This window comes from Cinclus cinclus, chromosome 17, assembly GCF_963662255.1.
Source record: "Cinclus cinclus chromosome 17, bCinCin1.1, whole genome shotgun sequence".
Lineage (NCBI taxonomy): Eukaryota > Metazoa > Chordata > Aves > Passeriformes > Cinclidae > Cinclus > Cinclus cinclus.
Window position 1 is genome coordinate 267,478 of NC_085062.1, and position 274,442 is coordinate 541,919.

Consider the following 274,442-nt stretch of genomic DNA (forward strand, 5'->3'; position numbering starts at 1 on the left):
AATACTGCAATTTCAGACAGCAAAAATGAAGAGTGGTTCCAGCCAAGTTAGTTCTACAAGATCTGCAATAGCTGGTAAGTAGTTTTATTTTTTAATAGCAGAGTCCCAGTATTGATGACACTCAGGAATAAAAGATGGGATATCTCTGATTGCAAGAAGGTGTCTTATATCAACATTAAATGGATTGTAGATGTGTTTTAAGGCTTGAGTTCATAAATAGAAAGTGACAAAAGGTCAGTCTGGCACATATGGCTCATTTACTGTTCATCTGCACAAAGAACCTTGTAATGGCTGGGGTCTATAATAACTAAAAACCCAATGCATGAGTGGGTACAGAGAATTAACTTCATGACCTGAATATCGCATTTGAATGTTATTGAAAACAATTATAATTATTTGAATGACTAAACTATATTTACGTGTTTTGAGTTTTCCCTTTGGGATTGTTCCCTGCTTTTCTATCACACACCACTGGCTGGTGGATGTTAGGCTGTAGTTAATAGCTCTGTTTTACATGGCAATATTACTTCAAGTACTTGAATGTAATAGCAGCAAAACACATCATGGGTTGTATCTGTGGTCAAATCAATACATTCAGACAAAATGGGGAGAAAATTAATGTTGTGCTGTGAATGGCTCTAGTTAGAAAAATGTCTTTTGTAATAATGAGCAGACTTAATCGTCTCTAGCACAAACAGAAGTAAAGAGCAATACAACCCTTCAAGAACACAAGGGAGCTTTGTGCTATCAAAATCCCCTTATCCCTCTAAGGAGAATCAGGATTTCCTCCATGATATGCTCTTCTTAAGGTAATAGAGTAACAGGTATAAACAGATAAATATCTAGGTGAGAGCCAACCAGCCTGGAGAATCTGGGCCACCAGATTCTGTCACCATCTCTCTGCTTCCTGGGTGGGAGCAGGAGAGGGAGGCTGCTGGGGCAAAGCAGGTGGGGAGAGGAGGAACTGACCCCTGGCTTTTCCAGGGATGAACTGACCCCTGGCTTTTTCAGGGAGGAACTGACCCCTGGCTTTCCCAGGGAGGAACTGACCCCTGGCTTTCCCAGGGCTGAACTGACCCCTGGCTTTCCCAGGGCTGAACTCACCCCTGGCTTTTCCAGGGAGGAACTGACCCCTGGCTTTCCCAGGGCTGAACTGACCCCTGGCTTTCCCAGGGAGGAACTGACCCCTGGCTTTCCCAGGGAGGAACTGACCCCTGGCTTTCCCAGGGAGGAACTGACCCCTGGCTTTTCCAGGGATGAACTGACCCCTGGCTTTCCCAGGGAGGAACTGACCCCTGGCTTTTCCAGGGGTGAACTGACCCCTGCCTTTTCCAGGGCTGAACTGACCTCTGGTTTTCCCACGGAGCTGCTGAAAGCTGGCACAGCTCTGAGTTTCTGTGCAAAGGACAGCGTGGACCTTACCTTAAGCACAGGAGGATTTGTGTTTAACAGGCTTATGACTCCAGGTGGAGGCAATGCAGCAGCTGCAGGACAGACAGAGGACCTGGTGGGGACAGACTGAATTTGTGCAGCAGGCTGAGGAGTGACCTGGGGGAAAAGCCAGGCTGATTGAGGGGAGAGCCCTCAGCTCTCTGCAAAGTGAACTTTTCTTCCCTTGCAGGTGGAGGCTCTGGGAAGGTGAGACTGCAAAACAAACAGAAGAATGGGGAGACACCTGGGCTTTACTGCTTCCCTTAATGGATCAAATCCAAGAACTAGAAGCACTAACTGAAACACTCAGGGCTGTCAGTGACACTTAAATATCAAACCCAGCATGAGCTGAAAGATGAAACACTGCGCAGCAGTGCTTGCTGTGAGGGGACAAACTGCTGCTAGTGCATTCATTTGTACCTTGCCTTTCTTTTGCTGACATGTGTCACAATAATGTCTTTTGTAAACTTATAAATAAAAAAGGAAATAAACTTATTGTTTGATATGGTTTTCATAGAGTTTCATACAGTTTTCTTATAACTTGGTGCAGAATTTCTCTTGCTGCAAACAGAGAGAAGTCTGTGCTGAGCTCAGGAGTGGTAACGGGCTGCTGTTTCTGGCAGGGCAAGGTCTCGAGCATCTTTTTGTAATGCTTTAGCATGGACTTAGCAGTGCAGATCTTGCAGCTGCAATACAAAACATCGTTGGTTTCATGAAATCTGTGATCCCTGAAAACCAAGAAAACAGTTCACACAATCACCAGAGTGCTCCAAGGCAGGACTCTGCTGCCTTTATTTAGATATCCACTGTACAGACGTGCTGAGCTGAGCTGAGCTGAGTGTTCAGAGTGCTTTTATAGCCCATGGAGAGAAATAGAGAATGATTTGTCTGATTCTACAGTAAATGCCTGAGGGGCCATACGAGTCTTGCTTTAGTCTCCCTGAGGAGTGCTGAGGAGTGCAGACAACTGGGTGAAGACCTCTGAATTTGCAGGTGAGGTGAGCCCCTGCAGGAGAGCAGCCAGACCTGGTCAAGGCTGGCACAGCACCGGAGTGCCCAGCCCTGCCCAGGGCTGTCCTGTCCCTGTGCCCCTGCAGGGCTGTCCTGTCCCTGTGCCCCAGGGCTGTCCCAGGGCTGTCCTGTCCCTGTGTCCCTGCAGGGCTGTCCTGTCCCTGTGCCCCTGCAGGGCTGTCCTGTCCCTGTGCCCCAGGGCTGTCCCAGGGCTGTCCTGTCCCTGTGTCCCTGCAGGGCTGTCCTGTCCCTGTGTCCCTGCAGGGCTGTTCTGTCCCTGTGCCCCAGGGCTGTCCCAGGGCTGTCCTGTCCCTGTGCCCAGCCCTGCCCAGGGCTGTTCTGTCCCTGTGCCCCAGGGCTGTCCCAGGGCTGTCCTGTCCCTGTGCCCAGCCCTGCCCAGGGCTGTCCTGTCCCTCCTGGGCTCTGTGACAGCCTGTCCTGCTGCTGGCCCCCTGGGACAGGCTTGCCTGCTTTAACCCAAGGACTCGCACTCCACAGCCACAGTCCACGGCTTTGATTGTGCTCACTGTACGTTTATCTACCGGGTTTTTATTATGTCCAGATGACTGCGCGGTATTTACCTCAAATCCAAAGCTGGCAGAAAAGGGCATCTTCCTTCTCATGGCTCTGCCTTAGGCTGCTCTGCTTTCATCCCAGTCCCAAGGTGTTTCTCAAGTTTATTTGTAGAGGACACAAGTGCTGAGCTTGGCTTTCTGTTTTCTAGCACCACACAGTCATTTACAGCAATGAGAACAGGATTCCAGCTGCTTCACAGTCCAAATGAGGACTTGAGGCCTATATTGTGGGCCAGATTAAGTTCTAATTGCATTTAATTCTGGGTGAAGTAGCTTTCCTTCTATTTTCACTCATACCAGCTCTGCTTGAATGTGGCTTTAAGGTTTCTTTTTTCCTGCTTTTGTGTTGTGGATTTGTTCCTTGATTGCAGTGTGATTTCAGTAATTGCTGAAGTTTCACTAGCTAACTATGTTAATTGAGGAGCTGGACAGATGGCTCAAGCATCTGATATTAAGCTTATTGTGCTGAAAGGATGTAGCCATCAGGATGTGAAATGTTACCATGGGAATGCTCTTCCAAAGGCTACTGAATGCTGGAAGCTTTGCACAGTGACACTCTGCCAGGACTGTAGTGACATTAGCTTTTAAGAGATAAAAAGAGGCAATTGAGGGTCAGTTTAAAAAATCCTTGGAGAAGTAGCATGATATATTGTTATCCTCAAATTAGCTGCTGTGTAGTCAGCCAGAGGTCCTTTGTACATGCACTCGATGAGGAGCATCAAAGCTGTGATTAGCTTTAAAGCAGATCTATCCTTTTGTAACTTCCATTGCAGTCTTCAAATTGCTGTAAAAACTTTCTGGTCTTCAGAATCCTCTGTTCATTTCACTGGGAAGAATTTTCAGTGACCTTCGGAGAGGGAGGATGGTTTGGTAGATGTCATTTCAGTAAGACACACAACTGGGTTTCTGTAGGTAATTCTCAACTGAGAGTTTGTACTCAAACATCTCACATGGAACCTACAGAGCTGAAATTATGCAGACTTTGGCTTGGAGCAACTTAAAATTCCTTTGGGCAAGTAGTTTCATTCCTTCATAGCAGAATAATTGAAATTTCGGCCAACATATTTCTTTGAAGCTGCTATCTGCCTGAAACCAGCTACTTTGTGTTGAAAGGCTGGACTGGATAAGGTGTGCTCTTGATGCCCCCATTTCTGACAGTGTTTTTCCAGAAAAAAGAAGGGCTGTCCAAGGAGGTCACACACAAATAAATCTGTTTCTGCTTGACAGACACAGACTGTCAGTAAAAATGCAAGTTACAGGAAAGGAAAAAAGAAAACCAGTTCAAAAATTCAATTTTCTCATAAAAAGTGATTTTATTGTAGCATCTTATCTTGTATTTGCTATTTTTCTAACACTGAGAGCATTTTAGAATCTGTACCTTTGTTTCAGAATTTAGAGCATATCTGAGATCTCTAGAAAATCTCTCACTAGAGTATAATCTTCAAAGTAGTTGTCTGGTCATAGAAAAAAGCCATTAGAGGAAAAGGTCTGTCTGTCTGCCTGCCTGCCTGGGGCCTTATCAGATCTCTCCCTTGGCCAATGTAATCTGTGTTGCTGTGATTTCAAAGAAAAGCTGGGTCTGAGTGGCTTTAGGCAAGATGGCCAACTGTGCTTGCCATTTTTATCCTCTCTAAGCAGCAGTCCCTGTGCAGGACTTTAAGCTGAAATTCTAAAAGTATAAAATGAATCACACATAGGTAGGAAAGGAATATATGGCAGCACTGCTGGAGACAGGGGCTGGAACATATGAGCTTCATTTTCCCAGTGAAAAGTCCTTTGGTGGCTAAATGCATCTGTGAGTCAGAGATGCTCAGCCCTGCTGAAATTAGATGGCAGTGATTCCTGGCTTGTGCAATGTGAGCTGAGGGCCAGGATGTTGCATTGTTTTAATCGTGATTTTCTGCTTCTTTTAAAGCACTGCCCTTCGTTCTGGACCATGGAAATCAGCAGCAAAAACACTCCTGTAGAAAGAACCAAAACTCATCACTAGCTGTCCTGTTCTTTAGGCCATTAAGAGCACCATGTTCTTTTATTAATTTTCTTTGAGAGCATTGTGTGTTGTTGATGTGGACTTCTGACTTTTCAAAAGCTCCCTTCATTGCCATGCCCAGACAAGAGAGTGAGAAGTGCCCATGCTTCAGATCTCATGCCTTGTCTGAAGAGCAGCTTCAGGCAAAACCTAATTAAACAGGAATGACAAGCAATTATTCCAGGAAGAGCTCCTTGGTAAACTTTGAAGGGCATCTCCTTCTTTTGCCTAGCAGGCAGAGTGGGTGCTTTCGGAGAAGAGCCAGGCCATGTGCCTTCCCCTCTGCCCTGCCCATCTTCACCAGACCCAGTGCTGTTCCAGCACTGAATATTCGTGGTGAGGAGCAGACAGCTGGTTCTTCCACGCTCCAGGTCAGTCTGGCAAAGGCAGAGCTGTCTTTCCTCACTAAGTTGTGCACTAAATATTGTTTATATGCACAAATATATAATGTATATGTGAGAGGATGGAGGCATGGAGATGGGTCAGGCCTCCCCACCCCACTGAGGTGGGTGAGACCCCTGACTCATCAAACAGAACGCTAAAATGTATTTAATAGGAAAAGCTGGTCTATCGTCCCAAATTCCATGATAAATTCACACAGTGGTCTTTACTGGAGTGTAGAAGGACTGGTCAGCTGTCTCTGAAAGATGCCCAGTGAAAATACTGTGTCAGAACACAGAAAACCAAGTTTCTTGGGTTTTCCCAACATTATGGTGTTGGAAATGATAATGCAGCTGGACCATTAACTTCAGCAATGTCAGCATGTTCTCACCATGGCATTTACATTAATTAGTCTGCATGTTATTGAACAGCACACTTCTCTTAGATGAATTCACTAATGTACTTTTTGGCTCCCACTACGTGGAGTGCCTCTGCTTCAAAAGGAAGCGATTAAATGCTAGAAAAGGTTGGAGGATTTGTGGAAACACACCCCAGTGTGTTCACATTTGAAGAGAATCACATACAGACACCAAATGATAGCTTTCCTGAAGGAATCTCCTGCTGCTTACTATGCAAAAGTTTTTGTTTCTACCTCATATGCAGGCAGGAAAGAAAACAAAAACTGGAATATCAAATCTAGAGGAGGAGCAAATGTTTACGAACCTGAAAAGTGTGATGAATGAATGGTTCCAGAAGATTGTTTTAGCATAAATTAAGACACTGTTCACAGTGCAAAAAAGGAACACAAAAATATAATGAGAATCTTATATTCACAGATCCATACACAGCTGCTCCCTGTGTATGGAGACTCAGCTTGAAATGCAACCTACTTGGATTAAAGTGCAGTATGTGTGGGGGCTTTATTTTAAATCTCTTTCCATAAATCTCAGAATTGAGAGGAGCCTCTCCACTAGGTCAGGAGCTCAGATGTGAAATATGATGCTTTTGTTCTGCCTTATCTTGGTGCTGTTTTCTGCTGCTGAACTTGGCCCGGCAGGTTAATCAATCAATTAACAGGTAATCAATCAGAAAACCAAATAATTTAAGGGCTGAGAGGGAACTGGGAGAAAGAAAGGCTGAGCTGCAGAGCATCTCACAGGGCCGAGGAAGATCTGGACACAGAGTTGCTCAAACCGAACCAATATTTGAGAGGCACAACAGATACACAAAATAGGGGCACAAAAGATTTATTTATTTCTAGTTTTTTTTTTCCTTTCTCTTCCTTAGGCTGTGTCTTTCATGCTCCAGGTCTTGAGATGCACAGCAGAGAGTGTGGGAGCAGTGGCTCTGTGACTGAGCCACAGTTTTAAGTTGTATGTTACCCATAAATGGTTCTTTTCTGGGGCTTATCATCTACATTAAGAATCACTTTGTGCTGAGCATTTCTATTAATCAGCTTGAAGCCGGCTGTTTATGCCTCTAAAAAAAAATTTCATTCTACAGTTTCTGAGTTTTTAAGCCTTTATTGAACACTTTCAAAAGGAAAATCCCTCTCAAATCTTTTTGAAAGAGGGAACCACACAAAACATCTTTGACAGAATTCCTCTTTGTTTTGAAGAATTCTGAATCAAAGTCATAAATGTGATACTGTGGAAATCAACAACTTTATAAAATTACCCAAATCCAGATTTAGCTGAGATTGCCATAAAACTACTGATCATGTAATGATGGCCATAAAACAGCAATTATACTGTTTTATTCTGAGTTTTAATTATGTAATTTCAAGGAATATGTTGATTGAATTCTTAGAATGTTTAATGGTGTTAAATATAGCATTGTGACATTTTAGCCCCTGGAGAATTCACATTCTCCACCTACCCTCCCTTGTATGCTTTATTTTTCATTAAAGTGAGAATTTTTTTAAATGCAGACATAGTGCAGTTCTCTTTATGAGCCCGGGTGACAGAGCAATGTGGCATTTCTGTCACCACACACTGCCCACTTATCCCTTCTGCAGCCATTTGGATCCTTCAGTTCAGACCTACTTCATCTAATCCAGTCCAGCTGTTTTCAGCTGCATTGCATTCCACCGTGCAGGACTGCTCTAAGGACCCAGGATACCGGCTGGAAAACACAAAATAAGGTTTTCACACACAGTAAGTTTGTTTAAATAAACAAAGAAAGAAATAGACAAATCCATTTGCTTTTTGTCAAAAAATAAGTTAGGTCATCTGAAATGACCGTAAACATCCATAGATTGCAAGTGCATTCATCAGAGAATGTGTAACTAAATACTAGCACAGGATTCCATTTTAGAGATCAATGTACAGCTCTTGGCATCATTAGGGACAAGTTTCCTGCATAATATAATTACTGCATCTTATAAATCAAATTACATTAATAAGCTGATCTCTTTGGGACAGGAGCTGTCACTTGCTGTATTCTTGAACAATGCTTATAATGCTGGGCTTGTAACTTGATTGAAATTGAGATCTGACTGTAAAATGTTAATCAGGAAAGCTTGGTAGATTTTCTTCCCTCACAATTTATACAATTGCTCAATAAATTTTTCTCTATAATTTTAGCCTTTTTCATTTGACAAACATTGATGGGTTTTTCTGAGCTTTAATGGAAGCAAAATTGTAATAAGAACAAAAAACAAAGAACAAACAAAAAACCAAAACCAAACAAAAAAAAAAACCCAAAACAAAACAAACAAAAAAAACCACAAAAAACCAAAAAACCCACAGTAATTGTATGTGTTTCTGTAACAGTTACAAGCCAGAATACTTTTTTCCTGAATAAGAACTCAAATTAATGTAGTCTAAACTATTTCTTGGTCTTTTTAAAGTCTTCTGCTCTGGATCAATCACAGCTTCTCTGAATTGTGGTAACCAGCAGTACCTCTAGAAAAGTACAGGACTGTTGCCTGTCCTCACAAGAGGCTTGGCTTGCAGCTGTTTATTAATGTCAGTGAATATTGCACACACGTATCAACAGGAAAGCTAACAGGACCAATATTATCAACCCTCTGCTATTTTAAATTGTAATACCTAACTACAAAGTATTCTTGATGCTGTAATTCTTACTCGGAATGTATTTAACCAATAAGCAGGGCAATTTTTCTTTATTTTATCCTGGTATTCTATGATCAAATCCAAAATTTCTCATGGCGATATCATACAAGTTCAGTATCAGCAATACCAGCACTATATAAAAAAGTACCAAATTAGCTCGATCCAGCATCAACTTTTTGTTTGGAATGAGAAGGCACAGACTGATCTAGATGGGTAGGAAGGAAGAAAAGCAAGGCCAAGGTAGACAAGCTGCTGCCGGATGTCCAGGGGGATCCATCGCTCTCTGAGCCCATTGCATACTGCACGCCTGTCACTGGTCGGGGCCAGCCAAAGCGGGTGGCAGAGCAGCTGGAAGGGCAGAAGGGAGCAGCCCCAGCCCTGCCCCTGGGCCGAGCCCAGCTGGGAGCTCCCAGACTCGGCCCTCGGGTCCCGATGGTTCCTCGGAGCCAGAGCCCCCGGCCGGGCAGGGGTGGCAGCAGGGCACGGCAGGGCTGCTGCTGTGCTGGAGCTCTGGCTGCTGCTCCGGAGCTCAGAGTTCTGCCTCTGCCACCCTGCTGCTGCCCACAGCATCATCTGCTGCTACCCACAGCATCATCTGCCACCCTGCTGCTGCCTGCAGCATCATCTGCTTCTACCCACAGCATCATCTGCCACCCTGCTGCTGCCCGCAGCATCATCTGCTGCTGCCCACAGCATCAACTGCTGCTACTGCTGCTGCCCACAGCATCAGCTGCTGCTGCTGCCCACAGCATCATCTGCTGCTGCTACCCACAGCATCATCATCTGCTGCTGCTACCCACAGCATCATCTGCCACCCTGCTGCTGCCCGCAGCATCATCTGCCACCCTGCTGCTGCCCACAGCATCATCTGCTGCTGCCCACAGCATCATCTGCCACCCTGCTGCAGCCCACAGCATCATCTGCCACCCTGCTGCTGCCCGCAGCATCATCTGCCACCCTGCTGCAGCCCACAGCATCAACTGCTGCTGCTGCCCACAGCATCATCTGCCACCCTGCTGCAGCCCACAGCATCATCTGCCACCCTGCTGCTGCCCGCAGCATCATCTGCCACCCTGCTGCAGCCCACAGCATCAACTGCTGCTGCTACCCACAGCATCATCTGCTGCTGCAGCCCACAGCATCATCTGCTGCTGCTGCCCACAGCATCATCTGCTGCTACCCACAGCATCATCTGCTGCTGCTGCCCACAGCATCATCTGCTGCTGCCCACAGCATCATCTGCTGCTGCCTCTTGTTTCACCCTTCTGGGAGCACCATACCGGGACCTTGCGTTATTGGTTCTTGGGGTGTGGCAGCTCTCCTGGTTGGAACATTTGGAATTAGATAGCTCTCAGGCACAAGGAGCTGGAAGATGCAGTTCAACAGCTTATTGTAATGTAGCCACTCTAGGGAAGAACAGACTGTTTTTATGCATGAGAATATTACATGTCCGTAAAATGCTGACCTTATTCTGGAGGATAGTGCACTTGTCTTACATCTATAGGTGAGCAAGTGTATCTCCTAACTCTTGCTTGTATATAAGATTTTCTTTTCTGCTGATGATTTGTGTGCTTTTGGCCATGTTGGAATGACAAGACAGTGACATCTGGTGACTAGTTCTGTGTATTAAATTTATTTTTTGATACTTTTCCATGAAGCAGTTACCCCAAATTCTGGTAATTACTTAAAAAAATTATTAATGAAGAGATAACGTCAGCAAGACCCATGAAGTATATATGAATGTCACAATTTTTAAAACATTAAGTGATTTCTTATCCATGTAGCCAACTGTCAGCCTACTGCCACCAAGCTGCTTCCAGTCAGGTCCTCCACTGTCCTCATGTGCCACCTCCTCACGTGTCACCTCCTCCTGCTGGGTGTTTGGCCTGAGCTGTTGGCTGGCCACAGACACAGAGGGCTCTGTGTCATTTTTAGATGTGGAGGAAGCAGTCATTGAAATGGAGCTGACTTCTCCATATACTTAAAAAAAAAAAAAAAACAAACCCAAAGCAGATCTGCCCAACTCCTCAACCTTATTTGCTGCCACAGCTTTGGTGTTTTCCTCCTCAGTGGGTGCCAGCAGGGCTCCTGCTGATAGCCCGATGTCTCAGCTGGCTGCACTTGCTAGGCCTATTAATTCCATGAGCAGAAACATCAGTGCTGCTCCTCCTCCAGCCTGGGAAGGGGATGTTTATACTCAGTCCTTATCAGCAAGTGCTGTGTCTGCTGATGCTTTATCTCTGCTCCATCACACTGCTGGATCACATCATCACTTCAGCTCTCAGATGTTCCTGGGGTAGTTCTGATGATTGGAAAATAGATTGGATTTACCCAGAGATGCATGAATGAGAGAGAAATCCAGAGCAATGAAATCCAGAGCTGCCTCTTTAACCAGATGGATTTCGTGCATTGTCCTATGCAGAGCTGAGAATGATGGCTCTGCTCTGGGCCCTTGCTCTCCTGCTACCAGCACTCCTGAGGGTGAGCCAGCTCTGGGAGGCAGCTGGATCCAGAGCTTTATTATCCCCCTGCCACTGCCTTGGCTGCTCCTCTCACTGGGGATCTCAGGGATCCCATGGCTGCTCCATCCCTGCCACTCCAGATCCCTGGGATCTCAGGTGGCAGAGGTGGCTCCATGGTTGAGCTGGGGTCAAGGGGAGATCTGGGGTTAAACCCTCCAAATGCTGCCCTGCAGGAGAACTTGGGCAGAGTCCTGGCACAACCAGGCTGCTGGCACAGGTCAGCCTTGTCCTTGGCCTGGTGGCTGCCCTCCTCTGCCATTTCATCTCAGTGCCTGGAAATCGATTTAAATCATCATCAGTTACTAATGTTGCTATTGGTATCCCCACTGAGGTGAATAAAATGCTACTAAATTTGTAAGTCTAATTTCTCTACGTGTTGATTCCTTCTGTATTCCCAGCTCCTCCACGGTTTTGTAGATATGCAAATTATGCGTTGTCCATTTTTGGGAGTAAGTTTTAATTACTGATATTTTTTTAAACCAATTAGAATAGTTTTTGGAGTTGTTAGATATTTTAAGTATAATTTTCCTATCTGTACTGCTGGGTAAAAATAAAAACAGTGATTGCAGTCCCCTGACTTAGTGGGAGTAACCTGGCAAGCAGCACCATTCCAAGGCTTTTTTTCAGTCTTTCTTTTTTTGCCATCATCTGAGCAAAGATGGATTTTTCCATAGTATCATTATAAAACATTCATAAACAATAATGTTTTCCTGATTGCAAGTGGTGTGTTTTAAGTTACATTTAAAGCATCTGAAAGTAATTTAACCCAGAGCTACATGGTGTCACTGGAGAGAAGAAAATCAAAATCACTTTTGAATTTGCTGTGACTTCAGCAGTGCCTGCAATGGCAGCTCAAGCTGCTGCTCAGAAAAGCAGTCCCTGAGCTTGGGGAGATGTGTCTGTGTGCAACTCCCAGCTTCAGGAGTACCTGAAAGCTTCCCTGCCTCATTCAGGTGTCTCTGATTCCCTTGACCTTGTGAGTACTTTAATGTTGTACTTTCCAAAAATTACAGTTGTAGCTGCAATTGAACATTTTAATTTGTCTGGAGTGCTATTTTGCAGTGGGTAATGCCAATGCATAATAGCAATAAAGCCAAATTAGAAAAAATTACAATGTCTCTTCATAAAAATTAATTATTCCTAATGATTTCCTGCCCAAATACATATTCCTTTCTGTGAATGAAATGGAAAGATGATTCTTTACTCTGGGAAAATGTCCATATGTTTATGTAGGTCCTAATTCACAATCTCATTATAGTTCTGAATTATATGAGAATGTATTTCTATTATAATTTTGAGGATTTTTTTCTTCTTGACTCTTGTCCTCTCCTTGCTGCCTGCAGGTGGTTTGAAAATGCAGCTGGTTTATTGTTCTGTTCAGGGTTGTTTTGGTTCTGTAGGAAATGATCTGGTTTTTCTTGTGGCCATGAGGAGTCTGTTGGCTGATGAATGGAATTTCTATCCTCAGATCTCCACTGTGCATGGCATTTGTGTCCACAGCTCCAGGGAGATGTTACTCCTTGGCTCATGAAGTGCTGCAGATCCTGGGCAGGCAGGGAGCTCGAGTATTCTGCATCAGGACACAATAAAATATTGTGAATATGGGTCTGTTCAAACAGAGATGCTATCATTTATGTAGTGGTATTTTTCCGGTAATATAAGGTGTTCCCATGTTGTGATAATCACTGAAATCATCAGCTTGCACCACTTCTTCAGGGTTCATTTGTTCAAGGAATTTTGGTTTGTTTGATGGCCTTTCTGGGATTTTCTGTTGGTTTGGTTTTGTGGGTTTGGTTTTTTTGTTTGTTTTTGTTTGCTTTGTTTGGGTTTTTGTTTAGTTTATTAGTTTTCGGTGCTAGTCTTGGTTTGTTTTTTTTTTTTTTTGTTGGTTGGTTTGTTTCATGCTGAGGGTTCTTTTTGTCTGGTGAATATTCTTTTATTGCATATATTGTATCAAAAAACATGGTCTACTTGGATGGATAGTCCTTTATTAGATTTTGGGTTATATAAATGTGACATCAAACCACTTCATATGAAATATCCCAGGAAATAAAGGCCTGAAAAGGCAGCAGAGTTTTAGTGATAAAGTTGGTGTTTTTCAGAAGGAACACAGGGATGGGCTCCCCCCATGGAGCTCAACTCACACACACCCCTGGGGAAATAAATGCAAGGGGGCACCCAGAAAACCCTCAGGAAGGGTCACTGATGTGAAATCCCAGCAAGAGGAGATCTGAGTGCTTGAGAGGGAGCTGCAGGATGTGGTGCAGGATGTGGTGCAGGATGTGCTGCAGGGGTGGCTGCAGGATGTGCTGCAGGATTTGCTGCAGGATGTGCTGCAGGGGTGGCTGCTGCACAGAACAGGGTCTGCTCTTTCACAATGTTCTCATGCTGTTCTCATGCACCTGGAGCAGTGCTGCTGAGTCCTGAAAAATTTGATCGTATCTTGTAGTGTGATTGCATAATGCAGCCTCTGCCAAGGGTCTGATTGTCACAGCTGGAATCACCCCTGGTGCCAGGGCAGTCTGCTCAGCCTGGTTTAACCCTCCCGTTTTCTGACACCCTCATTCCAGCTTGTCATCCACCACAGAGAGCTGCTGGCATGTTACCAAGGGAGTGATGTGGTCTGCAGGAGTCAGCAGAAATCTGATGGTGTAAAACATTCAGCCTTTCAGTGTTTCCCAGTTTACTGTATTTTCATTTCTCAGTTGTCACCTGTAGCAGGGAGAGGGTAAATGCAGAGCCTGCACTGCCAGTGCTGCAGCGTTTCCTGCTCTGTCCCTCGCTGGCCCAGGGGAGAGCCTGCTCTCCCTGCTGCTGCTCAAAAATGCACATTGCTGCCATCCAAATGGATGACCTGGAAATGTTAAATAAGAGCTAATTCAAAACCAGCAGACTGCAAAAAGTTTTGGGCGGGGAAAAAAAATAGCAGGAGCTAAATTGGGAAGTCAGCGAAAAATCAATTAATAGAAATGTATTTGAAGGAACATGGAAATGAGGCATAACAACTTACATAACAGGTTCTGTTTTGGCAAAAAATACAGAACGAAATATGGAAAGAGTGATGGAAGTGGATAATAATGGTTTGAATGTTTTAAACAGGTTAGAGTTTGTAATACTTTCCACTTAAAGTGAATGCAGACCTCATTTGTTGTTATTCAAAGGCTTGGAAGTCTTTTTTTCCTTAACCAGAAAAGGCAGCAATAGGTGCAGGTCAGCATGCTGGAGAGTTGGTTGAATGAGAAAAATGAATACAGAGGGACAGGAAGACGTGGTGGTTTTTTTTCATTTTCTCTCTCTGCAGTGCTGCACAGGTGCTGTTTGATGCTGACAGGTAACATTTTCCCCTCCCCATTTTAATTCCACCCAGGAAGCACAACTCCTCCAGTGCCACTAACAGTGGACTCTGTTCTAGTGCAAGAAAATATCCTGATTTATGGTATTCTAACAGGATAGTTTTTCATGCTCAAACCAGCAGCTATCAGCAGTTTTGGTGACGTGTTGGGAGCTACGTGTCTATAAAAGGCTCTTTCCAGTTAAATAACTTTTGAAGATAAGTTGAGGTATTTGCTATTGCAAAAATCATTTTATTAAACTGTTTCATAGATATTCCATTCCAGCACAAACCCACTTGACTTTACTAAAAAAAATTGTGTTCCTCAATGATTTTAAGTCATTGATGGCTCATGTGGCCATAACTTGCCCCTAATGTCAGTCCAGGAAGATAATATTTAGGAATCCTATTTTTTTCCCTAGAGGGATGCTCATGGATTGGTGGGAGATTCCCTGCCTACAGCAGGGGTTGGAAGTAAATGATCCTTGGGGTCCTTTCAACCCAAGCATTTCTATGATTGAATTGTTATGGGAAAGGGAAGGATTCACCCACTCTGTGTAATATCTAGAGCCAAAGAAAATATGCCATAACATAAGAGATTCCAGGTAAAAATAAGTGATCTCTTTTTCTTACCTGTGGTGTTTTACATAATTGCTATGCTGCTGTTGCTATGGTAATGATAGCAATTTTCTGTCTCTATATTGTCCTCTTCTGTCACTTACATCTACTTACATGTGCTCACTTCTACTCAACAGATGAATTGCCCATCTACATAATTCTTTTCTTTTTTCATCTTGCTTTACAGCCTCATACAAGAAAGTTATTTTAAGTCTACACAGAACTTAAAAATAGATATATGCTCAAAGGCTTTGCTGGGCTGATAGCAGTGCTGTGTTTCTCACATGATCAGCCACTACAGAAGTGATGGGAGTTCTCTCTTGCTCTCCACAGAGTAGTCAAAGACCTCTCACATTGAGGCAAATATTGTCTCTTGAGCTGCTTTAGCAAACTGGAATGAGAAAGACTGAAATTAAGTCCATGCGATTTTAGCAGCTGTGAACTTTCCTCATGGTGATGCTACATTTAGAAGTGGGCTGTGAATACAGGGTGGGGAGTGGCTGCTGAGCACTATTCATCATTCACCTGCAGCCCAGGATGCAGTGAGTGATTGGGACAGGAATTTTCCTTGTTTGGAAGGCAGAGTTTCACAGTGCAAATGAGAGAGTTCACTGACAGTGGGCAGACAATTACAGCAATAACAGCATCACATGGTAGAAGCATTGGCATTTCTCAAGCTAATGGACACTTCATTTCCATCTTTTAGAAAATCAGAGCTATTGACTTTGTGGGGGAAAAAGGAAAATGTAGTGCCAGCTTTTAGGGTGGAGAAGTTTCATTATAAAAATGGTTTGTAGCTGATTATCCAGATGAATCCTGCTTGGAATGGGTTCCTCCAGAGCAGTACCATGCAGTAGCATAAGAAGAGTAACCTGGAGGTGTCATTTGTGCAAAAGAAATAAAAATGGTGCATATGCTACACGAGGGAGAAAAGGAACCCAGTGTTTCCTGGAAAAAGAACCCATTCTGGTTGTTTCTCTCCATTTAAATAGTGATCTTGGGAACTAGTTTGGTTTGGCTCCCATTCTCTCTTTTGTACAATAGAAGTGACATCCTGCTTGAATTATCTTTGTGGCTTCTGCTCGGAATGTGATCTCTGGGATCCTGCAATCACTAAGCAGAGCATCTGCTGTTCTTTCCACAGATGAACATAACTTTGAATTAGAACTCTGAACCTTTCAGGATCGAAGTATCCAAAACTGCTTCTGCATGATGTGTAGGAAAAAAGCCCACAGTGGACAGATGGTGAGATGCTCTTCTCTCCAATATTATCTTTTCTCAGCCTCTTGCCCCAATTTCTGCAGCAGCCTTTATGTTCTCGGAGAAAGCCACAAGCATCAAAACATGAGAAAATACAAATACTCTAATAGGATAGACTAAGCTAGAAAACAAATAATGCTATTTCCTTTCCAATTTTCAGATAAACATTAATCTCGCCTTGTCTCATTCATCTGAAAAATACAGTTTTTCCTATTTCCAGTTGTTCAGTGGCAAGTTCCAGCTTGTCTGGAGTCCAGCTGGTGTGGCACTGGCAGCTGCACGCAGTGTCTGTAATTTGTCTCTGGCACTTGTGGGGTTTTCTCCAGCTGCTTTCCCGTGAGTCTCCTCAGGTTTTTCAGCTGAGCCCATTCCCTGCCATGGCAGCTGCACCTGGGGCTCGGTGCCCAGGGCCAGTGCTGGCCAGGCTGAGCCCCAGGGAGAGTCCTGTCTCCGCAGCTCCCTCGAAAGGGAAACACCTTCTCTGCCTTGAGCTCACACTGCCTAAAAAAAAGCGCTTTAGAGGGAGAAAGCTCGTGCAGTTTATCACAGATTTGTGTCAAGGGAGAAACGAGGCACACCCCACACCTGAAAGTTTCATAAAGAGAACCACTGTGGGCTCAATTAATGCTAAAGCTGAAGAGAAGTGCTAAGGCAATTTTGGTTCTTTTCTAGTTTTCTATTATACATTATGATGGCATTTATGCATATCCTGCCTTTTTTGGCTTCACTCCAGGAAGGATTGAACCTCAAATCAAAGCAAACTCCAATTTTGCACTCACAAAGACCAGAAACTGGTTGAATAATCAGATTTTTAAGAAAGTCACCAAGGGAATTCAGGAGTTGATAAGGTAGGTTTTGGGAAGATGAAAAGATTAAAGTTTTTTGTGGTTTACCTGAGATGTCACTCTCTGAATTGACTGTATTTTTAACATATTTTATCTTCATTTTACAGGGGTGATTACAAAGTCATGTAGTTCTTGCAAGCTCTGATTCAAGGTCCACTATGTAAATCTGGCTATTTTTACATTTATCTCATAATGATATTTTCAACACAGGTCTCGTACTATACTTGAAAGGAAAACAGACTTTTATCCAATTTACATGCCAGAAATTAGCAATGAGAACTGACATGAAAAAATACTTGTGGTTCATCCACATTCTTATATAAAAATACAGCACTGCAGTCCATAGCAGAAGGCTTTAATTAAGCCTGTTCTGGTCCATAGTGCAGCAGTAACAGGAAAACATTAATTACCCAGAACTATAACAGGATGGCTTAAGATCCTGCTGAGAGCATCTTTCTCTGAAGAGCCAGAGATCACTGTCACATTTACTGACATAATCTTTCAAATGGTAGAGGTTTGAATTGATTGGAACTTGTATTTTTTCATTGTAAAGAAAAGCCATTAACAGTAATCAATGCAGGTTAAAGAGAAAAGGTACAAATTTCAATATGTATCATGTTTTACAGGTATAAACTGGATTTTTTTTCCTCTAAGTTTCCCATATATTGAGACCTCTATGAGATCTGCCAAACCTGTTTCCATTGTGCAGATCCTGTTTCAAAACTTATTTCTCATGAGGTGTTCTTGGTCTCTCCAAGGAAGGGCAGGTTTTATCTACAATGTTATTACTTACTGTACTTGGATGAAAACGACTTTTCCAAAGGCAATTCTGCTTGGAATTGTGTCTGCCTATCACCATCCTGAAGCACTTAGAGCAAAAAGCAAAAAAGATGTGGGAAAAAGGTTTGTCACCCTGGCTGTGCCCAATTGGAATTGGTCTACAGCAGAGCTGAATTCTTTGCACAGATAAATATGTGGGACAGTGGAAGTGATCTCAGACACCTTGTGGTGCTAAGGTACAGGCCTACCCTTCTTGTTCAGCTTAATTTATGATAAGTATTCATTTTTAACAGTGCTTCAGTATAAATAATTTAGTAATAATCCATCCTCTTGGAACCAAAGCTGTAACAATCAGCTGGATATGAATAATTGGTGCTAAAAGACAGGTAAAAGTGTCTCTTTCTCTATTAAAATGTCTCCCTTTCTGAATCACTTCAGCATTTTCTTTCTCCTTGAGAGGGAAAGATCTTTGGGCTACAAAAGGGTAGAAAAAGAGTTTTGTTTTCATTAAAAGTCATTTTTTAAAGATGAGTAAGAAAAGTCCTTCCCTTACACTGAGCATATGAAGAAAAGGATTCTTCCAGAAATTCACAAAACATCTGTACCAAGTTGCCAAATGGCCAGGGCTCGCTGTGGTGCCAGGCAGCTTTGGATTCCCTGCTGTTAGTGGCTGGAATACTCCTAATGATCAGGCAGGTGCCAGGTGGGCAGGGGACAGTCCCTGTGAGTCTGCAGCCGTGTCTCAGGCACGGAAAAGGCAGCGAGCTGCTGCTCCCAGAGGGGACAACAGGTACTTTGACATCTGGTTTCTCTAGACCATTAGCTGACCCCATGTCTCAGAGGGCTCTGTACTTTATTTCCCATCACTTTGCACAAAAAGTTGATTTTGCTGATCACTGCTTTAATTTAGTGACCCATTGAATCAAATTTATAACTGGAAGGCACGAAAACAGCCAGTGATTGCTGTTTTTAATGGTGGCAGTTGGTTTTCCCTTGGGTTGTTTTTTCCTCACTGCCCCCCCAGACCCCTTGCTATCCAGGAAGCAATACTTTTTTTTCCTCTCCTATATGGTTTTAGGAAGGAACATTTTTGCAAACAGTTAAAAATACTTTGTCGAGAAATTAAGTGCAATGAGAAGTGGAGATCAGGAGCTCTTATTTTCAAGTTCTGTCAGCGTATTTTAGACCTAATCACCAGTAAAGCCAAGGATCCTTAGAGAAACAGCCACAGTTCTGCATTTGCTGGCAGAACAGGTCTCTGTGGGTGTGTTGGAGTTTTTTCATACAGCTTTAAGTCTCATTCCAAATGGCAAAAAGTGAGAGGCCACAAAGGCCTTACATACATGATGAGTTTAATCCTTCTGAAATCTAGGAGAATTTTGGTAGGAGCTTCAATTTGGGCTGAGATTTCACCTTTGGTTTTTTGAAAAGATGTTGACTGCTTCCCAGTTTAATGTGATTTATTCATCTCTTCCTTTTAAGTTTATCCTCTGATTAGCCGAGTGAGTCTTGTGTGGGACCTTACTTAAAAGAGGGAACAAAGTGTGGATTAGAGAAGTTGAAAGAGCCAGACACATAAGGGTGTTTGTTAATGTTCTCTATTATTAAGTTTATTCTTTCATGTGGCATTACTACAAAAGGTAAAAATGTACAAATAGGTGACAAGGAGAATAATCAGAAGGATGAATGGGTATGAGATGGATTATTCTGCTGTTAAAAAGAAAAAAAAAGGTTTAAGAGGAATTTAGAAAGAAATATTAAAATCATATGCCATGAAAGTGGAGCTGAAAATCCTGGCCACAATAACAATTTCAGTGCTGCTCATTGCTCCAGCCATGCAAGCTCACACAGAGCTTTGCAAAAGAGCAGAAGATTTTTGCTAGAACTGAGCAGCTGGTATGAAATGGAGACCATTCATTCATTCTCAGGCAGATGCATAAAGCCCTCAACTTGGAGTATCTTGAACAATTCCCTCTGTTAATGTCCCAGGCTCATTATCTGTGTCCTGTCTCTGCTCTTTGTCCCTGTGTGCACACTCAGCATCAGAGCCTGAAATTAAGAAATGCTCTGCTAAATTTCTATAGGAAAATCAGCCCTGTGCCAACCAGCATTTCTAAGTCTCTGTCACCCTGGGGATACAATAATTCTCTGTTGGTACATTGGATAGCAAGGGCCACAGTCCTGGCTCCTCCTTGTTAGCTCCTGACAGCACCTGGTGCCAGCAACCTTCACTGGGCTCATTTTTACCTGGAATTTATGGCACAAGGAGGACAACAGGGCTGTGACACCGGTGTCAATGTGCACAGTTTGTGTTTGCATTAAAGGTGGGACCAACATCTGGCTGCTCTGTAATTCAGCCCTGGCTGATCTCTGTTCTGCACTGGGGCTCACGGGAGCTTTGGGCTCAGGCAGAACCAGAACCAGAAGCAGAACTCCTTTCTTTCCTCTCCCCAGGTAAGTGCTGGCTCTGCCCCACCCAACCTCGCCCAGTGAGTGCTCTTGACATTCAGTTCTGGCTGCAGAGCAATCCCATCACAGCTCTCTTCCCTAAACACAGAGCTGAGAAGCTCACCTGGGCATTGCTGCAGGTGTCCCTGGCTTCTCACAAGTACATCACTGTGGATCTATCTACAGACAGCTGTAATTCCTTTTTCTTCTCCCTGTTGCTTAGCAGCCTTTAGCAGTTGTTGATGTATCATTTGTTGATTTATCATTTGATATGTACAGATAGATCATAGTACAGCCACAAGAGCTGGAAGTTCAGATTTCCATCATGCGATTTTTAAGCATATTTCATAATAACCTCTATAGAGCTTCAACAGCAATTTGGCACATTTGTTCTCATGGAATTATGGAATTTCTTATCCTGCTGTCAACAAGCTGTGTACGATTACTTGGAAATCCACTTCAGATAGCCATTAATTATGCCTAGTTAGTGTCAAAATAGTTAATTTCTTTTCTTCTTCTTTTTTGTTTTCTTTTAGACTTAATAGCATGCTATCATCTGGCAACCTAATCTTTGCCTTAATGAACAGTACCAACACATTAAGATGATGTGAAAATTATTGCTTTACTTCACAGAAAAAAAAATATCATTAGTGCAAGAAGCACATTAAATTCCTCAAGGATACCTCAAGTGCATGGATTTTGATGTTGATTAGAAGCCTTCTGCAGAAATTGTTAGTTTAGGATGTCAGCAACCCTTTTTCCCAATTTGCAATAAATTACCACTCTCTGTCATCGATTGATATATGTGCTGTGTACAGATAGGATCTTAATGCATGTAAGAGCATCTCAGAGGGTATACCTAATTAGCTAAAATACAACTAATCACTGTTTTTGATGATTTTGGCTGGCAGTCTGCTCTGGGGGGAATTAACATAACATACTGCATTTTTATGGAATAGTACCAGTGGATGGGCAAATGGACAGATGGGTTTTTGTTGCACTGGCACTGTTATCTGTTTTCCCACTGAGACTTCACCTGCCTGCTGCAAAAGCTGCTGTGCTGTTCTAGGTGTTAACTGGTCTCTGCTACTGAGAATCTTTCAGGGCCATGACACTGCCCACGTGCTGCCATAAGTTTTATAAATTGAACCAGATTTAGCTGCACTAGAGGATTATTTCAGGCTGCTGCTATGACACAGAGCAGCTGTGGATCTGGCCTGGCTCAAAATGACATGAACATCCATCTCTGTGGTGGAATTCAGTGTCAGGCTGGGGGCTGTTGTGATGCTGGCTTCACACGCACCAGAGCGTTTGCCTGGGGCTCTGGGAGAGAGCAGTCTCTCAGGTCACATCCCACTCTGCTTTTGGAGCTAAGTTACTGTCCTTGGGCTGGGTTGTACCAGGAAAGCCATTGCTCACCCTCTGCTTTTCCACAGGAGGGGCAATGTCCCCTGCTATTCCACGATCTGGGAATCCTGTCTGAACTCCCACAGCCTCAGAAAGGCAGCTCTGCTCTCTCAGGTGTCAGCCATTCTCACCATCTTGGTTAATTTTCCTATGAGCGGGTGTCTGATTCTCTTCAGTGTAGGAATTGTCCTGGGCTTGGAGCCCTGGGGTGGAAGCCTGCGGTGCTGGGTGTGGGTCTGTTTCTGGGACAGGCAGGGTTTGCTGTGCCCTCAGTCCCTGAGTGGGTCGGGAGCTGGTGGCTCCCTCGGCGATGTGCACAGCTGTGTCCCAGCCTGCCACTGTCCTGGGGACAGGACAATGGACACATTTCTTTTCTCCAACTGCCTTTTCTTTTTACCTTTACATTTTTTCCATAGTTAAGTTCCCATTTCTTCAGCCTGCATTTCTCATACCTCCTTTCCAGTTTTTGAAGATGACTTTATCTCTTGTCTCTGGAGGAATCTGACCTACAATGTAATTCAATATATTGCTTCAAAGCACCCAGAATGCTGTGACCCTGCATCCCATGACTTAATCTTAATTTCTGAAAGTGTGTGAAATGAAGCCTGCATATGGATAGATTTGTCACGGAGACCTGAATTCTATTTTGTGTTTTTGCCTTTCTTCCAGTCCATGTTTTCACACACTGAGCTATTCTTGTTTGTTCTCAGACCTTCTTTATCTGAGTGGGAGGGGGGGAGAGGGGAAGAGAAAGAGGTCTGTTTTGAATTCCCTGTCTGCCATCTAGCATGAATTTTTATACCAATAACACCACCAGATTGCCAGATGTACTTTTAACTCCTGTGCTTTGGAGATGAGATTGATATTAATCCCATCTCTCTCAGTAATCTCCTGAGGTATTTACCTGCCTGGAATGATCATGTTTATTTATTCTTGGATTCTAAATTCTTTTATTTTTAATATCCCTTCGATATGCTTTTCATTTCAAGTTGTTTGGATGACTCATTACTAATCTCAGGTAGAGAATGAATTTTCTGTGCCAGCCACTGAATTACAACTTTAGATGGAGTCTTTTCCATGGATGATTTTTATGATTATTATTTTTAATCTTAGAAATGTCTCCTTTCATGATATGCTACTGGGTACTAGTAACAGATCTGACTGTAGTTTGCACTGAAACTCTTTCTGACCATTTAAAGGAGTGCTAAAGTGAAAGTAAATTACTTGTTGCTTTTTCCTGATCCTCTTAAACCAGTGAGAGAGGGATTTTGTATGAAAGACAGCTTTGTTCTAAAGGAGCAATAGAGAGTTCAGCCCCCATTGGATAAAGGTGAGAAATTTGGCCAATATTCATAAATAAAGTTTTATATGCTAGAAGACCTAATTTAGAAGGGAATTGTTTGAGTCCAATTTTCCCAAGATTAATGTAGGAGAGGCCAGTTCTTGTCCATTACAAAGAATGATCTTTATTTATCCCAGGCATTTTGCTGCTTTTGTCATACAAATCATAGAGCTCAAAATGCCAAGGTAGCCAGGCTTATAATGAATTCAGAAGTTTAAGATATGGACAAAGGGCTGAAAAGAATAGAAGATAGCAATTAAACTAATTAAACAATGGGCAAAACCAAATCAAATGCTTATAAATCAATCAAATATATGAGAAAATAGGAGGAATTAAGCCTTAGGAAACTTTCCATCCATTTCTCTCTATTGGAAGGTGCAAAATGAAGTTTTCTGGCTATTTCTAATGTAACTGCATTTTAAGAATACACCTGGGAGACTACTGGAGTAATGGGGGCTGTAAATAATTTTGAAACTAAAATGAAACATTCTTCAAAATAAGGGAAGATTGCAAGTAAGCCTTAGAATTTTCTTTGCCTAAGGCCAGAGGTAGAGGGTAGTTGAAATTATATTTTAAATGTTTTTTTTTTTCCTTCATAATGCATCCCAATTGCTCCTGCAGTAAGTAGATCTGGTTTCCTCAGCCTGATTTCAGAAGACATTACTTAGATTACAGATAAAGGCACAGTTCTATGGCATTAGCATTAGCAAAGAAACAATTCCTTGCACCTGCAGGCTCTGCCACCTGCATGGCTCAGAGTGCCAGTTTGGACATTGGTGTTGGAGACGTCCACCAGAAAAATCCTCTTCAAAAACATCTCCTGCTTTCCTCAGGATTTCCACCTGAGTTTTCACGAGCAGCATTTCTCCCCAAGGAGCTCAGAAATTATTCAGTACCTGCTGTGTTCAGAGACTGGGACTGCCAAACTTCCCATCCTGCAGGTTAAAAGCACATTCTTTTTTCTGGGAGTGAAGTCAGGAGAATTGCAAAGGATTTGGATGGAAATAAGTGAGGGAAGGGAAGGAAGGCCAGCTACAGAGAGAGTGCAGAGAATGGATCTCCACAATTTTACTTAAAAACCAGACAAACCTGATGTAAAAATGCAAGTGACACAAAACCTTTATGGCTGCTCAAAATGTGCTCTCAGAACAGCTGCGAGATTTTAAAGCACTCATCAGTGAAGGGAGTTGGGATTTACAGTTCCTAAGGAATCAACTTCCTTTTGTCTTTCAGTTAGTACATGACAGGAACAAGAACCACTATGGAAATAAGTAAAAGTTTACTTTCTGGTTTTAATTAAGTTTGGCAAAATAAGGTCAGAAGAAGAGTGTTTGTAGTTGCCTTGGGCATTTTTTCAGACTTTTTCAGCCAAACTAATGCTAAAAATGTAAAGAAAAATACAAGATACATTTGGTCCATCATTGTCATGGTTGTAATTGCTTTATAATCAGCCTTGTACTCTATAAAAGAAATGTGAAAATTTCCTGTTGGCATGTTTGGAGAATGGATTGACCTGTGTTTACTTAATAAAATAATTTGATATAATCATGATCCACAGCTGGTTTTTAGCATTTGCAGAAGCCAAGATTTGGAGGGGAAAAAGAAAGAGCGAGCAAATGTTGGACTAGTTGGAAGTATTGGAAACATTAAGGATATTAAATATTTATATCAAATAATTGGTTTTGCATTTTGGTCTCCAAATTAGTGTAGCTCTTGTGTGTTGGGTAGATGGATGATTTGTTCTTCTAAACTGTGTGTGTAGGAGTTTTCTGCACTGTTTGACACCTCAGAGGCCGTGGATTGCCCATCCTGCCAGGTTCCTGCAAAGAGCAGCTCAGAGATGTGAGTTTGTGTAGAAAGTTCATGAGGTAAAAATGCAGAATAGTTAAGAACAGAGCATTAGCCAGTTCTGTGCATCTCCTGGTTCCCATTCTTTGCCCACATCCTCTTTATCCTGTTCAGCACCTTAGCAGCAGCAGATGATCTCAGGCACTGAGGAGTTTTGGTCTAATCCAGCAGGGCACCAGCCTCAGTGCAGACTCACAGTGCCCAAAACAACTGTGCTCATTTAATTGAAATGCTTCATAAATTCAGAATCTCGATCAGTGATTATAGAACACTGTGGAGGCCAAGAAGTTGAAAAGCACTTTTAACAGAGAAATGAAAATAATTTATGATCATTATATTGGTGATAAAACAATGACATATACAATTCTTTGCTATTCAGTCCTTCTGCATTTTACTAAGATTAGTGCTGTCAAGTTTAATTCCAGTCAAACATGACTTTTCCACCTTTGGAAACTTAGTCCCTGTAAAAGGGTGAAAGCTGCATCTCTCAGCACCAGACACTGAAGCTGCAGCAGGCCAGGTGACACAGAGAGAACTCAGTTCTGAATTCAGTTCAGTGGAGATGGATCCTCAAGGAGAAAAGCTTCTTCCCCGAGTGCTTCCTGACACTTGGTTTGGGGATGGAAAAAGGCTCAAGAGTTTGCATAGTTTTTGTTTTGTTTTGTTTTGTTTAATCTTCAGTGCTGTTCTCTCTAAAATTGTTCAAAAGCATGTTGATATACAAAAGACATCCAATTCTCTGGGCTTAGATACCTACAAGTGTTTTGGTCCATCGTTCCAGCAGCCTTTCAGCTATATAATATATCATATATATCACATATCATATATATCATTATCGTATAGTGTTCTGTGTATTTTTGTCTTTCCTCATTACATGTCTTTGTTTCATAGATAATGGATATATTCATCAAACCGCATTTTAATTAATAGATCCAGCAATTTTAATCTTAATATAGCAACTTTTTTCTTTCCTCAGACCATTTATCAAATATATCTGTCAAAAATACTTCTTGCCTACAACAAATATTATTTGAAGTCATACTCCAAAAGTGAAAAGAACAATCTATTTGCTCCCAGCTAGGACTGTTCTGTGGTTGATCAAAATGAGGGGATCATAGTGAGATAATGGTTTTGGGATAGATGATTGATGTCACTAATTGGAGCCTGTGCTTTGAGGCTAGGCAGACACACCAAAGGCTAACTGGACATGAAAGCTCAATTCCCATCTTGCCCTTACAAATGAACCATCTCAGCTGGGCTTGGAGCACTTGTTTAATCAGCAAGGAGCAGCCCCTGCTGAGATCCCAATGTTGTTCCTATTTGTCATTAAATGAGGGTCATCAGTCTCTGTGACTCTCCCTACAACCTTTGCATTAAATTTGCTGTAAAGAAAACAAAAGCACTGATTACTGGGGCCTGGAGATATTTGTCAGAGCTACAGGTGCCTTTCTTGATGGAGACTGGGTATGAAAACAAATCTCTGTAAAATAAAAAGCTCCTGTTTATCTTGAAAGGTGGGGGGAGGATTATGGATAATTGAAGGTGGAAGAACAGAATTGCCAGATCTGAAACATAAACACATTGTCTTTCTGTCCATCAGAAAATCGATTTTCATTGCTCTTTTTCCTCTGTTGATTTGCCTTGGGGAAAGTTCATATTTTTGAGATAACAAACTTCTTTTTACCTCAGCAAGCAGCTTGTAGAAATACAATTTTGCTTCCTTAACCACAATACAATGCTGAGTGTTTAGTATGATTTATTTTCCTCACTGTACTAGCTTGCAGAGTATTGGGCTGGTTGCCAAATGTACATCCAAGATTCTGGTAAGGCCCTTCCTCCCTTCCTTCATCCCACATCCAGCTCTGCATCCTCTCCCTCCTGTGCATTTCCCCAGATCCTTCACCCCTCCTCCATCAAAGTCCTCTTCTTCTCTATTTAAAAGCTCTTTGCTGACTTGTGATCACTTCCTGATTATTTAGGTTAAAATGTGCATTTTGTTGCATGGCTACCTACACATGCAAATAGTTATGTTTTTAAACTAAGAAATGTACAGGTTTAGCTTATTAGAAAGTCAGACACAAAATGAAAGGGTTTGATGCTTTGAATTTGGGTGTAATGCAGCTGGGAATAATATCCCTTCCCTGTTTGCAAGGACATAGAAAAGTGTGTTTCTTGATATTGATCAAATAAAATACATTTTATTGCACTGTAATTACAGATGGAGAGACAGAGGGGAACCTGAGAATTATTTTTGGAAGAAAAATAGCTTTAGGACTGAAAACTAAAGAATACAGCTTAGATAATATAATGATAATGTTCTTTATAGAAAGGTCTGAACAGATCAGACTGGAACTTAATAACTCAGGGTGTTCTTACAGTTAGCCCTTGGTTATTTGTCTAAAGTAAACTTGGCACTGGGCGTGGATTTATTTGGTAATCATAGTAGTTCAAGACATTTATCTAATCAAGCACACTGCAAGTCTTCATCCATCACTAGGTTTTATTTATTTGCTTGGATCTTTCTGCCTTCTGTGACTTGAGTACAATTTTTCATAGAGCCTCCAGAGTTCTGTTCAAGAATGGATGTCCATCTGTGAGCAGGACCCCAGCAGGAAAGGAGAGTTCGTGGAAGCAGCAGCAGCACAGAACCTGGTGCCATCTACTTTGAACAGAAGCTGTAGCAGATTCTGTGCCTCAGTTAAATCCAATTCAAAACTTCACAAAGTTTTAAGTGGGGATTAACTTGGCCACAAGTGCTGTACTGGCCTTCTGCAAAGATCTGAAATCTTGCCAGAATTTAGACCTGGAATGGGCTTGTTATAATAACTTAAATTAAGAGAAGATAATATTTTGTACTCGCAGATGGCGCAGAGGAAAAAAGGGGGCTGATCTTGTACCAAAGAAATTAAAATAAAATGTCAGTTAAATTAGTTAACTGCACAGCCTGAGCCGATGTGAGATGCTTCAGTGCATCTAAGACCTTGAGTTACGAGGTGAGAGCAGGCTCAGGGATCACAGCAGCCAGTTTGTCTGCAGCCCTTTGCTCTCAGCAGCAGGCTGGATATGGCACCACTTACATTTAATCAGTCTGTTTTCTGCTATGCATATTCTCCAGTATTTATCATTCTTTTGATCATATTTACAGCCAGAAATGCTCATTAAAGTAGCAGGTAATTATACACATTTTCCTGTGTTCCTCTTGCTCTGCTATCTGAATTTAGCTATGACCCTGGCTTTAGCTGCAGTCCTAAGGTGGATATATGCAGAGTGTGGGCTGGCTGCTGAAGGCATGCACGGATTCCTCTTGCTGCCTGGCAGCTCAAGACAAGAGATTTGTTCAGGGTCAGAGAGCAGCGTGTCCCTCCAGACCACAGGCCTGGGGCTGCAGTTCCTGCTCTGTCTGCAGCAGACATGGGTGTTGTGCACCTGCTCTGGAAGATTCCTGGTTCCCTTGAGCTCCTGAAACCACACAGGGAATGCAGCGGCGCACTGAAATGAAAGCTCAGGTGGGAAAGGTCCATCCTTGGCTGATGGCATCCTGAGGGTGCAGGGACCTCTGTGGGTGGCTGAGGTAACCCCTCCTGGCAGTGTGGCTGTGCTGCTCCTCACAGCGCTGGGTCAGGCCGAGGGGTTCAGCTCCTGTCAGCCCCAAACACTTCTGTGAGTAGCCCCAGTGTTGGTGGTGTTTGCAAACCTTCCTGTGTGACACCACGCCGCTTCCTCACTTCGTTCTCCATGTGAAGCCATTTGGAATCTTCATTTTATGTGGAAATGGACCTTGCTGCCTTGAACACCACCAAAATAATTTTTATCCCCTTTTTAACCCCTTTTGAGTTTTCAGTTTGTAATGAATTGTAGATTCAAGTCAGTTCTGCCTGAGGTGTACCCCAGCTCCCGAGGTTTGTGTGCTGCCTCACAGCAATGGTTTGACACGCACTGTTCAGCCTTTCTTCTGTCTCTCTCATCTGATCTCTCATCAGCTCCCGGGCGAATTGGTTTTATCATGTTTCCAACCCTTCGCTTTCACACTTCTGAAGCATCACTTTTTTCTGTTCTGAAAACCCAGCACCTGGTTATGCTCATGCTGAGCAAAATGAAATAATAGAGGCAAGGGCACAGCAATTAGAGCTCTGAAGAAATCAGTTGTCGTTTCCAGGAACACGTAGTACTTCTGCAAGATGATGCTGTGATTACCTTGTGTTTGAAAGTGCTGCAAACTCTTTCAACAACTTCCATGGGTGTTTGCCTCAAACAGAATGACTCCAGTTTAATTTAAATGTAAATGAAAAGTACATAATGTTTAAAAGTTTAACAGACACACAGAGGATTTTGCACAGGGCAGAATTGTTCACGTGCTGCGTTCTGTCGTAGTTATTACTCACTTATGCCACATCTAAAATCTTTAATCAGCTCCAGATGATTTTCTGCCTCCCTCCCCAATCCATGTAGAGGGTCTTTAGGAGGACTTCCCAAGAGCTATGCCAGCCTGGCTGCTGCAAGATGCTGCTGGTTTCCTAAATCTGCTGCAAAGTAGCTTTCATGATTGCAGAGCAGAACTAATGCCTTCTGATACTTTCTCTGCAATGAGTAGCAAAATCCAAGCAAATGGCAGGCGTTAGTTCCTGCAGCAGTTCTGGGTCCTGGCTCTCCTCAGGAGCCCCTGGCCCCTTTGCACTGCAGTAATCTGGAAGTTTGGGAAGAAGGACGGCAGGGAGTCTCTTTAACTGGAAGCTTGCAGGGGTTTTAGAGGAAGTGTTCTGAGGTTTGGGGGGCACAACAAGAAGCCTTGTCCTTATCTCCAAAGCCTCCAGGAGGTTCTGATTTCTGCAGAGAAACTCTTAGGAGTTCACTATACTTGAACAGTCTTTCCTACTGGAAATTTAGATATTATTCCAGGCATTCCATTAGTTTCACTATGGATTTTGATGTACTTCATGTCTATGTAGTCTCCAGTCTGTTCTTTTGTAATTAGAAAACATTAATTTTTTTTAGAAGGTATACCAATAGGATCAGGCCAGTACTTCTGCTGCAGACACCTGAAGTACAGCAGTGCTCTTCTCCCTGTCCTGGGCCTGAGGGTATCCAGGTGTGTGAGCAATAGCAGCACACCTGTTTAGACTCCCTCAGCAGGGGCAGTTCTGGTATGATTTCCTTTCATGTGAAACAGCAACAATACTGGTACTGCAAAACAAGGTCTTCTCGGCTGTCTGAATTGTTGCAGGTTCTACTTACATGACCTTGCTACAGGCTTTTTAATTCATCTACCTCCCCAAAATTCCATTTTTTTATCACCTTCAGCCTTTGCCATCTGGAGTTTTCCTCGTTACATGTATCTGCTGAAAGTAATAAGTGTAGAAATTGTTTTTAATGCCATTACATTAAAAATAGATATACCAAGCCCTACTGAACGTCACATTATTTTGAATTCTCTGACTTCCAGGGGATCAGTAGCCTGGGAACCTGTGAGCAGTATGGACAATTCATTCTTCACACTGTTCAAGAGCTATGGCCTTAATCCTGTATGTGGCAAATTTGTCAAATTAACAGATTCTTTAGTTTTGTTCTGGCTGCCACTAGAGATGAGTAAATAAAGATGGAAAATCCACCCATCTCACCAGGAGCTGGCTCCAGCCTTGGACATTGCAGCCACAGAAGTAGGTGATGATGGCTTTTACAGTGAAAGCTGGAAACCAGATTTTGTTATGCACAAGATTTCTTGGTGGGACCCCCAGGTTCCTGTAGGTTCAGAGGAGCTGAATTCACATGAACAGGGCCTGGCTGACACTCACTGCAAATTCTGTGCTGAGCACAGGAATACACCACACCACTGTGCACCATGTGACAGCAGCAGGTCCCCAAGCAAATGCACCCTCATACACTGAGTGTTAGCAAAAAGTATTATTGAATTTACTCTGCAGAGCTACTATGTGAGAAATAATTTCAATCCTTTAGTTAGTCACTGTAAAGAAGCTCCATAAATAATTGCTGATTTACTGACAGCAATTTAGTTGGTCTAAGAACCCTAGATTAATAACACACTCTTCTTGTTCTCTGGAATAATAGCTGAGGTGCCATTTCTAAACATTATATATCTTTATCTTGGACTCTGATAACTGTCAGCTAATCCTGACCAAAGGAGCTGTGGAAGTGCAGCTAAAATGGAGATTTCTTTCATCTCAATAAATCTCTTTCCCTTAGTACCTATTTTTTGCCCTAGTCAGGTTTCTAGTGAGGCAATCTTAATTTATTAGTTTAATCTGGGAAATTAGTTGCTGTAGGTTTTGGTTATATAGATCAATGGGCAATAAAAAATATTTTGACTTGAGTGAGATTTCCTTTCGCAGGGATGCAAAGAGTATACTGAAATATTTTAGACCATTATTGTTTCAGAGACTAAAATTCAAATGCAAAAGAAATATTGCACTGAAATCTCTGGTAAAGGGAAGTCTTGCTCTCAAGCAATGGCTGTGAAAAGACATAGCACATTAAAAGTTTAGATAAGTAACAACTGTTATGTTAGAAATGCCCCCTCCCCCCAGTATTATAAACTGTGTTTTAAATAAAAAGGAAGCATTTTTGAAAGCTTCTAGCTGATTTAGGAATCTAAGTCATATCGTTGGTGACACGGGACTGAAGCCACATAGTTGTATCTTCAGAAACATTTGTTGAAAGTAATTGGACCACTGCCACTATTTGAACAATTTTCTGGGTCTCATTTGCGTCCGAGGAGTTAAGGATGTTTCAGTGTCTGTGCTACCATGATTTAGACTTTAAGACCTGTTCAATGCCTTTTACTGCTTGGTCTTCCAGCTGCCCAGTCACTTATGAAAGCAGGATTTAGCTGTTCAGATCCTTTAGACCTTGTGGTGCTTAGTGCAATGGCATGAGAAAAATTGAAGCTGGCTACTTAATCATAGAGCTTAAGTACTCAGCAGCAGATCACAAAAGGCCTCCATAGGTTAGGCTTGAACTCAGGCTGAGCAAAAACCACAAAAGTGCTAGTGGTGTTTATTGAATAGGGACCAATTTGTGTACAGAGAAAGTAACCAAATGCCTTTATCCTTGTGCAAATGAAAACGATTCTCTGCTCTTACATCGGTCTGAAAAGGGAGCTGGGTCTGTGCCCCCCAGAGCAGAACAGGCTGGGTCTGTGCCCCTCAAGAACAGAACAGGCTGGGTCTGTGCCCCCCCAGAGCAGAACAGGCTGGGTCTGAACCTCCCTGAGCCCCCCCAGATCATCCCAGGCTGGGTCTGAGCCCCCTGAGCCCCCCCAGACCATCCCAGGCTGGGTCTGAGCCCCCTGAGCCCTTCTTGGGGCAGGTGGAGAGCCAAAGGCAGCCCAGCCACAGCTCCTGGAGGTCCTGGCTGCTCCTGCCTGCCTGGGAGAAGGGCACTGAGCCAAAAGGGCTGCTTGCTCTTTGCCTCGATAACAAATAGATTTTAGATTGTTCTTTTAACATTTGGCTCTTTGCAGAGTTCTGCTTTTCCTCTAAGGGGTTTTGTAGGATTGGCAGGGCACCTTCATTATGCTTTTTTAAGTCTAGGCAGTCTCTCAGTACACTTGTGTTTGCAGGGCAACACAGAGTATTTACTTCTTTTCCCATTTCTTTAGTTTCATACAGAGATGAAATTCAGAGATTTGTTTAATGGGTTGAAAAATATCCACTGCTACTCTGACACTGGACTGCTGTGTACCTTGTGCTGTTTTGTTTCAAGTTAGGGCACTTTCCCTGGAACATAATTTTCTTCATCATGGACTGCATTATAAGGGAGAGGTTGCATTTCAGAGACATATACCTGGTTACAAAGCATTAGTTTTTTGACATTAGTGTTTCCATTTTTCCTGGAAATATCCCTTATGTATTCATTAGAGAGACAATGGATCAGTGTGGCACAGATTTGGAATAAGATTCACACCAGGAGATGTGAAAAGACAATATTGAAATAGAGAATGGAATTCTTTTCATATATGGGACAGAAATACTCTGAAGACACAGTATCTGTTTCTGATTTCTACAAATATTTTTCTTCCTCTTACATTTCCATTCTGAAATTACATTTCTGTAGAAAGACCTTGTATTTTTTCTTTTTTGAAGTGAAATGGCATGTACTGTAAACTGCTGTCTTAAATAGTAATGACTTGCTCAGGACTCCTTGCTGATAACTACTGAACCACAAATACATCCTGAGATGAACAATTTGAACAAAAATAGCACATCATTTACCTGAACTCAGCAGCAAACTTTGAAGAGGGTCTATGCTGTGTTTGCTCCCAAGAACACGTGAGTGTTTGACCTAAACACAGAAAGTAGGCATCAAAGTGTGGGGGTGATTTATTCCAATAGTGCTTTCTTTTACCAAGAAGAAGCCAAGTTTCTCTTACCAGAAGCTAAGTTTGATGCATTTATTTCTGGTTCATCATGAATTCTATCAAATGAGGAAACAGACCCAACAAGTGACTAAATATTTTCTAGCTGGCACTGTGTATAGCATATTGCAATATTCAATTTTTGTAAGTCTTCAACATTTTTGCAGTTAATCACTGTCACTTGACTCATACATCTAAAAATTACATGGGAATGGCAAACTGTGAACATTTGTGACAAGATTTCAGCAGACAGGCTGAACACCAGTAGTTACTGTGAAGGAGTTAATAAATGTCAGTGTCTCAGTCAGTTCCACAATAAGACCTGACATAAACCCTGCTGAAATGATTGGAAGTCTTCCAACAAATTAGGCTTCAAACTGGAGGGTTGTTCTACTAAAATGGGATGCTACTCAATTGTGTGTATTATTTGTAGCACATTATCAATTACAATATTTTTATCTTTGAACAATGTCAATGATCATATTTATCCAAAATGTCTGTAGCCTTCCTGTGAGAGCAATCTTTCAGTCCTGAAACTTCCTGTCCTGCAAACAATCACTACCAAATTATGACAGCCTGACAGCACATTTGTGTTTTTCTGCTTCACCATCCTCTGTTTAACTGGAAGATAAGTGAGACAAGAAAATTAAAAGCAATGAAAATGTGAAGAAGAAAATTAAAAGTAATGAAAATATGAGGCAGCCCAAACAGCTCAGATTGTCAGATCATAAGGTGTATAGACATCCTGATATATACCTATGTGCATATAGAAATCTCTAAAGAGTGGCAGGCTTGCATCTGACTTAGAATTTGACTTATAGCTGGGAAACAGGAGTTCAGCTGAAATAGACAGCTGAGGTTACATGAACTCAATAAAAAATGTAGGGCCTAACTCAAAAACCCAGCATCTTTTAACAGAAGTCAAGTGATTTTCTCATTTGTCTGGCCAGCTTCTATCAAGTTCATTACTCTTTCTTGATTAAATCTTTTCTAATGATTTCTGCCTGAATGAGAAGCAGAGAAATGGGAGTCACCAATCACTGCTCAGACAGACTGACAGCAACGTATATGACTCATTTCTGTTCAGCTGGATGTAAGTCTTTAATTCTTCTGAACTGTAAGGAAAAGGGTTCCATCAGCAGCAAATATCCTAGGGATGCAAATTCTGAGGGAAGCTTCTACTATGTATAGCTGGCAGTAATTAGAGATTGGAAAAATTGTTGCAAGTGTATCAGGAATACATATAATAGTGAAAAGGGGGAACCAGTGCAATAGTGCTGAACATTTAAATTGTTACAGCCCATTTGTCTCATAGAATTTATCCATCTAGACACTGCCCTTTGCTCTCCTCTGCAGCTTCAGGTGCTGCTGAGCTCTGCTCCATTCTGGACAGTGGATTTGGTTTGTGTGTCTCTGTTTCAGCCCCACAGGACTCCAGGGCTTCATCCCTCTCCAGGCAGCAATCCTTGGGAGCAGCTCCCCAGTTCCTTGGCTAAACCTGTGCTTACAGAAACAAAACGTTCCCTGACTTTGGCCTTCCAGACAAAAGGAAGGAAAAATTATTCCTTTCTCCCCAGCTACGATTCATTTCTTATTTTTCTCTTTTATCTACTTTTCCTCATGAGGCTGATCATAAAAGTTGCCCTTTCTGACAGAGGACTGGGCTGCTCTGGGCAAGATAACAAACACATGCTCTTTCTGCCACTTTCCTAATATAAAATAACTTTTCTTATTCTATTTCCTTTGCTGCCAGCTCTTATCTGGAATTCAGATCATACATAATCCAGGACTGTCTTTTCACAGGAACACTAAATATAATGTCTGGTATATTGTGAGGATTTTAAAAAAAATTTGTTCTGTATTTTATGACATCTCAAAATAGATTTGGTAACTATGGAAAAGACAGAAACTGAAGCCTTTTATCTTCTTCATTTCTGGCTGCTATGTTGACTTGTTTTAAAGTGTTGTCTTTCCCTTCTTTATTGAAAATTTGCTTTTTTTGGTGATACTGGTGTGGTTCAAGGTCTGATCCAAAGTTTACTGCTGTTAGTACCAAAAATTTTGCTGAAAGGGACATTTACAGTATCTGATGTAAGTTCTGGCAAAACAAGGAAGAAATGCCCGAGAAGTTAAATGAACTGGAGAGGTATTTATGAGAAGGGAAAGGAAGTAATCAGCTTTACAGAATGAAGAGGGGAGCAAGACCTGTGAACAGATTTGATTGCCAGGAACAGAGCCCAGCTGCCTTTCACATCCCAAACACAGTTTGACTCACAATTACTTTCATTTTATAAAACCCACCATCTGTAGGGAGAGAAAGCAGAAGGCAGAAGTGGAGGTAACGTAACCTCTTCCCTAGGCCCGTCCCAAAAATTAATCCTGCAAAAGCAGCAGTACCTGCAGACCATGTAGGAGGCAATTGCCTGTATTTTGTGACATCTGTTCTAGTTTCACTTCAATAGATAATGCCAGGTAGGTGAAACAGAGAATGGGGAATAACTACACAAGTGACGAAAAACAAAATTGTTCTTAAAGGATTGTGGGAGGCACCTAGTGGTAGTGATGCACTTTGAGAATGTTAATTGCCAAATAGATAACTGGAATTTGCCAGTTTGAAACGAGCTTATTTTTAAAGATCATGAACTGAAAATACAATTCAAACTGAAAATGTTAAAATGTATTTAAATTGTTTGTAGCTAATGATCAGGTTACAAATTTAGGTCTCAATTTGCTAAAAAGCCAGGATGCTGTCTATGCAGTGAAAAGAGATCTAAGTTCTTCCTTTCTCACCGGGAAGGTGCATTGTCTCACAGTTTATAGCACACAGAAAGAAAGTAGAGTTTAGCTGTTTTGTGCTTCCCAGTGTGCATTTCTTGTAGTGTCATTACCGAGGCTGCTATCTGAAAAAATAGCTCCATTAAATGAAAAGCTCTGATATGGAAGAAGAAGATTATCTCTCTTCCCTTGTTAAATTGCTGCACAGAAGGGACTGTGTTTTCCTTGCAGTTAGATGTTCACAGAACAAACACTTTCCTAATGAGGAGATGTTGTTCAGAGTTGCTGTGCTGTTTTGCTGCTGGCCATTACGAGCTGTGGGTGATGTCAGAGCTGCAGGGGAAGGACAGGAAGGCGTTCAGGGGTTTGCAGCTCACACAGGTGAGCTCTGCAGGTGCATTCCATGTGGGGAGCCTTGCTGCAGGCTGGGTGCAAAGCTGCTGCACTCAGACCTGGCAGCAGGACTAAAGGCATTGGCCTTGTCTCAAGCCTTGTTGGAGCTGCCCTGGGCAGGGCTCTGCTGCTGAGCCAGCACTGTGAGGTGACATCTCTCGTCCGACTGGGTGACATCGCTGGGCTCTGCCATCAGCCCCAGAGCAAAGCTGGCAGTGCACAGGGCAGGGCTGGGCTTCAGGCTCCTCCTGGGCGTGCACTGCCCACTCCTCCCGTGGTCTGGGCTGATGACAGACTGAAAATCCGTGTGATTTCACAAGTTTGTTTGATTTGAACCGCTGTGGACTCAAATTATTCCCAGAAGTGGCATTTTTGCAGTCACGGCACAACTATTACCCCTTCTGTCCACTGAAATGCTCCCAAGTGGCTCCCCTGATCCAAATAATCTCTGCTCTTAAGACAGCAGAGCACAGCATGAGTTATTTTCTTCTGCAGCACAAATGTTCCCTGCATTGGGTGTTTGGGGCAGACTATTCAGCAAGTGTAAAACAATAACTGAACTTGACAGAAATGCCTTCAGACAACCAGAAAGTGCCTTTCACACTAATTTTCCATCGGCACCACAGAACTGAATGCAGAAATCCAGATTTGTGACACTGGGTGATTCCTGCTCCCCTACTGAAAAAAAATAAAAAACGGAAGAAAACCCCACAGTGCTGCACTGGGGTTGCTTTTTGCCTGTGACAAGTGCACTGACATCCCTTTTTCTGTGGTTATTCATTTTCCTCGGTGGGTTTGGGGAGAGGTGAGAGCAGAGTGAAGCAGCAGCAGGTGCCCTGTGCAGAAATGAGGCACAGGCAGGTGACAGAGCCCAGCTCTGCAACTGTGCCCTCCCCTGCACGACTTCTGGGGTGCAAATTCCACTCCCATGGAGCAACCTCTGCATTCAGCTGGGAGAAGTATGTGAGCAGTGAAATAACAAATAATGGATAGTCTGGCTTTTAGGGACTAATTCTGGGATACTTTTTGCATGCCTTGTGTTGGTTTGACAGGTAAACAGGCAGTGTTTTCCATTGACTACATACCAGAGATTTTAATGCACAATATACAATCTGAATGCACACTATTCAGGTCACCACAGATTATTTTTTTTACCAATTATGCTCTTTGTTGCTGCTGCAAAAAGCTGTCCATGAAAATATTCACAGCTGCTAAGCTTCAGATCCTAAACCTCCCACACAGTCACCAACAGAGGGTGAAAGGGCCACAGGTTGGGGTGAGGACTGAGCTTTGCCTTTTTTCTCCATGAACACATGCTCGTGTATTCCCCCTCATGTTTTTCTTTCCTTTTAGAGATGGCAAACAATGACAAATTAGTGAGGCATGGCTGGCTAAGTGAGAAGACATCACATCACATAAGAGTCACATCTAGTTGACCTGTGCAGAATCTGAAACAAAAATACCCAAAGGAAACATTCTACAATGAACACAATAGGAATTTTAAGTTGTCTAAAACCTGCTATACAAGGCCAGGTTCTCCAAGAAGCATTTGTTTTGTTTTATACTGTATTTTCCTCTAGAATATATGAGCATGAACTAAAATGAGGGTTTTGAAATGGCAGAGTAGCTAATTATGCTGCAGTTTTGCTGTGGTTTTTTGTGTGTGTTTTGGTTTGGGTTATTTTGTCTTGAACAGTTTCATCCTTTATTCTCTGCTTGTGAGTAGACATCAGCAAGCGTTTAGCTTGGAGAATGCTTAAAAGAACACATACAGTGCCAAATCAAGCCTGATTTTATTCAGTAGCAACAGAAATTAACAGGGGTGAGAGAAAATGTCATTTTCCTTTGGTAGAGGTAAATGAGAGCCTCGAGCAGTTCTTTGGGAGCAGGCCCCAGAGAAGGTGGTGGGTGAAGATCCAGGGCTCACACGTCCCCTGTGACTCAGGGTTTCTGCTGTGTGGCAACACCTGCTGAAGATGCTGATGTCAGTGGCACATTGAGTGCTGTAATCATCCTTGACAAGATGAAATATGGCCTCTGAATTCCAAGAACATATGGGATTATTGAGAAGGAAAATTGTGTGAACAAGGGCAATTGCAGCAATAACTATCCATGACATGGAGTCAGCCAAGCATAACACAGATATAATGAAAATATTTTTAAAGGCAAACATGATGTAGGCCAGTGCCAAAATGATGTAATTTATTATTCTGTCATGAGTGATAAATGTTAATGACCTCGGTGTTTCACAAAATAGCAAGAAAGTTTTTTTATGTATACCTTGCTACATGATTTTAAAGGATACAAAGGGAAGGTTTATTGAACGAGGATGAAAAACTTCTCTCATCTAAATTCTAATCTTTAATTTTTCATCATATAATTGCTGTAGTTGTTTTTCCACACCTCACGACTTCTGCCCACCTATGCAGACAGAGGAGGCAGCTGGCAGTCTGTTAATCAGCACAGAACTGCAGGGCTGCACCCCTGGGAGGGAGCTCAGCAGACTGAGGTGTGACCTTTCTGGACTTACATCATCATTTTCTGGTAAAACTGTAAGAGTAAGAAAGTTTTCATACAGGAAGTATTAGTTACAACCCATCACTTCTGAGCTGCTGAAACCATTCCTGGAGCCAAAACTTGAGCCCAGCCACTCAGACCTGGCTCTGCCCTGGCTCTACAACCCCGGAACCTCCTTCTGCTGGAGAGGCTCCGTGCAGTGTTTCTCTGGTACAAAGTTAAACAGAGACATTGCTGCACCCTCAGCATCCTGACAGAGAGCAGGTCTGATCTCTGATCTCTGATCTCTGAGTGCAGCCACAGCACTCACAGGGAACCTGCATTGGAATGCTCTTGTTTGCAATCCATGCCAGAAGAATAATGTTAACAAAGTTCTTTAAGGAAAGTAAGATTTCTTATTTATTTGAGGGGGGGAAAACAACAAAACTAAATTATTTTACTACTTACTGGCAAAGTCATTCTTGCTACATTACCAATTTTTAAAATTCACATTTCATTCAGTTAAGATTTCATACTGTTGACAAAATGATGCTGTCCAAAAAAATATTGTAATAGCTGCTATATACAAGCCCATAAATAAACTGTGATATATTCAAGCTTCAAGAGACTTGGGACAGGAAGAGATTGTTTAAAGATTCATTTGAGCATTTCATATTCAGTACATTTGCTGCATTCAGTACCAAGAGAAACACTTAGAACTAAACAAAAAGAATGGATATCGATGGCAACAGAACACATTTGTGTTTTGTGGGGATTTTCACCAGTTTATCAAAAACAGAAGCGGCCCCATCCCCACTGTAGGATGATAAATTCAGTGCTCCAAATCTCAGGGGCCATGAACAAGATCAAAGTGCTTCGTCCCCAGCCTCGCTCAGCAGGTACAGCATGGGCTGCAGGAGGAGCTCCGGGGACACAGGATAATCATTAATCAGTAATCATTAATCCATAATCAATGCTCTCTCAACACAGAACACTTCCATGGCCCATTCAAAATTATCAAACCAAACACCTTTTCATGCTCATCTTATTTTTGGTGAACAGTTTTAAAGCAGAGCATACCTGGATGAAAAACTGACTTAGCACTGTGTCCCACTGCCACTTTGTGCTGTCACTGGTATGGCTCTTCTTTGGGGTTTCTTTCAAATGGACCTTGGACAGTCACAAAATGACCAGTAGAGCACAATAGGAAATGCAGGTAATGAAAACTGTGAAGACGAAAATATTGGGAAAAAGAAAAGCTTTTTTATATAAAGCTTTTTTTATACTTTTATATGTTGTCTGTTTCATTCACAGAACTTTGTGCTATAATGCAATGATTAGAACAGAAATAATCAAGGTGGGTTTCAATCTATATTTGTGGTCACAGTGTAAAAAAACCAAAAACAAACCAAAGAAACAAACCAAAACCAAAAGAACTCATATGCTCCAGTATAAAAAATATGCTTAAATACATTGTCTGCACACATTACAAACTCTGAACACTGTTATCACAGTACTCTTCTATTCCATCTCCTCTGGACATTCCAAGGGCTCTGTCTACAGGGTCTTTTGGGGAAAAAAAGTAATTTTCAGGCCAAGAGAAGCCCATATATTTGCACAGCTGTAAGACAGAGCAGTGAAGAAAAGGCCAGGAGAAATCCATACACAAAAACCAAGATAAAGACACAGCTATCTACATATTTAGCTTGTACTGACCTTCTGTTTGGAGTTAGCTATCAATGATTGGAGTTATCTAGCATTAGGAAACGTGAGGTTAAAGCCCATGGATTTCATGGCTGTGGATGTGTGATGTGCAGCTCAGCTGCACAAATCCAGCACTGGTGCAGCAAAAATCATTTCTGCAGAATGTTTTGAGCTGTAAGCCTGGGGAGATCACACCAACAAGTCTTGGCTAGGGAGGAGAAAAGGCAGGAAAGATTGGGCCAAACTGAAGCAGATTAATTTTTTTTAGTGCAGGAAGGAAACATGGACAAAACTTGGTTTGGACCAAACAGAAATTAAATGCATTGAGTTTTTCTAAACTTTCAGTTCCGTGTCTGTTGGATTAACCACTTACTAAACTCAGTCATAATTGATGGGTATTTCCTGTTCCCTAAAGATCAATTTACTTTCATTTTATTTTTTTATAAATCTACTCTCCAATAGAGAATTCCCACTCTGCACATTAGAGTGCAAATACCTTTTCTCTTAGAAACCAACAGCACATTCACTGGGACCAGGAATGGTCTGAGCTGCTGAGGACACAAACATTTGATTCAGGTTAATAAACCCCAACACATCATCTTAGCAAGACGAGAGGTTGAAGGTTTGCATATTTGCTGCCTGTTGCAGGGCAGTGATAGCTCAGGACAGTGAATTATTACCCTGGGGATCTCTGCAGAGATCACTGAGGGGGTCTGTGCTCAAACAAGGGATCAGGGGCTGTGGCTGCACAGCCACTCTGTGGAGGGAGCCTCACCTGTGCAAGTCCCTCTGGAGCCCCTGGACGCCGAACAACCCCAGAGCAAGGCTCCCGAGGGCTCTTCCCACTGCCAGGAGTTAAACTCTGCCAGATCCTGCCTGGGAAGGTTTGGCACAGCCGAGCTGGCCCTGCCTCGTGCTCCAAACGCTGCTCTGAGAGCTACAAAACACTGCTCAGAAGAAAAACTACAGTGTTCTTTTCTTCCTTCAAGATACTTCATAGCAGCACTAAAGCAGAAGCTACTAAATGCTGAGCAGAGTTTAAAACCACACAAGGGACTGCAGAGACCTGCTCAAAAGCTGTCTGCAGGAAGCAATGCACAGAATTATTTGTGGGCTGGCTGTCTTCCCAGTGTATGAGTGTGTTACATCTCTGTGGCAGGAGTTGAGTGTCTCACAACGACCAGGAAAAGGAGAAGTCACAGCACCAGGGGTTGATTTCTAAAAGCCACAGTGAGTCTGCAGAAAGCACAGGGTGCAGAGCTGCTGCTCCCCGAGGTGCAGGCAGAGCAGGGGAATGCTTGTGTGAGGGGCTGTGGCTGCTCCAGGACACCTCTGCCCCGATGGTGCCATGGCAGCAGGAAGCTCTGAAGTACCAAAGGCCACATCCAGGAGAGTCACACCTTCCAGGTGCTGTTTATATGGTCATGAGCTTTGCTGATCCACACCCACTTTGGGAGTGGAGCAGCTGGAACCTGCCTCTCCCCCGCGTCCTTGTGGCATTTACATTAAACACCATACTATATATTTGAATCAACTTCACTTTGATAATTCTGTAAGGTAATAAATGTAAACAGAGAGAGCACGGCAAGTCTGGAATAGTCTCATTACAACATCACAATGGGAAGCATTTCATTTTAGAGCATAAAAATCCATCTTTTCAGAGGTATGTTGCTTTCCCTCAGTTCTGGGAGCTGGAATGATTCAGAGAGCAATAAGCCCTTCTTGCATACCTAGTGTTTTCATCATTGCTGACAAAACCATCCAGTGTATATTTGTGCTGGTCATTTTTACAGATATTGCTAATAGCCAGGTGCTAGAATGTGTTACAGTTTTGAAGGCAAGCAATGAGGGCTATTTACTCAACAAAACATTATGGCAATTCATTAGGCAGTGATTTAAAAACCCCAGTTTTCTACTGTTATTAGCAGAGAGAAAAAGCTGGTGGACACGGTATCAGAGGTCCTGAATGTATGGCTTGATTTTCTCTGAGGAGCTGCTCCTCCTGTCAGACTGCAGATAAATCAATGCGGTTCGCTGAATTGGTGCTTTTATCCCAGGTGTTCAGCTTCGTGGGAGTCGTGCCTGGCCTGTTCCCAGTCATCTGGAAAATAAAATAGTATAGAAAATTGATTTATTTATTTTGCCAAGCCACTCTTGCCTAGATGAAATAAAAGCTTGAAAGCATCTATTCACATTACAATGTAGTCGCAGGGTCTTGAGAGCATATGCCATAACGGATTTTTAAACAGTTATTGCCAGGATCTGGGGTGATAGGCAACGATCTCTTAATAATACCTATCACTTCAGTGGGCTGGTTCTTTATAAAAACAAATGTCTTCTGTCTCAAGACAATCTAAGGAGAGCTAGAAAAGGATATTCACGTGTTGGCTTAAGAGGGAGAATGCCACCATCATCAGAGTTACACGTTGCCAGAATGCTGCTGGAAAGCAGAATTCCATTGCAGTTGGTGGGAACAGCCTTATTGAACCATATCCAGAGTTCATAAAGCTGTGCTTGCTTTTATTTGACAGTTTCCCAAAAGCAGAGCTTTGTCCTTTCAAAACTGATATTGGAGCTGCAACTTCATGCTTGCTGGTTCGACCTGTCTACAGCTTGCACTAGGTTGGTTCTAAAAACACCCATGGGCCTGCTCTGTTCTTTCCAACAGAATTTAATGTGGAACACTCTCGAATTACAACAGGGTACAAAAAGGAGCAATACTCACAATGTCTGAATTGAAGGGCTTCACATTGATGTTGCGAGTTGAACTGCTGGTGAGGGACCAGACCTTGGTTTTGTGCTTAAAGGCAGCTCTGACCTTTGGCAGAAACAGTGAAAGCAGTTGAAATAGTTGTGTTTATTTGAAATAGTTGTGTTTATTTTCACAGGTGCAGCCTGCAATCATTTCCCCTTTTTCCTTCCTCCACACAAATGTCACTGTGCTATCAAACAACAAACAATCCAGCCCTACACTTCTCTTTGTCTTGATGGAGTTTTCAGGAGGACACTTTCACATTTTCTAAAGAGCACTGAGGTGCCCAGCAGGCAGGCTCTCCTGACACACCCAGGACAGCAGCACAGAGCAGCTGCCTGCCTGCTCTAAACTGAGCCATTTACATATGCTGGATCAGAGCCCCTGGAGATGGAGCAATATTCTTCACCAAGGCGAAAATCAGCTGCAGAAAGGGCACATGGTGAGACAAGCAGGTGAGATGTGTCAAGGATTAATGGCTGGAAGTGGCTGACCAGTGTTGGGTGTGGAGATCAAGGAGAGTTTTTCAGACCATCTTGACCCATTGTCCTGTGATTATTTATTATACCTGTGCATTTCTGTCTGGGTGAACTGGGAATAAAGCCCTTTTTCACCAAGCCACTTCTATACCCAGCTTACGGATGTTTCTTTACAATATATGAGTTTTGTTTCTCAGAAAGAAATTCTCAAGAATTCCCACTGCTTAGCTAAAGGAGTATTTCAGTTATGCACAGCCTATGATGGAGGCAGTAGGACCTTCTCTCACACATCACATCAGCTATGTATAAACTGCTTTTTGAGGATATAAATTCTAACAAGTTTCTGAATTTAATTTCTCATGAAGTTCTGAAAAAAATGACAGCAATTCAAATAATTGTATTTGATACAAAACATTTGAAACTTGAAAATTTCTAAGCCTGGGGGAGAAGAGAATAAAGAAATAGTTTTTTTCCTCCCTACCTTTAACCTGCCTGCTTAATTTTAGTTGAATAAAGATCAAGAGTTCCGCAGTCAGACCTGAATCTCCAAACTGATTTTGGCAGAGAGCACACCAGTTAATGCTCTGAGATGCAATAGGTTGGCAAATATTAATAATAATTTCTCCATGGAAAAGCTGGAGTGCTCCTGTTGCATGGGAAGCAGCAGCAGGTTCTGGGGCAGAGCTACTCATTAACACCCAGAAAAAGAAGATGTGGAGAACCAAAAGAATCTGTGGAGAACCAAAAGGAGATGTGGAGAACCAACAGGAGATGTGGAGAACCAACAGGAAATGTGGAGAACCAACAGAAGATGTGGAGAACCAACAGGAGATGTGGAGAACCAAAAGGAGATGTGGAGAACCAAAAGGAGATGTGGAGAACCAACAGGAGATGTGGAGAACCAACAGGAGCTGTGGAGAACCAAAAAGAGCTTTGGAGAACCAAAAGGAGCTGTGGAGAACCAAAAGGAGCTGTGGAGAACCAACAGGAGCTGTGGAGAACCAACAGGAGATGTGGAGAACCAAAGCTCAGGGCCTCACTGAGCATTGCCCTGGCAGTGTGCTGGAAATGCTTCTCTTAAAAGCCATTTCTTTTCACAAGACTTGCTGCTGAGCATTTTCTGCTTTCTGCCACTGGAGGAGAGGATGCTGCATGCCAGATTTACATCAGCCTTGTCTTGGCTTTATCCCAGCTGCTCTAATGCAGCCTTCATGCATAAAGATGCCTCAGTCCCCTGTGAAAACCTGAACTTCCCGCCAAGAAAAATACCTGGAATACTTTCTACTCAGTGTGGTTCCCATTATGGACTGCATGAGCAACATCCAAAAGTATGTTTTGCTGCGAATAATATTTATTTTCCTCCGTGGAACTGCAGCTGTAACAGAGCCCCCAGCAGGGACTGCCAGAGTGAGTCCTGCTCCCACATTTCAGCATCTTCTGGCAGTGCAGCCCTCCAGCTTCTCTCCTGACTCTTGAACTGCTCCTCTTATCTTTGTTCTCTGCTTCAAACCTTTCTTGTGCTAATTAAAACCAATGTCATGCATGGGTAAAAAATGCTGCAAGTCGCAAAGCCAGAACAGTCATGGATTAATTAAAAGGAAATCAGTGACACAGCAGGCAATGGTAATGGAGAAAGCTCTTGCTTCACACTTAGGCTCTTTGGATTTGGTAACACCAACTTTGTTCACACCATTTGGTTACACACCTCTGAGTTCAGGAGACAGTGAAACAGGAACATGAAAAATCCCTGAAAACAGAAAAAAGGGAGAAGGGTGAGGTCTGGCTGTGAAAAGCCAAATACAACAACATGTTTCTCTCAGTATGGCACAGAACAGGCATCAGGCATGTGGAGCCCTGTAAGTATCTGAGTGCACTAAACCAGAGTGTCCCAATGAAACTGGGGAAACCTTCAGCACTGGCTCCTGTGGGGCTTGTCTGGAGCTGTCCCTGTAGAAAAACACCTCCTAAACTTCGCTGTACTAAAGGAAAAATCTGGCTGAAAATATGCAGGAATTCTTGTTTCATGACAACAAGAGAACTTTTTGTGTGTGGTGGCAAAGACCAAGGAGAGGGAAACGCTCTAAGGGAAACACCAGATCAGGATTTTTCAGACTACAAAAGCACTAGGAAAATTTTCATGGCAGAATTTTGCTATCTTTGGGCTTTCAGTCCAATGCAAAGTGCACAGGTTTCATCCCTTTCCATCACAAAATAATTTTATTTTTCTGGTGGTAGTATTCAGGTCCAAGAACCCCGTGTCACTATTTTTGTATCCACTATGCTGTTTGCTCCCAAGACAAGAAAGGATTTACAGGAGATAGTTTTTTCTTCCTCTTTGTAAGCACAGTTTGGGTAAGAGGTGTAACACACCTTAGGGGTATGCCTCACTGAAATGTTTGCTTAAAGCTAAGCAGATGTTTACATTCCTCCCTGGACAGAGCTGCTTTTCTGGGTTGGTGTGCCAAGAAGATGAGGGTTGAGTTTCCTGCATGCAGGAGCTCTGTTAGCACAGGGAATAGATCTACTTCTGAGCTTTCCATAAACTCCTTTCATTCAGTCTCAGTAATGAAACCTCAAATTGGCACTGAAAAATTGGCCTGGTATCTCTGCTGAAGAATCCTGCCTGTGGTACATAAACGGTGCTGGAAGAATGAATTTCATTTCATTTCTGAAGCTCAGTGCTGTCTCATTTATTTAATTATTGCTACTGGAAACACTGAGGAATAGGATACAAGTTCTGTTCAAACAAAGACAAGCAATTGCCAGCTCACTATGCTTAGCACAGACTTAAAAGACAGAGGAAGGAACACAGAATAAAATACAGTAAGCATAAACATGTGAAAACATTACTAATGATCCATTTAATTGGATCTCAGAAGCACTTCTGTAGCCATAAATTTTCCCACCAGGTACTTACTTGTAGTGAATTAAAAACAGCAAATATATACTGAAATACTAAAGCGTGGGCATTGACAGCCAAAATGCCAAAGATCCACGAGCTCCCCAAGATTGGTAAGAGAACAGCCACGGCTTTAGCTGTTAGTCTGAAAGAGAAAATGGAAATAGGAGATTGTGGTAAGACCATTAAAGAAATGCCAGCCTCCACACCAAATAGTTTATCAATTATGTTCTGGCAGCAAGGTGGGAGGTGGAACTCTTCTTTACCATGAAATTCTTTTAATGGGGAAGATTTTAATGATTTTTTCATCTGTGAAAATGGGGATAACAGAGCATTGGTATCACACAGAAAAAACAGAGATGGTGAGTCAGTAACTGAGGAGCAGAGAAAGAGATCTGAGAGATGATCATAAAAATACTGCAGTCATCTCTGCATTTCACAGGGAAGTATCACTTTGTTAGTGGGGAGCCACGTGCAAGGGTCAGAAAGCACTGAGCACTGTACATCAGGTCACAGCACTGGGCAGCCACAGACACCCACAGTCCGTAATCACCCAAAAATCTCAGTGCACAGGGCAAGCCATCCCTGCCATGGAGGCTCTGCTAGCGAGAGCCTGGAGCCATTTCACCTGCAGGGAGGAGCAGATGCACACCTGGGCAGTTTCAGTGACAGCTGCCAAAGGACAATCCCCTCCTGGCCAGCTGGGAACTACTGTAGTGACCCGTACCACTACAAACAAAAGCCCAAAGAAGGGACCCGTCCCCACCTGAAATGTGCCCAGGCAGGTCTAATCCTGCTGCAGCCCCTGGGGTTCAGGCACAGTCATCAAACTCACTGTTCAGAATATCAAGGAGTCCAGCCTGTGGCACAATTCCAGGTAGGGAAAGCAAGGGGCACTAAAAAACAGGGTAGGGACCGACTAAAAGGCAGTCCCTGCCTGCTAAAGCCGTGTTTTTACAGAAATTATCAGATTTCCTATGCCAGGGGAAAAGCTGTTGAGGGGGATTCGTGTCCCCTCATACAGATTAAAGCACACGTGGACAGAAAGGCACCGAGCTGCCTGACAGGACAGCTTGTAATTACAGCAAACACAAAACAAATGAGAGTTTTCTACAACATGATTCAATGAAGAAATCTTTTAATTAAACTTAGAGACAAGATGTCTCATTAATTTCAGTGACCTGAGCACACACTTCATTATATCCTCAACTAAAAGTGTGTCATAAAGTTTGCAGGGAAATCTGGGACAGGGAAGCATCCAGATTTTTTTTTCTGTCCTGGTTTGGGACTTTTTCCTGTATTGATTCATATCTCTGTATGCTCAGCCATGAATATTTCTGCACAATTCAATTTAATTCTTCAAGGGTTTTTTTTCAGTCAGAAAATGAAGGAATATCTTAAGCTTGAGGTCCTATTTAAATTTTAAAATGCCTTTCAAAAGATACCATTTTAAAACAACTTATACAAGTTTATTTTTGCGAATCAAGGATGTTTTGTTTTTTTTTTTTCTTCTCTGACAGGATTAAGGTTCCTCCCCAGTCTCTAAGACAGAATCTGCTAGAGCCCTGAGGAAAATGCAGCTGTGCAGGACAGGGAACACATGGGGATGGAGCAGCTGCCCCCAGACCGCAGCAGGGTTTTGTGTCCTCCACAGCCCAGAGCAGCAGGGATTAGCACTCCCATCAGCTCCTCTTGTAGAACTGCCTTCAGCACAAAACACTGGCTTTTCTTTTGCCCTTTTCTTCTCACACCCTCCCGTTCCATAACATTTTCAGTTTGGGATATAATTTTCTGCAACTCTTTTTTGCCAAAAATGTTTTCGTTGTTTCCTTTTGAGTCACAGCATAAAAAGGCTTCATCTGATTTGTAGTTGGGGGCAGAATAGAGCCAGTCAGTCAGTGTCAATATTTTCAAACCATTCTTAACAGTCTGGAATTTCGGAAGCCTTTAACGTTGTAAATTACTCATATAAATTTTAAAATCACATTTTAATAAAGACTGTTCTTTATTAAGCCCAGAGTTCAGCACACGTGCAGCAGAATTCCGTACCTAAAATGAAAATACAATCCAGATGTGGGATTTTCCATGCAAAAGTATTAATGACTCATGCACACTCATTCAGAAAAGCCATGCAAAGGTGATATTCATTTAAGACTATCTGAGGGTCAGCTCTGCCTATGATTCTCTTAAATGTCATTAAGGCTTTTTTAAACGTTTGCCTAGTGATTGCATAGCTTTCTGTGTTTACATGCTTGGAATTTCATCCTATGTAGGAAATTATCACTTCAGGGTGTTTATAGAGCTGTTTTAAACCAGCTCTACAGTTCCTGGTGCTTTTTTATCTTCTTCCACTTACCCCTCCCCTTCCTACCCTTATTCCATTTTAATCTTTAAACTTAAAAAAGAAAAATATTAACTCTAAAATGCTGCTCCAGAATGCATTAAGGTAGCAAGGTTAAAAAAGTCCTAGAAATACAAAAGTTAATGTTCCACTAGGTGCATTTATTCTGACACGCTGCACGTAGTTTATTTTTATTCCCATTTTACTTTGCTACATCAATATTTTAGTAGATTAGTTCTAGTACACTAAGATATAGAGCACAGTCAAATAGATGTTGTTTTTGGAGAAGGAATACTTCCCCATGCATGACTTAAGCTGTGCAACCTAAAAGAAATAGTCCCTATCATCAGTGGAGCTTTACATTGTCCATAAAACTGGTGACATGAAGCAATAATTTGGGGCAGGGGCTGGGCTTGCTTTGCAGACACAGTGGTTCAGCCCCACCAGGACTTCATAAACCTTACCAGAAGCTTTTTTCTTGTGCCCAATGTGTCAGAAAATAGAATGACCATCTGAATTTCTCCTGAGTGCCCCTTCTCATGCTCTGGCCTTGATAATTAACTAATTAATTCGTTTCTCAGATACACTTTTCAAAGCTCAGGTATTGTCACTTTTCTGCAGTCCAGTTGCACCAAGTTTGGTGATATTTTGTCTCTCTGTATCTAAACACACTGAAGGGTCAGTCCTGGAATGAATTCATTTGGAACAAAGTAAGTCCAGCACAGAATCTCCTTTCTACTGTTACATTTTGCCAAGTTTGGGGTCTTTTACGTGTATACCTGTCATTACCTAGACAGCTTTTGGAAAACACAAAAGCACTCAGGGTATGATTAAAATTTTATATCTAGAGAACATGGAAAAGCCTTTGGGATGTTATTAGCTGTACATAGCCTACCTGCCACTTCAGTCTACGGTTCAGGGCTGTTCACACTCTGCTCCAGCACCAAAAACCTCCTCAGCAGGTTTGCAGAGGCTGCTGGAGCTGCACTCACAGAGAACCACCTGGGCAAGGTGTGCTCAGGTTTGTGAGGCTGCTCCCAGCACAGAGCCAGGGACCAGGGCTGCACCCCCAGCCTGCAGGGCTGCCCTGGAGGTGCCAGGTCCTGGCAGCTCAGGTGTCCCACTCACCTGAACCCCCTCTGGCTCAGAGCCGCAATTGAGCTCCTTTGAAAATCCTCAATAAATTTTCCAGACACACCCCTGGCAAGAGCAGCATTAACTTTCTCCATTAATTGCTAAGCTGCCCATTTAACATCCACTCACCCTTTCAATCTCCAGCTGGAAAAAAATATATATTTTTCCTCCCTTTTCCTGTTCTTAGGGTTGAATTCTATTTCCTGAGAAGTAAAGCCTACCTGCTAGAGATCTTTTCCCACCCAAACTTCTTCAATTGGCCTTTTTTTTTCAGTTGCTTTTTTTGGGCACTCACTTCAGGACAGGATTTTGAAATCTTCTGTCTGTCTTGCTGGGAGGCTGTGAGGTTAGGCAGCACTCTAGGCCAGCTGAAATCAATCAGCAGGGGAAGGGATGATTTCGGAGATGGATAATTTCCTTAGCAGTGTTGCAGCCCCGGTGTGCAAGGAGCTGCAGCACTGCTGGGAGGTGTGCTCATCACCAACCCCATCTGAAATCATTGCACAGCTCCTGAACTTACCAAGGACCCTTTTCCCTTTTCCTTTCAGCTGTATTTGCAGTTGGAGTGAAGAGCTGCACTCAGCTGTGATTGCTCCCTTGCCCTCCCCTAATCTCTGCCCTGAGCACCCTGTCCACATCCACACCAACGCAGAACCACCACACTGACACCTTACAACAAGGAAATTTCACTGCTTGCAGAAAGAAAACTTTATTACTTCTGTGAAGGGGACTCCTAATTCACAAATCAATTTTATTGGTTCTATATGGAGCACTAATCCTTTTAAGACTTCTGACATTCACTTTTCTGTCATGATTCCTGCTGAAGTAAGAACTAAATTCAGACCCATAAGCCAAGATTATATAATCATTGGAGGAAATACTGTCTATAAAAAGGCAAAATTCCTTCACCACAATTCACAGAACAAGACAGTTTGACAGATAGGTCTTTTAACTGAAGCTTCTCTCTTGTTTTTTGAGCTCCTCCCTAGTCACTTTCAGCAGTTACCTTTGTGTTTTATGCAAAAATAAATAAATCCCCAAGCCTGTGACTAATCTTTCAGACTTGTGGCTGAAAAAAAACTAATTGAATTTCAGTTTCCCGTTTGTTACAAGTAATGTTTACTTGCCCCTAAGCTGGAAGTTGGAGAGGCTGGGAAACCACGTGTAGCAATGCTGGCTGTGAGTTACAGTGATTTCAGCAAGTCCAGCACTCAGCCCTGGTCTCAGGGCTGCCATCCCTGTGAGCATCCATCCTCATCCCTGAGGAGCTGCAGCCCTGAGCTGCACCCAGGAGCTCTGAGCTGCTCACTGTGTCACCCCGAGCTCCTTCCTTACTCCAAGGAGCAAAACCAACACTGAGAGCTGCTGGCACTGAGCTGCCACAGCACCAGAAGGACAAATGCAAGAATCATGGTGACAGCTCATGTTTGTCATGGAGCTGGGCAGCAAATGGCAGAAAAAACAGAACAATCTTCAGGGCTGATGAAGAGCCCCTGAGTCCATTTGGGATCCAGAGGAATGAGCTCCTTTGCCCTCCTCAGGAGAAAAACTCTTCTTTTGTTAGAGATGCACTGGGGGTGTTGGAGCTGCTCAGCACAGCTCAAATCCCTCGGGCCCCTTCTAAGCAACCAATTTACTCCCCCACTGCACGGAGGTGACATCAGAGCAGGTGTCTGGGTGTTCTCCTAAATGAAATTAAGCTCTGGATTCTGCCAGTCCTGATCTAATGTGTAGAACTTTCATCCTAAAAGGGCACACATGGATTTTCCTTCTGCTCCTGACTCCAAGCAGCAGCTCATGAATTCCTGCAAATACCATGTACCACCTCCTCCTCCTCCTCCTCCTCCTCCTCCTCCTCCACTTCCACTCTGTCCTGCCTGCACAACCAGGCTGATGGCACAAGGAATGCACTTGAATCAGCACATACACACTTGCTTACCTATTCTTGGGTGATTTCTAGGCAGAACTATAGCAAATTAAAGAGAAAAAAAAAGAAACAAAACCAATAACTGCAGAGGCCATTTCCCATTTCCCAAATGTTATTTGCACTTTCAAAATAATGGTGTGAATCTGACTAAGAGCCATTTACAGTCACTTCAGATCATTGCTTTCTTGTGGGTGTCATTTATAACCCAGGAAGAGGCTGCTAAATGAAAGCATTGTAGCTACAGAAAAAAAAAATCTAGGCTGCAACAGCAACTAAGTTCAGATGGATTTTTATGACAGGAGTGGGAAGGGAGGTGGAATTGTTCCTTTTCTGACACCCTCAGTGTTTGACAGCCTGCCCTCTCACCACGGACCTTCACCAGAAGGGAGATGTTGCCAAAGCAGCCTCACCTCTCACACACCTTCCCAAAAATCTCCAGCTGCCTTTAGAAGACACAGCCTTTGCCCACAGTACAGGAGGCCTGGGCTCAAATCACTCTTTTGCCTAAGGGATGGCACTTTCCATTTGTGCAGAAAAACATTTTGACTCCCTGCTTGGTGCTCATGCTCGCCTGTTGAACCTGTCCCACTCATATTGAATAATTAAGTATTCTCTGGCTCAGAGAGAGAAGGTGAATTCCACAGATTAGTGGCAGGCATTCCCTGAGAGAGGAGAGTCCTACCTAATCCTTGCTTTATTAATATTTCTGAATTTATATTAAATATTCAATAGAGCAGGGATTGAAACTCAAGTCTCACTTCAAATCCCCATCAAGCCAGACAAAATTAAGGCCATGACCAGAAATGGAGTTACCTCAGGAATTTTAATACTGAGAGGGCAATTCCAGGGGCTGCAGCACTGACTTCTGACTTAAGCACCTAAGCAGGGATTTAGCAATCCCTGTCTTGCTAAGGCTTTCCACAAATCAAATCCCTTGTCACCTCCATTGCTTCCAGATTCTAAAAATGCAAAAAAAACCCCCAAACCAACCCAAACTTCCCAAAAATTAAGTACCAAACCAAAATATGTTCTTCTCCTTGTCTTTAGTACAAGTTATTAAAAACAAATATGATGAATTAAAGCATAATGTCCTTGCAAGCTGCATTTTAGGAGTTTGTGATTTCCCCAGGGAAACTGACCTTGCAGTGGGATTTTACCATTCTTTTCCTACAGTTCCTTTCTCCAGCATTTTTTGGTAGTAATTCTCCCACTGCAGCACTCTCTGCTTCTCAATCCCCAAGCCCTAGGCAAGAGCTAATTTTCCACTGAACTTTGCCATTAAGTCATCAAAGAAAATGAGAGCTCATTCTCCCAGCAGAAGAGTGCCCCATAACCAATTAAGGGCTGTTAATAATTGGGTGTGAATGAGGAGAGCTGCTCCTGCTCTTGGAACCCCTGCACAGCCACTGGTGCCTGTTCCAGCCCCAGGAGCTTCTCTGCTCTCAGTGAAATCTCCATTATTGAAGGTGGCTGGGTTCTCCTGCTGTGAGTGCCCTTGCTGCATATTCGTGCTTTAATCTCCAAATTAAACGAATCCATTGTATGTCTCCGTGCTGCCTCTCATGCTCTGCTGCTCCCGGAGCATCACTTGAACCTCAGGAGGAGCCCCAGTGGAACAGAACGTGTTTTCTCTTTTCCATAGCAACTGCTAAAGGAGCACACAGGACAAATCCCCCGTCAGCCAGGCACTGCAGATGTGCTGAGAGCAATCCCAGCTGAGCAGAGTCCTGCAGCAGGGGCTCACCAGCACTGCTGCATCTCTGTCACAGCCAGGTACACACAGTGAACAGGGGCTTTGTTCCATCACAGGTTACACTTCTTGGAAATCCAAAAAAAATGTGGCCACTGAAAATGCATGAGACTCCAGAAATGGGTGACAGAACGAATTTCCCAGGAGGGCTTGTTGATGACTGTGGCCAGAAGCCAAAATAATTAAATTCTTAGAAAATAATGTGGAAAACGAAAGCAGTTTAAAAGTAAAAGAATTGGCCCTGATCCTTACAATAGTGAAGATTTATTCCTTTCTTGAACACAAATGTTCACTTGCCTATTTCCCACAGTGTTTGGTTATTCCCTAAAAGATTCTGGAGTTACTTTATAGAGCTAAGAGGGGGGAAAAAGAGACAAGAAAATATTACCCACTTCTATTACAGGTTTCCTTTAATAGTCTCACAAAAGCAAATTGACCAGAAAGTCTGGAGGGATTCATTTAGGTTTTTTAAAAGAAAATAAATTACAATTTTCAAATAGGTTAGGGTTTTGGGGTTTTTTTGTTGTTTTGGGTTTGTTTGTTGTTTTTTTTTTTTTAATATATCATGCTATTGATAGGGGCCAGTTTGTCTCCAAAGGTGGGACAAAAGTACAACACTGCTCCACAACCAGACAACAAAAACTATAGAGGAGAATTTGGTTTCACAGATATCCAGTTTGCCGTGAGCATGCCCTGGGTTGAACAGGTTGTGGGATTAGTTCTGTCTCTAGGTCAAAGGTATCAAATAATTGACAGATACGAAGGTAAAGTCAGTTATAGGGGCGGCAGGATAATCTAACCTTGGCTGCTCTGGGCACTGCACGTGTGAGACCAGTCTGCTCCTAACTCTGAACTGGAGCCCAACTCTGATGGGCTCAGCCCAGGAGCAGGCACTGCCTGTGACACTGATTCCCAAAATCTCCTCACCCTCTGCTCAAGGACAAGGAAATACAAAAGTCTCGAGGGGTCAGTGCTACCCGGGAGTGGAGCAGGCTAGATATGATGATCTGCTTTGTTCTTTTAGCTTTTGCACCTGATTATGTCTTCCTCCTTTCCGTTGTCTCATCCTTTTTCCAGGCTCCCCAGCATTTCCCCCAGCCCATGGCAGCATTTTGGTCAGGGTCCAGAGCAGACTGTCAGTGTGAGGCATCAGTGGCACCAACTCCTACTGCTTTGAATTGGCTAAATCTCTGCAAGTCATCTTGAAACAGTACTCTGAACATTAGTCTTATTGTGCTATTTACAGCCATCTCAATCTTTCTCAGTGCTGTGATACCATGTGGTGGAAGTGGCTGTTTCCCAGTGGAAGTGAGATGGCAGACCCAGTGCTGATGAAGAGGGGCTGCCAAAGGACACCGGTTGTGCAAAGGAGCTGGTGGAGCTCCCTTTTCCCTCCTGAGCAGGAGCTGGGAGGGAAGCACTGCCATGACTGGAATACTGATGGGAAAAGGCTCAGAAAGGACACACAGGGCAGAAGAAAGGGTGCACCAAAACCACAAACCTGCTCAGAGACAGAGAAACCACAAGCAGACATTTCCAAAACCTCTGGGCCACAAGAAAGCAAAGCAAACAGCAGAGTGGGGCAGTGCACATCTATTTTTCCTTGCCAGACCAGGAGGATAATGTGGATGGGGCCTTTTTTTCCCTAAAAAGCCCAAGACTTGTCCAAAGCACAGGGTTGCATCGAGCTAGCTTCATTTAATTAATTACAACTATAATGAAACACAGTTTATAGACCTGTTTTTAAGACATAAAAAGCTGAAGTCAGTGATGAAAACCCATTATGATTTATTTTGTTTTCCTTACTCTGGGATGTTAAACCAGGCACATCATATGCTAAAAATATGAAGTAGCCCCTCCTCAGTGCTCCATAGATTGTGGTGGGGTTTGAGTTTTCAAGAAAAATGGTTCTTTGGAAAGACTGGAGGCAAACACCAAAAATTATTGGTAATCTAGAAAACATGGCCTATCAAAAATGGCTCAGGCTCCAATTCCTCTTTTCTCAAACTGTCTTTGTAGAAACATCAAGTTTTCAAGGGAAAAAAAAGCTCCTGAGCTAGTTACTCCCTGAAGAGACTCAAAACTCCATCACCAGAGGCTTTTAGCAGCAAGTGTGATTGCTTTCTACACAAGTTTCAAAGTTGTCAGAGGCAATTACAGAACCATTTACCACTCCTGAGCTGACAAGTGGCAACAACCTGCACAGCTCCATAGCTCTGCAGCCCTGGAACTCCCAGAAAAAAACAGCCTTCTCTAGGAATCCGTAGGTTTGGCAAGTACTTCTGCCTTTTAACTTGAAGTCAGTGGAACCATATTTTAATTTAGGATGACAAAGTAACAATCACGTCAAATCATGAAGCAAATTTTTGTGGAATAACATTCACCCCCTGAGGACCTGAATTCTGAAAATGATCTCTTGACCCCAACAGTCTGAGTGACCCTTAATTATGGAACATAGATCAACAGAACAATCATTCTCCCGTTTCCACGGCAACGGCAGCAGCCATCAGCAAAGGACCAAGGTCAGGCTCACGAACTGAGGGAGAAAAGCCATCTTCTGGAATGGTTCCTACTGGCCTGAACTGCAGCAAACCAACACCTGCATCCCTGCCTGATCCCCTGGGGGTGACGGACGCACCTGGAAACCACAAACAGCACTGCAGGTATTGCTGGAGCCCAGCTGCAGCCCCGCTGCAACCCCTGCTGCAGCCCTGCTGCACAGCTGCTGGACCTGCAGGTGTGTGCTGCACTCTGCCCAGGGGCAGTGCTGCAATCCCTGCACAGGAGCAGTGCTGCAATCCCTGCACAGGGGCCGTGCTGCAATCCCTGCACAGGAGCAGTGCTGCAATCCCTGTACAGGACCAGGGCTGCAATCCCTGCACAGGAGCAGTGCTGCAATCCTTGCACTCTGTACAGGACCAGGGCTGCAATCCCTGTACAGGACCAGGGCTGCAATCCCTGCACAGGAGCAGTGCTGCAATCCTTGCACTCTGTACAGGACCAGGGCTGCAATCCCTGCACAGGAGCAGTGCTGCAATCCTTGCACTCTGTACAGGACCAGGGCTGCAATCCCTGCACAGGAGCAGTGCTGCAATCCTTGCACTCTGTACAGGACCAGGGCTGCAATCCCTGCACAGGAGCAGTGCTGCAATCCTTGCACTCTGTACAGGACCAGGGCTGCAATCCCTGCACAGGAGCAGTGCTGCAATCCCTGCACAGGAGCAGTGCTGCAATCCTTGCACTCTGTACAGGACCAGGGCTGCAATCCCTGCACAGGAGCAGTGCTGCAATCCCTGCACAGGAGCAGCGCTGCAATCCCTGCACAGGAGCAGTGCTGCAATCCTTGCACTCTGTACAGGACCAGGGCTGCAATCCCTGCACAGGAGCAGTGCTGCAATCCCTGCACAGGAGCAGCGCTGCAATCCCTGCACAGGAGCAGTGCTGCAATCCTTGCACTCTGTACAGGACCAGGGCTGCAATCCCTGCACAGGAGCAGTGCTGCAATCCCTGCACAGGAGCAGTGCTGCAATCCTTGCACTCTGTACAGGACCAGGGCTGCAATCCCTGCACAGGACCAGGGCTGCAATCCCTGCACAGGAGCAGTGCTGCAATCCTTGCACTCTGTACAGGACCAGGGCTGCAATCCCTGCACAGGAGCAGTGCTGCAGCCCAAGGAGCAGCTCTGCTGCACTGGCCCTGCAGCAGCCATGCAGCCCAGGACATTACAGTGTCACACTCAATGCCAAGGTTGATGCTCCATCACTTCCAAGGGTTGTACCTGCGCCTCTTTTGGCTTTCTGGGACAACCTTGTATTTTCAGTGACCATCTGACTTAACTGCCTTTTTCATTATTTCTGATACTGCTCTGAAAGAACAGTGCTTTTTAATCAGTTCCTTTCATTAAAATACGTTTCTGCCTCACATCTTTTTCAGTTGAAAAGAATTGGGAAAAACGTTCCATTTCTATTTCCAGAACACCTGTAACATACATATTGTTAATACCATTTTATTACTTACCTGCAGAGAGCACCTAAAAGTTTATAAGGATTTTTGATACTAAGATAGTACCTTTTCTTTATTGTAATTACCTGTATTTTCCATTTATTTAATTTTATTTTCAGAGTGCTTTATTGGGAAAATATGTAAATCACACTTAGCTAAGAGCTGTGTCAGACTGGGCAGTGATTTACAAGTTGCCCAGAGCTCTGCACAAGGCACATGCTAAATAACATTTATATTCTGCAATGCCACAACCGTAGTATTTGTTATTATTCTGCATAAAGCTGACACAGACTTACAGGATTATAAATTGGAACCAAGGGTGTAAATGAAGCAGTTCAAGCAAGCTCTTGAGGTTATTGCTGTTCACAGGGAATTGTCCCATTTTGTGATGAAGGAGCAGCATTTAATTGTTACCCTGGAACCAGGCACCAAGCTGTGACTCACAGCCCAGTCCTCCCACCAGCACTTTCATGGCTTAAAATCTGATATTAAAAGATGGAAAACTAAATCCAGCTAGGACATTTTAAAAACAAATTAATGTGAACTTCAAAGCTATAGATTTTCAAAACCTGAAGGTTCGTTATTATCATTCTAGAAGTAAAGGAGACAAGCTTTGCTTCAGAGAACTTTGGCAGCAGGGAGGGCGACAGGGGGACACCCCGTGTTTGTTCTCAGGTGTCCCAGCACCACAGTGGTAACAACACCCCTGATCTGACTCCTCTCCACCTGGCGCCTGGTGTGCCACAAAGGGCTCATCAGGAGCCACCCAGCCCTCGGCATGGGGCCAGCAGAGAGCTCTGTTCCCATTAAACGCTGGGTAAACCCTGGTTTGTCTTGAGGAGACCCCACCTGAAGCCCCAGCTCCTGCAGACAGATCCCACCTGCAGACAGATCCCTCTGAATCTGGCAGGAACTGGAGTCAAGAAGTTGATCCAGCCAGAGGTCAAGGAGTACAACACAAGCTCCAGGACATTCCCATCCTGACAAGATGATAAATCAGGAGGGTGGCTTGGCGTGGCCCCTTCTCTCATACCCTTCACCTCCATCACTGGTTCTGTTGTGCTCACAGCAAGGTTTCATCACAGCAATTTAATAACCAGGTTTTAATCTGGTTATTAAAGGACACAAAACCTTATTCTACCCTGACATTCAGATGTGGAAATAAACATGACTCAGCATCTCTGATAAATATCGTTTTATCTTTATACTCAGAAAAAGCAGCACCTCTTAACAATGAAGTTTTCCCTGTACATTTTGTACCCATATGTTTTGTCTTGCTGCCCTTCCTGACACAGAAAGAAGCAGGCACAAATACCAGAGCTGCTTGTTACTTTGGAGCCAGCATCAACAGGCCCTGGAGCAGCAAATGCTGCTTAAGGAGCAATGACAGACAGAAAACTATTCCCACCAAGGACAGCTGTGGTTCAGGATAAACCAAGAGAAAAGGCAGCAGCAGGAGGGCTCACCATGTCACCTGGGCCAGCTCAGACAGGGCTGGCTGTCACACCTGTCAAAGCTCTCCAGGTAATCAGATCCACTGCTCTGCAACTCCCCTCCCACTACAGGAAGCTTGAAGATATTTGATTTTTTTCATCAGTTTAAGCCTGCTACTATTTGTCCTCATTTCTCTCGTTTTGCAGAGTGGTCTCCTCTCTGCAGCTATACTTTACATACTTTAAATTTTTTAATGCTCCCCCAGAAATGTGCCTGAAATGTGCCTGAACAATCCCAACCTGTCCTGGAGCCTTTCTGCATTGCTGTGACTCTCAGCATCTGCAGTGAAGAAAGCACTCCCATTACTGTCATTATGGTCTCTAAAAGATTAGAGTTCTTCATTAATACCCTCATTGGCAACATTCAAACCCATGTTGTTTTTAGTACAAAACCCTAAGTCTAATAAGGAGATGCCCAAACTGCATTTGTATTTGTCATATTCAATGAGCCAAAAATTTAATTAGGCTGAAGACATTATCATTGGCAGTAGCACTTCAGCTCACTAATTGTCACTGCTTAATACTTTCATTTTAATTATTTCCTTTGTTTCAAGTCAACTCTCCTCCTTCCAACAGTTTCTAGGAGGTGCATCACTCCTGCTGTTTGAAGCCATGTTCAGTGAACACGATCCCTTACACACTGTGAGAAATTGGGAAGAAAAGGACCTGCTGGAAGCAGATTTGGCCTGTCAAATTGCTCTGTCTAACGGATGGCTCTCCTTCAGCAAATGGAAAAATATCTTTTCCATTAGAGCACACAGAAGCAGGTGCTCCCTGTCTCTGAGGGCTGTGCTGCAAACATCTGCCACCCAGAAAAGCACTGAAAGGATTTTCTAGTGCTATGGATTTTGAATCTCTGTAGACTTCCAGAACAGTTTACAGATTGTATCTTGCTCCTCACCTTCCTTGTAGAAGGAGATTAAAAAAAATAACAAAACACAAACAAAAAACCCAAAAAAACCAGAGAAATTCTCAAATGGCACCACAAAGAGGTGGAATTTAGTTATGGAGGAGATGATGGTATCACTTTGGCAGGAAAGCTCTCCTGAGAGCTTCAAGCAGTGCCATGACTGACAAGCACATTCTGTGAATATGAACCGCTGGGAATAATCCTTAGAACGAGGAGTCTTTGGACACCAAATGACACAAAACAGGGATGGAAAACAGGAATGGAATCACAAGAACAAAATGCAGCAAATACCCAGGAGCTTGCAGAATAAGAGCTGAAGCTCCGAAGTTCTCAGCACTGACTGCCAGGATTTGTTTCCCAGGCAGAAGGCGACTGGGATGAAAGGCTGGGAGTGTTTATAAACAAGGTAGAGCAGCGAGGCAGAGCCTGGCACGGAGTGCATCAGTGATTGAATGCTCCAGCAATGTGCCAGAGCAGCAGGGTGTAATGGATGGCTTTGCAAAGTGCTTTGGAATGGCCAATTCCTGGGTGCAGATGTCTGCAGCGCCCCAGCTGCTGCAGCACTGCCCTCCTGGGTTTACACCTGCAAAGGGAAAGGCTTCCTGGGCGTCCCTCAAATAGCCAAAGCAAGGAATGGATTCCCATTAATCCTACAGACTCCGCTTTCAGGTTCATGTGCAGGGGCTTGTGATGTATTAAAAAATGCAGATGGGACTAACACAGCTGCTGACATGACTTGCTGTGCTGAGATTTTCCTGAAGCCCTGTTCTGCTCCCATTCACTAGAGCTACTGCCATTTTGTCCAATTTTCAGTCGTTAATTTAACTAAACAAGAAAACATTTTTCCAATGGAGAACTGCTTTACTGTTTCACTGAGTTTTCACTTTGAACTTGGAAGAAAATAATAAAATGAAAGAAAGAATAGGGTAAAAAGCTAAGAAATATTTCTAATTTTGCTGTAATTGCTTTCTCCATGGATGATTATGATAGCTATCACTTTTGGTTCACTGAGTGCTGAAGTGTACATTTTATAAAAAGACAGAGATTTTTCCAACTCATTGGACCATTTCAGAGTAAGCAGTGAGAATGTATTTAATAAGAGCTGGACTTGGCAGTTTACTCAAGAAAAGTTAATGAAACTGTCTCTTCTGGCCACCAGAATGCAGAAGTGAACTGGCTTGGAAATCACAGGGGTTGGCTGAATGTGGTGTCTCTGCTTCTAACCTAAAACCAGAGACAAGCTGGGCATTCCTTCCTCTGCCACAATTAATATCCATCAGTGCCAAACAGACCTTGGAGTCCAGGGAGCTCAGGCAGTCAAATTATTACCTGTGCTAAGTGGGATGAGGCAGGAGCTGTCCCACAGGCAATGAAATGTGCACATTTCTAACTCTGCTGCTTTGGGGATCTTTTCTCACTGGAACAGAGAAATCACTTTCCATGAGAAGGGTGGGGCAGTAAGAAAAAAACCCTTATTTAGGCTCTTATATGTCAATTAATGTACTGAGTAGGGTTAAGTCTTTAGATGCAGCAGAAATAAGTAAGAAAAGGAGTTCAAATGGTTCATAACTCAGAAATGTAATCATGTGCCTTTTCAAGCACATGAGCAATTCCATTAAACTAATCTGCTTTAATTGCATTAAGCTTAGAGAGGCTACTCATATGCTTAAACTCAAAAATATGATTAGTTATGTCCCTAAAAAAAGAATGGATAATTCAAACAAATGCTGTATTATGCATTTAAATGTTTCAAGGTATTAGATCCAGCATTCTATAAACTAAAACATTTAAATTAGCTTTTTGGCAGAAAATCTGTTCCCTGGATGCAAAACTTTCTCATTAAGCCACAACTGAATTATTGCCCAAAATTATTTTGGTGAGAGTCAATAGCTAATCCTCTGATAAAAAGTTCAAGAATAATCAATCACAACTAAAGGAAAAGTTCATATTCTATGCGTGCGTTGGGTATGCTTCAAAAACAATACAAAAATCATGTTCTTAAGTAAATTCAAGTAATAACAGGAGATGATAACAATTCTTTGCTCAGCTCTTTCCAGAAAACTGCTCTTGCAGAATTAAAGTTTCAGACACTAAAAAAGTGGCTATTTTCACACACATAGGAAAATTACTATAGTGACCAAATAGCTACTGTTCAGACTGTCACAGGAGTCAATTATGCTTTAATTGGTGTCTCTGATCATAAACTTTAATTGTATTGGTTTTGCCTTAAATTATTGGGTATTTTGCAGCTTATGTTCCATAAAATCTTAGTCTTTTATGTTGCTTCTTAAATTCATTTGTGGGGCACTATTTTTATTTACTTTAAACAAAGCAATGAGCACAGCAGTGGCAGTGAAAGCAGAACCAGATGTTCAGCAGGATGAGCTCTGATGTCTCCTCTGTGACAAGCAACATCTGAACCTGGAGACTTCAATAAGCCAATAGCTGCGCTTTGTTCTCTTTGGGAGAAATGTGAGTGGGGAAGATGAAGAAATTAATTTTATGCCAATAAAAGGAATTTTGTTCACAACTTTCTTTTCAGGTTTGGCTTCAAGCCTGAAGTCTGTGGGATGCTGCCTCCCGAGCAGAGCAGGGGCTCACCCTGCTGCATGTTCTGCAGTCACTTGGAGAGGACCTGCTGCCATATGGAACATCAGGAACAATTACTCCAAATAATTACATCAGTTTATTGCTCTTTGTTGCCAGGAGAAACAAGCCTTGTTGGTGACATCCACTTGCATTGCCAAGTAACTTAGTTTTCAGAAAGGAAAGGTGCTGCAGCACTTCTCCAGCAATGAACACCCTTTCTAACTGATGCCATCGTGACTCAAAATGCACCTTTTGTTTGCTCTCGGATTTCCTGAGCTGGTCCTGCTCCCCAGGGGCTAAGTCACCACACCTGGCTGAGAGGTGCAGAGGTGCTGAGCACGGCCTGGGCTCCCCTGGGCCACAGTCGGAGACAAGCAGGGGACAGTCGTGGCTTTCAGACCAACGCTGCCCGGAGCCCAGCTGCAGCAGGAGCCATTTCTGCACGGGGCAGGAGCCAGGGCATGAGCTGCCAGCTTTACTGAGCTCAGGGGTTTAGGGGAGGCAGGGCCAGGGCAGGTCCTGTGCCATGCACAGAGGGAATTCGGTGCTTGTCAGTGTGCTGAAACTCGTCTGGCAGCAGAGCCTGGGGAGCAGGCAGGTCTGTGAAAGCTGTGACAGCGCAGACAGCAGCTCTGGGGTCTGAGCTCCCTCCCGGTTCTGCCTCGAGTTTATTGGGCTGAGCAGGTTCCCCTCCACAGCTCCTTGCCCTGCGGTTCTCTTTCTGCGCCTTTGGCTTTCTGAAAGCGCAAGCACAGCTCCCAAGGAGCCACTTCTCCTCCTCCACGTCCCACAGTGGTGCCGAAGCTTTCCTGCCCCACCAGACGAGTTTAATCCAGCCCTGGGGTTGTGAGCAGGGCTTGCTTGGTGAATCCCTCCTGGCAGAGCCCAGGTTTGCCCACAGTGAACTTGAGTGAGCTGCCCTCCTCAGGGATGCCTGGCAGCCCCAGTATTTGAGGCTCAGGGCACACAAAGCTTTCTGCAGCCTCCAGGGATTCCTCCCTAAGCTAGCTGAACTTGTTGATTCTAAAACTACCTTGCAGTCCTTCCTCCCAGAAACTGTAGAGTCTTCCAGCTTTTCTGGTTTCTCTGTGTCTGTCAGCGATTGGTTTTGCTGTTCCTTTCCCCCTCCTGGGTTAACAACCTGTAATCAGCTCAATCAGGAGCCTGCAATGCTTGGAGCACAGGGATTTCACACCAGGAGAAACACTTCCCCTGCACCTGACACATCACAACCTGCTTTGCTTTTGCTCTTATTTGTTGGAAAATACACAGAAGGATTTCACACTAGACATATAAACCCAGTGCTACAAAGTCTTTATAATTATCTTTGTTTCAAATAGACCAGTTACTTTCTCTATGGCATCTTCTGTACCTAAAGCTGGAATTCATCATGCCTCACTGCTATGTTACATCAGGCCATAAACACTTCCCAAGATCTGAATGTGTATTTATGCTCTTCTCACTTCAAACTTCCTTTAAGGACCCATTTCTGCAATGAAGAACTATTACAGAAGAACTAATACAATGAAGAACTAATACAGAAGAACTATTCTCTATGTTCTGTTTACCTTCCATTGTATTTTACTAACTTAATTTATTTCTGTGAGGAAAGCTGTTCTAGCAGAGCATATTTCCAATAATAACTTCATGGTTCAAATTTTCAGATCTATCAGCCCTCTGATATTAATTTTTCTGCACTTTTCTCCCTGTAACTTCTGTTCGGTCAAATCCTGAAAGCGTCATGTGAAAATGACTTGACACAAAGAGCATTTCTTAGCCAGGGCACCTGGAGAAGTCCCATTTTCAGTACAGAGTTACACATTCCAAATCTACAGCTGATCATATTTGGGCTAAGAAGGTATACCCCTCATTAAAGGCATCACATCTTGGTCCCAGACCAATCATTCATAAATTGATTATGTGCACACACAGTTAAAAATAAATAATATGTGTTAGTGTGCAGGGTACCATGTGCATTGGATCAATTCCTTGCAATGCAGTAAAATATTCAAGTACATGGAGCAACCTCTGTAGCTCCTCTTGTACTTATGGAGTTGTGTCTTTGTCTTCATACTTCTAATAGTGCATAAAAATTGCCATTGACAATATACAGTTATTTGCTTCCTAAGTTTCTATATTTCCTTTGTATTTCTGAAGGTCACAGGAACTCAGCCAAACCTGGAACAGTCATTTTAATTCCCAGGCTTCTCATTTCACTACAGTGTAATTATCTTATTGATTTTTCTGCAGACTTATTTACGGTTTTTCTTTTCCTGTTGGATAAGTGTACAATAACTAAACTATCTTGAATTAGGTAACTGTCACCAATATTTAAAACTTAATGACATTTTCAAAATTACATAAGTAATCCAAGCATAAAAATTATTCTTTAGGATACCATTTCAGAACAGTGGCACCAAATCCTTATCATGCAATAAATTGTGCCTCAGAACCATTAAATACAAGCCATCATCACATTTTTCTTCTATCTAAGCTCCATATTCTTTTATTTATGTACTGTGTCATTTCTCTATTTGGACTAAAGCATCTTGAAGGAGATACAAAATAGAATATTCAGCATCTTAATTTAGCCTCGATATATTCAATTATCTTCTTAGCTACACACATGTAATCCTTCTATGTATTTCAGGAATCAGAATTTGTCTTTTATATTCAGAGGCAGCTTTGTGTCTGCCTTACATTTCCCCTCCAGACCTGCTAGTGCTATTTTAGAGATGATTCACTCTCAGAGGCCACCACCCCAAGAGGTTCAAGGCACTGTGATATAAAGATCTGCTTGAATTTAGGCACACATTTAAATCCAGTGTAATCTGTGTGCTTTGCAGTGTCAAGAGAGTCTTAAAGATAAGCATATGCCTACATATTGTACTGAGCTGGGACTAGAAACAAGGTCTATCCTCAGAAGAAGCAGGAGAGTGACAATAACCCAGTACAGATTAATGATGCTCTGTGAAATTCAGCTTTGACCGTAGCAGGAAGAGGAAAGTCTCCAGTCATAAAATGGAAAATAATGAATCAGCAAGTGCTGGAGACTGTAACAGTCAAGGGAACTCTTCAGCTCCTGCTGAACCACGGGTTTCACCCTGCACAGCATCCAGCTTTAAGAAAATACAGCTTAACTGGCTGCATTAAAATACCTGTTAAAACAGAATTTGCTTTCTGCTGAAGGGGAGTGATGTCAGTGTTCTGGGAGAAGTCCATGGTACAACATTGTTCCTGTGAGAATGTTGTCATCATTTCAATGAGAAAAACTTACTTGAAGGCATTAGCATCTCCGTGGACCTTGTAGTTGTCTGCACTGATTCTGGAGATGACTCTTGTGACAGCAATGAGAATGCCAATGTTCACCTGGGGGAGAAGAGAAAGGAGCAGGGCTTGGTCAGGAGAGCAAGTTCCGAGGTGCAGGCTGCCCTGGGAGGGTGTTGTGCAAACACAGCAGGAAATCAGGAAACAGAAACTTTCTGGGCTGCCTTTATTTGCCAGGAGAGGTTTCTAAGGCTGGGCTGGCGCAGCTTGCAGTTTGCCAGTGATTTCCACCCCCAGAGAGGGATGGGTGTTCCCTCTTTCCTTTGCTGCTCTCTTTCCTCCAGGAGCATCCTTGTCTGTTTGGGAAAAGCCTGGCTTGGTGCTTTACCTCCCAGCCTGGGTGCTCAGGATCCCCAGTACACAAATAAATAACCTGACTGTGAATAAATGCCTTTATTGTGAATAAATCAGAGAACAGCAGGAGCTTCCTGAGCGGGGCACGTGTCTGCATTGTCTTTGGTTTTGTGCTCATGTGCACAGACCTGAGAGAGCCCCTGTGCTGCACACCTCAGGGTGCACAGGTCCTGTTTCTGACCAAAGCCTGCTTGCAATTTAGCTACAAGTCTATTTTAAAGGAGCAATGAGAAAAATATGCTAAATCTGAACTCTGCTCTTCAAAGGCTCCACTCTTTTTGATGTCAGGTCCAGCAGAAACATCAATAAAATGAAAAGAATTCCCAACAGAAAAGTAGGAAATCTTGAAAAGACTAACACTGAAAATGTTCAACAAAAGAAAGTTTGTGCTGGAGTCACAGGTGGAGGAAGAAGGAAATCTTTATCACTTAAAGGAAATGTGGCAAAGACTGTCTTGCTGTGCAAAGACCTCGGGTTTAAAGGGAAAAAAAAAGGTGGATAATGTGAAGGTGAAACACGTATTTCCCCTTTCCTGTCCCAAGCTGAACATCAGCTACAAAGCCTCGAGAACAAAGGTAGAACAAAACTATCCTGAACTACAGACCAAAAAGAAAGAGAATACTTCAAAAAAAGTGCTGCTCCTAACTCAATAATCATCCTCTACTTTTGCATAAATATTCTAATTCTGAGAATGAGAGGGTGAATTAAAGATGTTTAAATTTGATTATAATGATTTCCTTGGGTTTTTTCAAACCTTCTGACCCCTTTTTTAGTTTTATGTTTCTAAGGGCAAATCATGACCTGCTGTAGAATCAGAGCATATCTGTAATAGTTCATTTTTGCCATGGCTCTTGAGTTTATCCAAGGGGTATCCTGTGGAACTGCCAGCTCCTCAAAAACAAGGGTACTTGTGGTTCAATAAGCTTTACAGAGATAAGAGTGAAATTCAATGGTTTTGGAATAATTTTCCCTATTCCTACCAAATCATATTTTGTAAATAACTTCTATAAATCCTTTGAGGTGGCAATGAGCATTTTTGAGAAACACATTTCTGTGCTATACTCAGAGCCTTGCAAACTCTCACTAGGACTGGACCCTCAGGAAAATAACAATTCACAGGGAAAGCAGTAAGAGGCCTTGCACTGCAGCCCAGCATCTCCTCCTCACTCCCTGTCCATGCACACAGATGGTTCCCACAGAATTCCCTTCATGCTGCCACAGCTATGGAAACACACCAAGGCAGCAGATGGCTGATAACAAACAAAGCCTTCTGCCAGAAGTTTTGATGTCTTGTGTCAAACATTCAGGTGCTTTGTCAAGCTGGGTTTTTTCCACTGAAGACACTTTCCCAGGGGAATTTGGGATGAGCTTAGTTTGGTTTGCAAATTAATTGCAAGGATTTTTGGTGAAGCTGCTTTGAGAGGATGACATAGAGGCTTGTGTGTTGTGGTTTGGGGTGTGGGGGAGAGGGATCTTAAAACCTTGAGCATAGGCAGAAGCCAAAAGTCCTTTATATAGAAGGAACTATTTCCTACATCATATCCCTGGACTCAAACCCCAAGGAAGGAGCATATTTGGTATGGGAATCTATACAGGGCTGGGAGGTTCTGTGAATTACTGCTTAGAAAAGTATGTGTGAGTGTTTTTGCCCAGTCACACTCCCTCCACATCATTCTGTTTCAGGCTCCACGGTGTCTGGATTGCCTGTGAAGCAGGACAGGATAAAAGTGGGCTGTGTCTGCCTGGCCTCTGGGGAGTGGGAGTTGAAAGGAGCAATCCCCCAGTTTTCCTCACAGCATAATCCTTTTTCTTAACAGAGACACTGTGGATCAAACTAGTCAAAAACTGCTTTTTGAGAAATATTTTCAGACTTAAATGCTAGTTTATGCAAGCGGTGGCTAATTTGTTATTTAAAGAACACAGGCAGACGTGCACACACACCAGATAGTGTTTAGCCCTGTTATTTCCCTATAGGCACTAACACATTTTTCAACAGCAATATCCAATGCCCAGGGAGGCAATTTGTCAGCTCACTTGCTGCTATTTTGGGCATAGCTGGGTTTAGACTATTTAACAAATTGCTCTATGTGGATCAACCTTGTGAGCTCACTCTTTCTCTTTCTGAAAGCATTTGTATCCCTACAAGAACATAATTTGAACTGCACAAATAGCAGTTATATATCATAAGTTATCCAGACAATTAAACTCTTTGTTTCTCTGCCAAGCAGCTGCACATGCAAATTGTGCTTGCCCAGGTGAGGGAGCATTTCAGTACCTGGTGTGCTTTGGTTACCACCATCCTTGGACAGCAGCCTGGAAAGGTTTGATGTTACTGACTGTGCCTCATTTCCTCCTTTGGTGCTGAACAGTGGCCAGAATGCAAGTGTTGATGTGAGGAGGAGACATATGAATATTAGATTTTAATTGCTCTCCAATCAATATCTGCATACCTTTGAATGTAAACTCACATACAGAAGGGCAGGGTGGACCTTCTGCTTGGCAGTTACAGAGGTATGCAATGGTAAACACTAGTTATAACTGTATGGATATATTCCTTCCTTTGGCCTGTGAGCAGGACTTGTGGGGTTTTCTGTGGGACAAAATCTGAGCAAGTTTCTCTGTGCTTTCTTTTTAAAATGTCCATGCCTCTAAAAGTCTAAGTAAAGCTTCAAACATGACCTGGTTTCACTGGTCAGTGACTCTACTACATCTTCAGGCTTTCAATCTGACATTACAGCCTGCAGAAAACACTGTAGATAACCTGGTCAATAAAAGTATCAGAAACAGTGCTGAGGAGCTGCTGGTGTGGCACAGGTCTCTGCAAACCCTCCTGACTCCTTGAGCAATCACAGAGGGGAAGCTCCAACTCACTGCAGTTTCTTGTGTGAGCATCCTTAACTGCTGTGGAGTGTTTGTGCACCAACACCGAGCCGTGACCCTGCACCCTGCCTGGAGAGGTGCAGTTCATTAGAGCTGGAACCCAGGAAAGCCACCTGAACATCCCTGAGCCCAGCAAACTCACCTGAACATCCCTGAGCCCAGCAAATTCACCTGAACATCCCTGCCCTGACCAACCTGCCCTACCTGAACCCAGCAAACTCACCTGAACATCCCTGAACCCAGCAAACTCACCTGAACATCCCTGAGCCCAGCAAAGCCACCTGAACATCCCTGCCCTGACCTCCCTGAACCCAGCAAACCAAAAGCCAGGGCCAGAGCAGATTCCTGAGCAGTGCAGGGACAGGGCTGTGGGCAGCCCTGGGGCTGACAGCTCTCACCCTGCTCCAGGAGCTCCTGCTCTGCTGGTACCTACCAGAATGACAAACATGGCTGGTGCCACAAAAGCCCAGATTGCTCCGTTCTCCAGTGAAAGCCAGCAGCTGCAGGGGAAAAGCAGAGTTGTTTCAGAGGAAACACACAGTCATTTAATTAGTAATATTACTAATTAAAAAAAAAAAAACAAACGCAATTTATAAAACAGCTGAAAGAGTGTAAAAGGACTGATGAATCTTCAAAGCAAGAGATGTGATAGCACATCAGGAAAAAGCTCCTTTTCTCCTCACATGAGGGATCCAAGGTGGGATTTGTCACACAGTGACTCCTCTCTGCCCCAGCTCACCTTCACATGAGTGCAAAGATGGGAAGAGAGGAAATGTTTTATTTGCAATTTGTTGTTCTGGTATCCTGGGCCACAGGCAGTTATTTCAGTGCTGCAGCAATGTGAAATGTCTCATTGCAGTGGATTTGTCTCACTGGCAAATTGAGCTGGAGTGGGGAAGGGGCTGGCAAACACAGCCAGCCTCACAGCCCTTCTTACAGCCCTGAAGAGATGAACCACTTCACCACAGGTGAAAGTATTTTAGGATTAAATCCTATGGTGTTCTTTCAGATAAATTTGCTCTTCTTTTCCTAAATTAGAAAGGAAATTAATTTTCAAAGTTTTGAATGTTATCCATCCCAGATTTCAGGTGTAACTGCAGTTTTCTTCAGATCAAATATCTTTAATCAATGATTACTCTAATCTTGGTGCAATTTCCCCCCCTGAGCAGGGAGCTCACTGAGGAGCTCTTCAGTGAGAAGTAGGAAAAGCATCTCAGAGGAGTTTTTTGTGCATCATCTCTGTGAAAACCAGACTTCAGTCTCCTATGTTTAACAATATGCCTACACAAGTCATTCTTTTGCAGTGTCCCCTGCTCCTCAGGAGAATCTTGCAGCACCACAGCCCAGTTAACACATTTACAATTTCCTCCACATCAGATTTTCATCCTTACTGCACCTGCAGTGAGGATTCCTCATACTCACTTGCCACTTTCTCCGTAGCTGTCCAGGGACGAGGTTGCAGAAATGACACAGATCACCAGTGGGCAGCCTGCAGAAAGGCAGATGCAGTGGAAATATCAGGAATAAAAGTACATCTTCCAGTAAGCCCTGCTAGTTCTGCTAAATTTTGTATGAACAGAACAGCTCAGAGTAATTTTCAAATTAAGTCTAACTTGACATCCTCCTGCATCCTCCTGTTTAATCCAACACGTTTTAATCAACTGATGTCAGACAAACAAAATTACTTTTTAATAAAGTACTAGTTTAACTGTTAAACTGAGTCAGTGCTAATTTCCATGGCAATCACAGTTCTCTTTAGGCCTGGGTTTGCTTGATGGGCTTTCTGCCTCTGCTATCCAAGCAGTGATACCCTGTGAAGCAATATCAGCCTGATTTTAAGCACTTTCCCTTAAGTGAGTGCATTTTTGCTCAAGAATTCAGAACAACTTAGACAGGAGAGCAGAGCTTCTCACATGAATAGCAGGTGAGAGGACAGGAGTGGTGACATTTGGTTATCCAGAGCATCACACCCAGCAGCAAGAGACAGAAGCAAAGTCAGGCTGCCTCAGGTGCCCAGTCAAGGCTGATTTAACATAAATATGTCACAGGTCTGCCAGAGTTCTGTGCTTAGAGGAAACTCTGTTCCCAGATGGTTTTGACTGGTGCAGTGGGCTGTGCCCTGGGAGGTGGAGAAACATTCATGGGATAGCACAGGAACTACACAGGAACTACACAGGAATTACACAGGAACTACACAGGGGCAGTTCTGGTCCTGGTGATGCAGGAGTTACACAGGAATGACACAGGAATGACACAGGAATGACACGGGCAGTTCTGGTCCTGGTGACACAGGAGTTACACAGGAATTACACAGGAATGACACAGGAATGACACAGGAATGACACAGGAATGACATGGGCAGTTCTGGTCCTGGTGATGCAGGAGTTACACAGGAATGACACAGGAATGACAGAGGCAGTTCTGGTCCTGGTGATGCAGAAATGACACAAATTACACAGGAATGACACAGGAATGACATGGGCAGTTCTGGTCCTGGTGATGCAGGAGTGACACAGGAATGACACAGGAATGACACAGGAATGACACAGGGGCAGTTCTGGTCCTGGTGACACAGGAATTACACAAATGACACAAATAAATTACACAGATGCAGTTCTGTTCCTGGTGCCAGGAGCTGCTCTGGCCCCAGCTCTGCCAGGTCCTGTTGTGCCACCTCATTCCAGGCCAGGAGCTGGAGAGGCACAAGGGCTCTATTGCCAGCACTTCCAACTACACTAAAACCCATCCCTTCAAATATTAAATGATTGCCTGCTAATTCCTGTATGATTTAATAAAATGGGAAGGTTGGAGCTTTTATCATATTACAGAATTCAATAAACAGTTCCCAGACAGAGTATTAGACATGATATCTTAAAGTTTCAATTTTCTTTTTAATTCTTTTGTTTTTCTGCATGAGGGTTGACAAAATTCTCTGAGAGGCAATTTCTGCTTAATTTTACAATTATCATCCTCACAAATTGTGCAAAGTTTTCCAGTACTGGCAGAAATACTACTTTTGGAAGAAGTATTTTCATTCTTTAGTAATTGCAGCTTGTCCCCTCAGTCTGGGAGATCCCATGTTCACCAGAGGACTGTAGCCCTTAGACACAACTCCTAAGAAGATTGTTAAATGAATGAGGAAAGATGCACAAAATAAAAAGGGCATAATAAAAAAAGGACAAGTAGATAGCTCTTGAAATATTTATATATTCCACAGCATTACTATCACCCAGATCTGCATGGTGCCAAATAGGTATTAAATATTTCAATTATGACTGCAGCAGGTGTGTATTATTGATTTAATTGTTCTTCCTGTACCTCCAAATGAATTTGGAGGGGAGGAAAGACAATGCATATTTGAACATGTTTTGAAATTGTCTGTAATTGCATGGATATTCCTTTTCTGTTTTCCCACACCTATTCTTTGGCTCAGGGTCTGAGGCTCCCTCTCCTCCCAAATGTGGAGCTTTGTCAAGCACCACTGCAGCTCTGCTGGAAGGGTCAGCAACAAAACACTCCATTCTAGCTCCCCAAATATGCAGAGGGATTGTGCTTTCATTGTTGCATCTCGAGTGCCCTGGATTGCTGCCTGAGACATTCCCAGAACCACTGCTGCACTCCTAACAACCCTGCTGGGGTTCTTTTAGCCTGGGGGTTTCAAGGCACAAAGCAACAACCAGTGAAGTCTTGTGATACTTCTGTGCTGCTGTGCCCATTTCCCATGTATGACTTTGCAGAGCACAGACACAAGTCACTGGTGTGGGTTAGAACCAAAGAAAGAACACAGCAGTGCAGGGGGATTCCCTCCCACAGTCCTGCCATTGATTTGGTAATTGAGGGTCTGATCTGGCCTGGAGAGATTCTGGCATTCTCTGCAGTGGAATTGGCTCAAGGAATACACCTTCTGAACTCTGACTGCAGCCGGAAAAATTATGCATTTTTTCATCCAACAGACCCACTCTGAGTAAGGCAAACTGTGATCATAAGATGACAATTTCAAATATGCTTCTGAATATAATCTTGTCCTATACTGAGGAGACTTAAACTAAGCAGCTACTAAATGCTTACCCCATCCAATTCCATAATAATATAAGTGCTTGCTTTCTTCTGACCCAAATACTTTGATCACCATGCTGTAAAGATGAAATCCTTCCACCAGCATCCATGCAAAAGCACTCAGGAAGAAAAAATGAAGGAGAATGGCCAATATCTTGCAAGGCAGCTAAATTAAGAGTAAGACAGAATACATTAGTTCTTTGTAATACAGTCACATTAATTTTCTCTTTTTTTCTTTTTTTAAAATTTATATAGATATTTACAGGTTAAATGCTAAATCGCTGAAGTAAAACTGTCTTAAAAAGAAAGCAATAGACAATTTCATTTCTCTACTGCATTTTCAGATAGCTTCAGAGAAACAAATCCTCTCACCTTAAAAAAAAAAATTAAAAAACCCCTAACAACATTGCCAAATGTGAGTGTGACATCCCTTCTGTGGCGCGTACAGAATTCCCAGGGCTGCTTGCATCCAGCCCCTGGAATGGGAAGGTTTTTGCCTTCCTCAGCTGGACAAGCCCCAGGAAGGCTCCAGGCAGGGGGGCTGTGCTGGGGCAGCACCACCAGTAGGACCCAGTTTGCTGCCTCAGATGTTAATTGTAATTCCCTTTTTTGTGTGAGCTAATCTGTGCTGTGCTGGCATTTCACTCCTTATGCTGATGATTCGATTTGGGATTTTGCACTCCAATGACAATTAAACTTTGGGACTTGGTAGTGTAATGAAAATTGAGGCTTTCCTGTACAGACTCACTTGGACTAGTGCAAGGACATTCTAATGCAAATCCAATGTATTCAAAAGCGATAAATTTGGGGTTAATTCATGTAAGTGAGGTCTGTATGTGGTTTAGTATTTCATAAAGTTCAGTGACATATTATTAAACCAGATTAGCTTATTGACAAAAGCTGTAAGAGCCTTTCCAGTTAATTTTATCATAAGGCTATGAAATCCATTTTAATGCCTTTTGATTTCTACCAGAAGATTAGACCACAAAAATCTAAATGCAACATAAAGCTGACTTACAGGCTAGTTCCGTCAAATGGATAATTTCCAACTTTTGAGTAGCCAAACAATCTGGATCACAAAACAGCAGAAAAATAACACACAGTGAAGAAGCAGGAGGTTGGTCTGTATATAATTTTGTATAATGCTTAGTTTCAGTTTTGTACATAAAATCCACAGCAAAGTTGCTGCTCATTCTGGTGGGTTTTCTTTGCCTTAATTATTGCTTAGAAGTTACTCTTATATGCCAAAATTGCCTTCTATAAAAGCACTGAGAAGCTGAGCCTTTACACGCTAAACCCAGGCATGTCTCTCTTGCTGCACCATGTGAAACACTCTACTTTTAGCAGAACTCTCTTCAAAGGCAGATTTTGTTCCTGCTACTCCTAGAGTTGACAACTAGAGAGTCTGTGGGAAGGGAAAAAGCAGCCCAGCCAGCAGCAAGGTCTCCCATTATTGTTGATGAGAAAGTAAAGCAGGATTTCAGAAAGGCCTCCCAGAAAATATTTGTCAGGTTTTTTTACTGAGGACAGTCTCAAAACAGATAGGTAATTTTATAGATATATCACAAACAAAAGCTGCTCATTTCACCTCTCTGGAAGTTTCCAGCAATGCCAGGCAGGAGTTCTGAGTGAGAAAGAGATTTACACCCTGATCCAGAACAGAAGATAATAGAGACATTAGATTTTCTGGTTGTGCTGGAAAAAAATCCAGTGCTGGCTAACACTTTATACTTCCATTTTTATTTTCCTGTGTCTACATAATATTTCCATTTTCCCCACAAACATACTCAGATGTTTGGAAAGCTTTAGAAACCTAAAGAACTGTGGATAGTTAATTATTTTAATTGCATGCTGCAGTTTGGGCATCTGTTTTAAAAATGATGCTCTCCAGTCTACAGCAGAGGGAGTTACTAAGATTGCAAACCTCTCTGAAGAAACAAATCCATTGCTGAAAGTCCAAGGGAAGTCATCAGAGGCCATGAGGATAACAAAGGTCTCTTAGGGACTGGGCAGCAGAGGAAAAAATGCTGTGTACAAAGCTACTTTTTCTGGAAGAAAGACATCCTGGTTTTGGGAATAATTGCCTTCCTGGAATATGCCATGATCAGTTAAGACTGCCGTTCGAGCACTATTGATGGTAGGTGTCAATGAACAGCTTTTGAAAAATAAATAAATCAATTGGGTGCACTGGAAAGATTAAAGTCCTGATTGTGAAGATAGAGCTTTTTGTGAACAGCCGTTTAGCACTTCAATTAAAGCTGCAATTAAAGGTATTTAGGCTGCTGTCAGAGCAGGGCACAGAGCAGGTAAGGACAGGAGAGCAATAAAAGGATGAATCACAAACCCCAGGATTCCAATAGGACAAAGTATAAAAATAAAAGTCCAGCGAACAATATTTACATCACGATTGTCAACCTTAGCATCTTTACTGTTATCTCAAATTACCGAGGAGGGAGGGCTAAAAAAATCCCCAGATTCTGTGAAACATTTAATTTCACAAATACTGTAAAACAGCTCTGGCTTTCTTGTGCTACAGTCCCCATTTCACCAAAGGAGGTTTGGAATAGGTTTAAGGGAAAAGCTGCACCTATTAAACTGCAACTGGAGTCTGTGTGAGCTTGACTGGACAAGCAGGAGCTCTGAGTGTGAAAACAGGAATGTGGGGGGCACTGGGCCAGGTCCCTGGAGAAGCTGGGAGCACCAGTGATGTCTCACACTGCTCTCACAGGCTGGGGTGGTGCTGGCCTTGATGAGCTGGAAGAGGCTTTCACACAGGGCTCAGCTGAATTGTCTGAAAATTTGGGGTGGATGAAAAGGAAATACCTGTGAGAATATGACACGCCGTTGCTGAGTGAACCTTCAATTGTCCTCAAGCCTATGTCCTTCCAACAGGGTTTTAGCTCTCCACTTAAAGAGGATTATTTTCATGCCTGGTTTCTACTGTCTTCAGTTTCATCTGCTGCTGCTCTCCAGTGTCTCTATTTCATTTTCTTTCTAAGCCATCCCTTCTCATTTTCTCCCTCGCACATTGCATGACTCATTCAGGACCCACCCGAATGTTAAACAGCAAAAGAATATGAACTTAGTTTTCCAAAGTGCTTTTAGATCCTCAGATGATGACTGCCTGTGCAAACCTGACATTACACTTAGTTATAAACGTAACAGAAATTCAAGGGGTCCCCTTTGAGCTGAATACAAATTTTTGGTAGCTGTTGTACTGGCAAAATGAACAATGTGCAAACCTCATATTTACTTCTACTGATTAAAAACACCACAATGCCCCCAAGAATAGAAACCACTGGCTGCTTCTGAAAAATAATGTGGAGCAACAGCTGGTCACAAAAGTAGCCAAGTTTTTACCAGCACAAACACAGAGCACCCTGGAAGTTTATTGTAAAATCAGGTTTTGTTTCTGCTCTTCAGGTGGAACTTTCCATCAAAGACCTTACGTTACTTTAAATTGCATTTTGTAAATTAACAGCGGAAAGAAATTTGTTTAACTGGTATGTGATAGCATTAACTTGGCCTACTTGTCTTAACCTAACCCAGCTGTTTTAGATGCCAGTTTGAAGGGTTTAGATCCTGGCACTCTGCCCAAGGAATGCCCCCCTGCAGCAGGATGGCACTTTTTGGCTAAAGCACGTTAAAAATAGATCGCACATGGAAGAAACTTTCCCACATGTGTCAGGTGGCACCCATCCCATGGAGCTGCTCCCAAAAGAGCATCCCCTGCTGCACTCACAGTGGAGGGGCTGAGCTGGAAGCTGGTGAGCAGCAGCACCTGGGCCAGCAGCACGGCGCAGGACAGGTTGGCGTGGATGTGGTAGCGCTGGTTACGGATGGTGCTGACAGACCTGCAGGAAAGAAACACCTGAGCAAACCTGGGCAGGGTGTTTATTTCATAGTTTATCAGCAAGCATTTAAACTGGCTTTTGGGTCTGGTGGGGTCACCGTGGTGTCCTCTGAGCGCTCTTCCACCAGCGTGGGGAGGTACCTGACTGGTTCCTCTGGTACCCAGCAGAGTGAGCTGCGCACGAGCAAGGTGGTGACCAGTGACAGAATATCAATAAAGGGTTTGATGGAATATCAATAAAGGGTTTGTTCCTGAAGGGTGCTGTGCTGCCAAGGAGGTGACAGCCACTCCTCACAGCCAGCACATGGCACCTGGCCCCACTCAGCCCACACTCTGCCAGAGCTCTGGGTTTGTTTTGTTGGTATTTGCCTGTATGAAATAAGGGATTGTGAAAAGACATTGGTTCCAATTCTGATTTTTACAAATATAACTTCTGGGCACAGCAATGATAGCTCCATATACAGATGGGCCGTGCCTGTCTGGACTGTGGTTTCAACATCATTTGAACATATCTCTCCTGGCTTTTCAAAAACCAGCTGGAAATCTGATAAGAACAGGTTTTCCTGGAAGTTTGCTGACCTTGTGTTTCTGTTCTCATCCAGAAATAGGAAACAGAAAAAACAAAAACATTGATCTGAACATCTCAGGCCTTGCCTTTAGTCCTGTTCTCTTTGTAAAACAAACAGTCCTGGTGATAACAGGTTTTGTTCCAAAGCACCCTGCTTGCTGCACTGCTCCATGTGAAAGGAGCGAAGAGGGAGATGACAAGAAGCATCAAGATCCCAAAAAGTAACTCAAAGGATGCTGTGCCCGATGCCAATGCCTGGTTTGAAACGAGGAGCTCCACGTGTCACAGCCTGGGCAGTGTCACCAGGAGGGGAGCAGGGCTCACTGCCCTCCGGGGAGGGGGCTGCCACTGCCAGCACATGCACTAGCAAAGAACTCGCCAGATTCTTCTGCACTTATGTCACAGTCATCTAGCACCACTCTGCAAAACTGCACTTCAGCTGCTTAATGAGACCCTGCTCTCCAGTGAAAAGATAACCAAACCATTTTCAATTGGCAGTTTGAAGGATGCTGTATGTAGGTGGGGTGCTTAGCCCTGTGACAGTCAGCTGGCTACAAGACCTCTTCCAAGCCTTCTGTTTGCCTCCAGTTCCTTGAGGAGTTTTCAGCCCTGCTGCAGCAACACCTCCTCCTTTTGCTCCTTTTTCCTTTCTAAACACTCCAGTATCCAATTTTGCACTCAGACTAAAATGGAGCAGATCATTCCCCTTAGCCTAAACATGCCAACAGCACAATGCCAGATAGGCAGATGTTGGACTTATTTAGAGTGGATTTTGCCACACTTTATGCTCTTAATCCAAATATGACCAACACAGATCTCAGAACTTGGAAATAACACAGGGTCTGGAAAAAAACAAGCATTGCAATCAGTTTACTGAAATTCAGCAAGTCCTTTTCCCTAGAAACTGGCCTCTTAACAGGATGTCCAAAGTGCATGCTTAGGCACAGAAAACAAAAATCCAACTCTTAAGTGGGAACAATGTGGTTTAGTGTGTGAAAGGAGACAAGAATCCCACTCCTTGCTGTACTCCTAAAGTGCTGCACAGACTTGGACAAGTTGCTTCACTCTTAGTCAGGTTTTCTGGTTTTTATTTAGACACCAACCTTTATGAAACTTTTTTTTTCCAGAAATGTTTGTATCAAGCCCAGCTGAGCCTCAAACTCACTTGTCACAACTGGAATAGGAAGAGGAATTAAGGCCCTGAGTGCCCTGGGGCAGAAACCCCAGCACAGAGAGCCCTCACAGGGGGTTGTAACCATGAGCCATGGAGTGAATCCCACCCTGCCCACAGCGTCCTTCTTCCCACAAAACACAGCACAGCAGCCTGCTGGAGAACAGCAAGGCACCTGACCATACACGTGCCTTGTATGAGGTAATTGTGTACAAGCTGTGTGAAAAAAGTCAGGCAGGCAGTGCTGAGATTCCTTAGCAGGCATTCCTTCCTGAGCCCCGTGCCTCCCAGGCAGGACAGTGCAGAAGCACCAAGTGCTGTCTGGATGCTCCAGGAACCCAAAGATGCAGGGGCAGAGGGGGTCCTGCAGTCCCTGCTCACATTGCTCTGGAGTGCAGAGCAAGAGCCCCTACAAGCCTCTCTGCAAGATTCCTGAACTATAGCAAAGCACAGACAGTTTAAAAAAAAAAAACTAAAAATGTCTCACGAGATGGAAATAGCTTGCTATATATAAAGACCATCCAATTTCAGGAAATGGAAGTAATTTAGAAATAACCAACCGAGTGTTGCAAATACATGTACAAAATCTAATTAGGGGAGGTTGTAGAATTAATGGCCTTCGTTTTATCCCGAGTACCTGAAGGGATCCCACCCAGGGGCCTGGAACGCTCCGTTGCCTTTCTGCGTGCTATCTGTCCAGCAGGGGTGAAGTTAAAATTACTCACGAGAGCACGGCGAAGGTGACCAGCGTGATGGTCAGGCAGAAGATGGACAGAGCACAGCCGATGTAGGTGATGGAGGACAGGGCCACCTGGTGCTCTCTCGTCAGCTGCACACGGGAAAAGCCAAACAAGAGCAGTGAGCTGGTGTCCCCCCACCGCCCCACCGGGCGATGCTCCCGTCCCCGAGCGGCTCCAGGGATGCGAGCCGGCTCCAGAGGCATTCCCACAGCTGCAGCCCATGGCTCCGAGTCCCTTCCGTCCTTCCCGAACCTGCAGGGCCAGAACCGGCCGGGTCCTGGGCGGCCCCAGGGGCTGGAGCAGCCAGGCTGAACACACAGCTCAGCCCAGACAGCGTGCAGGAGAGATCTGCAGGGATGGAGAGATCCCTGGGCATCACACAGAGAGCTGTGATAGTGCAAATACACAGAGAGAGAGATGGGATTGTGTGAATACACAGAGAGAGATGGGATTGTGCAAATACACACAGAGAGAGATGGGATTGTGTGAATACACAGAGAGAGATGGGATTGTGTAAATACAGAGAGAGATGGGATTGTGTAAATACACACAGAAAGCTGTGATAGTGCAAATACACACAGAGAGAGATAGGATTGTGTAAATACACAGAGAGATGGGATTGTGTAAATACACACAGAGAGCTGTGATAGTGCAAATACACACAGAGAGAGATGGGATTGTGTAAATACAGAGAGAGATGGGATTGTGTAAATACACACAGAGAGAGCTGTGATAGTGCAAATACACACAGAGAGAGATAGGATTGTGTAAATACACAGAGAGATGGGATTGTGTAAATACACACAGAGAGCTGTGATAGTGCAAATACACACAGAGAGAGATGGGATTGTGTAAATACACAGAGAGAGATGGGATTGTGTAAATACACAGAGAGAGCTGTGATAGTGCAAACACACACAGAGAGAGATGGGATTGTGTAAATACACAGAGAGAGATGGGATTGTGTAAATACACACAGAGAGCTGTGATAGTGCAAATACACACAGAGAGAGATAGGATTGTGTAAATACACAGAGAGATGGGATTGTGTAAATACACACAGAGAGCTGTGATAGTGCAAATACACACAGAGAGAGATGGGATTGTGTAAATACACAGAGAGAGATGGGATTGTGTAAATACACACAGAGAGCTGTGATAGTGCAAATACACACAGAGAGAGATGGGATTGTGTAAATACACAGAGAGAGATGGGATTGTGTAAATACACACAGAGAGCTGTGATAGTGCAAATACACACAGAGAGAGATGGGATTGTGTAAATACACAGAGAGAGATGGGATTGTGTAAATACACAGAGAGAGATGGGATTGTGTAAATACACACAGAGAGCTGTGATAGTGCAAATACACACAGAGAGAGATGGGATTGTGTAAATACACAGAGAGATGGGATTGTGTAAATACACACAGAGAGCTGTGATAGTGCAAATACACACAGAGAGAGATGGGATTGTGTAAATACACACAGAGAGAGATGGGATTGTGTAAATACACAGAGAGATGGGATTGTGTACACAGAGAGAGATGGGATTGTGTAAATACAGAGAGAGATGGGATTGTGTAAATACACAGGGAGAGGTGGGATTGTGTAAATAGACACAGAGAGCTGTGATAGTGCAAACACACACAGAGAGAGATGGGATTGTGTGAATACACACTCTTACACACACAAACACACACACAGCTCAGCCCAGGCAGCATGCAGGAGAGATTTGCAGGGATGGAGAGATTCCTGTTCAAACAGAGAGAGGGATGGGATTGTGCGAATACACAGAGAGAGGGATGGGATTGTGGAAATACACACACAGAGCTGTTTGTACAAACACACACCCTGTGCCCCACAGCAGGCAATCCCAGAGATCCCCTCAGTCCCTCAGTCCCTCACTCCCTCAGTCCATCTGTCCCTCAGTCCCTCAGTCCATCTGTCCCTCAGTCCATCAGTCCATCTGTCCCTCAGTCCCAGTCATTCCAAGCCCCCTGCTCTGCTCAGCTCGTGCTTCAGTGCCTGCTGCATGGCTGGGCTGGCATCTCCAGAATGGAAAACCCCAGCAAGGACCCAGCGTGAGGAGCAGGAGGGCAAACCTCCTGTCCCAGCCTCTGGTTTTATCTAGAGCATCTTCTGCAGAAATAATTCCATTTTTATGAACATTTAACCTGTAACTCCGTGGTGCTCTCACCAGGATCTGTGTTAAACCTGGACAGAGTCGATGCAAGAGGGACAGTGTGGTTTGGCCATTCATCTTAAATTAATCAGAGTGTGTTTTAATTTTCCATGCAAGTTCTCATAAAAAAAAGACAAAAAAGGCACACCCAACAAAGGGAGCCAGGCAGTATTAATATGAAATAAGTAGAAGAGAGCTAGGCAGGAAAAACTTTCTCATCCTAGAAGAATTTTCAAACATTTTTCCTGACTTGATTTTGGATAGACTTGACATTTTCATAAACCGAAGGAAAAAAAAAATTAGTCAATCAAATGTTTTAATTTGATGCTTGAAATACTGTGTTTCTACTTCAATCTCGATTCACTATTAATTAAATTCAAACCTGATAATACACACAAAACATTTATCTATTATTAAAAAATACTAAAAGGAATATCTTTTCCAAAACTTTTTTACAGCAATATTTCCAATAAAATCTGGTCCTTTCACATATGTTTGGGATTTTCTATTATTTTCCACACACAATAAAATTTCCCACCCAAATGAAGTATTTCATTAGAGATTATCAAACTGAAGCAGCTCTACCAATAAACTCCCCATTAAAATTCCTTCTAAAGGAGAGAAATGATGTGCCATGTGTTTAAGGGAAAACATAAATACAGCCCAAGAGCTGTGTTGTGTAGGTAGGTTTTTGCTGTCAGAGATCTGCCAGCTGCAGCACTCACTCACTCACTCACTCACTCACTCCTCACTCACTCACTCCTCACTCACTCACTCCTCACTCACTCACTCACTCACTCACTCCTCACTCACTCACTCACTCCTCACTCACTCACTCACTCCTCACTCACTCACTCCTCACTCACTCACTCCTCACTCACTCCTCACTCACTCACTCACTCACTCACTCACTCACTCCTCACTCACTCCTCACTCACTCACTCCTCACTCACTCCTCACTCACTCACTCACTCCTCACTCACTCACTCACTCCTCACTCACTCCTCACTCACTCACTCACTCACTCCTCACTCACTCACTCCTCACTCACTCCTCACTCACTCACTCCTCACTCACTCACTCACTCCTCACTCACTCCTCACTCCTCACTCCTCACTCACTCACTCACTCCTCACTCACTCACTCCTCACTCACTCACTCACTCACTCACTCACTCCTCACTCACTCACTCCTCACTCACTCCTCACTCACTCCTCACTCACTCACTCACTCACTCCTCACTCACTCACTCCTCACTCACTCCTCACTCACTCACTCACTCCTCACTCACTCACTCCTCACTCCTCACTCACTCCTCACTCACTCACTCACTCCTCACTCACTCACTCACTCCTCACTCCTCACTCACTCCTCACTCACTCACTCACTCACGTGTGCTAGGGTTACAGCAGGGCTTGTGCCTGGCTCAGCAATCCGAGCCACTCGGGGATGCAGCAGCTCTGAAACACAACTGTTGCTATGGTGCTGCTGTTCCTAGGAAATATGATGCAGCTCTTGAGTATTTTTTCTTTTTCAGCTGAAGACACATTTCTTTTCCCTGACTGGACAGCATCAGTTACAGGAACAAAAGAGTCCCGTGTACCAGAACAGATTAAAAGCTCCAGATAATTCCTGCAGAAGAGATCCTATCGTCCCTCATCCCGAGGAAGCCATGTACAGGCATTCTTCACAGAATATTCCTGGAACAGGAATAATCTGTGTGCTAAATGGAGCAGTTTAGAAGTGATTTCCTCATCAGGTATATTCATGTCCAAAATGCATGGACCTTATCTCCTGATTTCTCCAGCAGACACCCTTTACCCTGGTACAGGTGGCTCACAACTCCACAGAAGGAGGAGGGGAGCAGAGGAAGTTTTCAGATTTAAAGTCACTCTGAAATCACTATTTCTCAGCACTTCAAGGCTTTCTTTCACTCCTTTCACTCCCAGAGTCCTTCAGCCAGAAAATGTTCCCTAGAGAGTTTCCCTGCTAGGAGAAAATTCAGATTTACAGTGGTCTACCGTGGTGTTTGCACTGGCAGAGATCTCAGAGGGGTGGAGGTGCCTTACAATCACAGACAGTGGGCAAAAATCACCGAATCACAGACTGGCCTGGGTGGGAAGGGTTAAATCCCGTCCCATTCCCACCCCATCCATGGCAGGGACACGTCCCACTGTCCCAGGTGCTCCCAGCCCCAGTGTCCAGCCTGGCCTTGGGCACTGCAGGGATCCAGGGGCAGCCCCAGCTGCTCTGGGCACCTGTGCCAGCCCTGCCAGGGAACAATTCCTGCCCAAAGTCTGCTCTAAACCTTCCCTCCTTCGTTTGAAGCCATTCCCCCTTTTCCTGTCACTACATGCTCTGCATCTTGCAGGCTCCCTCCAGGTACTGCAAGGCCACAATTAACTCAGCCTGGAGTCTTCTCTTTTCCAGGCTGACCAAACCCAATTCTTTCCATGTGGCAAAGGGGTTCCACCCCCCATAAAATCAAACTGTTTGGGTTTTTTTCCCCATAGTAATCCAAAAGAAGATGATGATCACACAGATACTTTTTCTCACTAATTTCTTTGATGACATGTTTCTAAGAAAGTCTCTCTCTGGGTTTTAGTTCAGTCTTTCTCCAGAAACCCCTGCAGAGCAAGACAAAATGTGAACCAAGTTCTCTCAAGCGAGCCTCTATTACTTACAAATGAAAAAGGGAAAAAAAAATCTCTTCTACAAAAAAACTGTATAAGATTCACTGAAACCTGAAATAACTTACATAGGACCCTGCACCTGTGAGCTGGAAATTGCTCCTGCTCTGGTGAGCACAACTGAAATCTGATGAGGCTTTAAGGATGATGCTCCTTAATCAATACTCACACCAGTCTGGTGAGAGCTTTTCCAAAAGCAGCCCCACTGCAGCTCACCTTCTCCTCCTGCCTCGAGGGAGGACAGAGCTGTGGGCAGCTTTGCTCTGTTTTTTAATTGTAATTACGGACCCAGTGAAGCTGCAGTGGCTGTTCTCAAAGGGAGCAGCTGGGCTGGAGGGGGCAGGATGGGAATGCCAGGGGAAAGAACACAGCACAAAAATAAAAAGGCTTGGAATGATTTCCAGGGAGTGCAGCCTCATTTCAGGGCTGTGCTGAAGGAGGGAAAGAACCTGGATTCAGTTCTCTACAAACCTCTCCACCCAGCTGTCACAGAACATCTGGATGGGGTGTGCTCTCATTTTAAGGGGTAACAAGGAGCAATTTGTTAGAAGCACCTGGGTTGTCAAAGTATTGGGCCTCATTAATTAAGAAACAGTTCCAATAAATTCCAATGCTCTGATAAGGGCTGATTTTACCTTACCTCAGTTTGTCTTTTTAGAAAAAAAGCTTACAGACTTCCTGCATGATGTGGAATATAAAACAGTAATTTGGGATGTTCTTGTAGTCAGCACAAAACACTAATCAAGCTGTAATGCTATTATTAAAGAAAATAGCATTTAAAAGTACCACACAAAACATTGAGCAGTCTGTGAAGTAGTCCCATGAGCCTGATTCTCACACTTGTCCCAATCTACATTAAATTATTATTTTCTTCTAAGATGTTTTGCTTCCTTGGGTTCCTATGGTCATTCTTTTACTCTGAAAAGCCAGGAAACGAGCTCGTCCAGTGGTGAGTGCCAGCAGCCACCAACACTCAGAGACAGATGTTCCTTAGTTCCAGCTATGACAAGGCAAAATCAAAAATTCCAGCCTCCTGCAGACTCCCAGCCTTTCAGCTGAGGCTGTAACACCCCTCAGCTTGAGTGCTGCTAAAAGGCTGCACAGAGAGCTGGGGACTCAGCAGAGCCATCCATCCCTGGTACAATCCAGAGCAGGATGTGTTTGCAGGGCCTTATCACTGGACACGTTTCATGGAACCACAGGAAACCCATGCTGGAAATCCATGACAATTGCATTTTGCCCTAAGTCCAGGCACAAGGGTGAATTGGATTTCCATGTCCCTTTGGGCCAGCTTCCCACCTCCCAGGCACATTCCCACCACTGAGCTCCTGCAGTGACTGATAGTTTTTGGTTATTGGTCTGCCCTGGAATCCACCCTGGAACCCCTCTGCAGCCTGAGCATCCTCTAGGGAGACATTTCCCAGGGGCAGGGAGGGGCAGGGAGGTAGGGGGAGCTATTAAGGCTCAGCCAAATCTACTGAAGTTGTACTTTTAAAATGTCATGTGAATCCAGTTTAGAAAAGGATGAAAAATTAACTTTGGCAGCCTGAGTGTCTCAGAGACATTACAACGCTGGCCTTGGCTGATGAAGCTAATGGTTTTAACTGCCTCCAGAAAGGCTGCTGAAATTCAATTTCAGTCCAGAGAGGCCTTTATTTGTATATTAAATAATAATAACAAACAAATCTGTTTTCCTTCAGCTTGCCAAGCACTTTGTTAGGTACGTAACATTCCAGTTTTTTAAAACTAACATCTGTGATGAGTTGAGGAGGCTCAATTTACTTCTTGAGACCACAGGACGGATTTTGGTGGGGCCATGTTCAGTGGCACTGTACAATCACCACCCACAGAAAAACCTAATTTGATGCACAAACTTCTTTTCTCAAGCCACAATGCACCAGGTACTGTGAATTTAAAGAAAAATGGCCTTTGAGAGCCACGCTTCACAATGCAATCATCTTTATCAGCCATTTCCAGCAGAATTGTTTTTGAATTCCCCTTCTCTATGAACTCCACAGCTCCTAGCAATCTACAATAAAATGCTGCAAAGGGGGCTTTTTCAGGATTAAAGGCACAATTTCCTCCAGGCTGCCCAGCCTGGTGTTGCTTATTTAAAACTTTTCACTGTGACACAAAAAATACAGAATTTTCCAAATATCTCTGCCAAGATATTAATTAGTATTTTTAAATGCCCACATCATTTTTTAAAGCAATTCTGGGCACCGTGTCATCAAACAGTAGGAATTCTGCTCATTACAAATCTCTTAGTTCTTAGTTCAAATGAAGCTTGAAGGAAGCATGGCAGGGAGGAAGGACTCAAGTTGTGAAGTGGAATAATTAGAATAAAGTTTGGGGAGCAGAAAAGATGGTATTTTCAAGTTCTTCTTAAATCTGCTAGTGAAGCACAGAGCAGGGTGCTTTTTCTGCCTTCCTTTCAAGCCTAAGGCTGGCAGCATCTCAGGAAATGTTAAATGCTGCGCTCACAGAACATCATCCCCCCGAGACCCAAGGAGCTGCTTCTGCCCATCACCCAGGGCTGGTGCATCTGCTCTTGTCCCTGTGTGCCAGCAGGAGCAGGTGCAGCCTGGTCCCCAGTTTGCAGCCAAAACCCAGCCCAGTGGAGAGCACCCCGAGCAGGAGCGCAGCCAGCAGGGCCCAGCAGGTCTGAGACACAGAAATGCAGAAAAGTCCCTTGCCAGACTCTGAGAGATTTCAGAGCAGTGGAGGATTATAAAACACCCAGCTCCCAGTAAAACTCAATAAAAATGAGTGTCCAGCACTGTTTTCCCAGGCTTGGGCTTTGGTTCCAAAGACCCGTTTGGGTTCAGGGCTTGTGCCGCAGCCCTGGCAGCCCTGAGCCTGCCCGAGCCCAGCCTTTGGGGAGAAGAAAGGCACAGAAAGGCACAGAAAGGCACAGAAAGGCACTGCAGGACACCGAGCAAACCCAGAGTCCAGTGACTGCACTGAAGGGGAAAGGGGATGGACAAGGCGCCCTGCTCATCCCAGTTTTACACTGCATGGGGAAACCCTTTAGTCAGCAAGAAGAACTGCCTGCCAATGGTTGAGTGCTTTCATTTCCACCCCTGAAAGGAAGTCTATGTTCTTTTGTTGAGTATTCTGATTAAAATAGACTACTCTATCATGCTTCTCAAACAAAGGAGCTCTTCTGACAATTATAGCACTCCTCTTAAATATTTGTGCTTTTCCAAAATAAGGTCATTTTTTCCTCTCCTCTGCTGACTGAAATTCAGTAACTGCCAAACAATTCTCTAAGGAATTTCAGGGGTTTAGTATCCTGCAGCACAAGTCCAACTTTTTCCATGTAATTCTGTGGGATTAGGGACAATCAGAAATTCTCTATTTCCTCCCATCAATATGAACAGGGCTGTACTGGCATAGGAGTGGAATAGCAAAGGAATGAACAATGGGTCTGAGTTAAAAATCAACAGCAGTGCTCGATTTTCAGGAAAGATGAGCACGGGTATATAAGGACAAAAGAAATATGCTGCACAATCCCAGTGTGGAACATCAGGGAGATGTGCTCCTCCACAGGGACAACAATCACTGCAATAAAACCGAGGGGAAGTGGAGACAGTGACAAAGAGCAAAGAAAGTTGACAGAGCAATGCTAGAATGAACACCCAGGCTGATTTATCTCTGTTCATCTGGTGGCTGAGGGCTGTCTGAACTGTCTGTAGAGATGTTTTCAGCCACACAAACTGTCTGTGGTAATAAACAAGGACCAAAAAATCGCAATGCCTACCCAGTTTTTAAATATGCAACACAAAAGAAAAATTACTGGACTAAGGCATTATTCTTTTCATGTTCCCAGCAATGAAAAACATGCTGAGAAAAGTAATTATATAAAAATTACAAAACAGCAGAAATCTGAGAGTGCCACATTATTTCCATTTCATTGTCCTGTTAGAGTATGGAGCTGGCTGCAAATTTTAAGCAAAAAGCTTATGATTTCACACTGCTATTTTATTGCACCCAAAGTGCAGTATTTGATTAATAAGTGCAATATTAGATTTAGGAAACAATGCTCCAAACTGATAAATTACACACCTTTCCCCCATATTTTAAAGTGTTTTGCAATATTAGGACTTTTTCAAACCAGCCTTTATAAGCACAAATTGATGCACCTTTTTCTCAGTCAGTTGTATATGATCAAAACTCAGCTATAACAGTGAAAAATAAAATAGAATAAAAACACATATATTGTTTCAAGAAAAGAAATTTGGGATTACTTTCTTTTTTGTAAATAGAAGCTCACAGATAAATACCCAAACCTTTTCAAAATCCCGGGCTCCCTAGAAATGCTATAGGTTGTTTCTACAGGTCCATCATCAAGGTCAGATGGTTTTAAATATTTCCCTGTATAAATGCTTGCCTGCTTTCAAGCCCATTGGTGAGCTGCTTGAACTCTATTGATTGATGGTCTCTTCTGAATTGTGAACAGGCTATGAATGGGATAAAAAACAAAGTAATTTCTAGATTTAGAAATGCCAAAAAAGTGTTCAAAACCCCCAAAAATTTCTACCACAGGCTGTCTAACACTATTGCTTAGCTGGAAATGTCCATCCACATCAGAACTTTATAGGAGCCATTTTTGTACTCTCACAGTGGGAAAAGACAGCAAGAGGAAAGACAGAAAAGAATAGAAGAGAATGGTCTAGGAGACATAAATATTTCAGCTGTGCCCTGCACTGGTGTCTTGGGCAAGGGGGACCCAAACTTCCAACTCGTTTTTTTTTGTGGGAGAAAATGATTCCTCTATAAAAGGGTTTTTGAACCCTGGGTCCCCAGGTGTCCACCATCCTTTTGCTGAAATGACATTTACATGGCAGATGGTACAAATAGCCTGGCATGCTCTGTAGCTGTTGGACCAGTGTGAAAATAAAATCTGCCAGATGGCTGGCGTGTCTCTTGGCAGGAGCAGGGGGCTCCACTGTCTGATGGGGGAGCAAAGCTGCCCAAAATGAAATAATAGTATCTGAATTTTCTTTGAAGCCCTTTTGAACTGCAGCTCTCCCAGGGCTGGGTTGGGCTCCTGCTGTCCAGGAAGGAGCCCCGGGGTGGCCTCTCCTGCCACTGTCCCCTGTCCCTCCTGCCAGGAGCCAGAGGCAGCAGCTGAGATCTCCCCGGGCTCCAGGGATGTCTCAAAGTCTCAGGTCCCACCAGCAGAGTTCTGCTGTACCACAGTGCTGCAGAGAGCACCACGGGCAGAACCTCGCCCTGGCCCCTTCTACCTGGGCCTTCTCCAGAGGAAGCAAACACAAACACATCAAAATGAATGGATCCTTTCCCTTTTCCTTTCCTTTCCTTTCCTTTCCTTTCCTTTCCTTTCCTTTCCTTTCCTTTCCTTTCCTTTCCTTTCCTTTCCTTTCCTTTCCTTTCCTTTCCTTTCCTTTCCTTTCCTTTCCTTTCCTTTCCTTTCCTTTCCTTTCCTTTCCTTTCCTTTCCTTTCCTTTCCTTTCCTTTCCTTTCCTTTCCTTTCCTTTCCTTTCCTTTCCTTTCCTTTCCTTTCCTTTCCTCTTCTCTCACAGTGCTGCTCCAGTGCTCCCTACCTGCAGGGCAGTGCAGGTCTGTGCTGCTGCAGTGGATGGAGGAAATCCTGGAGCACTGCTCTGTGCATCAGGAATTCCCAAGGGGCAGCTGCAGCAGTGATTTGCTCTGAGGGATCCTTTACCCTACACCAGGGTCCTTGTCAGGAGGAGAAGCTTGGTCAGAGCAGTCCCTGAACATGTGCAGAGCTGCCCTGAGTGTCCCACTGCCAGTTTCTGCTGGGAAGATGTGACTGAACCATCCCCAGTCTCACTGACTGGGTCAGAGCTGGCCAGAGAGTTCCCAGCCCAACCTCCAAGTTCTGACTGCCTGCTGACCTTAATTACATCCAGGACACAATCAAGGGTTGAACATGTTCCTTCAGGAACATTCTGCTCATCCTCAGTCCCATTTTACCCTCAATCAACTTATTTATTTGTTTAAACCAGCTGATGATCGCTGTCTCCAAAATTCAAAATAAATGCTATAATGCTCAAATGAAGGCCAACAAGATAAACTAATCTCAGATAAACTATCTAAGATAAGCAAGAATTTGGGCCAGACGTGACACAGACATAACAGCAGAGTGATAAAACACAAATTATTTCAGCATCCCCTGTGGTCCAATTCCTCAGCAGGGTAACAGGTCAGTGCCAGGCTGACATCTGAGCACCACATGGCTGAAAGGTTTTCCAAGGTGGTTATTTCATCCCTGAAATAAACTTGTCACTGCTAATAAATAAACTGCTAATCCCCTCTGAAGGCACTAAACTGAGCTATCAGCAGCATTGCTTGTGCCCTTCTCTCACAGACACCTTGGCTTCAGTGCCTTAAAGCCCCTGCTGAAACTGATGGAAAACCTGCAGTGGTGTTCAACCACATTTGTAATCTCAGTTTCAACGAATTCATAGAATTCAGTGCTCTTCCCAACCTGGTGTAGAGCTCACAGATATCGGAGTGAAGGTTCATTTTGTCACGTTTAAGTCAATATTCCAGAATTTCAGATTTTCCTTTGTGACTAGTCTCTTTCCATTTCTTTCTCTGAATATTAGAATAAAAATGATTTTTCATCTCAGCAGATTTCAGCCTTTGGAGATTAGCTCCAGCTGGCATACAGTAGAACACTGACTGAATTAATCTCACCTGTTTTGAGTAAAGATCAAGAGGAAAAATAGAGAACTCACAGCTTGTTCTCAAGAACTTTCCTGCATTTCTATTCTCCCTAGACATTAGACCCACCTGTCAGCCTGTGCCTTAAATGCCTAACAATTCATCAGCATCACTCATCTCAGTATTGCAAGTGTTCAAGAGACAGCACCAGGAGATGCAAGATACCCTAAAGTTCTGTTCCTGTGAATGCCTTACTGAAACAAAATGAAATCCATGTGGGACACTGAGGATCCCATGTGCTCTGGCTGGGAGCAGCAAACTCTAAATAACTGCAAAGCCCCATTAATGGGAAGCTTATGGCTTTTTCTTTTTCTTCCTTTAGGCAGAAAGAAAATCAATGTGAAGAGGATCTGAGAGAGGCAGAACACTCCTCACACTGAGCTGGTCAGGAGCTCATGGATTTCCTCACGAGGGCTCTCCCTGGGGTGTTCTCGTGGCTCTCAAGCTGCAGCATACATGCTGGTGTGTGCAACTCTTTATCACTGTCACTATTCCCCTTTTTTTAAATTTTTCAACTTGTTTTCTGTGCATCTGCCTGGCAGAACTGTGCATACCTGGTTTCACTGTGGCTCTGACTGCTGCATGAAATGTTAAGGTGCCCTTGGAGAGCTCCTCTGCCTCCTGCTGCTCCCTGGGAGCTGCATTTGTCTGTGCCATGGGGAGAAAGGGAAATGATACTTTCCACAGCAGAAGGAAAGCATAAAATACCCAGAGAATTCCCAAGAAAAATTAATTCCTTTTTTTTTTTGTACCAAAATACAGCTTTTGATGAAAAATTCTACAATTTTCAGGCAGTTTGTTTCCAATAACTTATTTCCATTTTTTTATGAAAGAGGAGCCATTTAGGTAGGAATCTATTTTTTTCCAGAATCTAGAGAAAAATGAACATTCTGTCAAAAGACAATGTCCATACAAAAAGATTTGATCCATTTCAATTTCTTTGGCCCCAGATGTATTACAGCTGTGCAAATGCAGACAAATATATACTCCCACCCTCTTTTACTTGTTTCATATTATCTGTGCACTTCATTTATGAAAGGAAGATTAAAATCAGCAAAAGTTCAAGATCAGATATAACATCATTGCAACAATTTCTTAGAGCATTGGCAGCCTGGTGCTCCAAGGGTGATTTAACTGGGCCCTTTCAACCTCAGCCCATGAATTTCTGAACATGATGAACAAACACAAATATGTGCTCAAAATCCACAGCATTTTAACATTTGCTTAAGAGGGTTCCAAGGACACCTGAGAGAAGTTTCCAATTGTCACGTTGGTTCAGAACTCAGCAAATGTTTTGGGAATTTGTAACTGAGCACACTCTGCTGGCATAGCTCAAAAGCCAGGAGTTCTGCCCTTGCCTGGCTCTGCTCCTCATGCCAGTTACACAATGAAGATAGCAATTCTTTTCACTAGCTAAAAGAATTAGTACCACAGGATAATCCTACATGGTCCATTTAAAGGATATGTCTTGGGCAAAGATTTGGGGTGAGGTTTTTCCTTTTATCGTAAAGGGGAAAGCAGAGCTATGGAAAAGCATCCTGCACGAGGTCTGGTGGATGAAAATGTATCAGACCGAAAATGTATCAGACCAAAAATGTAAGGAGAGAGAAAGCACTGAAAATGGAACTATTAAGGGCTGTGAGGAACTGGAAGGTCCATTCACATCCAGCCTTTCCTAGATATGCATTTCAGACCTCTTAAGAAAAACTTGATTCCAAGTAATTCTATATGTAATATCTTTGATCTCTAATTACTAATATTGCATAATATTAAAATTATTGCAGCATTCCATTAATCATCACAATCCTAAATCTGTTTAGTTGAAAGCTGGCCCTTTCAGAACTATTCCCCAGTGGAGAATCAATCAATCTTTCAGTGGCATTTAATTGGTGGCTATCCTATTTAATCCTGGATAATTCCCTGAATGCTGCTCTTTAAAACAGGGTTAATAATAGCACATTTCTCCCAAGATACTTCTGTCTTAAAAGATGGGAGGTCTTGATGCAAAGCTGCATTTTATTACCAGCCTGAAGAGTTCCCAGAAAAATTATACTTGGAAACCATTGAGGTCATCAGGTGCTTTACAAGCAATAAAGATAATAATGGTTAGATAAAATCCGGATGACCTGAGGAAGCCAACCCCACCTTCAAGTGGTCAGACTGACACAAAGGGCTGGGGTATTGATTCAGCTCTCTGGATAACACAACAGAAGCAAGAAATCAATCCAAGCTGGGTATAAATGAGCCCAGTCTCAGCCACTTACGTGATGTGAGGGTGCAACTGATGCATTTACGCTTCATTTTTAGCAGACAGATTTAGTGCTTTGCTGAATCTCACCTTCAGAGGCACCACTTGCATCAAGATGGCAAAGTTGGTGAGGTGGTTGCAGAGGCACACGGAGTGGTTGAGGTCCCCGCTCTCACGCACACAGCCCTCGTTAGACCAGACCCCAGTCCCATTGCTGGAAAGCACAAAAGAACAGAAAATGAACATGCTCTCTGCCCAAATGCATCTGCTGCAGCTCCATTTGGTATGCACTCTACTCCCCAGGAGATAAAAGGCTCTGGAAGCCACCTCAGGCTGGAGACCCCACAAGTATTTCCAGTGTCTTCTCAATTCCATCATGAAAAGAGTTAAGGAAAATATTCACCAGGACAAGGCATAGATCAGACCCCCCCATGGATGTCTCTGCAGATTTCTTCCCTGGTTTATAATCAATGAATGATAACTTTACCATTCCCTTACATTTTGCATCTCATTTATGGCCTTTCACCCAGACCCAGATAACTGTATTCTGAGAACTCCAGTGCCATACAAATCAATCCCCTATCACTGTATTCTGAGAACTCCAGTGCCATACAAATCAATCCCCTATTACTGTATTCTGAGAACTCCAGTGCCATACAAATCAATCCCCTATCACTGTATTCTGAGAACTCCAGTGCCATACAAATCAATCCCCTATCACTGTATTCTGAGAACTCCAGTGCCATACAAATCAATCCCCTATCACTGTATTCTGAGAACTCCAGTGCCATACAAATCAATCCCCTATCACTGTATTCTGAGAACTCCAGTGCCATACAAATCAATCCCCTATTACTGTATTCTGAGAACTCCAGTGCCATACAAATCAATCCCCTATCACTGTATTCTGAGAACTCCAGTGCCATACAAATCAATCCCCTATTACTGTATTCTGAGAACTCCAGTGCCATACAAATCAATCCCCTATCACTGTATTCTGAGAACTCCAGTGCCATACAAATCAATCCCCTGTTACTGTATTCTGAGAACTCCAGTGCCATACAAATCAATCCCCTATTACTGTATTCTGAGAACTCCAGTGCCATACAAATCAATCCCCTATTACTGTATTCTGAGAACTCCAGAGCCATACAAATCAATCCCCTATTACTGGATTCTGAGAACTCCAGTGCCATACAAATCAATCCCCTATTACTGTATTCTGAGAACTCCAGTGCCATACAAATCAATCCCCTATTACTGTATTCTGAGAACTCCAGAGCCATACAAATCAATCCCCTATTACTGGATTCTGAGAACTCCAGTGCCATACAAATCAATCCCCTATTACTGTATTCTGAGAACTCCAGTGCCATACAAGTCCTCATGCACTTGGTTTTTTTTTTCTGCAGTATTTTGCACAGTGATCCTCCTGAGCTTGCTTTTTCTTGGGGCCAGGGCAAGCCAGGATTCCCTGAGCTGTCCCAGCCTGGGAGTGGAGTGGGGACACAGGAGGCTCAGGCTCTTCATGGGCACAGCTCACCTGCCCCAGTGTGTGATAGAACTATTTATTTCTGCTGGTATTTGCCTGAGTCCTGCAGATGGACTGAGGGATCTGTTCTCCTCTCAGTGCTTCTTTTAAAGACAGCTATTACCTCATACTCCAGCCCTTCAGGACCTCCCTGGGTTCTCAAAGAGAGTCTACTGTAGGTCAGAAACCAAATTATTTAAATAAATTAATTCCTGCCATGCACTAGGGAATAAAACCATGCTGACAGCAGTGAGGCTCATCTGGAAGGACAGATTTCATATTTAAGGTTGTATCCTTACCAAGCCCCAGTGGAGAACAATGCCCCAGCCACATTCGTTTGCTTTGGTAAAATCTGCTTCTAATTTATTGGAGCTGGAGTAACCATAGCAACGAGTAACTGCAACAGCTGGGACAGTCCAACATCCACGAAACAAAATTCAGGAAAACCATTCCTGTGACCTTCCCAAGTGCCTGATGTGCAGGAGGGACCACAGCATGCCAGACCATTGCTGCATCAATTAGGCTTACATTGATTGTTATGGCTCAAAACCTGTTAATCCCCATGAAATTAAAAATTAACTATTTGTATTCTTTCTCAATTAATTCACTAAGAGCAGTGCATTTCAAAATAAAAAAAAATAAATTTATTCAGTGCTAAAAAAGAAATAAAAAAATAAAAAGCTACTGCTTTTCCATAGCTCTTATTTCCTGAGTGAAATTTGAGGTGATATTTATTTCCCTTGAATTCTAATTTGCATTCAAGGATATTATGTTTATCCATTCCATGCATTGGCCAAAATTCACAGATCTGAAATACTGATCTCACACAATCCTGTGGCACAGGCACAGACCCAGTGACAACAAAGGCTGGGCTGGAGCTTTGCCACCTTGAAACATCCAAGCACCTGCCAAAGGGCACACTCATGGAACAGGACAAGCAGACATTGGTTTGCAGCTTTGATCACAAAATGTTTTCAGTTCCCAATTGCCTTCCTAACCCAGGGTCTGTGGATAACAATTGTGAAGAAACAATCAGATTGTATTTTTAAAAGCCAGTGGTTCCATTTCATTAACTATTTCCATGAATGAAAGGAAGCAAGAAGAATATAGATAATACACAGCATCACAAAGTGTAATTTAATAAAATCAAGTTAAAATTAAATAAAATCAAGAAACATACCTATAATCCAGAAATGCACAGTAAAGATGAACTCTGTTACTTTTATTTAGTGCTTGGCTGTATTGTCTGGGTGTCTGCAAGAGAAAATACATACCCTGAAGGAATGTTTAGAAAGGACTAAATTCCACTATTCAGCTACTTCACATTCTCATTGCTATAATAAATTCAAGAGACTTATTATAGATTAACACACCAGAACTGGCAGCAAAATTGTTCAGTCCTCGTATCTTAAACACAAGCTCCAAGCATGCAAAACCTGGTATTCAGTCCTAATTTCACACACTGGGATTAAATGTGAGAAATCCGTGTCCTGTTTAAGCAAGTAGCAAACTAGCATCATTGCTGTACACGAGCACAAATACATGAGTTAATTTTTGCAACTGGGACATCATTCTTCAGCAGAGATTTGGCTTCTTTGGGTTTTGTTCATCGTTTGTTCTCACTGTGTAATAAAAATGTCCCGTTTTACGATTAATAACTCTGAAATATGGGCATTACAATGACCAACTCCCAGACATTTTGTTTCCACAACAGCAGTTATTTAAAAACACACATTCAAACTGAAAGAGCAATGCTGTAATTCAAGATTTTATTTTAGCACACCTCAGCATTATAATGGCATAATTTCTATCTTCCATAAACAGGTCTAGCAACTAACTCAATCTCCTGTATTCCAGAAGCTTTGAGATCCCCTTCTCCACTCCATTACATAAGGTCGATGACAAAATTATTCAAATTATATTGGAGTGAAGTAATAGTTTGTTGCAGACAAAATATGCAAACTAGAGGATTTCCAGTGTTTGTTCAGCCCTTTCTAATACTTAAATCCCTAAAGTCCACATAATGTGAACCCTGCTTTATGGCAATTTTTTAATTACAGAAGTCTTCAACATAAAATCACTGGTGAATTAACATTAACTCTCAGATTATTGCAACACAATTCTGCTGTCAGGACAAAAATCAAGTTTTGCTTTCCTTGTTTTAGGGAACGAAGGAAAAAAACCCCACCATCTCATCCTGCTGAAACTCAACCAAGTACAAGAAGTTCCCGGTGCAATTTTCCTCCTCCAGGGCGCCAGGCACAGGGCAGCACAGCTCCCCTGGCTGCAGATAACCAAGGATTCCTGCCCAGCTCCCCTGCACGGCTCAGCACCGTGCTGCAGATAAGGATTTCCTGCCCAGCCCTCACCTCTGCAGAGCACAGACCGAATGTTCTCCCCTGCCCGAGCACCTCCCTGCCTGGCTCCCCGGCTCCTGGCCTCACCCTGTTTGCCCCCAAAACAGAAAGCTGTTCTTCTCCCAGAACAGCAGGTGCTGCAGGGCAGGGGCTCTGTGCAGAGCAGGAGCCGGCAGCCACCCTTCCCCTCTGGCTCTGGGGACACCCTGGAGCCCTCTTCCACCAGGGAGCAGAGCCAGCACCGACCCCTCACGCTCACGGTGTGCCACCCTGGCAAGGGACGGTGGCACAGCCCCCATCCCTCGTCCTCAGGAAACCTCTCCCTGATGCCGTCGGGTGTGCCCTTGCCACTGCCTTTAATTTGGAGCTTGGTTGGCAGCATCCATCCTGTTCCACCAGCTGCAAGGACACGTGCCAGCTGTGCCAGCTGTGCTGGATGATGTCATGCTCACCATCTCCACAGCTGTGCCAGCTGTGCCAGCTGTGCTGGGTGATGTCATGCTCACCATCTCCACAGCTGTTCCAGCTGTGCCAGCTGTGCTGGATGATGTCATGCTCACCATCTCCACAGCTGTGCCAGCTGTGCCAGCTGTGCTGGGTGATGTCATCCTCACCATCTCCATAGCTTTCCTGAAGTAAGCAATTGAAGGAATCTACAGTTGACTTGTATCACAAATCATTTCACTTCTATGACAGACAGTGACTAAAAAGCCATAGAAAAGGAGAAAGATCTGCTGTAATAACAACAAAGATGGAACAATAACTGCCATTTCTAATTTGTAGGATTTCTCTAGGTAAATCTGGATTCTAATACACTGAGTGGAAAGGGCACCTCAGGATCAGGTTGGAAGAAGACTTGGTACTGCCGTCGTGTATCTTTTACACAAATAAATCCCAGAAGTACATTTTACCCTCAATTAAATTTCACTGGCATTGTTTTTCTCCATCTTAACCCTAAACACAGATGTCACTCATTAGAAAATAAACTGCCCCAAGTGAGGCCATACAGGCTCTGACCTGTCCAGAACTGTGCATGTACTCAGATGGAGAAAGAATAAGTAAATTATAATAATAATAAATAGATAAATAGATTAAAGAATGGAAAAGAAGGGTCTATCCTAATTTGCCTTCTTATTTCTCTTAAAGATTATGTCTCATGTTTTATCACCCATTATATAATCTCCACAAGCCTTCCCAGTGCCATTTATGATAACTGCATAAAATACTCATCTTCTGAGACTTCACTGGAGCTCTGCAGCAGGACTGTCATTAGGAGAGAAAGCCCCAACACATAAGAAACTGGCTGCAGAGGAATCAGCTCCCTCTGATCTTCAACAGCTCTACTTCAAAGTACTCTCTAATCTATGAGAAAGGAGCTGACTGTACCTCAATATTGCACTTCTTAAGTTAAACTGTGTGTGACTTGGATCCTGTAGAACTGAGGATATTGATTTAATGACATTGATAACACAAAGCTTAAAATACAAGTAAGCTTTTACACTGAAAGATGAAGTCACTTGTGTTATTAAAAGCGTGTGAAAGGACAGTTTAGAAGCTTTCAGGAGAGGGAAAGCAGAAGCACACAGTAGTCCAGGATCTGTGCATGTGCTCTCACTAATCACATTCTTCAAACCATTCCTTCTGCGTGGAGAGGGCTGCACACTGCTTCTCCAAAAAAAGAATTGCTAGAATGGTAACTGTAGGAAAAGGATTGTGAGAGGAAAGGATCCTCTTGGCACCACAAAGAGGCAAAGTCAGCGCCTGCCTGATGGAGCCTGGAAATTCAGGAAGGACTGGTTGGACTCAGCATCTCGAGGGTCTTTTCCAGCCTTAACAATTCTGTGCTTGCCTGACTGCCTGTGCCCACCTCACAGCTGCCCAGCATCCCTTAGAGTGACCACTCAGTGAGTCAGTCAGAGCAGCAAACCCCAGGAATCCAGGGACATCCCCAGAGGGTGTGCACAGGGGTGAGAAGGGAGCCCAGCACTTGCTGGGAACCAGGCACAAGCCATGCTGAGTGGAACAGGAGGCCAGGAAAGGGGGGTAGGGGCTGCACGGACTGCTGGAAACCTTCAGGAAAACCTGCTTGCAGGAAATGTCAGGAACTCAGCTGCAGAAGGGAAACAGGCAGCCAGCTGCTGCTGGAGAGGCTTGCCAAGGAAGAGAAGCCAAGCAGAGGGTGGGGTGAACCTTTCTGAGATTGGCTTGGCTTTCCTCTCCTCCCCTGGATTTAAAAAGCAAACATTTTGCCACAGAGTGGTGGCCACCAGGAGTGCAGGGTGTGCACTTTGTTCCTCCAGGGTGAAGAGGGATGAACCTTTGGGTCAGGTCTGTCACTGACCCAAACTCAGCAGCTCCAAGCCCAGAGTGTTTGGCTTCCTCTCATCCAAAGCAGTTGACCATTCACCCCATTAAATTCAGTTTGGAGCCCACTTGTCTCTGTTTGAAAAATACAGAATTTTGTCTAATTCAAAGATGTTTAAGCCTTGCTTTCTCAACCTCCCAGATTACTATGGATTATTTTGAAAACAGCAAGAAAAGCCACTAGACAAGCCTCTTGTTTGTATGTTTGTGACTTTTGAGCCATTCACAGCCTCACTTACACATTCTTATGTATGCATGATTCAAAACAAATATTAATTTTGGCTTATGGATTAAATTAGAGACTAAAATGATGTGTCTAATTTAAGGATTTCCTGTCCTCACAGTGACATCCTGACTATTACTGTGACCTATTCAGGGACACATGGTTTATTGACTTTCCTTTCTATCTATTTCTCCTAATTACCTAGAAGATTAAAACTTTAGGGTACATTCATCTACCCAGTTACCTGGAAAAAGACAGACAGGAAGAAAAATCACCCATTTCTACAGTATTGGCTGTTTTCTTCCAAGCTATGAGAAAACTGCATCGCAACAGATTTTGGGTTAGATCAGCCAACTATTTTAATTTAAAATCCATTTGACTGATTCATCCTAAGATGTAACTAGCATATGTAATGAAAAAAAAAATTGCAAATTGCACAAAAAGGAATTTAGGTTATGAATAGGGAATTAGAGTGTGTTGTGGATAAAAGCCAGGCTTTGAGTTGTTTCATTGTTGTGAACAGAGCTGTGCCAGCACACACTTTCTGAAGCAATGAACACAACGCTGTGGGCTCCCAGGGCCAACAGGAAAGTTTGCTGGATGTATTTCCTAATGGGACAATCATACAGCTTTAAAAATTGCATGAAATCACAAAGGTTGGGAAACTGTGACAGACCGCAATATAAAGTTAAAAACGAGTTAAAAATGAAATATCAGAGGTTGTAAAGTCATCTGAAATCTGAGAAAGTTGCCACATGGATTGGGTTTGACTATTCCTTTGCCTGAAGTTAAAAATAGTTGACATATCAATTTCCTGCAAGAATAGTGTTAATCAAATGTTACACCAATATCCTTCCCCAGTTCTCAGAGTTGTCTATTTAACAGCTGCTGGACTGGGCAAGCAGTGTGAGAACAAAAAAAGTAATGAAAAGACCCATGAGCAACAGACTGAAAAATGTCTTGGCTGCTCTACCAGATACCATTTCTATAAGAGAGAGAAAAAAGGAGGAGGGAATGGATGAGGAAATTGTCCTGATGCTTTCTTTTTTAATTATGGCACATAGCAAAAAAAAAAAAAAGATTACTGCTTTCAAATATGAGGAGCATCAGAAGATCTTGCTATTTTCCTGCTACCAAGTCCACATCCATTTGAATAAAAATGCCATTCTCTGAACAGGATCCCATCTTTTTTACAGCATGAGCAAGGGGCTTCATGCAGCAGCTGCCAAGCCAACATCTGAGCACTTGCAGATGTCAGTGAGGGCTGCCAGGCCCTGTGCTCTGTCACACACTCATTTGTGCTCTACAGAAACTGTCCCTTGCTGCTTGTCCTGCTGCAGCTTGTTGCTCTGCTCCGTGTCAGCTCACCTGCCCACAGCACAGGTGAGCTCCTGGCACCTGGAGGGGCTGTGACTGCTGCAGGTGCCCTGGGTACGATGCTGTGACACAGCTGAAAGAGCAGAAGCATTAAAGTCATTAAAGTTGTAATTCTGGCAACAGGAACTGCCTGCAACCCTTGAGTTAAAATTATAAACTCCCTGAACACACATGCACAGCTCCAGATGGCTTTTCTTTAACCACACAGCTACAGAACTGCCCCCAGCAGAGAACTGCACTCAGTACATCCCTCTGGCACTCAGCACAGCATCAGGGGTCAGTGCTCAGCTCAAGGCTCCTGAGCACCAAGCACCTGGCTCAGCCTCACCAAGCACATCTGTGCTCTGGGACCGTGCTTTCACACCTTCCCCAGGTTCAAAATGTCAAATATCTATCAGAGGGATTCCCCTTTTCCCCTGCTCTTTGCCCTGGCTGCCTCTGGGTGTTTGTGTGGGCAGGGATGAGGAGCTGCAAGCCAAAACCCTCAGTTTGGAAGCCAGGAGTGCTCAAGGTGCAGCTCTGCAGTGTACAGCCACTGACTGCAGCCTGGATTAATTACAATCACAATATTGTAAATGGTGCTGATAAAGGAGAGCACAGGAAGGTTAAAAACGAGCTCCAGAAAGAAGCAGGTTCATTTTCATTAGAGATGCATGTAGCTGCCTTGAATGGAAGATGTGTGCAAATAGAAATTGCAGGATAAGGACCTTTGAAATTCAATTTGGGGAGCAACTGGGTTACATCAGTAAATATTTGATGTTTAAAAAATTTAAATTCCAGTCAGTGAGAAGCAGAGCTCAGCGTGTCAGCCTTTCCTTATGTAGGCACCAATAGACACAGAACTGAACTGATGATCTGTATGAAAAGCTGCTTTAATGCTAAAGTGAAAACATTTCTCATGTTCCTTTAAAGCATAGTTCTGCTCCAAAGAATGAAGAGGTGAAAATATTAATATTATCTCTTGAGAAATAGTCTCATTTGCATAATTAGCAGTATAGCAGTCAGAGAGTTTTGATACGTCCTTACAGTAAAACAGTTATATCCACATGCAAGAGAAAAATGATTTGTACAGAGCCATCTAAACCTGCACTGAAGAATGGTCTGAGGGCAAAGCCAGGCCAAGGACACTGATGCATCCTTACCTCTCTGCATTCTAGCAAGTCAGCCCAAATGGCTCCACTTCCCTTCCTGTGTGTTTTTAACAGAATTGTTTATGCAGAGCCACAGCCATCAAACTTGGGACCCTCCACTTTGCCTTTGGCTGGCTCAGGGCACAACCTCCAACCAGATATTGCCTCTCCAAAATTAATGAACTCAGTCTGCCTCCAAAGAGATCTCATTTAAACCAAGTAATTAAAAATGCGAGTTATTCCACCCAAGGTACCCATGCTGAGGCAATTACTCATTGCTTAAAAGGCCTTATTCTGATTTAATGGAATGCACAGAAACAACTCTTCTGCTTTCTCCTGTGTCCATTCAGCTCAGACCTCCAGAACATCTCACTGCACAGAAGATGAAACCCAGTGTGATTTTCAGAGCTCAAAAAGAGTTTTTCAGACTGGCAAATAAATTCAAAAAAGGAAATCTCTTCTGTTCGAGGGCAGATCCACCTGGAGATCACCAAGGGGCTGTAAACCCAGACTCCCATGGGCTCTCCTGTCCTTTATGCTCTGATCACTTCTCGGACATCTGAGTTAAATGAAAGTAATCTGGGAGCATGGATGAAGCAGAGCTACAAGTGCCAAAGTGCCTGGGCTTGGCCTGGTCCCTCAGGAGGGAACTGTGAGATATTTCTTGCCCAGGTTGGCCACTACAGCAGCAGGGTGTGATGTTCCCTGCCCTGGCTGCTCTGTGCTGCTTCTGCTCCCCCAGGCCCCTTGAAAACACTATTTTCAATGCAAGTAAAGTCCACCACTTACAGAGCTAAGTGTGCAAAGCATCCACCACCCTTGCAAAATTCTGCTCACACACTGCTAGAGACTTACAGGAATTTTTGGACAGATTAATTGAATTTCAGCTTCCCCCCACCCACCTTACAAGCAGCATAATGCAATAGATTTTGTGATCATGCTGATACAAATCCATGATAACTTTCCACAACTGCTTAATGAAATAGACAATGGCATCTTTTGTTAAGGATTTTTTGTTTTCTTTTCTGTGCCTTTTTCTGCTACTCTGTGTTATTACATTAAAGTGTGTTGCTTTTCTAAAACAAGAAGCAGATGTGTCTTCTATGCATCCTTTCTTTATCTACTCTTAACTCATGTGAAAGTATTCCCAAAGGAAAACAACTGGTGTGACTGATGTATAAAAAAATCTATTTATAAAAAAATATATATAATTATTTATAAGTTATATATAATGCATTCTCTAATCCAACAGATCCAACAGAATGAAAAAAGCAAATGAATGTTCCTCTCCCCCCCTTCACCTGTAGCACTTTGACAAAGGCAGAAATGTTTCCCTTTGCCATACAAAGGCCCAGCAGAGAGCTCTGGGACAGGAAACTTTGGGGAGGCAATGACAGGAGCTGTGACAGGGCCCAGAAGGCAGGCAGAAACCAGAATCCCTTAAAGGGATGCACACAGGACAATCAGGTTTAAAAATACTTCTCCTATTAGGCAGCACTTCCACAATTCTTAGTTTCCAAAACAGTGCCTGGACTTTTCCTCCTGATTGTTTTTTTTTTTCTTTCTTTAAGAAGAGAAACATTTGCCTCAGACAAGAACCATTCAAGACACTCAGCATTTCAGTTGTGATTCCCAGTCTCCACGTTCCTTCAATTTCAGTGAGGAACAAGAAACCCTGAGGCACAACACCCAGGGGTGTGCAGGCACCCCCATCCCAGCACTACCTGCATTTTGGATAACCAGATTTCACCAGGCTCAGGTGGAACTGGACCCCAACAGAACAGAGAGAGCTCTACCTGCTAATAACAATCTTCAGCAGCAGCAAGAAGCTGTGCTCACTTCAAAAATAAAAACCCAACAGCAATGGCAAAGTCCCACCAGCGCTTCCTGCTTCCACTTGTAGTTGTTGCTGTTCCACTTCTTTGCCAAGCCAGAAATGAAATCTGAGTTACAAACATCTGTTTCCTACAAGAGTGAAAGTCACAATCAAGAAGAATCAATCCATATTGGGTTATATTTATTGTGGAGAAAGCTTTAGAGACCTTTTAGGCAATTTTTCACACAACAGGAACATTGTAGCTATCTCCAGATACACTTTCAAATGAAGAAACAGTACCTACGACCTTTTCTAAACACATTTTTTAAAAGCACAAAGATGCCCTAATTTTCCTTCACAAAGACTGAACAAAATGTGAGCCCTTCTCTTTGAAGAGCACGAGGGCTTAGGCAGCCTGGAGCAGTGAAACATTAAAATTTCACTTATTTTGCATGCTAATGAGAGGAATAATGAACTGTTTATGGAATATTTGGGACTAGTGCATTTATCTTCTATATAAAGGCTGCAATCCCCTGCCCTGCACCTCCAGGGTCAAAGTTGGTTTCTGGGAACAGCTGACCTTGGGAACAGGAGGTGTCTGATGTGGCCAAACCCCTCCATGAAGCTGGAATGAGACCAGGACACCTCGGGAACCATGCAGGAAGGGCTGGGGTGTCCCAGGGATGTCCCAGGGACGTCCCGGGGATGCTCAGGGGATGTTCAGGGGATGCTCAGGGGATGCTCAGGGGATGTCCTGGGGATGTTCAGGGGATGCTCAGGGGATGCTCAGGGGATGAGCAGCAGGAGCACCCAAGGAACAGAGACTCCAAGCACAAACCTCATTGTTTCTGTGTGCACGCACGGGAAGCAGGGACTGGGAGCACGGGTGCCATAAATCCAGTGACAGGAGCCAGGCTGTGCTCCTGGAGGAAAGAACCAGCTCCTCTGGAACCCCCTGGGTCCAGCCAGAGTCTGACCAGGTCTGCACTTCACTCTTAGGAAAAACCCAAGCTTTTGTCAGATATTCAGCTGGTTTGCCCTCATCCACCTCCAGACTAATTCCCTTCCAAACAAAGGACCATGTTTTAAAGGGAGTTTTGGAGACATGATTTAATGAAAGCTTTAGGAGGAGTTTTAATAGTTCACGTCAGAAACAGAGTACCAGGCTTAGTGGCAAAAATATTTACCACTCAGGACGTTTGTTGTTAATATATTTTTTTAGGACTGGATTTATATGTTAGCATTTTCCATTCTCATTAAACCCTGGCTATGCGAACGTTGCCTCTGAAAGGCAGTGCCTCACATTCTTTGTGAATTATATGTGGCAGCCCTTGTTTTATATTGACCCTTTCAGCCCTTACATCCCTTGACTAGCTGCTAATCGTCATTTATCCTTCCCCCAGCTCTGCTAATCTCCCGGGAGCGAGCGGGACAGGCAGTCAATGGAAGCCATGGAGTACAAATAATGACAAGAGCAATAAACATTCCAGAGCGATGCCACAGCTCACACAAAGGCTCGCACAACGAGGCAGCGCTCAGTCCTTCCATGATAAGACTGCTGTAACCAGACTGGAAAATATTACAAAAAACTTATGCTTGCTTAAGGACAAGATATTCAGGCCGGCTAGGCGAGATAAGGGAATGTTTATTTTGTGTCATCAAAAAGTCACTTGCATTCAGGACATCTGGTTTTATTCCCCAATTCGCTTTTCTCATGTGACTTTTCACAGGAGCTTTCCCGTCCCTACGTTTCACCTCACATCCATTATCCTGCGATTTACCCTGGGATGTCCCAGACTAAAACACCGCTCCTGGATCTCGTTGTGCACGGCGGGAGCGCAGCAGAGGGCAGGGAAAAGAGAAAGGAGAAAAAAGGGAAAAGAGAAAAAAGAAAAAGAAAAAACAGAAAAGAGAAAAAAGAGCAGCCCATGCTCACACACCTGGGCTGGGATCAGCTCAATGGGATAGCTCTGACACACCTGGGCTGGGATGGCCGGGATGGCTCTGACACACCTGGGCCGGGATGGCTCTGACACACCTGGGCTGGGATGGCCGGGATGGCTCTGACACACCTGGGCCGGGATGGCTCTGACACACCTGGGCCGGGATGGCTCTGACACACCTGGGCTGGGATGGCCGGGATGGCTCTGACACACCTGGGCCGGGATGGCTCTGACACACCTGGGCTGGGATGGCCGGGATGGCTCTCCTCTGAAGCTCCTGAGGAGCACAAGGAACAGGAATTTCCCCCCGGAGCCCCGTCCCCAGGCTCTGGGTGGGCAGGCACACCCCCACCACTCCACTTGCTCCAGTTCTAGCACACAGGCAGCCACAGAGTGAAAATGATCCAAAACCACAAAGTTATCCCCACAAGAAGGCAACTTTCCTATTGCTTTAATAAATTACAGCTGCTGTCCTAAGTACAGTCAACAAATAAAATCAAGGAGCCACTGCCAGGGGGACAAGGAGTGGATCTGAACAGAACCAACACCCAGCTGGGCCTGAAGTTAATCCTCTAGGGATAAAAACTCCTCCACAATGCCTCGTGAGCTGCAAAGAGATGTAACACACCCTGGTGCAAGACTATGGCTTAGATCTTAGCACCTCATTAAGATATTACACTTTCCTGACCAGATCTTTCAAGGATTAATCTGATGGGCTTCCATTACTGCTTTTTAAATTTTTTTTTCTTTTTGTTATGGGAAAAAAAAAACCTCTCTTGAGAACATTTACTTTTTTTCCCCTCTGATTTGAATCTTTTCTCCCATTCCTGCACATTTGCCAAACATGAGTTGTCTTTTAGTCTGTTGCATGAATGGGGATGAAATTCACACAACTATTGTGTGTCATTTTTCATTCACAGGAAGCATCAGGGTGCCAGAACTATTTGGTGTGTGCATCAACCACATCCAAAGAATTGAGAACCAGTCTGGAATTAGGCCTGGTGCATTAACCCCAGCTACAGAGCTGAGCAATGTGAGACTGAGCCATGGAGTTGATTTTGCAGATGAGAAAATGGGAGTCAGTGAAGCTCTGTGCACATCCCAGACAGAGCACAGATAGAGATGTGATTGTTGATACAGCAGGGCAGAAAAATAACCAGAATGCTCCCACTGCAGTGCTCAGCAACGTCTGACACAGCCAGAGCCTCCCTCAGCTCCTCACCGAGCACCAGGGCATGGGACAAACCCCCAAACCCCTCCAGGAGGGATGGCAGGAGCACAAACCCCCAAATCTGTCCATGGGGATGGCAGTGAGCACAAACCCCCAAATCTCTCCATGGGGATGGCAGGAGCACAAACCCCCAAATCTGTCCATGGGGATGGCAGTGAGCACAAACCCCCAAATCTGTCCATGGGGATGGCAGGAGCACAAACCCCCAAATCTGTCCATGGGGATGGCAGTGAGCACAAACCCCCAAATCTCTCCATGGGGATGGCAGGAGCACAAACCCCCAAATCTGTCCATGGGGATGGCAGTGAGCACAAACCCCCAAATCTGTCCATGGGGATGGCAGGAGCACAAACCCCCAAATCTGTCCATGGGGATGGCAGTGAGCACAAACCCCCAAATCTGTCCATGGGGATGGCAGGAGCACAAACCCCCAAATCTGTCCATGGGGATGGCAGGAGCACAAACCCCCAAATCTGTCCATGGGGATGGCAGTGAGCACAAACCCCCAAATCTGTCCATGGGGATGGCAGGAACACAAACCCCCAAATCTTTCCACGGAGTTGGCAGGAGCACAAACCCTCAGACGTCCCCCCAGGGGTGGCTGCTGTGGCCTGGGGGCTCCCAGGTGCCACACGAAGGCAGCTCCTGCCACGGACTGAGAACACCTCCAGAGTTACTCAGCTCCCAGCCCCTGCTGCTGCCTGCAGCTCAGTTTTTCCGAGATTCCTGAAATCTGTGTGGGTCCCTCTGGAAACTGATCTAATGGTCTGAGGAATGCAGCTGTGCTCATTAGAGCTTTGCAAAGTCTCCAAACTCCCTTGTCTATTAGTTAGGACAACAATTTTTAACGGGCAAAGAATGAGAAATTATTTTCTCCCTTCAATGGCAGCACTGCTGCGCTCCTTTCCTTTCTCCTTCTTGCACTTCAGGGAAATGTCTCTTCATGGTAACCTGGATTTTTAAGCTGGATCTGCTCAGGATGCAGTGGCCAGCAGTTACCCAATGTACCTGAGTGGGACATTGCTGTAGGCTCCTGGGACACAGCCACCCTGCACCAGCTGGTGTCTTTTCTTGTCTTGCTTCTTCTTTAAGAAAAATGCATTACACAAATAGTGGAAATGCTTTTAGATCTAATAAAGCCATAATAGTATGTAAACAGAAATGGCTGAGTTCACAATTTAATTTACTGGGATAATTCTGTAGGCCATCAGAAAAGTTACAAACCAAAAATCCAAAGCCTTCAGCAAAGTGCTGCATACCAGGAGCTTCCCAGGGCTCAGAGGCTGCTCCTGCTGAGCCCACAGGGGAACTCCCAGTGGCTGCAGTGGGCACAAGGCACAACCCCCTTCTGTGATCAGGGGTTATTCAAAGCAGGACAGTCCATTTTTAGGAACACAGTGTCTCCCAGCACTGCAGCAACCCTTCCAGAGTCATCTGAGTGCCAGTCCAGGGTGTTTTACAGAGTGTGAAGATTTCTTTCTTTTGCTAAACATGTTATTTTAGGAAACATTCTTGCTAGTGTTTGTGGGAATATTTCCAATGGGACAACACATCCAATTAAGACCTCTTCATAAATAATAAGTGGCTGGCAGCCTAGAAAATAAATGTATTTTTTAAATAAAGCGATGATGGCTAACCTGTCACAGAGTGATACACAATCCAAATAAGTCAAGACATTCCTTCCATGCATGACTTACAACTTCAGAACCTTTTTAGTACCCTCATAACCAAAAATGGCCCACGCTGTGCATATCTGCCCTATGCTGATACCATCCACTGCTTATTTAGTGACATAAAAGGTGGTTCTTTACAAAATTGCCAGGTCATTTCTTGCATCCATGAGAGGCTCTTCCACAAACCCTTGTGGTAAGTAATTCCAAATCAAGTATTTCTAAGATTGAACAAAGGCAAAGCCACCTTCCCCAGAGATGTGTTTGGATTCTCTGCAGCACAGTAAAGCACCAGGGGCACCAAGGGAATCTCTGGGCTGCCCTGCACACAAAAGGGTTTGCTGCAGCTCCTGGGGGCATCACACAGCCCCCCCCCAAACTGCAGTTCCCCTGCTGGGGATCAGATCACTGCCAGGGACAGCCCAGGCTGTGGCCACTCATAAATCACAAGTTGAAAGCACTTGAGTGAAACAGCCCTGAGCATCAATACAAAGAAAAGAAATATAATTTAAAGGCAATTTTCTGGTTTATGGCCAGCCTTTCATTATGGTCTCCTCATGCTACACAGAATCAAAAAGCAGAAGAGCCTGAGGAAGGTACCAGAGAGGAAGAGAAGAGAAGAGAAGAGAAGAGAAGAGAAGAGAAGAGAAGAGAAGAGAAGAGAAGAGAAGAGAAGAGAAGAGAAGAGAAGAGAAGAGAAGAGAAGAGAAGAGAAGAGAAGAGAAGAGAAGAGAAGAGAAGAGAAGAGAAGAGAAGAGAAGAGAAGAGAAGCACACCCCTTTCTTCCCCTCAGACTCAGCCATGCACACGAGGAGTCTCACCTGTCTCAGAGTACTAGAGAGAATTGCAAGGAGTGAAAGAAAATAAAACTTTCCAAGTAGTAAAATCCTCTCTGAAATATTATTTACCAAGAGAATGATCCCTGATGGCTCTCAAACCGTGTGGAACTCCCCTCTGGTGCTCCCCAGTACACCTTGGGTGTGCTTTAAGTACCCAGTGCACTCAGTGGAGGGCAAACAGCAGCCCAGGGAATCCTCTGAGCACTTCCACCAGGACTTCAGTCAGCTCTCTTATTTCTTTTTTACACACTAATGCTTCATTTCTGCTTATTTCCCACCAGCAAAATATTGATCCTACACAGCTTTTTCTGGAGTTTTGTTCCTACTTCTCTTGCCATGGTTTGCCTTGGCAAAATCCCTCAGTCCTTTCCATGTTTGACCTCAGCAGAACAGGAAGAGCCACAGCCGATGTCTCAGGTGAGTCAGGATGTTCAGGAATATTTTACCTTCAGTAAAATATTAATAAAAAATTAATATTTTACACTAAGCAGCAATTGAGAATTTTCTCACTAAGGCAGCTGCTCATGACTTCAGTCATCACCTTCAGTCTTGTGCTGCCCTGGGGCCATGAGGAGCTCCAGGGTGGGTGCAGAGGGGCTGAGGCTGAGCTGTAACACGAACCCTGTGTCTGTCTGTCTGTCCAGCTGAACCTGCCCATGAACTTCCTTACAAAACTCATGGCTTGATCACAAACCCACTTAAGCCAGCTAGGCTTTCCCTGGATTTAAAGGAGCTTTGGATCACTGTCTCAATTACAGAGCCAGCAAAATTCCTTATTAACACCCTCAGAGACTTCAGACTCGCCTGGATTTCATTACTAGAAGGGGCTGCCAGCTCAGGGCTTTTCAGCACAAAATCCTCTACAGCACAAAGGTGGGGTCCTCTACAAAGCTGCATTTTGGTTTTTTCCCAGGTTACTCCTTCTTCCAGTGTTTTGGTTTGACTGACTCAGGTACAGATCTCCCACACGTTACAGATGGGAACTTCTGCATTCAAAGGAGCAGCTGGTATAAGGGGATGCTGAAGGAAGAGCAGTTGCTGTATGCAAGGGCCCTTCCCACTCCTTAATCTCCACCATGGCTTCCAGCTGCATCCCCTTCCCAAAAGTGCTTTACTACGAGCAGGAATTTGCAGTTTGCTGGAAAACATTTCAAGCATCTGCACTGAGCTGAGCCACTGCACACTCAGCAGAGAAACTGGGCACTGCTCCTGCCTCGAGTAAGGACATGAGTTCATAAAATGCCACAAAATTCTGAGAATAAAAATATTGAAAAGCCTTAATTTTCCACACCATTTCCCTGAAGAAATCAAATTTTGAGTGATGAAGAAATTGTCCCCTAATTTTGAACAAAAGCACTGTGGCGCTTTCAAGACATTTTGATGTTTCTCCTCTGGGTCACATTCCCTTGGTTTTAGCCTACATGGAATGAAGAGAAGTGTTAAATTCAGGGACACAGGGCAGTGTCCCAGGGGTGTCCATGGGCCCAGCAGGTTCCTGCAGAACACCAAGGCTGCAGGTGCATTTATCACCCACCTTTCCAAGGAAATGGCATTTGTCTTTTGCACATTTTCCCTGACAATAAATAAAGCAGCTGCTCTCCTGCTTTTCCCCAGTTTCTCCTCTTTCCCAGTAAAGGGAGCTTGTTCACTGATTTTGGTGGCAAGAAGATTAGACTCACCAAATTCAGGTGAGCCACAAGATCAGTCCTGCTGGGGTGAAGACTCCCAAGATTTGCATTAAAATAAAACAGAAACTTCCCTGAAGCCAACAATGACATTTATTTATCTGTGTCTTTATGGTGTCAAGTTTTCTAAGGATATTTTTTCATTTTACAGAAAAAGAGAGAGAAGGGAAACATCTTTGCTCTGAGATGTTTTTTGGGATTTCAGCTTTTAATGTTGAGAACAACTTCAAGGCCAAACTGAGACACCTGAAATACAGGGCTTCTAAAGAAAATGCTGACAGGCTGTAAACTATAAAAGTTATGGAGAACCCCATAATAGCAATAATAGTATCTTTCATTTATATACAGTGATCTTTCTCCTAAAACATGTCTTAAAATATAAGTCAAACAATCTCATCTGTGGCAGTAAAAAGGACTAAAATAACAAGTATTGTAAACTTCTGGGTTGGAGAAAGGTTCCACCCCAGTTCAGCTGTTTCTCGGGACTTCGAGAAAAATTGAGTTAAACCCAAGAAACCATTTTCTCCTGCTCCCCTGGTCACTACAGCCTTTCCTGAGAACTGCTCTGGGTGCCAGGAGTGCCAGAGGGGCATCACAGGTCCAGGGATCCACAGGGTGAAGGGAAAAGATTCCCTGGGGGGTTCCAGGTGTGGGCAGCCCCAGAGCCCAGCCCAGGCTCCAGAGGAGGAGATTCCTGCAGAGGGCTCAGGGGGAGCAGGCACTGCTATTAAAACACCCAGGCTCTTTATCTCGGGGAGGAATGCAGAGAAAAGGGGAAAAGGAGAGCAATTTCTCCAGTAGAAACTACAAGCAGCATAGTGGCTTTTCCAGTCTCAGTCTTTCTGTTAAGATGGTGACTTTAAGAGAGAATCAATTTTCCCCTGAAGTTTCTCCAAGAGACCAAAGTTACAATAAAAGTAATGAAGCAGAACATGTGTGAATCCTCCATGAATCACAGAAATGAAGCACACAGCACCTGAGCAAAGCTGAGGCTGGATGCCATTTCCCTGACATTCCATGGTGCACAAGGGCTCTGGCTGAAACCATGAAATCATTACGAAATCATTTTAGATACAACTTAGTGATTTATTCTGCAGAACGCTTTCTTCCCCAAAGATCCTACTAGCAAGTTGAATAATGAAGGTCTGATTCAAATGTGATGAGAAATGGACACCAAGCAAACAGCAAATATTTGTAGCATGTGGGAAGCAGCAGCTCAGGGAATAACTGCCTTTGTCTGCAGTTTGCTTCATTTGCTTTTACCCCAGAAACAATCCCAGTGCAGGAAGAGGCAGCTCCTGCACCTTGTGCAGGCAATGGGAACTTGCCTTCAGTGGGGCCAGAACGTGGCTTGCTCAGATCTACTGGGAAGGTGGGGATGGGAAGTTGTTTGGCTTTCTTAAAACACATGTATTGGAAAAGGAAGACTTCTCAGAAACAACATCATAAATTATCTACCAATGAATTCCAGCCAGCAGTGCAGGAATACATCCAAAACTCTGTGTGCCAAGTCTGTGTCCAGTGCCAACCTGCCAGGCACTGAGCACACACAGCCTCAGCTCTGAAGAGACAAGCAGCTGAACAGAACAGAATGGTTAAGAACAAAAAAAAGCTGAAAGATCTTTGTGTCCAATACACGGATGGGCAAACTGAATTATTTTTTACTATCTCCCTTCTTGAGATAATTTACCATATTTCTTTGTGTCTGATCCAAGTGACCCAACTACATTTAAGTAGTTTGCCCCAAGTTACAGAAGTAGATTATGCCAGATCCAGAAACTGGGTTTAGATATCAAAGGCTTGGTGAATGTAAAATTATCTTTTCACTTTCCTTTTGTGATCACAAACACTCAGTTTATACAGCTGCATTTCACAAACATAATGATCAAGGGAACCACAAAAGCCCTAACTGAGGGACCAGAAGGCAGTAAAAGCATGGGGTAAATATATGAAAATAAGCTTCTTATGCAAATAGATTCATGTTAATATTCACCCTTACACAAAGCAAATTTACTTATTCAGGACTGCTATTGTGAACAAAAGCAGTTTATACTTTAATTCAGCAACACCCTTAAAAAAAAAACACAGTTAAGCAAATTAAAACAAAAGAATAGCAGCAGAGGAACATCTGAAGCTTTTGTTTCAAAGTTGGAACAAAAGCAAAGAGCTTGCGAGGAGTTCCGTGCTCAGCTGGGAAGGGATGAAGTCCCTGAAGTGCTCCCAGAGCAGAGGAACCTCCAGGTTTTGTATCACAGGCAGCTCCCCGAGAGCTGCTTGGCACTAAGACAGATCGGGACAGATTTTCTGATGGCTCAGCTTGGTCCTGTTCGAAATTGGAGCAGGAATATCACAGGAAAGGGAAAAAATGAAGAGTGGTGTACTGGCAGAAAGACGAACTCTACCAAAACCAGATAATTTCCAGTCTTTCTTCTCATTTTAGCTTTAGAAAGCTCAGAAGATCAGGACCTGCCTCCAGAACTGCACGGTTTGCTCCAAGCCTGTGTGACCTTGGCACTCGAAGCAACCTTCCCCAGGCTCCTGGGAGTGAGAGCTGCAGGAGATTCTCCTGAAGCCTGGCCAGCCACAAGTGCCACATGAAAATCTCTTTGTGAGCCACAGCTCACGCACAAAGCCAGCACTGCAGACTCCTACACTCATTGTTAGTGAACAAGATCTTCTCTGGAATTTCATTAACTGTTTGGTTCAGAGTTTGAGCAAAGGTTTACATAGCTTTCATTTTTATTCGTTTTATTCCAATTTCCTATGCTCTTGCAGCATCAGGACTGAAGAAATTGTCTTATTCCACAAAACCTTCAGGGGTTTCTGAAAGAAATGGCTTTAACCTTTACCCTTACAATTTAACTTGCTGGCCAAATCTTTTGTTTGCTTTAGAGTTTTCTCTCCATACATTTTTTGTACCTCTCCCAGCTTTCCATAAAACAGCCAAACATTTGTCTGTCAACTTTTCTCTGCTCTCAGTGTTCTGACCATACAACATGACTTCTCAGATTAAATACTTTGATTTAAACAGATACCTATTGAAGAGAGGTCTTGTGCAGCATTAAGATTTTATAAAAATCCCAATTAATCAGAAATTTAAAGGCAAGATTAAAAAAAAAAAAAAAGGAAAGAAAGAAAAAAACCATATATATTTCCAGAATGAAAATAACCAATGACTGCAAGGGCACCAATGACCTTGTCTGGTCCCTTCTCTGTGTGCAAGGCCAGCCTCAAACGCTGCAGACAGGAGCAGAACTGCTCAGTGCCCACTGCCCACGCAGCTGCACCAAGTGCAAGGCACCAGAGCTCAGGACCACGCTCTGAACTCAGGGTAAGGAAGCCAGGCTCTCCTGAATTCAGCATTTCTACACAGCCTGCACTCTGGGAATCCTGACCCAGGGCAGTTCACCTGGCAAAAGCGTGCAGACCCTTCCAGCGGAGGGCTCCCAGTGCTCCATCCACTGCCAGAACAGGAAAAAGGATTTAGGGAAGGGAATTCAGCACTGCCATCGGGTGGGGAAGGGGCCTGACCTGACGGGACACTTGGAGCGCTTTACGTGTCCGGGTACAAAAATTCCACCCAGTCTGAGGACAAGAGAAATCTCCTTGAGAAAAGGCCATGGGTGCTGTGATTAATTTACACAGACCCAGTTCTAACCCCCAGCAGTAGAAGCCCAAAGCTACAAACCAAATCCTGGGGGGTTTGTCAGAAGGTATTTCAGATTAGCCAAATGGCATCTCATGATTAATTATTTTTAAAAACAAAAATAGAACGTGAAATGAACATCTCTTTTTTTTTATTAAAAAGCAGCTCATTTTTTTTCAATCAATCTGGATCATTCAGCCTACTCGAAAAGGCAAATTACAGCTTGATTGTAGGGTAATTATTGTGGTGGAGATCACTTGAATGACTGCACTGTATTCTCTGACAGGCAGTGTCTGTTATTTGAACACTGATGTTATTTAATTAAAGGATGAAAAATATCTAGGGTGCTTCAGAACAAAAACTCATTGCCATGAATAAAAAATATGAGTGCAGAGTTTATATTTTGAGAACTAAATTCTCTCCCCCCAGAAATGTTATATCTAAGGAAAAGTAATGCAGAAGTCATTAGCAAGAGCTCATTATGAAGGCTGTGAATGATGCCCTGGGTAATTCTAATCTGATTAGTATAGTAATCTATTTCATCCAGTTCCATGACAGTTCTGTACAGATTATTTTGAATTCTTCAGCTGGCTGTGCTAAACCCACTGAAAAGTTCTTCCAGTTGCACTGACTAGTGTTACCTTAAAATGAAAATGTTTACTGTGTTAAAAATAACCCTTTCAGCATTTAGGAAAAAAAAATCCCTTTATTTATATTTATATTCTCATTCTTCACATTTTGAGTCATGTCTCAAGATCAACTAAAGAAGGCCTTATTGTGGTGCCAATGATATAAATCCTTGGAGTTTATGCCAATACTTTTATTTGTCATATTTTATTGGAACTGACATTTTTTTGGACACTGCTCACACTATGACTTATGAGTTTAATTTGGTTTCATTTGTTTTGCTGTTTAAAATAAATTAAGACCAGGGCGTGGGGGATTTATTGTCCCTCATGATCCTTATTTACTGATATTGTGCAATGTGAATTCAGCATTTTACTGCTGTTCAGTTTTGCCACCCTACCTCCCCCAGTGTCCTGACCCTGCTGGGACAGGGTGAGTCCAGTCCCGGTAGCTGGTCCGGGGCTGTTTTGGGACTAGGGTGAGAATAAAGCTGATAGCACACTGATGTTTTAGGTGGTGCTAAAAGGAATTTCCAGTTGCTCACACCACCCTCTAACCCGGGAGGGGATCAGTCCTGGGGATGAGGAGCTGGAGAGTTTAAACCAGCAGCTCTGCCTGAGCTGAGAGGTGGCACAAATTCTTGGGGTGGGCCATTTGTGTTCTTAAACAGAGTCCCTCAGGCAGGGCAGTGAGCTGAGAGCAGGAGTCTGTGGCAGGCTGGGCTGCCCTGGAGCTGCTCTGGGGTGAGGGTGGCACTGGGACACTTCTCCTGAGCTCTGGAATGTGCTGGAAATGCTCCGTGGCTCCGCTGAGCCCACACTCCAGTCAGAGCTGGACTCTGACCAGGACCACTAACAGTTTTGGGTAATTGTTGAGGAAGCATTAAAGCACAATCCAATTTCTTAGAAAAACACCAGTCCACGTGAATGAAATGTGTGGCAATAATTTTGCTGAGTTGCTACACAGTTTGTACTATGAACTGTGGACTGGGAGGCAAACAAGTCCAGAGGGAATGCATCTGTCCCCAGAATAAAAAATCCTGCATTCTAAATCTATGAACACAGAGACAGAACTGCTCACCTGGACCACAGCACTCCCTACCCTCAGATATTCTCCAGCTTACTTATCCCAAGGAGGGAACAGAAAAAGAAACTTTACTTTGCCTGGAGCAGAGACATGACCTGAATTCTCCACCTTGCACCAAAAAAAAAAGAGAATTTTCTGTGTATATTAGCACAGACTAAACTCTGAGGTGGTCAGACCAACATGGAACATTTTTAAACATCTTGCTCCACATGCCACTGTTCACACAGCTGCCTGCTCCACTTCTGTCCCACCTTTGGAACCTCTCAGGAGGTGCAGAAATGTCACCATGAACACCTGCACACCTCCTGTTGCCTCAGCGCAGCCAGGACAGGTATTTGGGGATTGTCTGCCACAGCTGGTTACATTTAAGGGGGCTGGCCCGAAACAGGAGGGGAATGATGGATGTCCTGCTGTCTGCAGGTGAGCAGTGCAGTGGATAAATCAGTATATTACACACAAGTGCCTCTTCTTTGGCAGCTGGATCAAAGGAGGCCAGGCAAGAAAAGAAGAGCTTGGAGCAGGGCCAGTGAGAACTCTGTGAGAAGGTGCAGGGCTGCCTGCCTGTGACATCCCAGCTGTGCTTCCTGTGCTTTTCTCATGGAAAATGAAGAGTTCTCTCCCACCACAAGGGCTGAAAAGACAAAACTGGGCCAGAAAAGTTGCCCTGATTGTTTTTCTCTGTGGCCTGAAGGATGAAGAGCACAGATGATGAACAAAGAAGCAACAGAGGTTTCAGTGCCCGTTTGGAAAGGCAAGACATTCACAGACCCTGAGAGACTGAGTAAGGCCTGCAGCAGTTGTGATTTGTGCTTCCACACCATAACCCAGGCTCCATGCTCCCTCTTCTTTTCCTAGCTTTGTAGTTAAGCACTCACCTCCCCTGTCCTTCTAAAACCAATAAAAAAACCATCCTGCATCCAGCCAAGAGCCTCTGGGGACTGAACATCCTGGAAACATCATCAATGTCTGAACAACTGGAAATCTAAAATCCTTTGTACCTTGAGCTGGTCTCTCGTTACAATTCAAACCACTGGGAAACACAGAACAATATGGAATGGGTAATTATTTAAAATTCCATAATTATCAAGGGACCTTTTTTCTTTTCCAGATGTTTTAGTGCAGTCTGACTGCATTTCCTATACACCATCGAAGAATCTGACTTGGGCCACGGAGGGTGGTCTGAGAAACTTGTAAAAAAGGCAGGATTATGTCCCAGTGAGAAGTGCTTTGTTTTACAGATTCACCCCAAGCAACCTCTTTGCAGAACAAGTTGGAAATATCAAATTCTCATGCAACCCCTCCACATAAGCTCATGTCAACAGGGGACAGAAAAAAAACTTTCACCAACCTACCTCAGGCCATGATAAATTTGGCAAAATACATATTCGTTAATGGGCACAAAACAATATCTGAACTGATCTTCTCTCCCAGCTGGGCAAATATTCCCATTTTTAGAGCAGCTAAAAGAAGAGTTGGAGCTGACCTTGTGTCCCCCTGCACTGGAGCTCCAGTGGCCAGTACCAGACTGGCCCAGTGGCCCCAGAGGGGGTGCCTGGCTCCCTCAGCCAGGGCTGAGTCCCATTCCTGCTCATCCCCTGCTCCAAGAACTCACTGACAGCCCGTGCTGGGCGCTGCCACAGACACAGAACATTCCTGGAAGGCAGTTCCTCTCTTTCTTATGCAACTGATATAACTTTAAAGGTGTTTTTCTGGTTTAGCATCTGCATTTCCTTTTTTCCCCAAGTCAGGCTTTACAAGTCTCTGGTTTCTCCACAGCAGCAGCTGCCAGGTTTGAGGAGAAGCTCTGCATCTTACAGAGCACAGCTACAGAACAAAGATCTTCAGCCAAAACTGGCCACACACAACCAGAGAAAATCTTCTTCTACCTTACACAAGAATTTAGAGGGTTAAGATCCATTGGTTCTCTTACACCGTTTTACTGCTAGCATGGTTCACACTGAAATGATCTTGATGTGGTTGTGCTGTAGGTGGGCTGAAAACACCCCCTGACCCACATCTGAATTTCCAGCCCAATTTCCACCTCTTCTATCCGCAAATGTTAGATACAGCACTCCAGTCACCAGGAAATCTGACAGGTTTAGTTCCTACATTACTGCATTTGGGCCACTCATTGCTTTTAAAATTGCATCTCATTTCTGCTCACTCTCTTTAGGCAAGGCATTTGAGCTGGCATTTGAGTGCCAGTGCACAATGGGCTCTCACCATGGACATGTTTGAGAACTCAACAGCCTCGGGATGTGCTGTTTCCTGAGATTAGTTCTGTTCCCTATCATCTCTACAAAAATACAGTCTTTGTTTTTCAACTTGTATTTGACTAAAAGAAATTGAATGCCAGTATTACTGGAATATGAAGATTTAATAATAAATCAGACTTTTCTCTGCTTTGTCAACTTTTCCATTGCTAAGAGATTCCACCATAATGGCTAGTAAATCTTGTGTGTGTGAATGAAAATAAAGCATTCTAGAGCCACATTCTTCTGTTTCATTCTGCCATTAACTTGAACTAAGTAATCATTCTCATGATGCCTGATAGTTGCTTTATGTTGATATTTTATTTTTTAAAAAATCCAAAAACTGCCACCTTAGATCTTCCTCCTGTGAAGAATTAGATGCATGTATCTTTAAACATCTCTAAAGTGATGCTATTTCTATTTCAAATTAAATATCATGTATATCTTGCTTATGCTTGATTTGAAAAAAATAAAGGCTGCTTGAAGTTTAATTAAAGCCAAAGCACAGTATATTACAAGCTTTTTCCCAGGGACATTCTGCTATCTCAAGTATCATTAACAGAGAGGAGATATTACACTGCTAAGGGATCTGTGTAATCTGTAATTACATTTACTGGAGGAATTGACACATCCAGTGACAAAACAGGAACTCCACCTGCATTATTTCAGTGTTGATTTACTCAGATGTCACTGCAAAAGTCCTTTCTTGACTCCAAAGTCTTTGACAGATTTTACAGTTAAATAGCAATTCTCCTTCATGGATCCATTGCCATGAGTTTCACAAACTGTATCCACAAGAGCTTAAATCAAATCCTCTGAGGTCAATCTCAGCCCACCCCTTTGATCAAACACAACAGAAGAACTCAGGTTCAGTTTTGGACCTTGCAATCAAGATCATGACCCTTCAAGTGACTAGATATGGAGGAGAAATGAAATACAGGTGTCTGCAGGTCTTTCAGGCCAGAACTACGTACTTGCCATGTTTAATTGGAGGAATAAGCACATTTGGTATTGCAATAATAATACAATTGTTTAGACAGGAAATCACTTAGCAGAATGTTCAAAAAAAGCTCACAGATACCTCAGAAATATCACAAAATGAGAGCACAGGAGCAAACAAAAGGAGTGACTGGTGATCCTAAGGCATCTTAAGGCTCCTGTGCCTCTGTGACCTTCCTGCAAGAAACCTGAGGTTTTCCCCAATATCTTTTACTGTGTTATAGCAGGAAACAAAAAGGAATTCAAAAGAAACTTTCTGTTCACGGAGCAAACCAAGCAAACCAGTACTGAAGCTCAGTTGTGCCCAGGTATTTTCCCGAGGGTGATTTTCACTCCTTGACCCACCCAGAACCGGCAGAGTTAAGCAGCTGTGATATTTGAGCTGCGTTTAGTTTGTTTAACACACATTTCCAGTGATAACAAAAACCATCCCTGTGTCCTGGTGCTCTCCACCAAGTGCATTCCTGCCCCAGCCTGGGCTGGCAGCGCCAGGCACAGCCCTGCTGGAAGGCACTGCCTCATTGCTCGCATTTTCCTCAAGTCTGGAGCTTTTGTAGCTGGCAAGAGCAGGACAGAATGAACCCTGGAAAATGCTTACACATGTTACACCAAAGGAATGTAGGGCAAGGATTAAATTATAAACCAAAGTGACTTGAAATGAAAAAACCCAGCAGGTTGGGATGGCTGTTTGATATGGGCACTCAGGATGTGATTTCAAGGGCTGGCAGAGGAACAGGAGGCAGATGTGAGAAAGGGGACAGGGACTCCAGGCTTGCCTGCAGGTTTGTGAGGATATCCCGGGGGGGTCTGCATCCCTCCTCCTTCCAGCTCTCCAAACTGCCTCTCCCTGACTTGGAGCCTCGAAAATCTGGTCACCTTAACATAGAGCTGGCAAGGGACCAACGTCCCAGTCTTCAGTGACATCTGAAAGCGATCATTTGACTGCCCGCACTGCAGGAATGCTTCCCCACAGGAATAAGGAATTTTATGAGCATTATAAAAAGTTACTGGCACTACAACGTATTATCAGTGTGGTAGAAATTAGTGATGTGCTGTCAGCCAGGGGCCAGCCAGGACAGCAGCCAGAACCATCCCTGCTCTGGCAGAGCTCTGTGGGCTCCCTTGGCAGCTTTCAGCCTGGCCCAGCAGGGTCCTGCTCAGCAGGGACAGACTAAACCCAAAGGCAGAGAGGGCCAGAGCCCAAAGCTCTCCCAAAGCCTCACCCCCTGCCCACGGCACAGCTGCAGCTGCAGACGAGGTTTGGATCACATTTCTCCTTCTGCCAAGAAGATTCGCAGTGTAACACCAATTTTCATCAATAGAGAATAGAGCTGCAGTTTTGCCCTGCTCTCAAATTAAATGGAGTACACTAGAATACACTTATCTATATTTAGTTCCCAAAATATAAGCTACTTAGACTCTCATCAAACCATATGTTTAAGCTGCACAAGTTTTTTCCAAGTGCTCTGAAATTTACCTTTATTTTTAGCTTATGTTTTCTTGGAGCTGGCAGACCTTGTGTCACGGGAGTTACTGTGTACAAAATGTGAAATATTGTTCTCTGCACTGAAATATTGCTTCAGAGCCCAAAGCTGAACGTGGCTGAGCCACCTCCCAGGGCAGCTGAGCCAGCCCAGCAGCAGCAGCACAGAGAGGTGGCACAGGGAGGTGGCACAGGGAGGTGGCACAGGGAGGTGGCACAGGGAGGTGGCACTGAGCCTTCACCAGGAGCTGTGTGGTTGCAGTGACACCGAGCTCTGGCTGCTGGCACAAAGGGCAGCTGCTGACACACCTTCATGTCCTCTGCAGTCCCACTGAAATCCCTCCATTCTGTGTGCAGGGCCTGGCATCGTTTCCCACGAGCTGGGAAGCTCCAGCTGTCAGTGATCCATTAGTGCTTCCAGGACACACTTTTATTTTCAGGGCTCTATAGCTCTGGGCTGAAATGTCACATTTGTGGCATCATCAAAACACATAAAATCTAGTTCAGTCATGCAAGAAGGAATATGGGGAAAAATAAAGGACTTTTATAGTAACATTCCCTTTTAACTTTTTTTTCTCTATTTTTCTAAATGCATTCCTTAGGCTTGAAAAACTGCACACTACAGAAAATGCAAAATGGGGCAAGTTTTCCTCAGCAGCTAACCCAGGTTTCTGTCATTCCAAATGTAAATCTCCATAGCTCATCTGTGCAGCCTTTCCACCAGGCACAATTATCCCCTCTGGCTCCTCAAAGCACCCCAGGGCTGCCCCACAATGATGCTCCCCTTGCAGTGCTGGTCTGCAGCTGCAGCCAAGGAGGGCACGCAGGGAGGGGCTCAGCTGAGCAAATCTAGAGTTTCTTGCTCCAGGTGCCCTTATCCATCAAGACAAACAGGAAACATTCAGCCAGAACCTTTTAAAAAACCCTTTGGTGTGAGAGGAAGAGCTGGTGTCCCTTCACAGGGGCCTGGGCTGCTGAGCAAACAGAGATGTCAGCTCCCAGTGCACCAAAAGAAAATACAAGAAAGACACAGAGGCTTGGATATCAAGTGATGAGATCAGGTTCTACAAGACTTGCACAGCAGCAAGTGCCAGGATGAAATGTGTGCAGCAGAAAGTGAAAGTGAAAAGCATCTCTGAGAAGGCCTGGCACAGAGTCCTTGTGTGGGTTAATTACCTCTAAACATTTATCACTATATGCAATCCAGCAACCTCCAAGTGTTTTGACATATCTTTAGTGAAGACAGAGTCAGGCCATTACTTCTAAAACGTCCAAAAAATAGTAGATACCTAGGAAAAAAGATCACAGCTTCCTTTTTGGAGTCTGCCTTCCAGGAACAGTCTTCTGTAACCACTTAAAATTTGCTGCTCTGCTAAATATTCTTGCCAGTACATTTGTTTTCTGCTGGCTAGTTGATAGTTGCAGGAAGCAAACTCTTTTTTTTTTTTCCTGAAGTGGAAGAATATTTATGGCTTGGGGTTTTTTTTAGACAATATTTACTGAGTTCTAACTTTCCTCAAGAGAAAGCCAGAAAATGAGCTCAAATATGTAAATCTAGTTCTGGGATATACAAAATACTCAAATCAAGGGAAGTAAGAAGCTAATCAACAGTCTGCAGACTATGAAGAATCAAAACATACAATATAAAAATATACTACATACTGAAGTTCTGCTTTTGTTCCCTAGGGTACAGAATTTACCACAATAAAGCACTAAGTCTCTGCAAATTCTTTATAAATATGGGAAATTCTTCTGTAATTCCTCAGGTTTTATGTTCACAGGATATATTTGGGTCTGATGTTTGTGTGGTTCACTGTGAAATACGTGATTTAAAGTGACTTTACATACTTCAAGGTGGTTACAAAAGTGTAAGGTTACTTGTTTCTTGCAAAAAGTGATCAGTATTAATAACACATTTTGGAGGAGCTTGTTCCCTCCATGCTCTACTCAGAGGGTTTTGTGGGACTTTGGTACAGAGCTATTTGCACACAACATCCCATTTCATCCCCAGCTGGCCACTCCAGGCTGCTTTCTCATCCCTGTGCATTCTGGTCCTAAAGAGAAAGGGATGAAAGAAAAGAGGGCAGAAGATGCTGTGTTGGTAGGAAATGCCCAGCAAGTGAAGGGCAGCACTGTCCCTGTCAGACACAGGAGCCCTGGAGCTGTGCCCTGCCCCTGCCTCGGCTCCAGGAGCCTCCACCTGCCCAGGTGCAGCCCCCAGACCAGCCTGGTGGGACTGCAGCCATGCCTGAGCACCTCTCTGAGCCTCTGAACCCAGCACAGCATCCCTGAACCAGTACAGCATCCCTGAACCCAGCACTGCATCCCTGAACCAGTACAGCATCCCTGAACCAGCACAGCATCCCTGAACCAGCACAGCATCCCTGAACCAGTACAGCATCCCTGAACCAGTACAGCATCCCTGAACCCAGCACAGCATCCCTGAACCAGCACAGCATCCCTGAACCAGTACAGCATCCCTGAACCAGCACAGCATCCCTGAACCAGTACAGCATCCCTGAACCAGCACAGCATCCCTGAACCTGCACTGCATCCCTGAACCTGCACTGCATCCCTGAACCAGTACAGCATCCCTGAACCAGCACAGCATCCCTGAACCTGCACTGCATCCCTGAACCAGTACAGCATCCCTGAACCAGTACAGCATCCCTGAACCCAGCACTGCATCCCTGAACCAGTACAGCATCCCTGAACCAGCACAGCATCCCTGAACCAGTACAGCATCCCTGAACCAGTACAGCATCCCTGAACCCAGCACAGCATCCCTGAACCAGTACAGCATCCCTGAACCAGTACAGCATCCCTGAACCAGCACAGCATCCCTGAACCTGCACTGCATCCCTGAACCAGTACAGCATCCCTGAACCAGCACTGCATCCCTGAACCAGTACAGCATCCCTGAACCAGTACAGCATCCCTGAACCAGCACAGCATCCCTGAACCCAGCACTGCATCCCTGAACCAGTACAGCATCCCTGAACCTGCACTGCATCCCTGAACCAGTACAGCATCCCTGAACCAGCACAGCATCCCTGAACCTGCACTGCATCCCTGAACCAGTACAGCATCCCTGAACCCAGCACAGCATCCCTGAACCAGTACAGCATCCCTGAACCAGTACAGCATCCCTGAACCAGTACAGCATCCCTGAACCAGCACAGCATCCCTGAACCAGTACAGCATCCCTGAACCAGCACAGCATCCCTGAACCAGCACAGCATCCCTGAACCAGTACAGCATCCCTGAACCAGTACTGCATCCCTGAACCCAGCACAGCATCCCTGAACCAGTACAGCATCCCTGAACCAGTACAGCATCCCTGAACCAGCACAGCATCCCTGAACCTGCACTGCATCCCTGAACCAGTACTGCATCCCTGAACCAGCACAGCATCCCTGAACCTGCACTGCATCCCTGAACCAGTACAGCATCCCTGAACCAGTACAGCATCCCTGAACCCAGCACAGCATCCCTGAACCAGTACAGCATCCCTGAACCAGTACAGCATCCCTGAACCAGTACTGCATCCCTGAACCCAGCACAGCATCCCTGAACCAGTACAGCATCCCTGAACCAGTACAGCATCCCTGAACCAGCACAGCATCCCTGAACCTGCACTGCATCCCTGAACCAGTACTGCATCCCTGAACCCAGCACAGCATCCCTGAACCAGTACAGCATCCCTGAACCCAGCACAGCATCCCTGAACCAGTACAGCATCCCTGAACCAGTACAGCATCCCTGAACCAGTACAGCATCCCTGAACCCAGTACAGCATCCCTGAACCAGTACAGCATCCCTGAACCAGCACACCATCCCTGAACCAGTACAGCATCCCTGAACCAGTACAGCATCCCTGAACCCAGCACAGTATCCCTGAACCCAGCACAGCATCCCTGAACCAGCACAGCATCCCTGAACCAGTACAGCATCCCTGAACCAGTACTGCATCCCTGAACCAGTACAGCATCCCTGAACCCAGCACAGCATCCCTGAACCAGTACAGCATCCCTGAACCTGCACTGCATCCCTGAACCAGTACAGCATCCCTGAACCCAGCACAGTATCCCTGAACCAGTACAGCATCCCTGAACCCAGCACTGCATCCCTGAACCCAGCACAGCATCCCTGAACCCAGCACAGTATCCCTGAACCAGTACAGCATCCCTGAACCTGCACTGCATCCCTGAACCAGTACAGCATCCCTGAACCCAGCACTGCATCCCTGAACCCAGCACAGCATCCCTGAACCCAGCACAGTATCCCTGAACCAGTACAGCATCCCTGAACCAGTACAGCATCCCTGAACCAGCACAGCATCCCTGAACCAGCACAGCATTCCTGAACCAGTACAGCATCCCTGAACCAGTACAGCATCCCTGAACCCAGCACTGCATCCCTGAACCTGCACTGCATCCCTGAACCCACCAAAGCTGTGACCCAGGGGACACAAAGTGACCATAGTGGCCCCAGCCCAGCCTGTGCCAGGCTCTGGAAGGAAAACGTGCCAGCCCCTGGTCCCTGTGCAGGAGCTCAGTGCCCAGAGGACGCTGAGCTCTGATCATTTGTCACACTGCAGCTGCTCCCCAGAGCAAAGCCCTGCTGCTCTGAAGCAGAAACAGGCTTTGTGCTGGATTTCCTTGTGCTACATTGGATTATTCCCTGGATGCTTTTCTTCCTTCGCCCACGCCTCCTTCTCCCTCTCTATCACTTTGTCTCACTCTTGGCGGATTTTCAATGTAAATATTTCTGCTCCTCAAAGGAATTTACATAAAGCCCAGCTGCTCTGCCAAGGAGGAACACGTGGAGCTGTCACAGCTCCTTGGTGACAGCTCCGGAGGACCGGGCACTGCAGGCAGGACCAAGAAAGGGAACATTTCAACCTCCTCCCTCCAGTGTGCTCCACCATTCATCAAACAGCTCGGCTTTCACTTAAAGCTTGCAGGCTCTGATGTGCCACTCTGAAATAATGGCCTTGTTACGGTGCACTTCCACTGCAGCCTCCCCAGGTTTGCAGCAGACACATTTTGGAAAGTTGTGGCCATTTTGGAAGTGCAGTGGCTGTTCAAGAACCTGGGAATGTCCTCTTAGTGCAAACTGGCACGGTTTTATTCACCCCTGGGAGCTCTGCTGGCTGACCCCGTGTGAGAACCTGGTCCCACTAAAGCTTAAGCCCATTTCTATGCTGATGTTTTCCCCCTAGTTTGAGCAAGAACAAACAAAAGCATCTGACTAGAAAATAGATCTTGTCAATACAAAGAGCTTCATGTATCAAAATCAATGGAAATCAAGACTTTAACACTGAAGAAATCTAGGGGAAAGCTTTTGTGTGAACCACAAAACAACCATTATTACCTAGAAGGTGAAACTGAGAAATCAGAGGCTAGAAGAAAAATTCAATACTGTTCTAGCCTTTTAATTAGTTGGAGTGCAAATTAATAGCATTACATTGCAAAGCTGACTTTCTTGATAAAGAAAAATCAATCCGGTTCTGAGGGCCTTTAAGCAGTACTCCTAAAAAAATTACCATATGTCTGCCAAATGCAAAAATCAAGAAAACTTATTTTAGGTTGAGATGGAAAAAAACACAAAGAAACAAACAAAAGAGCTCTCTCCCAAACCTGAAATTCCAAAACTTTTCAAGCATAGAATTGCCATCCCTAATAACAAATGGGAATCAGTAAGATTTCATCAGTGTAGCTGAATAATTACAAAATCACTCAGGAGAACTAAATTCCCTGGTGTGTCTGGTGCTTTCTCCAAACTTATTCTTCTGCTGGCTATTCAAGCTGTATTTGATGTCAATTATCATAGCAGACAGAAACAAGGAATGGAGAATACAGACAGTGCTGGCTCCTGGAGTTCTTGCTATTGAAATTATTTAAAACATCCTCAGGCAAATAAAAGGTCTCCTGTAAAAAACGCTGACAAAGAGCAGCATAACTCACACACAGTTTAATGTGAACTGATCTGAAGTGCCACAGGACAGTTCTTCCTTGCAGATTTATTAATTAGTTATCTCCTTGAGCAACCAGTTCATGCATGCCCTACCTGAGAGCCAAGCTGGGAAGGGAAAGGGAAAAGGGAAAAAGGGGGAAAGGGCAAGGAAAAGGGAAAAAAGGAAAAAGGGGGAAAGGGCAAGGAAAATGAAAAAGCGAAAAAGGGAAAAGGGAAAGGCAAAGGGAAAATGGAAAAGGGACAAGGGGAAAAGGGGAAAAGGGCAAGGAAAAGGGAAAAGGGGCCATGGGTGCCAAATGCAACAGCTCAGCAGCTCCATCAAAAGGCTCCAATTCATTAAAAAACTGTGATTATCTCTGTGCTAATGCTGCTAATGTCACCAGCAGAACAATCACCTTTGCATCTATTAGACTGTAAAATTGATCTTTCTCCCTCAAACTTCCCCCTTTTCTGTTAGGGCTCTGAGTATTCCACTCTTAAAGCAGATCATGTTTTGTTTTCCCTTTAAACCTGCTAAGAATTTCATCTTTTCACAAAGGAGTCCTGGTTCTTAGAGCAGGTCATCTTCAATGTGCTTGACAAAAATCTCTATTTTTGTTAGCTCACCTTTCTAAGCTCTTAGAATGGAGTCCCATGACAAAATAACTTCTAGGATGCTTCTGTTAATAACAGTGACAATAGGAAACTCCTGCTGTATTGTTAAGAGGTGTGTATTTCATCATCATGACTGCTGGGTTTTAAAGTTGCCTAGAAGCAAGAAAAGCATCTGCAGCTATGTTAATTTATCCTGTGAACTCAATGGAGTTCCTGTATTCTTTATAGCAAGGATTTAACCTGTGTAACAAAGTGCCAAACTTTGCACTGATTTTAAAATCATGAGCTGGATTTTTATTTTTTCTTTTTGCTTAATTGTGGTACATTCTGCAAGAGTCACAGTTTGAATTGTATTTCAGTCAAGTTGTCTCAGTCAAAGTCCATCCAGTGAAAAATTATACCTTTGTTCTGCAGATGTGGGCAAGATTCATTGTTTTTCCTCAATCAATATATAAATTAGCCAACACTTAACTTGCCATAAAAATTAATTGGCTCCACATTGATTTGTCTCTCTCATGGTAGCACTAATATTTGTGTACATTCTTCCCTTATTTTATTTTCTTATCAGTCATGATGTTAAACAAACCTCTGGGTATTGCGTGCCCAGGTAAAAGAGAAGGATGAGGTCTGGGTGTGTTTTAAAGGCAAAAGTCCCATTAAAAGTCTCAGTAAAAGTGAGGAAAAGAGCAAGAGACAAATGAGGTGCACTTTGCTGTGAACGAGGCAGAGTTCAGGGGGAAGGTTTGTGTGTGCCTGCACTGCAGCACCCCAGGGAATGAATGAATTAATGAATTAATAAATGAATGAATTAATGAATTAATGAATTAATAAATGAATGAATGAATGAATGAATGTCCTGATGCTGTGCTGCTCCACAGCTCCTGCCTCGGCAGGCTCAGGAGAGGCAGGAACTGAACAGGAGAGCAGGAGCTGAAAATCAGAGCAGGAGCTGAAAATCAGAGCAGGAGCTGAAAATCAGAAGCTGATGATCAGAGCAGAAGCTGAAAATCAGAAGCTGATGATCAGAAGCTGACAGGACCTCACTGATGGAGGGAAGGTCACAGCAGGCTCTGATGGGAAGCACTCTGCACAAGTGCAGGAGCAGAGGCAGCCCCTCAAGAAGGAGGGGAGCAGCTGTTTAAGGATTCAGCACAGGAGTTTGGAAGGAAGGATGAACACCTGGCAGTCAGGCAGATCCCCAAGCACCGTGTTTGTAAAAAGGGACCACGCTGGGCAAAGGGCAGAGATGGAGCAAGGGTGACTTGTAGAATCTTAGTAAAAAATGCCTTTTTTCCCAAAATCAAAAAACTCCTTGAAGTGGCACTGCCCCAAACTATATTTGTGGGGAAAGCAGCTGCGTTAAGAATTCCCAATTTGCATCTAATCTTCATGTGAAGACTCTGACAGAAGGAGCAACAGCCAGGAGCTTGTAACTCTCCAAAACTGCAGCTGCACATGTTCCCCTTCTGCAAAGAGGAACGAGGAAATAAAGCCCTGGAGAAAACTCGGTGTGGCTGAAACCAGTGTACAAGTTTTCTTGCAGATGTGAGGCAGTTTTGTCTGGAGTGCCAGTCAGGAGGGAGGGATGCACAGAGCTCTGGGCAGCTCCCAGGCTGTGCCTGCTGCCCTCCTGTGCCTGCTCCTCCTCCTCCCTGGCACGCCTGGATTTACAGCCTGCTGCTGCTTCTGCCACTGAAAGCCACCTGAAACACAAGAATTTACAGAATCTGCTTTGTCCCCAAGAGTGTAAAAAATGTAACTTCAGCATGGGCAAAAAAATTAAGGTTGATGCTATGCAATGTAGCCATCTGGACTTCCCAAAATACTGGTGCCTTTTGACACAATTTCTTCCTCTGTTGCCTCTTCTGACTTTTTCCAGAGCACACTGTGTTGCATTTCAGCCTTGACACTCATCTCTTCTAAATTTCTGCCCTGTGCTGTAATTTCTTGGATCACAGAAGTAAATGTTAGTTCTTCTCTAGTTGCTCCTGCTATGAAAAACATTTTCTGGAAACAGACCTTTTTTCAGATAATCATTTTACAAAATGTACTGTTGCCTCACTACAGAACATCTGGACAGGTCCAGACTAGGCTGTGTCCAGCCTCAAACCACCACCATTCTTCACATCCTCCCCACGCCCCGGAGGTGTGAGTGGGTTCTGTTCATTTCTGGGATCTCTTTTGCTGGACCCAGTAGTTCACCCGAGTTGGTGAAGAGCAGAGCATCACCATCACCACTTTTTAAATCTGTCCAAAAAATATCTGTCTGTCCCTGAAGTGCCGCTGAATAAAAACTGACTGTTGTAATCTAGTGCATTCAATTTTGTCTCTGAGGGGACTCAATTCAGGCAAAATTTTGCTGATGAAAAAGAGAAATGAGTTCTATTCAGTGTTCACAGAGACTGTGCTGTGATTGCAGCCAGTACCACCCAGCAGAGCCCAGCCTGCTCTCCCTGGTCCCTGTACAGTGATTAACAGGATTTTATTAACCCTGGGGTGATTTCTCAGCTGCACAGCCTCTGCCCAGGGGCTCTCTACAAAAGGCAGCACTGCCACATCATTTACAGATATTCCCTGTGTCCTTCCCTCTTTGATTTGACATTAGTCCCAGTTTGGAACCTCTTCCTTCAATTTACTCAGCTCTCCAGCCGGTGTGAGAAATGCAGAGAACTTCAGAGAAAGCCCTGCCCAAGGGGTGGTTAAACTCACTGGGAGTTCAGCTGTGGGATGTTAAATGCCCTGTGAAGTTTTGTTTCAAGAGGTGACATTCAGTTCAGAGGCATTCTCTTTGTAACTATTTCCTAATATAGACTTGGTTTATTCCAACTTCCTTTTGTTTTCTGTTGCTCAGTGATTGGCACTTTCCCTACATACATTAGAAGAAGGATTAAGAAGTCAGACTCAGCTTTAATAAAGAAAAACGATTTCTTTGGGCTTGGAATTTTTTACTTTTTCTCTTTACACTTTCCTCTGTTAAACTGAGAAGATTACGTGGAACAAACAAACAGCTATAAGAATGAAATGGTATCCACTTCAAATGTTTCTCCCATTACTGCAGCATTTTAATGAATATAACAGGTTTCTAAGCCAGTTTTTTTGCTCTCAGTTCAAACATATTATTCAGTCACAACCTTAGATAAATAACTCGACTGTTACTCTTTAAAGCACCTCCTTTAACACAGTGATCTTGCAGCCAGAACTTTTTTTACATTTTAAATTCTACTTTTATTCCATGAGGAGCCCTACTCAAGCAAAGGAAGCCTCTTCAGAGTGAGGTAATATCAGAAAGGATCTGTGCTGCTCTCAGCTGAAAGCTTCCAGGGACGTGGAGCCACTTCCCAACCTGTTGAAGTAAATTCACTTGAATTTACTTCTGTAAACTTGTTAAAGTAATTTCCTTAAGTAAATTTACAGTTGTCTAAATTTATATTGTTCAAAATGATTCCACAAATTCATCGGGGGCATAGCAGTGCACAGGAGAGCAGGTTTGGGCCAGCATGGCCACACTCAGGCACAGCTGGAATAATCTCTTCATCCACTCCTTAATGTTAAACTATACCATTAATTAAAATCCAAATGAGCAATTACATGCTGAAATCTAGAGATGTCAGAGGCAAGCAGTCTTCCTGTCAAGTTCAAACTACATTGTGATGGCATTGCTAATTATCCAGAAGAGCTCTGTGAGAGAAACCAGCACTTTCCTAACACCAATCTAAAGCACAGCCTGGTCTAGCTGGGGTCTGAGCCTCCCAGTGCCCTGTACCTGGACAGGAACAATCCCCCAGTCTGAGCCTCCCAGTGCCCTGCACCTGGACAGGAACAATCCCTCAGTCTGAGCCTCCCAGTGCCCTGCACCTGGACAGGAACAATCCCTCAGTCTGAGCCTCCAGTGCCCTGCACCTGGACAGGAACAATCCCTCAGTTTGAGCCTCCCAGCGCCCTACACCTGGACAGGAACAATCCCTCAGTTTGAGCCTCCCAGTGCCCTACACCTGGACAGGAACAATCCCCCAGTCTGAGCCTCCCAGTGCCCTGCACCTGGACAGGAACAATCCCTCAGTCTGAGCCTCCCAGTGCCCTGCACCTGGACAGGAACAATCCCTCAGTCTGAGCCTCCCAGCGCCCTGCACCTGGACAGGAACAATCCCTCAGTTTGAGCCTCCCAGTGCCCTGCACCTGGACAGGAACAATCCCTCAGTCTGAGCCTCCCAGTGCCCTGCACCTGGACAGGAACAATCCCCCAGTCTGAGCCTCCAGTGCCCTGCACCTGGACAGGAACAATCCCCCAGTCTGAGCCTCCCAGTGCCCTGCACCTGGACAGGAACAATCCCCCAGTCTGAGCCTCCCAGTGCCCTGCACCTGGACAGGAACAATCCCTCAGTCTGAGCCTCCAGTGCCCTGCACCTGGACAGGAACAATCCCCCAGTCTGAGCCTCCAGTGCCCTGCACCTGGACAGGAACAATCCCCCAGTCTGAGCCTCCAGTGCCCTGCACCTGGACAGGAACAATCCCCCAGTCTGAGCCTCCCAGTGCCCTGCACCTGGACAGGAACAATCCCTCAGTTTGAGCCTCCCAGTGCCCTGCACCTGGACAGGAACAATCCCTCAGTTTGAGCCTCCCAGTGCCCTGCACCTGGACAGGAACAATCCCTCAGTTTGAGCCTCCCAGTGCCCTGCACCTGGACAGGAACAATCCCCCAGTCTGAGCCTCCCAGTGCCCTGCACCTGGACAGGAACAATCCCCCAGTCTGAGCCTCCCAGTGCCCTGCACCTGGACAGGAACAATCCCTCAGTCTGAGCCTCCCAGTGCCCTGCACCTGGACAGGAACAATCCCTCAGTTTGAGCCTCCCAGTGCCCTACACCTGGACAGGAACAATCCCCCAGTCTGAGCCTCCCAGTGCCCTGCACCTGGACAGGAACAATCCCTCAGTTTGAGCCTCCCAGTGCCCTACACCTGGACAGGAACAATCCCCCAGTCTGAGCCTCCCAGTGCCCTGCACCTGGACAGGAACAATCCCTCAGTCTGAGCCTCCCAGTGCCCTGCACCTGGACAGGAACAATCCCCCGTGCTCACACCTCATTGCAGGGATTCTGCTGGCTGAAGCAAAGAAACAGAAATGCAACATTTCTGTCTGAGCCCCAGAAAAGGAGAGAGACCACAGGTTTGTCATCATAGCTACAGCTGGTAGTATTTACTACCGGGTGAATAAAGCAAAGTGCATTTTGTAAATTCACTCTTCACAAGTGCTCACCTCTAAGAGGCCTCTTGGGACATTTAGGAGTGCTCAGTTTGAAAAACTCAGCAAAACCACACACTTCACTCCTGGCTCCCAGGCATTTGTGTAACTTACTCCAGCTTTATCAAAAGCCCCACAGAAAGAAGATAAACTGGCATGAAAACAGCTTTAAAAGCAAAATATGATAAAATATTCAGAAGAACATGTAAGAGATGAATTCCAGGAAATATTTAAGAATTTAAATCTGTCCTTGCCATTCCCATTCGAGGCCCTAAGTGGGTCAGAGAGGCTGCAGTGCCTCCTCTCAGAACCTCAGAGTCTCAACTCTCCTCCACTCCACTGACATCAAACCACCAAAACCACTCAGTTATCTCACTGTGGACTAAGATCAAAGAGCAAAAACCACAAGTGAAATCTTGTTGTTGAACACTCCAGTGAGAAAGCAGCATTTCATCCCAGTCTGCTGCAGGCTGCACAAGCACACCCAGGGCACACAGGAACAGAGGGCACAAGCTGCATCAGTCACTTCACCTTCTGCTGCAGCCGGAGCACCCAGCAGCCTTTTGCAGTGATGGAAAAAAGAGCCACGGTGGTGGGAAAGAACATCATGTTATAGGCACAAATGGCAACTGAACTGCTACTAAAAATGCCCACGAAAATCATGAGAGAAATACAAATAAATCATCTCAGGCCCAAAAGCGTGGCAGAGCCCAAAGCAGCAATTCCCATCTCACTTACCAGCCTGTGGGTGAGCTGGATGCTGAGGAGAGGAGACCCTGACAGGTTGTAGGACAGCTGGGGCACAGGCTCCACTTTGATAGAGATGAGGTAACTGCTGGCTGAGATCATGTAGCCTTTGTAGGCAGCAGCTTCAGCAATCCTTGCAAAGAAGTGAATATATTAAGGAAAAAAGAGTAACAACTGGCTTTTTAGTTCATACATAACAACAAAGGAACACAGAACCTCCTTTTTTGGTCCCTCTAGGGCAGCAAGGTCTGGCCCCAAAGGATCCTACAGGACTCGAAGCCATACCTATAAATTATAGGGAGCAGCTCTGGACACCTGGAGACTGATATCAAAGGTTCTCCTTCACTCTGCTCCTCTTTGCAAAGGGTTGCAAAACTTGCTGAAAGTGTTTGAGGGAATTAGAGAGAATCCTGTGAAGGGATCCAACCAATACCCTCAGCAAAGTGAGGAGGAAACTTGCAGGGGGTTTCAGGCTGGCTGGCCAAGCAGAAAAATCAGTGTACGAGACAGAGACAAGATGCACATAAACATAGAAATGTGTTTAGAAGTCATTTATAGCTTTGCCTTGAAAAAGAGGTGATGTCCAGTTAGATTTGCTAGAGGGAAAGACAGATCACAGTACAAAACCTGAACTTGACTAAATAGCTGCTTAGTCCTGGAAGTGCATTCCTTCTAGTGGGAAGTAATTCTGCAGTACATAAGGACCCTTATTTTAAGGTAAAACTTATGAGTTTGACATTTTCACACATTTAGGAGTAACTGAGATGCATTTGGTTTCAGGGTAGAATTTTTTACACTCTCAGTAACAAAGTGCAGGATTAAATGACTGCTGCCATCTGTCTCTGGAGCAGGTGGATGAATGGGTTTTACCAGGAGAAATTTGAGCCCTGGTGAATTAACCATCAGCTTGGGTTTCTAAACATAGCCCAGCACGGGAAAGGGCCAGTTTGAAAGCAAATGAAAAACCACCTTGTTTACACCCAGCACCTGTCTGCAGGGGTTTCTTATTTTTATTTCACAAAACAAAAACAAAAACAAAAACTCGTGTCAGATGTTCAAGTAACTTAACTCCTTGTCAGGGTCACAGAACAGAACTCGTTTACCACAACCCCTTAGCTCTGACCTTGAAAAGCCCATCAGTATCAGGGATTACTTCTGCTCCCAGTAACCAGCACATGAATGGAACGTGTTCATCTGAAGGCAGAATTTGCTACTCTGACATGACAAATTAAAGTCTACATAAGGACTAATGATCCAACAGTTTGAGGTTTTACTACACAGATGAAGAGCATGGACGCTTTTCCACACCCTTTATCAGCCCGTTTTAAATTTAAATTTAAATTCGTGGGTTTGAAGTGTGACAGATCCTCATCAGAAGCAGGGAATGCTGTTTCTGTGCCTGCACAAGCCTTTCTTCACCTCGGCCCTGGGTGCCAGGTCCACATCTACACAAACTGCCTGTGAGCAGGAGCAGAATGGCCTCAGAACATTGCTGTGTTTCATTTTCTTTGGGTAAAGAATCAAAAGTTGCTCCCCTTAGAAACTGGTATTTATGTAGTCTGAAAATAGAAGTCATCTGTCTGTACAGCACAAAAGCTCCAACAGTTTTGGTTTTGGTTTTCCACCATAAAAAAAGAAAAAGGTCAGGTTTCAAATTACAGGTGTTTAAATAGCCCAGTGGTAGAAGGAACACAAAAGAAATCCTTTGAAACAAACTACTCTGAGAAAAAAAATATTCTACTGTAAAGTAAGCAAAAAAGTTATAATAGTAGAGCACAAAAAAGAAAAGCAAGCAGAAGAGAAGTTGTCCTGGTTTAGAAGTGCATACTTATTTTTAAAGCATCTTTGAGTACCTGGGGTTTGGCTCCACAGAGGAAAAATTGCTAAGGCAGCATTCCCTGAATTATTACCTTTTTTGGATGCTGGTTTGGGCAGACCTGCATCTACACTTCTATAAACATCACTTGTAGTGCATTACACACTCAACCATTTCAAGCAGTTTGAATTAATTCTAGAAGTCCGGGAAACTCTCCTGTGTCTTTGTGTTTGTATTTAACACTCTGACTGGGCAGACCCTCCATCCTCAGAATGAGTGCTGAAAACAAACACAGCTCAGGGGAGCAGGGATGGATGTCCAGGTTGTCCTGCCCCACAGATTTCAGGGAATGCACTCAAAGATTGCATTTCTGTTTCATGTGCTGTACCAGAGCCCAGGATCTGTGGCAGTGCATTAGAATACAGAGCTCTGATACACAGCAGCTTTAAACTGGTTGTGTTTGCTAAACTCAGACCTAAATCAGGATCATTTTAATTCTCTTTCTCCCTTTGAAAAATTAAGATTACATCCTATTACCTTAATAAATTGCATTGATCCTCCTCTTTGAGAAACACAGGCTCTCATAAGTTATTGCCTCAATTTCTTCATGTGAGCACAAAATACTGCACAGTGATGGCAAAGCTCCCTTACAGCCACCTGCTGTGCCCTTCTCTTGAGAGAGCAGGGCAGACAAGAGCACAGCTTGCTCTTGGTGTGGAAATGCCACTCAGGAATCACTGTGTGATTACCTCAGCGTGAGCAATGTGGATTGAGATCCCATCTGCTTCAGCTGAGCAGGGAAGGGTTCCTCATCCCGAGGGTCACAAAGGAGTGCCCAGGAACAGGGGCAGGGAAGGGACAATCCCCGGGTGGGGAAGGGAAGAAATCCCTGGGTAGGGGAAGGGACAATCCCCGGGTGGGGAAGGGACAATCCCCAGGTGGGGAAGGGAAGAAATCCCTGGGTGGGGAAGGGACAAAATACCTGGGTGGGGAAGGGACAAAATCCCTGGGTGGGGAAGGGACAATCCCCGGGTGGGAGAAGGGACAATCCCCGGGTGGGGAAGGGACAATCCCCGGGTGGGAGAAGGGACAATCCCCGGGTGGGAGAAGGGACAATCCCTGGGTAGGGAAGGGACAATCCCCGGGTGGGGAAGGGACAATCCCCGGGTGGGAGAAGGGACAATCCCTGGGTAGGGAAGGGACAATCCCCGGGTGGGGAAGGGACAATCCCCGGGTGGGAGAAGGGACAATCCCTGGGTAGGAAAGGGACAATCCCCGGGTGGGAGAAGGGACAATCCTGGGGTGCTGCTCCTCCCCTGCTGGCAGGAACAACCCAGCAGAGCTCCACAGTGGCAAAGACTGACAGTGAAAACTGATCCACACACCCCAGAGAAAATCAGATGGAAAGAGTCATCGCTTTGCTGAAAGAACTGTGTAATGGTTTGCATGAATGGCCTTGCAGAGAGCCCTGGGAGCAGTGCTGCACAGGGTTAGACAGCTCTGCATTCACTTTATCTGATCTGCTAATGATTTCACTGATGTACACAAAGCAAAAGGTCTTCAAAGAATTGCCTGCTCTCCTGTTATAAAACTACCCTATGGGTTTCTGGGGTCAGGATTCAGATTTTGTCTAAAGAGGAATGTTGTGTTTTCATACTTGTTCCATTTAAGTGCAAGCTTTATCTTCATATGTGCTAGGAGAAAAAAAAAACATAATTTCCTTTTATGAGACAGATTAAATTATGAAATTCTAGTAGCAGATCTAACAAATGGAAGGAGAAGACAGACAAACATGTCACTAGGGAATCTATTTTATTGCAACCTAAAATAAGTGACAATGTAAACTTCCATCTGTCTCTAGTTAATGACTACTCTGCAGGGCCAGGGTTATGGCTTGTCACTGGTTTACAGCTGATAAAGACACGACTGCTGCAAGGTGTATCACCAGGTAATCACAGGCTGTTACTCTGGGGCGAGATACTCACCTGGTGTCCACAGGGTTGATGTTATGGAAGAAATAATGCATGTTATGGTAAAGCAGGCCCACGATGGTGATCCAGGCTGGGGAGAGGGAACAGGGGTTACTCCTCAGAGCGATCCTAGGCAGGAGAACTCCTGTCCTAGGGCTGGAACTCTGTGTTAATTAACAGCCCTGACTTACACAGACCTTCACATCTTTGCTTTAGCAGAGCTCTGGTTGTTCTGCTGAGTGAAAAGGTGTGAGCATACAGCACAGACACCAAAAGGGAACACAAGGATGTCTGAGCTGCACCTCCAAAATCAGCTGGTGAAGTCATCAGCTGTCCCTTAGAACACACAGACCCCCAGAGAAAGGGGGGCAGGACACAGCAGAGGGTCCCAGGCCACCCCACCCCTCCCCTGACTGAGACTGGACTCAAGGCAGGCAATCAGTCCCAATCTGCTGCCCACATTCCAGGAAATTTTGGGCTCTCCAGCATCTGAGTGGAGAGACAGATGGGTATTTTCTCAGAGTGAGCCACACAGATGTCTTTTACTATCCCTTTTGCTGGGTTCCAAGTATTTATAGTGTCAGCTGTTGAAGGTGAAATAACAGATTTTTTAGGTTAGCTCATCTGGACAGTGTAGAAATGTGGCCTGAAGGCTGAAATAGCTCCGAAGTGAGCTTGAGCTGGGAAAGAGTAAAACATTTAATGCCCTGGATCATTTCAGGATACAAAGCATGACAATGTTCTGGAAAATTAAAGAAAATCTGCATGGTGTATAAGTGGGAAGGGAAAAAACTCCTCCCATGCTATTTTTGGCATTAGCAGCTGGTTTGCAATTATCCCTGTTCTAACCTGGGAGAACTTGCAGTCTCCAGCCAGGCCCTGCCAGTGCAAAGAAACAAAGCTGCCACCACCAATCAGGTAGACAGTTCAGTAATTATCAGAGAATTTCTCACTGCGGGTTATTTTCAGCTAACTTTGCACTTTGTGAAAGAGGGAGTGACCATCCCTCTGCAGAGGTGCCTGCAGAAAGGGCTCTGGGTGAGTAAATTCTGTGGGTTGGGATTTAGGGCACATAAGTCAGATTTTCAAAGGTTTGAGGATGGAGGGAAATGTTTTTTAAATGGGTTCCTTCAATGTCTGAGTAAAACACACATAATTAACTTCAAACGTTATTTTGGTCTTGATGAAAGGTGCAGATTTTAGCCATGCTTCCTTTTGAGATTTTTTAAATTTGGGAATAGGTATGGATTTCTGAGATCTGCCTTTTTGCCATGAGTGTAGTTTTTATCTTCATTCTGTTCCTGTAGCTGCTATTGCTTAAACTGTCATTTTACAGTTTAATTTTATACAGAAGACCAATTTTGCACAAAGGGATAGTTAATTCCTGATCTGACATCCTGGAATTCCTTAAAAATAGTCAGTCCAGATAATTAAAGAAAATAATTATGAAATTACGGTTTCTCTAATGTAAAAATGTGTCAGAATTAAATGAGTCTCTGTTGCTCAGTTCTATTATTCAATATTAATTCAACTGATATGAAAACTCTAGCACATTAATTGCTCATTAGTATGACAGGACCACTGCTGCTTCCTCTGACCCAGTGCCATCCACGGGGTTCAAACCAATTACTTGGAAAACCAAAGTGGACCAAAACCTGTTCCAAAGCCAAATCATTTTCAGATACCCTGTGCACACTTCTCTCTTTAATCTTTTCCTTACCTTTTCCATGGAAAGCTTCACTGGGAATGGAAACGTAACTGTGCCCTCGAGATGGGAATCGATAGTGGGACACGTTCAGGGTCTGAGGATGCATTTTGGCCACAGCGTAATCTGTGTGAGAGCCCAGACAAACACATCAGCAGATCAGTGGCCCCTACACCTCCCTGGCTCTTCAACCAAACTTCCCGAAGAGCTGCTGCACCTCTGCTGCTCGAACCCCAGATGTGGTAAATGCCCCAAGTCCAGCACCGCCTTTTACACCCGAGTGCTTCATGGCAGAGGGGAGGTTTGGGCACTGGTATCGTGCCACGGATCACCAAGGCGGGCTCAGAGGCTGAGCCTCGCAGGGCAGGCAGGTCAGAGCAGCAGCGCTCCTGCCCTGCGCTGGCCGGGGAGATCCCAGTGCCCCCGAGCCCCCAGCATGCAGGGACACACAGGGAGGGGTGCGCCTGGGGACTGCCCAGCTCCTTCACCCCTCGCAGGGGTCTCCACAGGGCAAAGCAGCAGCCAGAGCACCTAAAACACCTCTGACGCTTGCAGCATCCAAAGCTGCGAATGAAATCAGGATGCTGAGAAGCTACCCAGCAGTACAATAAAATTATCCAAAAAGGTCAAAACTATTTCTATTATTTTCAGCCTCTCGGAAAACCCTTGTAGAGATTAAGGTTTCCCAGCACCCGAACCTCTCCAGGGGCTGTATTTGCGCTCCAGGCCCTTTAACTCTATTAGCACAGCCTTACTCAATCCTTTACACATAATACTTATTCTGCATTCCTCCCCAAATAACCTCAGGGAAGCTCAGGCACAGCCACAGTCCATCACTTCAAGCCTGCCTGCAAGGACATCTCCCTACAAATAAAATCCAATTTTGCATTCCAAAGAGAGAAATGATGGGTTTTGCTTTCCTGCTGTGTGCTGGCAAAGGATGGGACAAGCTCAGGAGGGTTTGGGACACACAGGTAAAGGAGAGGGACAAGCTCAGGAGGGTTTGGGACACACAGGTAAAGGATGGGACAAGCTCAGGAGGGTTTGGGACACACAGGTAAAGGAGAAGGACAAGCTCAGCAGGGTTTGGGACCCAGGGAGCAGAGGGAGAAACTCTGGCCAGCCCCACCTGCCACAGATGAGGAGCCCTCGAGGGTCAGGGGCAGCGAGGAGGAGCCGTGCAGGTTGAGGGACAGGTGAGCCATCACCGTGTCGATGGTGTGGATCAGGCTGCTGAACACCTCGGGGGTCTGGGGAGGAGACAGGACTGTGAGTGCCACAGCTGGGCACAGCTGGCAGTGCCCCTGGAACTCTGCCCAGGGCACTCCCTGGGATGAAGTGTCACACAAAGTGATGCCTGTTTTATAGAACAGCTCCCAGGACTGCTGCTCCCACCAGCCTCTGACAGCCAGGTATGCTCAGGATTCAGCAGAACGAGGCCAAGAACTGTGCAGCAATATTTTGACAGCATATAAAGATTGGTAGCAGATCTTTCTTGCTTTCTTGGAGCTGAGACACTGCAGTTTGACCTTCCTTTCATCATCTTTATTCAAATGCTCCTCAGTGTAAAAGCTACTTAAACCCTTCAGGTTGAAACTTGATTCATAAAATCTCGGAGTTAATGCATGTTTCAGTAAAAAGGAAATCTGTTTTATCTGAAATCCATTTACACCAGAGATGATCAAGGATTTGATGCTAAGAACTTAAATCAATTAGATATCTTTTTGTCTTAAAAGCATTTTAGGCTCCAATGAGACCTCCCTGTGCTTTAGCTTCTCCTTCTCTCAGTTTAAATGCTCTCTCTTCTGAAATCTGTGCTTTCTTATTATCAAGCAAAAAGCTCAGGAAATTTCTGGATTCACCCTGCAGGTATTTCATCAGTGATGGATGATAAAATAAGTCATAGTGCTAAAACAGCAAACAAAATGATCGTGGCAACCAGTTCTGTTCCCATCCCTGTGAATTTATGCAGCTGGAGGAAATCACATCCAAGGCCACTTGTCTTACCTCTGGTCCATCAATCCAGTCAGACAGTAACATAAAGTCTTCAACAGCTTTTAAAAATGCCTAAAAGACAAGTAAAACTAGATTATTTATTTAATTACTCGACTACATCTCCTGGCAAGGGTCCAGGGCAGATCTCTGCCAGGATTTTTCTCAGGTTTATGTGAAGAGGACAAGGCCACTGCCATCCCTGTCACAGATCCACCTCACCTGCCAGCATTCTCACCGTGTTCTGTGTGCTGACTTCTCAAAGTAACAATTATTTTACTGAAGGTCCCAGCACTGAGTAACTCCCGAGGTGCAGTTAACCCTGGGTCCGAGACTGAGGTGAACTTACTCTCCCGTTTCATCTAAATTCTTATGATATCTGTAGAACCCTTGAGGGATTTGGGTTGGAAGGGACTTTAAAAATCATCTCGTTCCAGCCCCTGTGCAGTGTCCTGGGACACTGCCAGGGCTGAGCCAAAGGCAGCCCCAGCCCTGGGAGCCCTGCTCATGTGCACACACAGGAGGGGGAAAAGGAGCACAGAAAACTGCACTGGAAAGTCAAAGAAAAAAAAACGCGTTTCCAGATTAAACTTATCTGTTAAAAAGCCTTCAGAGAATGAATATAGAGAAGTTCCACTGTGAAACGTGGAAGACACCACATAACAAAACCCAAGTCAGATTTGTCAGAAGCAATTCATTAAAAACGCGTGCCAGTAATCAGGAAGTTTATTGCACATCACTTAAATCAAATTTCCCTGTGCTGTGAGGCGCAGGACAATCAGGCAGAGATAAGCACAGAAAATCACAGCAGCTCAGTGCCTGTCTGGCAGAGAATTAGCTGCAGACAATGCAGAGCCTCTCCATCCATCAGGGAAATGACAGGCTCGGTGTGGATGATCAGGACTCTTGTATTTACAGCCCAAAATAGCTCTGCTAAAGATAATCATGTCCCGCATTTGTCCGCAAATCCCGGTCCGGGCACACAAAGACAGCCCAAAGGAGCGCCCGAGCAGGAGCGGGATGATGCGCGAACGGGGAGTCGGGCAGGATGCTGTCCACACCCAGTTTTCGGGAAAACAAAGGAAACAATGTATTAAAGCTTTTCAGAGAGCTTTTGCTACACATTAAACTGTGATCCGTGAAATCCGAGCTTTAGAATTTGCAAATACGAAGCTTTTAACACAGTCTCTCAATTGCTGTCCCTGTCATTTTGGGAAGGTTTATTTGTATTTTTTTTTTTTGTCTGAGCAAAGCGCCCTTGGCAGCCTGGAATTACCCCGAGGCTTAGGGGAGCAATCAGCGGCTGATTACTGCACTAATGGCTCCGCAGCTCGCTCAGGTCCGGGAATTGCTGCCCATCACTTTCCACAGCCCCTTGTTCTCAGCTCTCACTGCAGAAAATACCCGCTTGCTTTTTCCCCTCTGTGGATCAGCTTGAATAAAATAAATTCCTTGAAGCTGTTCCAGCGGGGACAGTGACCCCACCACTCCCCTGGGCAGGCTGTTCCAGTGCTTGACAACTCTTCCAGGGAAGAATTTTTCCAAGATCCAACTTAAGTCTCTCCTGGCACCCCTTGAAGCTATTTCTTCTTGTCCTTGTTATTTGGGAGAAGAGATCCAGCCCCCCAGTGTCCTCCGTGGTAAGGACGGTCCAAAGGCATAAAGGGATATCTTTAAGGACTGGTGAGACATTTCAACTCCTGCTACTCCCCAAAGCAGCCACTGCTCTTTTCATGGGTGCTGTCTGCGAGGAGCGAAAGCTTTGCAAGCTGCGTTGGAGATCCCCGGCTCTGGAGAAAGGCCATGGCCCCGGGAGCCCCCACTCACCTCGGCCAGGCTCTGGGCAGTGAGTTCTGCCAGGGATTTCTTGGGCAGGCTCAGGGACACGTTCTGCAGGTGCTCCAGCAGGGAACGGGGGGCCTGGGAGCTGCCCCGCTCCTGGCTCAGGGCACTGATGATGGGCTGGTAGGCGTCGGTGGGGAGCTGCAGCAGAGACAGGACCCAGCACAACACATCCCAAATATCCCAAATTATCCTTACGGCCACTAGCAGAGACAGGACTCAGCACAGCATATCCCAAATATCCCAAATTATCCCTATGGCCACCAGCAGAGACAGGACTCAGCACAGCATATCCCAAATATCCCAAATTATCCCTATGGCCACCAGCAGAGACAGGACCCAGCACAGCATATCCCAAATATCCCAAATTATCCCTATGGCCACCAGCAGAGACAGGACTCAGCACAGCATATCCCAAATATCCCAAATTATCCCTATGGCCACCAGCAGAGACAGGACCCAGCACAGCATATCCCAAATATCCCAAATATCTCAAATTATCCCTATGGCCAGCAGCACTCAGAAGCCCAACAGGGGAAGGAGAAGGAGAAGGAGAAGGAGAAGGAGAAGGAGAAGGAGAAGGAGAAGGAGAAGGAGAAGGAGAAGGAGAAGGAGAAGGAGAAGGAGAAGGAGAAGGAGAAGGAGAAGGAGAAGGAGAAGGAGAAGGAGAAGGAGAAGGAGAAGGAGAAGGAGAAGGAGGGATCAAAGATTAGATTTTCCCTTGGCAATCCAGGTCTCTCTGCCATGAGTATCTGTGAACAAGAACTGATAGAAGAAAGAAAAGAAACAGAACTTTAACACTGCAGAAAGCAAGAACGGGAGAATGCACGACCACAGGTAATTGGTGTATTCTCCATATGAAAAATCAGTTATCATTTTTTTCATTATACTTCTAACTAGATGGAAATCAATTTTCTTATTACAGTGGGGTTTTTTTAAATTTTAAAGGGAAAAAAAAGAAAAAATATCAAAATAGGTTTTAGCCTCCTGTATTTTCAAAGTTAATAGTATTATTTCAGAATATTTGCTATTTTTTTTTCCTTTTAAATATAGTAAACATTTTCTTTAACAATGAATTTCCTCAGTGTTCCCATCTTCCCATCTACCTATGCATATCCAAAAGTGTTTATAACTGAGGTCTGAAAATAAGTGCCATTAAGGAAAAAGAGGCAGGGAGGAGGGTCTGTAAATGTGATTTAGGCACATTCTGCCACTATGGAGAGTTCTGAGCACTGTCCTACCACGGGGTTTGTGGTGGTTGTCACCAGGGACCATGGAAGTGTTGAAGAAAGCAGAACTTGCACACCTGGGGAAATACAAACACAAAGGAGAGTGTTAACAAATCTGAATTTTTATATCAGATACATAATTATATTTTTTTCCCCTCCTCAGACTGAGTCAGCTCTAACTCAAAGCAACAGATTTGCTGTTCTGTGGATTTTATTTATTTGCAGTACTGTAGCTACACATCTTGGTTTAAAAAAAAAAAAAAATTCTGATTCTCTCATCAGTTTTATTCCATCATCTTATTGCAGATGAGTATTGCAGCAGTTCAAGCCTTACATACTTAAATCTTCGTTTGCAAACAGGAAATTTCAAGGGTTAGATCTCAATAAGAAAGGTCAATGTGCAGTTAAAACTCTGACATCCATCTTTCTCCTCCAGCTCTTTCCCCAACATTTACAGAAATTCTTTAGGGTTTGGGGTTTTTAATCAGAAATAAAGAATGATCTATGGGCAGTTCTGACAATTTCACGGAAGATCTTGTTTTATTTCTGTGTATGACACAGGCTGGGACCGGGAAGGTTGGGACTGCAGAAATGGGCTCCAGCCTCAGCTCCCATGTCCAGATGCTGACTCACATCTTGGGTCTGCATTGTCCCAGAGCCAAATAAAACCACACCCACAAAGGCAAGCTCAGAAAGGCTTTTCCACATCAGAAAATCTGCACTATTTAAATATCTGAAAAACATTCAAAGCCAGTGGAAATGCTCCCACTGCTTGCAGCAAAGTGAGCCCTCAAACAAAAGGGCAGGGTGGGAATGGTGCTCGGGAATGGCCACATGAGCATGTCAGAAATGGCTTGGCAAGACAGAAAGAATAAACTTCATCTTGGATGGCTTCCAGTTGCTCCATTTTAAAAATATTGATTCCTTTCTGTGCAAAGCAATTTATTAGTCATTTGTGATATAGAAATAAATTTTTCTTCTAATCCACATTTTACCAAGAGTTATTATTTGCCAGCAGCATGGAATTTAGTGCAATCCAACATGGGCTGCACAGACAGGAGCCATTTCTCTCACAGATCCAAAAGGGACATGAACATTCATTCAATTAAAAAACAGGGTGTCCTATTTTCTTATGTCAAAGCATATTACCCTGCTTCAACCCTGTTAGAAATTCTCCAAAATCAATAAATAGATATAGTAACCTTTCTTTACTATGTTGATTACTATTGTAACACCCATTGCTTCCTCTGAGAATATTCTAATTTCACACATTGACTGGTAAATTTTATAAAATCTGATTAGTCTGTTATTCTGATGAGAAAAACCAAAAATTAAACTGCCACATTTCTCAAGTGCTCCAAAACACCTGATCACATTAAAACAATGTTTGCTTGGAATTCTTCTGGCTAATTAAAAAAATACATACCTGGCATCCCTCTACATTTGAATTCCTAAGCCCCTGGAAAATCCACATCCAGCTTCACTCTCAATTAAGAGGTTATACATTTACTTTTCACAGCATTCTGATATTTCATGACACTAGAAAACCAGTGAACAGGAGTTTAGGAAAGGACCCATCAACACAGCAGTGAATGCAGAAAACTCACAGAAGCTCAGGGCATGAACGTCTCAAGGAATAAATGAAGGACTTTGCCACGCAGCCTCCTACAAACCAGCAGGGATTAAAGGTGGGATGCAGGAAAAACTCTGCACAACTCTTCAAAACTTTGGGCTGCAGCGGATTGGAGAGCCCAGCAGTCCAGCAGGGTGTCAGAAGGGAGCCCCAGAGGTTGATGTCCTGCAGTCAGAGACTGGGGCTCCAGTGGGACCTTCCCAAGGCACAGCAGGGAAGGGTGCAGGGCAGGGGTGGGAGCTGCAGCCCTGGGCAGCGTTTGCTCCAGTGGCACAAAATCCTCCCGTGAGAGGGGAGCTGGCAGGGAGGGGGGCAGATCCACAGGGGTCCAGGGGTTAAAACCAGCTCTCCCTGCATTTATCCGAGCCGTTCTCTGGCAGGGAGCAGGCCACACGTATTGATGATCTGGGGCAATTTGAAAATCTGCTGCTCTTGAGTTTAGCAGCAGAACATTCTTGTGGAGCTGCATTAATCACACAGTGTGATTAATGGCAGCTCTGAGCTGGGCAGTGTTATAGTAACCCTCAATTGTTGTCAAAGATACAGCAGCCAAATACAAAAGCATTTTTTCCACCATGACCAGAGCATTATAAACTTTTTAAAGATTTTTAAAGTTGTTTCCTGTATCAAATGACTACCAAATGAATACTGTCCCAATCAGAAATTTTGACGACGTTCATAGGAAATTTTTTTTTTTTAATAAAACAAAAAATAATTTAAGCAAAATTTCTACAATTTTTTTGTGGCAAATGAAACCTAACTTCATTACATAACCATAGGTGGAGGGTTTTCTTTTTCAGTGACTTGAATTCTACATAAACTGGCTTATACTTTAATTTTTTATAAAATACATTCTGTACATATTCGATTGGTGTAATCAAACCTGGAAGTACAAACACAGACATTGTCATTTCCAGGCACACAGCAGAAATTCTGCGATAAGATGGTTCTGGGTTTAAGAGCACCACAGGTACGGAGGTGATTGCTTTAGCTCTTGGGAGCCTTGTAAGAACAACTGAAAGTAAAAGCTCCCAGAGCAGCAGAAAGTTCTAGGTGTGCCACGCTTTACTACTTTCTTGTAGTCCAGGGTTTATTGTGCAGGGCCACAGAAGCACTGGCAGGGTTTGCTGGCCTGGCTTCTGATCCTGATTCTTTGCACTTCCTATTGCATTTCAGCCAAGCAAACAGGAGTCAATGCCTTTATCCCTCCAGGTGAGGGGAGAAGATTGCACATCACAGCTGAGTGTCCCAGTGACACTCACCCCTGACTTCTGCCTCTAAAGTGACGTTCAGCAGCAAAGAGCAGGAGAACCAGCACAGGTCCTGCACCCCTGTGAGTGACCTGTAACCCTATAACCCTGTAACCCTATAACCTGTAACCCTGTAACCCTATAACCTGTAACCCTATAACCTGTAACCCTGTAACCCTGTAACCCTGTAACCCTGTAACCCTATAACCCTATAACCTGTAACCCTATAACTTGTAACCCTATAACCTGTAACCCTGTAACCCTATAACCCTGTAACCCTATAACCCTATAACCCTATAACCCTGTAACCTGTAACCCTGTAACCCTATAACCTGTAACCCTGTAACCCTATAACCTGTAACCCTGTAACCCTATAACCCTGTAACCCTATAACCTGTAACCCTGTAACCCTATAACCCTGTAACCCTATAACCCTATAACCCTATAACCCTGTAACCTGTAACCCTGTAACCCTATAACCTGTAACCCTGTAACCCTATAACCTGTAACCCTGTAACCCTATAACCCTGTAACCCTATAACCTGTAACCCTGTAACCCTATAACCTGTAACCCTATAACCCTGTAACCCTGTAACCCTGTAACCCTGTAACCCTATAACCTGTAACCCTATAACTTGTAACCCTATAACCTGTAACCCTGTAACCCTATAACCCTATAACCCTATAACCCTGTAACCTGTAACCCTGTAACCCTATAACCTGTAACCCTGTAACCCTATAACCTGTAACCCTGTAACCCTATAACCCTGTAACCCTATAACCCTGTAACCCTATAACCCTGTAACCCTGTAACCCTGTAACCCTATAACCCTGTAACCCTATAACCCTGTAACCCTGTAACCCTGTAACCCTGTAACCCTGTAACCCTATAACCCTGTAACCTGTAACCCTGTAACCCTATAACCCTGTAACCCTGTAACCCTGTAACCCTATAACCCTGTAACCCTATAACCCTGTAACCCTGTAACCCTATAACCTGTAACCCTATAACCCATGACCCTGTAACCCTACAACCCTATAACCCATGACCCCGTGACCCCGTAAGGGAGCAGCCTGCAGCCGCAGGGCTGGGGCAGAGCGGGACCCACTCACCGACGGCAGCGGTGAAGTACTGCCGGACCTCGTGGGGGCTGAGGGCCCGTTCCCAGATGATGAACTCGTCGAAGGCCCCATTCACGAAGCGCTTGGCCGGGTCCCCCTCCGTCCCTGTCAGGAGGTTGGCGCCGGCGTCGCCGTAGTCGTAGAAAACCTTCCCAGCAGGGTCCGTGGTGTTCAGGGTGCCGTTGACATAGACCTTGAGCCCCTCCCTGGACTGCCAGGTGAAGAGAACGTGAGTCCAGTAGGGACCTGCAGGGCACCAAGGGGTGCAGAGAACCCGTGAGCCGGCTCCGTCCCCGGCTGCGCCGCGCCGAGCGTGTCACGGAGCTGCTGAGGTGCTCAAGGTGAGTTACGGGGTGCCCGTGCTGTGCCTGTTAATCTTTACCCCTGGGGAAGCCCCTGCCTCGGCACGATGCCTGTCAGCTTTGTCTGGACCTGGCCTCGCTGCAGCTCCATAAATCCCACCTGCTGAGTGCTACTGGCCAAGACTTGAGCCCCTTCGCTGCTGCCCCAAAGCTCAGCTCAGCAAGAGCAGCACTGAGACTGCAGGAGCTGGAGAACAAGCAAATAATCTACTCAAAAGTTCTCACAGGTTCCTCGTTATGCTTGAGAGACAGAAAACACAACATTAATTTTCACTTGGACTGGGTAATCCACAAACGTGTGAATTATTCTTGCCATTTGCAGCTTTCCTCTTAAAATAAGATTTCTAAACTGATTCATTAAGGTTTATGAAACTGCTACCAGGAGTCCTATTTTAACGACATATAGGTAGTCAAATGAGGGCAAGAAAATATTTACTGAATGCTATTAGCATTACTAGAAGACCAGAATTTGCTCCAGGCAGAAGATATTAGTGCTCCTCAGCAATACACAGTTTAGATAGAAGCAGTGACATATGTGATACACCAAAATGTTTATTAATGCTATGGCTTGGCATAGAAAACCTGACACTCAACAGAAAACAGAATCATGAAAGCACCAAACAGCAGCTAGAGAGTTACCAAATAAAGCCTTAAATCAGCAGGCAGCACAGAGCCCACCAGCTTTGGAATATCCTGGGAGCTGTCAGGGATTAATCTGCATTCTTTGCTCATGTTTCCATCTAAACATGCAGGAGCCCACTAGAGTCCACAAGGACTCCACTGCACCCAAGGGCTGTTAGTGAGTGACAAATGTTCTGTAATCCATCACTGCTTTGCAGTTTGCATTTTGTCTCTCCCTCCCCACACCAAGAGAATTCTCAAGCACAGAGGTCTGCCACTATTTTTATATACCCACTTCTCTTTCCTGAAGTTGTGCTCTTCTCACTACCTCTGTCTGCAAGAATAAAGCAAAATGTAACAAAGAAATTGTTTTTTTAAAAATACGTTAGCTTTACCTGGTGGACTAAAGCTTGCTTTCCACTTCATCATTGCATTCCCACGGGTGTAAAATTCCACAGAGCCTTCACCTTCGTTTGAGCAGATTTTGAAACCACTGGAAATGACTTGTCCACCAGAGGCCGGGAGAAGTTTGGCCTGCTGGTCTTGAGTCTTCCAGAAAAAGGAAAATGTTACTCCTGAGGAAAGCAAGGGACAGGAGACTTGAATGAAAAAAGTGAGTGCAATTAAAAATTCCCAGTGTGTAGAATATAAACAGTGGAAATGCTTTTGAGGACAGATCATCTGCTGGCACAAACCAGGACAACATTTTTAAAATCAACAATGTTCCAGCAGCTCAAACCCAATAAACAATCCCTCCCTGAGTTTTGCATCCCGTGAGCACAGCCAGGGCTCAGCAGCGACTGCCGTGTCCTGAGCAGTTTCTCTTGGGGAAAACCAAAGTTCTTTGGTCTCCAAAAGGCACCTAGACTTTATTTGGTGTTCCCCAGACGCCACCAGAGCCAGATTTAATGGAGTGACCACTCCTGACCCCTGCAGCACTGGCTGGCCAGCACACCCCTGCTAACACTGCAATCTCCTGAGCACGTTATTGGCTGTGCTGTCACCCTCCAGTGCACCAGCAGCTCCTGAGAGCAAAGTGTAAAACCAGGGCATGACTGTACACCAGCCACAGAAACGATTCTGAGGTCCCCCCACACACACACACAAAAAAAAACCAAAACCAAACAAAACAAAAATAACAAAACCAAAAAAACACACCACAATCCTGCAAGTGCACACGTGATTAACTTGGTTCACTAATAATCCTGGTCAGCTCACAGTAAATGTCACTGTTATCCTAGAAAATGGATTAGATTTCATTCCAAGGAGGAAAGAAGCAATGATTACTGAATAACATATTTTGGCAGCAAAAGAAAAGTCAGTCATAACTGATGAATTTCTTACCTTCAGGCCCACAAGCCTCTGGATTACTAATGCAAGAATTTCGATAACTTCCAAAGAAGAGAAAGGTGACTCCTTTCTTTTCAGTGACGTAAATTCCTTTGTTCACCATCCCTTCTACAATATCTAAAGCAAAGGCAAAATCCAGTTTAACATTCACATAAAGGAAAATTTCCTGGAAACATGATTTCAACAGACTCCTATAGCCCAGATACTTATCTTGCTCCAGCTCTATGGTTTTGTCACTTTTAGTGCTTGTTTTTCTTTTTGGTGTTTTTGTTTCAGTTCGCCACTTTTGGTTTGTGCTGTTTCTTTGTTTCCATTTATCAGTGGTTTGTTGTACTTTTGAAGACCACAGGGATACATCTTTTATTTCGAGTTTGTAAATATTGCACTCATATCCACTCAACTCTGTGGTTAACTCAGACTGACAGAAGCCGTACACCCAAAATTTATCATTTTAAAGGAAGTTGATTAAACTTTATGTTTTCCAGAGTTTTGAATGCCAAACATTCACTAGAGGTATCTTACTGTTAGGCTGAGCTAGTAAAGAAAACCTTTAAACAGTTAAAATTCTTTAACCAGTTAAAAATAGGGGTTTTTTTTCATTTTTTGAAAGGGAAAGATGGTGATTAAAGGCCAGTTTTCACTAAGAAATCCCTCAAAGGAATATCCTTGGCAAGGCACACTCCCAAGCCAGAAGCAGATCTCCTTTTCAGCCATCCTCTGCTGGGGTGTCCTTGGAAAGGCAATCATTGCTTTGTCTAACGCGCATCATTCCCTTTCCTGGTGTTCTGTTCCCTGGGATTTCCAGGTGTTCCCTCCCAAAGAAAAGCCCTGCTGATTCACCTCCTGCTAAAGCACCTGAATCCTCTTCACTCCAGAAACCTGGTATTTGTTAACTCCAGGAGCCCGGCTGGGGCTGGGAGCGCAGATGTGGATGGGAGCCGTTCTCAGCTGCCCTGAGCGATTTGGGCAATGCAGAGAGAGGAAATGCCCCTGAAAAGGCCGCTGCAGGTTCTCTGCCGGGTGAGAGCGCCTGCAGCCCCAGAACAGCGATCGCTGAGCCGAGCGCTTCTGGGCACACAGCACTGACTGCTCAGGGTGGCGTTTCCCGATACCACCATTGCTTGGGATGGCAAACTGCAAGATTCAGAACCTCGGGTTTAGGACCCTTCTTTGTGATTTCTTCTGCAAAAATGAGAGGAGCTGCTCCGAGGGAGCTCCAGCAGTGAGAAGAAATTTTCCTTTTCTGAATGAATGCAGTGAATGCAAGTTTCAGTGTTCTCTTAGTTCATCCCAAATCCTTATTTAAATATCGCTTTTCAGGTAACTTCCCCTCCCTTTGAGGAAGAAAACACCAAGTCCTGCCTCTAACTGACAGATTAATTTAGTTTCTTTTAAGAATGTGAGTGTGCAGTAGGGAGTAAATCAAGCATTTCTCAGTTCTTCTCAAGGCACCACAATTATAAATTCATGTCTCCAGGAAAATGGCCATAAGGTAACACATTTCTGTTCCCACATCCTTCCTTTGCCATTGGTGTCACCCTCTATAATGTTCTTATTGAAGGTATTTTATTATGTGAGAACTATGCAGATGGTCTATAAAGCAGATAAGAGAGGACTGAAAGGAATTAGGGTCATTTGAAGTTCATCATTAATAGAGTTCCCATTTGCCAGCATACTTCTACTGTTAGAGAGTAAAAAAAAAAAAGAGTGGGATTAGTATTCCAATATAAAATTCTTACTATCTGAGCAGCCCAAGTGACAGTTTTACCATTTCCATCCTTCTTAGGTCAGGTTTTCTGAGTTTGATGCGAGTTAAAATCTGAGGTAAAGTGGGCATCAGGTCACGTTTCCACTGCACTCACACAGCACAAATGCAATTTCTGAAATTAAGAGCCTGGAAGCTGCTGCAGCTGGAACTGATTTCCAGTCTGACAGGCTTCTGCCTGTGAGTTCATCTTCTGTTCTTCCTTTCACCTCCTAGTGTGTGGAGGTTAAAAAAAAATAATAAAAGGACGTATATAGAAAGATATGCTTCTCATTAAAAACAAAAAAACAAAAACAAACAAACAAAAAACCCCCAAGTAAACCATCACGTAAAGCAAAGTTGTCATGACTGACAACATCTCACTTCCAGGCTTTGCAAATCTGCTTGCATTTGTCTTTCTTAACGTGTCCTCTAAAAACTATTATAAACCAGTGAAAAACAGAGGGCTTCTTTTCCATTTTAGCCTTGAATGACAAGAAAAAAATTAACCTGTTTATTCTCATATGTTCCTCACAAATGCCATCTCTGTTTCTTTTAAGAATAATAGAGATTTTTTAGATTTTGGAGGATTCCTGGGGCCATCCTCCCATGGGGATGCCTCTCCCAGAGTTTCAGCAATCTGGGTAACATTGCAGGGCAGCTTTTCCAGACCTGTGTGACAGTGTAATAATAGCAATAATAACAATAATAATCACTTTTACCACACAAGCTCTTGAACCAAAACTCAGAGTTAACTCTGAATACAAGAACCATCCACGCCTGACAAATGCAGAACAAAAAACCAGGAAATCTCACCTACAGTTGCAGAGAAGTTAGAGTAGGCAGAGTCATTGGTATTTACAAAGGTAGAGTTATGGGAAGGAAGCACAGTGAAGTTGTGGATTCTTAGAGCTGGGTGGAACAACAAAAGAAAACAAGCAAATAAGCAAAACAATGAATAAACACAATCAGTAATGAATTGGCCAGTTCATATCTCTCAGCACAGCACAGATCACTGATTTCTCAGGTGAGTGGCCCTTGCACTGACCCCACAAGCCCTTCTCCTGTCCTGGGCTTCACCTGCCCTGGGAAATGCAGTGCCACTAAAAGAACTAAAGAATGCTTTCTTCAAGGTACTGAGAAGAACAATCTGTAAATCTGCAGATGAAGCCCCATGGCCAGGTTTGGACACCCTGGAGCCAGCAGAGGCTGGGAGAGCTGGGGCTGCCCAGCCTGCAGAGCTCAGGGCTTTGAGCAAAGTGTAAAAATTCTCAGCTGGAGATGGAAAGTGCCAGGCTCTCCTTATTTGTACCCAGTGAGCAGATCAGAGCAATGGACACAAATCAAAATACAAGAAACTCCATCCTAATAGAAGAAAACCTTCAACATTTTTAATGTCTGATAATAAAGCTTTATTGTCTAATTTTTTTTCTGATTTTTAAAATTTAGCAGTATCTTGCACACTGTAATTGTTTATCCTGGGCAGGCAAATAAAGCCTGATGAAAAGCCCATGAAAGTAGATGGAGAGACATTGATTTGGGATTTAGACCAACTGAGCTCACAGAACAAAGGAATTTTTTCTCTTAGGAAAAGAAAAGCACACACAAAATCCTCCAGATAAAAATGCATGGAAAACAAGGGGTCAGATGAAAGACCTAGACATGGCCACTCTCTTTTTATTTGCTATATTTTAAACTGGTTGTTTCCCTTCAATTGCCTCTAGTGCTGAGATTTCCAAAACATTAATTTGCTGCCACACTCTCACCACAAGAATGCTTTGAGAGATATAAATCTGGCTTCACACACAATGACTTCAACAAATAAAATGGATTAACGTGACGGACAGATTATGATGCTTCAAGGATTTAAGAGGAGAAACATGGAATGAAAATAATTGCATGATATGATGAGTGGAAAAACAAGAAAGATTCTGCAATAAACAGAGGAGCTGTGCAATCAGAACGGAACCAAAACCAAACAAATTGTCACCTGGAGTAGATTACAACAATAAAGAACACTTTTCCTGTATATCAAAGTGAAATATCAGATGCATAAAACCTCTGCTGGAGGCAGCTGAAATAATATCTGTGTCTGATAAGGCACAAAATAAACAACTGAAGGGAATTTGAGCCATCCAGTGCAACACTGAAGAGATAATTCAGCATTGTGAGAAGTGCACTGCAGACAAAGACCTCTGGCTACTGATGTTCCCTGAAAGCTGTTGTAACACAAAATCCACCAAGTTTTCTCAGCAAATTCCTGCAGCTGGCTCCTTTATACATTTCTTTAACACCATGTCATAATAGGAGTCAAAAGAGCTTGCTCCTGGGAGCCAGTCCCTTTCCTGTAAGTGAAGGTTTGTAGGATCAGGAACTTCATCTGTTCTGTTTTCTCTCTTCCAAGACACTAAAAATATTTCTGAATTTTGCTGAAATAAAATTTTAAAAAAATATTTGAGAAACTATCTGACATCAATTTTCTTTTTCCAAGAGCTATATTTTATATATATCATTTTCAAGCACTTTCAAAACAACTTTATTGGGATGTGATTGCCAGAACAGCGCTAGATACAGAGAACTTCTCTCCTTTTCAAACCACGTGAAGTCCAGGGTCAGAAAATTACTTTAACATACCTTTAGAGAACTTATGTGGCAACTTTCGTAAGCCAAATTATTATTCTATTGAAGTCAGTGGGAATGCTGCCATCAGCTCCTGATGGAAGCAGAATATTGCCCAGATATATTTCTGCTCAGGCAATTTCATTCCTTTCAGAAGTTTTGTGGAAAGAGAGGTCAAAATTTAGGCTTAAAATACTTGAACACCTCTACTCTCTAATAAAGGGATTTAGGTATTTATAGCTCTTTTTCCCCACTTAGGAGCAGAGATGGATATTGCCATTTTTGGCACCCAGGTTGGGGAACACTGGGAATGCACATAAGCACCACCTGGAATGGGCCAAAGGGTGAGCAGAGAAAAAACAGCTCCTGTGGAAATTCCTGAGGGAGCTCTGGGTCTGGGAGGGGCAGAGCCCAGCTGAACATTTCATCTGGAAGGAGCAGCCAGAATTCTGGGGGGACACAGGGGTCTGGGGGAGCTCCTCACCTGTACCAGCCAGCCCTGGAAACAGCCCTTGGATGGCATTTCCTCTGGGATTGTCATTCCCTCTGGGATTGTCATTCCCCCTGGGATCCCTCTGGGATTGTCATAACCCCTGGGATCCTTCTGGGATTGTCATTCCCTCTGGGATCCCTCTGGGATTGTCATAACCCCTGGGATCCCTCTGGGATTGTCATTCCCTCTGGGATCCCTCTGGGATTGTCATTCCCCCTGGGATTGTCATTCCCTCTGGGACTGTCATTCCCTCTGGGATGCCCCTGCCCTGGCAGCTGTCCCTGGCAAACCAGGGAGGGCTTTGCCTCAGCAAATCTCTCCTGGTTTTGCCCAGTTTTAATATGAACTCATGCTGCAGCACTGCTCTTAAGGAATTACCCAAAAGCAGATAAAAGTAAGTGAGAGGTATCCAGATGAGAGCTCACACTTTTCTTTCTGTAGACACCACATGCAATGTTCAAAAGTGCAGGAGGAGCTTGGACATTTAACTCCTTCCAAAATCAGGAGGAAGGAGGCACAGAAGAGACAGATCTCAGCCCCTGAGTGTGCTGTGCATGCACCAAACCAACCAATAACAATGTGATTTCAATGACTCTTTGGATCATAAACCTTTTCTCTTTATAACCTCAGCAATGCACAGACAGCCCATAAAACCTCGGAGAATACTCCATAAAGATCAGCTCACAAATACAACATCATTTGGATATGGGAGCCCTGCAAACACATTAACTGGGAAAAAAATCTCAATCTCTGAGCTACAGAAGTTAACCCCTTTCTTATCTCCAGTGCCCTTCCCAGTCCAGCCAGGCACAGGGGCTGAGCTATTGCCAGTGTCAGGGAATGCTGGGTCTACCTCCATTCGTATCCCGAAACTCGTGAATTCCATCCACATCTTCCAGTGGCCAGTAATGGGAAGCTGATGCCAGGACTTTGAACCCTTCCAAGAAACACAGGTGAAAAGATTATTAAATGAGAGGCCAACAAGGTATGTAACAAGTCTCCACAGGAAATAACCATCGAAGAGGTCAAAAGGTAAACAAACTGGAATATTTTATGTAAATCAAGTGTGGCACACAAGCGAGATCATAAATCAAAGCAGCAGAGTAGATAAAGCTGTACCACTGATTAACCACTGCAGAAAACCTGCTTCTAAATCCCCACTGATTTTCATTTTAATTGCACTAAAATGTGTAACAATCTCTGACTAAATCTCTGCTCGTGTATCTGGCAGCATTCACTGCAGGAGCAGCTGAGGAGGCATTCAGGAGTCATTTCCAGATTTTTCTGAGATTTCCAGCACATGGTGGACAGCCCAAAGCACTGAGATGGAAATGTTCAGCCTCTGCAGCAAATCCACTGCTCCTGCTTTCCCCAGAGGTACCTGTGGCACCCAAGGAATTTGGTTTTCCTGGCAGAAGAGCTTCCAGAACACGGAGCAGCAGCTGGAGGAGCTCCTACCCCCCATCCAGCAGCAGCCCTTCCTCCAGAACCTTCCCCTCCACCCCAAAACCAGAACAACCCTTTGGGGCTGATGGAAATGTTTTGTTTCCCTGCAATTCTCCTTAGCAGCAGGTGGACAGGTTGACCAAGGCAAACACCTGCAGGTTTCCTTTGGCATCTCTGTCTGCACAGTCTGACTGACCTGGGCTTGGACAAATTCTGGGACGTGGGGTGACTTGAACTTAATCAGAAGCAGGCTGCACAAAACAACCACATTTTCTGTTAAGATAACAATTCTATTTTAAGGGTAGAACATTAAGAGCGTAGAAAAACATGAATTGTAATTTCTTACTATCTTGCTAGCTGCAAGGAACCCTTTATTTTCAAAGCAATTAATTTAATCAGATGTGATGAAATAAATTTAGCATGTCCTACAGCTAAGGAATTTTGGGCAAGTTGATAGAGATACACAGGAGTTTTTCCATGCATGCACCATGACAGCAAATCATCCTGCAGGCCTGAGTTGCTGTTTTTTGGGGGGAGAGGTGGAGACAGCACAGAGGATAATGGGGACAAAGAGCAGGATTTGTGTTACACCACATCTCTGGTTCTCTGCCCTGCAATCATTTCTCATCCCAAAGCAATCTTGCAAGAGGCTGAGGTGCGAAGCTGACAGAGGAAAGTCTGTTAAACCCCACCTCTCTGTCAGACACTAGAGAATGCAGATTACCCCAAATCGGGAGCAGCATCCTTTGCCTTCTGCAGCTCATCCCACACCTCTCTTCACTTCTGAGATCAGGGCAGGTTGCCTGTTTGACACTTCTCTGCCATTTTAACGTCCTGGATACACACCAGATTTCTGTATCATGGATATGAAGGTGCAAAATCTTTACTGAAGTGCCTAATGCCCACCCTGGAGAGAACTTGGATAGCCTCCATCCCATGGTACAGTTTCTGAGGTGTGACACAGATGGGATCCTAAGATTTATTTTCTTTTATTTTGAAAATTTTGCAGAGTTGCTAAACTTGACATCAAGCAATTGCAAATCTGAGGAAACAGAGCTCCAAGTCCTACATCTTGGGAGGACACGAGAACTACTCAGATTTGCTTCCAAAGTCAACTATACCAGAGATATCTAACAAATGATTCATAATTGAATTCATTAATTCAGGATCTATTCTTAGCCCACCTAAATGTTTGCCGTTGTCATAGAGGTTTTCCCTCAAGGAGGGAACAGAGCACAAGCAGATAAGATGGGGATGTCTCGTGGAAATGGGGATGGGATGGAAGTGGGGCTCTGAGGTTTTCCATCTCTGGTGCCTGGCAGGCAGAGAGGGGCACGGCTGTTCCTGCCAGGACAGGGGCACTGCCAGCCCGGAGGGGAGGGAGCCACAGGCAGCACACGCAAAACATCATCTGGAAATCCCAGGCAACCCAAACCCAGCTAAGCTAAACCCAAACTCTGGAAGCAAATGCCTGCTGCCCTGAATACAAAATCCTTTCCACGGGCAAGGAGCCTGCTCAGAACAGAGCCCCAGGGCTTGCGGCAGCATCCCTGGCAGCGACAGGGATCCCTGCACAGCCTGCAGCTCAGACCCAGACAGGGATCCCCCAAACCCAGACAGGGATCCCTGCACAGCCTGCAGCTCAGACCCAGACAGGGATCCCCCAAACCCGGACAGGGATCCCCCAAACCCGGACAGGGATCCCCCAAACCCAGACAGGGATCCCTGCACAGCCTGCAGCTCAGACCCAGACAGGGATCCCCCAAGCCCAGACAGGGATCCCTGCACAGCCTGCAGCTCAGACCCAGACAGGGATCCCCCAAACCCAGACAGGGATCCCCCAAACCCGGACAGGGATCCCTGCACAGCCTGCAGCTCAGACCCAGACAGGGATCCCCCAAGCCCAGACAGGGATCCCTGCACAGCCTGCAGCTCAGACCCAGACAGGGATCCCCCAAACCCAGACAGGGATCCCCCAAACCCGGACAGGGATCCCTGCACAGCCTGCAGCTCAGACCCAGACAGGGATCCCCCAAACCCAGACAGGGATCCCCCAAACCCAGACAGGGATCCCTGCACAGCCTGCAGCTCAGACCCAGACAGGGATCCCCCAAACCCAGACAGGGATCCCCCAAACCCAGACAGGGATCCCTGCACAGCCTGCAGCTCAGACCCAGACAGGGATCCCCCAAACCCAGACAGGGATCCCCCAAACCCAGACAGGGATCCCTGCACAGCCTGCAGCTCAGACCCAGACAGGGATCCCCCAAACCCAGAAAGGGCTCCCCCAAACCCGGACAGGGATCCCCCAAACCCAGACAGGGATCCCTGCACAGCCTGCAGCTCAGACACGGACAGGGATCCCCCAAACCCAGAAAGGGATCCCCCAAACCCGGACAGGGATCCCTGCACAGCCTGCAGCTCAGACCCAGACAGGGATCCCCCAAACCCAGACAGGGATCCCCCAAACCCAGACAGGGATCCCTGCACAGCCTGCAGCTCAGACCCAGGCAGGGCTCCTCCAAACCCGGACAGGGCTCCCCCAAACCCGGACAGGGAACCATCCCTCCACAGCCTGCAGCTCAAACCCAGCCCTTGGGAGCTTCCCCCACCTATGGCAGGAGGGGTTCCCCCTTCTGTTCCATTGGCCAGAAGCCTGAGACCCTCATTTTTAGGATACAGGACTCTTTTTCTTGGTTTTGAGCAAAGGTGGAACAAAAGCAATTAATTAAGTTAAAGCTGTTCCTTTAACAGATGTGGCCTTTCCCCATTACTCTGTGTTTTACACCTAAAATAATTACACGTGGTTAAAACTGACAAGCACAAAGCAATACATGGAGAGGCAAAGCAGTAAAATTGTACTTGTACACCACCATGAGGCTTGAGGTTAAACTATTTATACAAACAGGAATTCTGCAGTTACACACACAAAGCCTTACGAGCTCTGGGTGAGTTTTTTACGTTGGAAAGAGATGAGAAATCCTCAATGTGCTCTGTAAGTGCCTGAGAGCCAGCTGTGAAGGCTGGCAGGACGGGAGAGCTCTTGGAGCCACTGCAGAGCACTGCAAAGTGTGCAGGCTGGCACATCCAGCTGCAAATCACTGAAGCCGAAGTGCTGAACATCAGGGGCAAAGAAAATAGTCTGTGTAGAGATTTCATCCAGAAAGTTACACTCAAGGAAAGTGGTGACAAACAAGTGCGTGTAGAAGTTTCCCACATTCCCAACACAAGCCATTTTCTCCCAAATGTGTTTCTCTTCAGAACACTCGGGGGGTAGGGTACTGAATTTACAGTGCCTGGGACAGTCTGATACTTTGGACTATTACATCTTTAATACAGAGCTCGTAAGACATTCAAACGTGGGCTCAGCTTCTTTGGGGCTATTTAGGAAACGAAAGAAATACAAACTGGGGGGGGAAAAAAAAGAAAAAATATTTAAGTTCATTGTCACAAAATGTAAACGGAGCATTCCTTACCTGGGTGTTTGGGTAGCTGGGAGTGGTTTCCGTACACCTGCACATAAAACAGCACAGAGTGAGGTGAGGCAAAACTTGCTAAGAGGAATCCAAGCACGTCTCAATACTGACTGGGTTCAGAATATTACCTGGTACTTTTGCTGAAATAAAATCAGCAAAGAATAATGGCAACAGAGTAGAGATAACAAATTCTCCATGGTCTGTTTAAGGTTAAAAGTGCGGTTGAAATCAAATTCCGGTAAGACTTCAATCATAAGTTTTCCTTCGCAACTTTCAGTATTAAAAAAGACATTTTCCACGCAGGTTCAAAGAGTCCATTCCTTCAGGGACGGCAAAACATCCTTCCAGACCCTCCAAGAAGTGTTTTCTTACTTCACCCTTCGATATCTTCATTTAACTCTGAATAAATGATCACGACCGGAGGAAAATCCCCAGGAACGCGCACCAAGCCCGAAGTCGCGCAGCTCCGCGGAAAGAAGAACTCAAGTACTTGAGCTCCAAGCCGCGCCAGGAAGATCCGGGACCGCTCCCGGCTTCTGTGCCGCGGCTGCTCCGGTCCGAGTCCGGGCGGCCGGGACCCCGGAGCGCCGGGGAAAAAGGGTCTGCTCCGCCCTGGATGGGCTGAGCCGGGCTGTGCCGGGATGAACTGGGCTGAGCCGGGCTGTGCCGGGCTGTGCCGGGATGAACTGGGCTGAACTGGGCTGAACTGAGCTGTGCCGGGCTGAACCGGGCTGAACTGGGATGAACTGGGCTGAGCCGGGCTGAACCGGCTGAACTGGGCTGTACCGGGCTGAACTGGGATGAACTGGGCTGAGCCGGGCTGAGCCGGGCTGTGCCGGGATGAACTGGGCTGTGCTGGGCTGAACCGGGCTGAGCCGGGCTGTGCTGGGCTGTGCTGGGCTGTGCTGGGCTGAGCCGGGCTGTGCTGGGCTGAGCCGGGCTGAACCGGCTGAACTGGGCTGTACCGGGCTGAACTGGGATGAACTGGGCTGAGCCGGGCTGAGCCGGGCTGTGCCGGGATGAACTGGGCTGTGCTGGGCTGAACCGGGCTGAGCCGGGCTGTGCTGGGCTGTGCTGGGCTGTGCTGGGCTGAGCCGGGCTGTGCTGGGCTGAGCCGGGCTGTGCTGGGCTGAGCCGGGCTGAAGCGAGCTAAGCCGAACTGAGCCGAACCGAGCCGCGAGGTCCCACCCGTCCCGTCCCATCTCCACCCCGGGGCGGGCTGGCTGCTGGGCCCACTGATGTCACCCCCGGCTCCTGCCCTGGCCCGTCCCACACTCCCTCTACTTCTATTTAGAGCCGTTTATTTCTATTTCCACAGATTTCTAGATTTTTATTTGTAGGTGTATATATTTATATTTGCTACTATCTATTTATAGCTATTTATTGCCATTTATTTCTATTTATTTCTATTTCTATATATTCCTATATTTTTATTTCTAATTGTATATATTTATATCGGCTACTATCTATTTCTATTTATTGCCATTTCTAGCTGTTATAGCTATTTCTAGATATTTATTTCTATTAATTTCTATTTATTTCTATTAATTTCTATTTACTTTCTATTTCCATCCCACTGCTGCTGCTTTATAGAGATATTCTATACCTATAGCAACTCTATTATCCTTTTTAGAGCTATTCTATATGTGTGCCTATCCTATACCTATAGCTGTTATATATCCATAGCTATTCTATTCCCCTTTATAGAGACATTCCATAACTATCCCTATCCCATCCCATCTCCATCCCTATCCCATCCCCATCTCCATCCCTATCCTGCTCCCCTTGATGGAGACATTCCATACCTATCCCAATCCCAATCCCAACCCCATCCCAATCCCTTGATGGGGACATTCTCCAGCTGGAACCCAGCCAGCCTGGCCCTGATGGACCCTGCTGCATCCCCAGAGCCTCTGGGGGGACTGGTTCCCTGCACACTGCTGGATGTGGATGTGGCTGCAGGGCCCAGGGGTGAGGAGATCAAAACTCAGTTTGGAAACCCTGAGACACTCACCCTGCAGGGGTGCTCCAAGGTTACCCAAGTTCAGTGCTACAAAATTTCAGTATTGAAATCAAATGTGAGTTTTGGGTGTAAACCTGATGTAGGATCCATAAAAGAAGAGTTCTGAAATTTTTGAATTTCAGTTCCTACAAAAATGTAGTGACAACCAGCCTGGCTTTAGCTTATTTCCCTCCAGTCTTTTTGAGACTTCCTTCCTCATTACCCTTAGCCACAATCTCCTCAATATCCTGAAGGAAGAGGAAGAATTTTGTGCAAACCCTACAAATTCTACATCATATAGTGACAAGTAGAGACATTCTTAGAAATAACAGAGAGCTGCAGCTAAAAATCCTGAGAAGAAACCAAAATGTAAAAAGAGAAAGACAGGAATTTGAAATATTTGCCAAGAGGGGCCTGTCAAGGGAAAGAATATGCTTACCAAAACAATTGTGAGAATCCAAGCAAACAAGTTCACTGCCAGAGATTTCTGTGGAAACGGCAAATTGCAAGCAGACATTGGAGATGATTTGCAGAAAAAAAAATTCTAAATTTATTCCTGTGATGCTCTGGAAACACAACCTGGAAATCCACCCTGCTCCCAGCACAGCCCAGGGCAGCAGTGTGGGGGCAAACTGGGGCCACTGGTCCAGGGCTGGGGGGCAAAACCCAGCCCAGGGGGGAACAGAGCTCACTCAAAGTCCCTGCAGGTCCCTGAGAGCAACAAGGGCAGGTGCTGGAACAAACCCAGAGTTTCTGTCCCACCTGGCAGGGAGCAGGGAAGGGCCAGGCAGGGATGATCTGCACTGGGACAGGGCTGGGATAAAGGGGGAAAAGGGGGAAAAAATGGAATAAGGGGGGGGAAAGGGGAATAAAGGGCGGAGGGAAAAGGGGAATAAAGGGCAGGGGGAAAAGGGGAATGAAGGGGGGGGGGAAGGGAATAAAGGGGGGGAAAAAGGGAATAAAGGGGAACAAAAGGGAAAAGCCTCCGAGCTGACTGCCCAACACATCAGCACTGAGAGAGCGCCTGACCCTGCAGGAGACAAATCTCCAATGCAGTTTTCTTGCCTTGTTTTCACCCAATCACCAATTTCACATAGGAGAGCTGGTGCATAACTGGGATTGGAATATTTCAGCAAACGTCTTGGAAAGGAGCATTACAAGAATCGATAGATTTTGTAAAACCTCTTCCACATAACAGTCTCTACTAACACATCAGTAAATATCCCGGATTAAAATGACCCTGGTCAAGCTGTTTCTCTGCCATTAACAGGCATTGTCAAGACGTGATTACAGCTGATAAATCAACACACATCCACTCACATTTTACTGGGAACTTTTCTGGTAATGCACATCCCAGCTAAGCACTGGTAGAAGGGATTTTATTTAACTCACTCCCACAAATCACCCCAGAGCTGTGTAAACTCATCCATCTGTCCCTCGCTCCGGGGAGCTGCTCAGATGTACATAGGTGCAATCGGGTTAATTTGCGCTTTAAAAAATCATTTGCCAGCTGCATCACCTTCAAAGAGACTGAAGAATGTTTCTTTCTTTTCTTCCCTGCTGCATTAGAACCAAACCATGGTAATGGGCAGTGCTAATTGACCGGCTCTAATTGGGGGTTCACTTGAGATACAACAGCTCTGCAGCCTCCTGGTCCTGGAGAAAAGCAGAGAAATACAAACCTCACCTAAAGCCAGAAGACCTTTGCTTTTAAAAAGGGAAAAAAATCAATTATTTCAAATAGTGTCATCATATGAATCTGTATTTCTGTAGTGGATGGGGATGGGTCAGAAAAGGCTGAGTTGCGCTTTTCCTTAGGTTTCCAGCACACAAGTTCTGTTTTCCTGTGAGAAGTGCTCCTAAACCTCCAAAGTACCTAAAAGTGCGAAAAACCCTCGGAGGCAGCAGGAATTGAGGTTTTACAGCTCTCACTTGCACAACAGCCTCTGGAACACCAGCTAAATACCCTCTGAATATCCCCAACACCCTCCAAATCACCCTAAATACCCTCTGAATATCCCCAACACCCTCCAAATCACCCTAAATACCCTCTGAATATCCCCAACACCCTCCAAATCACCCTAAATACCCTCTGAATATCCCCAGCACCCTCCAAATCACCCTAAATACCCTCTGAATATCCCCAGCACCCTCCAAATCACCCTAAATACCCTCTGAATATCCCCAGCACCCTCCAAATCACCCTAAATACCCTCTGAATATCCCCAGCACCCTCCAAATCACCCTAAATACCCTCTGAACATCCCCAGCACCCTCCAAATCACCCTAAATACCCTCTGAACATCCCCAGCACCCTCCAAATCACCCTAAATACCCTCTGAATATCCCCAGCACCCTCCAAATCACCCTAAATACCCTCTGAATATCCCCAGCACCCTCCAAATCACCCTAAATACCCTCTGAACATCCCCAGCACCCTCCAAATCACCCTAAATACCCTCTGAATATCCCCAGCACCCTCCAAATCACCCTAAATACCCTCTGAACATCCCCAGCACCCTCCAAATCACCCTAAATACCCTCTGAATATCCCCAGCACCCTCCAAATCACCCTAAATACCCTCTGAATATCCCCAGCACCCTCCAAATCACCCTAAATACCCTCTGAATATCCCCAGCACCCTCCAAATCACCCTGTAACAGAGGGCATCAAAGGGCGGCCACTACACAGCTCCACTCCCCAGGATTAATCAATCAATTAATTAAGAATTGATGAGGTTTTGGTCAAATTCCTCAGCCAGGGACCACACTCATGAGAGCATCCCATGAAATCTTTGAGCTGACAGGACTGGGAAGGATGAACTGAGCAGTTCAGGCTGGAGAAAAAGAAAACAAACACAAATCCTGGAGTTAATTCAACAAGGCTAATGGTATCATGGAAAAATATTTTTCTAATTAAGAATATGAGAAGTTGCTGGTTAATGCCAGAAAACAAAATGCAGCATTTTGGCAATAAAATTTAGGCCTAATCAAAGGAAAATACTTTTATTGTGTAACATACGTAATATTTAGATGATTTTATATATGGATAGATAGATATAGATATTTCTTATGTAAACATTAAGGCACTGATGATTCAAAGACCAATTAAGCAGGTAGATAAAACCATGCAATAAATTGTACATTTAAAGTTTCCCTAAATGAGGTCCCAGTTCCTAACTGATAGTTATTGCATTAGTCCTTTTATTGCCTATTTCCTGTTCGTTGGACTTTTCTTGCATCTTGGTAGTGCCTTGAACATCTTACTCCATGCTGAAGATAACATTAGATTTTTACAAAGTAGTTTAGGCTTTTGTGCTAATCCTAAAGATTTAATTTGATCAAATCTTTCATTATCTGAGCCTTAATGACAAGCTTAGGTAAAACTGGATAATTGTATAAACGAAATGTTTTACAAATCCTTTTTTATGGGATTAAGCCAAATCCTTTTTGCCAGAAGCCACTGTCTGTAACTGGGGATGTTTTGGGATCATTCAGGTAGTCAGATCTTCTTAGTTACACAAATATTAGAATAATATTTATGATACAATATGATAATGATGAATAATCCCTAAACCACGATAAATGTTGCCTGTAGGATTTGTGCCAGCTTTTCCCTTACAGTTCTACAGATCGCCTCTTGCTCTGGGTTTGGTGTGCCTGCTTGGTGAGCTCAGCCCCAGCAGGAGGAGGCAGCAGCAGTGGAAATGAATTCTGGGCAGGAGCTGTGGGCTTGTCGCAGACATTGCAGCAAGGACTCTCCACGCCAGGGGAGCACAGCTCTGCCCTCGTCCTTCCTGCCGTGGATCTAGGACAGGGTGGGGACAGGGGCAGAGCTGGCTGGAGCTGGCAGAAGCTCCCACATCTACACTCTCCTTAAACCTGAAGAGCCCCCAAATCTGAAATGCAACCATTAACTGATTTAAAGCGTGCAAAGGGAATCCCAGCACAAGTGACAATTTCAGGTGCCGAGTCCTGGCTCCCGGGCACACAAATCCAGGTTCTCCTCTCCTGGTCCCTGCTCCTGCTGAGTCCATCCTCACTACTGCAGTGCTCTGTGATCTGAATAATCACCCACATCTGTCGGCTGGAACAGTCATCCCAAAGATCCTAAAATCACAAGACACACCATGGAATCCTCGAACTGCCTAAAAACGTGTTTTCAAAACAATAAACGAAAACAAAAAACCAAAACATTTGTATCTGCCACTGTTCTTAATGCACACTGCAGGAAAGTACACTGGAATGAAAACAACCATTGAAAATGTGATTTTGACTTTGAAAATGGATATGATATGGAGATCAGAGAAATCCCCTTTCTTTGTCTAGAGGATTTGTCAATCTCTCAGTGATTTTCTTAGGCTCCTTAAAGAAATTCCATTTTCAGAGGTCTTTGCAGCTAAAGAAGATGGATGCAACCCGATTCCTATCCCTTTGAATTAGTTCGAAATACTGATTTTAAAGAGATTAAGTGTTTCCCTTTTGGGCTTTAAGACTTTTTTAGCATAAGCAAAGTCATCTGGGATGAGGAGATGGAAACACCAGGGAGTGCCCAGCACATCAATCTGGAGAGTTAAATGTGGGAGAAACAGTTCTGCAGTCAGGCCAGTAGCTGTGGAAATGGCATTACAGAACTCAGCGTGTCAGATTTGCAGCAGCCAGGGATAGATGCCATGCATTTAGAAGTCGGATTTTTTGCTCAGAGAGAATAAAACCATTAATCCTCTGCTAGTAGTGAACCACTAGGAGCCACTACCTACCCCATAGATGGCAATTAAACTACAAATAAGGCTGGAAGGGGTGATTAACTAAAGCAGATGGCATTGTTTTCTCCAGAATTAATACCTGCTGTGTTTTTTGTGGCAGCCCAGCCCAGCTCCCAGGCACGAGTCACGGGTCAGGGGCTGCACTCAGAGGGCTCTGGCAAAACTCAACTCAGCTGAAAGAATCCCAAAACTGGCGACAGGAAAATGCTTGCCCTGAAAGCCTTTCAAACTGCAACACGGAATATCCTCGGTGCCTAAATCATGTTTATCTCTCACCTGTTACTCAAGGTCCCTGATGTTTTTAAGGATAGCAGAGAAGAAAGAGAAAACCACCCCGGAGCTGCAGAGCTGAGGGGCTGTGAGGAGCAGCCTCTTTATTCCCAGTTTACATCTCCTTACAGCAAAACTGCAACTCCAACAGCCGGGAGCCAGCCCTTGGAGCTTTCTGTTCACTGTGCTACTCCCAGCAGCAAGACATTCATACTCACACCCTTACTGCAAGATCAGCCCGCCAGGGGCGTGCCAGCAGTGGCAGGTGTGACTATTGCCCCTTCCTCACCACAGTTTTGTTTTGGAACCCTCACCGATCAGCACTTAATGGATGACTTTTTATCCCAGGTGAAGCCATACTTTACTGCAATGTCACTTATCAATGTGTGGGCTGTCTTCATGTAATAAGCTCTGATTTTAAGAGATCTTCAACATAAATTGGATGAATTGTGGGTAAGATGATGGTGGTGCCTATGCTTTGCTGTGCTAACAGTATTAGGATGAAGAAATCCACCTGCACTGCTCGGTGTGGGTGTGTTTCACACTTCTGGTGGATTCCACCTGTGAAAATCAATGTAAGAACCAATATAAAAATCCAATCAATGTAAAAATCAAGGTAAAAGTCAATGTAAAAATCCCGTCAATGTAAAAATTAATGTAAAAATCCTGCCCATGTAAAAGTCAATGTAAAAATCCAATCAATCAATGTAAAAATCCAATCAATGTAAAAATCCATTTCCAAAGGGGACCGAGAGCCGCTGGGCGGGCGGCGGCCGCCACCGCGTGGCCAGAATAGGAACTGCAGCGGGTCCGGAATCGGCCGGGAATCACCCCAAAATCGGCCGGAATCACCCTAAAATCGGCCGGAATCACCCCAAAATCGGCCGGGAATCACCCTAAAATCGTCCGGAATCACCCCAAAATCGGCCGGGAATCACCCTAAAATCGTCCCGAATCACCCCAAAATCGGCCGGGAATCACCCCAAAATCGGCCGGAATCACCCCAAAATCGGCCGGGAATCACCCCAAAATCGGCCGGAATCACCCCAAAATCGGCCGGGAATCACCCTAAAATCGTCCGGAATCACCCCAAAATCGGCCGGAAATCACCCCAAAATCGGCCGGGAATCACCCCAAAATCGTCCGGGAATCACCCCAAAATCGGCCCGGAATCAGCCCCAAAATCGGCCCGGAATCACCCCAAAATCGGCCCGTGTGCTCAGAGGATCCCGCCTGCTGCATCAGGAAAAGAGAATTCTGCAGCAAGCACCCCATCTCCAAGACAAAGTTCTTTTAAAGCCTCATCAGAACTGCTCACAGCTGGTTTAAGCCTGGCAAAACCGGCAGGTGATGTGTCCCAGACAGTTCTTTTACACACAAACTTGGCAGAATTACTCATTTGCTGTAGTCTTAAACAAGTTTTACGCCTAGACCTCAACTTAGGTTTACAAATAAAACATCCAGTACAAGTAAGAAATAAAAATACCAGATCCAGAATCAATATTCAATGAAAAATGCCAAAATTTGCAGATTCCTGGTTTATTACGCCCCACCTTTTAATTTATAAACACAACAAAGCTCTCTGGCTTGAGCTCTTTCCCTAAAGCCTGCCTAGAACATCCACTCCTAGACCTGGAAATATTTCCTTTTTTTTTTTTCTTTTTTCTTTAAATGATGTAATCCATTGAAAAAGTCTGACAACTAACCTTTGTCTTCTCAGTCTAACCAAAACACACAGTGCTGCCCCCAGTACCATTTTTGAAAGCCACCAAGATGGAAAAAAGCCATCAGCAAGTTACCTCTGGTTTTGTGCAGTGACTAGTTTATACAGCAGCAGCAACAGGAATTATCATCACTGCTGGGAAATCAGGCTGGAGCAGACTTCACTGGAAAAAGTTCAACACAAGGAACTATTTATTATTGACTTGATTTACTGTCCTTGGCTTAACACCTTGTACAGAGACTGAAATGGCTGCATCAAGAAAGGTCCTGGTGGCTCAGAGTAAAATCAGTGACTTTGTCACTTCAGCAGTCACAGAGGAAAGACACTGGGGAGTTTTCTCCTTGGATGTTACAGATCAGCACAGTCCTGAGAGCTTCCTGTTTATTTTACAGCTGGTTTTCAGTCCTTGCTAATAAAGTGTCAACACAGAAACAGGCAACTCTGGATAACTCATAACTGCCTCCTAGAAACCTGAACTATAGTAATAGCCTTCAATTTTGAATGCTTGTATTAAACATATTAAAACCATGAGTTTAGAGATAAATTTGATCCACTAAAACTTCTGGTAATGTTAATATAAATATGAATTTTTGTTCATAGCACTGTTTGGGGAAATTTGTCCTCATAGTCTGAACTTTTCTCCCCTCATTTAAGTAGAACAACTATGGGAACCTGATCTTCTTCATGACAGAATTCCAGGATCACAGCAAGACAGACATCAACTACTACCCTCCAAAACAAAATCAAAATCAAGCAACCTAACCCTGTCCTGACCCAGGGCCCTAATACAAACACTGTCCCATTTCAGACCACTGCAGTTTGGGGAAAATGTCATTCACTCACTGAACTCTAACCTCACTTGGTGAACTAGAAGATAATTAGCCACACAAGCCAATTAAAAGTATTTGCCCTGTACACTCCAATCTGTAACCCAAGGAAGTTTAGGCTGTGCTAGAGCCCTGGAATAAATAACAAGCCTTGTGTGTCCATAACCAGACCACGAAGGATGTTCTGGTTTGGGCTCCTCAGCAGGACCCTCCAGTGTGTTCTCTGACAGCTCCTGGCCAGGACAGCACATTGCCAGCCCCCAAGAGCAAAGCCCCGGCCCTGTGCCCACCCTGGCCACTCCCAGAGAGAAGCAGGAGTCAGGGCAGGCTCACAGCAGCCTGGGCAAGGAAAAGCCAGACCTGAGCTCAGGGTGAAACCCAGCGCACACACACACACACACACACAGCCAGGCTATAAATGAACGGCCCAGGTGAAAAGGGGGATCAAAGCCTTTTAAATAGCTCCTGTAAGACATTGCTATCACTCCTGGCTGAAGAGAGACAGAAAACGTTGCCAAAACTCAGGTGAGGAAGGGACCAGTAGTACCAGAGCAGGCAGAGAACTGGCTTCAATCAGAGCATGCATTTGTTTCAGGGAGGCGAGGGCAGACATTCATCCTAGCAGCCTCAGACTGTACCAGCAGCACAAGACAAATTGCTGTAGGGAAAAGACAAATGTTGTTTTAACTTCTAGGTGCAAGAGATGCAGTCTCCACCTTCTTGGCACATTGGTTTCCAGCGCCACAGACAAGTGCTACCCAGTGTTGCTAAAGAGAAAGGAAAAAGGTTCTGTTGAAATCCTGAGAGCCAAGGGCAGCCCCAGCACTGCTGAGGCCTCTGACTCTGATTCCAAGATGCGGTAAGCAGCACATTTCCTCTGCCAGCCCCCTGCCTTTGCTTCAGCTGCTTTGCACTTTCTCCAGCTGCTTTTGACACAACTCGCTGGGCCTGGACTCCTGAGACCTCCCAGCTGTGTCCTGGACAGGGAGCAGGGCATGGCACAGCTCCGGGTCCTGCTGCCGAGTGACCACAGCAGGGCCTGCCCTGCCTGCAACTCTCAGTTCACCCTGGAAGCAGAACCTGCTGCAGGAACTCGCCCAGGCTGTGCAGGAACACAGAGCCCTGCAGGCACCTGAGCCAAGCACAGAGGAGAGCAGGATTTCAGTCTCCATTCCCTGCTGGCATCGCTGGGACTTCAGGAAACAGGTTCTTAGAACACAGCTTTAATTCTCCTCTTTGCTTCATTAAACAGGTTAAGATTTTGTTTTCCCTAAACCCAACCAGTGAAAACTTCCTTAGAACAGTTAGAGATAAGGAACTCAAACTGAACACTCAGCACATGCAGTTAAAGCTACCTGAATTATTTAAAATCACATATTAACAAGGACTAATGCTGCAAGTGGGCTTTATTCCCCTCCCAAACCATTGCAAGTTGAAGAGATTCCTCTACAGCAGGATGAACATTCCTATCTGTTCCAGGGCTGGGCTTTTTTGGACTTGGGAGATGTGCTGAAGATTACAAAGCTCCCTGCAGTTAAGAGCCGTCTTGAACCAGCTCCCTCCCCTCTGCAGGAACCAGACCAGCGACAGGACCTGTGTCAGGCAGGTGAGCTGTAAAGATGTGAAACCACACAAACTCAACCCCAGCGCTGCTGCCTTTTCTTCCCAACGTGTATCAACCCTGCAGAACTACACGAGTTTACCGTGCTGTGGGGTTTTGAGCAGGTGGCTCCAGCAGTGAGAGCTCCAAGACACAAAAGCTATCACACCTAGTAAAGCAGCAGCCAAGCCAGCAGGATTAACCATGACCTGCACAGGGAATTAGTAACTCCACAGCAACAGCCTACAACAGAAGTTAGAGCAGGAGTATGCAGCAAGAGGAGTCCATGAAACATTGAGTTTGTCCCTTTACGAACACCAAGTATACAACACTCATTGTCATCCAGGAGGTTCAAGTCATAAACACACAACTCAGCTTCTGAGTAGCCAAAAAACCCAACCCCCCAAGCATTCCCAAGCTGACCTAACCTAAAAAATGACTCCTTTACAACAATACAGCACAATAACCATACTCCACCTGGCAGCAGAAGTTGAATATTCAAGTAAGTTATGGGCACAAACATGCAAGTTAAAAGGAATAAATGAAATGCTCCACTTTATTAAGAAACCAAAAATACAAAAACTGAAGAGTTCAAGACTTCATGTACTCCAACACTACTGAAAAAAAAAATCCTAAACTTAAGTTTTGCTTACTAGCAGTACTAATATTGACCAAGATTCATCTCTACAAGGTAGTGTTAAAAGTTGACATTTTCCACCATTTGTGCTGTAATAAGCCAGTTTCAAATTAAGAACTTGGTGCAGTTACAGTAAAGTCTAGACGTTCAAATCACTGGGGCTTCAGTTTATATATCATCGAGAAGGCAAGAGCATTTCATCTCAAAGCATGGTTGTTCTCTGGTCAGTGAATTTGAAGATGCTCACAACAGGCCTGGGTGCCACCAGCCTCTGGCTGCTAAAAGCACAGAGCTGCAGGTACCTGTGGGACAGGGGGAGCTGAGGCTGTGTCCAACTGCAGCATGTGCAAGCAGAGCTGCAGGCTGTGCTCACTGCTGGGCTCTGCCTGCAGCTCAGCTCCAGTGCCAACAAAAAGGAAAGGAGAACTGTTAGCTCTGAATTAGCAAGAGGAGCATAGCATGAGAAGCAGGAAGGAAAACAGAATGAGAAATACAGTAGCAGACAATCAAGTACTACCCTCAAATGAAGAACAGAAGACACTCTGAATAATTTTCCTAACAATGCAAGAAAGTTCACTTGCTTGGAGATAATTGAAATACAACTTTATTACCTAAACAAAAGAATGGGAATGACAGAAACAAGATTTTCCACTTAACACTTGATGTGACTGCAGCAGTCTTATCTTTGAAACTCAAAAGGGGGAAGTAATTGCAGTCCAAAAAACAGCTAAATATGCAGGTCCAAAATATGAAGGTTTTTTTGTGGTTTTTTTTTTTTTCATTTTGTTTTGGGTTTTTTTTTAAACTGCCACATTCACTCCGAAGCCCATTCATCTCTTTCAGCATCCCAAAAATTAAGCACATGTTGCTCAGCTAGATAATAAAGTGGCAAACACGCTGCACCACTGACATCACAGGACAGTTGCCTATAAAACTAGACTTCTGACGCTGGGCTCCAGCTTCATCCCTCACAGGTCATCATCTTCATCTGGCAGTGCAGTGGTCTGAGCAATCTGCAACAAAGGGAGTCACACTTCAGTACTGTTGTGCAGCTCTTTGTGCCCGACTGTGACACAGCAACCAGGCTACTGCTCTCCCCCCCCGTGCCCTCTGCCACTGACCTGTAAGTCTTGCTCATACTGTGCTGCCAGTGCTGGGTCCATAACAACTTCAGGAGGTGCAAGCGCAGGCATGGCAACAAACTCCAAGTTGGGATCTCCAATTAGCTTCCTAGCAAGCCACAGGAAAGGCTTCTCAAAGTTGTAGTTACTCTTAGCTGAAATGTCGTAATACTGAAAAAAGTACATACCAGACATTGAAAAACCCTCGAGTATTTAGGACGTACAAAGATTAACACAGAATCAACTCTAACACTCCTTTTTTGACTGCATGGCTTTTGTTTGCATATTCACACGCAGTTATGATTTAAGTCCAGCAATAAACAGTTTCAGGCAGAAACTATTAACTGAGAGGTTATCAAATCTCATCAAGGATAAAACTCTCAGCAGGCAATAGTGCACGTATTTTTCTCCTGTGATGTTATTTACTGCAGTCCCAATCCTGCCATGGGATGAGATTCTGAGCACTTAAAGCCAAATGCACAGAAGTTCTTTAAGAACTTGGCACAGCTTCAGCTCCAGGCCAGCAATGATCATCCTTGCCATCATCCCTTTCCCCTGCCCTGAATTTTGGTCTGAAGAGCCAGCAGATGTGAGGCTGCCTACAACGGCAGAGCAGAGCAGCCAATTCCCACCCAAAAGCCAGCTGCACTCAGAACCAAACCAACTGGATTCCTCCTGACTCACCTGCAGATTCTTCTTCCTATGGAACACAATGGATTTTGCCTTGACTTTTCTGTCCTTAATATCCACTTTGTTGCCACACAACACTATAGGGATGTTTTCACATACTCGTACCAGATCTCTATGCCAATTAGGTACATTCTTGTAAGTAACTCTTGATGTTACATCAAACATGATGATGGCACACTGAGCTGCAACAGGAGGAAAGTCAAGTTACACCAGGAGTAACACCACCTGCTTGTAACAGGGATGGAGAAGAAGAACCCAGAGGTAGCCCACACTAGGGCTAATCATCTGCATTACACCTATTCCCTCTCACCATCACAGTCCTGACAGCTCCTGTTCTGTTAACAAGGTCAGTGCATGAGCCCACAGAACCTGGCCTGTGGCTGTGTCACCCCAAATCAGACCAGCTCTATCACTGAGGGACATGGTGTTGTACCATGAGGATACACAAGACTGCAGAAGCCAACGTGGATTTGGCAGAATCTAATGAGGCTTCCAGGCAGGCTGAGAGCCTGTGGTCCACATCTCTCCCATGTCCAGAGCAGTTTCTCAAGAACACTCTACAGAACTAAGATATAATAAAGATATGCAGGTGAGTGAAGTAGCAGAGGACAGATCCTTGTCAAGCAGAAGCAAGGAACACTTCTGCCCTTTTTCAGAAAGGCAAGCAGACTCTGGCATGGAGGTGTCCAACTTCCTCATAGTACTGAAAGTCTTGGAAGTTCCCATGTTGCAAGCCCTTGCCTGCGCACAGCAAGAAAAAAATTTGCATTTGCTGAAGCACACGTTTCCCCCCTTAAGCCCCAAATGCCACCAGCAGCATCTGGTCATTAAAGGTGCACCACAGTCATTAAGACCAAAGCCCACACTAACACCCTGAAACACAACCTTATCATATTCCACATTAGCACACTTTGTCTGGCAAAGGACATCATCCACGCAACATAAAGAGTTTGAAGAATTCTATGCCAGCTCATCACTGCAGCTGCACTGACAGCTTTCAGTGTGGCCCATATGAGCAGAATGGAGGACTGAGCTCTAAGAGATACAGAGCTGTCCCCCCACAGACCTTACCTTGGATGTAGTAGCCATCACGCAGGCCACCAAACTTCTCTTGGCCAGCTGTGTCCCATACATTGAATTTAATAGGGCCTCTGTTAGTATGGAACACCAGAGGATGAACTTCAACACCCAGCGTTGCTAGGGAAATAACAAAGAGCAGTGCATTTAGCAGGTCATGGATTGGACTTCCCTTTGTAAGATATTGGAGCTCAAATGTTACTTCAGACATACCTACATACTTCTTTTCAAATTCACCAGTCAAGTGACGCTTTACAAATGTTGTTTTACCAGTGCCACCATCACCAACCAGAACAAGCTGCAGAGAGATAAAGGAGAAGAGTCAGAGCAATGCATTTTGAGACATTCATCAGTCATTCTAGCACAGATCCCATTTATTACTACAATGAGCTTAGTTCCTACGAGGTGCTGCAAACAAAAGACAGAACTCCCCATGAAGCAGTTCACTGTGCTGGGAACCAATCTGTCAAGCCTGTCCATCGTGTTGTAACTGTGCTCAGTCTTATCCAGTCCTAGGTAAAAACTGCACTGCACCGTGAACATGGCTCTACTAAACTACTACAAGAGACTGAATGAAGAATGTCTGGGGCTTTCAACCTGAACGTGACCAGATTTGGAGAGGAAATTACCAAAACATCCACTGGAGAAACCCGCTGTTATCTCACAATTAAAGTCCCCACCAAAACCAAAAACCCACCTACATTTCCACCATGAACTGGAATATGCTAGCCAAGCACTGCAGGAAACACAAGTAACAACCTTCAAAAAGCAGTCTTCAGGACTTCTGGCTGTTAAGGTAACAACCAACACCACCAACCCACCAGCTGAACAAAACACCAGAAAATTCTCTTCTGAAACATTTGAACAGTTAGCACACAAGAGAAAGCAGGCTGTTCTAATTCATTCTGAGTACCTTCTACAGTGCACTTCAGTTCTTAAATTTAAAAGTCATTGTGTAAACAAAAGACTCATTAAAAATGATTAGACTAAACTGCAAATAGAACAGATTGACACAGTTTAACAGACTCTTTTTGTGTAAGTTGTACACAACACTACAATGTATTGCCCCACTAAGAAAAGACCAGCGCTTGGAAACCAAACCCACCATCCGCGTCGGCACTCCAGAGTCGCTCGTGCTACTTTCCTAGCGAAGGGAAAAGAACAACCGCAAACCCAGCGTGAGAACCACTCCCTTACCTTAAACTGCACTTGGGGCTCTCCTTGGGCGGCCATGCTGGGTCTGCGGGAGAAATGGCAGCAGCGTGAGCGAGCAGAGCGCGGGGAGCGGCCCGGCCGGAAGGAGCCGTTCGCAGCTCGGGCCCAGCCGGGCCGGGCGGCGCCTCCCGCCCGCGTGTGGCGGCACCGCGCGCGGCAATGGCGGCGGCGCCTCCGCCCGCCCGGCCCCCAGGCCACGGCCGGCCCCAGCTCCTCTCCCGATCCGCGCACGGCCCTTCCCGAAGCGGCGTCCCGCCGCTCAACGGGAGCTGCTGCCCGATGGGGACGGGCCGCGGCCGGTCCTGCGGGGCCGCCGAGCGGGGTCCGCCCCGGCCGGGCCTCCCCGCGCACCGTGCCGGGCGCGCTCCCCGCCATGAGGCACCATGACTGAGCAGCGCCGCCTCCCCCCCCGGCTCGGGCCGCGGGAGCCCCGCTCGCTGCCCCTCACGGCCCGCCCGCCCGTTCACCGCGGACGGAGCCGCGCGCGGCCCCGGCCCCTCCGCCGCCCCGCTCCCGGGGGCGAAAAGCCGCCACGCGCCTCGGCTCCCGCAGCCGCAACGCTCCCTCAGGCGCAGCCTCCCCGCCGCGCAGCCCAGCCCAGCCCAGCCCAGCCCAGCCCGGCCCCGAGCTAACGGTGACCGCCGCCCCCGCCCTCGGCGGTTTGCAGATCGGCCCCGGTGGCGGCGGGGCTGGGGCCCGGGCCGGTACCTCAGCCGAGGCTCTCCCGCTCACTCGCTCCGTGCCGGGCGCAGGGAAAATGGCGGAAGCGCCGTTCAAATACCCGGACGGCGACGGCGCGCGGCCGCGGGCGGGGGCGGGGCCGAGCGTCACGTGGTGCGCGGCGCGCGGGAGGTGGCGGGAGGCGGGGCCGGGCCGCGGCCATGAGGGAGAGCGGCGGGAACGGGGGGACGCCGGGACAGGGTACAGGGTACTGGATATAGGGTACAGGGTACTGGGACAGGGTACAGGATATCGGGTACAGGATATCGGGTACAGGGTACAGGATATGGGGGAACAGGGTACAGGGAACAGGACACCGGGACAGGGTATTAGGATATCGGGTACACAATATAGGGTATAGGGTACTGGTACAGGTTACAGGGTATAGGGTACAGGATATCGGGACAGGGTACAGGGTGTAGGGTACAGGGTGTAGGGTACAGGATACAGGGTACTGGGTACAGGATCCCTGAGCACAGCACTCAGGGCCTCTCTGGGGTCACTGCTGGTCTCTCTCTCTCTCTCTCTCTCTCAGGTCACTGCTGGCCCCTCTGTCTCTCTCTCTGTCTCTCTCAGGTCACTGCTGGCCTCTCTCTGTGGGTGGCACAGCCCCTGTGCCAGGCTCCGGGCCCTGGCAGCCTCCCTGTGCATCAGTAAAACCCCACGAGATGCTGCCAGCTGGTGATGCTCTCTCTGCAGACAAAGGCAAAAAAAGGCACGTAGTTACTTAGAGAAATTGTTCAAGTGCCTGCGAAGTGGGTTAATAAAGAGGTTTTTAACAGCAGGAGGGTTTGATTGAACAGCTCAGGTATGATGGGCTGTGGTCAAAGGGGCTTTCCTTGAATGTGCTTCATGACTGCGATTTTCCATTCTTCACACAAACTCATCTACATTCACTTGAGAGAGCAGTAATGAAAGCAAAAGCTGTTTTCTTGGATTTAGAATAGTTTTCCAAGATATCAAAACTGTCCAAACATCAGTGGAAAGAAAGTTTTTGAAAACTGTCGAAGAACATACGAGTTTTGCATATGTCTATAAATACCAAGTTCATGGGTTTGCTCTGATGTTTAAGGTCTCTGGATTTTTTTTTAAGCCAATATACTTTTATTATCTTTGTTGCTGTCCCCATGATCTAGAATGAATAAATGATGTGTTTTTACATATATCTGAATGGATGGAATTGATAAGGAAAGTATTTCATGGCAGGTGATGTATACAAACAGTTTATTTCTTGTTCCTTTCCTCTGACGTAGACACAAAATACACACAAAGCTTTACAAGAGTGCCTGGAGTGTGCTGGAATTTTTGCCAATCCAAATGTTGTGTGAAATTTTCTTGGAAAAATCACTGGCATGTTGAATTTGCCTTCCCTTTTTGAGATGAGTTTGTGTGGCATTTTTGCTGAGCGCCTCTAGGTGTCAGGATTATTTTTTCAGAATATGCAACTCATCTTTTATTTTTCTCAGCACAATACTATCCTGGTAAAACCCTTGTGAATTCCACCTCCTCTTTTGACAAAAAGGAACGTGTTTATAAGTAGGAGACCATAAAGCCACATTAGTGGAGTTTGGCAGTTTTAAAGAATATAAACACGGGGGGGAGTGGGGGGGAGGAAGCAATCTGTAATCATGTATATAGCATTCACTGTGCTTTAGTTATCTCTTAATATTGTAACGAATTTATTAGTAAACTACATTTTTCCTGCAAACTATTTAGCATTTTAATGTGGAATAATTAAAAATTCACTCCCATAGCATCTGAGCTCCTGGCAAACACTTATTTCATTATTAAGAAGATAAATTACTGTGTTGAATCTAGTTTTTAGCATTTGCTTTATCAGCATGTATAATTAAGTGTTCAGTTCAGAGGATGAACAAAACACCTGCTCCAGATAACTCCGTTCTGCAAAGGCAGCAAAATACTTCAGCAGTGTTAGATCATGAGAGGTCCGTAGGTAATCAGCAGAATAACTGCTTTCAAAAGGCCTTTACATTTCTTGTATCTTAACTCGGGTCAACTGTGAACAAACCCAGCAAGTGTGCCACAGGCAAACACAGCAAGTCAAAGGCAGCGGTACGAGGTGTTTGGAGATGCAGCTGAGGGCTGGTGTAATGGAGCACTGCCTTCCAGAGCCCTCTTACAAACCCTCAGGCCTTTAAGACAAGCCTGTACCACTGAAAAATAACCAGATCACACCCTTGTACAACTCCTTCTCTCATGACAATCTCCCACAACCGAGATCCAATCCCTTGTGGGGATCCCTGGCGGGATGACAATTCCCTGGCGGGATGACAATTCCTTGGTGGGATGACCATTCCCTGGTGGGATGACCATTCCCTGGTGGGATGACCATTCCCTGGTGGGATGACAATTTCCTGGTGGGATGACCATTCCTTGGTGGGATGACCATTCCCTGGTGGGATGACAATTCCCTGGCGGGATGACCATTCCCTGGTGGGATGACAATTCCCTGGTGGGATGACCATTCCCTGGTGGGATGACAATTTCCTGGTGGGATGGCCATTCCCTGGCGGGATGGCAACTCCCTGGCGCGCACCCCTGGTACCGCCCGGCTCACCCCGAGCTCTCCCGGCCCGAGGGTTTCTGTGCCGAGCGCCCCCCGCACATACCCACGGAACCCCGGAGCCCCCGGGGCTGGAACGGGACGGGGCCCCTGCGGCCCACCCTGTGACCGGGTCACCTGCCGCAGGTGACACAGGGCCGGCTCCAGCCGGGGGCTGCGTGCGTGTCCGAACCGGCCCGGAGCGGTGCCCGATCCGCCGTGCCCCTTCCCCGCCCCTGAGGGCACGGCCGCCGCTGTCGCCGCCGCCGCCGCCGCCGCCGGGCCCGCCCGCCGTGAGGCCGAGCGTGCGCGGTGCTGCGGGCGGGCGGTGCTGCGGGCGGGCGGTGCTGCGGGCGGGCCCCGCGGAAGCAGCGCGGAGGGCGGCGGGCAGCGCGGGCCCGCGGGGATGAAGGACCGGCTGGCTGACCTGGCGGAGGTGCGGGGCGCTGAGGGAGGGAGCGGGCCGGGAGCGGGATCGGGATCGGGATCCCCTGGTCGGGCAGCGGTTCCACCCTCTGCGATTGCTGTAGCGCCGTGCTCCGCTTCTCCCCGGCCTCTGCGGAGCGGCTTGGGCGGCACCGAATTCCGTTCTGTTTCCCGGTAATTCCGTGGCCTGGGCGGCACCGAATTCCGTCCCGTTCCCCGGTAATTGCGGGCTGCAGCCGGCCGGGCTGTAGCGGGCTGGCCTCGGTTTGTCCGCCCGGGAGCTCTCGGGCCGTGGTGCGGCAGGAAAGCGCTCTGCCAGCTTCATTCTCCGCGTGTTTACAAAATGGTAGCTGCCTTTTCCTTTCCCTTATTTGTGCTTTGGAAACAGTATCCTAAAAAAGAAGGGCTAGTTTGGGGAGAGGCACCGTCGGTCTGTCTGCAACAGGATATGGCTTGGGTAAAACAAAAGGATATTGAAGGGTTTTTGTTTTGGGTTTGCTTTGGGGTTTTTTTTCCTGAAAAGGAATGGAAATGGAGAGCACACAGGAGTTCCTCTGAGAGTTCCAGTACTCCACGGATGTGTAGGAGTTGGGCTGTGTTGAGCTGCATTCAGGTCCGGGGCTCTTTCACCTTCTGGACCATAAAATGCATTTTAGGAGTTCCATCTCTGGTGATGGAATTACCAGTCTCTTTGTCTTGCTCTCTGAAAGGATGAATTGGTATCAGGAAGGTTTTAGGATTATTAAATTACAGTTTCTCTACCAGGAGTGATGTTTTGGAGTCACGCCAAAAAACAGTGTCATTTCTTTCAGGTATACTTATTCCCTTTCCCTGTTTCTAAACATGCGCAGGTTGTGGGAACACGTGCCAAATTTCAGTGCTGGTGCACACATCCCAGATGGAGGAAGGAACCAACAGTGATCCAAATTTGCTTTATATTTATAATTCTATACCTGTAGACGTAATCCTGTTCTGTGTTTCTGTAAATGGAAGAAACCAATTCCACGCCCTGACACACCCCCCATTGACAGGGTTAAAAGTGTTTAATGCAGCTGGACAGAGGAATTTTTAAGCCAGATTTAGTATTTGGCATCTGAAAACATTACTGCACTGGGCTGGGCTGCTTTTTAAATATATATCTGCCAGTATTGCTGAAGTGCTTCATATGTTCATCCATGTAATTGTCACTGCCTGTAGAATTAATAAATAGCTTAGAGACTTAAAATTTTTCTTCTAATGAAGAAAATATTTAAACACCAAATGAAGGTAAAAGTTACTGAAGAGCTGGTCTATGTTTCATCACAATTATAAGTGTGTAGTTGACCTCAAGTTTTGTAAAGTTGCATATCCAAGGGAAATGGATATTCCCATTTCCACAGGAAACTCACTGAAGTAGCAGCTTCCATCTTACATCTTTATCTGAAATGTCAAAAATATAATGATTTTGTGAGGTGGTTTTCCTTTCACAGAATAAACGCTTTGAACACAGATGCCAGACACATGGATAAGGTGCTCTGAAAAGGAGAGTGAATCTGAAGAAATAAGGTGTTAACAATTGTTTGCCTGTTTTCCAAAGCATTTAGGTTTATTAATGTAATTTCATTGTACTTCATTTGGCTAAATCATTAAGAGTAGAACACAGACATTGTGGTTTTCAAACAGGCCTAGGCCTGCAAAGTCTTCAGAAATAACTATACCTTGTCTGTTTTCCTTCACACGGGGATTTCACTGTGTTCTTTGGCCATACCTCACCTGGCAGTTCCCTCCACCCCGTCTGCCCCCAGAACTGCTGTGGTACACAAGGACTTTGAAAGATCCCAGCCTGCACTGAGCTGTTTTAACTGAGCACACCATTGCCTTTAGCAGAAATGCTAATTGCCTGTGTCCTCATTTGTGTGTTCCTGGACTTTATTGGGCAGCTAGCAAAATATTTTGTCATTCATTTTTCCCAGATTATTATAAAGAAGAGGGAGAAATGCTGCCTATCAATGTTTGTGGCTCATAAACACAACATTAACGTAACTGTCGGGTATTTTTGTTAATACACTATGTTTAGGCTGTTAAACAGTTGTTGAGAAAGAAGTGGTTGATGACATGCAGATTATACAGCCTTCAGATAATGATGCTTCCTCTTGTTTTCTTTGCTCAAAGAACTTTTATAAAGTATGTGCTTTATCAGAAGACAGCAGCCATAATTTTATTTGTTCTACTTTAGGGGGTTGTTTTAATGTCATTTCTAAATTACTCTGTAAGCTGTTTGAATTGTCCTTTAATAGAATTAATGGGACAATTGGACAAATCCCAGACTGGTTTTAGTAATTTTGAGCACAAATAAGTGTGAGATTAAAAGGTTCTCTGATCTAATACATTGTTTTCAGCAGTGGTCTATAGTAGGTGTTTAGGGAAGAAGAAAATGAGTAGTACATAGCTATGATTGCAGAATGTGCTGCCAGCCTTCAGTGGTTTGGTGTTCACAGCTATAGGTCCATGTGAAGCACTCTCAAAGAGCTGTACAACTCATGTTCACGTACATTCCATGTTCATGTGTGCAGCCCATGTCTGTGTACAATCCCTGTACAAGCCATGTTCATGTACAATCCATGTTCATGTGTGCAACCCATGTCCATGTGTACAATCCATGTTCAGACATCCATCCGAGCACATTTAGCTAACTTCAGGTATTACAAACATGTTCTTTTAAAGGTGTGGGAATAAAACTTACACTTTGTTTTTGTTGTTCAGGCATTTCAGAGCAAGGTTAGATGTAACCCTCTGCCCAAGCAGAGTGCTGGTTTAGATCTCAGATCTTTAGATCTTTTGGCGTGCACTATGGCTCCCAAATTTCCCCTTTGTGACATGCTGAAGTGGATGCAGACCTCTCTACTGGAATCCATTTTTCATGCTTGATTGACAAAGCATTTAAAATACTTGTTTTTTATATTTCTTTACTCATGACTGTTAATGTAGCTCTGTTACAGATAATCCTTGGAAAATGAGTAGAACGTAGCAGTCTGTAAGTTTGTATTTGACTGCAGCATTTTTTAAGCAAGGACCTGTAACTCATACAAAACTGCACTGATTTTTTGCTAAACACTTTTTTGGACAGTCACTCAGTGCTCCCAGAACTGTTTAGGAAGAGGTGAAAATCCAGAGTTTATAACAGAGGTTCAAACTGTTGGAATTGGGTGGCACTGAAACAAGCCCAGAATGAGGCTTTGCAGCAGCAGGAAAACACGGCTGTTGTTTTCCCCTGTGACATGAAGCTGGGCTCAGACACAGAACTGCTGAGGATGAGGACGAGGACAAGGACGAGGATGAGGATGAGAATGAGGATGAGGACAAGGATGAGAATGAGGACGAGGATGAGAATGAGGACGAGGACGAGGATGAGGATGAGGACGAGGATGAGGATGAGGACGAGGACGAGGATGAGAATGAGGATGAGGACGAGGATGAGGACGAGGACGAGGTTGAGGATGAGGATGAGCTGCGCCTTCGTGCCCTGGCACTGTGAGGTCAGTGATGGCAGTGGGCTCACAGTGCCATGGCTGTGGTTGTACAGGACTGCTGCTACAAATGTGTTAATGACTGACCTGCCCCAGCTCTCCTTGGCCTCTGCAAGCTCTCCTTGGCTGCTGGGATGCAGAAGGGTTCCTGGGCACAGGGATGCTGTGAGGAGAAGCTGCAAGGCTCTGTAAGGCCCTGCTTGGGGCTGGTTCCCTGGGAGGATGGTCACTCATGGTTATTGCAGCTGCCAGAGGACTACACGTGATGTGCACTGAGAAACAGCTAACCTCGAGTGCAATTTCAAGGGCAGGCAACAGTCAACGTTTTTCAGTCAAAAGCTGTTTCAAAGGTCAGTAATTGCTAAGATATCTCCAGCCTGACTTATTTCTGCAATTCTGTAAAGTAGTGGAAGTGACAGAAGTTTCATAAACCATCAGGATAGCTTCTGCCTGGAGCAGAGAAATGGTGCTGTGAGAATATCTGCAGTTTAACCCTGCTGGCAGCAAGAGCAGCACATGGCTGCTCCCTCACTCGCCCTGCTGGGATGGGGCAGAATTCCAGAAGTGACAAAACTCGTGGTTTGAGAATAAAGGCAGTTCAGTTGGTAAGGCAAGGGCTGCACTCAAGCAAAGCAAAAAAGGGAATTCCTTCCTGCTTCCAATGGGCAGGCAGGGGTCAAGCCACCCCCAGAAAAGCTCTTGTCACATGTAACAGTGACCTGGGGAGACAAAATGCCCTAAAACTAAAGGTGCCCTCCTTCCTGCTTGCTTCAGCTTCACACCCTGAGCATAGTGCCATGTGTTCTGCAGTGTCCCCTGGGTCACCTGGGGACAGCTGCTCCCCTGTGTGCCCCCAGCCCCCGTGGAGGGGAGCAGGAAAGGCCCTGACTCTGTGGGTGCTGTAACCAGAACATCCCAGTGTCATCAGCCCTGGTCCTGCACAAACCCCAGCCCCAGCCCCTGCCAGCTCCTGGCAGAGTTAACTCTGTCCCAGCCAAAGCACCACAAGCTCCTGCCTGCGTGCATTTTATAGGTCTGTGAATGTTTATGGAGCTCTGTGTCCCAGGCTTTGAGTCCCAAGGTCAAGGTATGAGCTGCAAACAGACTTTATTAGATTGCTCTTTGCATTGACGTGAAACCTTTTATCAGCTGCTTGTGATACTGCTTGCACTGGGGAGCTGGAGTCCAGGGAGAGCAGTATGTTTCTGCTAAACTCTGATAAAAGGGACCTCTTGGTCAGTTGTGTGCTTGTCTAAAGAGGCACAAAAGCACATCAGTTGAAGAGTCAGGAATGAGCTGTATTTTAGGTAAGAGATGATTTAAGAATGTAGAGAACCGAGGTTGACAAACTTCTGGGGTGTCTCAAGTGCTGATGACTGAAGTAGGCTGGCCATAAATCCTTCAACAAATTGTAGAGAGCAAACTTGTCTGTCAGTGGTATCATTGCAGCCAAGTAGGAAAGTGAATTACTCATGGCACAGGCTGTGGGCTGGGCAGTCATGGTCAGCTGCTGAGCAGCTCCAGACATTTCTGAGTCACAGTTCTGCTTTCATTCATTCATTCAGGATTCACCCAGGTGTTACATGTTTTATTAAAATCTGATCAAACCAAAAGCTGACATTCTGAATCTCTTGGTAGATGGTATTTAAACCTTTTTTAGTTCAAGTAATAAATATAAGATGAAGTTATGTCCAAGCAGAAAAATTATTCTTTACTCAGTAAATATAAACAGAAAGTGTTCTTTTGCATAGATAATGAAGTTAAATGTCTTTAAAATGTAGCTCCTTCTCAATGATTAACTTAGAGCTTGCAGCGTGGTAGCAATGCAGCCTTGGGAATGGTGAAGTTTGGGGTGACTCCCTTGGGGCACAGACTTCCTCATTTGTGTTAAGCAAGACTGTTAATTGATGGCAATCTGTAAGGACAGATAATTTGAGTTCTAGTGTTACCTCTCCAAAATGAGTGCTGGATGGAGTCCCCAGTGACAGCCAGGCTGAGAGGCTGTTGCAGAGGGCAGTTCTCGTTTGCTGTGTTTCCCTTGGGCCATCCTTTCCCCTGAGCACAAAACCCAGGTGTTTTCTGGCCAAGGAGCTGCCCCAGGGCTTTATGCATTCCCTGAGCTGCAGGACAGCAGCTGGCACCAGGTCTGTCGCTTCTCCCTGAGCCTGTGGGGCACTCCAGATTTTGACACATGGATCTTAATTGTCAGTAACTTCTTTATAAGATAATGGCAGTGTTGACACTGGATTAAATTGTAGAATTGTCATGCCAACAATGCATGTCTCACGTGATTTAATAAAACCAGAACCAAGCTTCTTGGGTAATAGGATCAGAGGTTAGGAGCGGAAAGTGGGTGCTAGAAGATCAGATGGCCTTGTAAGAAAAAAAAAGGCGTCTTGAAGACAAGCTTGAGCTGTTTGCCTTCATATGATGCATGTTAATTGTGTCTTGTCCCGTGATAAAAACTGAGGATCCGCAGATTGCCCTGGCTGGGGAGGTGTGCAGAGTTTCCGGGGTCCGTAATGATTTATCGGGGTCCAGTGGAATGGCCGGGGCAGCCCCGGTGTGCAGGGCAGCAGCTGTGCATGGCTTTGCTGTGGCTGCCGGGGTCCCAGGGGGCTCCCAGCCCCTCTGCGTTGCTCTCCCTGCTCTGCTCTGCGTGTTTTCACACCCCAGTGCTCAGGAAGGGAAAACTCCTTCGGCTCTGCAGCCCGCGCGTGAAGCTGGGTGTGCTGTAGCTGTGTGGCAGGAGCTGGAGTTCCTTAGAGCAGTGGCCTGGCGTGCATTCCACAGATCTGTGTTTGTTGTCTTTACAGTATAAAGGAAATGAAGATGGCGAGACAGTTATCATTGAAAAAGATCATTTTATGGATGACTTTTTCCAACAGGTAAAGTTACAGTTTTCACCATGGATTAAAGCCTGACTGTTTTCTCTCTGTGCCTTTTGATTTCAGTAGTGAGGTTTAACAATTCATCTTCCCCAGTATGGTTTGTAAGTGCGTGCCAAAACAAACGTTAGTAATGCTTTATCAGTTTATTTCAGGGTATTTACTGTATTTATTGCAGAGAAATGTTTTTAATTTCCTGTCAACAAGAAATTTGCGAGTATAATTCAAAAATGTTTGTTTAGTAGGAATATTAGCACTTAAGTTTTTGGCCATTCAGAATATATTTGCTATTAACAATACCAGGTTTTAATTTTAAAAAATAATTACAGACTGTTTAAATGTTGACATTTCTGCTGGGATTTCTTTCTCTGCTACTTGCAGATGAAATAATTTTGGCTTTTGTTAGTGTTTTTTTTTTTTTTTTAAATATTGTCCCTAAATTATTCTATTGTCTTCTTTGTCATATTTCTCTTCCTCTAGGTTGAGGAAATTAGAAATAACATAGCAAAAATAGCACAAAATGTGGAAGAAGTGAAGAAGCAGCACAGCATTATCCTGTCAGCACCAAATCCTGAAGGAAGTGAGTAATAATTGTTAAGATGTCACATAACTGTGCCTTGATATTCTGAGATACTGTTTGTTTGTTTTAGCTGTCCATAGCAATAGAACTTCAGGTGTTCAGGATACAAAATGTAACACTGAGCAAACATTTTCATTCTTATTACTTAATTAATACTTTAATTTGTTTATTTTGACCTTTTCTAAGTCTCATTTGAAAAAAAAAAAAAGTGTGTTCAGAATATTTCTTGTATCATCCAAACTTTTCCTAGACCAAAACTCAGTTTAAAATGTTTTATTTCCTTCAGAAATTGAGAGGTTACTTACATTTCTTCTAATTTGTGAAAATTCTGAAGCTTGTGCTGTCAGTTCTTGTTTTCGTTCCTCAGTAGGGCCAGGTGCTGTGTGACCTCAGGGCCAGCTGCTGCTGCAGTGCCCCAGTTCCATGTGGAGCCCCATTTTTAGAGCTTTAGCCCCAAAGCTGGCAGTGCAGTTGTGCTTGCCCCGAGCCCTGGAACCTTCCCTGTTCTCAGCGCTTTTCTCCAGCATGGCTGTGCTGCTGGGCAGGGCTCAGAGAAAAGGGAAGAAAAGATGCCGAGATATTTCTTGTTTGGGTGTTGCAATGCTGCCTTCACATTTATCTTGTTATTTCACCTTGTCGTTGGAAACTGAACTTGGGGTGTTACTGTATCCTGTCCCCCTGTTCTCCTTCCTCGGTGTGTGTTTGCATTCCTGCAGCTGCTTTTGCAGTGGCTCTCAGGTTTAGGCAGGGCTCCCCTGGCTGTGGAGGTGGCAGCTCCTGGGAGCTGGGGCTGCTCCTGTGCATGTGGTGCCCTGGGTGTGACAGGGATGTAGCAGAGCTCTGCCCCAGCGCTGGGGGTGCAGCCCCCCAGAATGGCACAGCTGGTGCCTGGCCCAGGTGTGCCAGGGGCTGTCAGTGCTCTCGTGGTGCGCAGCACAGAAAGGGGACAGAGATCTGTGTTCCACCTGTCCTTACAACTCAGTGACACTGAACTTTGACTAGCAAATTAACATTACCCTGGAAGTCTCAAAGAAACTGTTTATCACCTGGTTTAGTTGCAGATTTGGTAATAATGTCTCCCAGGTGTAAGCCTGTCATAAGAAGGAGGAACCTGATGGTTGCTGTTATAAAAACAGTGTTTAAAGTACTTAAGGAGATAATAATCTTCAACTCCGATAGTTGTACTGAATAAAATTCTGGGATTGCAAGGTAGATTCATAGACTCTTGCTGACTTACTGTTAGCGGTAATTAACAGCTGAAAAATATATTTTTTAAAGGAACAAAGGAAGAACTTGAAGAACTAAATGAAGAAATAAAGAAGATTGCTAATAAAATCCGGGCCAGGCTAAAGGGTAGGTTGTGAGGACAACTAAAACTCCTGGCTTTCAGAAATAACCTAGAAAATCCCAATGCAAAGTAATTCCTCCATACAGAAATGTCTTAGGCAACTGAAGTGCTTTTTGGGGGATGATATTTTGGAAGAAGATTAACTTGAACTGCAAAATTACTTACTTTAAATTTCTTCCAGTGTGACTCTGTTAAGAGTGATTAAAAGCAGCTACTATGTTTAAAGATCTCTACCAATTATCAAAATTATTTAAAATTTTTACTTATATATCACTGCCATCCTTCTCCCCTGAAATGTTGCACATGTCTCTGGGCAACTTGTACCTTTGAAAAAAAATAATAATAACTACAAAGTAATTGAGCTGTTAAATAACTGCCATTGACTCAGTACTCTTGTCTTGTTCTCAGCTATTGAGCAGAGTTTTGATCAGGGTGAGAATGCTAATCGGACATCAGTGGACCTCAGGATCAGAAAAACACAGGTAGGATCCCTTCAGCTTAGAGAAAATCCATGGATTCTGGTGGGGAATGAGATGAAATGTTCTGAACTCATTTCACAACTCGTGGGGTGCTTTGTTGGGCTGGAAGTACCACTGGGAGATGTTGTGCAGAGCTGTTGCTGTGTGACAGAAATGGCCCTGTCTGATTTCCCTCTCTGTCCCCCTGTCTGTCCCTGTCTGATTTCCCTGTCTGTCCCTCTCTGCTGCCCCCGTGTCCCCCTGTCTGTCCCTGCCCAGCACTCAGTGCTGGCACACAAGTTTGTGGAGGTGATGACCGAGTACAACGAGACGCAGACGCTGTTCCGGGAGCGCAGCAAGGGCCGGATCCAGAGGCAGTTGGAGATCAGTGAGTGACCCCAGTGTGCTTCTGAACCTAACCCTAAACCTAATCCTAACCCCCTAACCCTAATCCTACACCTAACCCCTAACCCTAACCCTGAACCTCAACCTAACCCTAACCCTGAACCTAACCCTAAACGTAGCCCTAACCCTAACCCTAACCCTCAACCTGAAACTGAATCTAACACTAAACCTAACCCTAACCCTAACCCTGAACCTGAACCTAACCCTAACCCTAACCCTAAACCTAACCATGACCCTGAACCTAACCCTAACCCTAACCCTAACCCTAACCCTAACCCTAACCCTAACCCTGAACCTCAACCTAAGCCTAAACCTAACCCTAAACCAAAAGCTGAACCTGAACCTAACCCTAACCCTAACCCTAACCCTAACCCTAACCCTGAAGCTGAACCTAACCCTAACCCCAACCCTAACCCCAACCCTAACCCTGAACCTGAACCCTAACCCTAACCCTAACCCTGAACCTAACCCTAACCCTAAACCTAACCCTAACCCTAACCCTGAACCTAACCCTTACCCCAACCCTAACCCTAACCCCAACCCTAACCCTAGCCCTGAACCTGAACCTAACCCTTACCCCAACCCTAACCCCAACCCTAACCCTAACCCTAGCCCTGAACCTGAACCTAACCCTAAACCTAACCCTAAACCAAAAGCTGAACCTGAACCTAACCCTAACCCTAACCCCTAACCCTAACCCTAACCCTGAACCTAACCCTAACCCTAACACTAGCCCTGAACCTGAACCTAACCCTAAACCTAACCCTAAACCAAAAGCTGAACCTGAACCTAACCCTAACCCTCAACCCGAACCTAACCCTAACCCCTAACCCTAAACCTAACCCTAACCCTGAACCTGAACCTAACCCTAACCCTAACCCTGAACCTAACCCTAACCCCTAACCCTAAACCTAACCCTAACCCTGAAGCTGAACCTAACCCTAAACCTAACCATAAAACAAAAGCTGAACCTGAACCTAACCCTAACCTTAAACCAAAAGCTGAACCTGAACCTAACCCTAACCTTAGCCCTGAACCTGAACCTAACCCTAACCCCTAACCCTCAACCTGAACCTAACCCCAACCCCAACGCTAACCCTAACCCCAACCCTAACCCTAACCCTGAACCTGAACCTAACCCTAACCCTGAACCTAACCCTAACCCCTAACCCTAAACCTAACCCCAACCCTAACCCTAACCCTGAACCTGAACCTGAACCTAACCCTAACCCCTAACCCTAACCCTCAACCTGAACCTAACCCTAACCCCTAACCCTAACCCTCAACCTGAACCTAACCCTAACCCCATCCCTAACCCTAACACTAAACCTAACCCTGAACCTGAACCTAACCCTAGACCTAACCCTAAACCAAAAGCTGAACCTGAACCTAACCCTAACCCTAACCCTAACCCTAACCCTAACCCTAACCCTGAACCTAGCCCTAACCCCTAACCCTCAACCCGAACCTAACCCAAACCCTAACCCTAACACTAACCCTAACCCTGAACCTGAACCTAAACCTAAACCTAAACCTGAACTTAACCCTAACCCTAAACCTGTTAGCTGGTGTCAGTGCCTCCCTTGCTTCTTGTTCATTAAATATGGTACGAAGCTTCAGAGGTCTTGCACAGCATCTCAGAGACTGTGAGAGAAAAGAAACAATTTTACTGCATGGCACAAACTCCTTGACATTACTCTTCTTAAAACAGCTGTGAAGAAAAGAGAAAAACTCAATAATTTCCTTACGATTGAAAATTATTAAAGAAATTATCTTTTTCCTTTGCTTCATTTACTTCCAATGTTGCAACTCTAAATGAAGCATCAAGAGAAGCTGCTTTCTGAAACAGCAAGTTTTATTAAAAGCCATTCCAAAATTAACATGCCTAACAGGATAACAGCTCTTTTTATTGGTCCCATTTTTGTCTACAAGGACACTTGGTAAATCCATTAAATCCATAAAATCAGTGCTTCTGTTATATGTGCTTTAATCATTTGTTGACTGACTCACATATGACTTACTTCCAATTCATTATTAGGAGTATTTAGAAAGGTTCCTGACTTTACTTTGAAGTATAGTATCTACCTTGGAAGGTGTCTAAAAAGTGCCTAAAATTAGTCTAGTGGCTGAAAATTGGGTTTTATCCTGCAAAATCTCAATGCAAGAATTGTCTTTGAATTGTCATCCTCCTGGGTGGTGAAATGTTCTGTTCAGTACTGAGTCAGTGATGTTATGGGAAGTCCTGTTGTTCTTATTGCAGCTGGGAAGACCACCACTGATGAGGAGCTGGAGGAAATGTTAGAGAGTGGCAATCCTTCCATTTTCACTTCTGATGTATGTACTCCTGGGCCACTCGTGTCTCCCGTGTCCTGCTGCTCCTCCCAGCAGTGCTGGCACTCAGGTGTGTCCGTGTGTCTGTCCTTGTCAGATCATCTCAGACTCCCAGATCACCAGGCAGGCCCTGAACGAGATCGAGTCGCGCCACAAGGACATCATGAAGCTGGAGTCCAGCATCAGGGAGCTGCACGAGATGTTCATGGACATGGCAATGTTTGTTGAGACCCAGGTAAGGAGCCCCTGCAGACACAGCTATGGGCAGGGCTTCTCCTCACTCTTCCTCTTTGCGACGTGCACAAGCAGTTGATTGTATCCAGACAGATCTGGAGTGATTCTGGGCTGTGATTGGAACATATGGAACTTAACCACCGGAGGTTTTTTGTTTTGTTGTGGACAAATTGACCATCTCAATGTCCTTATGCTTTCAGTAACTGACCACAGACTTGCCTTCCAGTATATTTAATATTTTCTTCAATACGATTAATTGCACTAGGCTGGAACATCTTTGTGCATGTTTTAGTGAGAAAAGCTATCTCGTGGAACACTGTTAATGCCTGGGGGATTTTGGATTGTCAGCCACAGTGGAATAACAGGTGTGTCAGCAAAGCTGTGTGCACCTTGCACTTCATGCAGAAGTGCAATTCTGTGTTCACCAAGGTGAATGTCAAGGGCTTGACAAGTCCTTCAAGTCATCTCTTGAATTCATAAGCTTTGTCTTGACATGTACATAAATCTGTTCTCTTTTTAGTCTTTAAATACCAATTATCCAACAAAAGTATTTTTAACTTTGATCTTAAAATGGGCTGACTTCTGCAGGAAAGTGAAAAGAATAGTGTTAGAAGAGAAACTTGCCTGAAAAGCAAGTTAGAAAAACTTGCCTGGTTTTTTGGTAATGGGCAATTGGTAATGTGGTAATTGAGTTTTGTTCTAGAAGGCCTTTGTTGTTTGATATTAAATATACAGCCAAGAGAAATTGGTAGCAGGTTTCTTTTGAATGACACATGAACAGAAGTTACTTGTGCATCATTCCGTAATGCTTTGCTGTTTTCTGCTGCTGATTATTTCTGATGGACAGAGACACAGGTAACAGACTTACTGTCATTTCCCACCAGCCCTCCATTTCATTGCCAAATGTCATTCCTCATCATTAATTTGAATTTGTCATGCACTGACATCCTAATCCCTGAGCTCTGAGCTCCATGTGTGTATTTATTTCCTAGGCAGCCGTTGAACCTTGTGTGGGAATAGTCAGTATCCTTTCCCACGTGGGACACACCAGGGTTTCTGGTGTGAGTGTGTCACTCAGCTTTGGCTGCTCAAACATCCCTCCCACCCCGGGGATGTTTGCAGCTGGGTACTTCTTGTTCCTGCACGAGGGAGAAATCCTCCTGCCCTGCTCATGAGCATTCCTTGTTTGGTGGGAACTGGGAGCCTTTGCTTCTCATTCCATTTTCCCTTTACCTGCCCAAGCAGAAAGAATGGCATCCCCAGTACGTGCATCATTGATTTGTGAAAGTAATTGATGTTCTAGAGCCTTTCTTTAGATTCATTAAACAAAGATCCATGCATTCCAATAATGTGATTTTTCTTCAAAATTTCCTTCTAAGGGTGAAATGATCAACAACATAGAAAAGAACGTGATGAATGCGACAGATTATGTGGAACATGCAAAAGAAGAGACAAAAAAGGCAGTGAAATATCAGAGCAAAGCACGCAGGGTATGTTGTCTTGCTGTAATTGTGCCAGGCAGTATTTTCATTTAGCATAGGAATGTTTCCAACGTGAATTATTTTGCTGTAGTTAATATTGAAAATTTGTAATACCAGTAGAGGACAGATCAGCAGTTCATGCACAGCTAAGACTGTGTCCACAATTTTCCACTCAGAGCTGCCATTACCCAGTGTAAAAACCCCAAAAGAAGAATTAATGTATTATTCCACTGGATAAATTCACATGTTTTTCTTACCAGCTTTCACAATACCTTAAATTATTCGGATTCTAAATAACCTTAAATGTTTTTGGCTGTTTATCACAAGTAAATTTACCTGGATTTAAAGCTATAAAATCTATTTGGTAGCAGGAAAAATAAAAGTGCTTTTGCTGAAATAGCCTTTTTTAATTTTCAAATTCTGCTTGTAATTTTTAGTTTTACAGATAAATTAGGGGTATCTTCCCTCTGGAAGGGGTGTGGCATTGTGCCATGGCACTGAATTTGTGGAGGAATGGAGTTCAAGGGAATGTTCCAGCACTTTCCATGGTGCTTGTTTTGTTTGGGTAGCTTTCTTCCCATCAGACACCAAATAATATATTCTGATATCAGACTGCTAAGTAGTTTATTTTTACATTCCAATTTCCCCTTTTGATGTGCTGTGCAATTCAGTGAGGCTCTGAGTGGATTTGAGGGAATAATTCATTTTCTATAGATAGAGATCTACATAGAGATAACAGGCCTGATGCTTTACAAAAGATCTTTTCAGGAGTGTTAAAAGAGCCCACTCAATATGTATGTAAATGGTGCTTGTATCATCTCTGGTATCTGTATTGGCATTAATCCCATCAGTTTACAGTTTTAAAATGTTCATTCTTGCATCTGCAAGATCATACAGGTAAATTTATGTCGATTTAAGAATACGGGAGGCTTTAATACAAGTGTTTGTGGATCTAAAAACTACTTGAAAAATTGAAAGTAAATGCAGGTGTTAATGTGCTTAATATTAACGACACCTTGTTTTTTGACAGAAAATGTGGATAATTATCATTGTGTCAGTGGTGTTGATTGCCATAGTAGCTCTAATTATTGGTTTGTCTGTGGGTGTTCGGTGATGCTCGGATAACCTCAGCATGCATGGCTTCCTGCCACTGTGGCAGTAAGTAACTAATCAACTAATTTGGCTCATTTTCTGTGTCTTGTTCTGCTAACCCTTGGTGCTGCAGTGGGGAGGGCTGAGTGCCAGGACCCTGCTCTCTGGTGATCCCTGCAGGACCTGGGGCAGGTCCTGGCTGTGCATGCTGTGACAATTGCAGTGACCCTGCTGGGACCTGCCCGGGGCACAAAGGGCAGCAAGCAGCCCAGGGTTGGCTCCCTGCTCTTGGAATGACTGTTTCTGGGCTGAAAAACAAAACAATATGGAATGCTGAGTGCACTTGGGACTTTATCCAGTGGGGGCTTCCGTGGGTTTAAGTAGAGTTATTTTAAAAAGTAGATGCCTGATGAAGTTGGCTGTTACAGCTTGGAGAACATCTTCAAATTTCTTACTTTGAAAGTGTTCATTAATGCTAGACAAAGTGAAACACTGGGAGATCACAAAGTGTTTAGGACATGGGGTATTTCTTTCAAGGTTCCTGTTTTTGCTGTAGTAAAGAACCTTTTCTTGTCCAGGTAGTGCTTAGCAGGCTAAGTGGGCAGTAGCAGTCAACCCCTCTGAGTGCTGCAGAAATGCAGCTTTTGACATCAGTGTCTTTGAGCTCTGCACAGAGCAGCATGAGCAGGTGCCAGTTCAGACAGCTCATCAGGAATTCACATTTCTCTACTAACCCTCCTTTAATATCCAAGGTTTTGTTCTGGTGTTGGAGATTCCTCTCAGCTCTGCTTTGTGGGCAGGGAGCAGAATCACTGGGTCATTGCCTGCAGGCAGGAATACCTGACCCAGAACCTGACCCAGGTTCTGCATTTACACAGAACCAGCTCTCCTTTGTAACCCTTGCAGCCCCTCTGAGCTGCTGCCTGCCCTGTGTTTTTCCTGACCTGTGCTGAATTCCACTAAGGGTGCAGATGGAAAGGTTTGAGCAGGCTGCAAATATTTATCCAAGGAGGGTGGCAGTGAGCAGCTACTTAGACTTGACCTACATCTGTTTCTAATGGTGTTTACAGAGGTTGGGCATGAGTAATAACCATTATTCTGTAAAGGAAAATAGAGAAATGTTGCACAGATGGCTCTGTCTTGTGACCATGGTTACATGTATGTCACAAACAGGGGACAGCAGGAAATCATAGCAGTGATTGCTCCTCAGAAAGCAAACCCCAGCACTCAGCCTGGTGTCAGCATCACTGTGGCTCTGAAGAGATTTAAACAAGTCTGTCTCTGACAAAGTATTTCAGTCTAACTTTTCTCTCTTTTCCCTGCAGAAATTGATGTTCATAATAATCTGTGTAACTGTATTGCTTCTGATACTTGGAATTATCCTAGCAACAACTCTGTCCTAGCAAGCACATTCCAAGAGTCACCAGCCTTCAGGAACTCCAAAACATCTGCAGTAAAACCAAACCTCTTCCACAGATGATGCCTGACACTGCTCCACGAGGATGACCTGTCACTAATGGTTAAAAATGAAAGCAAAATCACTCTTTAATGTTTACTCATAAATGAAGATCAGAATGTATTAGGGTGTGTATAGTTTTTACATCATAAACTAAACACTTGTATGATGGAAGCTTTGTTTTGAGCTAAGGTAACTTTGGGTTTTTTCACATCTCAGTGTTACAGTTGAAATAGGGAGTTGAGAGACGATTGAGTTTGGACTGTTTGCCTTTTTTCCTGTTGCTAACCTAACTCTAATCATGACTTTTAAGTACCTTGCCAGTGCTGCCTTTGTTAGCACTCTTGTGAATATTTTTATGAGATATAGCCTTGTGTTTAAGTGTATCAATTATTTAGTCACCTTAACCTATTTAAACTTTTTGCTCTTTCTCCAACAAGTGCTAAAATATTTTATCCTGAACAGATTACTCATTTAACTGCCCAGTGCATTATACTTGAGAAGAAAAAAGAAAAAAGGCTTTTTTACACTTGCCAGTTTTTTCTTTTTTCTCTCAAGGTTAATTGCTTTAAATACTTCCTTCATGGTTAATAAAAAGTTAGTTGCAACATTTCTGGTAAAAGCATACAGCTCTGAAATGCTGAATCTGCACTTGAGCAGGTAATTTTACAGGTAGTTCTTGTGCAAAGGAGACTGATGGATCAGTTTAGCCTCACTGCTTATGTGGATATGACAAAAATGACTTTATGAAGCCAAATCAAGTTCTCTTGTTGGGGTTTGCTAATGCTGATGTATGAATACAGCACGTACACAGAGGATACAAACTAAGACACTGATTTGTTATGAAATCTGTGTGGCTCTAACATGGGTGAAGTGTTTTGGTGCACATGTGCCTGTTGTAACGCCAGCTTGCACAGCTTGAAAGCTTCAAAGGATTCCAAAGTACCCAAATAATTGCATTTAATGTTACAGGTTATTTTTGTATTTTTGTGTGTAAAGTACTTGTAACCTGGGTTTGTGACTCCTCGTTGTCCAAGCATATCCATGTAGATATGTAGATATATTTACACACAAAGAGAAATAGAGGAGAGGATAATTTGTGCCTTTTTAAACGTAGTCTAAAAGATACTCTTCAATGTTTTCAGATATTCAGCTCTCAGTTGACTGCAGTAACTCAGTTCTACAAGTTTAGAATCCTTAAACTTAGGTTCTGTTGAAAGTGTCTGAGATCAAAGTTACTCAGTAAGCGAGAATTCAGACTTCATGAAATTCAGCAAAGTTTACAATTTCTATTGTATGTATGAATATTCCTGCTTTGCTGTCCAGGTATACTGTGAATATGCTGGAGCTATTCAGATGTCAAACATGTTTCAAAAAGAAAGCAAATATTCTTGTTATGATTATTATTGGTCTCTTTACAAGTCAGCCATAAAGAAGTCACTTGTAAAGTTCGGCTTCAACAATGAACAAATTTCTTTTACCTCTGAGTCCAGAATGCTCACTGGTGTTTGTGAGGAAGTTTACATGCAAAGTAAGGAAGGATTGGTTGCCTTAATGCTCATTCTAGGTAAATATTTTTTATTCTGTAGTTTTCTAGATTTTTATCAGTAAATATTATTTATACAGATATGCAAATTAGATGGGGGAAATCGTTCCTGCTGTTTACCAGCTGGTTATGTAAACTGACCCTCAAAATCTGTCATGTTGAATTTTTTTCTCTGTAATGCAGTAATATGCCCATCAAGATGAGACATTTGAATAGGCTGCTCCACAGTTTTTACTTCTTGTTGAACAGCTGCCTCAGAGAGTTTGTTTTAAAGCAAACCAGATCTTTTCACATGAGCCTCTTTGGAGGTTGGAGGGGAGGAAATCTCTAACCTGTGCACTAATAAACTCATCCGAGCGAGCTCCTGTGTCTGGTTGTGTCCATGGGGTCACTGGCCCTGGGGAGATTCCCAGGTGGGTTTTTACACTTGCATCAAACACGGGCTGAGGTCGTGTCTTTTCTGCAACTTTTTACCAAAAAGATGTGGAGATAATTCTGAAGAAAACAATGGGATCTTTTAATTTAAGCTGTGCCCATGGGGGAGGCTTTTACAGAAATGTTGGGGTAAGAGACACCAAGGTTTCATTGAGTGAGTGCTCTCTTCATACAGAAATAATTTGTGACAGCTCCTGGAACAGCCTGACAGCAGGGAAGGTTTGAGATTTAATACCAGAGCACTTAGAAATGACCAATTCATGACTACATGTCACTAAAAACACAGGGAATGTGTTTCATAGCTGTTCTTGCAGAGTGCTCAGATTGTTTAAATGTGCACGATCTGCTGGACAGGAATGAACTTGGTAGAATCAGCTAAAGCTGTTACTGTGCCTTAATTTTGCCTCTGCTGTGTGGTGTAAAACACAGAACAGAGTTTTAGGCAGAGGAGAGTTTGTTTATCAGAGCACCATGTGAGTTGTGATGAACAGAACCTTAGTAAAATTGAGAAGACAAAGGGAAAGGAGGGAACTGCTGCCCATGAGGAAGGATGCTTTTCTTTAAAAAAATCACATTATTTACAGTAAAAGTTGTGCTTAGTGTTGCTTTGAGAGCACAATTTGGGTGTGGGTTTTGTTTCAGGTTGTGTTGGGGGTACTCCAGGGGTGCTTGGGGTGTGAATTTAGAGACTTGGGTTACACTGTGTTAAATTTGATTTACTGTGTTCATGGGGCTCAGATGGCACCTCTGGGACCAGCCCTGGCACCCTGGGAATAGCCCTGGCACCTCTGGGAATAGCCCTGGCACCCTAGGAATAGCCCTGGCACCCCAGGAATAGCCCTGGCGCCCCGGGACCAGCCCTGGCACCTCTGGGACCAGCCCTGGCACCTCTGGGAACAGCCCTGGCATCCCAGGACCAGCCCTGGCACCGTGCAGGGCAGTGGGCTCGGGCTCTTCTCACGGGTCCCCTGGCACCTCCTGTGCTCCCTGCAAGCTTGGGGAGTGACTCCAGCCCTTTGGGAGCAGCTGCAGCTGGCTCTGGAGAGCAGAATTCTGTGCAAGAAAGGTTTTTACCAATAAATTGATGGAAGTGGTAAGTACTGACAAGATCCTTGTGTTCATGGGCTCTAAGGAGCCCTGGCTGCGTTTGCATTTCAATTCGTTTTCTGTAAAGAGGGGAAAGAAGGATTTGAATGTTCAGGAGTCAGTGGTTCCAGAAGATGGGTGAGTTATGATGCAAAAAGCTACTGAGATGCAGCACTAAGCAGGAAGAAGGCCTGCATTATTGTGCATACAAAAAGATATTTACTGTACCCACGCTCCTGAGAGAGCGTGGCCCTTGGTTGGGTCGGGCTGTGCTGTCAGGTGCAGGACATGGAGCTGGGCAGGATGAAGTGAGTTTAGTTTGGTGTCACTCAGCTGACAGTGTGAGGCTGGGGTGCTGTTCATGCAGCAGCCCCCGGGGCTCTCCTGTGCTGTGGTGTTTGCAGGGGCAGCTTCCACGAGTGTTAGACAAGGAAATGTGGTTAGTGCTGCACAATTAGTACTGCACAAAACTCTTCTGCTCCTGTACTTGAAGGGGTTTTCGTTTTTTGAGTCTTGTCTAACCCTCGGCCACCAGGGATTTCTAATTTCTGCCATCAGGGGAGTCTGTTGAAGTTTTATGCAATTGGTTTCATGATCTCAATCAGCATTTTCCCCTGCAAAGGTTTCAGAGGGTTTTCCAGGAGCATTTCCCCCAGCCCAAGAGCTTGGCCACAATGCAGAGGACGTGCTTTGGCCAGAACGTGACTGGCCAGGTTGAACCCTTTCAGTCCCTGACCCAAACCAGGCTGCTGGGCAGGAGGGGTGCTGGCCCCTGAAGGCATGGATGGGCTCTTAAATTTGGTTTTGGGTTTTTATTGAGAAAATGGAAAGCAAAGCCTTTGAATGCTGGCAGTGGGGCAGACAAAGCCATTTCATCCAGAGCTCCCTCTCAGCCATGTGCACTTCATGCTGCACGTTTCAGTGGGATGGGAAGGCTCTCACAAAACACAATTAATTCTAATTGTATTCTTCCAGGCCTTCCTGGGATTCCTGATTTAAGCACAGCTACCAATCTGGACCTGAGTCTGGGGAAAAGCTCTGGGACCTGAAGCATATTTAGTGAGAGCAATTAAATCTCCAGTCCCCTCTGCAACATCAGCTTAGAGCTTGAGAGAGGATCTTATTGCTGCCACTGCAGGTGTGGGCTCTGCTCTGGAATGCTCTGGGACATGGGGAGCTCTGGGATGGTTTGGGGCAGGTCCTTGGGCAGTTCTGTGCCACACTGGGAGTTTGGGATGCTTTGGGATGGCTTGGGGAAGGTGAAAAACCTGAAACCTATACAGTTGCAGCAAATACTGTAGGACCCTTGACATGTGCTAAAATCCAAATCATTGCCTTACTCAGAGAGTATTTTTTATAAAAAAACCACACCACTAAAGCATAACACAAACACGAAAAAAAACCCAAAAAACACACACACAAAAAGATTAATTTTCACAAATATGTCTCAGTTCTCTCTAGACTTTGTGGTTCTTGCTGACCTCCCTTTTCAAAGTGTCAGTGATCACTCTTGTGCAGATTAATTCCCTTCTGAGAGTTTCAAATGCTGCTGATATTTTTCTGCTGTGCCCTTTCCATCTCAGGGTTGGGTGGTTTCTGGCTTGCTCTGCAGAATTACTATTTCCCCCTTGCTACTTAATTTCTTTAATGAACTTCTGGTAAAAGCCTTTTAAAATGGTCAGTCTCAGCCTTCTGCAGTGCTCCAGATTGACTTGGGACCTGACCAGGAAAATATTTGTCACTTTTTATGCCATTACTTTAATTACTGGCAGTACTGACAGAATGCTCTTTAAAAATGATACTTTTCCAAATGCAGACATTCTCAGCTATTGAGCCACCTAATTGTGGGTCTTTGATTTCCTGCCCGTTTCTCATCTTGCCCTGGCTTTCCTTTTGTTTGGGCTGTGGCTTTTAGAGGCGTAATTCCTTTTAATATTGAATCTGCCTCCTGGTGTTTGTAGTGCAGAAAATGGCAGTGTGTGAAGAGGGACAGTCAGCCCTGATAAAAACTGCTCTGGGTTCTCTCCACGCTGCTGCCAGCCTGCTCTGGATGGGTAAATATAGCTGGGAGCAAGGGAGCCTGGCTGCAGCAGACAGCGAGCTGAAGAAGGAAATACATGCATTAAAAAATCCAAACTGCTTTGAACCATCTGAAAATCTGCAAAAAAACCATTTCAAGGCATCCTGGGTTTGAGTCAATTCATACAAGCACACATTGCATTTCCAGCTCACATGCTTGCTCTGCTTTTGATTTTCCCTTTTGGCAATTTATTCAGAGTAGAGTTAGTGGGTAGAATCTCAGAGGAGAATAAAAGCCAGTGTTTTGAGAACTAATGAAGTAATTATCTAAAGCATTATTTACAATGATCATTTAGAAGATAATGAGACCCTTTAATTATGTTTGTTCTGCATAGCTAGCCGTTCAATAATTCAGGGTGTTGCCATACAATTTTCTCTATGTTTACTTTGCACATTTTTTGTTTAGGAAAATGTCACATATTTGTGCTGTGTGTGAAGCACAAATCTGGGCCCTCCTCTGGGCACTGTTTGTCAGATGAAAATCACCTGCTTACTTTGGCTGGAGCAGGGGATTTTGGGTTCAGGTTCTTGAGTGTGATGTGCAAAGAAGAAATGCTGGGTGGAATGAAGCTGCACCTATTAAAGGCTGCTCTGCCTTTATTCCTGTAAAGGCACTGCTGGAATAGTTCCATCCATTCATTACTCCACTGATGTTCCTGTCAGCATTTCTCTCACTGGAGCTTGACTTGCAGTTTACTTTGATTTTGGGAGCCATGATGGTGATGTTTCAAATGCAAGATTTTTTTAAAAGAGCTCATTTGCGTACAAGAAATTCAGAGTGTCGTTAACATTTCAGTAGCTAATAAAAACGTCACTGTGAACTGCTAAAATAAACAATTCTGCTTAAGCACAGGGTTAGCAATGCCTCAGGAGTGGGAGCTCCCTGGGGAGATGAATCTTTGTGCTGGGGCTGCAGTGGTGGGATGGCAGAAATCAGGGAGGAAACATCTCCAGGGGCTCAGGGCTGCACCTCCTGCCCCAGCATTTATTTAGGGTCAAACCAACACTTTATTTAGGGTCAAATCAACTCCCCCAGAAATCTCCCCAGTGATCCAGGAGATGCTGCAGGGGTGGCTGATCTCCCCTGCTCCTGTTCCCCTGAACAAACAGCACGGGGAGGAGAACATCTTTATTTTACTGGAGTGTATTTAAATATATGACATAGCACCCTTCTGGAATATCAGGAAAGTTAAAAGTTCAAGAGGCTTGCTAAGCAATTCGGTGTTGGGTTTCATGTGGCTGCTATGCAAAAAAAAATCTAAAAGAAATGCATTTAAATGGTGAGCCCACAATTAACTCGGAACAAAGTGAGATTCTGCAATACCTGCACAGGTCCAAATTCAGTTCAGAAAGCCCAGCCAGCATCTCCAAAGCTGAGGGATGGGAGGCAGGCCCTGGGTGCTGTGGCAGAGGCCCCTGAGAGGAGAGGGAATATCCCAGAGCTGTCCCTGGCCCCTTGGAGCTGCAGCTGGGAAATGGGGCTGGCACGGTCAGGAGCCCCTGCAGCCAGCTCAGGGCTCAGAGTCCCCAGGGCTCTCGGGGCTCTCCAGCCCCTTTCCCTCTGTGACAGGAAAGGCTGCCAGGCACTCTGTGCATCAGGGCTCTGCTGTGCTGGACTCCCCCAAGGCAAAGCAGTCACTCTCAAAAGTGGACAAACCCTTGGCTAAAGAACAAAGTGGTGAGCAGCCACCTCCAACCCGGGGCATACCAGAATCTGGACGAAAATTTACCTGGGTTTTTCTTTTTAAAGGGTGGAGTTATAGGCAACTTCCTTAAATAAGCATTTCAAAAACCTTCCCCTGTGGAGGAGCCACACATAGCCTTGTCAATAAAACGCTTTGTGGTGCAGGAAATGCCTCTGGTATGCAAAACAATGACTTAAACCCCCAAGTCCCAGGGTCTGTTAGAGAGCTGAAAAAGTGGAGATGCTTTTTGAAACACAGAGTGGCAACAAGCAGGACCAGAATCCATCAACCTGTGAGCCCCAAAGTCACAGCTTCACACGGCTCCTCCTTCACACTCCCCTTGGCTGCAAAGCTGGAGTGTTTTGGCTCTGTAGTGGCTGCAATCACAGTGCCAATTCCAGCGCAGAAAATTGCTCCAGAGCTGTGGGATTTGTGCTCCCTTTGGGTGTCCTGAGAGTCTGAGCTGAGCTGCAGATGCAGGGTTTGGAAAGCAGCTGCTTCCACTTCAGTTGAGGAAAGATGTTTATCCCCACAACAAATAATCCACAATAAGGATTCTAATTTAATATTTGTGTCCCTCTCCTGGATTTCCCACAAGGCTTGCCTGGTCTGTCCCCGTGTGCCCCACATGTGACATCACCATTGTGGGGAATTGATGTTACTGCCCCAGTGCAAACATTCTGAACATTCATTGTTACAAACAGTTGCAGCTCCTTTTCATGTTCCCCACATTCAAAACCTCCTGAGCTGCCCACCAAGTGCTACACTGATTTTAAATAAATTAATTTGCATGTGTGGAAGGTACATTTGGACTACTCCTACAACACAGAGCTATTTCTCACTGTATATTTTTATACAGTTCCTCAATAGTCACTGATGGCAGGATTTAAAAAAAGTTCACCTAAGATTAGGTTCAGAACCACTCTGGGAGCCACATCAGGTTTTCAGAGTGCTCCGTGAGAGAAGGGCAGGTCTGGCACGGGGCTGGGGAGCTGGGGGTGCCTTTGGAAGGTAATTTTCTGGTACAGTAATCCTGCCCTGAGATTCCATCCAGCCCCCAGGGTCACCCTGTGCCAGGACAGGCTGGGACAGAGCTCTGGGGCTCTGCCCAGCCCAGGGCTGACAGCTGGGCACACTTGTGCTCCCTTGACTTTGAAACTATTTATAGATAGATTTGTCAGAGTTCCCATTTCTACAGTACCCCCTAATGGATTTTTGGGCATGGTTTTCCTTCCAATATGAAGCAAATAAAACCATGGAACAGATCGGTCTTAGACACAAAACATAAATTCACAGGACAGTAAAATTCAGCAAGTGTTGACATGTGCTTTTAGTCATAGCTTTTTTTTATTTAATCCCTTAAAATAAGAGAAATTACTATAAACTTGATGCAAGTTTGAAGAAAAAAAAGCAAAATCTCTGTTTCCCAGCAATCCAGCCAGATTCCCCTATCCCAGCAAGAGCTGGGCTTGGATTACATTTCTGCTTTCTATGCTTTTCTTCCTCAAAGCTGTTTCATTGCTAAGGCAAGCATGTGCTGAGCAGTGACTCAGCCCTGTGGGCCAGGATGCTTTTCTTGGGTTTCCACTGAGCTTTCTTTTCATCCTACACAGATAGAAATAAGTGCCCTTGTTGACTTCCCTACCATTTATACTAGAAAAGTAAATGTGGTGTTACTTTAATTGCATTAAAATATCTTTTCTGTGCTTAAAGGGGAACCGTTTCATTAACATCTGTTATAACTTCAGTTCTGCTCACGCCCTGCCACCCCCAGTGCCACAGCACAGTGCAGTAATGCACAGGAGAAGAAGAAAAGCTGAACTGAACTGCTGTACATGATCAGCAATGGGACCGTTCTGAGATCTGAGAAAAGGGAAAAGAAGAAACTCCAAATTCCCTTTTCCAAAAAGACCTTCTTGCTTGGTGTTGCAAGGTCAAACTTTCCTCAAATATGAGAGCCACACCTGAGATGGGGCTGAGCACCGAGTCATGCTGGCCAAACAGAGGCAGCCTGAGTCACCAGGAGCTGGGGAAGATGGAAAGGAGGGCAGAGGTGTTTGGGGAAAGGGATCTCACTCTGTTTTCCCCGTGCCCTGCACTGGGGAGCAGCAGAGGAGCAAAGCGGGGAGGAAGCTCCCTGGGAGCTCCAGGGGTGACAGAACGAGTCCCCAGTGACTGAGCAGTCTGTGCCACCCCTGTGCCACCACAGCCACTGTCCCTGTGCCACCACTGCCCCTGTCCCTGTGCCACCTCTGTGCCACCTCTGTGCCACCTCTGTGCCACCACAGCCACTGTCCCTGTGCCACCACAGCCCCTGTCCCTGTGCCACCTCTGTGCCACCTCTGTGCCACCACTGTGCCACCACAGCCACTGTCCCTGTGCCACCACAGCCACTGTCCCTGTGCCACCTCTGTGCCACCACAGCCACTGTCCCTGTGCCACCTCTGTACCACCCCTGTGCCACCACAGCCACTGTCCCTGTGCCACCTCTGTGCCACCTCTGTGCCACCCCTGTGCCACCACAGCCACTGTCCCTGTGCCACCTCTGTGCCACCTCTGTGCCACCACTGTGCCACCACAGCCACTGTCCCCTGCTGCTCTCAGGGTGTGCTGTAACCTCCCAGTGGATTCCTCCCAAGGCTGAGCAGGACACAAAACACTGCAAGGAATGAATTGCTCCTGATGGTGCCACCAGCCCTGGGGGCTGCAGGGGTGCCCCTCGTGTCCCCCTCCTCACCCTGAGCCCTGCCGGGGCCAGGAGGGGAGCAGGGGCTGGGCCCTGCCCTGCCCTCCCGGTGCCACACGCCCCTGTGCCAGGAGCCGTCCTGGGCTGCAGGTGACCCCTGTGTCACCGTGTGACACCCGAGCGATGCAGGGCAGCAGCACCACTGAGACACCGCAGATCTGGTCTGGAGTATTTCAATCAGCTTTGATGGATTTTTTCCACAGTCCAGAGAGGGCAACAAGAAAGCAGAACAAACATCTGGAAAGTCTCCACGCTGCAGACCCGAGGGCAGGAGCCAAGGGAGGAGCAGCTCGATAAACGCTCAGAAGAGCAAGGTGAGTGTTCCGTGCTCTGAAACCTTCCGTGCCTTCCTGCCAGGGCTGAGGCCTCTCCTGGCACGGACACGATGCAGAGCTGCTGGGGTCAGGGGGAGCAGCTGCCTGCACCCACACGGCACAGGGCACACGCGGATTTATCTCGGGTTTGCCTTCCCTGGGGTGTTTGGTTCGTTTCGTGGTCCTGCACAAATTACAAATTACACAAATTACAAATTACCCTTTGCAGTTTTTGGAGTGATTTTGTGAATGTTAACCAGTAACAAGACTATCCCATTATGATTTTTCTTTTTTACTCGTCCAATTGGAGTTATTTACTGCTTGTATTGTAAGACACCTAATTGAAAAAATTGGCCAATTTGAAGTGATCCCCCAATAAAAAAATTATATGCTGATGTTAAATGCCTTTTGTGATCATTCCAGCATATTTGTCTGAACGTGGGGCTTGTGTAAGAGTGGGATCAATTTTTTCCCAAAAGCCCTTGAGCCTGGGGCTGGCACAGAGGAAGGCAGCATGAGGATAACCCCAGGATGCCCTGGGGTGGAGGCACAGCCCCATTAACTGCAGAGAAACTGCTTTTGCAGTGACATTGGGGTGCCTCAGTGAAAGGCAGCTTTACCTGGTGTTTGCTCTGATTCATCTTTTCTGTTCACTAATGGATCCATTCTCCAGAGCTTTCAATGCTCCTCCTTTCAGCAGATACAATCAGGATAAAAAATGCTTTAAAAAAAATCAATAAACACTTAAGTGTTTGGCAACTCTCAAGCTTTTTACTGTATCATTTACTCAACAGTTTAATGCCTAATAGAAGAAACTCACCAGTTCAATATTCATGTGCAGATTTAGCAGATATAACACACCTCAGGCTGGTTCTGCTTTTCTGACTCCCTTCATTCACAACAAACCAGTTGTTCCAGAGCACAGAGCTGTGTGCTGGGGGCTGACACCGAGGATCAGTTTGGGGGAACCTGCCCCTGTTCCAGCTTGGGGCAGACGTTTCCATCAGTCAGAATCCGGAGGCTTTCTTGCTGTAAAGATTCCAGGTCAGTGTGAGGTGGGGAAGTTGGCACAGGTGTACCCTGGTCACTTAGGGACCCCCTCCCTGCCCAGGGAGGGGCTGCTGGGCTGGGCTGGAGATGGAGATGGAGATGATGGAGATGGAGATGGAGATGGAGATGGAGATGGAGATGGAGATGGAGATGGAGATGGAGATGGAGTGGAGATGGAGTTAGATCACACTGAACATCCCAGCACAGGCAGCCTGGATGGGTTCGGTACCCCTGGAGCAGATCCCAGGTCAGCCATGGGATGGATGCAGTGCCCAGGACTGGTTCCAGCTGATCCCAGCACAGGCACAGCCGAGCCCCCGAGCCCCAGGAAAGGGCAGGAGCTGCCCAGAGTGAGGGAGAAGGGGCAGAAATGGGCAGAAATGGGGAGCAGAGAGCCCCGGGATTTCTCCCGGAGGGGAAGGGGAGCAGGGCAGAAAGGAAAGAGCGAGGTCCAGCCTGGCAAAGGGCTGGAGAAAGCCCTGCTTTAATTTTTGCTTTAATTTTGGGGGGGTTTCTCACTCCCCACCCCCGCTGAATTGGCAATGAACTGATTTCTCCGGGCAGGAGAATCCCCCCCAGTATTCCCGGGATGGGGAGCGCAGGAGCAGCAGCGCTCGGTTGCCATCCAGTGGTAAATCCATCGGTGACAAAGGGAAGGAAAGGAAAAAGGAAAGGAAAAAAAGAAAGGAAAGGAAAGGAAAGGAAAGGAAAGGAAAGGAAAGAAAGGAAAGGAAAGGAAAGGAAAGGAAAGGAAAGGAAAGGAAAGGAAAGGAAAGGAAAGGAAAGGAAAGGAAAGGAAAGGAAAGGAAAGGAAAGGAAAGGAAAGGAAAGGAAAGGAAAGGAAAGGAAAGGAAAGGAAAGGAAAGGAAAGGAAAGGAAAGGAAAGGAAAGGAAAGGAAAGGAAAGGAAAGGAAAGGAAAGGAAAGGAAAGGAAAGGAAAGGAAAGGAAAGGAAAGGAAAGGAAAGGAAAGGAAAGGAAAGGAAAGGAAAGGAATTGCTTTTCATTTCTGTGTGTTATCCCTCTTTACCTGTGATTGATAAAGCAAGATTGTCTCTCAGTTACAGCTTGAATGAAATGTCTGAGGAAGAAAGCTTTCAAATAAAGCACTTATGCTATGATTTTTGAAAGAATTTGAATTAAATTCTTCCCCTCAGACAAAGCTTTAGCAAGAATGACATGAAAAATGTATTTTCTCCTACCAGACTGTCAACCCTTCAACTCCATTGACACTGTCATGCAATAGCACTGCTGTCATCACAAAAACAATCTCCAGAGCACTGCCTCCAAAGCAGAAAATGCACTTTGTCAATGCTGTCTCAACATCCACAGAATGTCAACAAACAATCCGAAAGCACAAAAGATCTGGAGGTCCAACTTCTGCAAGGGGAGTGTGAAGAGCTGCAAAATCAGCTGAGGGTAGGTAAAAACCCAGTTCTATTCTTGGTATCAAACTGTGCTGGGAAACATTCACAGTGAAAATAGTTCATTGATAGGTGTGTTAAACCCCAGGTGTTTATCTGTCCATTTCCCATTCAAACAGACAATGTACACAATATTTAAGGGAGTCTGGGTCTGAGTTCACAGCACTGCTGGCTTAGACCCACTCAAGACTTTCACTGAGGATACCAACATGTACTTTGGAATTCTCTGTGGCATTCCTGTACTTTGTGCTTCTACCCCAACGTCAAACTCTTCTTGGCATTGTCTTGTGCTGCTTCTGTGCCCTCAGCAGCTTCTCTGAGCCCTTTGCACAGCCACAAACCATGTGAGAGGAATAACTCCCAGTTCCCAAAGGCTGGCATTGCTCAGCAGCCAGGGGGGTTCCCTGAGCTGTGGGGTGCTGGGGATGGGAGAGATGGATTTTGGGGACAGAGGATCACTGGGTTAAACACAAACAGTGACCTGCAGGAATACAGAGCCATGGCCAGAGGATGGACTGGCCCTTGTTCCGCTAGGGCAGGTCCTGTGTCCCTGTCCCCGTGTTTGGCACCTGGGGCAGGTCCTGTGTCCCTGTCCCCGTGTTTGACACCTGGGGCAGGTCCTGTGTCCCTGTCCCCGTGTTTGACACCTGGGGCAGGTCCTGTGTCCCTGTCCCCATGCACCTGGGGCAGGTCCTGTGTCCCTGTCCCCGTGTTTGACACCTGGGGCAGGTCCTGTGTCCCTGTCCCCATGCACCTGGGGCAGGTCCTGTGTCCCTGTCCCCGTGTTTGGCACCTGGGGCAGGTCCTGTGTCCCTGTCCCTGTGTTTGACACCTGGGGCAGGTCCTGTGTCCCTGTCCCCATGCACCTGGGGCAGGTCCTGTGTCCCTGTCCCTGTGTTTGACACCTGGGGCAGGTCCTGTGTCCCTGTCCCCGTGTTTGGCACCTGGGGCAGGTCCTGTGTCCCTGTCCCCGTGTTTGGCAGGACAGGAATGCAGAACTGCAGGAAGGGCACACGGAGGAGCTGCTGTGCCTGCAGAGGCTGCTGTCCTTCCTCCCAGGCTGTGGCCTGGCAGCAGCACAGGTGAGCTCCTTTCCTGGCTTTTCATTCCAGAAGGGGAGTTGGGAAGGGGAGGATTTGCCACCGTTCGGTTCACTGAAACAACACCCTGCAAGACTGGTTTTTCACTCCGTGGGGAGGAAAACACGTTTCTGAGGTTGTATTTTAAATAATTGTTTCATGTAATTCAGAGGGGCTGGAAAGAACATCAAATTCATTATAGCCTGTGAAAAGTGACATAGTTAAATTGGAATTTCACAGAGCCCTTATCAGCTACAGAAAGATGTCTTTTGTTCTCTCTCTTTCTCTACAGAATGTCTGCCAGAAGGGAGGGTCATTCTTCGGGGATTGTTATTCTGGGGGATTCCATGGCACAGAGCTGTCATTCCCTTTTTTCTCTTGGCAAAACTGTTCTACATGTTACATATATCCTTACATGCCAGTAGCCCATCAAAAGCACGACTGCAGACAGAAAAAAAGTATTATCAAGCTATATACTTAATGCTAATATTTGTCCACACAAACTACCAAATTAATAATAAAATGTTTATGATAATAAATCCTAACATCTTGCAGCTCCAGTAAAATGTCAGTTCTCATCTGCTGTGGCATAACAAGTTGCATATGTCAAATTTTTATGACTCAAATTGGTAAACATGTTCTTGAGATAAAGAATATGCTTTAAAGCCTCATAGCAGTGAGTCTGTACTGGCAGTTTAAAAAACCTAGTTGCTATTTCACTTTCAGAGTGACTTAATCAAATTTATTCCTATAATTTTCCATATTTTTAAAACAAGGCCTTCAGAAGGCTGGCGATAATTTGTATGTTTTATCCATGTGTGTACCCACACACCCCCAGGTACAGACATGTTTTTAAACCCTCCCACGACAAGGAATGAGAGGACACGCCCAGAACACCATTTTACAGTGATCTGACAGATTTCCAGCTATCAGGTTGGCCTGGCAAATGTTTGGTTTGTTTGTAAGAATGCACACAAGGGAACAGTCCCGTTCCTCCAGGCTGATCTCCAGAATGTGCCGTGGGATACTCTGGCACCTCTGTGCTGCAGATCTGTGCTGGGTGCTGGAGCAGAGTGCTGAGTGCTGATACAGCCACGAGGAACCTTGGACTCTGAGGCTTGCATGTAACTCAACTGAGGGGAAAAATCTGACTTGCCAAAATTAGGCTTAAAAAAAAAGAGAGAAAGCCGTTTATGCCACAAACTGGTTATAAGAGTGCCTTGCCTGATGATCAGAGCCATAATGTAATCTGGGAATGAACATATGAACCTGGCTAGGAACAGCTTTCCCCTCTGAAAATGCCAGGGTTTGTTGTTCCTGCTGCAGCCATGAGTAATCTCAGGGAAGGTCATTTGGGGCTGGGATTTGCACAGCAGAGAGGTCTTGGGGACCTTATTTTTAGATTTTGGACTTCTCATTCAGAAAATTCCAGTCTTTCTAGACCATGGAGATCTTCAGGGAAGAAAGCACAGATTGTCTCTAAACCCTCTCCTCTTCTGTTCTTGTAATACCACGTCACCAGGGCTCAGATCTGGACGTTCTTCCATTCATATAACAAGGACAGAATTTCCAGCAGCAGCCAGTTGCTCTGCAGACCACCCTGTGACCACGGTTTAACTCCAAACCTCTGAAGAGAAACGTGTTTGATGCAAGCGCAGTGGTGGCTCTCAGTGCTGCTGGGAGCTGCTGCTCCCAGAAATGCAGACCAGGCCAGTCTGGGGGATTCCTCAGCTGTGCAGTGAACATCGTGCTCCAGGGGTTCACACCGAGCAGGGGCTGCACATCCAGACGAGACAAAACTTCAGAGAGAGATCACCTGACAAATCCCTCTTCCATGGCTCCTAATTCCTGCCAGGGAAGCACCAGGTGCTGGCAGTTCCTGGAGAGCAGGGCACTCCTCAGGCACTTCATAAAGAGCTACCAGGCTCCAGGGGAAATCTGCCTTCTTTTGGTAATGCCAAACTTTTCCGGAAATTCTCCTGCCTGGGGAATTATGCCTCATTATGCCTGTGGGAAAAACTAAGGGAGGAAGGCTGGTGTCTGAAAAGGAACTGTAGGAAAGTCGTTATTGAATTGAGGGATGTATTTCTCTAGATACTTTATCAGAATTCAGTACGAGAGTGCCTTGAGAGTGCAGTATATCATTCTCCTGTAAAATACTGAAAGGAAAATACAGAAATACCACTCAATAGAATTCAGATGTTTTCCTGATAATTTAACCTTCATCAGCCCGGAGAATTCAGTTGTGTTTTAGTGAATGCATTCCCAAGCCGATCAGATTCTGTCACTCGGATCGGGAGAAACCAGGAGCAAGAAACAATGAGAAAACGACTGAAGCTGAAGGGTTTCCAAAATTTAATTTATTCAAAAATTTTCTCTGTATCCCCTTACAGCTTCCCCCTTTGCCTGCCGGGGAGATGCCGCTGCACCTTGGAAGTTCCGTGGGAACGCACGGCCCCCAGTTTTCCTGGGAAAAGGAGCGGCAGGGTGGGTGGGATGCTCCAGGTAATCTGCTTTAATTCCCTTCTGCATCGGCGCTGCTGCGCCTTCCATTGGGCAGGCCGGGCGGCGGAGATTAAAAAAAAAAAAAAAAAAAAAAAAAAAAAAAAAACACAAAAAACCTGCGGCTGAGATTTGCAGAGCATCGGTCGGTGGCAGCAGGCCGGAGCTGAGCCGAGCGGATCCTGCGGCAGCCGCGCTCGGAGGAGCCGCGGCCGCGCCCGCAGCCCCTTCCCGGGCCGGGGCCATGTGAGCGGGCAGGGCGCGGCACAGAGAGGCACGGAGACACGGACACAGCGAGCCGGAGAGGCGGAAAGCCATCTTGGGGCGGCTGCGACAGCCCTGCCGCCTCATAGGCTCCTTCCCGGCTCCGTGCACGGCGATGATGCTCGCCCGGCTCCCCGCCCGCCCGTGAAGCGCCGGCACCGAGCGCGGCCGGCACCGAGCTGCCGGCACCGAGCTGCTGGCCCGGCAGGAATGAGCCCGCAATGAGCCCGCAATGAGCCCGCAATGATGAGCCCGATCGCCCTCGGCACCGCCTGAGCGCAGGTGAGCGGGGATTGCCCCCCAAGAACCGCCGGGGATGCTGCGGGCCCGGGGAATCGGCAGGGATCGGATGGGAACGGGGATCCCGATGGGAACGGGGATCCCGATGGGAACCGGGATCCCGATGGGAACGGGGATGAGTGTGCGGGGGGAGAGTCCCCCTCTGGCACGGGTAACTCTGACCGCAGGCAGGCAAACTTTATCATTCCGCAGCGATTTTGGTGATGCCCTTCAGTGAATCTTCCCTTCTAGGTGCTGCTCTGAATGATAAAATGTGCATCGTGCACGAGCACTAGGTAAAGGGATTAAACTCTTGCTAGATTATTCCATCCTCCCTCCGACTGATGTTTAATCTGATGTCATTTCCCAGTCACTTTTAGGGTTTGCTATGAAATAAAAGCCATTTTGGCAGGTTTGATGGCTGTGTTTCTGCACCGGATTGGTGTCTGTGGGCGAAGTTGGTGGTGCCAGTGGCTGCGGCTGCCCCCAGCCCCGAGCATGGTGCATCTCTACCGAAGGTGTTTGCTTTGCAAATGTGGATTGTCGTGTCATGGCAAAGCCAGCGCTGACTGCTCCTCCACAGAGCTACTGCCCGTGCAAATACGTGGCATTTGTCTGGCATCTTATGCTAAATTCCCCCCATCGCAAGTAAATGCCTCTTCCTTTTTTTCCCGGCGAGATTTGCCGACAGATGCAGACAGACACTCGTGTATATGGACACTACAGACAGCAGGGCTGGGGATGCCTGCTCTGCAGGCGAGCACGTAGAACAGAATAATAACATTTCGCTGCTGCATGTTCCCGTGAATGGCAGTGAAGGGGGCTGTACCGGTGTGCTGTGCTCGCTGTCACAGGGCATACGGCAGCGTCTGCACCGAGCTCTCCCCAGAACCGGCTGGTGCTGGTGGCGCTGGGCAGGGAGGTGTGTCTTTCCCAGAGTGATGCGATGGTCGACATTACAGCTGTACGTGGGCTCAGTGCAGTTGTGGCCGAGGAGAATCTCAGTGCACGTGAGAGCTTTGGCTTTTCTTTTTTTAAGCTACTGCTGCCTGTTCTGTTAGCGGTAAAACACTGCCTGGGCTCTCTTGTTCGGTACAGGTAGTGATGCAGGGTTTATATATAAAATAACTCAGCAGAATAACTTCTTAGTGAGTCTTGCCACTGCATCTGGTAAATACAGAGTCTGCTCTTAAAGGATTGGATGTATTTTGCAGAAATCCCTAAATTCAAAGCCATTGGTTGTAACATGAGGAATTGCACCAAGTATTCTGTGACGGGAAGAATACCATGATTGTTATCATCCAAATAAAAATAAGGACTATTGTTTGGCAAGACAGAAGAGCTGCCTTAAGAAAACAGCACAAAATACTGAAACACAGACCAAGCAGTAGAGGGGAAGTTACAGCATCCCCATGAAGTGAATATGATAAAAAATAGCAGTGGATGGCACTGATATGAAAGTTGCTGTAGTCACTTTGTAGTTTGGTATTTTTGATCAGGAGGTGTTACATTTTTGTTAGAGGGGGGCTTTCAAGTCTGCCCAGCTGACAAACAAAGAAGGTAATTCAGATCAAATGTTACAGATGTCAGCCAGGACTCACCACTGTCGACAGCCTTTGAAATGTGCTACTTCTAGTACCTTAAAGGAGGTTGGGTCTTTTTTAAGTGCCTCTTTACTATTCCTTTTTGATCTGATGGTCCTGGTCAGTGGCTTTGTGCAGACTGTTTTCTTTTTAATAGGGAAAAGACTGACTCTAAGTGGAAGCAGTGGAGTGGTCACACTGTCCGCAGACTGGAGAGCAGCCCTGATTTTCCCTATTTACACACCTGAATGAGTTCCAGCCTGCATGACTGCATGCCAGGGGCAGTGAACAGGGGGGCACTGCTATTTCATCCAGCTTTATGTATCTGCCTCTACCTGGAGCACCTGTCTGAGAAAGGCAGTGCGTTGAAATTTCTAGAATTGAACCCAAGTCACAGCTCTAGAACAGCATGTGGGTTTTAGGGGTAGGAAAAGTGAGATGGAACAAAATATGGGGCAGCGCAGTGCCACAGATTTCTGCATGAACATGGTCTGAAGAGCTGCTAACTGCTGGTTTAGTTAACTGGCAATTCAAGCTCAGAAATCAGAAATATCTCTCTACAGATGTGACCAATCCCATACCTGCACAAACTGTGTCTGAACCTCTGCACCTGTACAGGCTGCATCTCCTGGGATGTCTGTAGCTCTGGTTTAAGCAGGAGTTAGATGTGCACACATCTAGATGTGTGTGTAACCACTGCTGGTTAGATAGGTGTGTCACACTGAGCATAAATGCATGTGTCAGCAAAGCTCTGAGCCTTTCTGGGTTGCCACGAGAGAAATGAGAAGCCTGTGATCACTGAGTAATTAATATCCTCGGGTATTAGGGGGTTTCCTTTTTGTGTGTCAAATGCCCCACCACAAATCAAAATTAAATATCCAAAATCACCCTGACTTTACTCTGTAATGAGAAACTAGTTGGTCATGCACCAGCGTCCTGTCCTTTCAATATTTATGTTGAGTGAAGCATGGTTTGACAGACAAGGCTGTTTGTCATTTCACTGGAAGTTTTTCAGGCCCTCATCACTGCTATGAAATATGTCACACCAGCTGAAATATCTGTTAGTCACGACTTTTTTCCTGGGACTTATTTTTGGGTTATTATTCAGCAAAAGGTTCTGACTAAACCAAAATTTTGTGTAAATCCTTTGTTTCCCCCTTTCATAGCCTGTATATCCTATTCTGACAGAATGTCAAGCTGCACAGATAACAATTCCTCTCTATTGTTTGGAAAGTCTCTCTGTGCATAGGACCAAGGAACTGAAACTCATTTCAGATTTTCTGGAAAGCACCTGGTGCCCCTGGTGATTGCCTTTCTAACTGTTGATGTTCTGTGTAAGATGTCTGTCCACCACACATGAGGGTTGTCATGGAGTGCTGCTGACAGTAGCATCTCCTCTGTTAGAACAGCAGGTGCTGTTTGAATTGAAAAATACACCCCAATGTCCTGAATAAAAACAGAACTGGAGTGCAGCCGCAGCTCTGGGCGGATGCAGCTTCTCCCCAGCACCGTGCCACAGAGCCCAGCTTGTGCTCAGGGGTGGAGAGGAGGGCTCTGGCCAGGCTGCTCTGCAGCCAGGCTCTGGGAAGGGGCAGTGGTGCCCTGGAGAGCAGCCCCGGTCCTGCAGCAGCTGGGACTGCAGTGTAAGGGTCACTGAGGGCTCCTCTGCCAGCTGGAACCATCCTGGAAAACAACGTGTTGGAGCCACGTTCACCCTGTAAGTGGTGGGTGTAAAACCTGTGCTTGGGTTTGGTGAGGAAATCAGAGAGGTCTCAGGGCTTGTGGCTCCTCACTTTGGCTCGTGCTGGATCAGGAAATCAGAGTGGGGCTCCCAGCTCTGCCACAGATTCTGTGAATGGCTCTGAGCAAAGCATTTAGTATCTCTTGGGCTCTGTTCTCCTTCCCTAAATGGGAATAATAATGAACTCTTTCCACTACATTCTATTTATTTTATCTGCTTAGGAAATGAGATTTTCAGACCAAATACTGTTTTCTCCATCAGGAAGCTGAATCCCAGCAGAGGCTTCTAGATGCTACTTATAAATCACTTGACAGCCTTCACTGTGTGTTGTTGATCTATAGAAGAATACTGCTGAGTGCCAGAAGAATTTGAATTTGTTCAGAGGTTTCTGGAATAGCATTTCATTAGCTGAATTCTCTGTTGTGCTCATGGGTATGTCCAGGTGGGAGTGAAGAGCCTCGTTCCCCTGCTGCTGGCAGTGGTTTGGTAGAAACATTTACAGTGCAGGTGTCACGACAGAGGGAATGGGACTGTGGGCCTGATTTTTGCTTTTTAACATATATGTATACATATATATACATATATATGTTCTCTATATATATATTTTTCCATTCTCTGTTAAAACAGCCTTGATTTCTAGAGCAGGAGCTATTGCTGAGCCCAGTGCTGGCTGACCAGCAGGGTGAACCTGTGGACAGGCAAGAGGAAGGCATTGAGAATATAACAGCATGGCACAGATTCTCTTCCCTGCTCTCATCTCATGACAATTAGAAACCCTCTTCCATTTTTCATTTAGAGATCATCCTACAGCCAGCTCCTCTTCCTCAAGGCTTGATGTGAACACGGGGAACTGGTGGGCAGCCATCACATGCACCCCCTTCCTTGCGTGTGATTTATTTTCTTTCACTGAGGAGCATAAATCACTTTTATAGGCAGCCTCATCAAGTTTTTACATTGGCTGTGTGATGGAAAAAAATACAGTAATACCCTGTCTTGCCAGCTTTGGAAGGAAAACAAGCCTGTCTTGAGGCAGGCCAGCTTGTTTAGGGTTGGCTTGGAAAAGTACTAAATCAAGGCTAAATTCCTCCAGAATAGGGAATTCATTCTAGGAATAATATTCTAGGAATTTATTCTTTACCTTTTCAACCCCTGCTGAATATTTCTGTACCTCCTCCTTACAGAGCTGAAGAAATGCTCTTTGTTCCTCCTGCTTGGAATGCCATGGTGCCTCTTCACTGGTGTGGGAAGTGCATGTGCAGGGAGAACCCTGCCCCTGTCCCTCGGAGTGCTCTCTGGTATTAATCAGAGAGGATTTGTGCAGATGGGAGGCAGCCCAGCCCCGAGGGATGGCACAGCTCAGTGTCCCTGGGAGTGTGCTGTGCTGGGCTCTGCTGGGCATGGATGGAGCTGCTGGTGCCCGGAGCTCAGGGGGAGAAGCTCGAGAGAAGCTGTCCTGGGAGCAGCACCGAGGGCTCAGTGTGGTCCCTGTGCTGCATTTCCCTGTGTGACACTCACACTTCCCCTCTTGCTAAAGCCTGACTCTGCTCTCCCCACTCCCCTGCCCCCCAGTCCTGCACAGTTTGGAACCCCAGGAATTCCCTGCCAGCTCCAGGAGTGTGTTTCTCCCCTTCTCTCTTGTTTACTGCTTGCTAATTAAATTTCGTAGGTGGCAGTTTGAAATCTTAGTGGGACATGTCATGTGACTGCTAATGCTCTGCAGATCTCTATTACATAACCTTTAAGTAGTTTGGGAAAATGTGCTTGTGTCACACTGGGCCTGGCATAAGGCTCTGTCTGAAGGCAGCAGTCTGATGGGGTATTTTATGTAGCATGACTGTAGAAATCTTGTGGATGGTTTGTTCTGGCACAAGATTTGTGCCCTCGGTTGTCAGGTCAGTTGTCTTCCCTGGAGATGCTTGGCAGTCAGCTCTGCCTGCCTTCCCTGCAGGGCAGAGCAGGGAGGGGCTGCATTTAAACACTCTGACGTGCCAGGTAATGATCTAATAAATCCTAAATGCAGGAGCCCTTCTGCTTTTCTGAGAGCTTTGCTCATCCCACTTTCGGAGTGACCCGAGCACAGAACAAACACAGAAAACCTCAGTTTGTTCCCCTTCCCCTCCCTCAGATCTTAACTGGGCTCTGGTGCTTTATACAAAATGAAAACATGAATCAATACAGATTTAAAGAATGCTATGTAGGGACGATCAATATTTAATGCTTGGTAATTCATTAGGTTCTGGTTTGCTGGAGGAGCACTTTTGTAAATGACAGCAACGATCCACCCACAGAGTAAGAGCTCCTCTTCCTTCCCCCAAGCCAGAGCCAGCTCTTGGCCATTCCTCACACCCAGTTCCACGCTCTGGCTGTGAGAGCCTTGTAATCTCGGTACATCTCTGTACGTCTTTATCCATCTTTAGCCACTGTCCCGTGCACCTTAAGCTCTCCATGGAGGGACCAGCCTGAAGGAAATGAGTCTCAGTTTGGTTTTCTGGCCAGGATATGGCCTTGGAGGCTGAGTCCTGTCTGTGGCTCTGATTGTGCTCTCTGATAAACCACAGGAGATTTCTGCCTCACTTTCTTTGTCTGCTGGGAATGCTCAGTGGCAGTGACGTGCTGTGGTCTTGCAGTGAAAGCTGTAATTAGAAATGAGGATGAAGTGGGTGAATTTTTTTTTTAATATTTTTATATTTTTAAAGGATGTCAGACTTACAGGTTTCTAATCTCGTATTGAAATCAAATTGTGTGAACCTGCATTTTGTCTAGAGAAGCCCTTAGTCTGCAATAGCACTTTTCAGTAAGAAAGCTTTACTGAGTGCTTAGGATGATGATTTGAGGTTGTTCTGTCCGTTTTGCAGGTGAGAAATTTTCAACGTGCTTCAGGTTTACTTTGCCAAGAGCATTCAGCAGGGTCAATGGAAATCCCTGGGTATTGTTTGCTGGATCTGGTCTAACATTTATCCATTGTATTGCTTCTCTTAATTAAATGTTGTATAAGAAAGGTGGGGGGAAGTATTGATCTTCTAGAACCAGACTTTTTTTTTTTTTTTGCTTCATTTTAAATTAACTGGCCATGTGCTACTCATAGTAATGAGTCTGCAAATGTATTAATCTTTAAAAAAATTATTACTTCCATAAATCAGGGTGGCTACAGTCAGTTTGTGTATTCCAAGGGCTGCCTGTTCACCTACTGGGCACACTGGAGCTATAAATGTCTGTCTGGAAGGGTCTCTGTTCAACAGTCTTAAATCTTCTGTATAAATATATTTACCATACAGCCCCTGTGATTTTGGTTTATTTGAAGATTAAGTACAGTTCATGCTGCTGTGTCACCATCCTTGGTGGCTCCTGGATGAACTGGAATCAGAACAAAGAGAGAGTGTGAAGCAGTTTTATGGTTTTTTTGGGGAGGGCAGGTGGGCACAGGTGATGTTTCTGTGTTTCAGAGGAAAGCTGTATTGAGGCAGGGGTGGGCTGCTCAGCCCTGGAGCTTTGCAGTTCTGTGCTGCACAGAGCGACAGTGACACAGGGACAGTGACACAGGGACAGTGACACAGGGACAGTGACACAGCAACAGTGACCGCGACAGGGACAGCGACACAGGGACAGTGACACAGGGACAGGGGCAGTGACACAGGGACAGTGACAGGGACACAGTGACAGGGATGGTGACATAGGGACAGTGACAAAGACAAAGGGACAGTGACACAGGGAGAGTGACAGTGACACAGTGACACTGACAGTGACAGTGACACTGACCGTGACACAGTGACAATGACACACTGACAGTGACAGTGACACTGACCATGACATAGTGACAGTGACACAGGGACAGTGACACAGTGACACAGTGACAGTGACACTGACCGTGACATGGTGACAATGACAGTGACAGTGACACTGACCGTGACACAGTGACAGTGACACTGACCGTGACATGGTGACAGTGACAGTGACACAGGGACAGTGACACAGTGACACAGTGACAGTGACACTGACCATGACATGGTGACAGTGACAGTGACACTGACCGTGACACAGTGACAGTGACACTGACCGTGACATGGTGACAGTGACAGTGACACACTGACAGTGACACTGACCGTGACACAGTGACAGTGACACTGACGGTGACAAGGTGACAGTGACACAGGGACAGTGACACAGGGACAGTGACACAGTGACAGTGACACTGACCGTGACATGGTGACAGTGACACAGGGACAGTGACACAGGGACAGTGACACAGTGACAGTGACACTGACCGTGACATGGTGACAGTGACAGTGACACAGGGACAGTGACACAGTGACACAGTGACAGTGACACTGACCGTGACATGGTGACAGTGACACAGGGACAGTGACACAGGGACAGTGACACGGTGACACTGACACTGACCGTGACACGGTGACACTGACAGTGACAGCGACAGGAGAGCTGCCAGCACGGCAAGGACAGGACAGCCTGCACTGAGTGGGTGCAGGGACAGTGGCACCCACAGCAAGGGGGGATGAAATCCTGCGGGCCTTGCACAGCAGCTCCTCCGTCCCCTGAGTGTCCCCGTGTCCTCCTGCCCCGCCTGGGCGCTCCCGGCCTTCCCCGGGGACTCCCAGCGGGGCAGGGATTCCCATTCCATGCAGGAATGGCAGCGTGGATACCGCGGACCCCGGGATAATGTCCTGTCCAGACACTGCTGGGAAGGGAGGGGGCAGCTGGGGGAAGGGCTTTAACCCTTTGTGCCACCCCAGTGCCACAGCTCTGGTGGCTCTAAGGAGCTTCAGCTCAGCTCCTGCAGGGACGGGAGCTCACAGCTCCTCCTCAGAGCTCCAGAGGGGCCGTTTCTTATGCAGCCAGAGTATGCAGAGCAGCCCTGCTCGGTGATTGTGTAGATACTGACCCCAGCTACCCAGTGCAAGTGAGACCTTTGCCACCTTGGATATTGAGAGTTAGTAATTATCATAACCTAAAATTAGGTTATGTTAGTAATCATCATAAACCCTAAACCCTGTGCTCAGCTTGCAACCTAACTTCCCTTTTGAAAAATGTCTGCTTAATTTCTGCAAATGCTCTTAGGAGGAAATGAAGAGTCTAAAGCTTCGAGCTGCTGATATTTTTATAACAGAATGATACAAGTTTTGTGAATACACGGCTTTTTCTTGTCTTAAAATAAGACAGAACAATTTAGAGAGCAGAACAGGAGAGGAAGACAAGCTGTCCATGGTGATGATTCTCAAAGAATCAAGCAGTGAATGAGGCCACTGAAGTGACCCCACTGGGGTGACACACCGGGGTCTGTGGGGCTCAGGTGCTTCCATCCTTTCTTTGTGGGAGAATTGCTCTGAGCACCAGCAGGGAACAGCACTGAAAGCACAATATTTGTGTGCTGTGCATACACAAACACACACGTTTCACTGAACATCACTGCCAGGGCTGGCACAGCACCTGTGTGACCCTGAGGGTGACCCTGAGGGTGACCCTGAGGGTGACCCTGCAGCTTGCCCTGCAGCTTTCCCTCACTCTGCTCTCACTGCGGGACGAGCACAGCTCAGGACCAGGCTCTGAGCACCTCCCAGGCACTGCCAGCCCAGAACTCTAGCTGGACACAGCAGAGGGATGCTGCAATGGAGGGAGCACAAAGGAAAAGTCTCCTTCCTCCTTACCCCACGTTTTAGCCCCTTCCAGATGTGCTGTCTACCCCCCCTCTTGCCCCATCGTGCTTTGTGTAGCTAAAATTCAGTCTGTTACATAAAAAACTCCCAGAACCTGTAGTGAAACCATGATATCACTTGATTTAATAGCATTTCAGGGCCCATGCTGCTGTTGAGAAGGATGTTTTCTCACTCTGATTTGCTGTAACTAAGTAACAGGAATTTTTCCCTAATGCAGCTGGGTTATGTGTGGATGGAACTGGCTGTAGAGAATTGGAAATTATTGTTTGAAAGAAGGTCTTTTACAGCAGGAAAGGTGTCTGGAGCAAAGTATCCACTTGCACTGTTGTTCTCCTTTGGTTTTCCCAGCCTAGTTTGCTCACTTCAGCTCTATGTGCTTCTTTTCCAAGTTAGATCCTGTAGGATTTTCCAGGCTACTGAATGAGGAAGGAAGAAATGGAGAGGCTTAAAAAACACCCAGTGAGAAGGTGGGGTGGAAAACAAAGAATTAAAAGGTGGCATCTGTTTATTTTCCGTGTGTGTAAAGGGATTCTACTGCTGTTTGTCTGGACTGGCATCTTAAAATCATTCGGTGATTGTGAGTTCAGAAGTGCTCTTGGTTAAACACTGATGAGTTTTACTAATTAGTTTTACTAATTCCTTGTCTTTGGTACTGGCTGTGTGCTCAGTAATCCATCACAATTTAGCTTTTCACAAGCTTGTCATTTGTGGACTCCTCCTGTTCCAAACTAAAACTCACAAGTAAGCAAAAAGGGACTGTCCTTGACACCACATCTGCCTCCAGGGCAAAAATGAGATTTTGTTTGTGGTGTGTAACAATTGCCAAGACTACTGAATTTTCATAGCAGTCATGGTTGTTACACAAATGCAGATTTGAGGCACATAGCACTGTTTATTTTTTTGTTCCCTGCAACATTCATTAAAAGTATAATTGCTGGCATTAACTAGGCAGAATAATGCATGCCTGTGAGCTGCAGTGCTTTTAAAGGCCCATGGCATTCCTGCTATCAGGATTTCTAATTTATTGGAATAACTTCAGGGCTGAAATAGGTTTCTTTCATAATGGGTTGGTGCAATGTATTTTATTCAGATCCGTGGTAAATCTCCTCGTGTGTGAGTCCCACTGTTGCAATCCAGTACAAGTGTGCATGGGAAAAATGCATTTGGATTTTTATACTTCCATCAAACCTGCTTTAGGGCTGAAGTCCCAGAGGAATGTTTAACTATCACTCTCCATCATTACTGGACTGATAATAAACCACTATTACATAAATAATAAAACCAGCAAGTAAATACTTCAGGGGAAATATCACAATATCCCACTCAGTGTTTCTTGTCTCTTCAGATCACCAGGCACATTTGGAAGGGCAGGAGAGGAGTGTGAGAAACAAACCCCATTATTTCCATCATCAATAATTAAAACCATTTACAAAGAGTGTGGAATACTGAAAACACATCTGAAAGCTTTGGGTTTTTGTGTCAGTGTAGGATTTGTGCTCTGGAAGGATGAGCTGGAACTGGAAGAAGCCAGAGGAAAGGGGCTGTATGAATAAACCAGGAATCTGGGGAGTTTGTTATGAAACACTAAAAGAGCTTATTCTTTGTTGTCTAGCAGTGACAAAATGACAAGGTGGGTCTGATTTCATCACTAATTCTGACTCAAGCACAGACTTAGTGCAGAGTGCTCCAGTTCAAACACCAGAGATTGCCAAAGTGACGGAAGTGTTTGGAAATGCCAAAAGCTGCTCATCTTTAGTGGAACTTTTCCACAGCCTCTGTCTGGCTGAGCTTTAACCCAGCTTTAGTTTTTACCCTAAGTGCTTCCTGGGCTTGTTCTCTTCTGAAATCAGTAATTCTCAATGAACCATTTCTCCGTGTGCTACTTGAATGTTATTTATGTAAAAAAACCCCTTTTTACTTTTGCAGGCTTTACATGGTGTCTCTGGTACTTTTCTCAGTGTAGGTGACTGAATATTTTTCAATTCAGAGTTCCTAACTAAAAGCTATGTCTGCTCTGGAAGCCCAAGGTTTCTCCTAATCTCTCACTGCCATATTATTTGTGAATAGTTCTGCTATTAATTTTTAGGATTTTCCCAAAGGTGTTCTTGGGAAAAGCAGAATTTTACTTTGAGTTGTTGTTCCCAGTGACCCCAAATACATTGAGTTATTACTTGTACTGTCTCAAGAACACCTGCTCAATCCCTCACAAGGGCTTCAGGCAGAACGTTAGTATCAAATACTCCATTTTTGTCCATAAAGATAGAACAGGAATTCATGCTAACAAATGGCTACATTAAGGGTAAACTCCCCCTGCTGATGATCTACACTTTGCCATGATTTTGTGTTTTTTTAGATTTGTGCTTGTTACCTGGCCTGGTGATGGAGCGTCCTGCCCTGCCCAGTTTCAGTCTGGAGAAGGGCTGCAGAGCAGTTCTGCTGAAGATCAGGGTGCAGGTGGTCAGGCACACACAAACCAGGCTGTATTTGTGCTCTGGTCACGGGCTGTTTTGTACACAGCCTGCGTGTTTGTCTCCAGGCAGTGCTGTTTGGTACTGGTGGTGTTCAATGACTCCTCGTCGAGGTGAAGGGAGGTTTGGAGCACAGGGTCCAGAGCTTTTATTGGCCTCTGGCTCTCTCGTGCAGGTCTGGAATGCAATGGCAGCAGTTTGCCTTCTACAAGCACAGCACGAGTGCTTCAGAAGTGTTCCATGCACTAAAGAAGTGGTAAATGCATTATTCCATACAGGCTTTATTTTATGTTTCATGGATTCGTGTGATGCACTTGGCCTTTAATCTTTGGACTTCAAAGTCCCTAGAGACATGAATTAACTAAGTCTTAGTGCACATCTCCTAGGTAAGAATGAATATTATCCCCATTTTGTTCAGAAGGACACAGGATTTCACCAAATTTCAGCCATGAGTCAGTGGCAGAGCTGGGAATCAAAACTGGAAGTGCTGCCCACATTAGAGCTCTGCTCCACTGAACAAACTCACCAGGAGATGTGGAGGTTTCTGTACAATGTGCATGAAACATTTTTAGTCATTTCCTGATACATAAATTAAAAACAAACGAACAACCGAAAAAGAAAAAAAAAATCCAGCAGTTCAGAAGTTGTGTACTGGCAAGTGAAGTGATGAAAGAACATTTTGTGTCTGGCTCACTTGGCAATTCCTCCTTTTGTCTCCTGTCTGGGTGCAGGGGAGGCACCAGCCAGGGTTCAGGGAGCAGCTCCTGCTGCAGAAATGCAGAGTGCACTTGCTGGGGCTGCTGCCAGAGGCATTCATGTGTTTGTCTCAAATATATTGGGGAAGCAACGTGGCTGTGATACCTTGCTAAAAACTCTCCCACTGTGCTGCCAGCAAACATTCTGCTGTTACCCAAATGTGCAAATATTCTTATTTGTGTGTTGCATAACAGGATTCTCTCCCTCCCCATCCTTACCTGATAATGTTTGTAACACAGACTTGGGATTTTGTGTGGCTCAGTCTGAGCACTTTGGGTGGATTGACCTGAAGATTTCTGCTCTCATCTATTTCTCTCTGATAATAAATCATTGCTGATGATTTATTCTCTTAGCCTGGATAGTACAGGTGAATGCTTTGACCTTAAGGTCTTCAGACTAATTTCTGGGGATGTTGTGACTGGGATCTGGGTTATGCAGACCTGTGATGGGTGATGGAGAGGAACATTAGATCTGCTGCTACAACCTTAAAAATAAAGAAAATTTTTTTTCTGCAGCTGAGAGGAAATTCTCCTGGTCTTAAAAACCCTGCTGAGAATCAAGAGGTTGCTGGAGGTTTCTAAGGAAGGGTTCTTTCAGGGAAAATCAGGCCAGGGTTTGCCTTTTTTTATTTCTAGAGTTCAGAAGAGAAAGTGCATTTAAAGACATCCATTCTCTTCTTACATGAACAGCGGCTTGAATTTCTCATGCTGTCTGCTCTGGAAGTTTATTAATGCAATCACTCAGCTGCAGAGAGTTAAAACATGGAAGGAATCAGGCTGCCAGGGAGCCTAATCACTGTGCAAAAGCAAGCCACAGCACAGCAAAATTAACCTTTCCTGCCCGGAGCTCTCCCAGTTTACCCCCAGAGTGCTTATCTAAGCCTGCCAGCAGAATAAGCAAGGCGGAGACTTTGAGGAGATGGGGCAGTGTGCGGTTTTCTTGCTTGGTTCCAGCTGAAGGATGCATTCCGGTTCCTGCACTGACGGCTTTCCTGCAGAGCTCTGGTGTGCTCTGTGCGAGATGGGACCTGGTCCATGGAGCCCTGGGACCAGAGATGGTTCGGGCCGGGAATGCCTGCAGGAGGGCTGAGAGCACAGGGACAGGCAGAGCAGGGGCTGGGACAGCGCAGATCCCGGGGACACGACAGCTCTGTACTGACCGGGCTGGGCTGGGCAGAACTCACTCTGTACTGACCGGGCTGGGCTGGGCTCAGCAGAGCTCACTCTGTACTGACCGGGCTGGGCTGGGCAGAGCTCACTCTGTACTGACCGGGCTGGGCTGGGCTCAGCAGAGCTCACTCTGTACTGACCGGGCTGGGCTCAGCAGAGCTCACTCTGTACTGACCGGGCTGGGCTGGGCAGAGCTCACTCTGTACTGACCGGGCTGGGCTGGGCTCAGCAGAGCTCACTCTGTACTGACCGGGCTGGGCTGGGCTCAGCAGAGCTCACTCTGTACTGACCGGGCTGGGCTGGGCTCAGCAGAGCTCACTCTGTACTGACCGGGCTGGGCTGGGCTCAGCAGAGCTCACTCTGTACTGACCGGGCTGGGCTCAGCAGAGCTCACTCTGTACTGACCGGGCTGGGCTGGGCTCAGCAGAGCTCACTCTGTACTGACCGGGCTGGGCTGGGCAGAGCTCACTCTGTACTGACCGGGCTGGGCTCAGCAGAGCTCACTCTGTACTGACCGGGCTGGGCTGGGCTCAGCAGAGCTCACTCTGTACTGACCGGGCTGGGCTGGGCTCAGCAGAGCTCACTCTGTACTGACCGGGCTGGGCTGGGCAGAGCTCACTCTGTACTGACCGGGCTGGGCTGGGCTCAGCAGAGCTCACTCTGTACTGACCGGGCTGGGCTGGGCTCAGCAGAGCTCACTCTGTACTGACCGGGCTGGGCTGGGCTCAGCAGAGCTCACTCTGTACTGACCGGGCTGGGCTGGGCTCAGCAGAGCTCACTCTGTACTGACCGGGCTGGGCTCAGCAGAGCTCACTCTGTACTGACCGGGCTGGGCTGGGCTCAGCAGAGCTCACTCTGTACTGACCGGGCTGGGCTGGGCAGAGCTCACTCTGTACTGACCGGGCTGGGCTCAGCAGAGCTCACTCTGTACTGACCGGGCTGGGCTGGGCTCAGCAGAGCTCACTCTGTACTGACCGGGCTGGGCTCGGAGAGTTCTCTGAGAACTCTCTCTCAGCCCTGACTCCAGCTGAGCCATTAACTCCATGAACTCTTCTCATCCATTCCCGCACAATTGAAGCCATCATTTAAATGCTGCTCCAGTGCTTGTCCCAGCAGTTAGAAATACTTGATTCTTGTGTGAAGGAGGGAGAGAAAAAGAAAAAAAGAAACGTTTTCTGAGGAGTTTTTATATCAATTCAAGTCAGAATTTAAGTTTGTGGAGCTCAGTCAGTCCAGAAGGCTTTAGACAGGTCTACATTAACAACTTACACTGGCAGGGATAACGAGCTAAGATATCCAGGAGAATAGAATTCGGTTGTAAGGAAAAATACTGTAAGCTTCAAGGAATCTTCAAAGTAACCACATTCCTTAAATGATGGACAGCAGGAAATTGCAATGAATCTCAACTTCATTAACTGGATCAAAGAGGATGATAGATGTGACTTGCATATCATCACTTCTACCCTTTTGCTCATACAGGATGCAGATGGAGGCTGGAGAAAAAGAAAATGCTTTAACTAATCTTCATATAACTTAATAGGAAAGTCAAAGTGAATTGATTCTCACTTCCTGGGCTTAGTTCTGGCCCTGTGGCAGTGCAGATATTGAACTGGCCTTTACTCAGAGAGCTGCCCTGGGGAAGGGAAGGGGCAGCAGCAGTCCCAGGCACAGCTCATGGAATGGAGCACAGGTCTGTGGGGTCCAGGGGAGCATTCATTATGTGACTCATGAGGAAAGCAAGTGGGAAGCCAAGGTAAATTTGCTGTTAGTCTGGCCAGAAAGGGGCAGGTTTAGCACCAGCACAGGAGGAGTGACGAATGCTCAGGCAGTAATAACTTCTACAAATCAGATGGAGAAAGAAAGATTTCTATTTTTAGCACCTGTCTTAGAGTGGATAGAAATGACACCTTGAAGTGCCCATTTCTACATTGACTGTCAGAGGGCCCAGAGAACTCCAAGGTAGGGAGTTGTACCTCTAATGATACACAAAATAGTCCCGTGCAGATTTATATTTTTGATTTTGTTAAATAAATGAATTCATTTTAAACTAAGAACATCTTTAGTCTCAGTGAGCGGAGTAAATTTTGAAAAATGTTTGATGCTAGTAAAGGTTGATGCATCATTTGTAATTTCCACATGGATGATCCCAAGCTCTAAACAGCTGAAGAAAGTTGTGTTTTTTTATCCTAAGGAGCTGAAGAGTCCAGGGCAGTGTGTCACATCTCTGATTTGTGCTGCCCAGGCTGAGCTGAGGCTGAGGCTCCCCTGAGGAGCCCCTGAGTGCCAGACTCACCTGTGGAGCTCTTGGAGGGCAGGGGAGCCTGCAGGGCTCAGGTGGCCGTGCTGCAGGGCTGCTCTCTCTGGGAATGGTTTTGGCTGCCTCTGCAGGCACAGGTCCAGCAGGGATTGTGTCACAGGCTTGCACTGGGGAAAAAAATGCTCTCTCTCTGCAGGTTCAATTCCTGTTTTGGCAGATACATTAAACTTGGTCATGGCATCATTTATAATTATCAGCAGAGCCCTGCTGGTGGCTGATGGAGGAGTTAGAGGCAGCACTCTGCCTTGATTGTGCCACAGGATTGCTCAAAGTGCTGCCCTGCAGAGGGGGCAGAAATCCAGGCTTTGCAGACAGGTTCAGGATGCTGTTTGCCTCCTGAGGGGAGCTTCTCTTCTTGCCAAAATGAAGCTTTTGCTGCTGCCAAAGTGGGGATGTCAGAGCGGGGTGGTTTGGCTATTGAGAGGTGCCAGCTGCTATCAGATGAGTTCTGGCTTCAGTCTGGGTTTCAGATTTCTTCACAGACATGAATCTCCAGCTCCTGCCCTGTTGGTGTGTCAGGCAGTCAGACGTTTTCCTGACTGTCATTTTCTCATAAAAAGCCACTTCGAATCCTTTTTAAAGGATTTACATTTTATGTCAGTATTACTTAGGGCTTAAAGGCCTGATTCTCCCTAGACTTGTGGTAATATCTCTGTGGGATAATTCCACTGAGAAATATATTAGTTACATGTGTGAAATGAAGGAAGAATTGGTCTGGCTGATGCATAACTCATTTAAATAAAACCCAGCAACCCCATGGAAAAGATGGGTATTGTATTTGCTAGTGTGGATCTCCTGCAGTGATGCAGTGACTTGTTCATACATGTTGCTAAAAATTGAGGAATAAAAGCTTTGTTGATGGGGCCGTAGCTGTGCCAGCTTTGTCATGTGGATATCCTTTGTACTTCTATGAAACCTGAATGTGAAGTCTGTGTTAATATATGAGATGGTGTGAATTTAGCTGTTAAAAAGGATATTCCAGAAGATTCTACATTTATGGATACCTGGTGTTCATCAAGACTTCTTTTCTTGGCCAGATTTGCCCAGGTTTGAGTTGAGTTAATGCAAAGAGAATGGTTCTGTGCACTCTGAGCACAGCAGGGATTTCCCACCCCACTTCTCCGGGACACACAGGGTGCCCGTACTTACAGCATGAATAAAGTGGAGAAATCAGCCAGCCTTCTGCTCAACAACCTTTTTCTAATTTGTAAAGTAGGTGAATTACTTGATACTTTATGAAACAAATACTCAGTAGTACAGATTTGTCTTTTGCCTTGTAGTTTATCCTTGTAAGTTTTATAGCAGAGTGTTGGAGATTAACAAACAAAGCAATTATTCCATCCAGATATCCAGATTTGTGTTTTTCCCAAGAAGCTCATTTCTAGCTCTGGCCACAGGATTTATTGGCACATTCTGTGATGCTCTGCTTTTTGAGACTCACAGCTAGAAGTGGTTTTTAGATTAACACAGCAACGTGAGTCATTTGCTTCAGAGCTTCCTGCCTAGAAGGTACCAAAGTTGCTTTGGATTTATCACAAAAACTTTGACAGCAGACTCTCACTTTGAATTCAGGATGGATTTCTGCAGATAGGTGTTTAACTAATTAAATTCAGAGCAATTTGGCACAGTAGCTGAAAATATGGGAACCCTCAAGCCTGCAGTGCTTCGGAGAATTGGTGTCAGCTACAGTAAGAGCCATGATGAAAATCAGAGTGATTGAGAAATTGTTAAACTGGAATGGCAGGCCAGTGTGAGACTGGCTGCATAAAAGAGGAAAACTAAGGGCAAGGAAGGAGAAGAGAGAAGAGGCTTTTGCAAACAGGAGTTTGCTCAGTGGAGCTCCTGCCAGTGCTCGATTCTGTGAAGTTTCACTGATGGAGGAAGGGTTTGTGTGCTAAGGAGAGCACAGAGCCAGAGTGATCTCAGATGGAAAAAAGTGTGGAAAACTGTGGAAAAGTAGTTTAATGGTTTATAGGTTAATATGGCTGCTGAAGATTTTACTGTTCCAGTTAAAAAAAAAAAAAAACAAACAAAAAAAAGAAAAGCCCAGTCCTGAGCTGATTGTTGTTCCTTCATTTGCAAGGAAGTATTTCACTTTGCCACACAGTTCACTTACCAAATCAAAGTAAATAACAGTTTTTCTGAAGTGTTTTCCATTGGTTGGTGTCAGCATTTTATTGCTTATCAGGGTTTTTTTCTTGTCAATTTGCATTCATTTTATCATTCTGGTGATGTAGACTCTGGATGTTTCTGTTCCAGTGCTGGGATTGCATGCCTGGACAGCCTCCAGTAAGCAATTCCCATTGTTCTTTCTTAATTTGAGCTGCAAGTGACAAGTGAGCTCTAATTTTTAAATTTATTTATTAAAAAATCGAATCAACAGTCTTCTCATTCACAACCAAGATCATCATTTCCAAAGCTAGATCTGTATAATTAGCCCCAAGCCAAACTTTGCATTTTCAGTAGTGTTTCCTCTTTGCTGTCATGGTGGGAATTGTTCAGTCTGGCTGATGCTGGAAGGATGTTTGAACAGAGATATGAAGACTTTTTTGTCTGCTGACAAACAGGTCTTACTCATTTATTCTTGATCCTATGAAAGAGCTGACAGCCACCAGAGCAGTTTCATTGGTGTCCCAAACTGGTGGGGAAAGCAGGATTATTAAGGGCAAGCAAAATCATTAAGGGCAGCAACCTCCCACAGCCAGGCCAGAAAATGTGCGTGTGTCTGCATTTCCAGCTAGAGGTTGGTGTCTGTGGCCAGGGCTGAGGTTCAGAAGGAAGAAGGGGTTTCTGGAAGAGCAGGTTCAAGCAGCCAGCTCGTCAGGAAGTGCAGGTCACTGCTCCTGGCTCTCCTGCCCCTCCTGAGCGTGGCAAGCACGGAGATGAAATCCAGGAACGCCACCTTGGGAAGAGCAGGGAGGAGCTGCTGCTGTCTGTCTGTCTGTCTGTCTGTCTGTCCTTGTCACCACTCCACTCGTTCTGTGGCCCTGCCCAAGGAGCCCTGGGGCTTTCCTTCCCCGTGGGGAAATGTGAATTCTGAGTTTTGGGAGGCACTCTGCAGCTCAGTGTGTGCTCCCCTGGCCTGCTCTGGATGGCTGCTCCAGCCTGGAGCCTGCAGGGAAAACTCTGAATGCTCCACAGCCCCAGACTGAGACTAACTCTGAGCAGAGCACAAAACCTGAGTGGAAGGATGGGTGTCCAAAGCAGCCTGGGGCTCCCAGTGACAAATGGCACAGCAATGGGTGCTGGGATGAAAGGAACCTGAGACAGCATCCTTCAAAAACTCCCAGTTAATTCAGAGACAAAGTCCTCTCACGTGGCCCACTGCAACTTCCTTCCCTGCATTCTGAAATGTATTCAGAGAGCTGACAGAAAACCCTGTGCAACTCCACCAGGTGTCATCAGTGGAGTATTTTGGGATGTTGCCTTGTCTAACCGGCGAGCTTGTTTTGTTACCTGCTTCCACAAATTATTTAACAAGAAGTTGTGGTTCTTTTGGAGCCCGCTTTCCATTTTCCAGTGACAGCTTTCTTTCCGAAACTTCCAGTATTATCATGGGATAATTAGGTAGGGACCCTGCAGACAGTTCTCCTTTCTGGAAAGCCAAATTCTCATTCTCTTCAGATGGTTCAGAAGAATTCCTGTCAAGCTCACTGTGTGTGTTTTTGATAGAGTTTAGATTTTATTTGTCTTGTAATTACTTCCCTTTCAAGCATCCAGTTATTGCAAGGTAGCTCTTTAAGCATTTTTCTCTCAAAGTAGGGTCTCCCCTGTGTGAGCATTTGCTGTGCTGCCCTTTGCTTGCTGTGCTTTGGGAGCCTCATTTTGGAGCAGTTCTGGGCTGGAACCGTGGCTGAAGGAATTTCCTAAATGGCCAGAATGGGAACATTCCCCGTGTGTGAAAAGAACCTTTGGGTGAAGGATGCAGAGTATTTGTATTTTTGTATTTGTATTTGTATTTTGCATTACCTGGGGTTCGTGCAGGAAGAATTGCCTGGGAAATCTCTGAGCCATCCTGTGGTGCCAAACAGAGCAACTGGAACAGAAACTTCCCTAAGCTGTGTATCAAACTACAGGGGGAAGTATAAATTCAGTTTAATTAAAGGCACTAAACTCGGGCAGGAAGATGATGCAGCAAGGACCCTTAATCTGCTGCTGCTGTTAGCAGATGCAGCAGCCTCCAAACATCCTTGTTTGCTCTCTCCACTTCGACATCTGTGCTCCTTCGTTTTTTATTTCATTCAAAAATATTCCTAAAAATGAAGCATGGCTCCATGTGCTGCTTGTGGTCCTGTCATCATTTGGAACCCCTTTTTTTCATCAGTTTTCAGTGGTTGGGAAAGTCTGAACTTCTCTCCTGTGTCTGTCCCATGACAGACCCCAAAAATAAAAGGTTTTAGGACACTTCCTTATGTGTCTGGATTCATAAATTACTGAAATTCCAGGTTAGTGCTCCTTTCTTTAACCCAAATTTTCTTTTGGTGGAATATCCCCCATGCCATGAATGTTTTCAGTTTCCTCTTTTGTGCATGCAGAGCTCTCTCACAGCTCTCAGCCTGCAATTACAGCTCTCCCTTATAAATATTTAAATGGCAGCTCAGCTTTCAGACAGAGTACTCCAGTGACAAAGATCAAGCTTTCTGACCTTTTGTTAATTTGCTCAGTGAAACAGGATTCCCATGGTCTCGTTTTTTGTATTTAAGAGAAGAAATTTGCATACAGAGAGGCTGTTGGCTTTTCTCATTTTTGTTGCTAATTTTCTTTTGGTACATTTATTCCAGTAGATCTTAAAGAAAGAAGTCACTGGATAGTTTTATCAGTTATGCATGAGAATATCAAAGATAGAATTGAAGGATAAAAACACTTGGGCTCTTTATCAGGAAATGAAATTCTTTTACCATCATGGCAAAAAAAAAAAAAAATCAGCAAAAGAATTAAAAGTGTCTAGACCAATGGAGAAACTTGTTGCTACAGTGCATTGGAAAGAAATACAAACTATTTATGATAATAGTGGAGAGTGAAGCTGGAAAATCTCAACTATTGCTTTGGAAATGAAATTATCTATTCTGGAAAATACAGCACCTGCATACCCCCAAAAACTGAACTGACAGAAGAAAGACTAAGCTGCAAAGTGTGTCAATGTAATCACAAATCCATGGGTTTTCAGGAGCTGCAAAATGAAAACTGTATCAGGGTTTTGTAAACCTTAGCTAGAAAAATTTTGTACTTGTTTCTTTGTATTTGTTGTGAGTTTATTGTGGATATTGCAAAGGAAGGAATGCTGGCAGTTCCTGCAGCAGAGCCTGGGGCAGCCAAATCCTGGGAAAGCTCTGCTGTTGGCCCTGCAGTTCTGTCAGCTGCTCTTTGTTTCTTACTTTATATGCAGCCATAAATGAATGGACATAGCTGTAAAGTTGATTAAAGAAGGGACTTAATTAAGGGTTGTAATTAAACTAGTGAGGGAAGTTACAACAGAATTGAAAATTCAGAATGAGTCTGTGTGATGCAAAGGCCGATGTGTCGAGGCAGTAATCTGTATGAAAGAATTGATTCTGTAGCCAGTGGTCTTTTCTAATGAGATTAAGGACGAGGTGGCACGATCTCGCTAATTAATTTGTTTTGTGACTTTGCAATGAGATGTAGTGGTACAAAACTGCTCATTGTTTAACGCACCAAGAGGCTCTTAAATGAGACAAATATCATCAGATAATCCCATGTTCGCAGTTGTGGCAGCTGTGAGGAGAACATTTGATTTAACACCAGAGCATCAAACCAAGCACGGCACAGGAGAGTTCCAGGAGAGGACTCCTCCACCTGCACAGCTTCTCTCTTGGAACAGAGGCTGCAGGTGAGCTGCAGAGGCTGAGCTGTCCCTGGGGCAGGCAGTGCCTTTCTGTGCTGTGTCCTGTTTGTGTTTTCCTGTTTGGTGTCACATCCCTGGGCTGAACCCCTGCACTTGTCCTGCACTGCCACAGGGCAGGGGACGAGCTTGGAGCATCCCTCACCTAAAAAATTAACAGTGCTCCTAGTCCAGGGTTTATCTCATTGTTACCTACTCACACTTAGTAGTATAAATTAATTGTAGACAGTAAATAAAATGCATCAGCTTGTATTAAGTGTGTCTTTCTCTGCACACACCCACACAGTGCAGAGCTGCAGAGCTACTACACAGTGTAAAATTACTGATTATTTCACTAATACTGAATACTTATACTCTGATAGAGACAAAACATGTTAAAAGTGGGGGGGGGGGGGGGGGGGGTCAGGAAAATCCTTTCAATTTAAGAGGAAAGATTGAAATGTGTTTTGTGAAGGATTTATTGAAGTGTCTTACATTACGAGGTCAACATTTAAGAATTGCTTCAGTAGAGTGCTAACTTAGAGTTGTTGACGTTTTCCCTGCATGTTGAGTGCAATTTCCTCTGTTTAACCTGGCTGCTGATCCCTTGATCACCAGGCATTCATCACTTGCAATTCAGGACCAAAGTCAATTGCTGAGTTATTTCTAATGGATAATTAGAGATCCTAAAAGGGAAGACAGTGAGAGCATCTTTCAATTCAAGAATGTTAGGAAGCTGCAGAGAGTGACCCATCAGGCTGTGGCTGCTCTGTGACCTCTGCTGTGCAGTTTCTCCCGCAGAGCTGTGGGCAGTGCCCAGCAGGAGCATCAGCCTGCCTCTCTAGCTCCCACGAGGGATTTTCCTGGAAGGACTTTGCGGTTCTTCAGACTCTCCTCCCCTGCGTGTAGCAGTGATCTCTGGGAAAGGGCAGCTCCTCTTGCTGCTCCTGTTACCTGAAACTCTCCCGAGAGAAAACTGTGAGGATTATAATCATCAGGGGATGGCTCTGACAGGATTTTTACCTGCATTTATGGGGACACCGCAGACACCAGAGCTGTGAATCTGTGGAACTGCAGGGAACTCTGTGTCTTTTATACCCAGAGAGCCCTAAGGGAAGGCTGGAATTCCCCAGGAATGGTGATAACTCTGCAAAACAACACTTGGATTGCGGATCCCGTGCTTGAACACCAAGCTGCACCTGTGAACTTGCACTTTTTTTGTGAACCGTGCCCATCAAGCATCCCAGTGCCCATTGACACAATCCTTGCAGCAAAACATTTCCACGGTGTGTATGTGCTCCACTGCATTTGTTCATTTTTAAGAAATGATGCCGTCTCTCAAAACCAAACGTGGATAATTTGCAGTGCACAAAGTGACGTCTCAAAATAGATCTTTCCCCAGCAAAAGGCTCTGTTCAACAGAGCTCTTTGGCAGCCAGCTTGCACCTCAGTGAGTCAGGCAGGTCCTGGCAGGATTGAATTTCCATCCTGCTCAGCTGACACCAGGCAGCCACTGGCTCTGCTCAGGAAACTCATGCATAAGTAAAAGATCTGAGCTGCAGGTCTGGGAGGAACCATCCTCTCCTGAGTGATTCCCATGTCCCACGAGTGCAGTGATGCTGACACCAGAATTAGGTTTGTGCTGATGAAGACACCGAGCATTATGTAAGTAAAGGCATTTAAAAATAGCTGGCAATGTGGGGGTATGAGTGGAAGTGTCTGTCATTAACTCTGAGCAATCTGTCAGACTGCAACCTCTGATATTTAGCTCGTGCATGCAGGGTGCAATTCATATGCCTTGCCATTTTGTGTGTGGAGGGACACTATCCAAAAGTATTTTTAGAATTCCATTTCAGGGAAAAAATAAAGTCTTTGGAAGAACTGATTCATGGTTCTCATCCTCTCCCCTCTGTTCCATGATGGGTTTTAGCACAAATCCAGACTCCAGAGGTGCTGTGCTACATTGGTGTAACAAGGACAGCTTTGCAGTGATTTGGGTTAATGAAACAGAAAGAGGGGGTGGGAGAAGTTCTGTGGCACCGATGGGGATGGGGCTCACCTGGCTGTGGCCCTGGCTCAACAGTTCTGGGTTTTGCCAGGTGCCAGAGCAGGGGGGGATTCTGAGGAGGCCATTTGGACACCCTGGGCACTCACCTGCCCATCAAGGAGGGTCCCTGGGCACTCACCTGCCCATCAGGGAAGGTCCTGCCCATCAGGGAGGTCCCTGGGCACTCACCTGCCCATCAGGGAAGGTCCTGCCCATCAGGGAGGTCCCTGGGCACTCACCTGCTCATCAGGGAGGTTCCTCAGGCTCAGGGGGAGGCTCAGAGCTGTTTGAGTGCAAATGCAGCCCCTGAGGGGGAGAGCTGCTGAGGAGAGGTGGGAGCTGTGCCCTGACGGATTTTGGCAGTTTGCAGGGGGCAGGAGCCAGGTGCTGCCTGGGAGCTGCTGCCCTGTTCTGCCTGCAGTGCTGGGTCTGAGCCCTTCTGCATTCCCTCCTGTCCCTCTGAAATGAAGCCATCTCTGCAAAGGTGGGGGCTCACCAGAATTTCATTTTTGTGCTTAATCAGCAGATCTTTCTACCCGGGTTTTTTAAATTTCTAGTCAGTGAATTGCTACCCAAATCCAACATTATGGAAAGGTGCCTTACTGCTTCAGAGCCCTAATTGCAACACAATTTATTTCTAAAACTGCTCTTCCAATAGCTCTAGCAACTTTGCACGTGGTTATTTTGACCTGAATCTTGTAAAAAGTGGGATGTGAGGATAGAGCATATGGTTTGGAGTTGTGGAGACTCAGTGGAAAAGAGAGGACTCAGCAAAAGTTCTCACAGAAATCAACTGCAAGGTTCCTCTGTTTTTGAGAAACATTCCCCTGGTTTTTGTGTTTCTTGGAGAAGCAGCTCAAAATGCTGTAGGTGTTACTAAAATGGATTGACCTGGTGCGAGAAGGGAAGCTGATTTAGCCCCAGAGATCTTTGCTTCACAGGATCCTTTCTGGGGTGATGGAGCTGAGCTGGGATCTTCCCCATGGATCTGGGGAGTTCCCCCACTGCTCTGCATTTCATCTCTCCCTGGGTTCTGGTCTCCATTGGGTCACTTTGCAAATGGTGTTTGATTGCTGGCCAGAACAAAAATGCTCAGGGGGGAATTAAGTAGGTTTGGGCCATCCCAAGCTGAGGATCCTCCCAGTTTTCTCAGAAACTCGTGGACTTCAAAGGGATATTGGCATGAAAATGTAGGGATTTGAGAGGGTTGTTCCCAAACCTTTTTGGAAAGGAATTTGAGAATTTGAAATACCAAATTAAAAAATCCCTCTTAAGCTAAAGAGTACTGTGAGTTGAGTGGGTGAGACAGAAAAAAATCCCTCCAGGGTTTCTGATGGTGCCTTGCATTAACCTTTGCTGGAAATCTGTTGTCAATATAAAGAGAGATTCTGCCTAACTTGCAGGCCATAATGATAAATACTGGACAGATTTTTTCTGCTTTGTTCTATGTCCCTACATTTCTTAGAGAAGGTATTGAGACTGAATTTTTTCATATGCCCTCTGAAATGATTTCCTTGCAGCATACCAGTGATGATATAATTTAAGGCTTATTTTGGAGCTTTTTGACTCTTGTTGCCTGCCATGACAAAAATGTTTACTCAGCAAGACTGAATTTATTAATGTAGATTGGTTCTTATTGTATGTAATGGATAATTAACCATCACTTTCCTGCAGCTTTGGGGGGCACATGCAGTGAAAAACGAGTTAAGGAAACAGAGTGTGAAGAAGAGCAAATGAAGTTGTAACAATTGACTTGTTTCCTTCTGTCCTGCACAGTTTGGAAATGATCCATCATGTCTGCAGCCTGCACCTCCACAGAAAATATTTGACCAGAGCTGGTTTATAGAACAGACACAGATTTCCAAGTCTCATGTCACCACCTTAAACCAGAAGTGTCATCTCTGGAAGTTTTTAGTAAGTCTTGGCTTTGTTGTACATTTTTTTGGCAGCTGCTGCATGTGAAGAGAAGTTTTGTTTTGCAGTCCAGAGCTGGTTGTGGGTTTTGTTTTCATGTGCACAATTCAGGGCTTGGGGATTTCTGAGGGGGAGATTTGGGAGGGTTTAACTGCACCCTCCTCAAAGCAGTGTCCTCTGCACTGATTTCCTGAGCTCCTGCAGGACAATGGCAGTGTTTATACTGAACTCACTGTGCTTGTGGTTCTGAGCTGAAATGAGGGTTTAAAAGCCAAAAATGTGACACAAATAGTTCCAGTGCTAAGCCGTGGCTGCATGAATGAAAGGTGCAGGCTCCTGTGCGCAGCCTGTGGCTCTGAGCAGCACATCCCAGTTTGTGCATCCATCCTGACACCTGACTCTGAATACCAGAGGGAGTTTTCTGGCTGGATTTCTGTGTGTTTGCACATGTTCTGGCTTTCAGGCACTTCTTGAATTTAGAGAAGGAACTTTCCCAAGGCTTGGTCAGTTCTTTGGTACTGAGTTATGAGATGTAGTTCATATATCACCTTTGATCTTCAAAGCACTTTGCAACCAGTTATTAACAGAATAATTTAAAGAAAATTGGTTTAAAAATACCATTCTTAAACCTTATGTCCTCACTATTCTTCTTTGTACCTCACTGAACTGAAAGTAAAGGTTCAAAGCTTTGCTTTAAGAGCCTGATACTTGAAGCTTGAGGTTCTAAATTTGGTGCTGGACTTATCCATTTGAAGGATATGAGTTTGATTGCATCAGAAGTAATTATATTTAATATGACAAGAGAAAAGTGCATAAATGTGACATTTTGAACGGCTGTTAATGCCTTCTTTGCATCTCTGCTTCTGAAAAGAATAATTATAGAGCAGAGATGTGAACTGAATGTTAAGGTCTGGTGAAAGGCACTTCTGGCACAAAGGACTGGAGTCAGTCTTGTAATGTTGTGTCAGATTTCCCTGACCAGGAGCCTTTGCAGAGCCAGACCCAGCATCTTTAAAAAACCAAACCTGGGGGAACCCTGGAGTCAGGGGGGTTTCACTGGCTGTTTCCTCCACACAAATAATCCGTGCCTTCAAGAATAGAGTGTTAAAGCATGAACCAAAACTCTTTGGTTTGGATTTGGGTGCCGGGAATAGACAGAAACGATTGTGGGCAGCAGTCAGGCTGCACCCTGGGGCCATTCAGAGCCCATCCTCAGTGCTCCACCTGCCAGGATGGGAGGGGAGCACTGCAATCCCCAGAGGCTGCTGGGCAGGAGCACCTTGGGGCTGAAGGGTAAACCCTGGGCACCCAGAGCAGCCTCTGCTCAACACTGCTGTTCCCATTGCTCCAACGGTGGATAGTGAGAGAGCCAGGAACTCTGATGCCAGAGCTACAATTCCCCAACAAAATATTCAGTAATGTTTCTTTCATACTGTACTTACAGTACATCGGGGCTAAATTTTATCCTGCTGTTCTTTCCTATTTAATTTTTAATGGATTGCTGCAGCTGTATCAATAACAAGAACTTTCAGCCATTTCCACTGGGGGTCAGCAGAACGAGGTGCAGTTTTCCCCTTCTGGCACTGTGTGTCTCAGCAGTGGTTTTGGTGTGAGATGAAAAGCCTGTGCGTCGGTAAACCACATTTTACCTGGGTGATAAGCCTGATCTGTTCCCTCCAGAGCAAGGTTCCCTTGGCCTGCTGTGGTTCCCTTTCACTAAACCCAGTTATAAATATGATATGTATGTATAAACCTGTGTAACAGCCAAGTGTGCTCCCTCCAGGCCGGGGTTCCTGCTCCCTCTCCGTGCACAGAGCGTGCAGCTCCCAGCAGGTTTCTGTAGCAGCACTGCTCAGCTCCAGCCCCCTGTGCTCTGCTGGGGAACCTGAGCTGCCCCGGGCTCTGGGAGAACAAGAAGATTTTGGAGAGCTTTGGAGAGCTCCACCCGTGCAAAGCTGGAATCTCTGGTGCTTCCCCCAGGTGTTCCCTGGGTTTCACTGCCCACATCGGAGCAGGAACAGCAGCAAAATCTGCTGTAAGGAAAAGGAGTTAATGGCTTGCCTTTGGGAGGTGGTTTTCAGTCTCCCAGTGATGGTGAGTCTGGATACCAGTATAATGATAAAAGATATGAACTCCCCTGGTTGCAATGATTGGTGTTGGTCCCAGACAGGCTCCAGGAAAGGAGCCTCCCCTGCTTGCCTGTCCTTCCTGTGCCCTGTACACATGGCAGATCTTAGCAGTGAAACCAGCATTGTCCGTGGCCAGAGCCAGTATCTGGGTTTTGGGAAATGCTGGTGTTGATGATAATGTATTTGAATTTTTCTAATTTGGCATCTCTGTTAAGCATTTTTAAATATATAGTACTGGGTCCTAGTGAGCTTTACTGTTCCATCATCAGTTTTGTCTCTATATCATTGCAGTGACTTATACAGCTTTCCATTTCTAATGGTATTTTCTAGATCAGCTACTACCTGTGCAAATGCAGAATTCTGCTTGGAGTTTATTGATACAGTGCCAGCACAATAAAAGCTTTTCTTAGCTGCAGGCTATGAAGGAAACTTCCATCAAAAATAGATCTTAATGGAATTTTAAAAAGCATTTTTTTCTAATCATATTTCAAGCAGGTCATTCCATTCCTGAATGAGTAGAAGCAGGAAAGGATGATTAAAGGCCCAAACAATGAGACATGTCCAGTATAAGACTGGATTAAATTAGTAGCCATGAAAACAGGCTGACCTTTCTTCTTTCCTCCCTAGAACACAATATTCCTTCTCCCACAGTTTAAAAAGGTTGTTGACTCGAGCATGACCTTTTAATGAAGACTTTTAGTCCCATGTGCCACTGCTGTTGTGGGGAGCAGAGCAGGGGCAGGACAGGGCAGGGGGCAGCAGCTCTTGGGCTCTGCTGCAGCCTGGGGTGACACCCACCATGGGCCAGTGGGGGACCCTCCTGGGCCAGTGGGGCTGCCAGACTGGGGCAGGACAGAGCAGCCTGGCTGTGCTCCACACACTCCTGCCCTTCCCTGGCTCTGGAAGAACTGGCTCTGCATTTTTCAGGTTTTTCAGGTGTGCAGCTGTGATTCGTTTTGTTAATCCTGCAGCATTATAAAATTCAGCTGTGCAGGTGCTTGCATTACAAACTGGGCTTTGGGGTTTGTCCCCAGGTTGATGGGACATCCCAAAATAAGAATAATTCAGGGTAGCTGAGGTGACTGGGCAGTGAATCTGACCAAGCAGGCAGGACCGATGGCTCACTGTTGTCTCTACTCCTTGATAAAGAACAGACCAAAAGAGCTCATTAGCATCTAAAGAAAGTCCAAGACAGACTCAGGAATGGAATGCAGGTTTTCTGGTGCCCAGCAGTGCTTTCAGCACATGGTTTCCCTTCTGTGCTCTGCTCCCTGTCACCGGGGTCCATCTGAGCAGCAGTGACACGTTCAGGGGCTCTGCTCCCTTCAGCCAAGTGCCTTCTGCAAGTGGAATAGCAATTTGGCTTCTGTTCAAGAGGCAGCTGATGTGTTTTTCACAGGGGGGCTGCAGTCTGTATTTCCATCACCCTCAGCCTGGGGCTGTGCTGGTTGCTCTCTGCAAAAACCAGCCAGCCTTGGCTGCTCTCTCTCTCTCCTGAATGCAATGTCTGCTGCCACAGCCCAGCTCCCCTCAAAATTCCTCATCAGTTTAATGCCAGGAAAGCTGAGGGATCTGGGGGTGTTTTCAGTTACTGCACAACAAAAGGTTTTATTTGATTTATTGCTTCGTTTTTCTGAAACACATGATAAGATTAACATTTTGGCTTATACTTTTTCCTGCCCTAATTACATTTGTCTCTTGCTTAATCATCTTTAAGACAAAATAGTATGTCTGAGGAGAGAACGTGATTTAATTAACTTTTGTCCTAACGAGTCAGACTGCAGAATCCTGCAAGGCTTCTTGTCCAGTACAGTGGTTGGAGGCAAGGTATTCAGGTGATACTGAAAAATGTAAATCTTAAACCCCTTACAGAAACCCTTAGGCCCAGTGGTATTGCTGCTAAATTTAGAGGTGAATTATGTGGCAGGTTTCTATTTTGGCTTGAGACTTAATTTACAAATTATTTAGGGGACTGCTTGACTCCTTTTTGCTGGATGCATGGGAAGTTAGATTTTACTTTCAAACAGTGATTACATCAAACCCAGGTGAGGAAAATGGGGAATATCAAATCTTTTTCCAGTGGGAACAGTTGTAACACCTCTGTTCTTCACAGATCTGTGCTCAGGTCCAGAGTATCTCAGGCTGTGCTGAGGCATTCAAAAATTCAACACTGATTTTTGTTGCTAGACTTTATATAATGAGACAGCTGATTCTTCAGCTTCTGGTTGCTTCTGGTGAGTCTTTGAATGCATTTCTGAGGGGTTTTGAGCAGCCCTCACAAGGCTGGAGGCTGCATCTACTGCTCTGGCAGTGGGGTGGCAGGAGCAGCTCTGTTCTGTTAAAATTGGTGGTGTAGAACCAGAAGGGTCTGCATTCCACCTCGAAGTGCCTGCAGGTCTCTCTGATAGTGTTAGAGTTCATTTTTCTTCCACATGGACCAAATTCTGGTTAGCAGCAGCAGCAGCAGCACTGCAGTCAGCAGGGCTGAGTGGTGAAGGCACAAAGCAGCCTTGTCTGGGTTATTATTCTGAATTATTATTGTTCTGGATAATCAGAATGTTCTCTGCAGCAGGGAAGTGGAGGGATCATCATTTGGACAAACATCTCTCTGTGTCCTGGAGAAGTTCTGATGATTAGATCTGTAGCAAGAACCCTGCTCAAAGATACCAGACTGGCTAAAAACCACCAGAAGTGCTGGGTCCAACCTGCAGTTTATATAAATGCTGTACAGAGTGTACAGCCATTTGTGAAGTCAGCTGGGAGAAGGCTGTTTTAAATGAAATCCCTCTGTGAATATGGTTATTAGAGCCTGTGATGAGCCCATGGCTTGGTGATGTACGTCAGGGATAAACGGTGTGCTGGGGAAAAGCATATTGAGTGTCAAAAAGATGCTGGAAACTATTTGTGAGCTGTCCCTTTTCATCAAATACAACCAGCAAACCTGAGATGTGTGAAGAGGAACATCAGTGTGTGTTGAAGTTCACAAATTGCCGTCCCAGCCTGTGCTTAGCACTCATGCATGTTTCATATTTGCATCTCTGTCTGGGGATCTCAGCACGGATTCCAAACGCAGGAGGTGCTTTACTGACAAGTGTTGGCCTAAAAAAAATAAAAATAAAGTCCTTCTGTGAAGAGTTTGGAGCTGACTAGGTAAGTCATGTGGAATGCTGGTGTTTAGATCAAAAGTGACTACACAGCTAAAAACTCCTGTCCCAGAATTTTTAATTTTTATGGTAAATTAAGCTGACATTGAAATGGAAGGTACCGTATTTCTCAGTGCTGTCCTTCAGCAAGTCCCTTGCAGCTCGGAGCATTTGCTGTGTACCAGGAAATGGAACTTAGTGAGAAAGTTCTGGCACCGTGCTGAGGCTGGAGTGGACCTGGGAGTCACACAAGACCAGGGCACTGGGGACAGCACAGGGAACTTCTGCTCCTCCCTTTGAACACTTTGGAGCTTGCATCTCTGCTTTGGAGAGGCACTTGTCATTCTGCCCTCCAAAAAAAGCGTTTTTTACGTTAATTAAAATTGCGTGTGTGAAGCTGTGAGTGCCTCGAGAGCCTCGGAAGTGCTCGGAGCTCACCAAGGCAGAGTGCTGAGGAGTGTGTGTGAAGTGTGTGCAACACTTGAACTGTTTCCCACTGGGAGCAGCCACGCACTGCTGCTGCACTGCAGCACCTCCATGAGCTCCAGGTGAAATCAGCTCTGGACTGATCCCTGGGGATCCCTCTCACCCCTGCCTCGTGCTCACAGCTGATGGACGGATCCGCGCTGCTCGTGCAGAAATCTTGGTTTTCTGTGTTTGAAGGAACAAAACTTTTTGTGTTCCGTCTCCAAAACGTAATGGTGGGGAGATCTCCTTGCTGGATTTCATTGGAATTTCCTCCGAAGTGGCTGCACTGGTTAATTTTTCCCTTTTTAAACAGGTGATGGTTTCAGGCACATTCAAGCCTTTCCCCTGAGAAGCAGAGGGTGGGCAAGTGGAAGGAGTCGTTCTCAGCCCACCAAGGAGATAATGAGCAACACATTTCAAAGATATGTTTATATAGGGCCAAAAGTATCTCAGAGATGTATCTGAGACTGCTCATTTGAGCAAGGCAAAGAGAATTTAACTCTTGCTCTGTGTGGTCTCTAGAATTCAGAAAATGTGAGGTGCAGCCATAAAAGGAGCAGAACCTGACACACATTAACATTCAGAACACATTTTAGGACTCCCTGGTTCCTTCTTTAGCAGCAGATGAAACGTTTTGTTTTGTGCAGTTGCCATGAAGATTTGCAGATCGTTTCTACCAGGTAAAATTCCAGAGTCAAAGTGGCACAGGCACCTTCCCCTGGAGAGAAGATGAGTGCAAACACTTCAAATGTTCTGCTGTAACATTTCGGTTTAGTTGAAGATAAAATTCAGTTCTAGACCTAACCAATATTTGCACAGATAACTGGAAGATGCATTTTGATGACATTTGGTCTTTTACAAAAAGCCCAGCATAGTCCTGCTGCTGAGATGAGGACAGGTCTGTGCCTGGAGTCTGTCAGGATGGGGATGAGCCATTTCTTTTCTCTGGAGGAGCTGGTTCCTGTGGCAGGCAGGGCTCGCTGGGGGGGTCAGAGGAGGGTGCTGGGCTCACAGCCGGCCCTGCACCCCAAAGCCCTGCCAGCTGCTGCCCCCAGGCTCTGCTGTGCTTTTGTGGTACAGGCTGAGCCTCCTGGCTCTCTCTGTGCTATCCTGGCTGAATCGCTTTTGTTATTCTAAAATCCTGTGCTCCTGTTTGTTTGTTTGTTTCTGTGCTAGCACATTCTCCTCTAATTGCTGACCTATTTGTGTGTCATTAAATACGATCTTCATTCCTTAAATGTCTAGTTCAGTTTTACAGGGGAGGTGTTAACAAGTGCTTTGAGCAGCTCTCCAGGCCCTGTGTCTCAATGTGACACTGTTTGCTGTACTAGATAAGTAAAGCTCAAAATAATATATTCTGCTATTTTGATCACGCTGCCAAATTAAAAATATTACTTTTCCGTGCTGATAGAAATGGAGAGCCATGTACACCTGTCTTGGGTACTTTGTCCTTATCACTGCACATGCTGCGGAGAGTATCTTGTTCCTGATGGGACTCCCTGGAGATGAAAAACATTCAGGTGAGACCCAGAAACTTCACCTGAGGGCTCTACTGGGTGAAATTCCTGTGTAGCTCTGAGCACAGCCAGATGTGTGTGCTGGAGGAGCTGCCCAGCCCAGCCCCAGCGAGGCATTGCTCTCTCTGATTGCTTCCCCTGCTGCTAAAATTAACAAACAGGGCCAAGGATATGAGCAGGCAGAGTCAGACTGGGGCTCGGGGATGTGAGATGTGTGTGCTGCTGCTTTTAGTTTTTCTCCCAGGGATTTAAGTGGAGAAGTACTGGAGGGGAGCTGGCTGAGCTACTGCCCTGCCAGTGCCTTGTTTTCCTTGGGGATTATCAGGGAACTCCAATCTGGTCCCTCTCATCAGCACTGAACCACTTTCGAAACAAAACCAGTGCATGTGATCATCAAAAGCTTTCCATTTTTAAAACCCTGTGGCAATTGGGCTCAGACACCAGAAAACAAGACCAGTGTGCATCAAAAGGTTGTTGAGTGTGGGAATTAGTGAAATATATAAACAATACGTAATAACATCTGCATGCTGTCCCTTTCTGGAGTTGTGAATACCTGTTGGCACTTGAAATGAAGGTGCTCCCTTCACCACCCTGCCTGTGGTGTGCACACATCAGCACACGCATCAGAGCCTGCAGTCCAAAGAGACAGTGATTAGCATATTTTAAACTTTCCTGCACTGACTGCTTAAATCCATTTGCATTAATAGAAGGATGAGACCTACTTCATGATGTTCTGTGCATGACAAAAGCTAAAAATAGTTCTGTTAGAACTTTGGCTGCAGCTCTGCTGAATTTTAGCAGTTTGGGGGAAAGGAAAACACTTTTGAAAGGTTATAATTAATGAGTTACGTGTTGTTGGGTTTTTTCCTAAAGTATACCAAAATAACACGAAGAAATTGGGACAAGCATGCTTTTTTTGTGCCTTGGCATTTCGAGGGTTGCAGCCTGGCTTCCCACTTGAGATGGGGGTGGGCTTTGCTGGTGCCTGCTCCCAAAGCTCCCCCTGGGCAGGAATCCAGGGGGGAAACGGGAAGATGACTGCACAGGAGGAAAATTCTGTTCTGAATGCACCAAATGAAGAATTAAACATGCCACTGTCTGATGCTGAGAGGAATCCAGCATGGAGTAACTTTACGTGAGAGAGTGCAAATGGTGTTTAAACAGTTGGTAGCTTAAAGATTTAGATGAATGTCCAGAAAAAGCTGAGGTTTGAAAACACCCAGTTTCCTGTTGTGATGGGATAAAAAAAAAATAAATCAGTAAAAATTTCCTGTGGCAATAGAGCAGCCGTGGAGCCCTGGGCAGGGGCGGGTGGAGGGGAGCAGGAGCCCAGGCTGCAGTGAGCGAGCAGAACAGTGAACTCTCCCCGGGGCTGGGATGTGCACAGGGACTTCTGAGCACCTGCTGATTTGTGTAGATGCTGAAGAGTTGAACAATTATCTTCTCAGCCCTCTTGGGAGGGGAAGGAGAGAAATCAGTGTTGGAAAAGAGCGTTTGGAGGTACTGGTGGTGTTGTGCCAGATGTGATTTAAATATCCCTGGGTGACAGAATGGAGGCATCAGGGTGATTCATGCTCCTAGCAGGGAAAAGGAGTAGAATGTCAAGGTAAGCTGCTGTGATGGTGTGGTCTTCAAAGCACTTCCAGGAGTTCTCACCAGGATATTTTGACAACCAAGGATAATTTGCAGTGACTTTGTTTGGAGTATGTCAGCCCAGCTAAATACCCCATGTGAGAAGCTTATTCATATTTTTGAAAGGCTGGAGCCTCTGAGACCATTAAAATCTGGCTTTGAAAGCTCAAGAGAACAGTTTTTATACCCTTATTTCTGGCATGACATTTTCTATTTCAGCACTTAGGCTGTTCCTATTCTATCAGTTGGCTTCTAGTAGAAAACATGGATTGGTTTGATTTCTAAAGGTAATCAAGATCTTATAAATTTCAAAATTTTACCAATCTAAAGGCTCAGTTCATAGCTAATTTTGTCAAAGTTTCTCTCTCTATTTCCATCCTCAGCTGTGCTACTGTAGGAGCTCTGTGTGCTGCCCACAGTGGGGACAGTTCTGAATTTCTTTTAGCTAAAAGAAACATTTTTGTGCTAAAACCCTTTGTCCTCCCTCAGGAGCAGTTTTCTGTCTTTGCACAGTGATGTATAAGACAAGGGAGGATGTTTGACGCACCTGGCCTGTGTTTCCCTGCTAACCTTGCTGTTCCTGCTGCCCAGGGTCTCTGGGGACACAGCTGGAGGAGGAGGAAGAAGGAGCAGGGTCCTGCCCTTCATCCCCGAGGAGGAGGAGGAGGAGGAAGGAGCAGGGTCCTGCCCTTCATCCCCGAGGAGGAGGAGGAGGAAGAAGGAGCAGGGTCCTGCCCTTCATCCCCGAGGAGGAGGAGGAGGAGGAAGGAGCAGGGTCCTGCCCTTCATCCCCGAGGAGGAGGAGGAGGAGGAAGGAGCAGGGTCCTGCCCTTCATCCCCGAGGAGGAGGAGGAGGAGGAGGAAGGAGCAGGGTCCTGCCCTTCATCCCCGAGGAGGAGGAGGAGGAGGAGGAGGAAGGAGCAGGGTCCTGCCCTTCATCCCCGAGGAGGAGGAGGAGGAGGAAGGAGCAGGGTCCTGCCCTTCACCCTGGAAGGGGAGCTGGGCTGGCCGGCGGCAGCCGCTGCTGCTGGAGGGGCTCTGGCTCTGCCGGCTGCTGGTTGAGTTTTGGGTCCCTGGAACCTGCCGGGCTCCAGAGCTCTGGGGGCTCCAGAGCTCCCGACCAATTTCACAGCAAACCTGATTAAGCCGTTAAATTGCAGATCACTCCTGACAGCAAATTAATTCTTAATCCAAGTCCTGCTCCGCACTACATTGGGAGACTTTTGCCAGGAGGCCAGTGGCTTGAAAATGGGTAATTAAATTCTGCTGTAAATACATTTCTATCCACCCTTCTGCTTGCAGGAGCTGGCAAACAAGCATGAGCCATTAATTAATACCTGTAATTTGGTTTAGTTGGAATAAGCCCTTCTCTTGTCAGATTCTGAAATGTAAACCAAGGTTATGAGTACGCTGGGAGTAAGTAGAAGATAAAGAAGACTGACCAAAATGTATTCATAAGAGAATCTGTTCCTATTCTTCCCCATTAAAATGTAGTTTGCAAATTTGGAAATAGGTTGATCTGAAGTCAAGGTAGAAAAAGATTGTAGAAGTCCTAAATCTAAAAGTAAGAGTAGTGAGAAGATTATTCTGGACAATTTCATTCATGTAATCAGTCTCTTAGGACCCAGCTTTACACCTTCAGCAGTTAGTTTTTCATGCCCTGTGGACATGCAGTCATGCATTGGTTGTCCCGAGGTTTTCCTGGTTTGCATTTGGAGCAAGAGGTGTTGGTTGCTTCTGAAGGGTCAGAAGGAAACTGAAGCCCTGTTTACTTATTCTTCAGCCGTAGTTCTGAACCAAATTCATTTTTCCCATCTTTCTTCTGTATATTTTCAATTTCCTTGAAGACCAGAACATTTACAGTTGTGAGTCCGGCTCCTTTTTAAAGACTAAATACCTGCTAATTCTCATTAAAGACAGAAGCAAGCTCTCTGTGTCCTCCGCCTGTGCAGAAGAGTTCCTGTGCCCCCAGAATTCAGAGATTTCCAGCTCTGCAGATTGCTTTGGGTCTTTCACAGGGAGCCTGACTTTCCTTCCACATATTCTAAATGCACACACAGGTGTCCTGTGGAGGTTTAAAGTCCATACTCTGAGATTTGCTGCTTTGCTTTCCAAGGTTATTAAAAATTTAACCATGACTCCAGCTGAGGCACTTTGTCATTTTGAGGGCCATGTAAATGTTTATAATTAAAAGCAATCTAAAAGTGCGTTAAAAGTCATGCAATTTTTATAGGCTGAGTGAATAATGGATGCCTCCTGGATTGTCTGTAGCTCCAAATTGTTAAGCAAAGCCTGCTCCCACCCTGAAGTGCTCAGGTTAAGTGGAGCCTCAGGTCTTCAATGTTTTTACATTTCCCTGCCCACAGGCACAATCTGAGGTAAGAATGTCCCTCCTGTTGTGTCCCGTGGGGACTGGCACTGCTGTCCCTGATGGGGATGGGGACAGGGATGGGGACAGGGACAAGGGACGGGTTCTGGTGCAGCTGCAGTCCTGCAGGACAGGTCCTGGTGCAGGTCCTGGTGCAGGTTCTGGTGCAGTCCTGCAGGACAGGGATGGGGACAGGTCCTGGTGCAGGTCCTGGTTCAGGTTCTGGTGCAGTCCTGCAGGGCAGGTCCTGGTGCAGGTCCTGGTGCAGGTCCTGGTGCAGGTCCTGGTGCAGTCCTGCAGGACAGGTCCTGGTGCAGGTCCTGGTGCAGGTTCTGGTGCAGTCCTGCAGGACAGGTCCTGGTGCAGGTCCTGGTGCAGGTCCTGGTGCAGGTCCTGGTGCAGGTTCTGGTGCAGTCCTGCAGGACAGGTCCTGGTGCAGGTCCTGGTGCAGGTTCTGGTGCAGTCCTGCAGGACAGGTCCTGGTGCAGGTCCTGGTGCAGGTTCTGGTGCAGTCCTGCAGGACAGGTTCTGGTGCAGGTTCTGGTGCAGTCCTGCAGGACAGGTTCTGGTGCAGGTCCTGGTGCAGGTTCTGGTGCAGTCCTGCAGGACAGGTTCTGGTGCAGGTTCTGGTGCAGGTTCTGGTGCAGGTTCTGGTGCAGGTTCTGGTGCAGTCCTGCAGGACAGCAGAGCTCGGCCAGGGAAGGGCTCAGCCCTGCTGGGTGAGAGGGGCACAGGCAGGAATTTCCCACTGAGGGGAGCTGAGCTGCACTCCAAGGGGTGCCTGGGAACAAACAGTGCTCAGGCTCTTTTCAGCTGCAAACATCAAGAATAAAAGCAGGATAGTTATTTCTGCCAGTAAATAACAGCTTTAATATTTTTCTTTCCCATTTTCTTCCCCCACATTCCTGGTTTGAATATTTTCTTTAGAATATGGCAATAGAAGTGTCTCAGGTAGGTTGGATTCAAGTGACATTAATGTCTCCCACCCTGTAAATGCCTCTTCTGGCTCCTAAGCAGGCTGCGAAATCCGAGCCTGGCTCGAGCTGTTAGAACACATGCAGAGATCTGTGAGGAAAAATTAACCTTCCTCACAGTCTGCAAAACTGCAAAAAAGAGGAGTAACGACAAAAGCTGCTGCTGAGCAAAACAAATTATTTTTAGAAGGCTGTTCTGTTAGCTCACCTATGCAAAGAGAAGGTGTTCTGTGGATCTGACTGGATCTGTCACCCTGTTTGTAACTGAGGGCGTGTCATGAAGCTTTTCCAGAAAAGGAAAGGAAAGGAAAGATCCCCCATTGCTCCTATACTGCCTGCTCTTGTGAAGAGTTGCTGATTAAAAACCAGTGAAATTTAGGTCTCATTAACTTACCTTTCTTCCCAGCTTTGGAAATGGTCTGTGCTGTGCTACACCAGTGCACCAGCACTGCTTTCCCTGCTCATGCTTTTGAAAAAGGAAGAGGATTTGTAGCATTCTGAATTTGGGAGTTTGAGCCATACTTTGAATGTAATCTCTCTTTTGCCTGGTCTTCAAAAATCCATCAGCATCCTCTAGAAGTTTAGAATACAGGAGGTGTTAAAAATGGTAGAAATTCTCCTTTCTGGGGATGCAGATGGAATTCCATGTTAACAAATGGGGTTCCATGTTAACAGAGGGAGTTCCATGTTAACAAATGGGGTTCCATGTTAACAAATGGGGTTCCATGTTAACAGAGGGAGTTCCATGTTAACAGAGGGAGTTCCATGTTAACAAATGGGGTTCCATGTTAACAAATGGGGTTCCATGTTGCCAAATGCCAAGAACAAGGATGGAAGTGTCCCTCTCTTTCAGGAACGAGCTCCTGTGTAGGGTCACTCCCCTGCGGTGCCCCAGTGCTGCAGCAGGAGCAGAAAAGCAGAGTTCTAAAGGCACCGAAATGAGTGATTCGACCCCAGGCTGCAGGGACTATCGAGGGCGATGGTGATCCTCCAGCTGTGGGTTATAGATCCTGGGAGCTCCGTGATGTGCCTTGTCTTGCTGGCAAGGCAGGAGTTCTCCCAGACTGGGATGAAGCTGTCCCAGTGCCACGTTTGGTGTGCAGGAAAGGTCTGCTTTGGACCACGGGAGCTCTCTGGGTGGCAGATGGGCAGTGGGTCCCTGGGTGGCACTGAGCCCTGCTTCCTGCCCTGCTCTCACAATCACTGCCCATTTTGGGGTGTGTGACCCCTCTGTGCTGCCTCTCCAGCTCTTTGTGTGGTGTAAGAGCTCTCTGATTCCCCTGCTCTCGTGATTGTTTATCCTGAGCAAAGCAGTGTTTGCTACTCTGTTGTTCCTCCCCTCTCTCCCCTGTTCTCTGTTTTTGGATGAGTTTCAGTCAGATGACATTAGAATCATCCCCCAAAACTGAGGGAGAAAAGAAGTGATTGGGTTAATCTGGTAGGAAGTTTTAGGCACATACTAATGACCCAATTAAAGATCTTAACTTTTCAGGATTTACTATTTGTAGGGGACTGGGGTTAATCCAGATGAATGATGCTCAAATGGTCCTTAGGTAGATCCTGATATAAAAACTTTCTAGTATAGCTAAAAGAAACTCACACTGCTCTGTGCAACTTTACCCTGCTTTCCCCTTCAGTCTTTTTGAACACTTACAAAAATTTATGGCAAGCTTGGTCTCTGGGTGTTTTGGTTTGCCCTTTTCTCCCGTGGCAGGATTGATGCCAAGTTTGAAGAGCTGTGAAATCATTATTTAAATGTGGGACGTGTCTAGCACTGAATTTTTCATTTTGTAGTAATTCAAGGAGTATCAGACATTTGTGAAGCTCAGACCTGGACATGGTGAGTGCCTGCAGACCATGGCTGGTATTGCTCAAAAGCAGGAATGATACCAAATATTTGGCAGGGGATTGGAAACCCACGTTGTGGGGCTGTCAAAAAAGTAATTTCAGCTGGCAGCAAACTGTTCTGTTGCCAGCTTGTTTGCTTGGTTGTTCACTCCAGCCTCTTTCAGGTTTTAGAAGCTGGGAATTCAGTCCTCTGAAATGCCTGAAATCAAAGTTTTCATGCTCCCAAGATCCAGACTGGCAAGGAGCTGCTCTAGGGCAGAATATATCTGAAACTAGAACTTTCCTTCCTTTCATTTGCACAAAGGAGTTCAAAATGTCAGGGTTTTGTTCAGAATTCTAATAAAACCACAACTGGGAGAGTCAGAATCCTCCTCAAAAAGAAATATTGCCCAAGAGAGCAGAGGGGTTTTATTTGCCAAGCACTTTGTAAGTATGTGTTGGATGACATCTGAGCACTGGCTGTTGTTATTTGGATTGTGTTGTGAAACAGCAAGGAAACAGAAAACAGCAACAATGGGATTGCACAGCTTCATTTCCCCAAAGGTTTAGTGCTTGTGTTCACTGAAGTCTGAATTGGTGTTTAAAATGAGGAATTGCCTAGAGGAAATTATTTTTTTAGTATACATTTCACTGGACAGCAAAGCAATTACTTCCTAAATTTAGAAATTATTCTCTACTACATTATAGCAGGATTAGTCAAGTTTTGGCATTTGAGCAACTTTCAACACACATTTTGCACATGAGAAGAAATAATGCCATTCGACAATCTGGCAGAGAGAAAATGTTCAGAACTTGGATTTCTTTCCAGCCTGAGTGGGGAGCAGGCTGGGGATTTCCACGGCAGAGTTTGGGACGCAGGAGCCGTGTCCCATCCCTACCCTGCACAGGCAGGTCACCTCACCCAGGGCAATCTGGGAGCCTCAGGGAAAACTGCTCTTAATTCCAGAATAAAAAAAATGGAAAGAAAATGGTTCTGGAACAGTTCTGGGTGAGAGGAAATGCAGATACTGAGCAGGAATGGAACAGTTCTGGGTGAGAGGAAATGCAGATACTGAGCAGGAATGGAACAGTTCTGGGTGTGAGGAAATGCAGATACTGAGCAGGAATGGAACAGTTCTGGGTGTGAGGAAATGCAGATACTGAGCAGGAATGGAACAGTTCTGGGTGAGAGGAAATGCAGATACTGAGCAGGAGTGGAACAGTTCTAGGTGAGAGGAAATGCAGATACTGAGCAGGAATGGAACAGTTCTGGGTGAGAGGAAATGCAGATACTGAGCAGGAGTGGAACAGTTCTAGGTGAGAGGAAATGCAGATACTGAGCAGGAATGGAACAGTTCTGGATATAAGGAAATGCAGATACTGAGCAGGAATGGAACAGTTCTGGGTGAGAGGAAATGCAGATACTGAGCAGGAATGGAACAGTTCTGGGTGAGAGGAAATGCAGATACTGAGCAGGAATGGAACAGTTCTGGGTGAGAGGAAATGCAGATACTGAGCAGGAGTGGAACAGTTCTAGGTGAGAGGAAATGCAGATACTGAGCAGGAATGGAACAGTTCTGGGTGAGAGGAAATGCAGATACTGAGCAGGAATGGAACAGTTCTGGATATAAGGAAATGCAGATACTGAGCAGGAATGGAACAGTTCTGGGTGAGAGGAAATGCAGATACTGAGCAGGAATGGAACAGTTCTGGGTGAGAGGAAATGCAGATACTGAGCAGGAATGGAACAGTTCTGGATATAAGGAAATGCAGATACTGAGCAGGAGTGGAACAGTTCTAGGTGAGAGGAAATGCAGATACTGAGCTCAACAGAAAATCAGAGAGGAAGGAATGGATTTCCAGAAGTTTCAGCTCCAGTGAGAGATGGAGCTCAGGGTTTCTCCCTGCTAGTTCAATTCCACTGCACTTCCCCCTTTTTAAACCACCCCAAGGCTGTATATTTTTGTATTTTCATTCCTCACTCCTTTCCTACTTCTTGAGGAGCTTCCCAGGTCTGTTAAGCAGAACTAACTTTGCATAGCTGCATGAAATCTGAAATGCACAAGTGAAAGAAATGGATTAAGCAGATAATCTGCCATCATACTTCAAACAAATTGAAGTATCGAGTTTTAAAAAGGGATAATTTTATATGGAGAATTTTTTTTTAGACAGGTTATATTCATGACAAAGCATAAATAAATAATAATTTTCTTTTCTTGAAAGAATATTAGAGCACTTGAAAACTGTAGAAGAATGTCTTTACATGTAGATTTGTCCAAAAAGAAAATAATTTATTATACATCTAATTCAAATTAGTAATACCGATTTATTTCTAGTTCTGCTGTCCATTCTCCACCATTTGCTGGAATTGTTTGTGAAAGGAGGAACTTTGTGCGTGAGGACTTTGTCTCCTGCCTCTGGCTGGCTGTGCTGTAAAGGGGAAGCAGAAGGAAAAAAGAAATTATCTTTTGTTTAAATATCACTTTTAGCCTTCACAAGTTGTTCCAGATCAAATAATTTCTTTGAGAATTGGCCAAAAATAGACAGGAAGAATAATCCTCTGAAGTGTGATAAGTATTATCATCAGAAATCAATCTTAGAAATAATTTCCATGATTAAATGTAGCGTAAATTAAAGGAGAAGAAAATGTGATTAAATCAGGCGTGGGGGAGAAAGCCTGCAACAACTTTTGTGTGGAATTCAATTTAGTGTTAATTTGGGAGCTTAGAAAATAGAACAACAGTAAAGCACTAATGGAGGGAAGGGATGGCTAATGAGGGAAATGCAGATTTAGGAGAGAATCAATCCCCCCTCACTGCTGTTGTAAAGGGGAAGTTCAGGGCTGGGTCCTGCATCCACCCCCGGAGTTTTCAGCGTCCCGTGGAGGGAGAGGGAAAGCACCTGAGTTTCACCTTGCAGGTGGAGACAGGGGCTGGAATCTCCCCTGTGATGTGGTTTCCATCCTTGCTGTTGGTTTTCAGAGTGAAAACAGGAGCATCCAGTGCTGCAGGCAGTGGGAGTGCTTTAAGGAGCAGTTCGGGAATGAAATATTCTGCATTTGGATATTTAGGAGAAATATCAGTCTTTAATGTGCTCCTTTGCCTGTTACCATGGCAGACATTTTGTCACTGGTGCAGGATCTGATCCTGGGAATCTCTTTTTTTGCAGGCAGGTGTCATTCTTTAGCAGATAGCTGGAAAAAAAGAACCAATGATATCAAATTTATGCTTTAGAAAACTTCATAAATGTGCAGCCATCTGGGGCTATGTTTAATTTTCAGTTCCATCCTTCCTTTTGCTGATAGCTGCTTTGGAGAGATGCAGGGCTTCATTTCAGGCCAGTGCCAGGCTGGGGAGATTTCATCTCCATCTCCAGAACAGAAGAGTTTGAAATCATTTCTTTGCCATCCCTCCACTCCCAGAGCTTTCAGATGCAGACAGATCTATTGTCAGACAGGTTTTCCTGAGGTTCTCTGATAGCCATCATATGAACACATAATTCAGTGATTTTCAGTTCTTTGTGTGCCTAGAAATGTTGCTTAATTTCAATCTTTATTCATAATGGGAGATAAACTGACACTCCCCTTTGATCAACCTTCTGTCTCAGCCCACTGTGAATCACTTAAATTTATCTGTCAGTTTTAACCCAAACTAATTTCTTCTGGCTTTATTAAAACTAATTAGTTTGCTTGAGGACTGAAGATCTCTCAGCATTCCTTGTAACAAATAAATACATCATGAGAAAACATAAGCAACAATTGAAAATTCATTCAAAAGGAGTAAAAAATGTAAGTTACTGAGATTCATAATAGCAGAAAAACACTTGGCAGTATCTGGACTCAAGTGTCAGGAGTGCTGGAAAATTTTTGTGTAGTTTTGAAACGTTCTCCAAGGCTTTGTTTTGCGTAGAGAATTAAATTACGTTGTGAGAGATCCATTTTTTTCTTCATGAATAGATTTTCCACTGCAGGTTTGGTTTTGGGAGAGCTCAGCAATGATGCTGATGTTGTCTGTGGGGGGCTCAGGGGCTGCTACACAAAGATGGCACAAGAGGTTTATTTTAATGAAGTACAATCTTTTCTGTTCAGTTCTGATAAGCAGCAATTGGAATTGGACAATATAAGAGATCCTTTATGCTTGGTGTTTTCCAGCATTCCTTTCTTTTTCTTTTTTCCTCTCCTCACAGCCTTTCCTGAGAACTTCAGAGCTTTACCTTCACAGCTGCCTCAACAACTGATTTTTATGAAATGAAAAAAATTTAAAATTACAAGGCCTAAAGCTAAATATTATTAGCATTGGAATTATTTTTTTTAATCTTTAATTCAGCAAGAGAAATTTTCAGTGCTTAGTTTTGTAAAGTGGAATGCTGTATTCCAGTAGCAGTAAAAATCCCTTACACTGCCCCACAGTTTTCAGAGATCTCTCTGGGCAGGGTTATTTCACTTCCAGAGCTGTTGGTAAGCTTTGGGGTTTATTTCTCCTTTATTTACTTTTCAGTCAGTTCACAAATCCAAGGTGTTTTGCATCATTTCCATTTCTGGAAATGGACCTTTCCTGCTTGGGTGCCCTGATGGGCTCAGACTTACGAGCTGCTGTGAGGTTGTTTCTATTTTAAATAGAAAACTTTGGTTAAATATCAGGAAGTGTAAAAATCACCACAAAGGCTATGCATGTTTTTAAGGAGGACATAAAATAATGTGAGTTTGATACAGTGTGACAGGAGAAAGATTTTTGAAAGCCATATTGAGGGTGTGAGTGAGGCACGCTGATAGTCAAAGGCAAAAAGAAATTGAATTTCTTACTGCTCGGGTTGTTTTGAGTGTCACAGGGCAGAATCTTCTGCAGTCTCACCTGTTTTACACAGCTCATTTAAAGAACGGGCAGGCAGCAAGCCCATGAACTCTGTGCTTCCCTAGTGGGCCAAGTTTTTATCTTGGAAACAGCTGGGACTGAAATTTGGGTATTTAGATGAATACAAATGCCTTAATACTCTGAATGTCCTCGTGAAATTCAGGGACACAGCAAGAGCAGGAGACAGACACTGAGAGAGCTGAAATCTCCTGTTCAGCCCCCAGCAGGTAATTACTGGAAGAGTAGAGCAGAATGTAAATATTTACTGGTATTAAAGAGCACAGAAAGCTCCCCTGCCTCGGGTACTGCTCCTTTATAAATAATGTTAATTAAACCTCACCTAATGACCTCTCTAATGGCTAACCAGCAGAGGAATCCAAAATCAGCAACCCCCCCAGTTTAAATGGGAGAGAAGTGCTTGGAGGTGGCTCCTTACAGATAATTTTAGTTAAGAAAGCTTTGGGTGAACCATGGCAGGACCAGTGCAAGGTTCTGTTCAGCTTGCCTCAGGAAAACGTGCACTGACCCAAAACACTTGGCTTTACTCATAAATTTGTTTAGTGTTTCTGTGTACCACCACAGCTTCGCAGGAGATGAAAAATGGATTGTGCAGCCTTACCTGAAGGCTGTAATATTATCTGTTCTGAAAACGGAATTTTTGGAGCATGAAAAGCTGTTTTTGAATGATGCTTCTGGCACCTAATCCTTAAAATTATTCAGCATATTTTTCTGGTGTCTGTCTTGAAATAAAAAATTATCTTCTGTTTTCAAGTCACTTGCAACTTCTAAAAATTGGACTCAATTTTTCATAGAGATTTCCAAAATTATGCAGTATACTAATATAAGTTTCTGCCTAATAAAATTACTCTGAGACAGCTGAGTAATTACTGATGCCACCAGAGTTCACAGGAGGGTTTTTAACATTGGCATCTCTGCATTTCTTGCTAAGAAATCTGCCAATCTTTGAAAAAATCCACAAAGCTTTTTGAGCCATGGTTGATGTTATGCTTGGGCTCAGTACATTTCATCCTTTTTTAGTGCCACAAGACTGAATTTTTCACCTGCTGGGGCAAGATGTTACCATGACAACAGCTGATCTTGTTCGCTGTTCTCTGCTCTTTGTGCATGACAGGGAGGAAAAGCTTTTGGAGAAACATTTGTGAGAGCTGATCTGACTAATTGCACTGAAAGGATCAGTAAAGCAGAGCGAGAAATGGCTCACTGTGTTTGAGCAGGGACGGGGAAATAAATGTGTTGTGAGCAGCCCCAGGTGATGGGGACAATAAATGTGTGTTGGAACACCAGGGATGGGGACAATAAATGTGTGTTGGAACACTAGGGATGGGGACAATAAATGTGTGCTGTGAGGAGCACCAGGGATGGGGACAATAAATGTGTGTTGGAACACCAGGTGATGGTGACAATAAATGTGTGTTGGAACACTAGGGATGGGGACAATAAATGTGTGCTGTGAGGAGCACCAGGGATGGGGACAATAAATGTGTGTTGGAACACCAGGGATGGGGACAATAAATGTGTGTTGGAACACCAGGGATGGGGACAATAAATGTGTGTTGGAACACCAGGGATGGGGACAATAAATGTGTTGTGAGGAACACCAGGTGCAATGGAGCACTGGATGCTTCTGCTGAGGCCTCGTCCCTGACCTGCTCTGCAGTGCTCAGAACAACTTGGTTGCTGTTTTTTAGCCGGTGATTTTCGTTTGTTCTGCCACTAGAGAAACGCAAGTGAGTGGAAAATGTGGGTGAGAAGTTTCTAGTGACTTATCACCAGGTGTGAGGGGAAATTCCTGCCTGTGCAGGAACCACTAAAACCATGCTCTACATTTTAATTATTTTAAAATATTTGGTGTCACATTTGGTTTGACTTAAAGAACTGAATCAGATCTGTAGCTCATCCTTTCGGCTCAAGGTAAAAAAAACAATTTCCTACCAATTGGAGCTGTGAAACAAAAGGTGTGTGGGATGATGGTAGAATGAAAACAAAATATCTGTTCAGGGGACAGGAGGGAATATCCCCTCCAGACGGTGCCAGCTTCACAGCAGCTTGCAAAAGGAGTTAATGTTTAAGCCACACTGTTTCTTTCCTTTGTGCCTTCCCACAGGAGCAGGGATGTTGTTCATTCCTTTCCCCCTTAGCAGTGGATAATTTTTCTTTCCCTCGGGTATAATTTGTTCCTGAAGGAAGTAGGACTGTGCCATGGTAAAGGAGCATTAGACCCTCTGTATTTCAGATACACAGATTATTTTCATGTGTAGAGAATTGAGTGTAAAAAGCATTGAAAGAAAAGCCCCTGAAGAAATGCTGATTTTGCTTCAGGCCACAAATTCAGTTGATGAACTCTCCAATCCCACCCTTCCTTCAGCCATGGTGGGTGTAAAGTCCAAAAGGAATGCTTTGAGGGGAACTTGCATGTTTGGTGTTTCACTGCAGGGAGCTGCAGCTGGAGTGGCTGCTGTTATAAAACCACTTGGATAGATCTAAAGTCATCCCTTTGCCGTTTTCCATTTTTAAAAGAGTTGAGAGGGTCTTGTCAGGTTTATACTGTGTGCCATAGGTGAAGAAAATCAGATGGAGAAGAGCAGAAACTGAAAAATAAGCTAGAGAAGTGGAGACTAAGGGGAAGAGAAGAAGGTGGAGGCTGTGGTGAACAGCTCTGAGTGATGGCTGTGGTCTGAGCAGCAGCAAACCAGATCCAAATCCCTGGGATTCTAAACCAGGGGAATCCTCCAGGCTCTGATGTTTCACCTGGCCCGTGGTGGAGCTGCTGCTTCAGAGGAATGGGCAAAAAGAGTGGGAATGAAACGAGCTGGTCCTGCAAGGCTTGTTATCTTCAGGGTTTTATCGAAGGGAAAAGTACCAGCAAGGAGGAATTGTTTGTGTTTCCCCATAACATCTGCTCCCAGTTGCTATGGTGCCAGGACTGGTGATTTCCAAGGCCAAGAAACTGCTGCAGTTCCTGTGCCCCTTATTTAGCAGTGCTTTTTAAGAAGTGCTATTTTTACATGGTGTTTCTTATACTAAATTCAGCCTACTGATTAGAGGGGTAAAGCTGCATTTGTTTTCCTTTGTTAGAACAGGGTATAATTTGCATGGAAAAGTTCCTATTTTTAAAACCAAGGTAATCCAATTGTGAAGTGATTTTATTTAAAATGCAAGCCTTTCTGAGTAGCTCTTCCTTTACCTTAGATGAGGTAGTGGAAAACACTCATGTCTGTTAGTTTCTCTGTAGGAATTCATTAGTTTTTAAGTGTTAACATCAGAAAATGTCCAACCACTTTCCTGTTCTACTCGCTAACTTGTGCTTCACCATGGCAATCGAGAGTAAGGAACAAATGGAAATAATGAAGCACCTAAGGAAAGCAAGGCTGCCTTGTTTGTTGAGTTTGCATTGTAGGTGATAGCTTTCCAGTAGGTTATCAGATGTGATTTATGGTGAGTGCAGCTTTCTGACAGTGCAGGCTGCAAGCAGAGCTGCACAGGCAGGAGCAGAGCAGCAGCTGCCCTGAAATCCATTTCTCCCATTTCTGTGATCCCATTTCTGCCTGCCCCAGGCTCCTCGGTGCCCAGGGCTCTCCTGGGGGTGGTCAGGGTGGTGCAGGACAGGCAGGACTTTCCTCGCATTGTCCAGGTGCTGATGGCAAAGGTGAGATCAGGAAGGCTTTCGGGGCACTTTGCTGTACAGGCTGTGCCTCAGGCCAGCTCTGCTGGCCACAGGGAGGTTTTTAGTTCTACTACTGAGGATGAGTCAGCTTTGCCTTTAAAACCCAGCTCTTGGAAGAAATCAAGAATGAACTGGAGGTGATGAACCTGACCTTTGAAGTGAGTCATCTACAGGACCAAAACACATGAGAAAAGATCAGAAGATTCTTAATTTTCTTCTTTTTACGTACCTGCAGCCTACAGGTTTTTTTCCCTTTGCTGCTGGATGAAATAATTCTGTTCATGTATCATCCAAACAGAGAACTCTCACAGGGGATTGGAATCAGAATGTTCCAGTGCAGCCCTTCCAGGTTACTGGCAGCAGTAATTCTCAAAGAAAAAGAGCTGCAAATAAATGAATAGCATACAAGACTTTTTCTAAAACAAAAATAATTGATGGATGAACAAACTAGCACACAGGGCAACAGATGCCTTTCTCCAGGCAATGCAGAACCTTGTTATCCAGACAGTGGTGTCAGATTGTATTAAATCTACCAAAGCCATCCTCCTGCTGGGAATGTTTTAGTCAGTCCTCACGTCCATAGGAGAAATTTTACTTTTGCTCTGTTGTGAGCACACATTTACGCCTTCATTTCTGCACTTTAAAAGATGCAACTTCTATATAAGGTAACACAATTTGGTTTTAATGTCTCTAATATTTAATTTGTCATAGCTGTTCCTTTATTAATTGGCCCATGTTCTGTGAAGTTTGTGCTGGTGTGTGAGCCTTTAAATCTGTGCTGAGCTCCAGGCACCCCAAAACCAGCAGTGCTGGTGTGCATTTGGGAGGGCTCTCAGTTTTCTGGTTGGGTTTGCTCTTCAGATTCTGAAAAGATCATGCTGAGTGTTGTTTTCTTGACTCAAAAGTCTGAGCTGAGAATGCCTGAAGCATCCAGCAGGAAATGTTGGTTGGAATTCTGCCTGACACGCTCCAGACGTTTCAGGTTCCTTTTGCAGGTGATGCTGCCTGTGCTCCTGCCCTGGATGCACGTGTGTGGTATGTGTAATGTGGATGGTGCTTCTGGTGTTTAACTTGGGAAAAAAGCTTCAGCAGGGGAAATAAAGTTCTGTGCAAGCTCTGCCTCTATCTTTTAGAAAAAGTTCAGGGTTTGTATGTTCTGGAGCTCGTTGGTGCTAACCTGGGACAGTACTCTCAGGTTTTTTCCTGAGAGGGGGGAAAGTGAAATTGCTCTACAAGCAGCTTTCTATGGCTTCTTTTCCTATAGTTAATTTTCCACATTCATTTATCTGTAAAATTTTTGGATTCATACAAAACTAGCAATTGGATTGCTTCAAGGCCTTGATTTTTTTTTGTTTTGGTTTGGTTTTTTTTTTAGTGAGTGTTGTGTAGCAACATCATGAGAAAGGGGGTGCCAGACTGTGCAGCTGATCACTGAAAGCCCATGCCAAGCCTCTGGAGATGGGCAAGAAGCTTATTTGGAAGCAGGAAGTTCTGTTTCCTCTACACTTGAACTTGAGTCTGCTCAATTTGGTCAGCATTTCCTTTATCCTGTCTTGGACTCGCTGACCTGATGAGTTCTGATCTGCACTCTGCTTGTCTCTGGGAGCAGCTGCAGAGGAGGGATTTGCAGGGGTTAAATGGGAGACCTCAGCTGACTCCAGTGAGATGCTGCTTCTCAGGCACAATTATGTTGTCAGAGCTGTTACAGGCAGTGAATAAATGGGAGAGAGGGCATCACAGAGAAAAAGGACAAAACTCTCATTAAATTTGCATTAAGAAGTCAAAAGCTATTTCAATAAAAACTAGGAAGGAGAGGGAAGAGTGCAGGGTGCTGCTTTCCACAGGTTTGTTTTTAAGACTGGTACTGCTTCATTGCCAAGAAGTTTAACAATCATGCCAAGTTCCAAAAGGAATTGTGAAATCCCACAGAATTTCCTCTCAGGCCCAGGCAATAATAGAGTGGTGCCTGTTTGCATGTCCCCATCAGGATTTGGAACAGTTACCAAACTGGCAGTGGGGAAGGCAGGAATGGAGAATCCCTGGCACTCAGGGGAGGGCTGGAGGAAAGCAGGAGGGTCCAGGCAGGTGCCAGGAGGGTCCAGGCAGGTACCAGTTGGTCCAGCCCATCCCCAGTTGGTGCCAGCACATCCCCACTTGGTGCCAGCCCATCCCCAGTTGGTGCCAGCCCATCCCCAGTTGGTACCAGCCCATCCCCAGTTGGTGCCAGCCCATCCCCAGTTGGTGCCAGCCCATCCCCAGTTGGTACCAGCCCATCCCCAGTTGGTGCCAGCCCATCCCCAGTTGGTACCAGCCCATCCCCACTTGTTACCAGCCCATCCCCAGCTGGTACCAGCCCATCCCCAGTTGGTGCCAGCCCATCCCCAGTTGGTGCCAGCCCATCCCCAGTTGGTACCAGCCCATCCCCAGTTGGTGCCAGCCCATCCCCAGTTGGTACCAGCCCATCCCCAGTTGGTGCCAGCCCATCCCCAGTTGGTACCAGCCCATCCCCACTTGTTACCAGCCCATCCCCAGCTGGTACCAGCCCATCCCCTGTTGGTGCCAGCCCATCCCCAGTTGGTGCCAGCCCATCCCCAGTTGGTGCCAGCCCATCCCCAGTTGGTGCCAGCCCATCCCCAGTTGGTACCAGCCCATCCCCAGTTGGTTATTCACACAGTGACATTCCCTGTTTAGCTGGCTCTGTGAATTCAGAATCCGTTTCCAATGAAATCCATCCCTTTCAGTCAGGTTTGAATGTCACACCTGCTGACATATCAGTCCAGGAGGCATTAGGCAGAAATCTGTAAAACCTCACTTGCCCTGATGCTCACTCAGTGAGGCTTAGGAGACAATTCAGACAAACAGTTTAAAACATTTTACTCATCAGAAACGTTAGTTTTCTCTTCCAAACCTGAGTATCTTGCATGCACAAAGTTTTGAAATTGATTTGAGAAAGACACATTTAAAATAGAAAGCTTTTTGTTTAAAATACTATGAAAAAAAATAAGATAATAATCTTGAAATTCCCTTTTTAGGGCTTGCCTTGGTGAATCAGAAATTGTCAACTTGTATTCTTTTCATATTGGGAATTTTAAAGACAAACTGTGATAAAGCATTACTTGAACCGTTTTTCTTTTGGCCTCAGCAGAATTAGTACAGAAATCTGCTGATAGTGTGGATTTAGTGATGTAAAATCATAAATTATTTCTAATCACTCAAAAACAGGCCATGTGTTGCCCACCTTAATGCAGTTTTTGGCAAAAACAAGCAGTATTTTCAGAGGACAGTGTGCAATGCTCACTGCAGGATGGAAAGGCTGCAGGTTCCCAATGTGACTAATGCAACTTTCACAAGGAATTGAATTTTAGATACAATGTCCAACAGCTCCCTTTGGGAACTTGTGCAAAAACAGAACAGTCAGAAGTGCCAGAGGATGCTGCTGGTTCACCCTGAGCTCCATCTCTTGATTTGAGTGACCTGATAAAGCATTTCCACCCTGCTAGTTTGACCTTTGACTGTATATTTGAGTTTTATTTACTGTTCTTTTTTTTCCCTCTAAATACATAAAAATATATTCCTGAGGCTGCAGTTAATACCTTGATCTTTAAGCAGAGGTTCCTTACCTTTTGTCTTCCTGCATTTCTGACTTGTCTGTCACTGCAGGACAGAGATGCTGTGCCCGGAGCAGTGTTTGTATCAGAGTGTGGAATTTACTCGTGTTATAAATAGATACCCATTAAAAGTATAGATAGTAGATACCCATTAAAAGTGAGGTGGAATATGTGATTGTAGAAGTGTGTACATGGCTGTGCATTCCAGTTGTTGGCTTTTGCCCTAGAATGCCTTCTGGACACCTAAATTGCTTCATTTCCTGGGAGTTGAGCTCTTTCTGCTCCCAGCTCTGGGTGAGGTGAGGCAGCCAAGTCTGAGCTCTTGGTTACCTCCACAGGGAGATTTTTGTTATTTTAGTGAGCCCCTGTGAAGCCAGGTCATCCCTCTTTGCTTGCACATCTTTAATCAGATCATCTACTGAAAACATAGGGGTTTATGGCAGAGCTGCCTGTAATTGCAAATTAATCTGGTGCTTCAGCACCTCATATTGCTCCTCAGAGTTCATTAATGCCAAATAATGCAAAACCATGGCTTCCTTAAGCACTTAATAGGATGTGCTGTGATGGAGATCAAGCCTGTGACATTGTTTATTTGTGTTTTAGGAGAAGGAACTGAAGGATGCTGTGCAGGAGAAGAAGCACCTGAGCCTGCAGCATGGCAGTGTGTTCCCCCCAGCTCTGCAGCATGGCCAGGTAACTTACAGTGTGGCCAGGTGACAAACAGCATGGCCAAGTGACAAACAGGGTGGCCAGGTGACAAACAGGGTGGCCAGGTGACAAACAGCGTGGCCAGGTGACAGCCAGCATGGCCAGGTGACAAACAGGGTGGCCAGGTGACAAACAGCGTGGCCAGGTGACAAACAGGGTGGCCAGGTGACAAACAGCGTGGCCAGGTGACAGCTAGCGTGGCCAGGTGACAAACAGGGTGGCCAGGTGACAAACAGCGTGGCCAGGTGACAGCTAGCATGGCCAGGTGACAAACAGCGTGGCCAGGTGACAAACAGGGTGGCCAGGTGACAAACAGCGTGGCCAGGTGACAACTAGCATGGCCAGGTGACAAACAGCGTGGCCAGGTGACAAACAGGGTGGCCAGGTGACAAACAGGGTGGCCACTGCTGTGCTGGGGCTGCTGGTCACTCGCAGCGTGGCCACTGCTGAAGTCCCCAGGCAGAGGGGGCTGGGTGGCCCCAGGGCAGTGGCCGTGCCCAGGATTCCGAGCTGGCTCTGCCTTTGGGCTGCATTTTGTGCGCAGTCCCAGGTGTGGAGGCAGCCCTGGCACTTGCTGTCGCTGAGGAGCTGAAATAGGTTTTATATGAAAAGGCAGAGTTTTAATACTTTGTGATGGGAGGCAGCCATGTGTATCACAGCATCACTTAATTTCATTCATCCATCTGTCTACAGATTTCTCCCTTTCCTAATGTGTTTCTCTTCTCTTTATTGTTGTTTACACATTACCTTTGCTCTTTACCTCACGAGGAACATAAAGATAAAGTCTCACTTGGGCAATTTTATATTCTAGCTGACACACAATAACGTGCATCATTACTGCAATGAAGGCTCAGTACCTTGGTGACACTAAAAATGTGAATTCCTCTATCAGCAAGTGCACAACCTACGTGGCTGACATTGCTTTATTATAGGTAATGTTTGTCCTGAGGTACGTTGGAAAAGTCTACTAAAAGCAATTTGAAATACAGAGGTCAACATCTGTCACATCAGCCACTAAGTTAGAAATAAAATTCCCTCTTACTACTGTAATGTCAGAATTTATCGTACTGCGGGTACTTGTTTCTTCTCATCTGTTAAATACTGTGAAAGGCACAGAGCAAAAATTCTGGATCTCACACAATAGCCTCAGCACAACCCAAAACTTGTTATAAGAGTGCTATCTCACTTTTAACAAATTTAACAATATGTAATCCTAGTCCTGTACCCTGAATGTTAACAAACCTTTTGTTTCCCTCCTTGCATAAGAGATTTTCTGAGCTTTTTACCCCCCACACAGAGGCTGAGGGTAGACTGTGCAGTTTAGATTGCATTTTATTGTTCAGAATGTGTGAAACTACAGCTTGGGATGTGGAGGTTGGAGCAGAATTCTGACAGAGTTAGGGCTCAGCCCTGAAGGGGAAAACCTGCCTAAATTAATTTATTCTTTTTCACCCTTGAGAGCTGGCCTGAAAATCAGGCCAAGTTCACCCAAGCAAATGGGGCTGGAGGAGCGTTTGTGAGTTGTGCCGGGGCGCCGGCAGAGCCCCTGCTATGCACGGTGTGCTTGCTGGGGTTTGACTCGGGAATGGCTGCCAGGCGGCTGAGCCCACCAAACGAAGCTGAAATTGTAGCCAGCTCTCGCGGGTCAGGTGCTCCGCTAAGGGAAACAGAACGGTGTGCAGGTGTGGAGTAGCTGCGGGAAGAGCCCTGTCCTTGGGAGGGCTGTGGCACCTGTTCCACCACGGCGCGGAGGAGTTCGTGCTGCGGTGTGGAAACCCAGCCGGCCCTGTAGGTGCACAGTGCATTTCCAGTGCCAAGGGCTGGGCACGGGATGTTCTGAGCAGCGCCAGCCGGGAGGGGCTGGCAGCTCCCTGTGCCTGCAGCAAAGGGCTGGGCAGGCTCATGGAGCTTCTCACCAAGAGCAGCAGCTGCTGCTCCTGGGGATGCCTTTAAATGTTCCTGCTCCTGGGGATGGTCTTTAGGAGCTGCTGCTGCTGGGGATGGTTCTGTGAAGTTTCTGTCCCTAGGGATGGTTTTGAGATGTTTCTGTTCCTGGGAATGGTTTTTAGGAGCTGTTGGTTCCTGGGGATGGTCTTTAGGAGCTGCTGCTCCTGGGGATGGTTCTGTGAAGTTTCTGTCCCTAGGGATGGTTTTGAGAAGTTTCTGTTCCTGAGGATGGTTTTTAGGAGCTGTTGGTTCCTGGGGATGGTTTTTAGGAGCTGCTGCTCCTGGCGATGGTTTTTAGGAGCTGTTGGTTCCTGGGGATGGTTTATAGGAGCTGTTGGTTCCTGGGGATGGTTTTTAGGAGCTGTTGGTTCCTGAGGATGGTTTTTAGGAGCTGCTGCTCCTGGGGATGGTTTTCAGGGCTCCATGGAACTGTTCAGGAGGCCAAGGGCTCTTCACAGAACCCTGGCCCTCAGACTGACTCAAAGGAGGGTGCAGGTAGTGAGTGTGAAGACACAGGATGCAAAATAAGCTGGTTGATGAATTGAACAGAGAAGCGTCACAGATCAAAATGTTCCCTGTTCCTGCCATGCAATCAGAGCTGTTTCTGGTGCACTTTATTTAGGTCAGCTGTGTTTGCCACTGGGAACATTGATGTTTTGATATGATCTGTGAGTAATTCAAGTTCATGTATATCCCATATGTGCTTAAGCAGCCTATTTGGAGAGAGCACTAAAATCACATTTAAGAGCAAATGTTGCCTAAAAAAGAAAAAGGGGAATGATAGTCTCATCAAGCTTTATGATGCCATCTGGGTTATATAAATATACAGCATTCCATGTAATAAGTGATCTTCAGAGCAGGAAGTCCTGGTGAGAATATCCTGTAGAAATATTAAAACGTATCAGTGTTTCTGGGAATAACAACAGTAATTATCAGGAGGAGCTTGGTAGATTTGGTTCTGTTCTTTAGAGTACTCAAAACCAAAACCTTGTTGAAAAGCTGATCTGCCAGAAGAGGAAGTAGAGAAATTCTCAGTCACTGGTGAACTCCTAAGCTTTGCCAATGTAGACAGGCATGTTGGGTTCCTAAATAAAAGATCCTGAGATGTGTAAAATACCTGTAGTTCGACCTGTCTCTAATCCATCTCTTTCCAAAATTCCATCAGCAGCCTGGAAAGAGCTATTTGTTCTTCCCTGCCTGCTGGGAGAGGCTCAGAGCAGAAGGGAACCCTGCTCCCTTGCTCCCAAAAATACACAGAATATGACAACTAGGGAGTTTTAAAAAAACTTCTTTCCAGAGATGGTCAGTTGGTGTGAATTGCTTTGGAGACCTCTTCTTGCAACTTGTTCAAAATATTGTACTTCATTAATCCTGAGGAAATTAACTGAGAATCCCAGACCAGAGCAGGATTGCATCGTTGATCCTGGTACCTCCCTGTGTCCTTTTTCCACCCCATTATTCCTCAACAGTATACACTGACTGATCTGAGCAATGCATTACATGATGCAGGAGTTAATAGATTCTGAAAATCCACTGTTCAATAGTTTCCTTCATTATAAAGAACTGAGAGGAAGGGAAAACAAAAATCCGTGCACAGAAAAAAAAAAAATAATCCTGAGGTTGACAATAATTGCATCAGTTCTTGTGGAAAACATGATTTGTTCCCTTTTCCTCTCTTTTTTTCTAGTCCACTGCACTCCAAAGAGCCCTTCTGCAGAGCTGAATGCAAGGGCTGGCTGCAACCATTTAGATTGTTTGGTCCATGGCAAAATTTGCAAGTTAACAAACGGGAGCCAGAAGGCAAATAAAAAGGCTGAATCAGCTCTCAAAACATGGCACTAGAAAATGGCCAGCAGAGATACCCATGTCCAGGATTGCTTCCTGCCATTTGCTCTTACATAAAAAAAAAAAAAAAATACAGTAATTCAGTTGGGGAGGTGGGGGGAAGGAACTTGTCACAGGCTAAGCAGAGTCAGGAGGAAGCAGGAGCTGGATGAAAAGCTGGATTTCCAGGATGAAATCCTGAGCACTGAGCATTGGGCTGCTCTGCCTTGCCCTGCCAGGACCCTGCCAGCTCTGTTGGTGCTGCAGCTCCAGAGGAAAGCAGATGCTCACTAGAAATGTTATTGCTTCCTCACCTTCTGTAAGCACTGCAGACATGTGGCAAGGGTGTGTGAAAATAATACTGGGGGGTTTTTTACCCAGGTGCTTTTCCTGCTCGAATTTTTCTTGACGTCACAGATGCAGTTTCTGATATGGTACAAGCTGTAATAATCCTGTTAATGCAGCAATACAGATCTCAGACTCATAAAGTGATCAGGGCTAAGAAATCAAATTTTCAGCTGATCTGAATTAAAGAAGGAACTTTTCTAGGGCAGGCTAAAGTAATTAAATGTATTTTCTTGTTTTCTGTGTCTGTTTATGAAGCAGTCACTCTCACTGATGATTCACAAAATCCTGTATAAAAAGACTTTATCCCACTGAACTGGTGAACATAGGTCCAAGTGAACGAGATCATAAAACAAATCTTATTTTATGAGCATCTGATCCATTAAATACCATTTAGAAATGGTGTAGAAATGTTTTAAGGGAGAGCAAGGGGTTTATTGCAGAAGAATACTTATTTTTGAACTGCAGGTACACTTACAGAGCACACCCACCTCTGAGGCCCCTGAGATCCAGAGAATTTAGGAATGTTTTGATTGTCATTCATTTTGTGCATGGTAGAGTGTATTTGTTTAAATCTACATGACTTATGCATAACTCCAGTTTGGTTGCCAGGCTGTAGTCCGTGCTGAGAGAAAATGTTCTGTGTGGATGAGACACACACAGATTCCTCAATGAAATTTCCCTTTTGAGGTTCTGGGATTTTTTCCTGTTTCCTCTGAACCTTTCCCTTCCTTCACCTGAGCATGTAGAGATACTTGTGTCAGCTGTGGCTTTGCCTGCATTCACTGCAGTTTGGCAATAACCCCGTTTTGTCTTTTCTAGGTAAAATCAGACTATGAGCATCTCCGAGAAACCCTCCTCAGAGTGAGCAAAGAACGAGATTTGGCTGTGAGGGGAAAACACCAGCTCCAAGCCAAGCTGGAGAACTTAGAGCAGGTCCTAAAGGTGTGTATGAACCCTAAATTCCATCAGTGCAGTGCTTCCAGTGCTCGTCCATGGCTCCTGGTGCTCCGCCAGGGCTGCAGCCCCAGCCCGGCACTGAACGCCCCCTCAGCTCTGATCTCCTGTGTGCAACGACAACTCCAGGTGCTGACAGGGATCTCAAACCAGCACAGAGACACTCAGAGACCTCTAGCTGACACTTCAGAGGCAATTGCACTCTGCAGTTAGGAAAGCCAAAATGAGAAAGAGAGGATGAGAACACGAACAAAGTGCCCAGGTGTTTTACTTCAGAGAGCTGTGTCTGCCAGCCTGCAAAATATTACTGTGGCCTTTATATCCTGTACCTCTCACTGTTCCGTTTAAGAACTTCTTCAAAAATGTTCCTTCTCTGAAACAAAAATTCTCAGGTGGATACACAGATCCCGGCTTTTCGTGTTCAGTGCTTTTCTCCCCTGAGCAGAGCCCTTGGCAGCTGGCACTGTACCTTGAGCAGACTTGAATCCCCAGAGCTCCTTTTGAGCACTAAGCCATGCCCAAGCAGATGCAGTTCATGGTGTACTTCATGTGTGTCCTCATATGCTCGGGAAGTTAGCGGTTTGGAAAAATGACTTGCAGCTTTCCAGCCATTGCAAAAAAGTTTTGAGAAGCATTTAGCCTAGTTTCCCTGTCTGAAAAGGAGTTCAGTTTCTCTTTTGAGCAATTGAGGATACATAGCAAAGCAGAAAAGGGAAGATGCAGAACTGCTGAGCTGGCTGATCTGGCAGTGCTGGCGGTGCCTCTGGTGTAGAAGGGCTCTGATTTCCTGATGTGTGCAGGCAGCGTTTCCGTTCATCCCTCCCGTGCTGCTGCTCACCCAGCTGCAGCACACAGGACTCCTGTGATGAGAGCACTCTGTGTGGATTTAAATCTGCTCCTCCTCCAGCTCTGGGCACGAGTTCTGCCCTGCACACAGCGCTGGGTCCTGGGAGGGTCTGTCCTGGTGTCACCCTCTGCTCCTCTGGGCTGTGACATCCCTGCCGTGGCAGGGGCTCCGTCCTGTCTGCAGCTGGCACAGCTGGAGCCAGGCTGGGCTCTTCAAACCCCTGTGCCCGTGAGGAGCAGAGGAAACAAGGCACACTTCAGCAGGCCCCCAAGTGCTCTTTCAGCTGCAGTTTGTGCTCTCTAGCTCCAGAGTCTGAAAGAAAACTGATAAATGCAGGATGTGCCCTGCCCTGCTCTGCTGCACGGCAGGATTGGTGCCTTCGGTCTGGCAGATCCACTGAAGAGAAAACTTCTGCAGGCTCTCTTTGAGGGACAGAGACCATCTGACAGTTGCACTGAGGTGGGGAGTCCCTGCTCCATTTTCTCTATGCTCTTCTAATTGTGGGTTTGCCTTCTGCTGCTGGAGCAGCATTACTGGGAGCTCTGGAAAGGTTGCAGGAGGGAAGTGCGAATTCACACGTTAGGAAGTTCTAGGCTGCCTGACACTGAGGGCAGTGACAGCACAGCCAGATGGATTGTCACTGTCACCTCCTGCACAGGCCTGGTGCTCATTGCTTTTCGTTGTTGTTGCTGTTCATAGTCAAAGAATGAATAAATCCCAAGCAGAGGCCAAATGGAGAAATTTCTGCTGCTTTTGCAAACAAAACGTGTCCAGGCTGAGAGATGTCAGCCTCCCTTCTGTCCCTCTGCTGTGGGCAATGTGCAGCAGGCAATAACAGCTCATTACAGGTTAGAAATGTGCTCCAGAAAGTTCTCTCTTGGAGACAATAAGAGATATTTTGGGCTGTTCTTGTCAATTTTCGCCCTGCATTTGTTTTCCCAGGTGCTGGTTTCTAACAGGTTCGTGTGTAATAACTCAGTGCTGCAGATAAGGCATTGTGCCTCTGCTCTGAGACTATTATGGGAACAGTATGTAATTTGGAAAATAAAAATCTTTAATACCAGGTTCACCAGGGAAGAGATCAGAATCTAGAAAGAGATCTTTCTTAACTCCCATTTATTAAGAGGGTGTTTTGAAAGTTACAGTGATGCTGGGGGAGTAATATTAACCTGTAATGAAAAAGATTTCTATCTGCAAAGGGTGTCTTGACATTGTGCAGCCTGTGCTCTTCCCAGGAGCCTTTCTCATATTGCTTTGAGTCATTAGCATCAAATATACTTCAGAAGTTGTCTGTGAGTCCTGTGCAGTCCCTTTTGTCCAAACCCACCTGTGTTAGCTCTGCTCTGTCTCATTTTCTGTAGATAACAGGTAGAGATCAGCAAAGGCAAACTGTTTCTTTTGGGTCAGCATTTGCAAAACAAATCAAATCAGCACATCCTAGATAAAGGGGCACTCAGGGAGTTGTCAAGGTAATTTTCTTCCATGCTTTGGTTTGTCAGCACAATGCTCCCAGAGCATGTTAGTGCTGGGTGAAGTGGGTCCTGCTCACCTGTGCATCCCCAGGGCTGGTCCTGGCAGTGCCAGAGCCCTGGAACCTGCCAGGGGTTCATGTCCAAATGCCTGAGCTACCTTTGCTCAGGTAAATGCTTCTAAATTCAAACCCCTGCTTCTCAGTTCAAACCCCATCTGCTTCCCCTCCTGCCTGCCAGGGATGCCAGGGAGTTCCTGTGCAGGGAACACGTGCATCCCTGGCCATGGCAGCTCGAGTGGCTGCAGCTGGGGCTGTTCAGTGCCCTGACAGCCCTTGTCCCTGTCCTTGTCCTTGTCCCTGTCCCCTGTCCCAGCACAGTGCCCTGACTGTCCCTGTCCCTGTCCCTGTCCCAGCACAGTGCCCTGACTGTCCCTGTCCCTGTCCCCTGTCCCAGCACAGTGCCCTGACTGTGACTGTCCCTGTCCCTGTCCCTGTCCCTGTCCCCTGTCCCAGCACAGTGCCCTGACTGTGACTGTCCCTGTCCCTGTCCCTGTCCCTGTCCCCTGTCCCAGCACAGTGCCCTGACTGTCCCTGTCCCTGTCCCCTGTCCCAGCACAGTGCCCTGACTGTGACTGTCCCTGTCCCTGTCCCTGTCCCTGTCCCCTGTCCCAGCACAGTGCCCTGACTGTGACTGTCCCTGTCCCTGTCCCTGTCCCCTGTCCCAGCACAGTGCCCTGACTGTGACTGTCCCTGTCCCTGTCCCCTGTCCCAGCACAGTGCCCTGACTGTCCCTGTCCCTGTCCCCTGTCCCAGCACAGTGCCCTGACTGTCCCTGTCCCTGTCCCTGTCCCCTGTCCCAGCACAGTGCCCTGACTGTGACTGTCCCTGTCCCTGTCCCTGTCCCTGTCCCCTGTCCCAGCACAGTGCCCTGACTGTCCCTGTCCCTGTCCCCTGTCCCAGCACAGTGCCCTGACTGTGACTGTCCCTGTCCCTGTCCCTGTCCCTGTCCCCTGTCCCAGCACAGTGCCCTGACTGTCCCTGTCCCTGTCCCCTGTCCCAGCACAGTGCCCTGACTGTGACTGTCCCTGTCCCTGTCCCTGTCCCCTGTCCCAGCACAGTGCCCTGACTGTCCCTGTCCCTGTCCCTGTCCCCTGTCCCAGCACAGTGCCCTGACTGTCCCTGTCCCTGTCCCTGTCCCAGCACAGTGCCCTGACTGTCCCTGTCCCTGTCCCTGTCCCCTGTCCCAGCACAGTGCCCTGACTGTCCCTGTCCCTGTCCCTGTCCCCTGTCCCAGCACAGTGCCCTGACTGTGACTGTCCCTGTCCCTGTCCCTGTCCCCTGTCCCAGCACAGTGCCCTGACTGTGACTGTCCCTGTCCCTGTCCCTGTCCCCTGTCCCAGCACAGTGCCCTGACTGTCCCTGTCCCTGTCCCTGTCCCTGTCCCAGCACAGTGCCCTGACTGTCCTTGTCCCTGTCCTCTGTCCCCTGTCCCTGCACAGTGCCCTGACTGTCCCTGTCCCTGTCCCTGTCCCTGTCCCAGCACA

The 274,442-nt window shown here is 45.2% G+C and overlaps 3 protein-coding genes across 7 annotated transcripts; 1 reads left to right on the forward strand and 2 right to left on the reverse strand.

The window, feature by feature from the left end:
- Positions 1-42,646: 42,646 nt before the first annotated feature.
- On the reverse strand, positions 42,647-161,446 carry ADGRD1 (adhesion G protein-coupled receptor D1). 2 transcript variants are annotated; one of them, XM_062504461.1, is made up of 26 exons: positions 161,321-161,404; positions 161,193-161,229; positions 157,124-157,207; positions 153,975-154,070; positions 151,409-151,531; positions 150,460-150,639; positions 149,073-149,327; positions 145,089-145,153; positions 143,833-143,988; positions 142,021-142,080; positions 141,143-141,263; positions 140,029-140,139; positions 138,324-138,399; positions 134,514-134,655; positions 96,418-96,491; positions 93,797-93,920; positions 79,852-79,955; positions 77,277-77,388; positions 73,547-73,700; positions 70,901-70,967; positions 69,912-69,978; positions 66,195-66,286; positions 46,790-46,916; positions 45,578-45,619; positions 43,367-43,459; positions 42,647-42,742 (listed from the first exon to the last, which is right to left on the reverse strand). In XM_062504461.1, exons 1-26 carry the CDS (start codon positions 161,387-161,389, stop codon positions 42,647-42,649), a joined length of 2,727 nt encoding a protein of 908 aa, XP_062360445.1. In that variant the 5' UTR covers positions 161,390-161,404. The 2 variants fall into 2 exon arrangements, with proteins under 2 accessions (XP_062360445.1, XP_062360446.1); XM_062504462.1 differs by lacking the exon at positions 153,975-154,070 and having other exon boundaries at positions 161,321-161,446.
- Positions 161,447-172,914: 11,468 nt separating this feature from the next.
- RAN (RAN, member RAS oncogene family) lies at positions 172,915-177,905 on the reverse strand. The gene is made up of 7 exons (XM_062504156.1): positions 177,829-177,905; positions 177,103-177,145; positions 176,119-176,203; positions 175,900-176,025; positions 174,823-175,010; positions 174,139-174,309; positions 172,915-174,030 (listed from the first exon to the last, which is right to left on the reverse strand). The coding sequence occupies exons 2-7, from the start codon at positions 177,136-177,138 to the stop codon at positions 173,986-173,988; spliced, it is 651 nt and encodes a 216-aa protein (XP_062360140.1). The 5' UTR covers positions 177,139-177,145; positions 177,829-177,905; the 3' UTR covers positions 172,915-173,985.
- Positions 177,906-180,777: 2,872 nt separating this feature from the next.
- On the forward strand, positions 180,778-198,514 carry STX2 (syntaxin 2). Of its 4 annotated transcripts, none has more exons than XM_062504303.1 (11): positions 180,778-180,839; positions 187,152-187,223; positions 187,704-187,803; positions 189,082-189,156; positions 189,560-189,633; positions 189,889-189,997; positions 192,275-192,348; positions 192,443-192,580; positions 193,959-194,069; positions 195,091-195,151; positions 196,478-198,514. In XM_062504303.1, the coding sequence occupies exons 1-11, from the start codon at positions 180,810-180,812 to the stop codon at positions 196,630-196,632; spliced, it is 999 nt and encodes a 332-aa protein (XP_062360287.1). In that variant the 5' UTR covers positions 180,778-180,809; the 3' UTR covers positions 196,633-198,514. The 4 variants fall into 4 exon arrangements, with proteins under 4 accessions (XP_062360287.1, XP_062360288.1, XP_062360289.1 ...); XM_062504304.1 differs by having other exon boundaries at positions 195,091-195,218; positions 196,478-196,607; XM_062504305.1 differs by lacking the exon at positions 195,091-195,151.
- The last annotated feature ends 75,928 nt before the right edge of the window (positions 198,515-274,442 follow it).

Coding starts and splice junctions, on each gene's coding strand:
- ADGRD1 (XM_062504461.1), bottom strand. CDS start 161,389: ATGGAGAATTTGTTATCTCTACTCTGTTGCCATTATTCTTTGCTGATT. Junction 149,328..150,459: donor AGCAAGCTTTAGTCCACCAG/GTAAAGCTAACG, acceptor GGTGCCCTGCAG/GTCCCTACTGGACTCACGTT. Junction 73,701..77,276: donor TCCAGCTCAGCCCCTCCACT/GTGAGTGCAGCA, acceptor CTCTTAATTTAG/CTGCCTTGCAAGATATTGGC.
- RAN (XM_062504156.1), bottom strand. CDS start 177,138: ATGGCCGCCCAAGGAGAGCCCCAAGTGCAGTTTAAG. Junction 176,026..176,118: donor ATTTGAAAAGAAGTATGTAG/GTATGTCTGAAG, acceptor TTATTTCCCTAG/CAACGCTGGGTGTTGAAGTT. Junction 175,011..175,899: donor TGATGGCTACTACATCCAAG/GTAAGGTCTGTG, acceptor CTCCTGTTGCAG/CTCAGTGTGCCATCATCATG.
- STX2 (XM_062504303.1), top strand. CDS start 180,810: ATGAAGGACCGGCTGGCTGACCTGGCGGAG. Junction 189,998..192,274: donor CCAGAGGCAGTTGGAGATCA/GTGAGTGACCCC, acceptor TTCTTATTGCAG/CTGGGAAGACCACCACTGAT. Junction 192,581..193,958: donor CAATGTTTGTTGAGACCCAG/GTAAGGAGCCCC, acceptor TTTCCTTCTAAG/GGTGAAATGATCAACAACAT.